The 240,927-nt window shown below is 36.3% G+C and overlaps 12 protein-coding genes and 2 long non-coding RNA genes across 23 annotated transcripts; 6 read left to right on the top strand and 8 right to left on the bottom strand.

Moving 5' to 3' along the window:
* The first annotated feature begins 8,365 nt into the window (after nucleotides 1-8,365).
* Nucleotides 8,366-72,497, top strand: sgip1a (SH3GL interacting endocytic adaptor 1a). Its single transcript, XM_088928259.1, has 24 exons — nucleotides 8,366-8,545; nucleotides 13,330-13,374; nucleotides 39,964-40,027; nucleotides 41,477-41,501; nucleotides 42,384-42,440; nucleotides 42,607-42,664; nucleotides 43,362-43,543; nucleotides 46,532-46,543; nucleotides 51,043-51,067; nucleotides 51,368-51,425; nucleotides 52,252-52,328; nucleotides 52,822-52,908; nucleotides 53,871-53,945; nucleotides 54,061-54,633; nucleotides 56,159-56,283; nucleotides 56,838-56,991; nucleotides 59,792-59,851; nucleotides 62,138-62,249; nucleotides 63,127-63,282; nucleotides 66,390-66,522; nucleotides 66,813-67,015; nucleotides 67,204-67,268; nucleotides 67,824-67,988; nucleotides 68,689-72,497. The coding sequence occupies exons 1-24, from the start codon at nucleotides 8,503-8,505 to the stop codon at nucleotides 68,709-68,711; spliced, it is 2,577 nt and encodes an 858-aa protein (XP_088784385.1). The 5' UTR covers nucleotides 8,366-8,502; the 3' UTR covers nucleotides 68,712-72,497.
* Nucleotides 72,498-75,588: 3,091 nt separating this feature from the next.
* On the top strand, nucleotides 75,589-79,337 carry dynlt5 (dynein light chain Tctex-type family member 5). The gene is made up of 4 exons (XM_088928264.1): nucleotides 75,589-75,740; nucleotides 76,900-76,991; nucleotides 77,642-77,766; nucleotides 79,134-79,337. Exons 1-4 carry the CDS (start codon nucleotides 75,589-75,591, stop codon nucleotides 79,335-79,337), a joined length of 573 nt encoding a protein of 190 aa, XP_088784390.1.
* Nucleotides 79,338-81,104: 1,767 nt separating this feature from the next.
* Nucleotides 81,105-82,443, bottom strand: insl5a (insulin-like 5a). The gene is made up of 2 exons (XM_088928257.1): nucleotides 82,272-82,443; nucleotides 81,105-81,265 (listed from the first exon to the last, which is right to left on the bottom strand). The coding sequence occupies exons 1-2, from the start codon at nucleotides 82,441-82,443 to the stop codon at nucleotides 81,105-81,107; spliced, it is 333 nt and encodes a 110-aa protein (XP_088784383.1).
* A 3,228-nt stretch (nucleotides 82,444-85,671) lies between these two features.
* Nucleotides 85,672-95,223, bottom strand: dnai4 (dynein axonemal intermediate chain 4). The gene is made up of 17 exons (XM_088928256.1): nucleotides 95,174-95,223; nucleotides 94,832-95,015; nucleotides 94,422-94,609; nucleotides 94,144-94,256; nucleotides 93,378-93,534; nucleotides 92,785-92,924; nucleotides 92,185-92,364; nucleotides 91,875-92,069; nucleotides 91,277-91,440; nucleotides 90,875-90,961; nucleotides 90,459-90,610; nucleotides 89,070-89,227; nucleotides 88,337-88,461; nucleotides 87,854-87,952; nucleotides 87,200-87,426; nucleotides 86,321-86,474; nucleotides 85,672-85,722 (listed from the first exon to the last, which is right to left on the bottom strand). The coding sequence occupies exons 1-17, from the start codon at nucleotides 95,221-95,223 to the stop codon at nucleotides 85,672-85,674; spliced, it is 2,424 nt and encodes an 807-aa protein (XP_088784382.1).
* Nucleotides 95,224-96,179: 956 nt separating this feature from the next.
* Nucleotides 96,180-105,871, top strand: mier1a (mesoderm induction early response 1a, transcriptional regulator). Of its 3 annotated transcripts, XM_088928254.1 has the most exons (13): nucleotides 96,180-96,306; nucleotides 97,489-97,513; nucleotides 97,756-97,901; nucleotides 98,309-98,494; nucleotides 98,832-98,961; nucleotides 99,188-99,252; nucleotides 99,370-99,442; nucleotides 100,116-100,267; nucleotides 100,671-100,752; nucleotides 100,998-101,092; nucleotides 102,835-102,962; nucleotides 103,303-103,430; nucleotides 104,132-105,871. In XM_088928254.1, exons 1-13 carry the CDS (start codon nucleotides 96,265-96,267, stop codon nucleotides 104,464-104,466), a joined length of 1,587 nt encoding a protein of 528 aa, XP_088784380.1. In that variant the 5' UTR covers nucleotides 96,180-96,264; the 3' UTR covers nucleotides 104,467-105,871. The 3 variants fall into 3 exon arrangements, with proteins under 3 accessions (XP_088784380.1, XP_088784381.1, XP_088784379.1); XM_088928255.1 differs by lacking the exons at nucleotides 96,180-96,306; nucleotides 97,489-97,513 and having other exon boundaries at nucleotides 97,605-97,901; nucleotides 102,916-102,962; XM_088928253.1 differs by lacking the exons at nucleotides 96,180-96,306; nucleotides 97,489-97,513 and having other exon boundaries at nucleotides 97,606-97,901.
* A 630-nt stretch (nucleotides 105,872-106,501) lies between these two features.
* Nucleotides 106,502-120,075, bottom strand: slc35d1a (solute carrier family 35 member D1a). Of its 2 annotated transcripts, XM_088928252.1 has the most exons (13): nucleotides 119,873-120,075; nucleotides 119,129-119,162; nucleotides 118,958-119,044; nucleotides 117,444-117,511; nucleotides 117,205-117,276; nucleotides 116,993-117,061; nucleotides 116,534-116,636; nucleotides 115,274-115,366; nucleotides 112,159-112,226; nucleotides 111,976-112,054; nucleotides 111,673-111,755; nucleotides 109,969-110,021; nucleotides 106,502-108,746 (listed from the first exon to the last, which is right to left on the bottom strand). In XM_088928252.1, the coding sequence occupies exons 1-13, from the start codon at nucleotides 120,067-120,069 to the stop codon at nucleotides 108,736-108,738; spliced, it is 1,017 nt and encodes a 338-aa protein (XP_088784378.1). In that variant the 5' UTR covers nucleotides 120,070-120,075; the 3' UTR covers nucleotides 106,502-108,735. The 2 variants fall into 2 exon arrangements, with proteins under 2 accessions (XP_088784378.1, XP_088784377.1); XM_088928251.1 differs by lacking the exon at nucleotides 106,502-108,746 and having other exon boundaries at nucleotides 109,763-110,021; nucleotides 119,873-120,074.
* A 1,046-nt stretch (nucleotides 120,076-121,121) lies between these two features.
* LOC148823554 (uncharacterized) lies at nucleotides 121,122-128,126 on the bottom strand. Its single transcript, XM_088926600.1, has 8 exons — nucleotides 128,052-128,126; nucleotides 127,369-127,556; nucleotides 126,506-126,633; nucleotides 123,848-123,954; nucleotides 123,407-123,557; nucleotides 122,958-123,066; nucleotides 122,383-122,557; nucleotides 121,122-122,213 (listed from the first exon to the last, which is right to left on the bottom strand). Exons 1-8 carry the CDS (start codon nucleotides 128,124-128,126, stop codon nucleotides 121,122-121,124), a joined length of 2,025 nt encoding a protein of 674 aa, XP_088782726.1.
* Nucleotides 128,127-138,786: 10,660 nt separating this feature from the next.
* On the top strand, nucleotides 138,787-151,986 carry il23r (interleukin 23 receptor). Its single transcript, XM_088928250.1, has 13 exons — nucleotides 138,787-139,106; nucleotides 139,664-139,821; nucleotides 139,941-140,083; nucleotides 140,641-140,800; nucleotides 141,227-141,309; nucleotides 141,956-142,163; nucleotides 144,862-145,041; nucleotides 145,457-145,555; nucleotides 145,971-146,126; nucleotides 147,505-147,654; nucleotides 148,800-148,890; nucleotides 150,584-150,674; nucleotides 150,955-151,986. The coding sequence occupies exons 1-13, from the start codon at nucleotides 138,832-138,834 to the stop codon at nucleotides 151,549-151,551; spliced, it is 2,391 nt and encodes a 796-aa protein (XP_088784376.1). The 5' UTR covers nucleotides 138,787-138,831; the 3' UTR covers nucleotides 151,552-151,986.
* A 5,272-nt stretch (nucleotides 151,987-157,258) lies between these two features.
* On the top strand, nucleotides 157,259-174,152 carry il12rb2 (interleukin 12 receptor, beta 2a). Its single transcript, XM_088928244.1, has 16 exons — nucleotides 157,259-157,658; nucleotides 158,418-158,514; nucleotides 159,283-159,552; nucleotides 160,180-160,294; nucleotides 160,650-160,822; nucleotides 162,555-162,700; nucleotides 164,113-164,254; nucleotides 166,177-166,256; nucleotides 167,967-168,174; nucleotides 168,880-169,083; nucleotides 170,209-170,310; nucleotides 170,389-170,541; nucleotides 170,972-171,112; nucleotides 171,419-171,521; nucleotides 171,865-171,952; nucleotides 172,951-174,152. The coding sequence occupies exons 2-16, from the start codon at nucleotides 158,448-158,450 to the stop codon at nucleotides 173,467-173,469; spliced, it is 2,511 nt and encodes an 836-aa protein (XP_088784370.1). The 5' UTR covers nucleotides 157,259-157,658; nucleotides 158,418-158,447; the 3' UTR covers nucleotides 173,470-174,152.
* On the bottom strand, nucleotides 163,159-173,424 carry LOC148823552 (uncharacterized). Of its 2 annotated transcripts, XR_016093783.1 has the most exons (4): nucleotides 173,285-173,424; nucleotides 173,087-173,166; nucleotides 166,618-166,675; nucleotides 163,159-163,356 (listed from the first exon to the last, which is right to left on the bottom strand). It is a non-coding gene; the product is annotated as an uncharacterized LOC148823552 (long non-coding RNA). The 2 variants fall into 2 exon arrangements; XR_016093782.1 differs by lacking the exon at nucleotides 173,285-173,424 and having other exon boundaries at nucleotides 173,087-173,221.
* A 2,688-nt stretch (nucleotides 174,153-176,840) lies between the features above and the next one.
* On the bottom strand, nucleotides 176,841-185,991 carry serbp1a (SERPINE1 mRNA binding protein 1a). Of its 4 annotated transcripts, none has more exons than XM_088928245.1 (9): nucleotides 185,613-185,991; nucleotides 183,639-183,840; nucleotides 182,373-182,513; nucleotides 182,186-182,257; nucleotides 181,495-181,569; nucleotides 180,554-180,731; nucleotides 180,024-180,089; nucleotides 178,053-178,226; nucleotides 176,841-177,828 (listed from the first exon to the last, which is right to left on the bottom strand). In XM_088928245.1, the coding sequence occupies exons 1-9, from the start codon at nucleotides 185,866-185,868 to the stop codon at nucleotides 177,769-177,771; spliced, it is 1,224 nt and encodes a 407-aa protein (XP_088784371.1). In that variant the 5' UTR covers nucleotides 185,869-185,991; the 3' UTR covers nucleotides 176,841-177,768. The 4 variants fall into 4 exon arrangements, with proteins under 4 accessions (XP_088784371.1, XP_088784373.1, XP_088784374.1 ...); XM_088928247.1 differs by having other exon boundaries at nucleotides 182,186-182,254; nucleotides 185,613-185,988; XM_088928248.1 differs by lacking the exon at nucleotides 180,024-180,089.
* Nucleotides 185,992-190,928: 4,937 nt separating this feature from the next.
* On the top strand, nucleotides 190,929-194,023 carry LOC148823549 (uncharacterized). The gene is made up of 3 exons (XR_016093762.1): nucleotides 190,929-191,482; nucleotides 192,241-192,293; nucleotides 193,155-194,023. It is a non-coding gene; the product is annotated as an uncharacterized LOC148823549 (long non-coding RNA).
* Nucleotides 194,024-195,884: 1,861 nt separating this feature from the next.
* hsd17b7 (hydroxysteroid (17-beta) dehydrogenase 7) lies at nucleotides 195,885-205,827 on the bottom strand. Of its 3 annotated transcripts, XM_088927527.1 has the most exons (10): nucleotides 205,751-205,827; nucleotides 204,805-205,008; nucleotides 204,441-204,533; nucleotides 203,555-203,669; nucleotides 199,601-199,795; nucleotides 198,937-199,041; nucleotides 198,467-198,523; nucleotides 196,612-196,710; nucleotides 196,153-196,254; nucleotides 195,885-196,051 (listed from the first exon to the last, which is right to left on the bottom strand). In XM_088927527.1, the coding sequence occupies exons 1-10, from the start codon at nucleotides 205,825-205,827 to the stop codon at nucleotides 195,947-195,949; spliced, it is 1,152 nt and encodes a 383-aa protein (XP_088783653.1). In that variant the 3' UTR covers nucleotides 195,885-195,946. The 3 variants fall into 3 exon arrangements, with proteins under 3 accessions (XP_088783653.1, XP_088783654.1, XP_088783655.1); XM_088927528.1 differs by having other exon boundaries at nucleotides 195,885-196,254; XM_088927529.1 differs by lacking the exon at nucleotides 204,805-205,008 and having other exon boundaries at nucleotides 205,751-205,797.
* Nucleotides 205,828-207,889: 2,062 nt separating this feature from the next.
* Nucleotides 207,890-240,021, bottom strand: ddr2a (discoidin domain receptor tyrosine kinase 2a). The gene is made up of 17 exons (XM_088927783.1): nucleotides 239,929-240,021; nucleotides 233,376-233,459; nucleotides 221,920-222,022; nucleotides 221,256-221,487; nucleotides 220,493-220,640; nucleotides 219,696-219,801; nucleotides 218,876-219,059; nucleotides 218,458-218,701; nucleotides 217,800-217,871; nucleotides 217,519-217,655; nucleotides 217,032-217,245; nucleotides 216,320-216,546; nucleotides 214,858-214,985; nucleotides 213,215-213,412; nucleotides 212,604-212,838; nucleotides 211,468-211,617; nucleotides 207,890-211,227 (listed from the first exon to the last, which is right to left on the bottom strand). The coding sequence occupies exons 2-17, from the start codon at nucleotides 233,455-233,457 to the stop codon at nucleotides 211,096-211,098; spliced, it is 2,592 nt and encodes an 863-aa protein (XP_088783909.1). The 5' UTR covers nucleotides 233,458-233,459; nucleotides 239,929-240,021; the 3' UTR covers nucleotides 207,890-211,095.
* Between the last annotated feature and the right edge of the window lie 906 nt (nucleotides 240,022-240,927).

The raw sequence follows: 240,927 nt of genomic DNA, 5'->3' as shown, positions 1-240,927 counted from the left end.
ATCCATATTCATTGCTGTATTTCTTAAAGCTTTAATGATCAGATGAGAATATGGGATGTTGCATTTCCAGAGTTTCCTCTGGATACTTAACTATTTGATGGGATGCTTGTTTCCACAGAGAAAACAGGAACTCAGAGTGTCTTCGTAACATTTACATCAGCTTTGTGGCCCTTGACATTGTGTTGACTAAATGTGGATTTTAAAGGTTTTACAGAATATTTTTATTTCTAATGAAAATAAGCCCTGGAAGTCCACTGTGTTTTTAAAGATTGTAAAGAATAATTATTTTAAGATGAAGAGGATTTTTGTGTTTGATTTACTTTTACTTTCTTCCATCTATCCAGGTTACTTTAGTTCATCATATGAGAAGTAGATTTGAAATTCTGGCAGACTGTTTGACATTGAAGAGTCCAGTGCAAATATGGTTCATTGTCACACATAATTATGCACATGTGGTTGACCTTTTTATTGATCATTATTGGAGTTATGGTGCCCTTGCCTGTACAATCTTATTGGTATAATGCAGGCCTTTTGGCCTAACTGTCTAGCTATCACACATACAGTACATAGACCATTCCTGTCCCACAGCCATCAGTCATTGTGCTGTTACCCTAGCCCTGAACTCCCAATCACCACAGCTGACACATGGTAACTGGCCCCAGACGCCAACCTAATTATCAGTCTCAACCACTGCTAACCTTCTGACATGTTCCCGTGTAAAGCAAAAGCACACTTAATTAAAACAAAGAATCAAATTCACAGCAAAGCTCTACATCGATCTAAGCAGAACCACACGGTTTTTGCCTGCCAGGAATTAAATGCAACGCTGTTCCCCCAAAGCCTATTACAGGAGCCCAGTATTTTTGTTATGAGTCAAAATAGAACGTTGTGGGGGTGTGAGTGACAAAGTACTTCTTGCAAGGAGTAAAGAAACAATAGAAATAATGAGGATAACCAGAAATATATATTTTTTTAGATCTGTGTAGGAGTGTTGGAGGTTGTTTCACTGCTATATTCATTAAAAAAAATCTTTAATTGACAAGGGATCTTCTGTAGTTCTGTAGTTAATTTTCATTTGCCATATGTAGTTAAATCGTACTTATAATGATAAATCAGAACTGTCTTTTGGTTTCTGGAAAATGTATAAATGTGAAAAATGAGAATTATTTTTATCCGTGACCTGTTTTTTTTTCATTCCTCTCTCTCCTTTTTTTTCACTGGGATGCCTGAGGGAAAGAGCATTAGCAGGCATGAGACTTTGATCTGTCAATGAAGGAGCATTCTGTGTGTGTGGGAGTGCCCTACATTCACAGCACTTCCATACAGAGCACAGCAAAGCACATGAAATCTCTGAAAACTGTCTAGTAGGTGAAGAATTCTTAGCTTAAATGCAACACCGTCACAAATAATTTTAGGAACAGCTGATTTCTTTAATTTTTAAATATTGTTTACTTGTCCATTAATTATCCTTTTTAAGCTGTTTTGATGGTCTTTTGATAACTTTTGATAAATAAATTATTATTAATTATTATGCTTATGGGGCATGGCTCAAAAAAAGCTCTACTTTTATGTTTGTTTTCTCAAGTTGAAATTACTTAACTACTAAGAAATGCATTTTGTTGCCAAGCAACACTGAGCAAAATTTATCGCGAAGTAATGACCCAGACTAATGAAAGGTGGTCTCTAGAACATTAAACATGCCAGGTTTACCTTGTTGTATCATCATTTTTCATGTTACAAAATGGGTGGGAATACAAAATGTCCTCAACACAGTCCTCCCTGGTAATGACAAAGAGATATAATTAGTTGTAATTATTTTCTTGGGGTATCAGAGACTAATTTGAGCTTGTGTGGTTAAGACCATTCATAGTACATTAGTGACGGCGTCTATAAAGCTTCATCGTGAAGCTCAGACAGACAACTGGGACAGCTTCAGATGACTGTTGAGGGCTTCAATCCCATACAATTCTTTTTTTTTCATATTTGATAGTGTTAACAATGTCCCCCTGCTACAGTCTTCAAGAGGTGCAACTTTTGAGAGCCAAGCCAGCATCCCAGGCTTCAAACACACCTTCAAATGAAAATCTCAACATGTGAAGACATGCATGTGAAGTCCTACACAAGGAACAAAATGAATCCTGAAATCACACAATCCAGACAATGATCCAAACAGCTGCTGTCCCACCTATTTCTTATCAGTTCAATTTAAACTTATGGAATGACTAATATTAATTAGCATGAGTCACAGATTCAGCAGATATTCTTTCCAGAAGAGCAAGCGTTGGGTTTTAGGAAGAACACAGAGGAAGACAGAGGAACAGATCATGGCAGTTAGAGACTACAGTTAGAAAAAAACACAGGTTGCTTCTAAGACTGACACATGACAAGAGCAATCCAAGAAGTCATTGGCAACCATTGTTTGAATGTCACCATTAACAGACAGACCAACCAGGTCAGGATATTTTAAAAAATGCTACAAAAGAATCAGCGTTATCCCCTGCGTTCTTCAACCTCTACACTGCTTTTCACCCACAGACCTTAAACTCACATACACCAATGAAATGGCTAGCCTTCCTGCCAGCAAGTCTGTTGAGGATCTGCCTTAACCTCTAGAAAGGGATAGGAAGGCCATCAATTTGAGGCCTACCTAAAAACTCAGAAAACCATCTGCAAGGTGGACAAACCCTCACTTACTGCCATGAGAAGTGTGTGCTCCTCTGCTTTAACACTTGTCGCATACTGTGTGTCTTCTTGAGGCAGGAGTCTACATGCAGTGAAGATGGATGGATACTCATTCGCTCTCTGCATGACAAGAGGATACCAGCACCCCCTCATGACACTCATGTCCATTCCGTCTGGCGTCCCACCCCGTCTGCTGACAGCAGACTGCAACAAGGCTGACAGCACTTAAAAAGTGATGACAATCAAGCTCACCTTTGACATGACAAGATCCATATGATGCTGCCAACACAATGCCTTAGAAGCCATGAGCCTTTCATCAAAACAGCTCAGGCTTTCATCCAGTTTGGCAACCAGGAGTGAGTGGATCATGAGTGAAAGGAGAGAAGAACAAACCTCCAGGCAACTGCAAGTTACTGCCCAGCCCCATTATACCTTTATGAGGCAGATGACCACACAAGAAGCAAAAACTACCTGCTGTAGCATTTAACTCTTGTATGTGCAGCTGCAGTCTTTGTGCGACTAAAACTTACAAATACAATTTGTATTACAAAATACAAATGCCTGGCCCAGTAGAGGAAGAGTGCCTCATTCAATGCCATCAATAATAATAATAAAAATTTAAACTTTATGTTATATAGTGGCTTTAAATGCAATCATCTTCAAGGAGAATTGGCGTCACTCAATGTTTGACTAATTCAACAGATGACTGTTTAAATGAACTATGAACTACAGTATGAATGAAGGAAAAGAAAAACTAGCTTTTGAAAAAATCCTAAAATTATTTTATTTAGAAGGTCAAATTCATTTTTTTTCGTTCTTATGGGAAATTCTATAACAGAATTGCAATTTTAAAAGACCACAGGGCAGAGATCAGTCGTCAACATGGTAAACACCATGTTTTAAAAATAATTAAACCTGTGTGCTAAAATATGGCAATGCCATATCTCCTATTTTGACATTCATATTAACTTTACATCAAAATAAAGATTTACCTCATGTTATCTGTTGATTTTGTCCTGTCTGCACTGTACTTATCACACACAGCACCAGTGCATCTTTTCAATCCCGTGGCCCAGAAAGAGCAGAGGTGTGCTAAACTGAAAAGATGCACTTCAAGAGAAAAATATTGTACAGATAAGTTGTAAAAGAATAACTCCTTTTCACATGTTCAGTGTAACAAAGTAGTTGTTGGTTAATGCTTTGGTCCACCTGTGTTACTTATTGCATTTACTGTATTTAAAATAATCATATGAATCATTATTACCATTATTATCATTTCCATGCAAAAGACACGCTCACACAAACCTTCGGTCTTGGAAAAACTTTGCATCAGAAAGGAGTCTTATCAGAAACAGCTCATAGAAGAGATGAGAAGTCTGAAGTAATTTCCTCATCACCAGTCATCACCTTCCATTAAGGAGCAGACTGAGTTCTTCCTGCTCCAGACATTGCCTTCACACTCACACTTGCAAAGCTACAGTATATGGAATTGTAGTTCCTAAGCACAGACATTTCTGAAAGATCTATTGTCTAAAAATTAAGTGTTTGTGCGCATTAGTATGTACTTTATAATGCACCTCGTCCCCAGAAAAGTGCAGCCCCCTTGATGTGATTGAAAATTGCTGAGAAAATGTTTGTCATGACTCATCAATTAAAACCTAAACAAATTCCTCCCTTGCGATTGAAGTGATAAAATTGTGCCTGCATTGAAGGGCCTACGTGCAGTTTTGAGAGTCGAAGCCTATCTTTGAAAAAACAAAATAAAGGGCATGTTACTGGAAGTTTTTTACTGTTTCTGACAAAAGCTTATTTGGGTTTGACGGTAAATTATGAACACCTCCCCTGTCTGATCTTATTTATAACATATTGTCATGTTCATACAGTAGCTGAACACGTGTGTTTTTGTCAGTCTAGCAGGACATTAGAAGAATTCTGTGTCTGGCAACAACTTTTCACCTCAGACACAAACTGGATTGCATTCTCAATTACAGCTGTATAATTTTACAGTAAGTCTGCTAACTCCTCTCACGACCCCTTTAATTCACAGCACAAAAGAGATTCAAAATTGTATAGAAAATTTACATTAAAAAAATGTTTAAGAAAACAGACAATATATTCAGCTGCCTCTCTCGTTTTTCATTCCATCAGCTACTTTTCCCAAATAATTGTGTTTGTGGCTGTTCTTTTTTTTCTTTAATATAATTTTGATATCCTGACCTTTGTACCAGCTCACTCTATTTTGCACATAATCTTTATATATTTCTAGGAAGCCAGCACTTGATGTGGGTTGTGGTTGTTCTGTTGAGTCATTAATTTTAAAACCAGATACACCTGTACTAACTTAGCATATCAGTGTTGCCAAGTCTGATTGTTGTACACTTTGCTGTAGAGTACTTCATCCAAAGCTAATGGATTTTAAGGGATTTGTTACACACCTTTGTAGATGCAAAAGTAACTATTTCCTGCTGCTATAAGAGGAAATTACAATATAGTGCATTGCCACTTACTCTGAGTGAAAAGCTTACAAGGTGCACCTGAATATATCTTTAGTGAGAGTGCTACATTTATAGTAGTGCAGGGATTAGGAAAGGATAGAAAGTTCAAGCATAATCTAATGGCACTGGTGCCAACAGAGACCCCATGTGAAAACATTGTGTTACTGTTAATCACATACTGCCAAAAAGTAATCTATTTCAAAACTAACAATCTTAGTTTGATCAAATACTAAAATTTGATACTGGGTGTGGGCATTCCACAAACCTCTATGTGTTGCTGCAGATTACCATATTACCCTTAGGATATGGTGATCTATTACATCAGTAAAAATTAAAAATATGTTTTTTGTTTAAAATTGTGGACGCAAATTATAGGAAACCCTTAAGCTGGGGAGGATATTTTTTCTTAAAATAAAATTTGGAAATAACCTTATCACTTATAATAAAGTATTTCATCCAGGTAAGAGTGAGTCATGAATTTGCCTCTTTGGCAGTAAGTCTAAGACAACATGGAAATAGTTCTTTTGTTGTCATTATCAACAGTGAATTAGTATTACTCAATTTGACTTTTTGTTCTAAAAAAACAACTGTAGTGTTCATACCAAAAAGATTTAATGAACTTTTGCTCTTTTACTTGTTTTTTAACATTCTTAGTAACCCAAAATGACTAAATTCAGCATTTTTAAATAAGGGAAAACAGTGTCTTTTCACTGGCATCATCATTTTTAGAGGTCCACTGGATTAAGCAGTTAAAACATGGTAAACTGTATTTCAGGGTAAATTCTAACTGAACATATAGTATCTATCGATATCTCTACTATTACTGCTGAGTTCTAACATTTCTTTATGTACTTACAAGTGTAAACAAAACTTTTTTCAAATGTTGAAGGAAATCAGAGTACTAGAACATTTTAAGGGCCTCCATATGGAAACATAGACAATATAAAAAGCCATAGACAATAACCACAAAATAAAATTAATCAAGTCTGTTTTATTGGAAAATATACATAAAATCATTTCCACAGGAATATTCGCTTTGTTGTTTTTCTGAGAGATGTAACCATGTAAATGTCATATACTGTAATGTTGTGAGTTTTTTATTGCTAATATACCAGTGCCATTCATCATTATAGTAAGATGTCTGCAGCATGCTTTGGTATTGATGAAATTATATGTTAGATACAGATGTGTGGAACAAAAAAGATGCTATCCATAAGCAGACGAGGCAGTTTTGTATTGTGATAAAATTTGTAATTTCTAGATACCAAAGCGTCCTCTGCTGGATAGTTCGGAAAGTGCACTGTCCCGAGAAATTAGGTCATGCGAGATTTTTAGTAGCGTAAAAAGCATTTATACTTCTTAGTAAATTTGCTAATCTGACTTTCATCAGGTTTCACAGAGAATTTTATTCCCACTTTCAATATGTCCAAAAATCGTTTATTGATAAACCCTGTAAAGGTTTATAAATAAATACAGGCAGTATTTTTTTCTGGGGGGATTCTAGGTCTTTATCGTGATATCCTACTGTATTTATGAGTAAAACATTTGATTTCTACTGAAATGTATACTATATACCGTATAGTCTCGCCCACTGGCTGGTTTTTTTTTCAGGATGAATTTTCTGTTTGTTGAAGCCAAGTTAGTTGAAGCCTTAATTAATCTAATTATCTAATTAATGTCAAGTGTGTAATTATTTTCAGATGTTAAATATTTTGGAGGTTGCCTTTTAATTATTGTGTTTCAAAAGTTACTTAAAAATCTCCAACTTTCCCTAAATCCCTATGTACTGTTAAAATGTACATAGGGATTTAGGGATGGTTGAGTACTTCTTTCTGATACATAGATACTTCATACTTTGCAGCTTGTTCTTTTATTCTCGGGAAGCTAGACAGATTCGTCATAACAGTTAAAATAATAAGGCCAAATTACTGCCCTTCTTCTGGATTGTTTTTTTAGAGGTTTCAACAGCCCACAATAAAGACCCTTCCGCAGTTTGAGGTACAGTATTAGAACATTAGTACTTTTTTACCAGCAGATGGCAGCACAACTATATCAGATCACTTTTCTTCTCTGCTCCGGCCTAGTTTTTAAATTCATTTGCTGTAGTACTGTATTTTGACTTCAAAATTAGAAAAATATTTTGAGGTGTCTATGTCTAAAGCACTTCTGGTGACTCGGTTTTATGTTTCATCAACAGATGTAAAAACAGAGTAGTGAAAGTCCAGTCTAGATCAAAACAATACCATGTCCACTTTTAAGAGAGATTAACGGGGTGTTTCAGATTGGCAGTGTTACACCTGCCAATTAAAATGCTAAAATCCCTGGATCTCTTTCTGTAAATTGAATGACATTGTCTCATTCCCCAACTCCCTGGGGTCAGTTAAATGAGACAATTTAGCTCTTGGCTAGAGAATGAATAATGTATGAGTTAGGAAGGCTGAGATATACTCATGTGAAGTATTTGCTCATCTTCAGTCAACATGGATCCAGCTCCTTATTTTCAATTTTGAAGCAAGAAAGAAGCAGGTGGGTCAGCACATAAGCATTATTCCCAGTATAGCTGCACTACTGAAGAGAATGTCTAGATCACAGCAGTCAGATCATTCCACACCAGCAATAATGCAGCACATGGTCTCCATGTGTGTTGTTTAATGCAGTTTAACAAGGATTCTGTATAATTAAATATTTCTGATTAACCACGAGCAGGCAAATACTCTGTAGTCATTTCCCCCCATTTTCTCCATATGTGCATCCTGCCAAATGCTTGAATCTTAATAGTAACATTTGCTTATTTTGAAAGCAGAACCAGAGACACCAAGAATAAATAAACAACTCAAAAAGGGAGCTCAGAAGAAGTGTATAAAGGAACTAAAGACATTTTGAAGATGAGCGAACACATCCTGACTGCCCTGACACAGCTTTTGCAATTGTATCGACATACAGTTTCCGAGGGCATTGATAAGAATTTGTAGTGGCAGGAAACAATGGGTTACAGTTTATTTTGTTCCGATGTGCTTCATCAGCTTTATCTCAGGAGATAACCATTTCCGCCGTATATATCTGAGGTTGTTCAATCACAGGAAAAAGCGCTAAAGTCACCTTCAGAGGCAATGCTTTGCACATTTCTTTAGGTACTGTCATGCTTTCCAGGCTAGATCTCATTCACCGGACATTGAAGCAGATTGCTACAGCGTTACAACGGTTCCTGTATTTTCCCTTGCAGGTTTCTGGAATTGTTTGATTCAGTGCTCTGCTGCAGTTCTGTTTTGTATTCTGGAGGCTGTAACCATCTGAAATGACCCTTAATAAATGGATTTTGCTTTAAATGGCTGAAGAGCTCTGCACTGGTTGGTTGCGGATTGTTGCAGGTAAAAAGACTCAATTTCTTATTCATAAAATTTGAAGAAAACGTAAAATGTTTTTTAAGTAAGGGATTTGTTTGTAGTCAACACTTTTTCTGTGCTATTGAAACATTAATTTTTAACCTGTTATAGCATTTACAGTGTGGTTTTCTCACTACTGGTGTAGTATAACACTTCAAAAATGATCATTTCTAAAGGGAAGGTTATAGGTTCTGAAAGATAAAAGTCAAGTACAATTTTAGTCTGTTTGCTCTGGTACTTGTCATTATGTCAGATGTAGATTTAGGCCATGCTACATTCATTGGTTTTCACTCACACGTAGTTTTGTGCAGTGTCCAGTAGGAGACATTGAAATTGTACAATGCAGATAAAAATGCTTAAAAAAAGAAGAAAGATTCCATCGCTAAGATCTATTGCTCAGCGTATATTAGCAGCTCCATCTACCGTTTGCATAGTAGAACTGCCAAGCTTTGTTGGTGCTTTTTGAGCTAATGTGAAGCTTGTACACTACAGTATATATCGTACGTATTGAACTTTTTGTCAAGTTCAGGAAATATGTTTTTTGTGTGTTGTAAGTGTTAACATTTTGTTTGTTTTTCAACCACAATCGTATCTGGTGCTCGCAGCTTTGCAGTTCAGTGTTTGAAGTGATTGAGTATTGTTTTTACCTACATTACATAGAAGTAGATGCATTTATTCCGTGTTATAACCGTATCAGAATCCAACACTTCGTCTTGTATTGACAGCCTTATGCTACGTAACTCCAGTCGTCGCCAAATTGTTTGCAAAACCTACCATCTGCAGCATACGTATCAGTATGCGCTGCTCGGCGATCTTTACAACTAATAATAAATAAAAATATTTGCTTCCGGCCTCAGGTTTTCAAAATGCTAAAGTGTAACTTGCAGTATTTATTGGTGTTTACTAAAGGAAAAAGTGGTCATTCAGTCTAGAACTGATATGCCTGCCAAAAAACAATCATATCACTTTTGGCTATGCACAGCCCAGAATGCTGCAAAATTGAATTTGATGAGAAGCATATGCGTTTTGGTTGATGAAGCTACTATCTGCAGCATCACTGTTGGGTTGCTCCATTGCATTGTTCAATATATTTTGCTTTGTTTGTAGTTGGATTTCTTTCCAATGATTTAAGCTCCTCTGAGATTCCTAATTTACTGTGCTACTTAGAACATATATTAGTATATATGTTACACTTATATAGCACTTTTCTGGACACTCCACTCAAAGCACTTTACAGGTAATGGGGACTCCCCTCCACCACCACCAATGTGCAGCACTCACCTGGATGATGCAACAGCAGCCATAGTGCGCCAGAACACTCACCACACATCAGCTATCAGTGGGGAGGAGAGCAGAGTAATGAAGCCAATTCATAGATGGGGATTATTAGGAGGCCATGATTGATGAGGGCCAATGGGAAATTTGGCCAGGACGGCAGGGTTACACCCCTACTCTTTGAGAAACACCCTGGGATTTTTAATGACCACAGAGAGTCAGGACCTCGGTTTTACATCTCATCAGAAGGACAGCGCCTGTTTACACTATAGTGTCCCCATGACTATACTGGGGCAGCACCCCCTGCTGGCCCCATTAACACCTCTTCCAGCAGCACCCTTAGTTTTTCCCAGGAGGTCACGCATCCAGGTACTGACCAGGCTCACACCTGCTTAGCTTCAATGGGTTGCCAGTTGTGAGTTGCAGGGTGATATGGCTGCTGGCTGCAATATAATATATAACTGTTAGATCTGGAATTGAGCAGATGTATTACTTCCACAGATAAAAGTTAATATTTATTAAAATAACAGTCTACAAATTCAATGAGTCAACTATTGTGGTTCAGTTTAGCATACTCATTTGGATTTCTTTTCTCAATACTCTTCTTTCCATGTGGAAGATTGCATTTTTAAACTAGGTACATTCCATCTTCTTAGCAAAAACAAATATTTAGGACAATGTACCTAGTTTAAAAATGCAATACAGATCACTGCAATTATAATACAATAGTACATTTTGATTACACATCAAAATGATTGTTCAGCCCTTTACATTATAGCAGTAATCTACACGTGAATCCTCTGCAGTTCTATGACTATTATTTCATAGAAGCTATGTTTTTTTTTTTGCTCTGGAGAATTTGCAGCACACATTGACACACATATTGTGCTCTACTGAGTAATGATTGAATTCATCGCTCTGATTCACATAATTCACGGTGCCCCAAAGCCTGTTTGTGTAAAGGATGATCACTTTCATCTAAAGAAGAGTAAATCTCTGACCATTGGCACAGTGGGAGGTAGGCCAGTTTTCTCCATTGTAAAAAATGAACAACAGAAATGCAGACTTGGACCAGTTAATTGGAGCACCAGAGCACCAAAACCATCAATAGTTAGTAGATGAGGCAGAAACTGAGATATATTGTCTACATACAAGAAATTATAAATTTGAGATGTATATAAAATGAAAATATGTAACATTCTTAAGTTATAATATCAGAAAAAAATACATAGGAATGATTATCATTAAATATATCCATTCTGCAACTATTGCTATTTTCTGCTGTATTAGTATTATTTTTAGAACTCTAGATGAGTTCATGTGCTACAGCATCACAAGACTGCTGAGGCATAGGCAGTTTGCCTGCCTAATTAAACATTTGTACACTGTGGTATTACATCCCAATATTCACAAAATTCCCTAAATGAATACTGTGCCTGTTGATGAATAGTCCACCTTTCTGCTTGCTGACCTGACGATGAGCCATATCTCTTTTTGCAAAATCTCCCCCTATGCTCCACAGCTATCGGACTTTTTCCAGAACTGCTGCCAGCTTTATCCGCACAGCACTTCCAGCTGAAAATGAGGCTTAGGGAATTAGGCTTTATTTAGCAAATCCTCTCCATTCAGTTTTCTAAATCTCCCTACACTGGATAGCAGCACTCCAGAAGGCACCTTGTCTGTGACTGCACTAGAAGAGAGCTGGGAAACGCTGTTAGGAGGGAGGTGGGGGGATATAGAGTGGGAGGAGTCCGTGACAGCATCTGTTACAAGATGGGCTTCTCACATGGAACCAAAGCATGACTGTGGAGAATGAATTGAGAAGCCTCCCTCTTCTTGACATGGAGATGGGTAGATTGATCATTGCTAGTATATACTTCAGGCTATATGGGCCACTACATTGTTTGCTTCACTGGGATTGATGGATTTTTCGAGCCCGCTGGTATTTTAGATTGGATTCTGCATATATTCTACATACATTTTCTTTTATAGCATTATCGGAATATCAGAATCAAATGTAGAATGATCATTTCATCAGGTCCCATTTGTTTTCTTCATTTGGTTACCAGGTGATAGATAAAGTGGTTCACAAACTGCACTGTGTTCTCTCATGTTTAAAAGACCCTAGCCATATACAGTGTATGCCGATACAAATAAGGTGCTTGTGAATCTAATGTATCTTTCAAAGGACAAAAGTGCAGTTCTTTAAAGGTAACAAAGATAAAACTTTTGCCACAAATGTCTCAAACCTTTCTGCCACATATACAATTTTAGGGGAGTGTTTGGCTCTGACTCTAAATGTACTAAAAGAGAATCTTGTGTTAAATAATGAAGAACACCACATCTTTCTTTTTCTTTTCAATTGTATTGTAAAGGTACACTTTTTTATTACGAGCTGTCTAGGGCTTGCATGCAACCTGATTGGAACTCTGATGGCCAGCTGTCTCTTCCGTGCAAATGCATCCTGAAGTGCACACATTTCTCTTTGTTTCTTCCCCATTAGTGGTCATCCTCTGCCCTCTGGCTTCGGTACATTACTTCATGCGAAATTAATTGCAAGGCTCTCTCTCTCTTTTTAGTTTGCATGGCAGGCTGGGTGCAACAGTAGGAGCTCCTCCCTCAGAAAGCCTTGTTCTAGGGATAATTGTTTATGATGTGACGTCAGGCCAATTGATTTTATCTCGGAAGGCAGGGGAAGAGAGTCCAGCAGGCAGGCGCAGAGCACAGCAGCTGAGCTACAAAAAAAAAAAAGGAGCCCTCATCAGGAACGGTGGTTTCACCGTGCCAGCCACTCTGTCATTCAGAACAAATTCCCTGTGCTGAAAGAGGGTAGGCTAAAGATGTTTAATTAGAATGAAACAGATTTAGGACCGGGTCTGGCAACAAGAGACGGCTGTATTTTCAACTATATTTCCTCTGCAAGGGTCATCTCTTAATGCAGGCCTCTTGATTATTCTGGCATTAATATCATTCATCTCTGCTCCAATGGCATCACAGAGTGGAAATGTGTATTGAAAGGTATGAAAAAGGTTATATTTTCAGTGAAATCAGGCAAAGATATTGGAGGGGAGGGGTATATAACTGTGTGTGTAGGGGGTGCTCGTCTGGTATTCTCAAGGGGTATGGTGTCAGGAGATGCAGACTAGAAGCCATGTGACGAAGCAGAGCGCTGGAGGGATTGGCTTAGCGTCTAGCAAGCATGTGAGCTCAGCAAGCCTCTCTCTCTCTCTCTCCCCCCCCCCCTCCTGCTCGCTCTTTTTTATTTGCTTTTTTTTTCCCCCTCTCTCAGCATCCTTCTGTGATCGTGTAGGTTACAGCTGCAGCAGCATCCATGGCCTAAACTGCAGCTCCAACCATTTCGGGCAAAAGCAGAACCATTTCACACGTTCTGCCATCCAGCACTGCTGTCTGGAGCCAGAAGGTTGCCAGGGAGTTTCTCTGATCTGTCTCAGCATCGGGTAAAAAGGGCTGTGTTTTCCCCACTATCGTTTCAGGCTCCTTGGAGATTGAGGAATGCAATACTGCCATCATGATGGAAGGTAGGGTTTTTTTCTCCTCTTCCTCTATTTGCTCTGGTTTGTTTAGCTGTTCATAATACCATAAGCTGTCTAGCTATTTGAAGTGCATGCATTCCTGTGGCTTACATGTCATTCCCTGAAAAGGGCAGCGTTCTTTCACGTCTGATGCACAAATACAGCAGCAGGACTAATTAATTTTTTTAAAGGATGATGTACATTCATTGTGTCGAAGGCTTGCTTTCCCAGTTGGATCTACTGTACGCATTTGAAGCAGAGAGATCACTTTTATCACCATTTCAGTCTGAAGCCATTTTCAGGAGGTGTTTTCATCTGTGTGTTTGGCAGATGAATTTGACAAGCCATTTGTGCAGAAATTGATGGCAGGTAAATTCAAAATGTGACCCTTGGAGGCTTTAGAAAGATGAAAATGAAATGGCTTCTTTAATATCATCTGAGCATTATTGATAGTAACTAGTATTATATTTCAGATCTAGGAAGTATTTTTGTGGACGTTTTCCATGATGTGAGAATTTTCTCCTCCCTATGATTGTGTACTCAGGTTTAATCTTCCTTGGGCTGGGGATGTCATCTGCATTTTTCTATTTTGCATATATATTGCAGTGCCTTAATACATTTCATGTTGCATTATGAAGATATCCAGAATGCTTGGGCTATATAGTATAAAAGCATTTGTTCTCTGCATTTTGGTGAATAATAATTTCACCAAATTTTTAATTTTGGTTAAAGGTCATTTTATGTACTGTATATATATAGTTTGCCTTTTCTTCTGGCTGTCACGTGATGACATTTTAACTAGCAGAAAATTGAATTCAATGTGTGTGTATATTGTAATTCTTCAGAATGTCTAAAAATAATATATAAACGTGCCCATGTTTGCTTTAGAATAAAAGTTATCATTATATTAGATATTTTATTTATGCTTTCATGTTTTTATACTCTCAGGGGAGAAGTAGAATAGAAAGAAATTTGTATTTTAATAAGTAGCAAAGGAAAGTTTTCAATCAGTGAAGGTTTATAAGTGCACATTTACAGAAAAATACAAAAAGTCTCAAATCTTTCATAATCTTAATAAGAGTATTTCATTGTGTTTAACATTGTCATTTATATATTTAATGCAACTGTAACAAGAAAATGACATTTATTTACAATTTTATGTCTGGTTTTCATTGTCTATACTAAATGTTGATGTAAGAGAATTCAGTAAAAATATGTAAGGGATGTAATCATTTTCAGCACCTGCTTTTTTCATTTGATTAAACAGGAGAAAAATAGTTTCCCCTGATGTGTCAAAGGTAAGAGTGTAATTTGCCTTTTTTAGGAGTAAACCTGTAGGCCATGTCTTTAAATATTGTTTGTCTTAGACATGGATCTTTACTGGTATCAGGAGAGGAAGATTACAAGAGGTCTGTGATGTGTGGATTACAGTCAAGTGAAAAATAAGTTCTGATCTCCTGGCTGAATGCTTTTCAAAGTTTACCTTTACTGGGTCTCAAAGCACCCACGGACTATGTTGGGGAAGTTTGTGAAAAATTCTTCACATTACTCCTCTGTCAGCATTATAGAGTGAGGGGGAGTTGAGTCCCATGCTTCTGGGTTCACTGTCTAAACACAATTCTCCATTAAGAGTCAATAAAGGAGACAAAAAACAACTGGCCACCTTTTATTATCTTTCTGTCATGGTCAATATGCCAGCAGACATACTACATGGAAGCCTGTCCTCATCAGATCGTGGAAACTAAAGAAAGATGGGGCTTGTTAATTCTTTGATGGAAGGCCTCCATGCTCCAAGGTTCTGCTGAAAGACCAGAAAGAAGGCACTCTGGTCTGCCTAGAATATCCTGTACCTCAATCACAGCTAAGGTCAGTTTTGTGTCCATCCTCCATTTCAGGATGTTCCTATGATCAAGGTGATCTGTGTTGTGCTGGTGCTTGAACAGCAGCTTCAGTCCTCCCTGAGGTTATTACATTTCAGTGTATAAGTGCTGGTTCAGCTTGGGCTTTACAGTGGGATTGTGGATGTGTTGAAATTACCTAGATACTGTAACCATATTGTAGCAGTTGTTCTCACAGGGAATTGGTCATATTTGCAATGGTCGTTCCCAAACTGGAGGTAACCACAAGTTTAACCTGAGCTTTCGCACACTAAGCCAAGGTTCTTTTAGATGAAAACATTTTCAGCATTGGCCCTTGGCCCTGTCTGCACAACATTTCTTCTACTCTTCAAATTCATACATTCCTATGCATTCAACAGTAAACAAAAGATTTAATTTGCATGTGGAGTTAAATGACTTTATAATTAGAAATATAGAAAATTAGATGATTTATTCCACTGCATTATTCCAGCTTTGTTTTAGTTCTGTGACATGGCATAATTACACCTAATGATTCCTTGCATTTATTTAGCACATTTAATCCAGAAGGATCCCAAAGCACTTTACTCATGGACAGCCTGCTTCATACCCCTCTTAAGTTCATTATCCACTTTGAGCCAGCAATCCAACTACACAAATGGTCAACAGATAGACAACGGGAGGAATGGCTTCATCAATTGAATTACAGGGGGACTTTAGGCAAACCAAATCATATAGATCAAGGGTGGAATTTAGCCTGGACATTAGGGCTAACTACCAATACTCTTTTGAAAAATGATGTGGGATGTTTAATGTTCAAGACAGGACCTCAGTTTATGAGCTCATCCATGGGATGGCACCTCCTGTAGAGCAGTGTCCTTGGTCAATATGCAATATTGGTGTATTGAGGAAATTCTGGTTCAAAGGCTAGTTTGAAACCTACTGGACTACCTTCATCTTGTGCAGCAGCCACCTGGATTGCCTTGGAGTTCTTCCATCCTAGGACTGGCTGGGTTTAGGTATTCTTCATTTCTAAGATCTGAAAAGATCAGTCTGCACGATGGTAGATGGCTGCTGTCGAGTTAGCTGATCATGTCAACATATGATGAGACATCAGCAACTGCTAAGAAGTACAGTATTTGTATAATAGGGGACATTTACCTTCACTTTCAAATATAGTTTCTATTGTCCGTATTCATTTTGTCTGTAAGCATTGTAAAATAAATCTAAAAACTCAAATACCCCCCATGGAAAAATGTGTCCTATAAAGACACAACTTTTATTTTTGATTAACAATTACGTTGGCTGTTGTGATTTTTCGACAATGTTCAACTGCCATTGATATACTGAAATCATTTTGGACTGGGATACTAAAAGTGCTTCTCAGAATGTGTTAGTGTGGAACTGAAAAGACCTGTTGTGTACCTGATTGTAATTCCAGGGCTGTACCATGGTCTTGTTGACTGATTTGCTGTTACACAGTCGTATATTGTCAGTTTTTATTACATAACACCAATATCTGTAGATCTGGAAGGATGTTCTGTTCATTTCAAGATTTATTATGCAGTGATCCAATTTAAATATGACAAATACAATACAGGTTTATTGCATAATCAAACTGCAGGTTGTACAGATATATCTGTTTTATTATCTCCTTGACAAGTCTGTATAAAGAATCAATTTCTAAGCATAGTGTAGTACAACAAAATACTTACATTTTTTAGGTCAGGAACACTGAAGGATATTTTCAAGTTACTGAAAATTTGAGAAAACCGTCCTGTGTAATGCAGCATTCATATTCAGAATGGTTATATTTAAGAAACATAAATAAGGTTACAAATGAGAGGAAGCCATTTAGCTCTTACAACTTTTGTTTGGTTACTAAAAGCTGATTGGTCTAGGACATTTCTTTTAATCGCTTTGCCAAGGTTGAAGCCAGGTCTAACAACATGGCTGTGTAGCTTGTTTCAGATTTCTAGAAATTTTTTGTAAAAAAAAACAGTCCCTCCTGTTTTCACTCTTAAATGCCGCTTGGTTTCTATTTGAGTCCTTTGTGTCCTGCTTCTTTGTTTTGCTTCTTGTTCTGATGAACTCCATTGGGTGGATTTTATAAAATGTTTATCATAACTTTGATGTTTTTGAATACTTCAATTACTGTGTAGTCAGTATTTCAAGACTTAAAAGCTTCAGCTCTTTTTTTCCTGTCAAAGTGGGACATTCTTTTAAGCTTTAGAATGTATCTGGTTGATCTTCTCAGTCCAATAGTTTTTTGTAACTCAGTGGACAAAACAATGGTACACAATATTCAAAACGAGATCTTACTAGCACATTTTTAACATAATATCCCATTCTTCATTGTCTACAAGATGAAAATGATGCGTCAGCATAAACCCAAAGACTTTTTAATGGGTAACTTGTTCAAATTCATTTTTTTTTCAATCTTATGTATATAGTTCACATTTGTGCAACCTAACACTCTGTACTTGTCCACATTAAGTGTTATCTGTCAGGTGTTTGTCCAGTCTTCAACTGTCAGTATTTTTTTCAAAAGGATTTTCAATCTTTTGCAGCTTCTTCATTGTTTACTAATTCTCCTGTAATGATAATATGTGAACTTAATTAGTTCCTAACTACAGTATACCCAGACTTTAGATCTTATTTGTATTCTCTGTTTTCAATCCTTCATCCAGTTCTCAATCTAAATCCAAGACTTGCATAATTTTCTTGAATGTCTACCACCTGCAATTTGAGAATTTATTTATATGGGGAGCTTTATCAATGATGTGGTGAATATAACATGTTAAACAGCGTGCTCTATTTAGAACATATTTTCACAGAACTCCAACAAGTGACAGCAAATCTGTGTTAATTTACATATACTCTTCATTAGCATTCTCGCAACTTTACATGTAATAGGTGCTAGACTCTATTAGTCTATAAATACGTTGTTTAGATTTTTCACTCTTTTTAAGGATGAGTGCTACATTAGCAGTCTTCCAATCAATGAGCATTACCACTGTCCAGAATACTTTTGAAAAGTTTTGCTAATGGCCCACGAATAACATCTCTTATTTTCTTAAGCGCAAATGGTAGAAACCTTCAAGCCCTGGGGATTTATCTTAAGTGCTTCTAATACATGCAATACATCTATGTCTTTTGTGTTAATACTATACCATTATAAAACATTTTTATTCCTGTTTTTGGCTTTCAGACATTCTTTTTTTTCTTGTCCATGCAATTTATTGTTCATTATTTCTTTAACTACATGTTTTTTATAACACTTTCATAAAGTGCTTTCTTTCTCCTTACATTTTTTTTCTAATTAATTTATTAAACCAAGTTTCCAGGGCTAGCCAGTATTTTTTAAAGTGACAGTGCTTTGGAGAGTTGGGAGTATCTCATAAATTGGTTCAGCTTGATATGAGCTGATTTAACTCCTTAATGAGTTGGAATGAAAATCTATAGACGTATTGGACCCCCCAAACAAGAACTGGAAAGCCCTGCATTAAACTGTCATCCAGGTGGATGCTGCACATTGGTGGTAGTGGAGGGGAGTCCCCATTACCTGTGTAGTGTGCTCTCATGAGGCACCAGTTCTGTAGGGGTTTAGGCATTTACTGGGACAATTATTAATTGTGGCAGTAAATCACAAAATGATTCTTTTAATGGCCTTAGAATCCAACCATGCGATATAACTCAAACAACGCGCACACACAGGTACTGATACACGAGGATACATTTATTAGTACATAGAATATGCATGTAAATCTAACAGATCTTATCGTGAGGGTCATCAGAATACAAAGATATATATTCATTCAGTTACAAAGAGTTACACATACCAAGAGGACATACGTTCAGTATATCATTCATTTAGACCGTTTCGTAATTGAACTTGGTTACAACTTCTACATTAGATACTCAAAACAAGTACATAACTCTTAGGAATTAAATTGATATCAACTGGTTGGGATAACAATTGAATTCTCGAGCTGTAATGCGGTGAAGTTGAATACTCATCCAATCTCTGGGGGTTCAGATCTCCTGTGGGCACAAAGAAGCAGTTGCAGGCTTGTTGCTGTCCAATCCGCGCTCTCTGGCTCCGTGCCAGGCTGTGCTGTGCGGCTTGCGACGGTGCGCTGCTGATGCTCTCTGAAGACCGGCTAGTTAGTTTTGGCTGAAACTAGCAAGAGTTTGTGCACAGGAGAAAAGATGACTGTGGGTCCCAGCAGGTCAGAAGACCGGTTCATTCCTGATGAAGCGCTGGTTCTGAATAGTGATTCAGCTGTCCACAGTTCCGACCTGTTCACGAGGCTTGCTGCTGATGCTAACCTCGGGTGGATCTTTTGATTACTCTCCGGCAACCTCTGCTCTCGACTCTTAAAACAAAGGAAAGTTCTGGCACTCGGACACACTGGCCGTTATGTGGTTGTCCGGGCTGAGTCTCAGGATGGTCAGGAGGCGCGCTGCGAGAATGTCCTGCCCTTGGGAGCCTTTCTGCTCCTGGGCCGTCCTGCCCTGGAGTTGTCTCGCACCCCTGGAATTCTCCTTAGAAATTCTCTGTGTTGCCTGTTTTTACCTGGAGGAACTTCAGCTCGTTCATTGGCTGAAAGTTTCATGGGCATCAGAGACCCACGTGGGTTACTCGGCCCTACCAGTTCCTGATTGGCTGATGATGAGTAACCATGCCCTCTGACCTTGGGGTTGTAAACCACTTGGATGAGGCTCTCCCTTGGAATCTTGCAGACCTTAGGCGCCAATGGATGACCATTGATCATGATAGTCAGGCTTAGCTAAGTGCATCCCCATTTGGGAGCTGTCTCTTATCAAAAGAAAACATCTTTAAATCAGCCTGCATGAATAGCTTCTCTGTGGCTGCACCACAGAGATGAAGAGAGAGATGGGGCCTCACTGGCAAGGGAGCAGAAAACTTAATTTCTGTATTTTAATAAGCCTTGCCGCTACATCTGTAAAGCGCTTTGAGTGGAGTGTCCAGAAAAGCGCTATATAAGTGTAAGCAATTATTATTATTATAAACTGTTTCATATCTATCATTCTCATTTAGTTTGGAGACTCTACCATTTTATAACATACTTCTTAGTATACTATGTTATGATCTCATAGTTATCTCATAGTTATGAGTTAACTAATAGTTATCTCACCTCTATTTTCCTTTTCCTTAATCCACCTTAGTTTGTTGAAAATGATAGAAAAAATACTGGTGTTTCTCTATTTATTGGATGTCATAGTAAGCTGATAAACTGAAAAAGGAAGCAATCATGAGCTATGTCTTCCATTACAATATCAGCTGCTACCTGAAGGTTTTTCACAATGTATGGGAGGCAAACTAAAATCCCCCATTATAATACTTCTTTTATGAATACATCCCAAATTTCATTATGTAAGATTGCATTGTAATTTGATTTTGAATTTGTCTATAGCACTAATCTAATACTATGTTTTTTTAATGTCTCTTATAAGTCTGGCCTATAGAAATTTTGAGACCTATGGTATATACTTAGGTATTTTCCAATGAAAGTATTTTACAATTAAGTAAATCTGCTAAATCTGATTTAATGCAATTTACAGACATATGTGTAATTTATGTATGGGCTATTTGTCATGCCAATGTTTAAACCAAAAACACCAGTTTTAAAAACTAATATCTGCTCATATCTATAATGGTTTATCTTTTTTGGTTTATCATATGATTTGGTTTATGATAGATTGAAATTATTGCATTAGGGATCTCCTTATTGTTTGAAAATGTATATGAATTAGCATATTTTCTCTCATATCCTTATTTATTCATTTTTAGAGCTTAACACAACTGACTGTATATCTGTTTGTTTTGTTTCTAAAAATTGTTCCCTAAACTGCCTTCATTCAATTTTTGAGTATTCAGAATGACCGTAATGATCTTATTACGAGAACCAAATGTTACAGGGTTCAAAGAACAACACATACTCTCCTTTGGTTTTAATTGAAAAATAAAATTCCAATCCGTCAGCCTAAGAAAAGCAGCTTTGCCATTGCCTATTCTGTATAAAGCAAGAAAGAATAATGAAACAAATCAACTGCAGTAAGCACGCATTCAGAATATAAGAAAAAACAACTGCTGGCCAGGGAGATAAAAAAACAGTACCCTGGAGTGTTAAAGACAGGCTTCAGAGGCAGTTTGGTCCTGACTCATTCCTAAAATGTTTGTGAACGAGTTCAGTCCATCTCCACAAGGCTCACAGCTCCTCATGGTGCGGTATCTGAATGAGCTGGATGCCTCTAGGGTGTTTGGAAAATCAGAACCCAAAACGTTTATTTTAATTTTTCTCCAATTACAACATAACAGATGCCAGCCTGGATTTTGCCTGAAGCTCTTCCCCTACTTCCTTCTAAAGCCTCTGGTGTTGTTTCTTGTCCAACTAAATACAGTATGTCCCCTATCTATTGCCATAGATGCATTGTATTATAGTGGTTAAGGTTGCTGAGTAATTGAGAGGTTATGAGTTTGAGTCCCACTGATACTACTGCTGCACCCTGGAGCAAAGTACTTTACCCCAGTTGTTCCAGACTCCCCAGCTTCATAAATGGGAACCATCACTGCTGGGGATAAAACCTGATTGGCAAGCATCCCATCCATGGGGAATTCATGTATTCTCAGCCTACTTATTACTGCAGAAGCACACAGCAAAGTCCACTTTAGTCAGGCTCAGATACATTGAAAGCTTTGCCACAGAAACTTTTACAGTAAGATGTATAGTAAAGTAATCCTGCTTCAGGCAACAGTGATGGTTTAGTTATGCCAGCCATATATCCATAAGAGATAAGAGTTTTATCCAAAATTAATATACTGCATATTCATCCGTCCATTTTCTAACCATTTCTTCAGGGTGACAGGAGAGCTGGAGCCTATCCCAGCAAGCAATGGGCACAAAGCATTGTACACCCGGGAGGGGACACCAGTCTATCACAGGGCTGACAGAAAAAAGACACACTCACACCTTAGGGGCCATTTTACCTGAAGCCAATTATCCTACCACTATGTTTTTGGAAGTTGGGGAGGAAACTGGAGCACCTGCAGGAAACCCACATGAACATGGGAAGAACATACCAACTCCATGCACCCCAAGTCCAGAATTGAACCCAGGGCCCCAGCACTGCCAGGCAGCAATACTAAACATTGTGCCACCATGCTGACCATGAGTATATATATATAATATGGATCTTTGTATGTATGGGAGGCAATGGAGGCAAATACGTCAGGTGGTCTGGTCTCGAACAGGTGATACTCCTGTTGTACTGTATAAATACACTGTCTCTGTGTTCACCAGCTTCTGTTTTATAATCACATTCACACACCAGTTGCTCATACTGTATAAGAGCACTTTTACTCGATCATAAATTACAACAATTATGCATGTATTTTGCGAGGGGAGTAATTATCTCCAGCTGTGTGTCTCCTGGAGCGCTGTGGTGCTGTGCTCTGTGGCTTGCTGTCATACCTCTCTTTGCCTTTGACCTTTTGGTAAATGTCAAAAATACCAAACAATACCAAACTTCTAAGTAAAATATATGGTGCAGAAATGTAGATACAGGACATGTAGATGCAAGTGACAGTTAAATGTAATATCTAAAGTTGGAAACTATTTTTTAATTCATTAATTTTGTTTTCATAGAAGTGGAAAGAATCACCTGTAACATAAACACTGTTTAAACCAAGGTTAAAACCAGATCTTAATAATGTTTTAAATCATATTACAGAATATTTATACAGTAGAACAACATCTTTCACAACTAAAACTAAATAATCTCAAATCACATTTAGCTTTGCATTGGATGTTCCAACCTGAGATTTATTGATCATATATTGATCATGTAACTATAATTTGTCTAGTTGACTTTCCAGTAGTCCTGTCTAGGGTGTACCCCACCTTGTGCCCAGTGCTTGCTGAGATGGGCTCCAGCACCCCCACGGCCCTGAATTTGATGAAGCTGTTAAAAAATTTTCAATTATGTGTGATAGAACCTTTAAACAACTTGAAATAGAAAAATAGAAAAAAATAGAAGATTCATACCCTTATAGTAATACTTGATAACTGAAAATCATGCACATGTAAACTTAAACATATCATGATGATTTATGAAAGAGCTTATTTAAGGTTCAAGAGTAAAATGGATATAAAATGAGAAAATGTTATATCATATAAGGTATGTATAGCATACATTTGGAGCAGGATTTCTTTTGGAAAATGGTTGGCTTGGATGAAGCCTTTGATTATGAGAGTAGCTGTCATCGCATGTTATGTATAATATTTTGTTAAAATTGTTACTGACAGGAGTTTGCCTAGTGAAGTCGTTTCCTTTGAAGAGGCAGTGAGTCATTTGAATTAGCTGTGTTCTGCCAGGAGTAATTTCTTCTCCGGGATATAATGCATCATAAAGATGAACAATGGTGGTAGAGAAAACTGTGAAAAAAAAATCATAACCATGTGGCAGACTGTAGCATTTGAGCCTGACTCTTATTTTTATCTCTGTATTCTGTCTCTTTTCCACTGCTTTATTATATTAATTTTCAGGTCAAGTTATATCCTGTCCTGCATAAATATTATATCACATGGGCTTTTCCAGTTAATATCTCTGTTTCTTTGATATTGTATTATATTATATTATATTATATTAAGTCTTTGACTTAAGAAAAAGACCTTGAGCATAGTGCAGTAACAGACATTTACTTCTTCTGTTATATTATGTTATATTTTTTGGAACTAATACCTGTTCAGCTGATATACTGTAGATATTATTAATGTGAAAACATAACTCGTTTTTTTCAAAGCTTCTCTTTAGCCTTTTCCTTATATTTTTATGACTGAAGCTGTTCATTTGTAATAGTGGTGCTGTATTTGGCACAAGGGTTTGAGAAAAACCTAGTGCAAACAAACCCTCCTGGAAAATCAGTTGTGTACATTTTCCTTTTGATTGTTAAATTGCCTGTAGTCAAAACAGAAGTTTACTATGTATTTTAATATGATATTTTAAGCTTTCTTAGCTTATTACACATAATCATTCAATTGCTTGAAAATATATAGCAAAGCAAGAAAACCTAGTATGTTTTTAAATTATAGAACAGGGACAGCATTACTTCTGTTGAGTCTTGATGGCCTTTGCTAGTTTAAATTACTGTAAAACATTTTGGTAGTTGAAAGCAATACTGAGGCAGAAAATCCTAATGTAAAACATAACTCTTTTACTCTTTCTATCATTGGAATACAGTAAAGATGAAGACAATGCAACCTCATGGAAATGCAGCTCTTTCCTGTGGTATCATTTTCATCAAATTATCTTCCAGAGATCAGGGAAATGGGGCTGAGCTACTGAATCATAATGTCCACAGTTAACTACTTTATTATGAGATGCTTTTCTGTTCATTATTGATATATGTCACTTGATTTGTGTTCAAAAAGAATTTCACTGGTCTGCTTAATTTCACATTCAGAAATAAACATGCACATGAAAGAAAGAAAAATCTAGCAATGGAATACTATGGAGAAATATAATTGCAGGTGAAATTGAACCCTAGCACTTACTTAATTCCACATATTTAAGTGTCAGTTTAAAAAATAAAACGTTTTTGTTCATTTACTTTCAATTCAGAGAGCTGACGTTGTGTTCTGATTGCTATTGACAAGTTAAATGCAGTGTGTGGCTGCTGTGTTTGGAAGAGAACGACTGATTTGCTGGATTGTCCATTTACCGTATGTGTTTCAAAGTGATCTGCAATAGGTGTGAGTCAACTGCTGGTGTTGCTTCACAGCTTTAATGGCAGATGGTGACTCAGGCTTCATTTTCAACTTAAGCTCACATAGTTTAAGAAAGGAAGGAAGCTCACTTCAGGGGTGGTGAAATTTGTTTGCATGTTGCGTGATCAAGACAGGAAATGTAAAATGTCATCCTCATGCAGTTGCACTGTACATGTAGGCTTTAGGAAATACTAATTTCTTCCTTTCCTCATTTTATGAAGATAAATATGGCAAGGTGATTCTTATTTTTATAGACACTTAAATTTAAAGATTTAGGCCCATCACAGGTATATACAATATACAGCCCAATATACAGATATCCTGGTGTGGTAGATACAGTACCCTCAAGGTTCATGACAAAAGTACCCAGCAGTGACATATTGCTTGCATAATCCAGGGCAAAACATGGTTTTAAGGCATACAAGAAGAATCATGTTTAAGGCAATTACCATGATCGTCATCCTCATTAAATATCCTGACACCAATTACAGGACCAAAATGAAATCTCATTTAGAATATTTAGAACTTTGACCTGTGATAATAACTGTGACTAAATAGGATTGGCACAGAAAATCCAAAGCATGTGTATGAGATAGTGATTTTTTAAGGCTGTAAAGCCCCATCTCCCTATAACCAATAAGGAACACATTTATGGTATGAAGGATATTATCAAACGCAAGCAGTCACTATGAAAGCAATGAACATGAAAAAGATCTCAGAGTTTCCCATTTTTAGATCTCAGATAGTGACAGAACACAGCTACATACTAAAAGAGTATCAGTGGTTCCATAAATGATGACAGTACATCTAGATCACAAACTGCAAGATAAATTTGCCTATGCTTTTTTGAAAGCGTAAAAGAGCTCCCTATCATTTCCTCCCTGCACAAACTGTAGATATAGAATATTAATTTAAAAATGTAAAGAAGAACCTAATTCCTTTTCTATGAAAACAAAATTGAACTGCAGCTCATTTTCTAGCACTATGCAATGAGACAGGGTCATCATGGAAGACACAGTTGTTGGCAGAACAATTTCAGGTGGTCTCTTTATCTTGGGCAAATTGCCTTGAGCAGAAACACTCTCAGTATTTTGTTTGCCCTTATAGAATGTAGGTGATCGGCTTCTTAGCTGAAGGTGTACACATGCATTGTCTCATGGAGATTAATGAATTCCTTTCACATACAGTATATGACAGTCTTACAGCATTATTGGTTAGCATAGTTTAGTTTATTCATTTCTTTCCCATCTCCTTCACAAAAAACACTCCCTCCTAAAGCTTTCCTTCAGCTGAAGTGAATTGCTACTCCTGGCAAAGTTGAGGAAACATTAAGGATATCAGACAGGTCCTATTCAATGGGATATTACCTTGAGTCTCCTTTTTCTGAAGCAGTGTTGTCTGGCCTCAGTAGGGAATGTTAGTAAAGGCTACCAGTTTCTTACAGGAGAGTTGGGTTAAAAGAGAGTTAATACTATATTATACTCACAGTAATGTGAGAAATTAATTAAAGCTGTTTCATTATTATGTTTTCAGTAGATGTACATGACAGGAAAGAAATTGAGACAAACCTGAACTGCAAATGTTATCACAGCCTAAGCCAGACTTCAGTTTGCTCAGAAAATTATAAAAAGCGAAAAATGGCAATTACTGCCAACATTAGTACAAGATGATAATTAAACCTTCAGCATCAGCATTGTAACTCAGAGAATAGATCAAGATACTTGAAGTACAACAGGGTCTTGACATCTGAAAATTAACTTTTGAGAATTTGCTTATTTGTGATTCAGTCTGACCAATGAGGTCTTATGTGGAAGAAGAGCAGAGTGGGATGAAACTGAACCGAAGGTCATTAAGTGCAACTCAAATTAATGGGGCTACAGTCCGGGACTGTAAGATGAATCTAGCAATCCTGTGAGCCTGTGAGTGAAGGAGCCTCTCCCTGTGCTTGCCCAAGTGCCCACTACCCGGCATCCTCATCTCAATGTGGTCGTTTTTACATTATAACAAACAATGTTTCCAGTTATGTATCTGGGGCAAGGGGAGTGACAGGCTGGAGATGACTTTACAGTCTTTACAGGCTCACTGTGTTATGATGCAGCGAGCAGATGGAGAAAGCCGCGTCTTGCTGACACGCTGAAAAATCCAAAAGCCTGAGCCCAGTGCAGGCGAGAGACGAGAGCAGACGGAGATTGCCGAAGGAGGTCGGAGAGCAGGCTGGTAAGAGATTGACATAAGAACAGGTGTTAACAGATATGTTGATCTGGACTGTAGATGAACACAGTTGTCAGGGCTGATCTGGGCAGGGTGGCTACGCTGCCATGCTGGGTTATCAGACAGGGGGTTTTAGTTCTGTGCCACTGGTCTGGTGCTTGGCAGGACAGGTGGGGTGCTGACAGCAGAGCGGGTTCAAGACAGAAAGAGATATAGTTGGGCAGGGTTCAGACTTTGTGTCCTGCTGGGAATTGGACTAGTTGTGCTGTAAGCACTTCTTTGGTCAGAAGCACCTAAATGATAGAGGACAGGATCACTGGCAGATCAGGGATTAAATTTCCTCCACTGATAGAACAGTCTTCTGTTAATTAGCGGCAGGTGGTTGGGATAATACAACCCTGGGAGGTGTTTGACTCCTCGTTTGAATGTACCATGTTTCTGAGGAGACCAAAGGCTGTGAGCTCTCGCTTGCCCAAGTGTAACCCACTGACAGTTTCATTACAGTGGCATGTACCGAGAGAGAATGTGCAGGCATCCTCTGGCTGCGGAGGAAGGATTCATGCTCTTTATTTTAACTGATAGCAATCCCTTTTGTGATTACTGTTGTTTCTTTCAGTTGATCAATAGTATTTAGATGAACTTAAAGACAATGCATTAGTAGTTTAACTATCAAATAAGTGAGGGTTACTAATGTCTTTTAATCATACATATATAGTATATACTGTATATACATAACATTATACAGTGATATATTTCTGGACTTGGTTATATGCGAATTTGGCTATTTGCGACTGTATTCCACTTTTTAATGTACTTCTAGGTTTCATAAGCATTGTACATTTAACAATGCTTTGTTGGTAAATTGATTAGTTTTTTGCAAGTTGGAAGAGAGTATAAGCAATGCTAATGGACCATCATCTTCCGATGTCATTTGTCAGATTTGTCTTCCAGATGTTTGCACTTCTTTGATGTGCTGTGAAAATCCTGTTTGTGAAATCTTTTCATTTGGTGGCTCTGATTTATTCCATTTTAGGCTGGAAACTGTATGGAAAAAATTGTATGGAATCATTACTTATCTGTTCATTTTTGTAACTTGTTATTTCTTAACAAATAATCTGTATTCTATGCATAAGGTCAAAGAACATTAATAAACATTGTTTTTCCATAAAACAAATTAAAATATCCAGCCATCACTGTGTATTTTGAAAGCTGATATCATTTTAAACAAAATTGACTGCATATTGAGTTTTGTTTAGATTTGTACTTTTCTACTGATTTGATGATAGTGAATGTCTTTGTAGAAATCTGAGATACGTCTGATGGATTGGATTTGGAAATAAATTGTTCTTACTTAAAAACTTAGCACAAGGTAGTGTGGGAATATGGTCAAGTGCAAGAGAAACAATATCCTGAAAAATTATGAATATGCAGAAGAGACCAAGTTGCTAGGCTGATAAATACCATTATTATTTGGTTTTCATTAGGTCCTATTGGCTACCCATACTGCACCATTTAATTTATATCAAACAACTGCAAAGATAGAAAATCGATTCATTCATTGACATTACATTTATTCAACTACAATTTAAATTAAATGAAAGACAAAGCTTCCATAAAGTGTGCAAATGCTTCCACAGACAGCACTTTTAAAGAATTAACTTAGATCCCAATGGGTTTCTTCAGGAAAGTTCTGACATCTTTGCTGGTAAAATAAAAAATAGCTTTTAAGAAAATAAAATTCCTAATTCTCTTGCTTGTGAATGTGTCAACGGACATGTGGGTTTCTTGTGTCGTGTCAGTTCTGAGATTTTAAATTTCTGCAATTTCAGGCTTACCTTTCTTTTGCACAGAGTATAATTTTTGAAACTACAGGAGTTTGTTGTTCTAATCATTCTATCAAAGGTTCAGAAGAAGCTATGATTCAGCTACTAAATATGAGTTTAATCATTCTTATGCCCACTCATACATTCTTTTATTTTGCTTTCTCTGGTAACATTTGTGATATCTAATATAATTGGACGAAAGCCCTCTTGCTGCCAATAATTTGTGATGAGATTGCCTTAAAGCAGGACAGAGTGCAGAAGTGTAGGATGACTGGGTAGGAGGCAAGGCATTTAGAAAACCCACTCCACCTCGGAGAAGAGGTAACAGCTTCACCCTACTCATGCTGTATACAAACCTTGATTTTAAAAATATTATATTTTCTATTGCTCTACCTAGGGCACTCTTAAAAGTTGTTTTATTCTTCCTTGTGCCTTTATTCTAATCTTTTTCCATAAGCCATACATGAACAAAACCCTAATTTTGAATTCTTTTGGAAAATGTATCCCAGGCAATTTGAAAATTGAAGGGTCTGTAATTATATGAAAGTAAGAATAATTAGCATGAAGGTGTCACTCAGTGGCCAGAATGCCGCTCTGAAGAGTGCTAGACTACAGTATCATTGAGGCTGAGGTTGTTGCCTTTGTAATGATAATTGCTGTCCTACTCAGCTTTTTGCCCGAGAAACGGAATTCTGCACTGTACAGACAGACAGGAAACGTAAAGATACCTTCTGCTGGTTTTCCTTTAGTGTGTTAATTTCTTGAAATGTAATTAAAATAAAAGTGAAACTGAATTATGACTGTTTTCTTTTCCTCTGTGACAGACATTCAAAAGTAGATTTTATTGCGTCTGAAAAAGAACAACAATAACGGCAAAAACCTTCTATCTCTATTTAATGGTTTAACAACCTTAAGGCAGTGTTTAATAATCATGCTTTTGTTGCTGGGCCCTGTAATCAGTCTTGAAGACATCCACACTTGTGTTCATGACAAAAATGGAAGTGTTTATGATAACCGTGCACTGAGAGAGAACATTTTGTGTTTTGGTTACCAAATGCAAAAGTTGCTAATGACAATAATTCAACATGGGCATGGACACTTAAATAGCCGAGCTTCAGAAAAGCATATGCACACAATCCTTACATGCACGAAGAAACTTGGTTTCAGATCTTGAAGAATGAGCCATTATCATGTCATCTTTTGTCACCTATTATTAAATTAGGTGTTGCTTACTCAGTCATTATATGCTGTACAAATCAGAACTTCCAGATGCTTAAATACCAAAATAGGCATCTTCAATTAAGTAGAATATTATAAAGGCTGAATTACAGTATAGTATTATTTTTTTAATTGGTGATGTTAGAGAATATTTTTTTATGTAATAATACTGGAAAGGTTAAGTAAATTTGTAGTGAAATTTGATGTATATGAACGTTTGTATCATGTGAAGACCTTGTAAACATGTTAACTTCTCTTCTTACATATACATAGTGACTAACTGAAATACATGCTTTAATTATTTACAGTATCTGTATGAGCAATGGAAAGAGTTTGGAGGATAAGAATGATACAGTATATAACAATTTAAATATATGTACTAAAGAATTTAACTAGATTTTTTTCTGGATTAAACTAAAACTAAGTAGCTAGAACTTTTTTAGAAGATGATTGTTTTTTGAACTTCTAATCTGGTGTTCTCTGGGATATGGGACAAAATTTCTGCAGGTAAAAGCAGACTTTCTTTTTTCCATTGTTGATCACAAGTATATTTTTATAGGTTTGTGTGTGTTCATTACTACTTTGTGTCTGACTATTGTTACTTTCATTGTTTTCTATTCTACTTTTCCTAGGTTATTCTCCCAAGTAATCTGGAACAATGCATGTAGTTCATGGAGCTAAATATAGTTTAATAAAATTAAACACATACCGTATGATTTTAAATTTTCCATAATACCTTTCTGAAAGACAGATGCATATATTTTCTGCTTATATACTGTACAGTGTTTATTGATTCATATAATCATTTACCAGTTTATATATGTAATAAAAATTAACAGGTTACTAAGCCTCTTACTCCATAGTCCACAAACTCCACTGGATATACAAATAATATTGAACTTTTAATACTAAAATACTAAAGTTTGTATTTGCATTTCATTTTACATGTAAATGGTTTATTCAGCTAAACTTGAATTGCCATGCACTATGAAGTACTAAAGCACGTTTTACTATTAGGCAGGCAATAAAAAATTGTTTTGATTTTGTAAGACACTAATATGTGATACGTGATATGTGAATGCCATGATCATTAACTGTGATCTCTTTAATACTCAATTTAACAACTTCATGTTGATCTCTTTCTAACCTGCTGTGACTTTTAAAAGTTGCTTAAATATTAATTATCCAACATACAGTACGTTTTCTTTTAAGTGCCTCTTTGAAACTAAAGAGTTGATCAGACATTCTCTGCTCTATTCAGCTTATGAGAATTATATCTCAGACTTTACCTGCCACATGCCAAGAAGCATCAGGAAGTATAAAAACAGTTTTAGATTGTCTCCAGATAAACACATTGCTAAAGCAGAGTTTACTGTACATTATCAATATTCTAAACAGCCTGGGCAATTAAACAGAAAAGTGAGAAATAGGATTATAAACATAGGCAGAAAAGTTATTGGTCAGAAACGGAATCAGATTAACCAAATCTATGCTAGGAGTCTATACAGGAAAGCTGTTAATAGTAAATGATGCTTCACATCCACTACAATCCCACTTTGAGAAAATAACAACTGGACAATGTTTCACAGAGTACCAAAGGTCACAGAAAACATTTTTAAGAAGTCATTCATTCCAAGTACCATTACTCTTTTAAACTCCTGCCCAGCATTGCATTGATGAAATATTTATGCACGCAGCTGACACTATGTCAATATTTTACATCTTTAAAATCCACTGAATGTTCTATGTCCTCTTTTTTTGGTGTCTAAGTGAGGACAAAGGAAATGTTCCACTGTATGTGGACAATAGAGTACATTCTGATTCTGAAAACAACACACAATCTTATAGCTTGCTCTCAAAGGATTTTAGAAGTTAAGTAGAACTGGTTGAGGTCGGGATTAAGATCGGGTTCCTATAAATTATAAGTTAAAAGTTGCTGTTGTAAATCATGTTGGTGGACCAGTAGGTGACACTCTCTCCTCTGGATAATAATTCCATCATGGTAACTGAGCAGACTGTGTAGAAGGGACCATTCTTCAGATGAGAAATTAAAACAAAGTTCTGAAATCTGTGTCATTAAAGATCCCGTATGTTCAAGTAAGTGCGTCAAGCCTGGTGTCCTGGCTAAATCCTACTCAGTCTGGTCTTCCAAACATTGGCCCCTAATTCAATTGGTGAAGTAATTTGTTATTTCTCTATTTGACTTGTGGTGTAGTTAGGCTTCTGGCATATTAGGTCTGTTGTACCTTTGAGGTGGATATTGCGCTTCAGTGGAGAATGAAGTGTGTTTCTTTTTATATGTAAAGATATTTTAATCATTTGGATTAGAAAGCACTGCATAAATGTGAAAACTCACTTTTATTAGTTGACAATACAAATCTATTGGCTTCTATATAGGGGAAGTGAATTTGTTTTTCATTAAATGCAACTTCCTGTGACATGAACACAAATACAGTTTTGAGGATGACGTTTGGTATCTGCCTTTCCCCTCCTGCAAATTACCCTGCATTTCAATTCTAGCTGTTAACTATGTTATTTAATGTTGAGCTAGTGCTGATGGAATCTTAACATAGGGTGCAAAGATTTTTAAAAGATTCAGCAAGGATGTCCAGTCCTGGAACTGGAGGTTTGATGTATCTGGAAGGTTTTTATGTTAAACCAGCATCTGAAGAGTTCAATTAAATAGTTAAAGAATTTATTTTCTCATGCCTGCTGGTAATCATACATTTGAAAATGTTTGAAAATCATTTTGTTCATTGAGAATAGTTAAGCTGAATTGAATGTAGCAAAAATGGCTTAACTTTCGACCCACGTGTGCAGCATACTGTCAAAACATCTTTTTTTCACCTCAGAAATATCGCTAGACTACACCCTATGCTATCACTAACTGTGGCTGCAAAGCTGATCAACACATTTGTATTCTCTCGAATTTACTACTGTAATCCTCTACTCGCTGGGGTATCTAAATCTACTCTGAACAAACTGAAGTTTGTCCAAAATTCAGCAGCCTGAATCCTGACCAGGTCTAGTGCAAGTGTTCACATTACTCCTATCCTGGAGTCCTTGCACTGGCTTCCGGTCAAATTCCGTGTAGACTTCAAAATCCTCATGCTCACCTCTAAGGCTCTGCATGGCTTGGCATCTCAGTACCTGTCTGAACTATTATTGCCCAACTCCCCACCTCGCAACCTTCGCTCTTCTAATTCTGCTCTCCTTACTGTCCCCCAAGCCCGTCTACATTGTATGGGTGACAGGGCCTTCTCCTGTTATGCCCCCAAGCTCTGGAACTCTCTCCCCAAGGATATCAGAGAGTCACCTTCTCTAAACTCCTTCAAATCCAGACTCAGAACCCTCTTCTTCAGAAAAGCCTTCACTTAACTGGTTTCATTCTTCACCTGTCTGCTTTTCTTAGTACCACCATCCACGGTCTCCTCTTTATATTGTAATTGTGTTTTATCTTGTGTATTCTTCTTATTTGTTGTTGTTGTCATCCTGTAAAGCACTTTGAGAAGCCACCTTTAAAGGCGCTATATAAAATAAAGTTTATTATTATTATTGTTATTATTATTATTATAAAAACTATATTCTGCATGAAACTTCCTCATCTTTTTGTCTTGATCAATTTACTGCAACCCCATATTCACCCTTTCCCAAGCCCCTGTTTCACAGGATTGGACTTGATTCCAACTACAGCAAGTAGAATTTGTACCTTACAAATCCTCTTATAATACAGCTTTTTCTACAGGTTATTGCAGTGGTTTTATTTATTTCACAACAGTCAATCAAACACAGTGGTCCAGAGCTACTGTATTATTCTAGTAAGTTGGTTTTAAGACGTCTATACATTCAAATGTTCAAATGTTTACCTAACGATAGGCCATTAAGATTGTTGTACAATATTGTTAGTCTTCTAATGTTTTTATCTGTAATAATGTATTGATATGAAATGTTTTGGTTTCTTGCATGACAAATGGTATATTCAGTCTTATCTGTAATAAAGCATATCACGTGAACTATGATAAATGTTGTATGACATACAGTAACTAAGTGTATGAGTATACATTGCCTGCTTTTATGGTCTTTTATAAATTGGTTCTCTACTGCAGAATGAGTTTGCATTCCACTCTGACTATAACACAAATCCCTTTAGAAATGAACTGTGTCCAATAGGAAGATCTCTTTGTGTCACATGATATTGGGCTCCTTACTAGGAGTGACTCTGTGAGCCTGCCTGACGTGAGCACTACAGGGATAAATGAAATTAATCTGAAAAAAAAGCTCAAATGGCTGAAATCTTACTCCATTACTAAAATGGCTGAGTTCAAGCTAAAAAAATTAATATTAATAAGAAGGAAAGCAAGTCTTGCAAACTTTTCCACACCATTTTATGTGTATATTAGATGCTGATAAAATATTTCAGCGATGCATAATTAAATGTTCATACAAATTGAAATAAAACTTGCATGATGCTGTTTTTTTAAAAGCTAAATTGTGTCTTTTCTTAAAAGGATGATCTGCTGGTATTCTTTTTAAGTGTTTAAAGATAGAAATGACTGTAGTGATTACAGCATAGCTTGAGGAAATGCATTGACTGAATACAACACAGTGAACATAATCTTTAGAAAATTATGCCAATGAGTGTAATATTACCCATGATAAGCATTCCCCTTACAAGAAAATTATATTTTTTTGGATTGCTTTGAGACAATCAGATCAGATCAGAGCATTGTGTTTTTCTCAGTAAATCCACAGCTGTAATGAAAATATTAATTACTGTGATAAATGTCATAATTAAACAGTCAGATCATTGGCTCAGGCTAATAGTTTCATTTGAAATGCTGCCATACCTCTAATCGTACTATAAAAATAATGCATTACAGTACACTTGAATATTCAGTTAGAGGCACTGCACCTGAAACTAGATTATTTACTAGTTTATTATTAATTGGCAATTAAATCCTTCTTAAACTATTTATAAATCTTCATTTCTCAGTATATTGAGAATTTATTAATGCTTGCAAGTGGTAGTTAAGCAGGTATAGTTAATTAACAAATTTAAACTACTGGGGACAGTCAGTTAAGTGTTCAACTGAAAAAATCCAATGCTGCAGTTGCTGTTTTCAGAAACTGATTATCATACTTCATTGCAGTTCTGCTTTTAATTAAGGGGTTCCTTTATGTAAAATCCATACCCCTTTCTCTTTCCCCTGCTCAGTGTTTCCGTGTATTGTTTTGTAATTTATCTGTAATGCAGCTTTAATAGTTCTAGGATGAACTATATCTATATAATATTATATTATATATAAAATATATAATAAAATACCACATTAAATAAAGAGCAGTACACCAATGACACTTGTTTGATGCTGGTTTCATCCTCAAAGAGACGTTTGCAGTTTTAATTATACATATTTAATCCCTGTTAAATCTTACTATTCACTCCATGCTCATTTGAAGATGAGATCAACATTCTCCATGTCTGAAGTCTGTTTTCTGGCTTTAACAACATGATTGTTGTTGCATGCTTGCTGTTATTTTCAATAGAAAAAGCACATCTTTTTCATTGATCCACTTTTAATTTTTTAGTTAATAGCTGAATGGAATTTTTGTATCTCAGTATAGGCGTTCATTTATTAATCAAACATTACACATAACAAATATAAGCCTACAACAAAAGCATACATGTATAACCTAAAACATTAGTTATAAACTTGATCGAACATAAGTTTTAAGAAAGGCAGAGTTGTTTTTACCCATTTTAGTTAAGAACTCTGAATAGAGTTAATCACTAGTTTATTACCATTACTAAATATTGCTACTCTTAATAATAGTAATATAATACTTTACTTTATTTTTATAACACCTTTAAAAGTGGCTTCTCAAAGTGCTTTACAATAAGAAAAAAATCACACAATGAGAGGAGACATCAGAATTACGCAAGATTTAAAAAGGGTTTGGAATACAGTAGGAAAGCAAAGTGCAGATTCAAAAGTAATTAAATAAAAGCCCAAAAGAAGAAGGTTTTGAATCTTGATTCGAAAGTGCTCAGGAAAATTGACTTTTCAGTATCCTTAAGGATAGAATTCTACAGCTGGATAGAATTCCAGAGCTTTGAGGCATAGCAAGAGATGGCCCTGTCATCCAGAGAATGTAGACAGTCTTGGGATGGACAGGAGACAAGAATTAGATGAACAATGGTTACGAGGTGGGGAGTAGGATAATAGTAAGTTAGACAGATACTGGGGTGCCATGTAGAGCCATGAAGCCATGTAGATCCTCATAAGTGAGCAAGAGAATTTTGAAGTCACCATAAAGCCTAATACAACCTAATGAAGCCTAATAGAAAGCCAGTGCAAGGACTCCAGGATAGGAGTGATGTAACCACTTGCACAAGACATGGACAGGATTCTGACTGCCGAATTCTGGATCTCTTAAACTGCTGTTGCTTGTTATCAGGAAAAAAGCACAACTCACCAAAATACTGCTATGGTTTTTAATGTGGTTTGTCATGAAGTGTAGCTTACACAAATTAACAAAAAGGGTTATTGGATGTATAACATCATAGAAACTGCACACATTCCTGTGACACAGTTGTCTGTGTGACACAGGACTCCCTTCGTGGTTCTGCTTCATTCCAGATATGAGACAGAGATTCAAAGGAGCTCCTTCAGCCTTCTCAGAAGAACAGAATATGGATGAATCATACCACATGTGAAGCTTCTCTGAGTCTTTGAATATCTTGACTGTCAATCACTGTAGAGCTGAATTCCTTTGTAGCAAAGTGTTAGCCTTCTGCTCTCATTATGTCATATACTCAGGCCTAAGATTTCATTTTTATGCCTGCGAAAATGTTAAGACCTCACTGGGTAACACTCATTACACTCCATTTTTGATGTATTGCATGGTATTTATTAATATTATTTCTTTGGGTTTATGCACTATTATTCTTAGTTTCACCTTGGAATTTTCTTTAAGGACACTATAATACCTTATTTTGCTGAGCTGTGGAAAGATAGCTAATAAATAGGCATATTTTAATGTATATGTTATTTGGATAGTGTTTAATATCAATAATACAATTGTCACGATATCTTCAGTCACTGCAAAGTGTACAGAATATATATAACAATGGGACAAAATGTAATCTAATATATTGTGCTAATCAAAAATGTATTATGGTAATTCTATTCACATAAGCATTTTGTATTGACAGTTATTAAACAGAATTAGTAATTAAAAAGGTTCATACTACTTGACTTAAAATATCATAGTATGCAATTAAGCCTCCTGGGCTCTCTTTTCTGACCATTTTTTTGCAGTTTTTCTGGTTTACTACATGGCTCGTATATGATAATTGTTGTGAATACTGGTTTTCTGAAGGTCCTGTTGCTGGTTACTAATGGAATTATGTTGTCCTTAAGATTACTTCCTGATTATGTTAACCATTTCCGCAGTCGTACTAAAACAAATCAAATTTGAAACAGTTTGCTCCGACAATGTTGGTAGCTTGTTATTTTTCATCTCCACAAATTAATCCTGCATTAAAGGATGGAAAATATTTTCTACTTATTTGTTTGCAAATTGCATTAGGAATGACTGTACACTGTGTAGTACCATCATTGTGTTATTTATAGGTTTGTTTAGTTCAATGTCAATAGAAAGGAAACATGCACACAATACAATCAAATAATAATTCATATCTGTTTTATTTAAATATCAGAAAGCCTAGGACATTTCAAGAGTAAATTAAAGACTGGATATTAACTTAATAACATTTTGACTTATGAAGACCTTGGTGCATGCATTTGTCCTCCACCCTTTTTATGTTCTTTGACACTAGTGGCATAACCCTTGCTCCCTTAAACATAAGCTATGTCTATGTAGCCTTTTTGTGTGTTTTCAGTAATAATATGTACTGTACTGTATGTGCAGAGACAAATTTGCCTTGTCTTGTAAATTTGGAATGTTCTTTGAATGTTTGACCTACAGGGTGTGGGTTGGGATGATGCTTGGCAATATGACTAAGATAAAAAGCAAGGATTTCTGATTAAAACAAAAGAAATAGTGTTACAGAGTAATGAACTGAATGACTGTTATGCTCAAAAAAAATTGAGGGTAAATTTGTCACGCGTTTAGGAGACAAAACGTATCCAGAGGATCAGCTTTTTGTACAATGTCTTGTTTTTCTTTGTCTGTATTCCTCCTCTTGTCTAAAAACACATGTAATACTTGTGGGTTGTGGGGGTATGGGAAAAAAAAACTCCCCAGTCATGCATTGAAGCCAATACCCTAGCTTCTTTCAAGAAAAGACTGGATGAGATCCTTGGATCAATTAACTATCAAATTGGATAAAGGGTCCAAATGGCTTCCTCTCATGTACAAGTATAGCCTTATGTTCTGTTTTTTAACACTGTTTTAGTATTTACTGTTTGATTGCATTGACTGTAGCTCAGAAATATCAGGGACAGTGTATTACAATTTTATAGATATGGTTCGGCTGTTTCCAGTTTATGCTTTATTTATAAGTTATATATGCAGCAGACCCCTATACTGCATCTAGCCAAAGCCCTCTGGGCAAAGAAAATAATACTTGCTACGCCTGCCCAGATCACAATTTCAAACAGACGTGCCAGCATTATGTGGAAAATAGTATCTTAATGTTTTAGTGCTCCAACAGTAGGCTATGAACCAGGAATATGGAGGTTTGGGAATCTAATATGTATTGTACAGTATATATTTATTGAAGAAGTAAATGAAACATAATGAATTAGAAAGCAATTCAAAATACAATGACGAGGTGGTGGTAACTTAAATATTAATTTTGATATATAGGCTGTGTATACAGTACGTAGCAATTTTATCCTGACAAGAGATGTAAAAGGGTATATAGTTTACTTTCATATGGAGTAACTGTGGAATGTAGGGTTTGAGTCCTCTTTGACTGTATTCATATACCACCCAGCTACTACGAAGGAAAAAGGAAAGGAAAGATTGGCCTTTTTGCACTTTCTGGGAGAGTAATATGATGTGCCATGCTTTGCAGATAGTACCATAAAGCGTTCTGTCAGGTGTCAAGGGCCTGCACAGCACTCATTACTCAGGAAAGTCAGGTCATGAGGGTTAGGATTTTCAGTCTGGCACTAAATGTAGTTTAGGTGAAGATAATGAGGTATTAAGAATACAGATCCAAGTGGAAACTCATAATGTCTACGTGGCCAAAGTTCTAAATTGTCATTGCTTTTTATACAAGAAGCTATAATAAATTTGTAAATTTAAACACAGTTCCTAAATCTTTCCTTCAATGCACATTATTTATGTAAACATGCATACATATGTATAGATTGTAGTTTGTTTTTAATATGGGTAAAAATGAGGTTTTAGAACAGAGAAAAATAAATCAGATGCGCTTCAGTCTAACCAGTAGGATTCTTTTCGATTGATTGCTTCAATTGCTTGAAATCTAAAATACGTTTTTATTTATAGCCTCGCGTTTCAGTAAATAATAAATCAAACATTTTCCTTTGATGCAATGCCAATAGATCTTGGTTTCTGACACAGGTTTGCGTGCTTACAGAAAAGCTGAAAACAATGGTGTAGCAGTACATACAGTATACAGACAGTAACCCTTTGATGTCTGGCTATTTGATGTGTTCAGTTATGAAGTTGAATGGTATTTTTTTATTTGCTCCCCAGGATTGAAAAAGCGTACAAGAAAGGCCTTTGGCATACGGAAGAAAGAAAAGGACACTGATTCTACGTAAGTAAATTGGGTGGATCTGCCCACTTTGGCTCCTTTTGAAATGTCACATAGAAAAATCATGCCTGCACCTACAGTATTTAAAATAGATTTCTGAAAGGAAATAGTGGCCATGTGACAAAGACATTAAATTGAACATTTTCGGTCTTGGACAGAGAAGATTACAAATGGACTTAATGTGTGTATTCAAAATCCTCAAGGGCACTGACAAAGTTAACCCGACAGACTTCTTCAGAATTTGGAGGAACAGTGAAATCCAAACACATGGAAATACCATGGAAGTTCATTTAAAAAAAGAACAGGAAGCGCTTCTTTCCCCCTACAAAGTAGTGGGAGTGTAGAACAAGCTACCCAGCCATGTTGCTGAAGGCGATACCCTTGCTTCTTTCAAGAAACAGCTGGATGAGGTCCTCACATCAGTTAGCTATTAACTATTGCCAAGTGGACTCATTTTATTTGTAACACTTTGTACATCTGTTTTAATTCTATTCTCTCACTGTATGTATACAGAACATGAATACAGTATGCACAAGAAAGACATAGTTTGCATGGCTGATGCACCACATTTTTTTATACTTGTTCTGTACAGTATGTTATTTGTCTGTTTTGGGGTTTTTTTTGTCACAGAACTAGACATTTCATTTTGAAGTTGCTCGGATCAAAACAAGTAAAAGAAAAGAGTTTTGTGGGATGAGCTATTATTCCCTTTTCTTCAACTTTATCAAGCTATTTAGAAGCTATTTATTGTCAGTGAAAAAATGATATAGCATATACTGTATAATAATGAATAGTGATGGAATTCCTTTCTATCAGGCTGCTAACATTAAGTACTGAACAAACTTTAAGTGAATTCTAAGGAAAAAGGACATTGTCCCAAATAACAGTGCTACTACTTCACTATCAGTGCTGATTAATACAAATTCAAGCAATTATAACTATTCTAGGGAGATTATTTCTTAACTTTTTCTGAATGCTTATCAACAATGATAATCAACCAGAATTTGTGGATATTGATATTTACATATTACATTTTAAGTAAAATATACAGTAAGTCAGTTTTCTGAATCAGACCCTGTCCCTAGAGCTATAGCATGGGAACTCAACAGCAGAAAACTATGAAGTCAACCATCAACAGTAGACTTTCACTTAAACATGAATGAAAAACTACATTGTTTACAGTATGTTATCAATCCGGTTAGTTTGTGGCTTTGTATTGAGTCTTGTTCTATTGTTTTTTTTTTTGTTTTGTTTGAGCTTTGCAAGTTATTTCAGTTAGAATTTTGGTTAATCATGCCTCTACATTGCATATGCACTATTATGCACTATATGTAGTATTAAGACTTCTCAGTTAAAACAGCACATTTGTGTTTAAATCTATTCAGACCACTAAAAGCCCACATAACTCATATCCTATCTTTTCATAATATTAATGTTTTTTTTCTTTTATAGAGGATCACCAGACAGAGATGGAAGTGTAAGTATTATATTCTAATATTAATTAGGCATTTAAACATTCTTTGTGAGTTTTATTGCTGATTATAATGTGCACAGTTTTCAGGAAGAAAATAAGGACTTAAAGTTGTCAAGGATAACATGAGAGTAGCATTACCCCCTTCAAGCCTAATCTCATCAGAGAGACTGAACAACACTGGGCCTGGTCAGTATTCAGTACTCTCGGTCTCAGTACTGAGTTGGGAGACCTCCAGGGAAAATCAGAATGCAGTAGTAAGTGTTTGTTGGTGCGCTAATAGGTGACGCACTTTTCTCTGGACCAGAACTTAGCCCAAAACACAATTCTCCATTGTGAATAAGGAAAGCATGCTGTAGGGGTACTTCAGATGAGATGTTCATTCAAGTTCCTGACTATTTGGTCAGGAAGATCACACGGCAATGTATGTTCAAGCAAGGTTAGTTAACCCCAATGTCCTAGCTGAATTCCCCATTGGACTTGCACATTCTGACCTACCTGTAAGTCAATTGGTGAGTAATTTCTTAGTTCTGCACATGTTCACTGCTTTTGTGTCATGGGCTTGCTGGTGCATAATGGCTGCCACGTGTCTCCCAGGTGGGTGCTGCACCTAAGCGGAAAGAAGTGGCTCCCTATATATGTAAATTGCTTTGAGATCCTTTATTAATGTGATGAATTATACTAACAAACTAGCATAATTTCTGGCGTAAATCAATGTGACTGGGGGGGACCTGGGGAATAAATACGATCTGAATCTCAATGAGCTAGCAAAATAAATATTCTACATGCACTTTTTGAAATGAACAATAAACAGGTACCATTCCGTATGCAATCAGGGACCACTTAGTATGATAAGTTTCTAAACCAATCATTCCATGTCAAATGCAGAAAAAGACAAATGGAGCTCCCAATGGATTTTATGCAGAGATTGACTGGGAGCGATATGTAAGTACTCATCACCTTTTATTATTATTATTATTATTATTATTATTATTATTATTACTGTTGTTGTCCTTGTTGTTGTTATATTTTGCAGGCTATACAAACCTGTTCTTTCTGAAAAGATGTAGCGGTTTACTCTCTCCATTCCTTAAATGTTATTTCATTTCAGAATTCCCCTGAAGTTGATGATGAGGGATACAGTATTAGACCAGAGGATGATGCAGGAAATATCCTTAATGTTGCTGCCTTCAAAGATGACTAGAGTGCATTATCTGGAAAAGATGTGTTTTGTTTTTAGTTTATCATTTTATCTTTTACGAGACAGTGAAGGACTCTGAGAGGCAGTAACTTAAAATGTGGGGACTAGGGGGAGGTAGGTTGGAGGTAGGTTGGAGGTAGAAGTTTTGCTTCTTGCTGCCTCTTATCCATGGAGGACATACAGAAGAGAAGCACTACTGGTCAAATTCTGTGGGTGAAGCCAGTTGGCAGGTTGATGACATTTGAAGGTGCCAGTTTATTACAGTGTCCCAAAGAGTAGTGTGGGCTGTAGTAGGAGGGTAAGATCTGGATAAGATCAGACTTGATTCTTCAAAAAAAAACAAATACTTGAGTCTGAATACAAACTGTGCAAATGTTTTCACCTACTTGAATATTCAATACTAGGTTATTGCTTAAGTCATGGATTGCAAATTTGTCATGGAAGATGTCATAGTTACATACAGTTATCTATAAATATGGTAAAAAGGTTATATGTACAGTAGGTTCGTTTTATAGGGAATATAAAGTAGTGGATTTAGTATATAGTATATAGAGTAGAACTCTGCTGCAGAAACTCTAGCTTTCCAATTCAGTCTATATTTTATAGGACCAGTCTCTATATTTATTTTTGGATTTTTTTTCGCTATTTCCTTAACTAAGATTCACCCACCACCAAAGGGAAACACTTCTTCTCCTCCAGTGAGTCAGAAGAGGAGGAAGATCACAGGAAAAAGTTTAAGATTAAGATCAAACCTTTGCAAGCTAAAGACACCTTAAACAATACCGCAGCTTCAGTAGATGAACTAAAAGCATCCATAGGCAACATAGCCCTGTCTCCCTCTCCGGTGGTGAGTTTCTTCATTTTCTATAAATATACAATCATTTCATATTTTTAATTCAACTTTTGTCACAATTTACCTGAAAGCCATGGGCAACATTCGGGTAATTTTAAGTCTGAGTTTCAATTCTTGTCATTCATTGTGGTCTTCTCTTAATTAATGGGTTTTATTAACAGAATCAATTGAAGCAAGAGTTTTGGAATCTGCTATTAGGCACAAAGGAATGGAAGGATAGTATTAAATATTATTCATTTGAAGAGGTCTGAAATTTGAGAAATCTGGAAACTAAGCAATTCACAGTAAAGCTCTATGAACTACAGCTGCAGCTTTACAGCCTTTTGGTTACAGAAAACACAGACATCTCAAACTGGTCAGACTTAAATTAACACATTGAAAAGGTGATATAAAACAAAATATATAAACACACATGATATTGAAAGCCACAGACAAGGTTAATTTGAGATGTTTTAATAATGTTGGTACTGTCACTTCATGTATTGTAAATTCATGGTATTATATACAGTAATGCCATCTGACAGATATTTTCTTTTTGCTTGTTACTACAAGTTTTTTACTTCATTCTTGACAAACACATTTTGAGACTTTGAAATGAGCAGAGACAGACTCATATCATGCTCCTTCATTAAAGTGACACACAGGCTTTCAGTTTTATTTTGATTGCCTTTGATTTATTACTTAAAGTCAAAACTGACAATAAAACTGAAACATCCATTATATTTATTATAATAATAATATATAATATATATTATAATATATATAATAATTGACTTGATGCATCTGTTCATGTAGTTCTGAGTGATTCATGTTGCTTTGTTTGTGTGCTGATTTTATAAGATCATCCACAAATGGAAAAAAATTAAATGAAATGCAGCAGAAGCCACACTTTTTGTAGACATGGTCACTGTTACTCTAAAATCAATTAAGAAAAATCTAGACTTCCTCCCACATGCACTGATGAAAACTCATCCATATGTCACTTCCTTTTATCAAGAAAAGCTTTACTGTACAGAGCATCATGCCTGAGGCACACTAGATTCTTACAAGAAAACACACGTCAGCATACGCATTGTCACATACATGCACTGTCGTTGTGAATGTCAATACATGACACAGCAGTCATGCAGATTGAAATGTAAGATGTTGACATTTCAGCTGGAATCACAATGCAGGTACTTTCTGCTCAATGCATAGACAAATCCGAAGTAGCACTGCTAGAATTAATCCTTGATTTTTGGCAGGATTTTGTATAACATTTTCGGTGTAATAGTAGTAAAATTAGCCTACTATTGGTGCAGATAAAAATTCTGTTTCAGTTTTATGACAATGCAATAATGGCATGTTGTAAGGAAATCATCAAATTCTATAATGCACTGGTTTAAGCAGGCACTCGTTAACGGTTAATTTATTAACAAAGGAAATCCCATGCAATTAAGCCACCATCTGGTTCATGTATGTGTCCGCATTATAGGAGTCCTCCATATAGCTGTTGAAGATTGAAACGGAGCACCTCTGTTTCAAAATGTAATTTTGTGGCCTAACAAGGAAACCATTTTCTTTTCAGACGTTTTCTCTGAAATGCATGGACAGATTTAGAAAGTGTTTCCATATGAATTTCCAGCTGTTACCTTAGTAAGTAGGCAATAAGATGCATTAATGATTTAAGTAATCTAAAACAGGAAGCTTTTAAAATGTATTTAGATTCAGATAGTGTCCTTCCCCCTGGACTGATTAATTTCCCAAATCCTCAGTGTTGTTGAAAGCAAATACGTGGTGTTGAAGAATAAGGGTGTGTGCTTTCATTGCTGTTCAGGTAATTAAAATTAAATAAATACAATGTGTTATGAGCTAGTTCAAAGAAATGAAAACACAAAGTAACAAAACACAAAGGATTTTGAAGCGCTGACATAAATAACACCAGAAAACATCAATGAAAACAAATATTAGTGTCCAGAGATTTTTTCCAATTGTTGTTTGCATTAAATAAAGAAATGTCTAACTGTCATTTGTAACTTATGACATTTCTGTATGAATTATACATTAGTAGCATTTCTTTCTACTCCATGGCAAATGTTGCCACAGCAACATGTCTTTGCCAAGTGGTAACCATAGCTACAGATTGACCATGAAATGTATTTGGAAGAATGGAAGCTGGAGCAAAGGTTAACAGGGTTCTAAACTACAGAACAATAGGGCTTCCCACTCTCCATCTCTGCTTCACTTGGAGTTGAATAGTTTGTTAAATTACTTCAGAAAATACAAAACCTAAATGTAGAAAAATTCATTCAATATTTTAGCTGTGTTGGTGTCTGTTTCTAAAGAAATTGCCATACATTGTAAAGTATTGATTTATAACAAGTGGTGTTGGTCTCCAGTAATGGAGAAATGTACTGTAAATAAAAGTTGAATCTTTTTTGTATTTTGACTCAAAATAAAAATGCGTATGTAGGTTATGTGTAGGTATGTGCAGACATGGGAATAAAAAAATCAATTTAAATGTCCTCTTCTTCATTGTTTATGCCTTATCGAATATACTGTATACTGTTCATCTACAGTACAGTACATCCATACTTGATTATCATGCTTTGCCTCATTTACTCTTCATCTATTCTGATCATTTTGAAATTATTTTTAATCTCTGATCTAAATTCTGTTTTTAGACATTTCTGTTTCACATTTGGGGTCTTCAATGGCCGGTTTAAATATTCAGGTGCTTCAGATCCAGGAAACATTTAATTTTTAAATTAAGAAAAGAAAGACCTGTAATTAATCAGATCAAGCAGACACACAGAATTGAGGCTCCAGAACTGAGGGCCCATATTACATATCTTAAGGTGCTCTGCAAAGCTCATGAGCCTTTTAAAAAAACTATGCCAGCATGGTTTCCATTTTTTCATACAGTGTTAGTATTGTAGTCTTGTAAATTAACCTAACATAGTATTTGCTATTTACTCTCTCTCTCAACTTTGGCTTCTATAGAGGAGAAGTCCGGTAAGCTTGTATTTCATCTTCTACTATTCAAATTAAATGATCTGAACGGTTTCCATGCATGTAAGATGACTGCATGTGTGCATGTAACCTCTTCCCACTGGTGCCTACAGAAAAATAAAATCCACAGTACCACTGTATTTTTTTTACATCTCATCCTAGTCGGCCCCTGATGATCTGTGTTTAACCATTGTAAAACCCTGAAATCCATATCTTTTTTCTGAAACGTTTTTGAAAACAATTTATGATGATATTCTTAGGGCTCAAGCCCTAAGAATTTAAAAAATAATAATAGAATAATAGGTAGCAAAAAAATAAGAGAAATATGTAGATTTCAGTCACTTACAGAATTAAAAAAAATAAAATGAGTTTTCACACTTGCCTAAGGACAAACTTTTTTATCCAAAGGATTAAAAAACTATGACTGCCACAAAACTGTGTCTGGATTGATATGAAAACTGCAAGCTGTGTGGTTGTGATGGATACATAACAATTACAGAGAAAATCTTTTGTGGTGTAACAGAATCCAAAAACATTGCTTACAACTTGTACTTTAATTACTGTAGACACTTGCTATTAGACTGTTAATGAAATCCTCAAAGCAACTATTGATCTTGAATCTTATTTATGGTAAATCTGTCTATAGCAGAGGTCCCCAATCCTGGTTCTGGAAAGCATGTGTGTCAGAAGGTTTTTTAGCTCACATTAAAGCTCACTTTATAGCACCAGCAACTGAAGATCTTGTAGAAGCTGTTTAACTGCTGCAATTTAGCTCATATTTAGCCAATTGAGCCTGTTAAGAGCCCAGAGCTGAGTACTTGCACATACTCCAGCTTTCCATAACCATGATTGCATGCCCTTGGTTTATAGTGTCATAAAACAAAAATATTTTAATTATTTACTTTTCTTACATCTTGACTTTAATTTCTCTATGTAAACGTTCTTCTTGAAATCTATAGTCTTGCTTGATCGTTTACTAAGATTTCTGGACTTTACACTGATGTTTACTGGACAGATTGTTGTTCCTATGTGGGCTGAACAGACTCAGTTTTAATTACATTTATGTTTTGGACCTGCTAATTTTAATCTGTCTAGTTTTAAATTAAAGTAGTATCTTATTGATTCCCTGACAAGTCTTATCTTGCTTTACAAACACCAGAACAGACTTTTCTTAGAACATCTACTAGACTGCATTACCATTTACAAAGTATAAAATCAAAATTAAGAAAAGAGTACTTTGATAATGTCTAATTAGCTTCAATTGCATGACGCTTTTAATGACCAATAATCCAAATAACTGGATTTAAGCTTTATTTAAACAATAAAACCATTTAGTTAAATAACAGCATCTGGTTCTTTTTATTGCATTTAATGGGGCTAAAAACACAAAGCATTTTAAAATGGCAAAGCTGTATGTCAACACTTGTCTTCTAGTTAATACAAGAACTACATACCAAGTGAAGGTTTTGCCTTCTCATTACACCTTTTCGATTTCTGGCCTGAAATGCTAAATTTTCTCTTTAGAAGAAATAAGATAAACAGCTCCCTTTTAAAAAGTCAGGACACCTGGGACAGACCCACAATACAAGACTTGGCAAAAATAAGACATAAGGTCAACCTATTACATTACATTGTCATAATCTTTTTCAAAGCATAAGAACTGTTTTACAACAGCCAATCTAGCCTATTTGGTTGTCATAAGTTCATCGATTTAAAGATGGCCTGCACCTGTTTCTTGAAAAACACCAGGTTATCTGCTTCAACATCATTGACAATCCTCTGTGTAGAAATGCCGCCTGATCTCAGTTCTAAATGCTCTTCCACAGGATACTCTGTTTTATGGTTCATCTATCAGGTCCATATAGTCTTCTGTGTTCAAGACTACAAAAGCTCCAATGCATGTGTAGGACATTCACTGAAGCCCTGGGCTGTTTCTGGAAGCTTTTCTCTAGACTGGTTCCAGAGCAGCAATTTTGATTGAGAAACTAATTAATTTTAAGCAGCTATTTTGTTTTGTGACCAAACTTGTACATAAAATTCAAAATTAAAGTCTTACTACTGAGTTGTACAATTTTAACACAACATCCTTGATTGAATTCTAGGCTTATTGCTATATATTCTAACATTGTTTGCATTGAACTGCTTCCCTACTTGGTCTAGAAGATATAAATGATGTGTCAACATAAGCACCTAAGTTCTTTTTCTATATCACCTCAAACATTTCACATTCTAGCTATTCATTTTATCAACTTGTATCTATACTTAATGTTTTTGCTGCCTGAGTGGTAATATTTTGCACGTGTTAATATTAAATGTTAAATACTACATTTAATATCATCTGTAAGGTGTTTGCTCCGTCTTGAATTTTGTTAAATATTTTTGAACTTCTACTTTTTCTGCTATTCCTGTCTGCAAAATTGACCAAGTTTACTAACTTCACCAGAATCTAGCTCACTGATATGAATTAGGAAGAACATGGCTTCAGATAGTTGTCCTACTCTACTATATACTGTACATCTCTTCCACAGCTTAGAAGTTAGGGAAACAGAGGAAAATAAATTACAGTTTCATACTATTTACATTTCTATATGTTAACTGACATTTCATCCAATCATCTTCTGAAGCTTACATGGTTGTACAAGAGATAAGCCTAAATTCAAGAAAAAAATAGTATTTTTATCATTATGTATTTTCAAGTTTTGCTAATGTGTTAATTTTCTAGAAAAAAAACTATAGAGGCTTCTTAGTTAATCTGTAAGATTTATATATATATAGTATCCTTATCAAATAAAACCTGTTTTGTAATGTTTGTTATACATGCACAGTAAGAGGAATGGAATGTTCAACATTTGTTTAATTAAAGGCACATTTTCATGAGGATCTGGAATTTTCATGTGACTGGCATTCATCTAGTAAGATAATCATCATTGCTTTTGTCCATAGAAATATTTTGTTCTTGTAGTATTATGGAGGGAAAATCTGTGACACATACAGTAGAAGTGGTGAATTTTCTGTTTACTGATTTGTCACTTTCTGACCAGGTGTCTCTTCTCTCTTCCTTTTTGCTGGTCACAGAGACGTAGTCCGGTAAGTAGTCTTAAATGGAACAAACAATAATCAAATGTGTAAATAAAACATTTTAAAGGTGTTTCTCAACTTGTCAGTTATTTTATAGTGAGGCTACAGAGTGTGATCATTTCATTTCACCCTCAACACAGCTGAATGCTGAAGCTATAGCATGGTTTTGTTACTTATCAAAATCTTACACCCTGTTAGATACGGTACATGCTATTTACATAATTTTACCCCATTAATGGAGAAGTCTTTGTAGCTTGAAATATGTATCACTCAAACACACAAAAAATAATATATATATTGCATTATATTGAAAGTATAATGTTCTCACACGTATACTGTATGTCTCATTTTCAGTGCAAAGCTCTGTTGTTTAAATGTGGGCATCATTATATGCACATTTGTTGCATATATTTCAGGGTATAAAGGTCAATTAACAACAAACCATTTAGTGGTTCAAAATTCAGATGAACAGTCATACTGCAGTAATGCTGAATGCACAGTTCTATCCTATCATACAGTTTGTGTGGGACTATATAAGTTTTACCAAAAGACAAACAACATCAGGGATCACCCCACCATGGTTGTCAGTATTAGAGAGGCTAGCTGCGCAAGACTGCATGTTCCCATTGACAAACCATTTATCTGCAGTCCCTCAATTAGACAGGCTTACTTGTTGTCGTCAAGGACAGTACCCTCCTCAGCCTGACAACACTTTTTATTGTACTGGCTGGTGTGTAATATGGAACTGGTGTGTCAGAACTTTTTTTTTGCTTCATTGGCCAGATTTGTCACCCCAGACTGCAGTAACTGATTAGATTTTAAATCCACTTGGATATTTATTGGATATATTTGTTCAATTTGTTCAAATTATACGGACATAATTTTCCTGAAAGGCATAGCATGCCAGCAATTACAATGTTGTATTAGAAATTAATACAATTATTTATACAACTTCCGCAACCTGAAATACTCTACAATTTGGTACTGCACATTATTATAGCTGTAAACTATACACAGCACTCACTCAAATTCTGATAAATTATTTTGGGGGTTTGTTTTCATATGATTTTGTTTCATATCACTTAAGCGCATGAAAATTTTGCATCAGTATTTTTTCAGATTTTTTTTTTAATAGAACAAAACTTGGTTTTGTTCATAGATCAGTCATCGCTGGTGGAAACGCTAATCACAACTTTATAGTCGAATATTAGCGACGTCAACATGTGACCTTTAAAGTTCTGTGGATTCCTTTTATGTGACGCAAATGGAGACATTTGATATTTCTGTGTAAAAATTCTTTCTTGACTTTACTAGCCCAGAGGTTAAGTGCAGTACCTGAACAGGCTTGGTGTGTCTAATAGATTTTATTACATTGTCTTACATTGTCCCTTACATTTGTTTTTGTTTTTGTTTTTTATTTGCAGGGTCTGATAAAAAGAAACCTATCTAGTAAGTATTGCATTCGGTAAACTTAAAAGATCTACATGTTTGGAGGTTACACAAGTGACAATTTGAGAATTCCTCCAAGGAGGGGGGATTCAAGATTTAATTTTAATTAAGTTTATAGAATCACTGTAGTTAAGACACATTTAGTATTATATTTATTTATGAAGCTGAAATTCCAATATTTTAATTGATATTTTTAGATGTCAACATTATGTTAACATTATGAAGTAATATGCATTAAATATTACATCTGGCATTAAATAATATATGAATATTAAGATTATATTAATATCTCCCTAATAGGTGAAGAAATAGCAAGGCCACGGCGTTCCACTCCTACTCCCGTTCCAGAGCCTACAAAGTTAGTATTATTTGTTTTTGTAAGGAAGTGGCAGTGTGCTGTGATCTGTGATTTATGTCTCAAATTGCATACAATTGCACTGGTGTAAAAATTACACTGTGCAAGTTTTACAGTTGGTAGAACTACTGTGGTAATTGCATATAAAAGGTGAAGAGTTACAGTTGAAGTGGTAGCAATGTGTTAATAGATGAAGTTGGACAGGTTGGAAGACAAATTCCACCATCTGTCTACAATTCTCCACTGTGTTGTGTTCAGTCACCACAGCGTTCGTAAAGTAGCTGCAAGCAGAGATGTGAGAAACATGCAGCTGCCTATTCCAAACTGGATGGGTATCACAAAAATATTTAATATCTGCTACCATAGTAAATAGTGTGTTTTATTAATGTTGTTTCTTATAAGTATTATAGTTTATTAAACTGTAATATTGCAAAGATTTGTTAAGTGGTGGCCTCTTTAAAGAAACATATAATAAATAATAAACTTTAGTCTACAGGTGTACCTGCATACGTTAAAAAATAAATATACATGGTATATAATATATGGTAAAAAATACACAATTACTATATTAATGTTAACCATTTCAATGAATGCAGTCCTTTTTCTGACTGGCTATTCTGTCATACTGTATGTATGAAAATGCTAAAATGACTACAAATACGGACCAGAGCAATGATAACTCAGTTTAAAATGTAAATGACCCTGTCTTAATGTCCATGTTTTCTGCCAAGTGTTCTTGATTTGTACAATAAACTGTTTATGCTTATGTTCTTGTGTACTTGTGCATGGGCAAGCCGGCTTACTCTCCTCACTCTTACTATTCTACCAGTACGGCAGTACCAGAGGATCCGACAGTCTTGTTTGGGCCCCCACTGGAAACAGCCTTTGAAGCACAGAAGACAGAAGGTATTGCTCTCGAATCAACTAGTCTGACTGTCTGATTGAAGTTGAATGGAGGTGGGTGCCGGGAGGAAGGGGGGTCATTTAAGATGGGATTAACTGAAGCCTAGCCTAGAAATGTGTTGTACAACATAATTAGCTTGGCATGTGCTAGAGTTAACCCACCCTTAACTAAAACGTGCAGAAGGTGGTTAGATCTTGCCAAAGCTCATTTTAAGAACTGGAAAAAATCCCACAACGATAATTCTATTGGTCTTCGGGGCAGACAGTCTCCACGATTAGTATAATCATAGCGAGATACAGTCTGCTGCTGGTCAAAGTGTTGCCAATGTAAAAAAGCTCACCACATTAATGAACATGAGTGATTACCCTGTAGTAATGTATCAAAATTATTTTGATTCTTTTTTTACTTTCAGCTAAAGCAGTTTATGCAGTACGCTCTTACTTCTGCTGAGGGGCCTGTTCATATTACAATGTATTATTCTCCTTTTCAATGTAGTGGTAATAGATGAGCCTGAAGTGTGGGGTGTACCTAAAACTGAGTCAAATCCAGACTCCCCATTGCCAAGACCATTTCCTACTGGAAGTAAGTCTTACTCAAAAGGAATTTACCCCCCAAAAAATGGGAATCAGCAAGATTCATCACATCAGAAACCTTCAAAAACAGCACAGCATGAGGCTTCAACCCATTAACATTTGCCTAATGTCGGGAAAGAAGCAAACATTTGAAAACAAGAGCTGAATCTTACCAAAGTCAGACAAAATGTTCCCAAAATGAAATCTTGTACCTGTACTCGCAAATACATGCCATTTCAGTCACTTTGCATGACCATTGACAATTTTCAAATATTTTTGCTGTAAGAATTTTTTTATTCCTGAAACTGACCAGGAATACTCTTTATTATAATAGTGCTTCAGAGATTTAGGGTAACCTCACAAGCTGCAGTGCGGTGTTTTATACACAGCAGTGTGGAGTAGTGCTTGGGTCCTGGCCATTTAAGGTTGTGGGTTGACAGGTGGTCACTACTGTCGTACCCTTGATCTGGGCACTTCACTCAGATTGCTTTAGCAGAATGGACTGCAGTTTAATTGGACACAAACGGGATGTGGATAAAGAGAATCAGACAAATATATTTTTTTATGGACTGAAGATAAAACGTGTTTTTATACAGTAACGATCTATGCACAAACCTCTTTGTTGTGCTCTTAATTGTACTCTTCCTGCTTTAATTAGAATAAATATTTTTTGCATGCTGCTTTATAGCAAATTCTTAAAAACACTTTTGATATTTTTTTCTTTCAAATGCATCATTTAAAGGCTATTTACTATTTACTAAAATGCTGGAGTTTTAAGACCTATGCCACCTGAATCCCATCTTTGCATCACATCTGCTTTCTCAGAAATGAGAAATAGCGTATGTCTCCATATTCTACAGGGTGCAAATGCAGTATATATGAACTACATTCCAAATTTCTCCAGATCTGGTACCTGACAAATATCTTTTTCTCCAGCCTTTATCATGAACAATTCTATTGATTCAATTTTAGCTCCTCCTCCACTTCCACCTAAGAATGTCCCAGCAACACCTCCCCTGTGTGGCTCCCCTTCATCAGATTCAGCAGGTAATTTGCACTTATTTTAAATATCTTTGGTATGTAGTGATGATTGATTTTTTTTCAAATACCATTCCTCAATATCTACACCCCTATTATAATGATCCTATGTTTTCCATTAAAGATACTGGAATTTCTAAAACTGACACTGACCTTGCAACTAAGCAACCATCTTCAAATTCCCTTGATGCACCAGCCCACACATTGGGGAAAGAAGGTAGAGGTGGAAAACTGCCCTCAATCAGTGACTTGGACAACATCTTTGGGCCCATCGAAGCTCCAAAACCTGCAGCAGAGACCTCAGAGAGCAAATGGGTCAGCTTCTCCGATGAGTCCCCCGGGAGAGATGCCCCTGTGGCCCCTGCTCCTCCTCTTCCAGTGGTGCCTCTGAAACAAAAGCCGGAGTCCACCTCCTCTGCTTTGCCTGTCCTTCCTGTCCCACCCGTGCCAGCTGCAAACGCAACTGTCTCGCCTCCTGCGGAGTCCACACGCAACATCCCCCCGCCCCTGAATCTGAGTGAGGAAGACAAGAAGATTCCTGATCTGACCTCAGTAAAAGAGGATGCTATGGAGTCAACAGCATCCCCAAAAGAGTTTGGACAGGGCCCACGAGCTACACCTCCTCCTCCTCCGCCTCCTACCTACAGAGCTGTGGTGTCCTCACCAGGTCCTTGTTCGGGAGCAGGCTCAGGCAGTGGTAATGTAAACTAGGTTGTCTACTCAACTGCAGAACTGTGTAAATTCCACACTTTGGTGCAATATGCCCTTACATGAAGATTCCCATAGGATTAACACATTTTTAACTAAAATCTACTTCAGCCACCACTTTAATTCTCACAAAAAATTAAAAACTGCACAATTTAAGCAATGGATTTAACTAATCATTGTAGAGTGGCCACCAATGAAATTATTGTGGGGAGACAGTTAAATGCAAGCTGTATTTCTGAGTATTTTCTTTTACGGTGAGTTTTACACATGTTGAGCAACACATTCTTGGGTCACAAATCGTGCACCATTTATTTAGTTAATTGATTCGGACATTTGAACTCATTGGTCAGTTCATGAGAGAAACATATGCAGTACAAATCTGAATTATTTATGATCTAGTTTTATTGTTGAGCTGACCTATAACACAAAGATTATTTTTCTGAAATTGTGAAACAGTAAAAAATCAACAAAATAGCTTTGGCTACATGGACAGGGTTTTGTATTCCTTTTCTTAGTTCTCTATCCTGTGTACTTGAAAACGCCAGACACTGCTTGTCTGTTTTGCCTTGGAGGCTTAGACTTTTAATTCTCAGGCTTATCCTTCTAATAGATGTTTAGGACTTCAGTGATAGTAGCTGTTCCAGCTGTCCACTCATTTACTTAAAACATCTCTTCTCTTTGAACGTGGTTTTTACATTGCAGATGACAAAATTCAGATTGCTTTATCTCATAAAGATTTACTGATCTTATGAGTACATTTCCTGTGGTATACTAGTTAAAAAACAAATTGAAATCATAATCTCAGACTCTGGTATCAGTGGTTATCAAAGAGTTAGGATTCAATGTAAATTTTAATTACCAAATAAACAGACATTTAGTACTGGATTATGAGGCATTTTGTCGAAGAGTGATTAAATACTGTACTTGTGTGAAAAGTAACCAATGTTCCATTTGAACTGAAATGTAGTTTCAGGTCCACTATTTACGTGAAAGAATATGAGAGAACTATTCCTACTCTATGTTGCAAAGGAAGACAAAAACCCTTTGTACATGTTTTGTATATGATTAAAAACCAATCAAAAAGAAATTAATGTACTATAAATTAGATAAGAAATTGTGTTCAAACTTTAAGATAGTACTTTGAGAATAAGAATGTATTATAAGAAGAAAATAAGAAGGCTTTAAAGATAAGCTCTTGAGTAAGAAAGACTTAGTTTTTGTAACAAAGTGAAAGTGCAGTAGAATTTTTTACAAAAAAATCAGAAATCACAAATGACACTTTCAGACTGAGATGAAAGGTGATAAATAACAGCTTGTCAATGTAAGAATCAATGTAATCATCTAGGTTCAAGATAAACTAGATAGTGAGTGACTGATTTGAAAGCACCCGTAAAAGATCAATAAGAAGGAGTTTTTAGAGCTACTGGGGTTTTCAAAGAACAGACACCACCACAAGTTTTGTAGTAAATATTATTCAGGTTTTGACTGGCTACTCTGAAACTGTCGGATCGCAGGCTCGTCTTCCCCAGCTCGTCCTGCGACGCCATTGGCAGGCAGCAGCCCCACTCCACCTCCTCCACCCCCAAGGCCGCCTTCTCGTCCCAGACTGCCCCCTGGGAAGCCTGCAGTTGGGGATGTGGTATGTGTCATATACACAGGTGTCTTTAGCAACGCTAAAAAATAAACATTTAATCTCTTTGAGCTTTAAAAGAACTGTGCAGGCAGTGCATTTTGAGTATATTTATGCTAAATTGAGTTCATGACGAACGTTTTAAAGACAGTACCTCAGCCTGACACCCCTTGGGTTATTTTTATAGGTTGGTTTGAACTGCCTTGTCGACCTGACCTGGGTGTTATTCCTCAAACCTAGATGGTTAAAGCCAAATATGTTGTCAAGCTTTCATTTCTTTTGCCGTGAACACATTACCTGTTATGGTATCTGTATCTCCTGTAATTTTCAAAAACTGAAGATACTAACCTTGATGTGGCAACTTTAACATATTTTTCAGAAGTCTATTTGCTGAACAATTTTTTTAGCTTTTCCTTTTGTTTTAGACCATTTGTTTTTTTATCATTTTTATCATGTAATTTGATATGTATTATTTTAATTATGTTGACATACTCTAACAAAAGAGATCTCATTGTTGCCTCAGGTGCCATGATGCTAAATCCTTGTTTTCTTTATTATTTTAGGCCCGGCCATTCAGCCCTCCAATCCACTCCTCCAGCCCCCCACCTATTGCCCCCTTGGCTCGTGCTGAAAGTACCTCCTCCATATCATCGACCAACTCCCTCAGTGCTGCCACCACACCCACAGTCGGTAAAGACCTCTCCATTTCTGTCTCAGGTCCGAATTCCTTACCATCATCTTCAAATGCCTGATGTTTTCTCAGCCTTATATTTGACATTTTTACGATGTTTTATTTTCTGCTAAGCGTCAACTAATTTTAACTAATTAAGGGTGACTGGAAGATTTTTGTAATGACCTGACATTTTCTGTTTTGGCCTGAAGCCTTAGTTTTACCACTTTTATAGCGCACAATCTAAGCCAATGTATCGTGTAACAGCACCATACATTTTTTTTTCTTGTGAAGAGCAATATGGTGGATGTTCTAAAGGAAACTGAACAGACATTTTGAGCAGCTATGATAACATTTGTCTTTTTACTTGGCTGAGAAGGTATCTAGAAAGTGCATGTGTAATTAAATATTTTATTAATGTATTTTCCTGTCTATATTTTATTATTTAGCAATAAGTATCATAATAATTCACACTGGAAGTGACTATAGAATTTAAACTGTGATGGTCCCTTAAACTTTCAGTTGATGTACTGTATACAGTTCCTTACACCAGTTGAAAAGAAAATTCTAATGATAACATTACCAAGTGTTGTATGCTGTATTATTTCATGTATTGCGTTGTTCTGGAGGACTAACAAATTGGTCAGGTGTTGAAACAGATGGGTTGATGGTTTCAATTCATTTTATGTTCAGTTTCATATTTGTTTTGCATTTTTCCATTCTTTAAGCATGACTTTTTCTTTTTTTATGTTTTAGAAATTTGAATCTCAGAAGGCATACATAAAAGTCACTGTCATTTCGTTCTTGATTTCTGCTTTTACATTTGTTTCCTTTTCTGTGGCTTATCTTTTTTGTCAATGTCAGAAGATGACGCATTTGTTGACAAACTACCCACGTTTGAAAGGCGCAGTGATACACCTGCAGGTATTGTATCAGCCTACAGGAACCAGGGACATTGAAATATCACAAAACAAGCCATTATGCCAGCAGAATTAGACAGTATATTTCTAATGCGTGTACTTTCTGCATAGGTGCATATACCATTTATGATGTCATTTGATGAACATAAGATCATAGTAGTGCAAACTTATTAGTGTTTAGAATGGCAGGCATCACTTTGCGTGCTGATGGGTGTAATGAAGAGCATAGATTAAAGACTATGGACAGCGGATTTGCATTCCCAACATCACTTATACAAAGTAGGACCATATGGTAAATTTTGTTTCTTGCTGTTTTACTTCTTACACATGCAATGACAGCCAAAGTTGTATGTCTTTAATACCATTCCTATGAAAAGGGAAACTTTGTCAAGATGTAGTTGTTTAAATGGCAATCATATGTGAGGCACTTTGTGCTCATGCATCATTTCTATCTTCCGTTTTCTAGAATGAAAAATATGCAAGCCAGTTTAATTTTTACTTTTCCTATAGTTTGATTAGTTTGATTTCAAGTGATGATTCAAACAATTTAATATGGTATTGTCTGTAGTTTGTATCAGCCAGGATAGTACAGAGCATCACAGATTCACAGACATGTTTATTGATGGTCAGATATTATATAATTATATAGTAAGTTAGAACTTACCTGAATTATATCTGATGCTGAATGCACTGTGGATATAAGATTTAAGGTTTTGCACCTTCTTTTTCATCTGAGCACTAGATTCGGGAAAAAAAAGGACAGTTTCAAATGAGACACCACTGCATGCTTACCTTTGAATAACTGCAGGCTAATTAAAGTTGTGAAAGCTGTTCAAATCACTTCAACTATTGTTCAGACTTTCTTTCTCCAAGCTATTAAAACACAGTTCCAGACCCTCTTTCAAAGAGTTCCTTTTGACTTTTTTCTCCATCAGCTCTCCTTTTTTTAGCCTGCTACGATACCTTTTTTTCCTTTCCTCTCCAAACTTTTGTTTTGCCTCTTGAGCTTCTCCATCTTCCATTCCCCTCTCCTACGTCTCGCCTCTTCAAAAAAAGTCTGTCTTACCTTGTGCTGCCCTCCAGTCTACCCCCTGCTCTCTCTGTAAGCAACTTCACTTGCTGACTCACATCTGGCCATTCTCAAAGACCTTCTGGAATACAGCGCCCATTGCAATACAGCAAAGGGAGCGATCGGTCGGAAAGAAAACAATGCTGCTCAATGAAACAGTATTTTGCATAAGGAATCAAATTGAGACATTTACCTAAGAAATATCTTTATGGCACAGTTAACATTCAGGTACTTGCTAGTTATGTAATTAGTTTTATTTGCTTCATTATGGAAACCATAAACGTTTGCAAAGTACATGTGAATATAAACAAAATCAAAACCTTTATTTGAACATAATTTTAACTTAAGTGGCAGAATAGCTTCCTTCATTTTGGCCTGTGATGACTGAAGCTACTGCATATTCCCAAATTGAACACCGCTCCAAACGGTTTGACGTTATACCCCTAGTTACCTAGTTATTGTTAATAATACAAATTAAAATTATGTTTCCTGCAAAGGAAGTGCCCTTACTGCACACAATACAAAACAGTGTGAACTATTTGCACGTGTCTACATGTTCAAAACGTCAGCAAACATGCGACAGCCGTGGCCATAAATGTTGGCACCAAATTTCTTCTCCTTATGCTGTCATGGCTTGCTTCATTTCTAAAACTGCAACCTCTGCATTCCAATGAACCATCATGGATACCAAGCCAGTGAGCAGAAAAAAGGAGGAGCCCCGTCCCCTCTGAAAATAATGGCTTGCAGTGCCTTGTGTTCCCACCCACAGTGACGTGTGGTAGACCTGCCATGTGACTCACACTATTGTCCTTCTCTCTCCCTGCCCTGCCCACCCCACTTCAAATCCCGTCCACACAGAGAATGACCAGCCTTCCCTGGTATGGTTTGACAGAGGAAAGTTTTATTTAACCTTCGAAGGTAAGTTGTGTACAGCAATGTAGCACACTTGACTTTCATCTCTTCCAGCTTTCCTTCCCAGCCCTCCTAACATCCTGCCTCTCCCTGATACCTCCACCTCCATCCCTGCCCTACAGCTTTTTTTCCCCATGCAGTGGCGGCCTTTCATCTCTTTGTTCATTACACTTCACAAGTTTTTCACTTCTTGATTTTTTTTCCCCTTCAGTTTGGTTCTATTCTTCCTTTGGCTAAAGCAGTATTCAGAATGATTCTTACCACTAACTGCATGTTCAGGTCCTGCACGAGTCTCATTTTTCCTATTTCAGATGCTGTTCAGTTCCAGTATATGATAATAGTACTCTAACAACAGGTCTTGTGACTGGCTGATCTTGGTATTGTAGAATCCTGACCCTTAACCAAAACTTAACCCTTATAAGACCGTACTCAATGGTTTTATTCTGAATACTTGGTGTGTTCACACAGGAATGTTTGGGTTTTGAATGTTTAATGTAGCCTGGTTTTATGGTTGATGAGTATTGCATATATCTGGATTTATATTTTGATATTTATCTGTACATAAAATTGACATGTAAGTCATTTTTGCTCTTGATGCAAAAGACACAGTAAAATGAAAATGTCTCACAGACAGATTATCAGCCGTTTTAACTGTTATTCAAGGACTTTGTAGACTTTGGAGAAATAAATTCAGCATATTTACAGTTTCCGGATACGTCAGGGTGCTTTAGAAAAACATCACTTTTATTTCCTTTCCATACATAATAGTGGTAGATCATGGTGTAGTTAGCTCTGCTATCCCATCAAGCTGTGGGGTTAAAGTGACAGTATGAGTCATAGAAAAAATTTCTGAGGTGATTCAAAAGGTGCTTGTAAACCTGAGCTCGAACCGTGGTAAAGCCTGTGCTAATTTGTGTAAAAGAAACATAACACTAACATGCATTTGTGCTTGTTTTCATTTGTTACCTCTGAGAAAATATGATCTTGTTTAAATCAGTAGAAGCCACCATGAGATAGACTTCTGGATGTGTATAATAGAACATTTAAGGAAAATTTATTTTCTGACTGGCAGTCTCAGACTATTTTTTTGCCAGGCAACGTTAGTCCTTATGGGAGCTCAGTCCTTCCTGGATAAAACTGAGAGGGGAATATAGAGTGATTCAATTTGACCGAGGAGAGAAAACTACACAGTGCCATCTTGCCTGTGGCTCCAGCCTCCTAGAACTATAAGTATCCTCTTGTTATGTAGGACTTCTGTACTTTCTTTCTCATTCTCAGTATTTTAAATTCATCAGATAGTTGTGGATTGCCAATGGTCATTAAAAAAGGAAACATTATTATTTGTTATTATTTCCACAAGAAGTACAGTATGTAGGTCTCACTGCTATTGTAAATTAGAATCGTATTGTAATATAAAAGCTCAGAAATCTATCTGCACACAGTTTAAAGGAAAGCGTATACTGTATGTAAGTTTATGTATCAGAATTTAAATTACAGTAATATAAAATGCAACAGAAATTGCATTATTAAGACTGATTGCTGCAGTAACAAACTCTCAAGTACTACCATCTTAAAGTGGCTGCTAAGTAATTCTTTATTATACGATACATTTAATAAGTATAATGCATACATAACAATAATTATACAAATGAAACCAAACACCATATATTAAAAGAACACAATCTAAAGTAAAAAAAACTTAACAAAAAACACAACAAAACAAAAAACTAACGTAACCCTTTATAAGGGTTATGTTATTTTTCTATGTATTAATTAACAATACATTTGTCTTAAGATTTATAAGCAAGAAGGCTGTTCTTAACTGTCACTAACAACACTGGCTGTGTGTCAAAACAGAGACATACAACACAGTTAATGAATTAGAAGGAATACACAGGGAACAAATCATGAGTCATAAAATATCAGTCATACACATCTCCAGTAAAGCAAATACTTGGTTTACTGTCTTTTTATTTCTCCATTTCCATCTTTTATGTACTGAAGGGATAAAACTACTCTCTTTTATTGAATAAAGCAAATAAAATGTTAAAATAAATTTGAGAATAAGTAATGTAATGAAGGACACGGGACCATTATGAAGCAGAATACGACTAAAACATCAGTATGGAAAGAAAAGGTGTCATGTACATTAGATGTTAGCTGTGAGGGCTGTGAGATTATGGTTATCAAGTGTGGTGTTTTATTGTCTCTTGACAGAGCTAGCATTGTGTGCTCTGCTTTGTTCTACGTTGCGACAGCACCAATGAGTAGCTGTTGCGTGCTGTGTTGCAGGATCATCCAGAGGCCCAAGCCCATTAACCATGGGTGCACAGGACACTCTCCCAGTGGCTGCTGCTTTCACAGAGACTGTGAATGCATACTTTAAAGGAGCAGATCCAAGCAAGTAAGCCGGTAGTTTTGTTCTTATGTTATATCAAAACATGGAGGCAGCTTGTTGTGCCCCTCACCAAATCATTTTTTCAATCTTAAATTGCCCCCTTCAGGATGGATAAAATGAACGAATAACGTATTTTGAATTGAATTGAATTTTATTTGATAATAACAGAAATTAGTAAGAAAAATAAATATAAAGGTTTTACTCATTAATTTAACAGACATTGTTCTATGGGAACCAGCTAAGATACTGTCAAAAGAATATAGACAAAAGCCAAGAGCTCAAATGTACTGTATAAGTCAATCACATACCTATCCCCAAGATTTACACAGAATAGCCACTTTTGACTGCCCTGAGGCAAAATCTTATCCTTTTAGAAAGGCATTTGCAAAGCAAAAACACTTTTTTATTTGTCATCCATACTGGACATTATGCAATAGCCATGTGGCGTGGTTGTAAATTTTTGTTGCTAAGAGCTTTAGTTTCTTCCAGTAAAGTAGGTGGTTATGAAGTTAACACTCAAAACAGTGCAAATATGTGATTATGTTGCATTATAAACTGATAAACACAAATTATATTTTTCTTAATTGTTTTTATTGGAGTTCTTTTATGTTTTGACTGCTTTTTATTGCACTGAAACGTCTTTTAAAATCACAATACATTTCCCCAACATGAGGCAAAAGAGAAATCAATACTTGAACCGCAGAGCACAAAATAAGCTTGAGGTTAGTTGGCACAATGATCTTTTTTCTTGTTGCTTTTGTTTTGTTAAAGGTGCTGATGAATTTCTGTTGCAGTCACATTTAATTGTTTTACCATTTTGTGATGACATGCAGGAAGCTGACTTCTTGTGTTATTGCTCCTTTGTTTGCCTTTACCTTTCAAGGTGTGTGGTGAAGATTACTGGAGAAATGGTGCTCTCATTTCCAGCTGGAATCACAAGGCACTTTGCCAATAATCCTTCCCCGGCAGTTCTAACATTCAGCATAACAAACTACAGTCAGCTGGAGCATGTCCTTCCTAACCCTCAGCTTCTTTGCTGGTAAATAACATGCCAATTATAATCTTGCCTTAACACACATTAAGAGGGATTAAACTGTTTCTAATTAATAGCAAAATAATTCTGACATGCATGTTTCATTATTCCATTATTACAAAGCCTCTGTGGATAAATCCTAAACAAATATACTATATCATGTAAATTGTATGCTATGCTCTATCATCATTTTGACTATACGGTAAAGTGCAAGAAATTATTCATTGATTTTTTTAAACAGTATGGAATTTTTTCATAAACTGGATTATAAAAATCGATCCAGACACGTACTGTAAAGGATGCTGGAAAATGTCATACCTTTTATTAATATATTTACAAAGTGCTGTGGGACTGTATAAACTTTAATTTCTGGTTATGTTTTTTTTACAATTTACATTTTTCCTTGTGAAAATACTTCATGTTCCTCACTATTACCCTTTCATTCCTTATTAATGTAAGACTGGTAAACCTGTTTGGTTCCCTAGAAAGATAATTTACCTGCATCTCCCCATTGTTAGTGTGTCTAATGTTGGATTTTAGGAACTACTGTAATCAGAGTTTATATGGTCCATTTACACCCCTGTAGGAAATACAACTATTGTTGTTTGCCTTAAACAACAACTCAGACAATACAAGTAAAAGAAAAATGACAAGAAATTACGTATTTAGTTTAATTAATTTAATTACTAAAGAAAATATTACTACTATTCCTATATTTAGGAAAATAAAAACAATTTGTGTGGCACAGCGGTGCTTTGATTAGCATTGCTGTCTTGCAGTGCTGGAGTGCCTTGGTTCAATTCCGGACCTGGAGTATGTTTTTTCCATTTTTGCATGGGTACTGTGGTTTCCTCCCACAGTGCAAAAACATCCTGGCAGGCGTAACAATGTGGGAGTATAAGGAGCCATGGAGAATGCTGGTAAAAGTCAACGCCTTGTTTGAAGAGGCGAAGGCACCAGTGTGAGATCAGCAAAAAACAAAAAAAAACAAAAAGGAAAAAGAAAAAGGCACACCACTTTGTACAATGGCGTCCAGACTGGACTCTTCCTATCTAACGGGGTCCAGTCTGGGGGAAAAAGAAAGACCACTTGGAACAGCGGTATCCAGTCTGGACTATCTCTATTTAGCGGGGTCCAGGCTGGAAGAAAAGGAGCGAGGCCAAAACAAAAGAAAACCCAACTTGCCCCATCACAGCGGGACAGGAGAAAAGAAAAGAAAAATTAAAAGAAGCAAAAACATGGCCTCAACGCTCTCTTCACAATCCCCCCCGCCGGGGATTGTTTCTGGAATGTTCTCCCCTTATGGGGGTATCAGGACCGGAGTCCTGCTTTGCTTGTCCCTCTGGGGACGTGCTCAGTGGGTTCTTAAAAGGCCTTCCCAGCTGCGGCTCATCCTTAATTAGCCAGGACAGCTGTGCTTGCTAAGGCAACGGGTTACCCTTAATCCAGGGCTCCGCCACCACACTGAACATGCTCCATTTAACGCCACACAGGCTAACTGGCTTCTGGGAAAATTGGCACTAGTTTGAGCGTGTGCAAGTCTGTGTTTGTGTCTGTCTGTTCTGCGATGGTCTAGCATTTAATCCTGAGTGTATCCCACCTTGCACTTGTTGCTTGCCAGGATAAACTCTGGCTCCCCCACAACTCTAAATTGGACCCTAAACTAGCAGAAAAAGGTGGATGAATGGATGGATAGAATTCCAGTCAAAACTGATCTAGTGTTTTTTGGCACTGCTTCCAACTGTTAGCTGAATTTGTGCCCTTGCCTGTATCATACACAGTTTTCATTTAGCACTCATTGTGCCTCCGAAACTTTGCTTATCCGAACCGATTCAGTTAAGCAAAGCTCAAATACTGTATCAGTAGCTCCATCATTGAAGAGCTCTGCATCCTTCAGTCCTTTTGTTAGCCTTGACCTTATGACCAATGCTGTCATCTCCTCTGCCAGGTAAGTTAAAGGCAGATAATAAAATAAGTACGCTATCTGCCCTTAAAACATAAGTTCATTAAAGGTGTGTCTGATCTTTTGTTTTGTGTATCGTGACAGGCAACTGCAGCAATCAGTCTGCCGTTAGCATATGGTATATATCGTAGCCGTGCCTGCTAATTAATGACCAGGGCATACATATAATCTGTAATTCTCAACCATTCATCCATTGTTTGTTAGTGTTAATGGACATCGCAGTTCTTATACGAGATGAAGTGCAAGGCATGACTACACTCTGGATGGGTTTCCAGTCCATCATAATACCCACACGAAACAACACAAAGAAACTCCCCACAGAAGATTCTGATTCCAGAATCAAATTCAGAATCTAGCAGCTCTGAGGCACTAATTACCACGCCAACATGCAGCACGTTTCCAGCTATACTGTTTTACAAATCAGCTATGTAGAAAAAAGTCTTGCAAAAATGTTATCCGTACCATTGTAAAACAATTCTCCTTCTCTTCTGAACAGTGCCTCATAGCTTAACTCTGGAAGAAAATTAATGGAATTCATAAAATAGGTCTGAGATCAAGGGCTTATCCTCTACAATGCCCAAATCGGTATACCTATGGGAAGCAAACATCCCTTTTCCAGCCTGCATTGTTTTGATTTCCTTCCCCCATCCCATTATTTATAACAGATCCTTGGCTCATTCCTGCTATAGGGAGGTTGCTGATGTCCTTATCCTTATGGACAGGCTATTGTTCCCTCAGACATCTGGGTTAAAGCCAGATCTGTGTCTCATAGTGCTCACACACTGAACTGCTAGAGTTAGCTCAAAGCTCTGGAAGCTCATTTTCATAAGCATGTCTGTTTTCTTGTGTCCAAAATGGTAGCTGATTCTAAGACATTATGTTTTTGCATTTAAATTTTGTGATTGTATTTTGGACATGTAACATTTTTTTCCGTGAACAGATTTTGAACATGCGTCATGTAGTATTTTGACGACAGATCTTTATCTAGTTTATGAAATCAATCAAAACATTGTAATTTCAGGACAAAAATGAATAATTTGTGCTCTATTTGCTGTTGCATATGAAATTCAGCCTTGCTAGCCAATTCAGTTTAATTAATAGAATACAAATTGAAGCAGATTGTATTAATCTGTTATCTGTTATTTCACAGTGATGTCACGCACACTCCTGCCAACTCAAAGGAGTTTTGGGTGAATATGCCAAACTTGATGACACATTTAAAGAAAGTGGCAGAGCAGAAACCACAAGCAACATACTACAATGTAGACATGTTAAAATATCAGGTAAGAACATTTAATTAACTATTGCACAGTAATTAAGGCTTTGTAGTAGTTTATAGTTCAGAATTTCATAAGCAAGTCCATCTATTTCAAAATACAGTTAGACTTGTAGAATTATTAAGTGAGTTTATTGAGTTCCATAGGCTGAAGATCTTTTGTTTGTGCCACGTTTTAAGTTTTATTCATAGTGTTTTAACATCTTTAATTTCTAAAAATATGAAACTACAGGAGCAAGATTGCTAGAAGTGCTGTTCATTTTATGGCGTACTGAAACTGAGATGTCAAATCCTCAGGTATCTGCACAGGGTATTCAGTCCACACCCTTGAACCTGGCGGTGAGCTGGCGGTGTGAGCCCAACAGCACGGACCTAAGAATAGACTACAAATACAATGGGGAAGCAATGACCACACCTGTCGCTCTCAACAATGTTCAGTTTCTAGTTCCTGTGGATGGAGGAGTGACCAAACTTCAGGCAGTACTTCCTCCAGCTGCTTGGTAAGAGATTCATTGTGATGGTTTGGATACAGATGCCTAAAAAACACGTGTTTTGTTCCAGAACGGGTACTTATCGAAACTTATTCAAGGATGGAACATTCGTCAGTTTTGATCGGAAGAGTGTTCTGTGAATATGGTTGTCGGTCAAGTTTAATTTAAGTCCTAAAATAATTGTATACAATCTCCAGGAACACAGAACAGCAGAGAATCCTGTGGAAGATCCCAGATATCTCACAGAAGTCTGAAAATGGAGGTAAGACGGCATTCAAGATTCCTCCCTTATGAAGAACATTTGATGAAAGGATCAGGAGCCTCAACTATTTGTAAAGTTAAAAAATCACCTTTTTTTGTTTTTGAGGGTGATAAGTGAAATATAAAAGCAGATTTATTTTTGTTTCGTATAATTTATTGTAACATTCCAACTGAAATTAGATGTTTGGAATGCACGTGACCATAATGGATATTGGTCCACAAGTCACAAACAGAAGAACAGGAAATTCAGATATGTGCCTGTATAAATAGGAACCTCTATAGTGTCTGTCTACAGCCAAGTTACACTGTCCTTTCCCTTATATATGAAATGACGACAATGAGAAAACATTCCAACAGTACATAATATGATTTAATTACATCAATGCGCCCATTGCTTGCTGGGATAGGCTCCTCTGTGGCCCTGTATTGGATAAAAAAATATGTAATTACATAACAATTACAGTGTACAAATTAGAGGAATAAATGTCACCAAATAGGTGGGGACTTTAAATATTTGGAGAACCTTTGCCAAAAATATTCTGTTTGCTCTGCCTAGGTGTGGGTTCACTGCTTGCAAGGTTTCAGTTAACTGAAGGTCCCAGTAAACCGTCTCCCTTAGCTGTGCAGTTCACAAGTGAAGGCAGCACTTTGTCAGGGTGTGATATTGAACTGCTTGGTGCTGGCTACAGATTCTCTCTCATCAAGAAGAGATTTGCCGCAGGTATGTGCTCGGTTTCGTAGTTACACGCCAAGTAAAGCTAAACTAAGCTTCTTGCCATTACTCAAAGATTTAGAAAAATGACAAATTGCTGAGCAGGCCTTTGAGATTCTAGAGGCCACTGTGAAATATTTTTAGACATAGGGCTTCTGAATTCATCAAAGGCTACCTTAAGCAGCTAAAAAATAACTACAGATAAAAATGTTATCCATTGCAAATATCTGCACACCTATCAGAAATAAGATTTTAAAATTCTATCATTTTAAATCTACTGCAAATCTACTGCAAAATATGCATACCAATTAATAATGCAGTATAATCTAATAAATTATTATATTTGTTACATTATAATACAATATGTATTTGTGGTGGTTATAAAGTGGTTAGTTTATTTGGCAGCAGTACGGAGAAGTTGTTAGAGCTCTGGTTGTGGTTTCCAATCCTGGGTGGGTCTCACCCATTGTAACCTTCAGCAAGGAACCTCACTCAGATTGTTCAAATGTAAAAATAGGTACAAGTAGCTTTGCATTAAAAAATCAGATAAATAAATTCCCAATAATAATTTCAAATTAGCAGGTGCATTATATTAGAGCCAAGGTGACTAACTGTTATGAGCTTCATTGGTGTAAAAAGAATTTGAACTTCAGTTCATGCAAATGATAAATACAAATGTTTGTTTGTTTGTTTGTTTGTTCTTTTCCAGGAAAATATCTGGCTGATAATTAAAATATTCAACGCCACCCAACAATACACTGCAAATTATCTCATTGGATTGGGTGAGAGATTAAAACCGAGGACAGTCGTGAAAACTTTAAAGTTTAAATCCTTTATATTCCACAAGGAACATAAGGAGGCCAATCCAACAGTATTAGACTACTTACATATAGAATTGTTGACCGTTTTAAGGTGTAATCATTGTATTTGTAATATGCATTCATTTCAGAACATCTGTATTGCGGCAATTAGACATTTGGGTTTGTTGAAAGTTAGCAACTGTTTCCTTTAAACATACTGTATAGAGCAGTGCTCCTCACTCCCTTTGAGGGAACTCATGCGTCTCAATGATTAAAGACCTTGTTGTGATAACAATCAATAAAGTCAGTAAGTGATTAAATTAAGTCACAAGGAGCTCAAGGTGGAATGAATAAAACACTCCAGGCTCTCCAGGACTTGGAGTGAGGAACCCTGGTATAGAGACTTGAAACTCAGCTGCCTAATTGCTCCTGACGCACAGCCACAGAAGATATCCACTGGTGGTTTTCAGACACGGATAAGCTGGACAGCATGTTTTGTGCAACACATGGCATTTTATTTAAAAAATTAAATCCAAGATCAGAGAGTTAGATGCCTGTTGTACATTGGTAGATATTATGTACCCTTGTGTACAAATAAATTCCACAATTATTTGAGATAAATTTCCAAACAGGGGTGAATGAAATGGCACCCACCCCAAAAGAGAAGGCTTTAACAGCTTCTTCTTTCAGGTGTATAAAAAAATAACATACCATGTACATTGTAAAACAATCTGGTGTAAATCTGTGTGAATGTATTATTTTTGTTAAACAGTGTCAGTTGAGAGTAATTTCTTTCACTGTTTCAAGATATGAAGGCAATACTGAGCCTATAAATGAGAATGTCACTGATATTTATTGTAATCAGAATGTTTCAAGGGTTTTGATCAAAATTTTATTTTTTTACATACAAGCCTAGGTTTATCAGAAAATAACTTTTTTTCCAGATTACCCTTCTTTGATACCCACGATGGTCTTAAATGTATTTAAATAGATCGCTCTACCATATACAGTAATTGTAGACAACCGCCCAAGATTGTCTGGAACAAATAGTTGCCTTTGTTCACAAATTTAATCTCTTGGAAGTGCTGCAGTGGGATTATTTTAAACTAATCCAGAGTCGGTTTACCACCCCCTGAAAATAACCAGTGGAATTTGAGTAACAGAAAAATTGGTGTATAAAACCAAGATTACAGAGACCTTAAGACTAAATAAACCAATGTAACTAACACTTTTGTCCCTACATATCTGGTAAGTTTAGTATCACATCATCCAACGTTTTTTTAGTCAGTATTTTAAGAAATGTGCTCCAATTAAACAGGTTATATTTTAGCAGTATTGATTTAAGTGAGTTTCAATGCTTCATTTATGAATCATTTTTGTAAAGAAGGAAGACTACCAGAAGGAGGCTGAGTCTCTGAAACTGAAAAAAAAAGTCAATGGTCTCTTTACATTCTTTTTAATATATTTATTATATGATGTGAACTTTACAGTTAAACGGCAGCTTCAGTGATTCATTATTATTTTCAAGTTGCAATGTTTAAAAATGTTTTCCCTGAAAATGTAAAAAGTGTAATTTTCAATTGGTACTATATATCCTAAAGTGTTTCCTTGTATCGTCAGATAGCTTTCTGTTGTTGTTATACAGACAGCAGTGTTAGCATTCAAAGTACATTACAACACTATATTTTTATTTATGATAATATGGATTTGTTGTAAAAATGTGATTCTGTATATGATTAGAATTTGAATGGTTTCTCATTTTAGAATCCCTAGAATTAAAAATATTTTAATTCTTTTTGTTCTATGTGTAGATGGGTAAACTGTGTACAGTATAATGATAAGGTATAATTTTTTTTTATTTATTTCAGATATAATTTTTTAACTGAAGTGCAACAAAAGATTTTAGCTATTAATGGGGTGGGGGAAAAGAAAAAATATGTAACTGGATGCATTGTGCTTAATAAAGCAGTGTTATTCAGATCTGTACTGATAATTAGTAATAATCTGGACTGTCAGCTTTGAACATTGTGAACACTATCCATGACCATCAACGTGTTTGTACCAGATTCTATCACTGCGTATTATTCAACACTTAGGGCATGAAATCAGAATAAAATCAGTGCTTGTATCCATTGTTTTTACTTTGCAATCCATAATGGTCTCTGTGAGATAAAAGAAGGATTTAGTAAGGAGAAAGAAGAAAGCATACAGTAAAAAGTTTATAGTTGTGAGCTTACTCCAGGTGTTCTCTGGAGCTAGAGAAAAAAACATATTTTTAAATACACAAGTAATTGTTTAAAAAATACTGTGTGACTTTAACCCATAAATTTTCATATTTGCACCACAGTGACATAACAATTAATCGAATGTTAGTATGGAACATGAAGGTTGAACTGAATAGATTTACTAGTCTGTTGAGTTTATTTGCTTTCAGACTTATACAAAATGTGTAAATTGCACAACTCTGGGAGACAGCAGTACCATTTTCTGCAGAATGCTTGAAATGTCGGCTAATTTCAAAAGTGAAGATGCTTGTGTGACAGATTAGGCTCCCTAATGCAATGAATTATACAATTCCGTTTTGTTGTTTTATTAAGCATTCCATGACTTCATTTCTAACCAACAGCAAGAAAAAAACTATTATGAGAATTTTACAAAGACCCTAGCATATTCTGATGTTTTTACTAAAGATTTGCTCTTGGAATTCCAACATCTCTGGTAAAATTTGCATGTTTGCTCTTTCTCTTTGTCTGAGTGAAATCTATGGTACTTTTACTTTAATGAAGACAAATTTATTTAAAGAAAAAAGGAAACCCCTTTGGAACTTTTATTCCACTGCTACTCATCATTATACTCATCATTTACCTAATTATAAAATTCTCTAGACGATTAGTACTAAAATGTATGAAAACGTTTTTTTAATCTATAGGCATTTATAGTTCCAGTAGATGTTTAGTTTCTTAAAGGTCACTTTTTTGCCCATTTAGTGAATGACAAAGAATAATTACTAATAGCAATATACAGTATAATATTCCTGATACATAAACTGTTTATCCTGGAATTTTACATGTGAGTTTCACCTTATACTGTTTTATAATGTTACAACTTACATATCTTCAGTTCAAAAACTGTGCTGTACAGAGTTCTTATGGAATAGTGTTAACTTATTCATGTTTCAGAAAATCCTGTAAGTAATTACAGGAAATGTTGCAAAAGCTTATATACCAGTTTTCTGAGAAGAAAAAAAAAACATCAGCAGGGGCTATCTGTATTGAAAACATCTGTTGTGCATCTGTCCTGTGTCCTTTCTTATTTTAGAAAAAAAGAAACATTGTGAGTAGCCTCCAGTGTTCCATGGATTCTATACCTGGAAAACATGCCAAGATTGTATTCTTGGTCCTATTCAAAATCTCAGAAAAAATACAGTTTAGAACTTTCTCATAGGGTTGGCAAAATACAGAGCATTTGCAATACAAAAAATCTTGGAATGGTACTATGAATTCCATAAAAACAAAAGTATGCTCATTATATTTTTGTATAAACTTTTAGATTCTGTTTTCAACATATTCAAATAATAAATGCTTCAAGAGCAATTGAATATTGGATGGCCTGCCAATGTATGATTTGAGTAATTAAAATTCTACTTATTCTTGTGTAAAATAATTAATTTCTTTTGGTATGAATTGGCAACATTGACACTCATAATTAAAGTATTACCTTAAAATTCCAATGTGTAATGATTTTTTAACATCCATGACAGACCAAGCATCACAGCATTTCTAGACTTTCTACACAAGGAATGTAACCCAGGAAAATTCAACAAATTGTATTTAAAATTTAAAATAGTTTCCACTCCATTTCTAAATCTTACTCTACTAAACAATATAACATGAAGGTTTGTACTTCTTAACATTTGCAATATATATCTCCTACTGCTGAATTCTCTTATTGGTCGCAATAAAGTAATATGATGTTTTTGCTTTTGCTTCTTTTTAAAAGCCTTACTGGTTGGAATACTATTCTAAGAAGAGAAGAAGTATAGCACCATGTCTGTTCACTGGCTGCTGAATGTGTGATAAGGATCTTTGAAAAAAAAATCTGTCATCTGTGTAAATGTTATTCTCCTCATAGATTAGTATAAAATGTATGAATATCATACCCTTTCTGTAAATATTTACTTTTTTATAAATGTTAATTTAGCTGTGTCTACATCCTATCGATTGCACAGAATACTGAATATGCAATTGTTTAATGTAAATGTACTTTTAAAAAACCTGGATTTTCCCATCTACAAAATAAGTTTTAAAAATATAAAAACAGAATAACCATAATGTAATACCTGTTTAAGATGTCAATCATTGTCAGTTTTCTTGGAAATAAAGTGACAAATATTAAAGGTTAATGAGGTGTATTTTGCACTCATTATCTAAATTTCAAAACTTTATACACCACCACAGTGTTTCAGATACAGACTTCAATAATGCTTCAAGAGTAACTGGATATTGGAGGCCCTGGCATTGTATGATTTTGGTAAGTTGCTATGGTAAGTGTCCATGATTTTGGACAGATCATATGTGTACATATGTTATGTGTACTTGATACAGAGTTCTTTGTTTAAAATATTTTTGGAAAAAGCAGAAAAAGTTAATTACACATCTGTAAAGCACCTTTTCATTATACAGTATAAAGGGATTCCAAAGAGCTGCGTACCTCATGATCTTCATGTTACAATTATAAGGTCCTTCATCTTGGGGTTCGATCGAGGAAGAACGATCAAAAATCTCATGCAATCATTACTTCAGGGTGAAAAAGGAATACATCTCATGACATAGTCTGACGACAATGTTAAGTCAGAGAAGGGAGAGACGTCTACAGTATGAACAGAAATATAAGATAAAATACAATTTAATTTTTATACAGTAATAAAGACTTATAAGTGCTTGATTTATAATGTTTTTAATTGTTCCAGCTCTTTAATATTTTTGCTTTGAAACGTTGACTTGCAAAAGATGATGATCGAAATGTTTGTGTATAAACGGAAAATTGAATGTTTGTTTTTTTTTTGGTTCCCAGTTGAAGTTGTCTATCGATTCTCTATAAAACAGGTCTAAAGTAACTTTAGGAATTTTGTAAGAATGCAACCGAAGCTCTTAAATGGTAACAGTCATAATCATTGTAAATAGTATTCTTTAGAATTCTATATGGTGAATGACTTATTTTTATCCAGTATATAATTTAGCATGCAATGATTAATCTAGGGAATCCTGAAAGTAGGTTTTAAGTCATTATTTCAAATGGTTTGAAACAATTATGAAACATTTTAAGTTCACGAAAATCTGTAACGTTTTCAAAGATTCACCTATGAACTTCTCTTCAGTACTATACGCAAATCTCCAGTACTAGATAACCTTTCGCATTTAGGATTGTAATTCTACGTGCAAACAGCGAATGTTATCTGGGATACAAAGCTGTAACAAATTACAACAACGAAGCATTGAGGAAAACCTGAAACAATTTTCTACAAGGGCCTAAACTGAGGCTTTCATTGGTGAGACGAAGCTGAAGCTCCTCCTGTTTGGACTGCCTTAATCATAGGTAACTCCAGTGTCGTCAGGACAACCTAACGCTCCTGCTGTTTAGTGTGGTGTACAGTTCCTGTCTTCGTCTTGAAGTGGTAAGAGAACCTAAACCAGAATTGATATGCATTAAGCTTTTCAAAAGTATTGAGGTTGCTTGCTAACATCTGGGTACAAAACTGTGCAAACGCTCGGTTTCTGTTCGCGGAAACTGCAGCGTTCTATCGTTACTTGCTTAATTTCACAAGCAGACAAACAGCAGACAAAGTCACACTTAGTAGCAGAGTTGGTAATCCAATGAATGAAGCGAGTTTATAATATTCCGCCTCAATCCTTTTAAAGTAAAGAAGTAGCACAGAAGAATCCCCAGAGAAGTTATATCGTCCGGTACAATTTGCAAAACAATAAAAAAAAACGTATACTGTAATTGGGCTGTAAAACACAAGGCGTCCTGGTGCTATTTCCCCATGTAATGGAAGCTTAAGATTTCAGTCTCTGATTACCAATAGTCCGTGGATTGTTTACTTAACGTAACACTAAAGTTTCCATAATTAGAGATAATTAGGGTCTGTGAAACCACTGGATAAACCTTCAAATGTATTACACTTAAAACAGCTTAATTTGTGAGCATAAAACGTGTATAGTCCTTTTTTTCCAGTGCCACTTAAAATATACAGTTAAAATGTATTTTAGTTTTTTGTTCCAATGGTGTTTTTGGGGGGTAAAATTCAAGGTATCATATATATATAATGCTGAAGATATGGTCTTCTGCCAGGTTGTATGTGAATACATAAGTGCCGTGCTCCATTCCTCAAGGGCTACACTCTACCAGGGTTTATAAACTTCTCTCAGCCATTAGCTGCTAAAATTGTTCCATTTAAACTAATGATTTGTGCATTTGGTTAATTAAGCACTTAGGTAGAATACAAAACAGGACTTCAGGCTTGCAGTGTAGTTGACAACAACTCCTCAAAGATCATATTCTCCGCTACACGGTGTGTTAACCCAAGATTACCAGTAATTTCACCTTTTTGAAACCAGCAACCAAGTGAAATCCTTGATAAGATGTACGCCTTCTATTAGTCAGTCCAGTATGCTATCATGTCACCGGACAGATGTACATTGTGTCCTTGGCTTCTCTAACAACAGTATCACAGTGTAGAACAGCTGGATCATTTTCAAAAGCTTGTCTGTCCCTGCCTTTTCAATGTGATCTCTGTCTTGCAGGTGTGGATGCTAAAAGGTTTCCATTCAGTAGAGACAGGCTCAACAATGTCAGATGTGGCCAAAGACAAAGCAGCTCGCCTGCTGAAGAAGAGAGGCAGTATCTCTTCACTCAGCAGCCATGAAGTAAAAGCAAAGGAAACAACTGGGAAAACCAAAGAGTATGCATAATTTATGTATGACATTTTTGAGAGACACTTCTTTTTACCTGTAATAGAAATAGAAAGTTGAAATCAAACGTAGCAGTCAGCTGCTCCTGTGGTTTGCAACCAGAGAAGGTGCTTGCTGTGAGGGCATGTTGAGTTCTACGATCTAAAATCTTATCGAGTCTAGGTCCTGTCATTCAATGACCTCAAACAGTGGTGTACCATTGGCAGAACGCTAGCGAGGCCAGGGTTCAAATTAGTTGGCTGGAGTTCTTTCATAGATTTCAGCAAGACTCCTTGCAGCCTTGTGACACCAGTAAGGACTGTGCCACTCTTCTATTTGATACCTACTGTACTCTCCTGTAACAAAATGCCAATGGATTGATGAGTGGACTGGTCATACTGGTTCCATTCTTCACCCCTCTGGTCTTCTTAGTACCATCATCCATGGTCTGCTCTATATCTTGTTGTTGTATTTTATCTTGTGTATTCTTCTTATTTATTGTTGTTGTCATCCTGTAAAGCGCTTTGAGAAGCCACCTTTAAAGGCGCTATATAAAATAAAGCTTATTATTATTATTATTATAGGAGGACAGTTGCCCTTTTGTATGTGACCCATGTCAAACACAAATCGAATATGAAAGAGGGAAAAAAAGTTTAAAAAGCCACAGTAAATTTTTGTGGGTGGACATTCTATAAAAATGTATGGCAATGGGAAAACGTTGATTCAGGAATGTTTATCTGTTTGAATAAACCATGAAAATGACTATCTAAAAAATGAAAATCCTATCTAAAGAAAGTCTGTAGAATTTCTTCACTCAATTTACTTTATGCGTTTTAGTGGTTTTGTGTTTATACATCTGTATAGAACAAAAAAAAAAGTCCATATTGAAGTCCGATTTACTGCAAAACTATATAGAATTAGAGCAGCCTAAGTACAATATCATTAATTACTGTGCTGTCCTCACAGACCCCCAACAACTGCATATTATCTTAATCATTAATAGGAGGGGAGGGGAAACTACAGGACAATTCCAATTGGTTTAATAACAGGGAGTGGCAGCCAGCTCTGCAGTACCACAACAAAACAGCTTTCTAATGCACAACATGTCATTATTCTGGGCTTCCATGCTGTGACTATTAAATTCCCAATTGTTCACCCTGTATTTTCTAGCTCAGTGAGTACAGTGTCTTATATAGACGAGCCTGGCCATCATGATGACATTCCCAGACCTGCTGTGCAGATGGAAAACACCTATCAAATAGGTGAGGAGCATATTCACTAAATGTCAATGTAGTACTAGTAAGTAGTCTAAAGGATACGTTTAGAGTAGATACTAGATTTTCTAAATGAACTTGCACATCAAACCCTGGAATCGCTTACCATAGCACTTCGGATTTCCATCTCATTGGCAGCATTAGAAATTAGCTATTGCACACAATTCTGTTTTTGTTATAGAGAGTTATACAAATAAGAATTAGAAATAAACCAGGGATTCTCTGAGGCCTTTTTATATATGTTTTGGATGGACACTTAATTTTAAACTCAGTGACATTGTAGAAGCCATTGCATTTGAAGAAGCCAAGTATTTGTAATACATTACATGTCTGATCACTAAATTGTTTTTGCAATATACTGTAGACAGCATTCTTATAACACATGCAACCAATGTTAGATTTTCCTCAGAAGACGGGGCTTTTGAATTAGGAAATTGTTCAATCACACCAGGTAAACATGATTTGAAAACGCCAGTTGCCATCTGCTGCATGCAGGGAAAATTGCAGCTGTTTCTTCTGAGACATCATTAAAACAGAATTTTTTGATTGGTGCTTATTTTATAAATGGTGTGGGAGAATATGGCTGGATAGCTGTGGAACTCTATAATATTGTATCCTTGTTTATACTGTCCCAATAGGACCTATAAAGAGATTTCCAGTTGCCACCGTAAACAACATTTTAAAAGATGTGCTGACTAGTTATCTACAAGAGGAGAAGTATGAAGCAGAACTTTGTAGACAGATGACAAAAACAATATCTGAGGTAAGATTTTTTTTGTATTGCATGGAAAACTGCTTTGTTGATCAGATTTAAAGCTTACAATATTTACTGTACATACCAGTGCTCTTTCTCTAGTATTTGCCTTTGATATATAGCTTTAGAGAGAATTATTTCTGGTTGCATTCCCTGATGAAAGTGAAAGAATAACTTTTCAAATATGTTGTTTTTAAAAGACATTCATTCCTTTCAATTCAGATAAATACGATCTCTGTGCAACCTATTTTGGTTCTCTTTGCATGGAATAATATAGGTTTCTTTTGATGGAATGGAATGGAACTGACCACAAAATACTGTAACTGCTATACTAGTGTTGAAGGGGTTTATCACAAACCTATAAATATTATCACTAACCACAATGTTAATACTTATATTAATATCCTAAATCACTTGTCTAGTTTAGCCCATTGTGTACTTTTGTGTACCCATTTTTTACAGTATGTTAAGCATATTCTTTTTGCTTGCGGCATGGTGGTGCAGTGGTTAGCATTGCTTCCTCACGGTGCTGGAGCTCTGGGTTCACTTCTGGCCCTGGGGTGCTATCTGTGTGGAGTTTGCATGATCTCCCCATTTTCAGCTGCTCCAACAGTCCAAGAATATACTGATAGGTTAATTGGCTTCTGGGAAAATCGGCCCTGGTATGAATGTGTTTGTGTCTGTCTGCCCTGCGATGGACAGGTGTCTTGTCCAGGGTGTATCCTGCCTTGTATCCATTGCTTGCCGGGATAGGCTCCGGCTTCCAGGTGACCCTAAATTGGAGGAAGTGGGTAGAAAATGGATGGATAGACATTCTTCTTGCCTCATCCACTTTCTGGTGGGTGTTTATATGTAGTGTTAAAACAGGGCTCTAGAATGCAATAAAGCAAGCAAATAGCACAGGATATTACTACTAATAAGGAAATTAGTATAAGGAGGAATAAAGAGTGGTTAACATTTAGTGCTCATTACTCCTTCAATTGCTTATGATTTATTGCTTGCTTTAGAATTGATTATGCTACAGTATATTATGTTGACTGTTATACTTTTTGTAATATCATTCTGCAAGGGTGTAGTTAAGCATTAAAAGTTCAGTAATTGTTGGGGATCATCCAGAGGATGAATGTACCTTTGAATGCTATAATAGTTATAATAGGGAAATATTAAATCCTAAAACAATCATAGTGCTGCTTTGATTTCAAGTAGTCCTATTTCAGATTTGCTTCACAATGTCAATAATGGATGGGCTTGCTGTATAATATCCTCCTGAAAATGATTTGCAAAACAACTACTTTATATACGTTTATTTTATCTTGACCTGGATTAATATTAAACATCAACCCACTGTTTAACATTTTATAATTAATGCTTTTTAGGTGATAAAAGCCAGAGTGAAAGATTTAATGATTCCCCGATACAAGATCATTGTTCTCATCACCATTGGCCAACTGAATGACCAGAACATGCGCATTGGAAGTAGGTGTCTTTGGGACCCTACAAATGACACATTTTCCTCTTATGCTTTCAAAAACAACTCCTTGTTTGCTGTTGCAAATGTCTATGCTGTTTACTTTGAGTAGATTAACATTTTTTCATTGTTAGTATTTTGTAAGTAATAATGTGGGTATTTTGTACATTATTTAAATTATGTTATAAGAATATGTGTTATGAAGAGAATACGTGGTATGTGGATTAATCATGAGCTTGTTATGTTTAAGAAATAAACTGATAAATTGGCTTATGTCTTAAGTTATTGCCTCCCAATAAAAGTAAATGTTACATAAAGCAGCCCCAAATTTTGTCATATTGGAATTAACAATCTCTTGGTTCTAGGGTAAAGGATTGTTAAAGTTACAAAAGATGATCCTATTTTAAATTTGTAACAGCAAATATAATATGAAAGAATAATCTCTTGATTGTTAGAAAACCATCAAATGTTTGTGTTTTATGCCACTTGACTTGTTCTCCGTTTTGCTGAACACAGAGTAAGAGAAAGGTGTTTTTTCATTTCTGTTCTGTTTTGGTGTGATATCATGATTAAAAATTATATGTACTTTACCTTTCTGTTAAGTAGAGTTTGGTTTAGATTTGCTTTTACTTTACTGGAGTCATGTCAGACTAGAATGGGTTGAATGAGAGAGGCTGCTCATCTTGTGCATTTGATTGGCAGTAGTTTTTCCAAAAAAACATCTTTTGAAAGATCTTATTTTAGGCTGCAACGACACCAATTGTACAGTTTGTTCCAAATGCTGTACTTTTCTCTAAGAGGTGTGTCTCACTTGAATTCCTATATGCATTTGCACTTGATTTTTAGCTATCTTTTTTGAAGTACTGTAGAGCAGGCACTCTCAATGTCTGTATTACCATTCTGAATACATACAGTATCATTGTCATCTTATTTTAATTTAATTTTTCAAAACCAACATCTAGAGCCAGAATGAGCACCTCTTAAAGTCACAGAGTCCTGAAGATGTGTTTCAATTCATAAGTGTTCTAAAAGCACAGAACCTTTTCATATTCTGTTCAGTGATGTGTAGCTGCTGCATTTTTGTTGGCGATGGCATTTAAAACAAAATTTCAATTCAGTGTTGAGATGGTTGGTATGTATTCAAGCTTTATTGATTTGAGATTGTGAGTCTTCAGTCATTGACACATTTAGAGAGAATAAAATGTACAGTGCAGGATTATGTTTTGATTCAGATTTTCTTGGACAGCTTTAAAGGATATGCAGTATTATTTATTAGCTATTCATACCAAAAATACAGGACATTTAAAACATTCACATTTTAAGGCAAGTTTTCGGTAATTCCCTGATTTTTACCACCAAGTATAACTCCAAGAAATTATGATCTCAGTCAATGATGACTATATGTACTATACATGAACACTCATTCTTCTTTCTCATTTTAAACATCCCCCTGAGGGATTTAAAATTTAAAAAGATGGAAATAACACTTTTTAGCAGTGAATCTCTAAAATGCTTTTGCCTGGGTAAATGTGCCATTAATTGCAAACCAAAAAAATCTCAGTGAAGCACACAGACCTGCATCATAATGCACAATATAATCCATTTTGATAAAACGGCACAGACAGATTAACCATTAGAAGTGTATTTCTTATTAATGCTTTTTTATGACTTAAAATTTTTTGTTTAGACATGTGTTTCCTACAGATTCAACAGGATTTTCAACAGAAACTGATATGAAAATCATATCAAGAAAAATGTTTTAAGCAACACTAGTGGCAGTTTTAATTTTAACTTTTGTCTTTTTCAGGTGTTAATCAGGTCAGCAAAAGTCCTTTCCTCCATGCTGTTGCTCTATGCTGCTGTGGAGATAATCCTTCCTTCAGCACAGAGAGCTCAGGTCTTTCTTGTTACATCCCCACTGGCAGCAGGCTGTGGTGAGAAGCTGGTTGAGGTCTCGTCTGGTTCGGAGGCCCATAACGGGTTCTGCCAGTTCTCTGTAGCCCAGTGTCTCCAGGTTATCAGTGTTGTCGCTGGCCAAACCTGGACAATTACAGTACAGTGGAAAGAAGTGCATTGTTTCAAAGTGCAAGGCAGAGGAATATACTGTAGTAAATCCTTCATTTTATAAATGATGAAGATATCTATCAGTTTAGCAGCCATTTCGAATGTTTGTGCCTTTTTATTTTTTTATTTGCTGTTTATTGATGAAATCATAATTCATGTTTATACTTGTATTACACAAGTATACTTGTGAGGGCTTAAAACATATTTTTATAAGTTTTTCACAAACAAAAAAGCACATTGACAGGAACAGTTTAAACAAATCACACCAGACACTACACAAGACTACAGTAAATAATAGCCCAGCATCCATTTCCATTCTGTTAACAGATGGCATTTCATTAGTCTGAAAGTAATAGGTTCTCTTCTGTAGCTCATTTCGTCATTTGTTTGTGTTGTTTTTCAGCAGTCTAATGTTAATTAATTTTAATAATGTCAGGAAAAAGGTTAATGATGTTCAGCTGCTTGAAAACTGAATTTGGCACTAGTAATAAAGTATTTTATATGGTAAGAGCAGAATCTGACTGCTACTCAAAACAACTTTTAATTAAGTCCTTCATCGACAATGGAAATATATGGTATTGATAACATATACATTTAGTGGTCAGCAAAAGAAAACATGCAATATACTAAACCTGTTCTCAATGGCACAAAACAAATGCCGTACATTTTGTTTTTTAAATGCAGATCTGAATTTCAAAAAACTTTGTATAAAGAAGAGAGCTGTATAATGAAGCACATTCAAAGATCAAAAGAAAAACGTGAACTCTCGTGTATCTGGAAACTATGTTTTGCCAATGAATTTTAGACATTTTAATAGTTTTACAGGAAGCAGATTCATAGTTATTATATCCATTTTATTGATAAAGAATTTTATGATAATAGCCTGTACATTATACATGAATAAGTGAAAATATTCAGCCTTGCAATTGTGCCTTTACATTTAAATCCCATTTGTCCATATTAAATAGTTCAGTGGACTTACCCATCAACTCTTTTTCGTTCAGAATTCTTCTCCACCTTGAGCTGCCACATGTATAGATTACAGCTCTGATAAATTCTCTGCCACACAACTTGACAACCTTAACCTCACCCTGGACTTCAGCTGCTGAAGCTAGCATAACAAGCAGGAGTGCAGGCAAGATCACAGATCGCATTGTGTCTTGAGGAACTCTTTAACAACTGCAAAGAAAATGGTGAACTCGTCTGTCACTCGTGTTCCAACTTGAAGCTGGTCTGCGCTGCTGTCTTTAAACTCCGCAGTTTCTTTTCAATTTATACCCTGCTGTCTTGTTACTATTGGCTAAGTCCACCTCTGATTCTTTCTGTGTTCGTATTGCTTGCTCATTCAACTAAATCATTTTATGTTTTCCATAATGTTTAATGACGCCATCTGTGACTCGCAAAAGTCCTCTCATGCAATTATCATTTTACAACCTTAGCAAGGACTGAAATTGCACTCTTTATAGAATGCATCTTTTTAGGAAATCCAGGATTTAAGTACTAGATGATGCTAGTAGTATAGTTTTATTGGGGAAGAGGCCAACTTCTCTGTAGCCTGAATTGATTATTATTATGTTGAAGAAATCATTTTGCTGTATTATTGAGAAGCGGCTTGTTTTATTTCACTGTGTTGGGAAGGGCTCTGGTCTTGTTACTGTCTGTTACTGTTTTTGTGTTTAAAAAATCTAAAATAGAGTCAGGAAACCTTCTGATACCCCCTAGAAAATAGTTTGGAGTGTTGTATGTGCACTTCAGCTACACTGGCTGGTGGCTTAGGTGATTCTGCAGCCTAGAATAAACGTTCCAGCGAAGGATCTTTCTGTACATTTTTTGATGAGCTTGATGAAAGAAAGGGTGTTAGGTTGGAAAGGGAAAATAAGTGAAATGTGGTTCTTGCTGTGACAGGCGTGAAAGGCAAAATGTACCAAAACTGGGATACAAATTCTATGGAAAAGTCTTCCACAATTTTGAAATCCCTCTCCCAGATTTTTAATTAACCTGATTTAGCCCTCCCTGCCCACATCCTATGTCACTAGTTCTCCTTTGTCACCCTTTGCCTCATATTCTTGTTCTTTTCCTTATCCCCTCATGCACAGCCAAAATGTAGTTTTAATTCTTCTTTCTTTTTATTTTTCAGTATGTAATGCATTTTTACTTGAATAAATAATCATTTGTATTTGAACTTGCAGCTCCACACTTAACTAAATTCAAATAATACACTGTATTAAACACGGTTTGGATAAATATTTTTTATGACATGCTCTTCAATTATTAAGTGTTTGTTCTTTTTATTTATTTTTATTATACCGCTATCAGGTTTGAAACTCTAAATGCTCTCAAATCACTTGGTTCTTATATACATTCAGGGTTCCTAATATACAATATATACAGTATTAAATTAACATGTGAATGAGGGAATATCAGTACAACTTCTACCTTCACATCTGCTTGCATATTTTTCACTAAGGTTTTTTGTGATATTTGCATATTAACCAGCAAGAAATATTCCTGGTGACATATTAAATAAAAGTATAAGAAATCACATTTTACAGATCCATAATCTTTTAATGATACATTTCCACTACTAAAAAGTACCTGAAATTTCTACCAACAAAATACAGACACTTAATTGTGATAATTGAAAATTAAACATTCTAGTTATGTACAGTAGATAACTGATTGCATTTCAGGTATTCAACTTTTAATGTTTATCTTATTCAAATGTTGACTTTAATGGTTTTAAACACAAGCAGGACAGAACATCATACTGTATGATCAAAAAGTGCAAATTTATTAAATGAAATTAATGAAACTCAAATTAGTTAACATTGTTCTATATATGTTCATGAATCAGGGAACTACTTTTAACCTAGAAGCATTGTACTGTAGTTTGGTTAATAAGTTTATTTTCGTTTCTTGTTGAAATGTTCAAATCCAATTATTTAAAAATATTCTCTAAAATTATATATATATATTAATTCTGTGTAACCTGTTTTGTTTATAGTATGGTTTATAAGTGATCTAACTCTCAAAAGTAGGAAGTATTTAGCTAAGATTGTATTGTAAAAGAGTTAAAATTAATCTAACTCATGGGGTCATTACAGGTATTATTTTAGAGTACAAAAATGTCACTGACAGAGCCTGACTTGAAGTGCCAATAAGGGATGAAGGATGGTCACCAGTATACAGTATTTTCAAAACATCAGTAACAGCATGGTTCACCATTAACTTTAAGGTGAGCTTGGCATCAATGTCTCAAGCTTCTAATGATTCTACTACTTGGATCCTGAGCAATCCACTTTCATTCATCTTGGCAAGCCATGTTTCCCTGTAAGATCCAACACAATGGTTCATCCAGAAATAAGAAACTAAATAGTTAGAAACAAGAATGAGCCATTCAGTTAGTCTAGCCCATTTAGAAGTTAGTCACTAATTTTCTACATGTTGGAATCCTAAACCGAACCTTGGCTATTCTAAAAACATATCACATGTCACAGGCTGGTATATATTGGATAAGACACTATGGACTAGCCTGCCTGCCTGCATCTTGACTTCATAGGTTGCATAGAAATAGGGCTATCTATCATGGTTTCCACTGAAACCTGCACATTTGTGGATTACTATGGTAGTTTCTACTGATCTGTCACACTTTGAACACAGTTACACAACGCACTAGTGCCCAGCATTGTTGCTAGGGGTACATCTGGGACATTTAACGTATAGGACATCAGTGATATTTCTGGCTTACTGGGAAAAAGAACACAAGAGGCTGGCAAAGCTTTGGATCCTTGTGCTCTGGAGTATTCTGTCAGGTGTCCTTCCATTTTTTGTTAGATGTTGTTTGGTTAAACAGTAGAAAGGAATGAATGCAAGTGTTGTATACATTCTCCCTCACCTTTGATTTGTATTTCATGCCTTGTGGTTGCACAAACCACTATGTGAAAACCTCAAGTATTATTTCATGTTTTACTGTCTACCTAATACGTGAATGACCCTCGCTACTTGTGCATGTCCATCCCACATTACAGTCCAAGCTTATTCATATGACATTTTATAATTCTGTTTCAAAATCAGATATTGTCTAATTTTTGTGAACAGTGTATTATGCTATTACTCTGGATTTAAAGCTTAAATAATAAGATGTATATTTCTGGGTAATGTCAACTGAATAAGACAGTTTAAATGCTTTAATCGGATCGATCTTCTTCACATGAGACTTTCTGTCTACCATTGTACTTGTCTAACTATCCATGATGTAAACAGAACGACAAAAAATGGAAATGTTAATTTTATTTAGATTCCTATTATAAATGTAATACACAAACAACATGTGCCCAGAAATACAGTATACTTGTCTCTTGCGTCTTCAGTGTTGATGTTTATTACAGCTGACTTGCCAGGGTTGACCCAATTATGTCGTATAATGCATTCACCTGTGAACAAAAAATATTTAAAACAAGTAAAATTACCTTTCTTAGTTATTTACCCAAGCTATGAGTAGGATGTATACTTACTTCCATGCACTACTTTAATTACCATACCTTGGTGTTTAAATGGGTAACTAACAGTGAATTTAACAAAATGGCTACATTAGTATGTGAAACATTAGCTTGGCAGATTTCAGCAGGTTGAAAAAAACAAATCTTTCAGGGTTCACTGACAAGAGCTCAGATGGACAAGATAAGGTTTCTCTGTTTTCAAGAATCAGACAAACAACTTAAGAGAGTGCAGACAATTGTAATAAATGCTAATTGCTAAATGGCACTCTAATTTTCTGAAAATGACATATCATAAAGTGACTCTTACATGGTACTGAGATCATTCTTATTACAGCTAAACATAAGGTCACAAGTATTACAAAATTAGTAAACTACTGTAAACTGAAAATAAGTGAAAACAGCCAAAAATACAATCCCATCCCACGATAATGGGGTGAATTACATCAAATGTGTAAAAATGTATTCATTCTTTTTTTGGAATTATAAAAAGCTATCCTTATGTTTGTTTGTTCCTTTTTTAATTTAGATCTACCTGAGTACTGTTTCCAGTAGGCAAGTTCTTCATTTCATAAACACTGACTTGTCCGTCACTGTCTCCAACGAGAATACAGTCCGTTTCACTGGCAAACAGGAATGAGGTCAGTTTTATCCCAGGGCTGGCGGAGCTCACAGCAATAGGGTCCAGACTGAAATACATGATGTAAGTGTTATTTCCAATGTTACTGTATTGATGAATAGTGTCTATGGTCCTTAACACAGTAATAAATGATTTCATTTTCTTTTACTAAAGGTAAACAGCAGATAAAACTGCAGATGGAAAAGGATACAAAAAATGACTTTAAATTTTACAGCCTAATACAGTATGTCTATAGTCTTACTAAGTAAACTAGCTCATTTGGTAACGACTGCATTTACGGCAAGGATACACAGGTGCAGCACATCCCCAGACAGGATTCAGTCACCATCTCTCAGGCATATGTACACCCCAAACCTTGCAGTGTCTCTTCCAAACAACAGAAAATTCCACTACGGCAACAGACTAAACTTCAAAAATTCAGTTATTGGTTATTCTAGGGGTTACATTCTACATTCTTAAGTCTCACAGTCTCTTCACAGCCTGCTTGTTTCTGATGTCTACTGAAAGTACCAAAGACAAGCAAACAAAACTTAATCTAATCAATTTGTTGGAATATATATTTGTACTGGAATGTATATTCCAGTAGTAGTAATGGTGTCTATTTTCACAGTGTGATTTTTCATTGTATTATAATTTACATATAGGTTTTAAAGTTCTTAGTGAAAAAACTGTACTGAAAAAAATAAAATGTTCAGATACAGACGCAACATAGTCACGCACAAAGTGACACTGCCGTACTGAAAGAAAAACGTTTTTGTAGGTGGGAACACTTACATGCTAGAACCAAGATTCCAGATCTCTACTCTTCCTTCATTCACTGCTCCAAACACAGTGGCCAATTTAGGGGACCACATTATGTCAAACACAGCTCTGTACGTGGAGGCAAAGCCAAGAACTGGTTTAAACAGATCTTGCCTCCAGAGATGAATAGTCCAGTCAGCTGAACAACTCAGAAACACATCAGGGCAAAAGGGGGACCAGGCAATTTTGTAAATAGGCCCCTGAAAGAGAAACAGTCATGTAACCTTTCCTCAGGTGATAGATTCTACATTTAGAATTAGAAAGCAAATACAGTATGTTGTTGTAAATATCTAGCATCTGAAAAGCTAATGTGTTTTTCTTGAAAGATTTAAGCAAAACATTATATACGTTGACTGTCTTCAGTCAAGACAGCTTTCCGTTTGAAATATTTTTATTCTACACAGCTTCATATCTATGAAGGGTACATTAAAAGATTAAACTGAGTAATGAAATGAGATTCAGGAAAACACCAAGACATAAGCCACAGTGCTAAAACTATTTTATAGACAAAACCACAGAAATAAAAAATTATACTTCTACTAGATAGATTTAAACAGCTATGTAGTCATTAACTTTACAGACTACGTCTTCCATATAATATACAAAAAGTAACTAACAAAGACATACTTTGTGAGCACTATAAGTCTCCAGATATTGTTCATTATATGAACATGAACATTTATGAATATAACCTTCTTCTGTGCCAGCCAGATAAATGTTGGAGTCCTGCAAGGAAATGAAAAACAAGTGAATCAATGCCAAATAATAATGTCAACATAACAGAGTTCACTGGGATAACCCAGAACACAAAAGTAATTGTGCTTGCCTGAATTACTGGATTAGTCCATCTAAAATGCTTAGTTATGTAACTCAGAAGACATTTAATTTCTCTGAAATGTCACTAATAAATCTTGTATTCCATTATTGGAGAAGTTCACAAATAAATACAACATAATCAGCATATCTGCTTACTTTATCACTAATTCAGTTCTGAAAGACTAATTATTCTAATGAAAATATTGTTGTGTCAATATGTCAATATTGCAGTGCCATTATACATTAATATGCATTAATAATATATTAATTAGTTAAAGGAAATGTCAAACTTGCCTTAGGATGGAAATCAAAACACAGCCCAGGTGCCTGTCTTGAAATTAAAGCCTCACTCTTTCGTTCTTTCTCACCTGCTGGTTTCTTGACTTTTTCATTTCTCGTCCTTTTAAGTTTGATCAGGTCTGAGAAAAAAAAAATAGCTTTTAATTTTTGTTTTCCCAGCAAATGTTAAAATTCTGAAAGATACAAACTCAATTATTAAAAAAAAGCAAGCCGATTCTTGCCACACCATAAACCCCCTCCCCCAGAGATATTCATCAGAAACGGCAACTTATTCAGGGAACATCCTACATTCTTTTCAAGCAAATGAAGGAAAAAAATATATTATCCATGTATCCATTTTCTAACCACTTCTTCCAGTTCAGGGTCATTTGGGAGCCTGAGCTTATCCTGGCAAACAACAGGCAAAAATCTGGATAAACCCTGGATGGGACACCAGTCCACTGCACGACAGTGCACAGAGACACACACACTCGCACCAGGGCCACCTTTCCCAGAAGCCAATTATTTTGACTGTGGAAAGAATCTGGAGCACCTGGAGGAGAACCAAGAGAACTCGGGGAGAACATACAAACTCCACACAGACAGCACCCCAGTCTGCAATTGAACCCAGAGCTCCAGTACTGTAAGGCATTGCAACTATGTCTAAAATGATAAAATGTGCTTTGTAAAGCTATTTCAAAGGTGGTGTCCATTGAGTAAAATGAATAAAAAGAAATCAATGATTTACCAATGCAGTCTAGGCCTTTTCTAAGGTACCATTTGGTAATCCTGCCATCTGCAGACACTGAAATGAGGGTCTCCCCCTTGTCCTCTCCTGTAGTTCCCTTCTCCTGCTCTATCCACTTGACTTGCCATACAGGGCTGGCGTGCTTGTTAGCACAATCACTGAAAAATGAAAGTTGATTTCAGATGCTTAAACCCATACAGAAAAGACTAATGCAGCTCAGTACAGTCAGTTACAACTTAACATGTACTGTATAATATATCACTACTCATTTTTATATTGTTTTTCTATGCCGACTATCACAGTATGCTTTTAATTTAATAAACCATATTCATTGCCCATTGAAGCGACACTTTTAGAACACTAATAATGACATTATGTTAATGAAACTGTAACATGAATGTAGTGTAGATTCCCATTACAACTAAATTACTGCAGCCAAGCACTGGAAGTTTGCTTCACTCTTTGACACAATGAAAAGCAAAACCAAGAACCTAATAAGAACATTTCAAATGACATAAAGCATGGTTAAAAACAAGAAATAAGATTCATGTGCCTCATAAAACTTCATATTTACTGTGACTCACACTTCTCATATTAAAGTTACATCCTTTCCATCACATTCTTCCAGATTGAGAATCTACATCAAACTAAAAATCTACCATTAACAGGAACTGTCTAGAAATAAATGACCAAAATAGCATTAGGACATTTTTTACAAAACTGTGCCAACTCAATTAAACACAATTTAAAAAATAATTCTAATATGGAATAAATGCAGTTTAATTCCATTCGAAAATGGTCTGTTTTCTTGACATTTAGGCCCAGTTTAAATCAAATTGTCAAACAACTCACCAAACGCAAATCACAAACCCATGAATTGATAGGGGATTTCTCTTTGGTTTAAATAACAAGTGTTCAGCAACTAGCAAAAACAAAAGACTTCTTTATACTGTTTTCAGTTTACCATCATCTCAGTTTCTCAGTTTATGGGCTTGGAAGTTTGGTTCAACTTTTTATTAATGTAACTTTAACTATTCTTTAAGTAAGAATGATGCTGACATTAAAGGTATACATCAATTTGATTAAATGTTTAAACTAGCAGTATTTACTTAAGTAGTTAAAGGATACTTAAAGAATGTAAAGAAAATGAACTGTAAACATGCAGTACACTGCATCTAATCCAGATCTGATCTTGGAAGGTCTTCATTCTGTCTGATCCCTTAAATACATCATTGAGCTAATTATTGGTTTAATCAGACCTATTTAGCACCCTCTTCTAGTTTTCAGATGCTAAAGCAATGAAGAAGCCTAGAAGACCCAAGGAATGGAAGTCCTCCAAAACTGGATTTAAGTAATTCTAGTTCTATTTTTCCGTGATTACAGCCCCACCTGCTGTCTATTACTGGTGTCTTGTCTTTGCTCTGCACACTGTAGATTGCTATACTTCCATCATGCATTCCCACGGCCAACAGATTTGCACTATTAGCAGAGAAGTCCAAAGCTGTCACGCCGCTTTCACAATGGAAGATTCTTTCTGGCCACTAAACAGAGAATACAGTCTTTATTAACAACAGACTAGTTACAATCCTTTAATAACAACAATCTCAAAAATTTGAGAATTCAGATGACGTTCCAAATAAATGGTTTCTGCCACCTGAAATGAATTCAATTCAAGTGAAAGAATTTATCAGACAAATGTGGTCGTTGCATTGACCTTGTTGTCATTTGTAATAATACGAACCAAAAATATTCTAGGGCTCAGAATTTAATACAATATAAAAATCTTAAGAGCTTCTCATCCATACCATTGGATTCTTCAAAGACCAACAACAGACTAGTCCAGATTTCTGGTCCCTGAAATCAAACTGCCCATATCCAACAGCCAGAAGGTCCTACAAGGGAGAAAAGATTACATAGATTCAGGTACAATCTGGTACAAGCACAATAATTAGATAGTTCTCATGGCATTTTTTGATTTTCCACCAATGTTTATTTGGATAACATACACTATGCATCCTGCTTCACTTTGCTTTTATTTAAGGATCAGGATTTAAGGGTTATCTAAGGATCAGCAGTACAAGCAGTACCAATTAATGGGTTCAAGGTCACAGGGGTGCCAAAGCCTATCCCGGGCAAGCGACAGGTGCAATTCCTGAGTTACAATGATCAAAAACTACACAAAATTGCAAAAGAAAAATCGGATTTACCGTATTCTTCTTGTTCCATGCCATGCTGCTTACATTGCGACCCTTTGTGAGATCACATGTAAAAGACCACAGGCGATCTAACGCTGGCGCCGAAGTTTCTACAGCGGTCACCTCTTCTTTGTCACCTTCGATAACCCCTTCCTCTTCACGTATACAGTCGGGGTCTACACAGTGTAAAAGGTCTCGTAAATGACATGTCAATGGCTACAAACCACAGAACTGAAAACAATAAATGTCTCAGACTAAGCCTCCTTATTACAATGTACAATACACTTTACTTAACAGTGCTTAATTCATAATTTGACTCTTTTTCTGTCAATGTGGTTTTCATTAGTATTTCATGGTTAAATTAATCATGCCTACTAAACTACATTACACAAAATATTTTTTCTAATTTTTGACGTCTTCAATAATAATGCAATACATATAATGCACACCTCATCCAAAGTCCTCTATCACCAAAGCAGTACTACAAAATTTGTTTTTATACAGCTAAAATATGCATAATTACTTGGTATGGCATCATAAACAATATGAATAAGAACTGAATTTCACATTCTATCAATTTTCACATTATGCAAGTAATATAAGAAAGTACCTATAAGTATTGGGAGTTGTCTATAGGCTGCCAGCTTGGGCTGAAAGATGTTTTCCATGAGGATTCTCTCCATAACAAATAAATCCTGTTGGAATTTTTCAGACTGCAGGATTAATTCAGAATCTAGCTCATCTTCTGTAGGCATCATTGGTAGGACAGCACTCTCTATATCCATCCCTGAACTGGAACAGCTAGCTGAAACACAGCGATTATTTTATATTATATATTATATATTAAACCATTTTCTTAACTTAAATCAACATTTAAATTTAAAATTGTATTTTTGGAATGATACACTCAAGTCCCTTACTTATACTTGTTGTACTTATAATCGACATTGCTCTTTCAGGAGCTCTGCTTGCATCCAATCTGTGGCTTGAAACACTTTCTGGGCGGACAGATTTATCTGTTTCCAATGCCTTTATAGGCTCTCCTTCTGCGGTAGAGGTGTTGAAAGTATCATACATGTCCCATGTGGTTGCCATCACAGCTGAAAACAATATATTAAGATATTAGTTTTCAGTAAAATAGATGAGGGACTACAGAATTTAAAAACAAAGGATAAGTAATACAGGATGAGAAGGGATCTAACTCTAGCTAAGGTTTGGGTTAGGAGTCAGACTTTCTTTAAAGCATGAATGCAATCTTCCTCTCATTTGAGAGGAAAATATAATTAGCTGAATCCAAATATTAGTCTGAAATGACTAAGCAACCTCGCCAAACCAACGAGGGTGTATCAACAATAGTATAAATCTATTTTGGATAAGTATTCTGTTACTGGAATTTCCCTGTTGAATGGTGTTCTCAGTGAGGATGGTTTCAGGCTTAACCTGGGTAAAAGTCAGAAATACCCAATACATTTTGGTTTTGTTTGTTAATATGCCTGTGCTAGGGACAAGAGCCAGTTTACCTGCATCCACCATGTTGATTTTGTCACACTGAACTTCTTTTGTTTTTGGTGCCCCATTAAAAGTCTGCATCATCCTTTCAACGTACTGGTCATTCCCTGCCCTGTTTTTACAAACTTCCTCATATCTGCTGTTTTTCTCCCTTTGGATAAACATAAAAATGATATGCCACATTGAATGTTTATCAGATAAGATCACTTTATTAGTTATATACAATTTCTTAGGAACTTTTCTTTTCGCATACCCCAACTTGCTCTCCATGAGACACACAGACACTCAGACAGGGAGAGACGCTTGGGGTCAGAGCGCAGGGTCAGCCATTTATACGGCGCCCCTGGAGCCATTGAGGTTAAGGGGCCTTGCTCAGGGGACAAACGTAGGATTCTTCTGCTGGCCGCAGGATACAAACCAGCAACCTTCCAGCCACAGGCACAGATCCTTAGCCACAGAGCCACCGCACCGCCCAAACACTTATTTTAGTGTTCATTATCGGCAGATGTCATCCCACACATCGGATCCACATGTAAAATGAACACTTACAACTTAAATTCATATAAATTCCGTCATGCAAATGAAAAACAAAAAAACAACCTACTTGATAGTTTCAGCTTCTTCGGAATCCAAAGACACCATGACAGATGGCATGTCCAATAGCCAAATGGTTTCTGTTTCGGTCAAACATCTGTCTACAATGCTAGACAACACTTCTTCTGTCAATTGTTCCTGTACCTCCTCCCTTCTCACCTGTACATCTGCGTACACATTAGAGAAATGTCAAGAGGTTGACTGATAAGCAGGTGCTTTTAAGAATGTGAATTCAAAAGGAGACAATGTTCTCATCTTTTCTTTTCCATTCATCCATTTTCTAACTGTTTCTTCCAATTCAAGGCTGCAGGGGTAGAAGAGGGGGCCAGATCCTATCCTAGCAGCAATTGGCAGAGCGGACACAGAGACAGACTCACACCTAGGGCCAATTTTCCAAGAAGCCAATAAACCTACCAGTCTGCTTTTGGACAGACACTTTTGAGGCCTTTTGGCTAAGATCATGTGTGTGTTTCTGGGCTGCGGGAGGAAACCGGAGCACCAGGAGGAAACCCACACGAACATGGAGAGAACATACAAACTCAGATAGCATCCCAAGTCCAGAATTAGACCCAGGGACCCAGCACTGCGAGGTAGCAATTCTAACCACTCCCCCACCGTTCTGCTTCATTTTTTTCTTTTACTTGATAGAATTTTCTAAACATTTAGTAAAAGATAACAAACTATACATCCCAGAATGGCCCTACAACACAGCCCTTTAAGTGGACTTTTCCTGACAGTGAACAGCAAACTAAAGGACACAATTCTTCGACAGTAACCTGAAAGGCTGATGGTGACATCTCGCTTGGAACCTGGATCCTCAATTTCCTCATTCATTGATTCCATCGTTGATTGACTTGATCTAGAAACAGTACTGCTTCCAAAAACTGACCTGTGATAAAGAAAATAGTCATTTACAAAACACACACACAGTAATCTACAGTCAAATGTAAAATCTAAAACGCCACCTTCAAAGAGATTGGTTATACAGTATATACATGCTGTACAAAGCAACGGTTTATTTAGATTGTGCTTTCAAATATAATACCTGCATTACCTAGTGAATGGCCCAGCAAAGCTTGCATTGACCCCAGTCTGGTACACAGATATAGTAGATAAGAAATCGGACGCATTGGCTGACGTCTCCTGAGATGAGAAGATTTTGCTCTGTTTGGACTGCACTGCACTTGGATCAGGGTGGAAGAGTGGCTGAGGAGTGACATCTTTCCCATTTTCATCAAATACCTTCAAAAAATGAAAATTTATTTGAGTGAAATAGAAGAAGTAGTGCACAGCACCAGGCTGTTACGGCTTTATTTCTCATTACTGGATCTAAAGCAATTCCTTAAATGTTGTTGTTTTTTTTTGCCTTGGCAACATGTTTGTAATGTAAAGCAACAGGTTATACGGTTTTATTTTTCATTGCTGCATATACAGCAATTCCTTAAATATATATATATTTTTTACCTGTGCAACTTGTTTGGTTGTTTGAAGAGCGCTCTTATCGAGCGTCTTGCAGTCTCCTTGTAAACTCACACTTCTCCGGCTCATTGACCCAACACCGCTGCGATTTATTACACTTTGGTTTAATCTGTTCATTCCTGAGATAGATGCATTCGCTATTCTAGCATTTACATTCAACCTGGAAGACCTAAACAGAAGATTTTAGTAAATATATCACATATATTCATAAAGCATGCAGTCAAAATTATTGCAATCTGTAACATTATTGTTTTAAACTGCTCTCCTTAGCGAGGAGGTTGTTATAAAATCGGGCTATTTAAGTATTTGATGCTATTTCAGACTTACGCTGTTACTTTAACAGTTGGCTTCTTTAATTTTGCAGTGCTATGAGACATTTTGGTAATATCTCTACAATCGGTTAATGAAAAATAAATAGAAAAGTTAAATTAACATATTCTCTTCAAACACGCCAGTATGTTTCCGGATAGTGGAAACTGTCTTGTTTTAAGTTTCCATGGAAATAAGCTCCTCCCCTTTTTTATGGCGAGCCTGCGTGGGGTCAGAGTTCTTTATGCCCGGTACCTGCCCTTGTACAAATCGCTCTGTTATTGAGATTTTTTATGCAAGGAAAATTTTGAGCTATTAGTATAACAACAACATAGTATTGTTGTTTTTTTGCACCATAACTGTATAACTGCACAAACGCATTTCTTAAATTCAGTAAGCAAGACTTGCCAAAACTCCCATTAAAGTTAAGAGCGAACGACCAATAATATAGTGAAAGATTTTAAAATGTACACTGTTCGCAGTATCTGTATTATAGTAACAGAGGTTCTACATTTTTCCTCCAGTTTTGTCTTTAACGCAGGCTAAGTTGACATATCAACACATTATTTAAATAGCTGTCTTTTGCTCTGTAACTCTTAAGGCAACCTGCGATCACATGGTCAACGCGCTTAATCAATGGGGACTCTTTGATTTGCAATTCAAATAAAACTCGTCATAAATCCAGGGGAAAAAATAAAACATTTATTTATTGTTGAACGACTTTCGGGTACAGCGAAAGGTATATACACGGTTTAAATTTTTGAAACCTCCTAAAAAATTCTGAAGAAATATTGTAGTTTGCAAACGCTCCTCCCTCCTGTCCTACACTTCAGTGCGTTAGCTACTATACTGCAGAGCTCAGCTGTGAAAACTACCAACATGAAAAAGGGGCGACAGAGACAGGGGTTTGAAAAGCTGCTTTGCTATTTTTCTTATAAGTCAAAAGGGCCATCTGCTTAAAGGGAACTGAAAGCGTTATGGTGACCTAGGTTGTGTGCAAAGTGCGTGTGAAAGATTTGATTATTTTGATTAAGTGCTTTGAAAGACACGAAAGGCAAGCGGCAGCCTAAGTCACGTGATCCGGAACAAGCTCCATCCGGGACCTGGCGATGACCCGCAATGTGACCCTCAGCATAGCAAACATGGCGGAGGTAAGGAGGAAACTCATATAAATATTCTGTAAAATAGATTTGCTTCGTAATATTTGAATACTGTTGAAACTCGGAAACAATATAGTAATAAAAACTCCGAAAAATATTTTTCAAATGCATGCTGTCTCGAATCTTTCAGAAAAATGTTCAAACTTGTTGCATTTTGTCTTAAATATGTTATTTGCAAACTTCTGTAATTTCATAATTAAAAAAAATAATTGGTAGTCCACAAAAACGGCGTTTTCAATTTTGATATGTAAGGCGATGCTTTGTAATGTCTTGATTTGCGTTTGTAAATGATTTTTAAGATTCTAAGCTGTAATTACCAGTTTATTTGTGTACAGCTATAGTAGTTCAGGCGCGCTTTTCGAGCCTTTAAACTTCCAGTTTTATCCACTAGGCCTGCTAAGTACTGCTGTCTGTGGTCGTTTGTCTCTTTATTATGTATCGGTGGGTTTGTAATGATGTTAATTAACAATATTTAAAAGATCATCGTTCAATCTCGCGATTTTGACAGAACCGTAGAATAAATTCTCTTAAGCTAGTTTTTGTTGCGAAAATAGTGGTCATCACAACCTATGAAAAATATTGCAAAGAGAAAGGAGTTTAATTTTGTTTTTTATCACACAATTATGCCAGTTTTAGTAGTTCAGATTTTTTTTTCTTGTAGAGCATTTTGTGCTAATGTATGTTTAGAAGCGATTCGCTGTGTAAGATGTAAGCGGCAGTTGTTTGCTAGTAGTTCTAAAATGTTCGTCGGATGATTTTTCATTGATCCCTTTTCCAGTGGGGATAATATCATAAGCCAAAGAACTACGGTCAAAATGAACATCGTGTAAAATGGTCTAGGTCAAATACTGTGCAGATGCTTATTACCAGCTAAGTGTGGTGTGTTTATTGTTAGCCCTTTGCCCTCTATATAACGAATTATAGTAAAAATGTTATTTAATTTGTTGTACCGTAATACTGCCTTTATTTGTAGTAAAACGAAGATTGAAACGGTTTTCCTTTTTTGAATTTTGTGTGTAGTTAATGATAATCGGGATGCTTAATCATGGTTTTGGAATGCTGTGAAATTAAGGAGTGTAGACGGGTTTGTTTATAGAGCTTCCTCATTTCAGATCTAACCTTTAACCCTGCTTATCTGACGTGTTAACGTAGTTTTTATTTTGTTTTCTGTAGCCCTCCTTTGGGAATTCGAGCCCAGGTAAATATCCCTTTTTTTTTTCTTTTGGCGTTGAATTCATCAGTGAGTTTTATTTTGCACAAGACCAGAGGTAATTTCTGGCTTTGTTGTTGACATGAGATTGTGTTCAATCCGATGTCTTCCACTAATGTTTGATTTGTTTTTTCTTAATTGTTTGCACGACACTATTTTTTACTGGTGCCAGTTTAAGTATTCATACTGTTTTGTTTTTTTGTGTGAAATGGGTAATTGTCCTTTGTCAGGAGGTTCAGCTGGCTCAGATGACCATGAATTTGACCCTTCTGCTGAGATGCTCATTCATGATTATGATGATGAACGAACCCTTGAAGAAGAAGAACTAATGGAAGGGGAGACTAATTTTAGTGCTGAAATTGAGGAACTTGCTCGGGTGGGTCCAGTATCTTCAATTGCTTTTTTAATTTTGAGTAGCAAAAGTAAAAAGGGACATGAATGGCCTCCACATTTGCCACTTTGGGTGGGGGGGGGAGAAAAGAATTTTAAATTGCTTCTTGTCTATTTTCATGAATATCAGCTAGATAGTTAATGATACTATAATTTGAAGTAGGTGTTGAAGTAGTGATGAAGGCAATAAATTGATCAGCTAAAAAGTTTGTTTAGTGAAAATATAAAGCAGGGAGCTGCTTTTTAAGTGCGTCAGAGAGATATCGGATTTTTCTGTGAGAAGCTGATGTCTGTATTTATAAAGCAAGCGCATATTGTTAGTGAAATTATTTCTTTTATATGGACTGAAAGTTTGCTGAACATGTTGATGAAGGTGTGTGTGTTTTGTCACAGGAAGGTGAAATGCCAATACAGGACCTTCTGAGTTTGTATGGTTATGGAAGTGGTGGATCTCATGAGGAGGAGGAGGAGGATGATGAAGAAGAAGAAGGGGAGGAGGAGGAGGAGGAGGAGGAGGATGGAGAAGATGTAGATAATGATGAGAACAGTGGGAGCACTGGGGATCTGAAAAGGAATAAGGTTAGCTTACTGCACTGTCATGTATTCATTTATCAAATAGTACTTTCAAAATTGCCTGAAATTTCTGTCTTATAATTCATAAGATAGCCTGTGTGTGGTTCAGTTTGTTCTTTTTCCAATATTGGTCATGTTCAGAATGTGAGAAGCAAAAGTGGAAAAACTGATAGATATTTATGTGCCACATAGTCTTTTCCCACCATATTCAGCAAATAGTGTACCAAAAAATGGAAATCAGAATCACTGACCTGTCCTTGTGTCATTCTTTGGCTCCTATAGTGCATGTTTTCAGAATTTTCTGTTTTTTTTTTTAAATATTGCTTCTTGATCTGTCTTGCAGGATGAGAGGGTTAAGGATTCGTCTGGTCAAGAGGATGAGACTCAGTCCTCAAATGATGACCAAACTCCATCGGTCACTTCTCCTGATACGTCAGAATTAATCCGATCACGCAGATGCAAATATTTTGAAGGTATGTAGCAAAATAATCTCAATGCAATATTGCCTTTTCCTACATTATGCTATGTCAAATGACAAGACTTTATGTTAATCACCTGTGTTTGATTGTTTGGAAAGCGGTGGGTTTTAAAATTGTTTGGAAAAGTGATTTAATTTATTCAATAAGAAAATCGGTCATTTCCAATAGATGCAGTCTTCCAGCACATGTTCTATTTTTACTAAATCTTTTTTTAACCTAGGTAATGACCCTGAAGAAGAATCAGAGGAAGATGAAGATTATATTCCATCGGAAGACTGGAAAAAGGTAAATAACTTAAAAATGAATGAATGCATTAATGTGCATAATTTACTTTTAGAAAATGCACAAATTTCACAATGGAAAGTGCATGTCAAGTGATGCAGTATGATTGCTGTTTTTCAGGAGATAATGGTTGGGTCAATGTACCAGGCTGAAACACCATCTGGACTTTGTAAATATAAAGACAATGAGAAAGGTATTTCTGTATAATACAGCTGGTGCTGTGTATTAAAGCAAGTGAAGTTAAAGATGTTGTACCACAAACCATGTATGAAACAAACTGAACCTGACTCAAGGTCCAGTTGGTTGCATTTCAAGCAGCACATCTTATTGAAGGGCAGTTCTGAAATAACAGAATTTGTCATTTTTAATTGGCAAAAAAGGCAGGACTAGGGCTGTGAAGGAGCGCTTTAGAGCACAGATACCAGCATATATGCAATTTATTTTTCCATTTCTTAACCTGCCCCTGCAATATTTTATATGAGACAGTCATATAGGACAGTGTGATTTTCAAATCCTGCATAGTAGGAATTTCAGAGATATCAAAGAGGTTTGGTCTTGTGGTATGTTTCATCAGTGAAGGAAACCAGAAGGCAGAAAGGAAAACTTAAGGTGATGTGTATTTTACTGGGAAAATAGCTACTACGTTATAAATAAGATTGTGGGAATATGGAACAAGTCTACCAGCCATCTTGTTGCAAATGATACTCTGGCTTTCAGGGAACACCTATAGAGTAAAGTCTGCCCTCATTTGTAAACTTGATTGCGTTCTTATTCTCTGTGTACTCTTAGTGTTGCTGCTTTTTTACTTTTTAAATTTGATGGAAAATATCTTCAGTGAGTCTAATTGTATTATTTCTTCAATGCAGTGTATGAGAATGATGACCAGTTACTGTGGAATCCAGAATTCCTTCCTGAAGATGCAGTTGTTGAGTTTTTGGCTGAGGCTTCCAAACGTACAGGTGAAGAAAAGGGAGTAGATGCTATTCCTGAAGGATCTCACATTAAGGACAACGAACAGGTACAGTTGAAAGAGGGATGTGGGCATTTTGTTTCTTGTGAAATGTGTTCGGGCAGTGTAGATGTGAAATTTGACTTGAAACATTTCTTGACAATGTCTTGCAAATCTGTAAAAATGTCTGCTATGTTTACAGCTTTCTGTATTTTCAGTGAAATATGTGAGGATTTGCACTTCAAGTCTACAGTTGTATCAGACATCATATCATGCACATTTATGTAAAGAATTGCTCAAACATTTATTTACAATGGATACATTGCAGCTGCAGTGAAAATAAATATTAGGTTATTTCTCTTGACTTCTCTGTAATTTTCTAAACTGGATTAAAAAGATGTAAGTGCAAGAAATAAGCAGCAATTGGTGTCCTTTTCAGTTTTTCCCTTATTGTCCTTTATTACTTTTTCAGGCCCTTTATGAGTTGGTGAAGTGTAATTTTGATGTTGATGAAGCCTTGCGAAGACTAAGGTTTAATGTAAAAGCAGCTAGAGGTAAGGAATTTTTTATGCTGGATTTTCAGATGTCATAAATCATTCTTTAAGGTTATGGTGCTCTCTTTACTGAAAAGGATCTGCTTGTAGGTTTGAGAAGTAGACACAAGAAATGTTCTTTCACAGAAATAGATTACAGTGTATAATTGTACATCTTTCAAATTGACATTGGTATTCTCAAGCTTGTATTTTTGATGTGATTATAACCTTCTTGAAGAGTCAGCATTTTACTCTTATGTCTTTAGAAGAACTGTCTGTTTGGACAGAGGAAGAATGTAGGAACTTTGAACAAGGACTTAAAGCCTATGGAAAGGATTTTCATTTGATACAAGCAAACAAGGTAATTTTTCTTTCAATTTTTTACATTTTAAACCAACAAACATTTTTATAAAAATGCATAAAAACCTCTGTTATAAGTTGTTGAAAATTTCAAGATTTGTCTAAAAATTGGTAATGTACACTTAAAGGGGAGCTGCAATGTTTAGATTTGTGGGATGGAAAGAATCAGTATTGAAGAGTGCATTTCAGACCGCCTTAAATTGTAAACAGTAACTTGTTAAACCTCCAATTTACATCACAAATTAAAATTTCTAGCTGGAATGAGACAACAAAACTTCTGGTGATATGAAGCAGCCTTATTACACTGTAAACAAGTGGGCTTGTGAATACATCTCTTTAATCCAATAGGAATATTGTTCTGGATTTCAGGACAGTTTTGCAGGCAAATACTACTTGTTAACTCTGCATGCAGATTACCTTGGAACATTTCTGCGGTGCAACGTCTACTACACAACCTGTATTCGCTCCTTCATCGCATTACATTGATCATTACAGTGATCAGTGGGCAGGAAGGGCCACTTCACATCACAGTTTGTGGGAACTCTCCCTCTGGCCCATGACAAGACCAGGGGTTTGCGACAACATGGCAACTTGCAGTACTTTTGCCATGTTCACAATTTTCTGCTCAATTCAAAATTTGCGTTGTTTTTTTATCGAATATCAGTTTGTTACTGAGATTTCATAACCTGTCTGAGAAACTGGAGTTGCAGTTCCCCTTTAATTTAAGCAGTTGCCTTAAAGAAGGAATCTTGTCACAATATTTTAAGAATTACACTCTCTTGCTCTGAACAAAAATCTGATCATGCATTGTTAGCCCAGTAGTATGGTCCAATGGTATCAAAACCTTGAAGGAACAGTCAAAATATTTTGCATCTTGCCTAGCATAGAGGGTTTTTGATCATTTGAATGTCCTTTTTAATCTGTTTCTTTATTTAGCATTCACAACTTGCAGAATCCAAATAAACCTCATCACTTGCATTCAGTTAGGCAAGTGTGATCACTTGGTGGTAATGTTGATAAATAGTTTAACAATTTATATTTCAAATGTGCACAAACTGCCATAATAAAACAGCTGCTCAGTTTAATCAAAAGTGTGGCTCTTGAATTGTTAAGTAAAATCTGTGTAAACACTGATGTTCACTGGAGAAACTGGATGGCTGCAGTCTATAAGGTTTTATACATAACTTCACCATCCTCAATTCTAGGTAAACAGGAATCAGTGGTTATATAGACAGCTTATTCCAGTAAGATCACTATGTCCAGGATACAGTTAAAACCACAAGATATTGCAGCCCTCCAGGACCATGAGTGAACACTTAACAGTTCTCTCTTTTCACTTGTTTTTGTGCTCATCTCCCTTTTAAGCAATTGTCCAGAGCGGATCAATGCTGTCATAAAGATTTACCTAATGCAATATGTGGTCTTTCTAAAGGCACAATTAATGCTTTTATATAGAAGGAAAATTGAATGCTCCTGACCCTAAACAAATTTGAATATGCCACTAGCCCTTATCAGCTTTGGTTTCAATAAAACAAGCTTAAAAAGTAAATTCTGTGAAGCTAACAATTTCATATGGAAAAAGATCAAAGCTATGAGTAAACATGCAAGTGGCAATAAATGGTAAAACTGTAAAGTTGAGATTTTATTCTTTCTTTTTTTAAATGAATATTTTTATGCAGCTCAATGTTTTAATAACCCTGATTTTTAATAGAAATTTCATTTGTGATAAATTAAATTTTTCAGGTGAGAACTAGATCAGTAGGAGAATGTGTGGCCTTTTATTACATGTGGAAGAAATCTGAGCGTTATGATTTCTTTGCACAGCAAACCAGACTTGGGAAAAGGAAATACAACCTTCATCCAGGTGTTACGTAAGTTATTTCCATTGGTAATTAGAGCAGACTAATATGCATACCCTTTATTAAACATCTCATAAAGTAATATTCCATCTTGTTCGATATACATGTATGTATTGCATTTTTGGTGTAGTCTTATTTTGTAATGCATAGCTGTTAAATGGATCTCGAAGCAGCAATCATTGTCAGTTACCAGTAAATGTAATGAAAATGTTTTGATGAGGTGGAAATTGTGGTTGAATTGAAACGTAGATATGTTCTTATCACAAGTGTCATTGTTTTGGGTGTAAGCCTTTCACGTTCGGTGAACAGCTGGTACACGTAAATAGTTGTAATCCCCTTTTGGATTTTTCAGAGATTACATGGATCGTCTCCTCGATGAGACGGAAAGCGCTGCATCAAGCCGCGCTGCTTCTCCTCCCCCCACTACCTCCAACAGCAGCACCAGTTACTCGGAGAGGGATGACAGCAGCAATCAGAATGGTGAGCCGGCATTCCTCTTCCTCCAACACCACACCTGGATGTAGCCCCCACCCCTTCTTTAAAACCAGTCGGGATGAAAAAAGTCCCGAGCGGAATTTGAAGAAACCTTTTTTTTGTAAATTCATATTTTCCCGTTCTCAGAAAGTCTCTTTTAGTAAAGTTCATTTAATGGGATTTGTGGGAGCTGCATTCTAGAGAATAGAATGGTTTGAACTGGAGACAACTATTACCGTCTTTTCTTTTTTTACTTTTTATAGTGACGAAAGGGTTTCCAAATGGAACATAACCAGAACAGCAGAATAAACATTTGCCTTCATCTTACATTTTTGTTACATTGTATATATAAAATGAACTATTTACGCTATGCCAGCAGGTGTGTAGCCATACAAAAAGAATACAATTGTTTGATAAGAAGCACAACAAACAACAAAAAAAGTCCACACAAAGATATCACTGCATATTTTCATGGAAACTTGAAACAGGTCCCTGTAGGGAGATAAATTCAATCCATGTTTACTTGTATTTGCTAAACCTCACTGCCTGCAATCTAAGAGAGAAAAAGTTATTTTTTCCATTATATAGATCTCATTCACAACATTAACCCATTGTTCAGTTACCCTCTTCTCTAATCACTATTGCATGTGTTACTTTGAGTAATGTAGGTGACTGAATTCACTAAACTCTTGGTAATATTTTTTTAGGAATAGTTGCACATAATGTGGGGGACCTTCCTTCTGGGATAAATGAAGTAAAAAGTGAAGGGACACAGGCCAACGGACCATCTGTCCACAACCAGGAGCCACCTGCCTTAGACAAAGACACTAACGGTTGTAGCAAACAGGACTCTTTGAGCGACGGCAGAAGTACTGCTGGCGAAGAAAGTGAAAACGGCAAACATGAGGAAAGCTACGACAAGTCTGCGAAAAGACGGAGGATTGAGAATGATTTGACCAGTGAAATAGAGAATGCAGGCACTTCTGAGCAAGGGACCAGTACTCCTGTAAAGCCTGAAGAAACTTTACAACAGAATGACTGAAATTGCTGAATAAGGCTTTCAAAGAGCGAAACCAAATTCTGAACCGAATACAAAGATGGGCTTCCGGGACCTATAGGGTTCACCAGTGCTAGAAGAAATCATTTGATTGTATTGAATATGTACCTGCAACCCACATTTTGTTTTCTATCCATAAGTAATGTTGCTGTGAGAGCTACATTATGCCCTTTCAAAGACCTGTCTAAAAATATTTCCTGTTTGTACCACAAATTCTTGGTAATATTTTTATATGGAAAAGATATTTATATTTTTATTAAGCATATCATAATACTAAATGCTCTTAAGCCATTTTATGCAAGAGGTCACTGTTTGGCAAACCAGATATCTCTTGCATTGAAAATAGGGATACTGGAGCTTTAAAGGCACAAGATCTTGCACTTTTTTGTACAAGTGTAGCAATCGGGCTACATGTCATTAAAGCAAATAAGAAGCTAGAACTCCTGGAAGCCTTACACAGACCCTCTTGTTTTTATAGGAAAAAATAAGCCTGTGGGCATCCATATGGTTTGTTTATATTATAATCTTGACATCAGTGATGTCCTGTATATTACTGATTATTGGGCAGAAGAAATACAAACTGTATTTTTCCAGATTCTTTGTAGACTTTGAAAGGTTTTTTTAGAAAGTACTTATTGAGATCTGTAAAGTTTGTATAGTTTTCTTACTTTGTACAGTTCTTACTTTCATTATGAGAGACAAAAATGATACTAAATATTGATGTGAATCTCTATTGGCATTTTATTTTACTTTATAGGCTGTCATTTTCAGGATCCAGCTTTCTAGACACCTTAATTTTGCTATCATGTTCATTGACATTCCTTATTCCTAAAAATGATCTTGCACATATGTTCCTTTATGAAACCAAAATGTAATTTGCAGTTGATTTGCAAGATAAAATGTTGGATTGGTATTTGTATGGGACATTCTAAAATAGAACTAGCTTAGTGCAATACACTCACTTTCCTCTGAAAGTACTGCTAAAATGATACCAATCACTGCAACATTGTGTTCGTATTCCAGTTCAAATCCAAATGCTGCTGCTGTTAAACTAGCATGTATTATGTTGCTATTCATCTGTCACCACTAGTTCCACGGCCAGAATGATGTAATGTACTAAGGCTGTGTTGGCTCATTTGTATGCTAAAATAGCTTAACTGTTCTATATTAGTTTGCTGCTGTCTGGATGTCTTGAAATAGTTTTTTTTGTACTTCTTGCTTTAACTTGCATAAATGGAGTTTTAATTATGCAGTTTGTCTTAAAGCTTTACCTCTGAAATAATGTTCATTGACTTATTTAAGTTATAATTCTACTGTTTTTTTTTCTGATGAATTGTGCATTTTTTTTCATAAAGCAACTTGTTAATTAAAACAAATTTTGTTGCAAAGTTGATGCAGTTTTATGGCTTTTTTTCTAGGGGGTTGTTACAGATCAAATAATGGGTTATCCAAAATATGGTAAAAAAGGAATTGTTTTATATGGCCTATATTTTGAAAGATTTTTCCTTCCTGTTGTGCAAGATTCATTTGGTCACAGCAGTGCTGATTTACCTGCATAAATGTATGTAGTTATTTAAAGGTTAAAAGCATCATTTAGTTAAAATCCTTTATATATGAGGTAGAAAAAATTAAAATGATATATTAGGGGAATTGGTTCAAATCAATACCCTTTAGAATACTTTAAAAGACTAAGTGTCATGTTCTAAAGCTGTCAAAAAAGTGAGAAAGTCCTCATCAGCAATTTACCTGGATCAGTCTTTCTTCAAGTGATAAGAGAGCTAAAGGTTTTGGGAAAAGAACTGAAAGTGACTTACGAAGTTTATTCTGCAGCTCATAAAATGAGTTAACATTTAGAATTTAAGGTTACAAGCCAATTCAATTTCTGATAGAGTATGCAACTGAGAAGACAGGCATTAAAAAATAAATGATATTGGTTCCACTACTCGTGTTGCATTTTAAATGCCTCCCCTTACATTTCATGTGATAAAGGACAATGATTTCAGTTACACTTCACACCTTTTAGGTTGCATTGAAGTTGAAAAAACATTTTATTTCACAGCTTCACAACAAAGATGTTTTAAAAATAACATTTTCAGAATATGGTACAGGATTTCCTCTATTTCTAGAACAATACTGCACACTACATACTAGTATGCACAACAGTATACATAGCTCTGTAAATACATTCAGTATGTATACAAAGGAAAACAAGTCTCACAAAAGTACCACTCTTAACTTGTGCTTTAAATAGAGTTGCTGCTTTTTTACACTTCTTGAAACATTTAAAACAATGGCTTTAAGGTTAAAACTACTGTGACAACCGTGTCAAACATTTCATCACATTACTTATCTCTTTATAAGTTGTCACAACCATTAACAGATGAAATAATACATTGAAAACTTGGATTTCACACAATGAGAACATTCCAAGCTGCCTTAAAACATTAGGATAAATCAACAGATGAGATGTTGAACAGCAGATAAAACAATGTACTATGTTTACATGTGAATCAGGGGTTGGTAGCTCAAGTTACGTAGAACAGCAGTCTTTATAAAGTACGTTTTGAAAACGGGAACAGCATTCACCATTGAATTCTGTAACTTATGATACCAGTCTGACAACAGAACACTGATGTGACGATGGAACATAACATTTTTAGACCTGCACTAAACTAGTACTAACTCTATGTACTTTAAAACCACTATAATAGTAATGAAAAATACTCAATCTATTACATTCTTTATAAAGTTTACAATTACACAGATATCTATTTCTTGAATATAAAAAGATTATAGAAAAGTTATAAACAACCATAATACTCAACAGTTCATCAGGTCAACTGTTCAAACTGCTGTTCCTAGATTACAGTAGAACTGTAATCTTTGCTTTGAATACTTACATTAAGAAATGTATTCATGAGACTCATGAAAATGTACTGTATTTACAAGGCATTAGTGTTTAAAATAACACCATGAATCCACCTGGGTTTCTAAAATATGCAATTCCTATTCAGAATAAACTGTCCATCTAAAGGTAGTGGATCAACTGTTCTGAAACAGAACAGGCACTTCATCATTTATTTGCATCTGGTTATGTACTGAGATCAGACACAAACATTTTAAACAAGCTGACCTCACATTTGCTAAACAGAAAGAAGACAAGTTCACCTTTCCACTCCTCAAATGGCTTAATTGAACCTGTTTGGTACTTTGAACAATTATTTAAATTACACAAACCATGTTAGAAATTTGCAACAGTTTTACATGCAGTAGTTACATACTTCAACAGTTAGTACTTCAACATGAACACTGAGGGGGAGGGGCGGGGAGTGAATAAATATTGTGATCATATTATACATAATTGGCAGCTCAATCAACAACATATTCCACCTTTAAAGGGAATAAAAAAGGTTTTTTTTATGTACACTTGAGGTGTAATTTGTTTAAATGTTCATTTAGAGATCTTACAAATATTGCATTATACAGTATAGCTTTACCACTGAATTTGTGTTCTTTATTTTGTTCTTTAAGCTTAAAGTAAGTTCCTTATTTTAGAAAATACGTAACCAATGTGACTGTTTAAACCTATAAAAATTGCTATGGCACTTAAAAGGGAAATATAAGTTTGACATTTTTTAAATTAATAAATTACAATAATAATTCCCTTATCAATTCTGCCATAACTTGGTTATAGGACCTGGTCCTGTCATCTCACTTGAGTGGTTCATTTTAATAGAAAAAAATCCCTTCAATGCTAATACTATCATGGACAATCAATATAGAATTTGATTTCTCTCAGAAATGTTGTTAAAAGATCAGTGTATTTTATCCAGACCAACAGGATATCTGGATATATATTAAGATGACCTGAAGATGTTAAACAAAAAACAAAATGAAATTAACAGAGGACTTCTGTTCCAACAAGTACTTTTAAGGTGCCGATTGCAAAAAACAAGGAAAATATCACGGAAAAGAAATGGCAGTTTTTCCACTTTGACAAAAAAACTGAAATTTTACTTACAGCATAGCTAATGTTAATGGTAAACACTGTGAATCCACTCCAATTTGTAGCAATGTCCTGACTTGTAATTAATGGCAAGTTGTCCCTTACGACAACTTTTTATCACAAGGTATTCCTGCTAAAAGCAACTGCTGTAACTCTAAGAGTGTTTAAATATTCAAACACAATACTTTTAAAACAATCTTTAAAAGAAATGTTTTCAGCTGATATCAGTCACCATGTACCACTCTTCATTATGGTAATTCTGTTGGAATAAAACATAACAATTTGAAAGCAGCACATTTTCACCTTGCCATGCCTATCAACTAATTTGAAAACATTTTAAAGTGCATTTGCAGATCATACTTATTTCTATTTTTAAATGAGTAAATTTAATTGCACACCACATTATACTGCAATCATACAGTCTGTCTCACTCCTTGTTTCAACGTTTTGCACTAGAATACACAGATTTATGTGACAATTTAGATGGAACTTACCAATATCCCTAGATTTCATATATTTTGACATCCATGAAAGCACTGATTCACAAATTGAGGAAATTCCAAAAGAACAATTCACTGAATTATAGATCCCCAGCCTAATCCCACAATGCAGTGGAGTGAAGCGTGCTTGGGATGGAATAGATTATGGCAGACATCTTCTATGTGAGAAGTGTTATTCCAACATTAAACAGATGGCAATGCAGTTGTGAGACTCCATTTTTCAGAATTAAAAGGTCTCGATAAAAATGGTTAGTTTTCAACAGTTTATGCACAAAAGAATTATTATAGTTAAAAAGAATTCTGAATTAAAATTGTGATGTGAACAACAATATGCAATGTGGTAATAGCTGAAAAGGTGGTAATGATTTAGTACATAAAACGTGCACCATGGACTTTGGAAGATATGAAGTGATCCCAGGAGAATACACATAAATGAGAGAATTAACCAATAGGACAGAATGCCTGCTTTTGATTTTTGGGATAAAATCTGTTCACAGTTGGAACAGAGCAAATGTAAAAATGACTAAATTAAAACTTTCTTGCATATTTAAAACGTGACTTCAATAATGGCAATTATTGAATTGTGAAATAAGGACAACAATAGGAAACAGCAAACCTATAACACCAACTGAGTTATTAGCCATATAGGCTGATTTCAGAAACAATCCTTTTTGTTTGAGACGTTATGTACAGGATGAATTAAAAGTGATACACACTATCACTTTGATATCAAGGGCGCAGTCTTTTAACACCACCTAACACAAACAAAGCCTGGAGTTATGAAGTCCATGTGTTCAGGGGAAACTACACCGTTTCAGCTGCATAATACGATTTGGTTTTGTTTTTGCCAATGTGGCTACAATTATTTTAAAAAAATTAAACAAATCAATTCAATCAAAGAAAACTGATAACTGGTTAATTTTCATCATACAGCTATTTTCCCTTTGATTTCCAGTTTGTTGATGCTCTCACTTTGCTTACTTGATTGTTCTTCTGTAAACGTGATATATGAGTAAACCAGGCTCCCAGCAATACTGTATAGAAAAAAAAGGAAGACAAAGCAAAATTAACGAACAGGAAGAATTCGACACTGACTTTTTGCTTTAATTCCATCCATTACTAGTCAGAATGGTGCTTATTCATTAGAAGTGTCATAGCAGTCTTGAGTCTATACCGGAAGCATATGGTACAGAACACAACTACACACTGGCTGGGACACTGTCAACATACCCACACAGACAAAGGGACACTTTAGAGACAGGAACTAACTAAGCAACCAGAACGTTAGTTGGATGGTAACCAGAGCACCCAGAGAAGGGCCATGCAAACACAGGCAGAACATGCACACACAGAAGGTGTCCCAGCCTAGAACTGATTCCAGACCCCAACAGCTGTGGAGCAGCATTACTGACCACTATTGCACTGGGGCATTCCTCCTTTAACTTTAATTGTAAATCCAAATTAGGCAAGAAGACCGTTTTCAAGACTTAACACCACAAATACTTTTAAACAAAAACACACTGTCGTGGTTTCCACATCATATTTGCTGCTAGGACTGGCATACAGTATCTAATCCTATACAATTGAGAAGACTGCGTGTTTAGAGTGCTATCATTCTGATAACTGACTTTAAAGTATATTAGGATCCCTAACCCTGCTCTGTGCAAGAAAAAAAACAAATATCCTACTTTTAATACATGCATTAATTATACTAAACAATATAAACCAAATTGTCAATTACTTTTAAAAAATTACTGACTGCAAAAGAGAAATTAAGTACATCAAGGTGAATTGTGGTAAAAGAGCTTCCTACTGAAATGGCTTATCTAGTATTTCAACTGCCCTTCTAGATGAGAGTATCATGCAACCAAAAAAGAACAAAAATATATAGATGCAAGACCAAGCAAACTGAAATATTCTAGATGTTCTGGTTTTCAGTGGATTGTTTACCAAGTAGTGATATCACAAGTTGTATCATAAGACTTGCACATATTTCTGCAACACTGCATTTAAAATGTCAGAAATTAAAGAGCAGAATATTCCCTACAAGATCCAACATCCTGTGGGCCTGGACATTTACGAGCCACATAAATATTTCTTCCTGCCTGGCAGGTTGGTGGAATTAGCCTAATGGGAGTGCACCACAGATAGCCAAATGTGACAACTGTGATGTGACTAAGTACTGGAACTTCAAGAAGAGAATCAGTCATGTTCACATGATGAAATATTTTATACTAGAAATGAGGCCTCTTTCATCATTCCTTTCCTGTACTAAGCTCTTCCCTTGCAGAAGATAAAGCTCCATTAGATAATTTTTCACAATGTTAATAAAACTGATTCTTCAAATTAAAGCATACTTATGATGCTTTCAAGCTTTTGAAAGCTTGTTACTGTTTTACTTAGTTTTACCCCCACTGAACCTGCATTTTCATTTATTTTAATTAAAGATGAGCTTCCCTTTCATTGCAAATACCTCTAAGTCAGCACTGGTCCCCACAACAGCTGCTGGTGTAGTACAGACTTATTTAATCTTTCTCACTTTCAAAAAGATATGCATTCACTATAAAATAAAATACATTATTTCATAATCTCTAGCACATGTGCTTGTTTAAGAATGTGTTGTGCAGTAGTTAAGTTTGCCTTTAAGGAAACAAATGTACTGTAGATTGTTTTAATGATTCATACCTGATATTTAAACCAATGAAGTTAGTCCAAGAGAAAATGTAGTCTCCACCAAAAACCATCCCAATATATGTTACTAAAATATTCTGAAAGAAAAGGAAAGTTGCCAATTAATGTTGTCATTAGTGAAAAAATGGGAGACAATTGAAGCAACTAAACCCAAAATTCAAAATTCTGTCCATAATAGAGTAGGGGTATGAGAGATAAGTATCCATTTTTTAAAACATGTACTGTAAATGTTCAAAAGCATATTTTCCTTCAGAAAATCTAAAGTGTCTTAATTTCAGTTTAAAATTTGAAACATACCTTTATACAGCCAACTATAGTAGTAGTAAGTGCTGAATTGTACTGTGTACAAAGCACAGTAGAATACATCAGAATAAACCTGCCAAAAATAAAAGCAAAAATTAATTAAGAACTTTATGACACTTAAAACATCTAATACTTTTTCAAAATACACTTGATAAGAGGAGTCAATCATGTACTCACCCCATAACACAGGAGAGGACAAACTGAAAAACAAAGAGCATATCTGACCACCCCTCATACTGCACCGCCTGAAAAGAGAAAAAGGAAACATACAGTGCCCTCCATTTAAAAATTTACTGACTGGGTAATGTTTTATGCTTTAAAATGTAAAAGCCTTGAACAAAGCAAGTTCATTTTCATCATAAATTATATACTATAAGACCAGAAAACACAATAGTCACATTTATTCACACCCATACACATTCTTTTAAATGAAATTCAACAAAAACAACTCTGTTATAACATTTTGTTATTAGAAAGAGCAATATAATCCTCTGGAACTATACAGTATACAGGCCTCTGAAGGTTTCCAGTTTCTCTGGGTTATGAAAGCAGGTAAGACACAGAAAACATATGCAATGTAATGTATAATCAGCTAAACAGACAAGCACATTTGTGTCGAAACACACTCACTGTAACTGATAACCTAATTGGAAAAAAAAGATTGACAAAATGTCTCATTGGAGATCAATAACGCAACGTTCTTAGCTCTCTGTACAAATGGAATGATTATTTAAAATTATATTGTGAAGATATAATCTTTAAAGGACATATTTATAGATTAACTTCAAATCTAAGAATAATTAATAATTAAAAAAATCATGATGGCCGGGCTCACACAGTAAATGAAAAGCATATCCAAATAAAACCCAACCAAGAAACACTTTGCAGTCAAATTTGAACTTACATGCGAGATGTGTTTATAATATAATTCATTATAATTAATATAGATAATATATAATTAATATAAAATAATTGCGCAAAACATCAATTTGCCAATTCTATAATACCACTTACTTATGCCACCTACCCCACCACAGTAGTTTTAAACGTATTTCTTCAATCCATACTTTTAATATGCATTGGATTTTATGAAAGTGTCATATCACATTTACAGAAAACTTATTAATAAGTTCAGAAGGTTGTCTCAAAATATTAACATAATCACTACAAACCAATGCAACCTTCAGCTATATGAATTTAAAGTAAAAAAAACATAACTGAGCCACTGTCATGAGAAGTTTCTAATAATAATAATAATAATAATAATAATAATGATAATGTTTCTTTATTAACCCTATACAATTTCTTGCATTAGGAATTCGTCTTTTCGCATACCCCAGCTTTTCTCCATGAGACACAGACACACAGACAAGGAGAGAAGCTGGGGGTCAGAGCGCAGGGTCAGCCATTGTACGGCGCCCCTGGAGCAGTTGGGGTTAAGGGCCTTGCTCAGGGGCCCAACGGAGTAGGAATCCTCTGCCGGTTGCGGGATTTGAACCGGCAACCTTCCAGGCACAGGCGCAGATCCTTAGCCACAGAGCTACCGCTCCGCCCCAATAGTGAATATTGTCCTGTATTTTAAATGTTTTAGTCTTATGGATGGAAATTGCAGTGCACAACCTACTGTGATAGAAATTTTTAAGAAAGGAAAAAACGATATAAATGAAGTAAGCTGGTGTAATAGGAGATTACAACACCAGTTCCAGGGTTTACGTTCATTAACTCCAGGTGCTGGTATAATAGCTGCTTTGTATTGCTTGTGCCCTGGCAGCTTTCTTGAAGCAGCCTGAGCTTCAGTCTGCTCCTGAAGAGTTTGTCCTGGAAAGTATTCCTCTAAGAGGGTTTTCCACATTACAAAGTAATGCACTGTATGAAGTTATTCATCATCATTACTCAAGTAACCAGAAATTATAGAACTCTGGTCACCAGTGCATGAATACCTGAATACAATACTGTCAAACACTTCAGAAGACGAGATTTTAAATTACAGGTACTCTCCGACTCGCATAAATCCAACTTTACATAAAAATTGCATATGGTCTCAGCCTTTTTCTGCACTACCTCATGTTCATATCTTTTCTTCCATGTGCATTGGCCATAGAATAATTCTCACTGTCTGCAGTATAGCTCTTTTAGTTATGGCTGAAAACTGCTCTAGTGATGAGAAAGGTGTTAGTGTTGCATAAAAGCGACAATCACTCTGCAAGAATACAGTTTTATTATAATAATACTGTATTACTAGTACTGTACAGTATACTGCAATAGTGTAATTTTGCATTATATGACTGTAATAATAATGAGTTGTTAATAATGTACTGTATAAGAGTGCATTCCAACTTACATACATTTCAGCTTATGTAAGGTTGAACATTTTGCAAGTCATATATATACACCTGTATAGACAAAATTCTAAAATACTGACCTTATGCTAATGCATGTCATGCCATGTCAACCCATTATCCTGTACCTTATGCACATAATCTCAAAGTGGGTCTGATGGAAACTGTGAAATTTTAATATTAATGACTTGTTTCTATAGATATTGAGAGGCTCAGCTACTGGTATGCTCTTCCTGCTGTTATTAGGAGTTGATAGCAATGTTCTTTAAGTGTAATCCTAGCTAGACTATGACAAATGATAACAGGTAACTCATGCCTGTTTAACCTGCTGCTCAAAGGTAATTCATTTTAGACAAAACCCTGGTAAACAACTTGTCCGAGAAGAAAGATTTAACCGAATTACATCCTTAGGTACTTTCCAAATTCATTCGTTTATGCAGAAAGATTTTTTTTTAGTCCGAGCGAACTGAAAAATGAAGGAAGTTAACTAGAATACTGGGTAATGGATATACTCTATCATCACAGAAAAAAATATGTAATTATGGTGCAATTGATCGCAAAGCACATTACATGTAAGAGGTAACACTTTAATAACTGCCATAATACCCATGTGTGTGACACTAAGCAACTATTATACACCAGCAGCCACACTATAACGCAGATCAGGAAGAGTTATTGATCAGATTTTACAGGTGGGTATTCTCACGTTTAATTGATAGTATTTCTACTTGAACTAAGAACACTAACATGCTGTCCTGCAACTGCCCTTTACAGTGGGCAACTGAATATGAATTACAAATACTTTCTACAACTGAAACTTCAACATACATTTCTATATATACAAAATCTAGTTTTCAAATAACTATTTTAATGCAAATATCCAATATATTAATAATGCAAAAGATATAATAACTCAACAACATTTGACAATGTCAATTAAGAACATTTCTCACCTTTTCTATATCCCCAGTGAAATGTGCAAACAGCAAGGTTGGAACAATCATAAATAATGCATTGTAATACAGTAGTCCATATTTCCCCAACTCCTAAGAGAGAGAAAAACAAACCATTAAACAATTTCTTGAAAAGCAAACGTTTACACAATAATAAATGTATGTTAGAAATTTTACATTAATGTAATCAATTTACTTTTTTTTGCAAGCAACAGATTAGCTCTAGTATTTATTAGATTGTTAGAACCAGGAACAAGGAAGACAATATTGAAAGTAGCATAATCGGCCCACAAACATCCGTTGCCAAATACTTGCATACCAGAGCAGAAGGAAGCAGGCAACACAAAAACATAGTGGTACAAGCCCGAATCAACATTCCCGTTCAAGGATATAATTCTGGAAAGTTTCACAATCGTATATCTGAAACTGGATGTACAAGACGTGAAATGCCAAATACAAATCCCGCCTACTTCAATATTTAATTATAACGAACTGGGTAATGCAACTAATGTTAAAAAATCTTAAACATAAAAGAGGACGATTTGCAAGAATCTGTCCTGGATCCAGCCAGTGATTAACACATTTGTTTTTATGGGCTACTTGGGAGTCTGTCACCATCTTCAATTTAGTTTTCTATTTTTGAGATCTTCCCCCGGGCTCTAAATATATTTAATGACCCCCCTCCCCAATTTCTTTCACTGCTTCTACTTGTGTCAAAGCATCTGTTGCATTTACTTAGGGCTTGCAATATTTATGTTCTCTTTAAAATCTCAAAATAAAGTAGCAGAACTTCACTATCTTGTTAAAGAAACTTGCATAATTTACACCCACCTCACAGCAGATATTTTTTTCCTTCTACTAACAACTTCCTGAATGTAAATGATCAGCATAAACTTTTCTCTGAGGACATCACGGTATTGGGGAAAAAAACAAGATTCACAAGATGCAGCAGTTTCCTTTCTGATTTACAATGTCATAGCAAGTTTAATTGCAGAATTTTATGAGATCTTGGAGGATCACTCTACAAGTAATATAACTACAATGAGTATAGTACATACAGTGAGTACCACGGAAGTTAAAAAATGTTTACTGGTCAAGACATCATCATTGCACGTTTGTAATAAATATTTTAACAGGATTTTTTCTTTAAAGGCATTTTAATAACATTTTCTGGAAATACTAAAAATCTCAGGACATGTGAATAAAAAATACAATTGGCCAACAATGTTTTTAAATATGACATACTGTCAAAATTCTTACCTTGGAGTCTAATTTTTGCTTCACATATGCCCCATTTGCTGCAGTCAAGACATCATTAAGCAGAATAAACACATACCCTTGGAGGTCGAAAGAAAGATCAGTGCTAAAAAAGCAAGGATATCCAGATTGACTTGAAAGGTTTGTCTGCGAAATATCTACTTATTTTCAGTTTTTAAAGATTATCAGCATTAAAAATTAGTACAGTTCCCCCAAATCATTAGTTTAAATACAGAGCTCTTTTAAAAAAGAGCTTATATTTTATGTAAAATGTATATAGAGTGTTCTCAAGCAAATGGTAAACCACCAGCAACATTATGGTTTTGACAACTACTTAGCATTTTCTTTTGTAATACAGGACAATACAAAACACACTCAATGGCAGTCTTAAAACTTATACTCCTGCTAGCTTTGTTGTAGTTAACCTTTGAACACACTTCTACGGTCATATTCAAATCGTACCTGGCCGCAACAAACGCTCCTAGTATCATAGCAAACACTGTAAGCTGGACAGGACGAGAGAATTTCTTTCTAAGAAAGAGAGAAGAAAGATTTATTCACAATGCAATAACAGACTACATAACTTTTTATTTTATCAGAGAGTTCGATTTAAACCAAAATCATTTATAAGGCAGTATTAACTGCAGTATTAAATAGCCAGTAGAAAAACTTACTTTAATAAGAATCCCTCTGCTAGCATTGTAAATAAAATAGAGAACCTCCTCAGAACTGTGAACATGGGCAAGCTGTGGAAGGACATGGTATATTAGACTCTGAAACATCTAGTTATGACAGTATTGATAAATCAATCATTGCTGAAGACAGACATCTCATACTAAAAAAATAAGATCATCATTTACTAAAATTCTACAGCAGGAATAAATATATACAGTACATTTTCAAAAAATCATACTTTAGCCTTTTTGTTCCAAACAGTCCTGTTATTTGATTCCCTACATAAAGAAGAGGTAGAGGAAAAGTCTGCAACAAAAGAAAAGATAATTAGAGAACTGTGCTAAATCTTATCTTACTGCATCCATCATATTAATCAGTATCTTAGAAAATACAGTACATTTCTCAGAGCCACTTATAAGGGACCTTAATCTTCAAGGTGAATGATACCGAGAGACAAACGCTCCTCATTCTTGCAGATGCTACAATGAATAACTGGATGTTATCTTCTACAAAAAAAGTTCACAAAACTTCTTCTAAAGGGGCAAGTTTAAATATGTTTAAAATTGTACAATTTGAATAGAGTGAACAGACGTTTACATCAATTGTTGGTTCAATATCCTCCTTGTCCTTTGCAGATTAAGGTAAGGAGTGTAGTAGTACTTCATTATACAGTTTGTTAATCTTATTTGACAAACTGCCAGAAACAATATCACCAAAATAAGATTTCCTAACTGTAAAAGGTAACAAAATGAGCAAAAAATAACTATTGTGATTTCAGTATTGCACATTCTTCTCTACCTTGTATTGTTCAATTATTGTTATATGGCAAATTATTGTATTTCATTTACTTTTCTTTATATTACTTTGTAGTATGTGTTTCTGCATTGTGTTATTTTGTTTTGTAAGTTTGTTTGTAAGTTTACTGGTTATTTTCAATGGAAATCACCTTTGCTAAAGGTATCTGCTAAAACATTGATAAACACAACCACAATAAATCCTACTAAAAACATTCCAGTAAAAAATACTGTCCTCTCTTTCACAGCAGGACGTAGATACAGCTAATGGGCACCAATTATTTACATGCATGCAGACAGTTAACACCACAATTGCCTCTTAACAGTGACTAAAAAGGGATGTAAACTATGGAGTGATCTGTGGAAACGAAAAAAAGGTGTTTCAATGTGTTAACACACTACATGTTGCAGTGAGACTTACAACATGATCTTGCTCAAACCAGGAGCAGGGTGACTAGTTTTACATTGGAATAAGGATTTGAAATGAGATTGAATTTGCTCTAAGAAACAGAAACACCTTTACATAAAATATACAAAAGTGAAAAGGTCTGTGTGGTTTCTTCACCTGGACTATAACTTCTCTGTGCAATTTCTGCTAAGCATGACACTGCAGAATCCAGATCAACAAAGCTCCCTTTCTCTTCAGGCTGCGAGTTATGAGTAGAGAGACTAATGTGTGCCTCCTTCAGCTTCAGCCTCCTCACAAACTGCCTAACAGTAAACTATGCTGAGTTAAAACTGTAAACTGAAACGATAAAGGGCACAAATAAGCTACCACAAGAAAAAATGTGATCATTTTAGTGAAATCTTGCATTCATAAATTTAGAAAACCCATCTCCTAAGTCAACTCTTCTAAAATGGAATAGTTCTTTATATAGATCTCAGAAATTACAGGTTTCAGAAGTATTTCTTTTTCGGAGAGAGTTTTCAGGAAGTACAATATAATTTAATAGCTCACCTTGCGAGGTATATTTTTATCCATATCTGGAAAGTTGATTACCCTGAGTGCCTTTCCCACCCACAGCACAACCACTGTTGCCAACATCTGCAGAGAGAGCACAAAACCGTACTGTACTATGAACAGACCTGGTTTTCTTGAGAAAATTCTGCAGCAGAAAAGTGTACTTACCTGACCGAGCCCAACGCATATTGACGATGGGAATCTAGAAATAAAAAAAAAAGCTTGAACGTCTACATAGTCAAAACATTAGCGTAACCTTTAAGGTTACGAAGTTTGCTACAGTATGATACATTTATGAGTTTCTTATTGAATACAACTTTAAGTAACGTACGTTTTAAGGAATACCACACGACCAACTCCTGGAAAGCATTATCTGTCTATCTTCGTCAAAAAGCGCAACTTTTTAAAAATACAACACAGCTACGCAAACGGACTAACTGTAAAGCATTCAAAGGCGGTACATTAAAGTGTATACGTAAATAATTCTTTAATATTCGACATTACATTTCTAACTTTTATACGATAATATATCCAAAAAGACACTGATGCCTGTTGATCAAAATATATTGACGTTATGCTACTCAGTAATAAAGAAAAAATAGCAACTGTAAGCAATTCTTTGGAATGCTGTTGTAAAATTAGATGTTTCTGTCACAGTCTAATGTCTGACAAAACATTAAAAAGGAAATGGGAAACATTTTGTAAAAAATGCATTTAGCAAGTGTTAAACCAAGACTAGGGTTAAAAATATAGATAACATTTATCGTCTTAATGCATAAACTTCCACTCATAGATTCATGCTTCACACACCTAAGTTAATAATTACTCATTTAGTTACTAGGTAACAAAGTATAAAGCCCAGCCTTCAGTTCAAAGTGCAGCTACAAAGGCTCCCACACCAGCTCTCCATACCTATAACTGGTCAAGACGCTTTTGTTAACAACAACGATGAAAAACGAACTCAGTCCGTAAAAACCAGCTGCAAAAAGCTTTAAAAAAACTGTCAGCGTTTCGGCCGCCATCCCCTTGCCTTCATCCCTGTTTGCAACGGTTTTAGTAAGAGCTTCTCCTTTAACCCGAACACGCTGACGTCTCAGAACTTCCGCCATGCTTGCAAAGCATACGTATGAAGTGATGTAAGAGGGTTTGCTATTTTTAATGAGAACTCAAGCACTCCATCCTGTGGTGCTTAGCGTGCAAGACTCTACATTGGAAGAAATAATGAATTCTGACTGTGAAACTAAAGAAAAAGTAAAATTATTTCTCCCTATGGTCAGAGGTATTTTTACACGATTTGTATTTATTAATTAGGAGACAACAATAAAGTATTAGGTTTTTATTTGACACAGTACTCTTCATTGCCCTTATCTGACACATATACTGTATATTTAATGCACTAATATTAAAATAATCGCCGAACCCGTTTAACATTGTTTAGAGAAATGTGCTGTTAAATCATACACGCAGGTTCAGTACACCTTAACTGTAGCATAACTGCCTTGCACCCTGCTTCTCAGATCTCAGAACCCTGATCAGATTGCGATTAGAGACCTCTAAGAGAGCCAGGTTGTTGCTACAACTACAAGTCGTGTAGCTGGACCAGTAGCTGGGAATCTTCTCGACCAGAATTTCTAAGCCAATGTTTCACTGCGGGGACGCTGTGATGTGGGAGTTGCTGTTCTCTGCATGAGACATTAAACTAAAGTCCCGATTAATTGGCCATTAAAGACCATATCATTACACTGTCATTAACTGGATAAATGCCACTTTGGACTTGCACAACATGCTGTCCCCCTATCACCATCGCCTAAATTGCATTTCAGTGATGTGGATGAACTAGGTTCCCTACTTGCATGTACTTTTGTATCATTTGCTATTTTAAAAAAAAGTTACCAATATAATGAATAATAAAGTGCTAGAAATAAAAGTTCACAGCTTGTAGTTCAAATTAAATTTAATTGATACACACAATCCATCCTGCACAGTGTTGTGCTTATATTTTGCTTTAAAACAACAACTAAAAAGCCCTCACACATAGAATGTTAAATTATGTCTTTACTTGTGATTGAGCCAAGGGCTGTGTTGGCAGAGTTTGTAAAGTTAACCATAATAATGTATTTCAAGTGTCCTCAGATTTTCACAGTTCATCAGCTTCAGAGATTCATTCTGACACACTCTGAATGTCACATTCTGCAGTAGGAATGCTGATAACTTGGTGTGAGTCAACAGACGATGGAAGCTTCGTATGAGGCTTCATTTCTTCTTCAGGAACTTGATCTGGTTTGTTTTCATCCTGAGGATCTGAACTGGGCCTCCCAACGCTGTTAGTGACCTCTGTGCAGATCTCTGTTATTTCTGTCTTCGAAGGTATTGGGGAAAGGTGGCCTTCTGGTGATCCTTTTCTTGCAGGACACTGCTCTTGGAATTTCCCTGTGTACTCTGTACTGGTGTTTGGCCTTGACTGAAGAGAATTTATCTCATATGCACCCGTGCTTTCTGACATAATAAAGGTCTCTGGTAGTAAAGTATGTGCTGATTGGCACATTTCCATAAGAGAAAGCTGATTGGTAAGAATGGTTTCGTTCTGGTTATATCTGAGTGGCTTTGTAAAGTTTATGTAGTTCTTGCTCTCCTGGTATGCACTTATGTTTTTTTGTAAAACTGAAGCTGTCTGGTTTCCACCACTGGTTGAATTTTTTTTTACCATCATTTCCACCCCTTTTAAAAAGTCTGTGGACAAGTCATTAAATTCAAGAGGCTGTTTTGGATTTACTCCATTCTGTATTGGACCTACACTAGCATTAGAGGAGTTCTTAAACTTTGATGCACTGATAAGACCTTGGGGTGCTTTATTCAAAGCAATACGTGGTGATAGGGCTGAGATATTTTGAGTAGTAATCCCTTGAGCGACATTTTTAAAGTCCAGACATGTTTTGTTTTTTCCATCACTTGCTAACACTTGAACATTTGCATTATTCTTCCCAGATTTGTTCCTTTTCAGGTTTGTTTCTGGTCTCAAAGGGAAAAGCTTTTCCATTCTTTCTCGTTCTGTTGCCTTGCCAATAATGTGGTCTTCCTGCATCGACTGTGTTATGCGGACTATAGCAGAATAGACTTTATTTTTATCATTTTTTCTTCCTTCTGTCCTTTGATGCAAAGACTCTTTATCCTCAAAAGCGTGCAAGCCTTGGCTGCAGAATGGTTTATGTTGATAATCATGATGATACACCACAGGATATGTCTTACTAACAATCTGCAAAATAATAAAAAAAAGATATTCAAATTCTAATCAGCACATGTGCAGTGAGTCAAGGTATATAAAATTTCTCTTCACAAATTCTAATGATAAAATACTGAGCAATAAAACCAATGACATGCAAAGAAAATAAAGAAGCAGGTTTTAATAAAGGAAAAAATCTTACCGGAAGAGGCGAGTATATATCCTGGGATTTTGGTGAAAGTATTCTAGCAGTCTTTTTTTCCAGTTCATCTTTCATGCTAAGAGGGACTACTTCAGATGCGACTTCAGCAGCTGAATGTCTCACACTTTGCATACGTTCTTCTCTTTCAGTGTCCTTTTCTGAATTTTCTCTGATTCTCGTTAAATATAGAAAAATAAAAAAATCATACATGACCATTCATTTCAGCACATTTGATTTGGAGTCTTATGCGATTAGCTATTTTCATTAAGACTTTTTGATACTTTGCAGATGAACTTCTAATAGTTTTCATGTTAACAGCACTGGTCTTTATAGCCTTTACCCTCAATCTCTCCAATCTACACCCACCAGTTTATCTGTTTTTCCAGACTAGCACTTAAAATGGAAAGACAAAAGCAGTAAAACCTATTCCAATGCACGTCAACATCTCTATGATTTTAATGTTATTGTCGATGAACATGGTGGCCTTTTATAAGTTATATATTAGTATTTGATGTTATATGAATGAGGATCACCGTGCCATTTGTAAATATAAGTCTTGCAAAAACTGCTATTACCTTCTATATGCTCCATTCATGCCAACGCGGACAACATTTCCATACTGTAATTGTTGTGCAACCAATTTTCCAACTGACCCAGGAATACTGTATTGACTTTCATCTTCTCCTGTAAAAATCAAATAAAAAATGCACCATACATTTCAGAAATCTGTTAGTGCCCATTCGTTAAAACATGATTTCACAAAGGGATTCAAAATTCAGGATTTAGAAAAATATCAGCTTAATAAGAAACACCAGATGAACAAGAGTGTTTGAATTCTCCATTGAACTAAAAGCTGAATGCTCTGTTCTTCATTGTAGAAGAATATAATTAAATGGTTCACCTGATCATCTCTTATCTTTGGTACATAAGTGAATGTGTGTTGAGTAGGGCTACATTATCTCTATCAACCAGAATTTTGGAATATCCTGTGGTATAATTCAGGAGTCCAAATGTGTTGGCTTACCAGTAAAAACGCTAATAGGTGTCTCTTCAGCACGGCTAGTGTTTGCAGAGAAGGAATACCAGTGTGAAGTGTCAGTGTAGCCAAGAGTTCCCCCAACCAGTGCCTGGCTGTTCTGCTTGCTTAATGCATCTAAACATGGGACTTTTTCTACCTTAATAACAAAAAAAGGAAAACATTACTTCTTAGGTTATTTTTCAATTGAATTACTTAACCAATGACACAACTGAAAACAGAAAACTGGAAAAAGATTAAATGAAAGATAATTTAAGGATATGTTCATCATCTTCAAAGTCATCAGTACATTTAGAGTAATTTCACCCACATAAACCTTAACATGTTTGTATTTTTTACATTGTGCTGTATTGAACATTGTATTAACATGATATGATATCTTACTAAATACTCTATAGTAAAGTTATTACACTTCATAATATGGGTTACCTCTCTTGACCACTTGATTCTCCGTGCTGTGTTCTTTCCTGATTTTAAGGACTGTGATGTTTTAATTGTAATAATCATGAATCCTTCTTCAGTATTCTTCTCTTTGCCTGCAGAGAAAGAGCAATACTGTATAGAAAAGTGTAGTCCTCATCAAGTCCTAACAGTAGATAAATCTAAACGTATCTGACTAATAACACACAAATTTTAGTTTGTCATTGAATAAAAAAATCAGCCAAAAATCAGAAGTGTGAAAAAGTACTTCTTCAATATCAGTTAAGAAGGTATAGAATCAGGTGCTGCTAAACAACTGCACATAAATGTTTAGTCATCAGGAAATACTTCAGACTGTATATAAAATCAGTAACTTTTTCAGTGTGTAGCATTCGGGTTTGTGGCAGTCATGATGCCTAGGTAAAAAGATATCTGTGATGATCTCAGACAAAGAATTGTTGCTGCTCATCTGTCTGGGAAGGGTTAAAAAATACATTTCTAAACAATATGAAGTCTTATCATTCCACAGCAAGAAAGATCATTTACAAATGGAGAAAGTTCAAGACAGTTGCCAGTCTACCCAAGTGTGGACAGCCCAGCAAATAAATATTGGAGTTCATGATTTCACCATTTGGAAAAGACTGAAGAAAAACTTTTGTAGAACGTATCCAGGAGATAACCCCTTCTCTCCAAAAAGAACATTACTGCACACCTTAGGTTTGCAAAACAGCACCTGAATGAATCATAACACTTCTGGAACAATGTTCTCTGGACAGATGAGACCAAAGTGGAGTTGTGTGGCTGTAATGCAGAATGGCATGTTTGATGAAAACCAAACACTGTGTATTAGCACAAGAACCTCATATTAACCGTCAAGCATCGTGGCTTGACGGTTGATACAGTATGTGGTAATAATTTGGGTCTGCTTTGTAACCGCAGGACTTGGATGCCTCACAATCATTGTGTCCATTATACATTTTTCTCTATACCAGCACATTCTAGAGGAAAATGTGAAACCATCTCTCCACATCTGTCCGCAGGCTAAAGCTTAGCCAAAAGTGGATCATGCAAAAGGACATTGCTCCAAAACACACCAGTAAATCTACAACTGAATGGCTGTAAAAGAAAAGAATCAAGGTATTGGAACGGCCAAGTCAAAGTCCAGATCTCAGCCCCATTGAGATGCTGTTATGGGACCTAAAGAGAGCTGTGCATAAACGAATGCCCTCAAACATCACTAAGTTGAAGCCGTTTTGGAAGGAGAAGTGGGCTAGAATTACTCCCAGGCCATGTGAGAGTCTGATAAACTCTTACAGGAAAAGTTTACTTCATTATTCCTGCTAAAAAGGGTTACACACGTCACTGAATCATGTTACTGAGTGGATGGGTGTTGGTTTTTTTACTTATAGCCTTCACTTTAAAAATAAGTGTGGAGTAATGATGATTCAGTCTGCACCAAACTCCTTTCATTGCCCTATCAACATAATTAGTGATAGTTAATATCTCAAAATATTTTTTTAATCTGAAAATGTTACTTGAACACTGTAATAAGTGAAAAAGAAAATATAAATGGTGTTTGTGAATTATCTGAAAACCCTGGGGCACCGTGTAAAAGATATACAATCCTACAGAGCCTCAAAAATTAAATTAACTCTGTCATTCATAACATTGGCAGTATTTAAGAAAATCGTGGAGAGGAGCAATTAATTCAAAGATTATCTTCTGCTGTTGTTTGGAAAACATTTTCTGTGAATGTTGTTGGAAACACAAATAAAGTATATATAAATGAAAAAAAACCATCCATCAATCAACCTATCCAGGCAAGCAATGGGCACAAAGCTGGGTACACCCTGGACAGGATGCCAGTCCACTGCAGGACACACACAGGCACAAACACAGAGAAACACACTCACAACTGGGCCAGTTTTCCCAGAAGCCAATTAACCTACCAGGTAGGTACAATAGGTGTCACAGCTCTTTTTAATCAGAGTAAACGCCGCCACCAAATTGACACAGCCTCCGACAATCAGAATCAAGCACCTGCCAATTCCTGCAAACGACGCCATCTGAATTAATTATCCTATCACACTCCTCGATTACTACCACACCCCTAGATTTCCAGAATACTTAAGAGCTCTTTACCTTCTTCACAAGGCTCAGTGGTGGGTCATACAGAGAAGCTCCTACTTGTATCTTTCTTTTCTCTTTGTGCAGATAGTTTTTTGGTCTCCTGGCCAACTGGCCTGTGCTGTTTAAATGACTATGACTTTGTATCTGATTTTCTGGTTAAGTACACTCGGCTTTCTTTCCCTCTCCCTTCTCTTTACCTTTAAACCCCTGGCTTGGAAACCGCATAGGGTCCTACACCTCTAATATCTGTAGCATGACAGTAGATTAATCTACCTAACTGGGGAAGGAAACTGGAGTCCCCGGAAGAATCCCGCCTGAACATGGGGAGAACATTCAGACTCCACACAGACAGCACCCCAGGTTCAGAATTGAACCCAGGGCCCCAGTGCTGCAAACCAGCAATGCTAACCACTGTGGCACCATGTTAAATTGAATGATAAGATAATACAATAACTTACAAATAAACATGCTTCTAATCTTTTCACCAAAAGATGAACATATGTAGGTTTCACACCTACTTTCCTTCCACTAACTCACTTTTCCAGTATGCTGCTCTCCAGGCGAGGTCCTCAGGGCAGGTGAATGGTCTGATGTGGGGTTTGCCACTGTGCTCTAGCCTAGGTGCCCTTTTCAGGGCAGAAACAGGTCTAACAGTTCTTGCTGAGCTGAAAGATACAAAGGACAATAAATGTGAAGAACGGAGTAAGTTCATTTTAATTTACATAATTGACGCAGGCACTGATTCTTACACTTCAGCTTGGACTTGCATTATTTAAACATACAAATAAAAGGGATGGCACAGCACCTGTTACTTGATGAGTTTCAATAAATTATGAACAAACTCAAGCCTCCTTATCTGTGTCTTTGAGGCTTAACATATTGTGTAGAATTTGGTGTGTAACATCTGTAACTGCTTATTGTTTTTAAGAGGAATTTTCTATGTAAGAATGTCACCCCATAGGCTTCAAAAATACGAAATAGCTGTTTAAAAATCGTCCTTTATAATCCAAAGAGATATCAGATTGTTTTCCATTAACATGGTAAAAGGACTCTCATTTGCCTGTTGAGCTATGATTACATGTATCTGCTTTTCTTAAATTATATATATTCAATTTTAATTATACATGCAGCATGTATATGAATGCTTTCCGCTAAAGAAGAGATTACAGTCTTTTGACTGTTGATACATACAGTAATTCCCCATGGAAAGTCACTGCAAGGTTTCTCAGAGACAATGTCTTGTACTGTATATTCCTCTAAATTCCCATCACAAAGAAAGAAATTTTTTTCTAATACAGGATTAAGAATTTAAGATTTGAATAGCATGTATATTTTTGTAAATATACTGTATTGTGCATTTCCAGGTTGCAAAATTTCATAATGCAGCATGACAGATTTACCTTATTTTCTTATGAATGAGTCTTTGTTCCTCATTTATAATTTCTTTAGTTGATTTAGGTTTCGAGATTTCAGTTCTTCGTGTGCTAGGCAGGTCAAAGACCCACTCACTTTCACTGCTTAATGGCAAATATGAGGTTTCAAGACAATCAGTAAATCTTTTTCTTGGAGTATCACCCAATTGTCGGCTCTGAAGGAATCAAAAACATTTTTATTAAGAGATTGTTCTCTACAGACTATTCTACAGTTTATTTTCTACTTACCTGAACAGATACCAAACTACTTCCTCTTTCCTTTTTTTACAGCAGGCAATCTGTTAGATGTATTTTAGTCCTAACAGATTATATCCAAGATAAAATCCAAATAGAAGAACTATTTTCTTCTGTTAACCTGGATTACGTTATGTGAAATATATCAAAATTTTCTCCATCATCAGTAAATGTCATAAATATCATTCTTATGACTATTATTTTTAAGTAAATTATATTGTGTAGGCTGTTAACATGATTAGGGATGGACAGTGCAAAATAATTTGATTTACTGTATGTTCCATGGAATGATTGTTAATCAAGCTATTTAATGGTCTGATTAATGGCATTATCAACATTTATCACATTATAAAGACTTTATTCTTTGTTTTTTAATTGATCTCATGTCTAGCTTTTAGTCAGATGTTTAAACATACCCTAGCATGCTTTTTCAAGATCTTCTCAGAGCAGCTGTCCAGGACATTAAAAGATGCTAGCAATCTGCTTGTCATTTTTTAGCTGTGTAAAAAAATAAAACACAGATGAAAAGTGACTTATCAAAATGCACACTTATTCCTGCACTGTACACACAAATATGTATTCATATGAGCATACATATGTGTGTGCATATGCATGTATTAAATCTAATATTTTCAATACGTTTTTTACATGTTCTTGCTTTAAGCAAATCAGATTCTTTTCAACAGGTAATGCTGGTTTTGAACAAAGGGTCCTCCTGATTGTTTTGTATTGTATTGTCTTAATTTTCCATGGAAACTCAAAGCTGTCAGAGATCCTTTTCTAATGATTGAAGACTGTAGTACCCATCTATAATTACAAAGCATTTGTACTGTTAGTTCTTATTGGCAGAGAAAAATGACATGATAATTAGCCTACAAGCAGCGAAAAGGACAGGAATCAATTACCGGTTAACACTAGTTAAGGTTTAGCTTTCATACATTTGCTAACAATGTTACACAGTACGAAGGTAATTTTGTAACACTTTCTAACACCAGAATATTGAGTTCTACTATATTGTTTGGCGGACATCAATAAAGAGTCTAAATAATCAAACAGATCAATTAAAGTAAACAAATACAGTTCCATTGGTGCATAAAGGTTTGGAACCATTGGTTTAAAGATAATTCGAATGTTAATAATAATAGAAAAATAATAATGAACATTAACTGAAGACTAGAACGTACTTCTTCGCCCACACACACCACTGTAGTAATACTTACCCCCAGGACAATTTCTGCAAGTCCCCGTTGCTTTGGTAAACAGAAGGCTTTTCTTGCTGTTCTGATTTGATCGTTGGTCGCCTACATTACATAGCAGGTTTGTGGCCCAAGTTACAGAGAAAATAGTTACATTTCGCTTTGAGATGAGCAACAAAATAATTTATGAGGAACTGAAAACCAACACGCTTTTGTCACTTTTTAACAGCACCTCCGGCTCATCAGTCCTGACGCAGACATGAACATACTGTAAGCTCCGGTACGAGGGAAAGCGTCATTGCTTACCATGGAAACATCAACACCAGCCATTGCGTAAAAACAGGCGTGGCGTAAAAGTTGCCGGGGAGTTAAAGTCTAGATCACGTTCAAATGCGAAAATGATCATAGCATGTTCTTATCTCTTATATGACACCCGAAGAAGGCTCCACGTCCGAAACGTTGTTTTCTTTCTTCTCTTTTCAGCATGGAATAAAACCTACAGTAATTACTTGTTTCTTTGCAGCCTACGCATGCTGACGCAGCTACCCGCCTGAACATGTTTTTATGTCTACAATAATTAAATTATGCTACAGAAAAAGAAAATCATGTATATTTCTTTCATGGGCTTCGTGGTTGCTTATTATGGAATGTTACTGGAGCAAAAGCAATCGGTTACTTTCTTACCACAACAAAACAGAAACATAACCAAACAGAGCCTGTTTAAACCTCAGATGTTGGTAAACTGTCAGCCTTACAAGTATTAACAATGTACTGTATAACCTCGCCGAATTTAGAGGGCAAATGTTTGTTACATACTGTATGTTATTGTTACATTGCGAAATACAAATATTTAACGAGCAATTCAACAAACATTATTTTTCACGATGTTGTAGAGCATTACATTACAATTCCTTGTAGAACAATAGTCACGATATTGTATCCTGATAAATCATTATACAATAAATTTGATTTTGTTGACCTTCCATCAAAACTGACATGAGTTTTATATAAACACCTGGTAGCAAAGTTTGAGTCTTGATCTTTCTGTCAAATGATACACTGTACCTTACTATACTCACGGGAGGCTTCTTGAGACAGTAACTTCGATGGTCCTTTTATTTGATTGCAGTAAGAGCAAAAGCAACAATACCGAAGATCGTAAAAACAATTACAGTGAACATGAAACAAAAATGTGTGTAGTGACAGAAACTGTCTAATTTAAGGCATTAAGTATGAACTTATTTACCTCTGCCTCTCTTGTGTTTTGCTTGCTTATCTCCTAATCATTTCCAATAGTCACTAATTTACTAAATACATTTTTTGTAAAAACGTACTTATACAGCACTGATATTTCCTTTACATTTGTTAAAGATCACGCTAATAAGCAGCTGTTGAGAAAACAAGAGCAATACTTTGAAAGTTAGCTGGTCAATTCAAATTTCTGCAGCTCTGTAGGAGTCGGTTTGCTGACTATTCAGCAATTTAATTATGGTGCTTACTGTACGTCATTTAGCCCACAATTTAGATTCTTTTGAAATATCAGTATGGCTTCTACTAATCAATTTACTGAGGCTTTAGAAACATAACAGTTAAACAGCATTTTATTAAAAGAAACATTTAAAGCCATTTTTACTCTTTCCTGTTCGTTGCCTGATTGTTTTCTAATAAGTGCATGTGACTGAAAAATTGAGGTCGACTAACCTCAGAACTTTTACACTTCTCATAATGATTGCCATTTGTGGCGAGACCTTTATACTTAGGGTTAACACTCTCACACCAATGATACCAACACAATTTCATAAAAAATGTACTTCAGATAACCTACTTTTGAAATAGCTGTTAAATTCCAGTAAGACGTTTTGATGTGGGCTTACCAATTTTACCAATACTGCAAATATAAAGACTATGAAGTTGATATTTCTTCCTTGCAAGAAATCGGGATTCTAAAGTGAGCAAGACTACTATTTTCTTTTTTCTTTCACAAATTTCACAAATTGTTTTCTATGACCCTTTCAGTTGTATTAATTTTTTTTATTTATATTGTGACGCATACGGCCTCCATTACTTGTGAGAGCTGGCTTACCAGAGCGGTGACGTCACCGCCCTTCCCTGTGAATAGCAGGGACCGCAGCCGCCGGGTTGACAGGAGATTTCCCTTTGGCTCAAGAGGCTGGGTCCCTGTTGAGTGACGCCGGAGGCCTGGGTTTGAGTCCTTGACGGTGGGGGGGCGACCTGATGTGGCAGCGGCGAGGGCACCCACGTGAACCCCGAAGCGTTACATTGGTGTTAGAAGTGGGATGGGATAGCCCTTTGCAGAGGACGGAGAATTAAGCGGGGGAGAGTGTAACGCATACGGCCTCCATTGCTTGTGAGAGCTGGCTTACCAGAGCAGTGACGTCACCGCCCTTTCCTGTGAATAGCAGGGACCGCAGCCGCTGGGCTGACGGGAGATTTCCCTTTGGCTCAAGAGGCTGGGTCCCTGTTGAGTGACGCCGGAGGCCTGGGTTTGAGTCCCTGACGGTGGGGGGGCGACCTGATGTGGCAGCGGCGAGGGCACCCACGTAAACCACGAAGTGTTACAATATTCATTATTTTAATAATATTGCTCAGTCACGGGGCACCAAGGTGTCCACCGAAGGGACCACACGCAAGCACAATTCACAGAAACTGATTTACCTAGCCAGCATGACTTCAGAAGGTTTGTAGAAACCTAAGTGTCTAGAGAAAAGCCAACACAGGCATGGGGAAAACACGCAAACTCTTCACCAAAAGCATCCCAGGCAGGAATCAAACTCAGGTCCCAAGAGCTGGAACGCAGCAGCACTAGACACTACACAACAATCCACTGTTCATTGTTGCAAGAAATGTATATATTTTATCTTAGTTTTAAAAATATTTATTTGGGATTTCATAGTGAGGAAACAGAGCGTTTTGTTTATTTCAAAAAGACCTACAACTTGATGTCTTTTGCTGAACTCTTGGCTGGACTGTATCTATGTAACAGCCTAAACAAACATAATTAAATTTAGTTTGGTCTTATTTCCACATATTGAGCGAATGAAAGCAGTTAACACTATGATGATAATAAACATCTGTATTGCACAGCATACGTTTCTGTGCTATAAATTCAAAATGAAAAATTAGTTATTTTAAAAGGCTCTACAGACAAGTCATAAATATACACATAAAGAACGTGAATTAAGCTAAAGATCTGACAACATCAAATTAGAACATTTGTAAACTTCTTATATTTATTTCAAAATGATTATGCAATGTTAAAAGATATTTTATTTCCTTGCACAGCAGATGGAAATGTGTACAGTGAAAATGCAGTATATATTTTTAGACTAAAACAGGATTTAACTTTGATTGAAATTTTAACTTCACATCCTTGCTTGAGTTGAAGTTAGTTTTATGTTTTGTTCTCAAGCATTCTGGATTTTTCAACGCATTGCAGATCTGAACCCAAAAGTTGATCACTAGTAGAATAAATAGAATGTTTTAATAAACATAAAAATATAGCATATGAATTGAATCATTGAATATGATTATAGTATTTTGAATCATTTATATAATACATACCAAATTAGTGAATACATTATCCTAATACTATCCTTCTTTAGATCTGGATGTCTCATGCAGAAGGCTTGAGAAAGGTGCAACCATGAAACAAACATGAAAATAATGGAAAACCTTTTGCAGGTATGTACTTAACTTCACCCATAAATGTCTAAAGAATAAAAAACCCAGTCTGTAAACATAATAACATGTATGACATTTTCATTTCATAATATGACTACATGAAAAGGTTAAACATGGAATTAACTTTCTAATTGAACATATCTTGGCACATTAAGGACAAAAGATTGTGCTTAGTGCATTACTGTACAAGTACATTATACAGAAGGTTACATATTTTTAAAGCAAAGGAAATATGAAACTCTTTACTAACATACTGTATCTATAGTTTTGAAAAGTTTTGTCATTTACTGTTTACAGAGAAATGGAAGTTTGTCTTGAAGTCTTTTTTCATACATTTATAATTCTGATACACTTAACTGTTTGTCTTTAGAAGTGAAGATTGTGTGTTAAAATGAGTCATTTGCTTTTACACAGTTTCTATTTTTCTGCATTTCAAATTCTAGCATTGAGCAACTGTTAGCATATTATTAGGTTTAGCCACATCAAATCAGGGTATAAACCTCTTTTCTTTTGGTTGACACAGTTTTTCCGGGCACAGGAAGTCATGTGTGAGAGGAGAGATCAAAGACCTGCTTTAGTCACTTTTCCTATGGTTTTTCTTTCATTTTATTTCATTTAAATGATGACCTTTGGAGTTTAGGCACAATTTTTTAGTCTCCCAAACAAACTGTTGTGAAAGAAACTATAATGTGGTAGAAAATAATTACATTTTTTAAAATGTATTTAAAGCATCTCTGCTGACAAACTTTAGTAGTCCAGCATATATTCACATACTTTTTAAAGCTACAGCTCTTCAAATATTCAGTTGTCATTCCTGATTAGTATTAAAATAAGCTACAGTGGTACGTCAGATCTAATGCTAGTACCTACTAATTTGCTGGAAATACTGTAATTAGGGAATGTTGACCATTTCTGTTTATTTCGTATTTATTTTATAACATTGTGAGCCCATCATAGGCACTTAAAAAGCAGTTAGATTACTCATATAGGTTTTATTATAAAGTGTGGGAGTACAAAAAAGACAGAGCTGCATTAAATTTTAAAAGATAATTTCTGGATCTATTAGGATATCATTATGCATCTTAATCATGTTTTTTTTTGGTCATTATACAATCATCTCTATAGTCTCTATATAGAATTTTTGTCACATCCACTTAACATTTTGATCTCCATTCAGTTCAGTTCAAGACAAAGGAGAGCTAAACCTTAACTTTCCTTGAGTAGGAACTACAGATATGCCTATATGAATGATATCCAAATATAGTAATGAAATCATAAACTAAGTAGTAAACGGCAGGTAAAGGAGACCAGATCAGTATATCAGGGAACATTATAATTATTTTTTCACCATATCGCCACTACACAACTCTCCTTTCTCTGCACAGCATTGAGTGGTGACCTAGAGTGGCTGTATAAAATCTAAATAGGTATTTTTTAATTCCAAATAAGCTGAAATAGGAGGACAAGACTTTTATGAATGAACATGAAACAACAAACATGTTTAAAAAGAACTATGTGTTAGGGTACACTCCAATGATTCAGAGTAAATTTACATGTAGCTAGTTACAAAACTCTGTGGTTCCGAGATTTTGATTCACTGAGGTTATTGTCTCCGACGGATTCTGAAAGGTGTGAAAAACACAGTAGTGGTGATGATAAAACATTATCCAACCCACCCCTCACTTTCATAAAAATTCTAAAAATTAGAAGTAATTTAGTAGATGACAAAAACAAGAAAAAAGTAATTTTATTTTTTATTTCTTGCTTTTTGTAATCCCATCATGACATGCTATTTTTTCTTGCTGAAAAGTGTAGTTGCTTCAGAAATGTAATCACTAACACATGATAGTAGAAACTGTTGAATTTATTAATGATTTCAGCCCATGAGAATTTTCTCTGCTACCAAAAAGTGTCTGAAACCTAAAGTTTCTATTTAGTCAGCTCAAAGACCTGATGGGGTTCTCCCTTAACAGTTAAAAAGCACTAAATGCAAAATGACTGTAATGAAATCAGAAATCTAGGGCAAGTTACAAAGAAGCAGCCTCCCCTTGAGGAGGCTTCAGACACATGTTCTCCATTACAGAAGACAGAGGGGATGAAGCACATTGTAAGAAAAACAACTGCTGAGGTGAGAGAAACCAGTGTGTGTCCAGAATATTAGTTCTTTTACCTCTGAATAAAATGTAACAGGTATTCTGAAACTGACGTCTTATTTTCTTTATTCATATATGTTTAATTTATCTTGTCTCTCTCTCCCTTTGTCTCTCTACAGAGTCTATATAGAATTTCTTCTTTTGGTCACAGAAGAACTTTTTAAGTACCTTTTAACTGGTAGTTGGTATTTCTTAACATTTTCTAAGCATTTAATGTTCTTATTAGTGATCGTCAAGAACAGTTCTTCTATGGTCTTCTAGTTTTTTTATATTTGTATTTTGTGGAACATGCACAAGCATTCCTTTGTAGATGTGTAAAAGTGCCTTGATTGCCAGAGGTCATTCTTAATGGTATTTTAGTCATCGTCTCCTTGTGTTCAAATCTTCATGGATTTTAATGTCTTTTATGTCAAGCATTCCAGTATAATCCTGATAACATTGCTTTTATTTTTTTCCTTGACACCTCCTTCTCTTACAGGATGTGTTAGAGAAAGCAAATACTTCCACTTGGTTTATGAATCTGTTTAGGAGACACTCAATTACTTGATGTTATGGGTCAAGACGCAACCTTTGAACGGACAGCATTTTATGTAGGTTTACTATTCATATTTTCCCACATTGTTTTGGGTTTCCTACTTGGGTCTGAGCCACATTTTACTGTCTTATGCCACTACTGGAAAGTTGGGATAATATTTAATCCATATTTAAAGTTTTTTTTAATGTGAAATTATTCTTACAGTAAATATTGTCACCTCTTATGTGTATGAAAGTTTAATCCATCTATTATAGTAATATTTTGTCTTGAATGTGACATTTCCCATACAGAAATTCTTTAGTCTCAGGTATACCTTTTGATACATTCAGACAAGGATTGTAATGAAAACAGATGCTTTTGGCTAATCATGCTTAAATTACTTTCTTCTCAAACGTATTTCAACGTAAAGAGTAATTAATTTGGGAAAACAATAATTTTAGGAGACATAGTAACGTAGGAGTTTCCATCTGTTTAAATGGACACCTGTTATTAATAGATTTTATTAATGTTCAGTTCCCAGTTTAGTTGGTGACAGTAATTTGCTTCAACAGAGAATTTTTTTCAGTTGGAACAATAACTTAATGTTATGGGTTAAGATGAAACCTTTGAATAGACAGCATTTTATGAGGTTTACTATTATATTTCCCCTCGTTGTTTCAGGGTCCTTACTTGGGTCTCAGCCAATGATACTGTTTTATGCTGCTACTTTGTGGTCAAAAAAGTATTGGCTTAATTAAGGAGCCTATGAGATAAATGAGACTTTAGATGGAAGGAAAACCAGCAGATGCAGGTGTCCTCCAGGATGAAAATTGAAGGCACATATACTGTACCTAAGTGATTGTGTATCTGTATTTAGGTAATATGTTCTATTTATGTAAAACACCAAAAAATCTACACATTTACATATTCAAAAAATTAGTTAGCTTTACTTTGGTTGTGTCTTGAAGACATTGAGCTTGTGTAAAAAAAAAAATGTTCATAAGCCTGTCGAAGAGCCAGAAACAGAAAACAGGTTCAGCAAACCACATTACTGTGGTGAAACAGAAGGAGCACACAAAATTAGGACACCAGTAAAAACGCTAATCTAAAAAGCACTCAAAATTGTACTCAAAAAGTTTCAACGCGCACTGAGTGCAGCAAAATGTAGGTCAAATGTCCAGGAAGACGAGGCAATCGTGAGAAAGGAATGTTCTGGCATTCAACATGAAAGAATACAGTATATGAGTGAAAAATGTTTAACGACTCTGAGCAGAGAAAATAATACACTTTTACTAGACCAAATAAAACACTATTAGCAGACTCTGTTGAGAAAAGCAACAGCTAAATTTAGAATTTCTATTTTTCACCTTTAAGCATTGCAGCTGTATGAAGTAAAACACCTGCACCATTCTTGAGATCTTAACTAATGCGTCTTCCAGCAAATTACCAGGACTGGAAGAGACAGTGTAGAAAACTCAGTTAGGTTGTGAAATTTCTGTGAAATCACCTGGCAAATGCTTGCCCTGTTTTTTTTCCACAAATTCTGAGTTTGTATTGCTGTCTCTGGTTTCAATGAAGTTTATATACATGTATATACAGTATAAGATCAGTCATTGATAGCTTTCCACCCCTTTACAGATACCACAGTCTCAGATTAACTTCTTTTTTTTATTTCCACCAAGATAAAAGGCCACTACATTTCTTGTCCTACTTTTAACCATTACATTTGTTTAGCGGGTGCATGCTTTTCTGCGGTAGTGTTTATCATAAATGTTATCAGTCTCATCAATCATTAGAAATTGCTTGCATCACAGAAGGGCTTTTAAATTTAAAACCGGATAACACAGAAAGAAACCATTTCTCAAGATCTGCCATCAAACCAACAGGACTGTTTTCAGCACAGGTTGGTTGTGTTTGTTATTTTTCCTATTTTTTAAGCAATATCAGTTAATAACAGAATATTATAAATAATCATTCTCAATGGTTGTAAAGGATAAGTACCTCAGCTACAAATTTCATTACCAAACCAATGAATGTAGTGGATAAATTTGAGCACACATTACAGGTTTTCACTTTCAGGCATTAAATCTGTTTGTACTGAAATATCAGTTCAATATAACTCACTTTTCTAAATATATTCTTCTTCACTTTCTTTCAGGACATGCAGAAGCACTGCATTTCTGTAACTTTAAGGACCACTTCATAGAACATGAAATGGGTTACTACAGTAAAAAATGGGAGATGTTGATGATTTTTGTCTTCCTTTTCTATTGGAAAGATGGAGGTAAGAACGGCTGGGGATTGTGATGTAGAGAGCATGCAGTACCAGAACTGTGACATGATGTAGTGTGTAAAACAACTAGTCAGACTGTTCACCTGAAAAAAGGATCCTGACACTTTTAAGGAAACATATTTAAAAGCACACAGTAGTGTACAGTATGTGCATGTATTAATTTAAGGTAGTGGTGACCATAATAGGTCATGTTATTTATGGCAACCAAGAAATAAAAGGTTTACACTTGGAAGAAATGGTAGATTGATTTCTACCCTTGTAAGAGAGATGTTCCAAAAACTTGTTTAAGACAACAATATATTCTGTCCATGCACCTCGAATTAGTAAAACTCAATATGTTACTCATATACAGTATATCACAGAAAGTGTTTTCTTGAACACATTGCTCTTTGGACAATGTTGGCTTTGCAATAGCTATAAAAGAAGAAGACCAATTTTAATGTCAGACATTACAATAACATTCATCCCAAAGAAGTGAGAATTTTTAAATTGCTTACATTTCTCCTTTGATACATCTTATTGCACAGCACAGTTTTCAGAATTGTCCTCACACCAGTCCTGAGTTTTAGCTAGACTATAGCCTTGTGACTTGAACCTTTTTGAGCACTTCTACAAAGTATATGGTGTAAGTGTTAAAAACTAAATGTTTTCACTTGCTGTTGCTTTTTTTTTTTACTTTGCAGTCAATCTTTTATCAAATTATCTTTTATTAAATTCAAAGACAACCACACTGTAGCTACAGTTCCTGCTATGCCAATGAAGAAATCCATGAGTATGTTTTGTGTTATTCGCTTTAGTTTAAATGTTGCCTGCTTTGATTTTGTTTTGTGTTTTTTTTTCTGTACAGGCTGTATAGAGGTAGTGTGTCATGGGATTGTGCAGATAGAGCCCAAACCAATCTTTCTCATGGGTTCCAATATCACAGTTCTCTGCCAGTCATATAAAGCAAACTGTAATGAAAGATTGGTAATCTATCTGAATGAGACTGAACAGAAGCCACTGGAGAAACTAAATTGCTCTACTGTGAAACTTCAACTCACAAACTTTAGATCACCTCATTCCACTGTGGTGTGCAAGAAAAATACATTGGAAACAGTCTGCGGCCAGAATATTGAGCCAGGATGTATGTTACAAATTTCTTTATTTTTAATGATTTTTCTCTCAATACATTAACTTCATTTAAGGAGTTACATTCATAATTGTAAAGGCTTAAAAGACTATGATTGTATCTTCCAAGACTATATATGCTGAGGTTAAGGTTCAAGTGCTTTGGGCTTTTTCTTGCCACTGAAACTGTTTGTGGCCATTAATGAAAGTCTTACACAAACTGGCTTGTCTATGTTGTTTGTGTTTATTTTAAGCAGAGCGCAATTCACAGGATTTAAAATGTCAATAGAAAATGCATTAAATTACATCATGATATATTTTCCCCTGATTTTACACAAAGCTATACTGCCTCATGAAATTAAAAATGTTTTCATCTTCTCAGATCCTCCAGACAAACCAACAAATTTAAATTGTGTTGCCCGAAGAAATTCTAAAAACATGACATGTTCTTGGCAGAAAGGAAGGAAAACCCACATAAATACAGTCTACACAGTGACATTTCAACAGTAAGCACATTTTATACAATTACCATTCTTTAATTGATAATACAAAATTAGCATACACACAACTGTAAGCCACCAGATGAATATGTATGAAACGTTGACACCAGAGGGCGTAGTTGCACTCTCCGAAAACTTCAACTGCAACATGAGAGTTCCAATAAAGGAAATAAAGTTGCAAAATGCACATTATGTATTTGATTTGAAAGGTTTCGTTTCTCTTGACTTTCTTAAGCATTTTTTTTAATGAATACTGTGCAGTTGGGGTGGGAAACGGCTTTTCATTGAAAGAAAATACAACGCAGAAGTTATTTGGTTACTTCCAGCTGCATCTCGTAAACTTGAAAAAGTTTACGAGATGCATTTGGAAACTACTCACTTTAAGTGAGTAGAAAACACATTCATTCTTAATTTGAAAGCATTTTAAACACAAACATTTAATTACGTTTCAAAGAGTAAAGTCATGTTTACAGTATATGGTATACTTGCATTTTAAAACAACAATTTTCCACATATTTATTTTACAGTTACTAAGTACAAAACTGTTGCTTTTTCTTTCACAGTAAAAACAGAAGCAAAGCGTTTTCAATTACAAAAGATCATATCCAGGTCCCTTTATCGAGCGTGGAAAAGGATATTGAATACATGGTTTCTGTGAAGGCATATAATCTCCTGGGAGAAGCGCTCTCAGACGTGCTATTGCTAACAGTGAATGATATAGGTAAGGGATGCATTATCATTAAGCTATCTGGAGGCAAATCTTCACTAATTTCACAATCGCAGAAAAAAGGTTTTCAAAACTTCAATATATTGCTGATAATCCTCTTGCTTTTATTGCAGTGATACCTGATCCACCCACTATTACAAAGATAGATTTTGTGAATTCTTCTCAAGCAGCCGTGGTTCACTGGAATACGTCAGCGACATCTGAGTTGTTTAGCATTAATGTGCGATACAGAACAGCTGGTGATGGCAGAGTGTGGGTAAGAGGTGTTGTCAAGCTTCTCGTGTTGGTGTTAATAACTAAAGTTGACAGCAGAAGACTGATACCAATTTCATCAATTGAAAATGTACAAATCATCATATTTCATAATTATGTTTATACATTTTCATAATACCAAAGGGCTGCATGGAGGTGCAGTAATTAGCTTTGCAGTGCTGGGGCCCTATGTTTAGTTCCAGACCAGGGGGGCTATCTGTGTGGAGTCTGTAGGTTCTCCCCATGTACACGTTGGTGTCCTCCAGGTTGGTTCATACAGTGGTAGGTTAATTGGTTACTGAAAAAAACTTACCCTAGGTGAGAGTGTCAGTGTGTCTGCCCTGTGATGGACTGGCGTCCTGTCCAGGGTGTAACCTGTCTTGCGTCTGTTGCTTGCTGGGATAGGGTCCAGGTCCCCAGTGACCCTTTGGAAGAAGTGGTTAGAAAATAGATGGATATTCATTATACCAGTACTGTATAAGTATACTTGTATAGTCATTAAATATATACCAAATAGGTAAGAAGGAAACTGTTTTTTCAGTAAGTTAATGTTTTTTGCAGGTGGAAGAACAGGAAAATGAACCCAAAAAGGACACAATTGTACTGAAAGGATTTCAGCCCTTCAAATGTTATGAGTTTCAGATTCGCAGCTGTAGAAGTAAAATGAATTCCTCATGCAGCAGCTGGAGCGTATTATACTGGGAGAGAAGCCCAGAAGCAGGTACCACAGATCTGACTTTTACTTGGAGGAGGAAATAAGGCTATTAGACCTTTAGAAACACTATGTACTACAGTATGTTCATTCTTCGTAGATTCACATGCAGACTACCAGAAAAGAAAATCAGGATGTGGTTGGTACTGCTCTGACTAGGCAAAACCATCACATTTTTTAAACATATTATTGAATCATCCAGCATCCAGGCTACAATGTGCTCTTCGTTTGCAAAACATACATAAAAACTGCTACGTGATTTTTGTAAGAATATAGTTTTTTTTGTTTTAATGTATCTTTCTTACTACACTGTTAGGTTTAGACAAAAGGCTCACTCTTTTCAGTTATATTTTTTTGCTTGTATAAAGTCTCCTAATGCAAAATACGAATTTAACGGACACGCTTCTTACATTGGATTGTGTTGGTTTTTTAAAGCACCTTCAAGAAAACTAGATGTGTGGAGGATATTAGGACGCACTTGGGCGAACGGAACACAAACTGTGACTATACTTTGGAAGGTACAGCTTTTGAAGGTTCCGGCCTGTTGTTTTTTTTTTTTTCAGCTCCTTTACGTTCAGAACAAATCTTTAAAGATTGTATAACTTATTTAAAATGTCAGCGAACAAACAATACTCTGCTTTCACAGAATACGTACAACAAAACGATTCTGTATATATGTATTCTGTACATAATCATACAGTATAAATATGATAGTCTAACATGTCTGGACAATTTAACTGCTTTTGCAGTGCTTCTAAAATAGGCTATCATTCAGTCTAGCAAAACCGACGCAAGCTCCTTTACTTCACTCAGTATTCATGTCAGAAGGGATTTAAAAGGTCGATGTCAACACGACATCTTGGAGCGCCCTCTACTGGACAAGAAACAAACCAAAACATTTTTTGTACATGTATACTGTTATTTCTCTAAGGTGTGTATATATACAGTATATCTGTATTCCATAATTGATCAATTGAAATGCACATTCAGTATTTAAGGGGATGGATTAGTGAGCAAATCATTAACAGAAAAAAAATTTAAAGGCAGCATAGAAAACTATGAAATGTTAAATATGATTTAAATATTGACAACTCTTATTTGGATACATTATATTTCCTTTCTTCAGAAAATTCTGTTCATTTCACCTTTCTAATTTTAATTCAGGCGCTTTCTCCTGAGGATACCAGAGGAGTTATTCGGGGATACCAGGTGTCGTACCAAGAGCATGGGAAGGAACCTGTCATTCTTACATGTGATGCCAACGAAATTCAATACCAAGTGATAATTCCAGCCACAGTAAATTCTCTTCTTGTCACTACCTTTACCTCAGCAGGGAGTTCACCTGCCGCAGAGTTAATCCTTGGGCAGAAAGGTATTAAGACTTAAACTACACTCCTTTAGTGAATATAGGGTTGCAATGCATACCATTAAACCATCATCATCATTTTCTAACCGCTTACTGTTGGCGAGGGTAGCGGTGATAACAGCCTGAGCAATGTAGACCAGACTTCCCTTTCCCAAGCAACAGTCTCTAGCTCTTCCTGAGTGGACTCCCATACATACCCAGGCCAGCTGAGAAATATAATGCCTACAGTGTGGCCTGGGTCTACCCTTGGGTCTCTTCCCAGTGGGCTGTGCCTGGTACACCTCCAGCGAGTGCTGCCCGGGGGGCATCCTCACCAGATGCCCGAGTCATCTCACTTGGCCCCTCTTGATCCGGAGGAGCAGCGACTCTATTCCAAGCTCCTCAGCTTGCCACGGAGAGTAAGCCCAGCCACCCTATGGAGAAACCTCCGCCTTGTACCCGGGATCTCATTCTTTCAGTCGCCACCCATAGTGACCACAGTTGAGGACAAAGATTGTAGATCAACCGGAAAACGGAGAGCTTCGTCTGAAAACTCAGCTCAGCTCCCCCCCCCCCCCCCCCCCAAAGGTTCAGTACAGCTTCCGCATTACTGCCTCCGCTGCACCAATCCCCGGATCAATCTCACAATTCCTAATTGCGAATTTGTGAAAAAAAACCCTGAGGTACTTAAACTCCTCCACTAGGGGCACCTTTTCCCCCCTCACCTGGAGAGAGCAATCCACTCTTTTCCGGGAGAGAACCATGGCAAATTTAGAGGTGTTGAGGTGCTTAAATCCATGTCGATCACAAACAGGAGAGGAGAAAAGACGCACCTTGGCGGAGTCTGTAAACAACCTCGAATGTGTACATAGCTCTCAGTCCGTTAAATACAGTAACCGGATGGTACGCGCCAGCGGCTCCGACCTCCCATACACCGGAGTGATTTGTGCGGGGTGCAATAGTATTTTGTTTCATTGAATATGCATCTACATTTCCTTGATTGGCAATTAGAATTTCTATTAAAATGGAAAAAAACTAACACTTCTGTAGGATCAGATGATCACACATATGCAAAATATAAGATTATACTACATAATACTATCAGTATACAAGATGTTGGAGTTTTTTAACAGTACTTCGCACTTGTTTTTGTAAAGAAGACAATGGCAGCTTTGCAGAGCAGCGGAAACTCTTTATTGTTCAGTGCTTCAACTTCACATCGAAAGTGCCCTAGTACTGTATGAATCCTAGCCAAACCCTTTACCATAATCCTAACCTAAGGTTTAAGTCTAACCCTACCACTGGTCATAAACCTAACCACAAGATATCAAAGGAACGAGTAATAGGTTTATTCCATGCTGAAAAAAAGAAGAAAGAGAACACAACGTTTCGGCCGTGGAGCCTTCTTCAGGTGTGAGAGAGACAGGGCAGTAGGCAAAGGTAAAGTAGCGGGAGAACAAAGGTTGGGAGGGAGGAGGAGTGAGAGGCGGGAGCAGGGGACAGAAAGAGAGGCCAATCAAGAGGTGTGAAGTCAGAATGGGTGCAGAGAGGTGTGAAATGAAACTTCCAATGAATGGAGAAAATTTAAAAGAACAGTAGTCTGTCGTTAAGGGAAGGGAGAAGGTGTGATCCTAGCTGCAGAATAATTTTAGTTTCGGTGGTCTTTCTGATGTATGAGTTTGGAAAACCGTCTTTGAGAACACAGACGGAGAGATTAGAGTGGTCGTGGCCGTCAGAGGTGAAATGAGAAACAATGGGCTTGGAGAGATCTTTAATCTTTACAGCCCTGACGTGTTCTCTGAAACGGTCTCCGAGTCTCCTTCCTGTTTCTCCAATGTAGATGGCTGGGCATTTACTGCAAGAGATACAGTAAACAAGGTTGCTGGAGGTACAAGATGCTGTCTGGGTGATCCGGAATTGTCCTGAGGGGCCTTGAATGAGTGTGGTGGTGGCTGTGTATTTGCAGGTGATACAGCGAGCTCTGTTGCAAGGGAAAGTGCCTGGTGTGGATGGTTGTTGAGGGCGGTCAAGGGAGCTGTGAACAAGGAGGTTACGCAGATTAGGTGGTCGGCGATATGAGATAATAGGGCGATCAGAAAAGAGGGCCCCAATGGAGGGATCATCCTGTAGGATGGAAAAGTTGTGGTTAATGGTCCTGGGGATAGGAAGTGTGTTAGGGTGGTAAGGAAGCACCAGAGGAATGCGGTTGTTACGGCGGGAGTTCCTGATCGGGTTGATGGTCCGGGGGGTGTTTTTGGCTCGGACAAGGGCCCTGTCAATCACACTGCTGGGGTATCCTCTGTTGATGAAAAATGAGTACATTTCGAGGGCTTGGTTCTCGAAGTCGATGTCGTCGCTGCATAATCGTCGTAACCTAAGGAACTGTGAAAAAGGAAGAGAGTTTTTAGTGTGGTTGGGGTGAAATGAGCTGTACAGGAGGTAGCTGTGTGAATCCGTGGGTTTGTAATAAACTGAAGTGGACAGTCGGGGGTAGTTGATAGACAAGTGGATATCACAAGATATCGTTGGATAAATTAATTATAAAGAATAATTCCAACTGTTGAGCAGATGCTCCATGGCTGAATAACAAGTACAACTGACCTCAAATAAGAAACCATGCAAAATTGTTTTTGCAAATACCGCATTGCATATTTACTTGTTATAAACCCAAACCATGTTTTATCAAATAAAGATGTTTAATAAAAATTGCCATCTGTATTTTCAGTTCCAGGGGCACCAAAAATCACAAACCTGATATCTGCAGGGAATTATTTGTGCCTGACCTGGGATTCTAACTGTTGTCACAGTGAGTCACTGCTCTGGTATATTGTAGAGTGGCATAGGGAAGATCAGAGCATACAATGGAAAAAAGTGGAAACTAAACACAACTCTACCTGTATGGAAGGTAAGAACTTTCTCGATAAAAAATTAATCATGTGAGTTAATATATAATGAGTTTGCTTAACCAGTAATAACAACTTTGGTGGGCAGTTCTCTGCTCATCTCTTATTTCAATAATGAAAAATAAGGAACCAAGAAAAGACTACCATAAATTCTGGAAATGTCACAGATCCTTTGGCGCAGGTACAAATCAGAAAGGTCTGTGAGCTTTCTGGCTGGTTTAAAAAAGATAGAAAAATACCTAGACAGATAAAAAGTACCCTAGGTACTAACATTTTCATAATCAATCTACTGTATTAACCACTTATTCGTAGATCTTGTTTCATCACACTTGAAGTTGACAAACTATCCATCTTTAGTATGTTAATAATCATAAAGACAAAGATAGTTAATTATTTTCTTTGATTTTCTTTGACTAGCTAATGAACCTGGAATCAAGTTCCGCATTTCACTGTATGGTGTTGCTTCAAAAGGGGAAACTCAACCAGCCTATTCTGAAATATATGCAAAGGAAGAGAGTAAGTTTAAACATAGTAATTATTTGTCATTGTTACTGTTCTTCTTAAACACTCTCATTGTTCTTATTCTTATGAGCACTGCTCAAAGACATAAGAGCAGGTGTACAAGACCTCGTTTTAGACTTACCTGTTTGTGTCAAGTTAAAGTCTTGACAACAGGAAACAGAGAAATGACATTTGTCTGCCTGATTCACTTCAGTTTCTAAAGTCAGAAATGTGTTTCACTTGTAAACTTTCCCCCACGCCTCAAGCCCCAATCCCACACATACAAAGAAGATTTCCTTTACCACCAAGTAACTACTGTACTTCTTTTATGCATTGTAAATTGTTTAAACCGCTCAAAATCTAGGATTTTGTTTTCCACCTGAAATGGTGGTGGAAAATTAATTGCTTTTCTTATTTTATACCATATCAGAACCACAAGCAGGTCCACAGATTTCATTGCTAAAAACAGAAGAAGAGAGCATTCACATCAAATGGGATGAAATTCCATTGCATCAGCAGAGAGGATTTATCACACAGTATACCATCTATCTGAGGAAAAACACAGACTCAAATTACTGTAAAAAGAGTAAGTGTTCTTCAACAATGATATAATTGGTATATCTGAGTTTTATAAATTGATGTATAGAATATATAGAATAGACCAACCAATCTGTCTGACAGAGACCTGCTGTTTAGCTATAGTCATTTTGTCACAAATTGTTACTGAAAATCCTGCTATGAGTTCCCGTAACTATTTTCAGTCTGAATCATCATTTTAAACCATTGCACTCCACTAGGCGGCTCTAGGTCAACGCTGACATAACCACTAATAAAAGCACATGAAACATGGTGATATTTAATTTTAATACTGGTGGGCTTGATGAAGATAGAAGAGCAGGGTTCAAGCAAGATGTCACATACCATAACCAAATGTTTTTAGGTAATGTTTCAAATGAGATGTTTCCTTTTAATAGAGATAGGGATTCTTCAGAATGCTTCTTATTGGAAGTCAGACTGAACCTTTTTTTTTCTTTTGAGAACTGAGAATTAACTGTGTTATAAGGGAGATGACTTAAAGCCTGTTCTTAAGGCTTATCTTCCTGAGCAGCTATCTGTCTAGTGCAAAGTACTTTCAGAGGCACTAAAACATGTGAGCCACCAGCTATAATTAGTCTGTTGCTGTGAACAAAACAGGAAGGAAAGACATAAAACGGAAGTCATGTGTGGCTAAATGTACATGCCCTTCTGAAACTAGATAAAGAGCTGCTTTAACAGGTCTTATTTTGTTTTCTTCAGTTTAAAACCTCTACAGATCACTCCACTATCTATATATTACATTTACTTTATCTAGAAAAATACCCACTCTGTTATGAACAAGAACCACAAATATGTGTAAATACAATCTTGCCTTCAGCATTGCATTTTGTCCTTAGGGCTTTTTTTGTTTTATTTATTTGTCAATAAATAAAAATATACCAAGAGTCAAACAATAATATGTATGCAATTTACTTCATTAATATCAGTCTGCAAAAGTAAATGTCTTGTATTGCTTCAATTAAACTTGAACCCCTGATCTTCTGACAGATATTGTGGTTTCTGTGATGCAAATAGAATGCAAAACCTTGCAACACTGAAAAGTAACCACCTATGTGCTTCTATAAGTTTCTAAAATAAAAATAATGGAAGATTTTAAACAGCCTGTTTTGTGAACTATTTGTAAACCATGATGTCTAAAGAACGATGTGCACTGTAGCATGCTGTTTTTTAGAATTAATAATGTCACCCAATCATGCTACTCTTTCATGTATAGCATGAAAAGATAGTATGCATTCATGGGACATGTTTTGGTATTAATAATGTTAAATAGATGTTTTAATAGGTAATTAGCATGTGGATACTTCTGGGTAAAGACCTATTTTTAAAAGCAATTCATTGAATTGAATGGCACTGGTTTGTCTCCTAAGTTGTGATCCAGGGAAATGTTTCCAGAGAACGGTGGCTGGAAAAGCTGGATTCTGGTTTCATATACATCTTTTACATGACAGCATCCACCTTAGCTGGCGAGGGACCGCCGGGAGAAGAACTGATCTATCAACCTCTGGGGTCCATGCTAGGTAAGCGTTGGAGAAATAAGTGCTTAGAGAAAGCATTACATTCTAATTTCAATACAATTCCGTTACAGATTTACATTACAAAGACTCAATTATGAAAGGGGCATTTTGTCTTCTTTGTTATTAGCAGTGTCTTGGCAGATGGACACTTTCTATTTATAAAATAGTAAATGAGTAAAAGAATGTAAGTGAGCCGAACAGTAAATTAGTAGTTTTCGCTCATTTTGATGGAATTGCCTTGATTCATTTTGTTGGGTTTGATTAGCGAGAACAGAAGAGAGGTTACAAATGAGAGGAGGCCATCTTGCTCATTTAATTAAAAGTACTGTAGATTGTTGATCCAGAAATCTCATCAGGTCCTTTCCTGTTGTTTCAATACAAACTGATGCGTGCCATAGTCCTTTGTGCAAAGAAGTGCTTTCTGATGTCAATCCTAAAAGCATTCCTCTTAGTTTCCACTTGTGTCTTTGGATCACTGTTGGTCTTCAAGTAGTCCTCTGGTTTGACTGTATTGGTACTTTTCAGGACTTTAAATAATACTTTTACAGAAATATTACAATATTCTAGATTATAACAAAACTGATAACAATTGTGCACAGTCTTTAAATGAGGTCTTACCATTGCATTTTATTATTTTAACAGTTTCCTCTGATTTGAACACAAAGATTATATTATTATTATACGTTTTCTTATCTGACAGTTTTTGTCACACAAGTGCTTTCTATGAATCAACTTGTGCAAACTTCATATAGCACCAACATCTTTCTTGCACACTAAAAGATAAATCAGCTTTCATTTGCATCTTTACAACTGTAAAATCAGAAGTTGTGTTTTGTTGTGCTTACTGTTACATTATAATAACATCTATATAGTCAGTGATGTACTTAAAGAGCAATAATATAGAGGAAGTGGACAGCTGTTCAACCCAACTCCATCAGTGGAGTCAAAATGAATAAGAAGAGATTGGATAGAAATGCTTTTGCTACATAAAAAAACATTAATTGAAAATAAATCTTTTTTTATTTTCCAGTCATTTTAATTATTATGATTTTCAATCTTATATAAAAGTGGTCAGTGGTACAAAAATGGGGCTTGATATCTAATCGTGCAAACATTGAACAAAAATGTCCTTTACAACTCTTTTCCAGATATTACCATGGTCTTTGGTATCATTGTTGCAGCAACTATCCTTGTAGGAATTCTTGCAAATTTGATGTTTTGGAATTGTGTCAGGAAAAGGTAACTGTTTTTACTTTTCACAGCATTTTATATCTGTGGACATCATAGGTTACTTTAGTCTTTTTGTTAACTAGTTTTAATATAGTCACATATTCCCAAATGAGTATGTTCAAAGCCTTTCCAACATTTCAAAGAAGGAACAGCACAGGGGCAGGTCTATATAGTCTTTAGCTACATGTATGACACAGAGGAAGTGTACCAGATGAAGCATGCCTTTTAGTAACACCTGCCAGGCAGTTTAACCTCTGGCTTGTTGTGAACCGCTTTCTTCAGATCAGATATGGTTACAGGAAACCCCAGAAGAGCCACCTCTTTGGGAGAAAGACTACACTTTCATACACTTTCCCAGATCGTATTGAATGTTCCATTCAATATTCTGCTGCTGTCCACCAGCATGGAGGATGCAACAAGAAAACGTCCTTCAGTGCTTTCCTCTGTGCTAAAAAAGGCTGTTTCTCCTGGGCAGCTGCTGAGATCTAATCTATGTACAGTAAATATGCTGTGCCTTTCCCTGAACTGACCAAACAGAGGAAGACTATTTCCTTCAAAACCAATTCTCTATCAATGAGCCTGAGAAGTTTGAAAATAAGAATTTGAGGCTTGTCAGGACCCCCAGAAAGGTGGTATCCATGGTTTCTCTCTGGCCTCTCCATGCTTTAGTCCTGCTGTGCCAAATTTGGAAACCACTTAGGAATTGCTTTTTTAGGACCCCTTGCCTAGATTGTCACATTACCCCTGTAATATTTGTATTACCACTTAACCCTTACAGTCCCATGGTGTGGATATTGTTAAGAAGGGAGTGATTCTCCAGCTTAGTACATGAACATCTAGTATGTTTTCTGTTCCCCTTTCTTCACCTGATACAAGGTCCAGGTTCAAGATCAGTTGCTGAATTGCTGTTGCTGAGTACCTGACATTTGAACATATAAATTACTACCTATCATAGCAATATGGGACTTCACTGCTGCCATCTCAGTTTATACAAACAGCACCTGCCTGTCCACTGAGTGCTCCAGTAGATGGACCATTTTGTCTTGCTCAGGACAATTGACTCAGATCAATTAATTCATCAGGGCAAAAAGCAGCCTTTTTCTATATCTCTGGCATTTGTGATGGTTTGCCAACCTGTATATAATAGACAGAAAGGAATGGGATAACAAAAATGATCTGAAAGTAGTGACAAGCAGCAGGAACCTTAGCTCCTGCATATTAATCACGTCCCTCCAATTTCTTTAGAATTTCAAATGTGCTGCTTTGTACTCTGTGTTCTTCTCTGTGATTCAGAGATGTTGAAACACTAACATCAGATGAAATCTTAACGAAGCACAGACTAGCTTATGAGAAAAGAAAACACAAATTGATCAATAGAAATAAAGCCAACAGCTTGTTTTTGACCAGCAAGACAATAACTTGAGAACATTGCTGCCAAAAACTGTCACTTGTCACTTTCAAGTGCAATGGTGGGCGTGAATTAGATTATTCAACATGGATCTCTCACCTAAATCTGAGGTAATTTAAATAGACCTTGCATATGCCAAAGAACCTGTATACTTAGTGGCTTCTATACATTTAAGCTAAGTTATTTTTTTAGTTTGAACCTACAATACATCCTGCAATTGACAGATAAATATTAATTTAATTGATGGTCATTAGTACTTTTATGTACAATTGATGATGGTGACCTTTTTTACAGAATTAAAAGGATATGGGCATTAAGAGGACCAAGGTGGCTAATTGAAAAATTCCCCAAAGTTGAAAACAGTACTGTAATTAAACTGCTGCAGGTAAGCAAACTTGTTAATAAATGTAGACCTGCCACATTCTGGTTTTCTATGTTTAGGTTATCTGTTACAAGAAAAGAAAGTACTCAATACAGTTAAACGTAGACAACAAAATATTTTCCAGTTTCCAAAGAAAATGTTACAGTAAATAGTTATAATCACTTTAATAGTTATAATCTGTTTTCTGTCATTAATATTCAATGATAAAATGGAATATGTAGCTGTTTTGGAGATTCAGTTTCATAATGAGTACTTATATTTTTTTCATCATTGTTTCTTCAAGGAAGAAGAAAGGAATTATTCTGATTCTACATGGTTGCCCACTTACAGTGACCCTCCTATCACAAGAGTGGAAGAAATCATTTCACCGTCCCTTGAAAAGAGTTTATTTCCTCAAGATGCAGAAGGTCCAGAGAGAGAAACAGTGAAGCCTGTTTGCTTACAAAATTACAAGTTCAGCGTGACTCCTATTGAAGAGCATGGATACAAGCCACAGATTTCAAAGGAAGCCCAAGAGAATGAGTTAGCAGAAGGACTTGAAAGTCCTTTCCTCCTGCCTCTCCATACTTGGATAAATCCCATCCAGGCAGAAGAAGCCAGTTCTCCAGGGGTTTGTGGAATATTGACAAGCTTTCTTGTGAACATGACACATGAAAGATCAAGCACAAATTTGACTACAAAGGGAGAAAGAGATGGAAGTTTTGACAGTGGTTTCACTGGAACACATCAAGACGAATTCTATGCAGGACAGGGATATCATATGGATGACTCAAATCAGAGTCCGACCTTACTTCCAGATGAACTGGTCAACTGCCTGAAGGCTACAGAATATGAACCTGCTGTAGCAACATCTTATTTCCCCCAGTTTGTTCTTCGATAAGTTGAATGGAGTGACTGCTGAGAGGTTTTCAGAGATGTTGATTCAAACTTTGTGACTGAACTAAGACTTTGTGGAATGAGTGGTTTTACCAGCATATGTAGGAGAACTACTGTAAGTTTCAGAAAGAATAATATTTATAGATCTGCTGTTAAGAAATATCGGTAAAACCCTCATTTGTCCTAGTTGGCTGCTTTTAATGAAAACAAACATGGAAGCCATCTTTTCTGAAAAGGTCATTTTTGGGTCAAGTTAATCATGCATTTCTAAAATGTAAAGTGGTTTGGTGTCTAACTTTTCAGCATTAGTTTTGATGTAATTAAGATACAATAATATGGAGAATGTTATATTTTTAAATGGTCCACTTTTATTATTTTATTATTTATTATCACACTAAAATGGAATGTAAAACAGAAAACATGAAATTTAATAAGCTTCTGTGAGCTTTTCTTTTTTTCTATATCCACGCAAATTCAATGCATTTTGGTAATTTAGGAAAGAATGTCACTTTATAAGGACATATAAGAAACCTCATATATGTCCTTATATATGTTCTTGCTCCATTTATTTGCAAGTCTCAATGGCTAGTACCAGTCATGCTGTACCTATCAACACTTTAGCAAGAAAAGCAAAAAATATATACAGTAATTCCTCATTAAGTAGAACACTGTTGATTATAATCAATATATATAACCAGTAGATTTGCACATTGTTTAAGTCTGTCCTTTTTAATGTTGAAAAAAGCTTCATATGTATGAGAACAAAGAGAGAAATGTATCAGGTTTGAACCTTGAAACGTAATTGGCCGAACACTACCTCTTATGACAGAAATTAAGCCTCCATACAATTCTGCTTTTTAGGCATTATATTCTTCAACATATTCAAACAAGTGGTAAGGTTTCACACCTTAGTGCTGGTGTACAAGGCAGGCTCAGGGATTAGATATATATGCAATATTCTTATTAATAGAAGTGCTATGACTCATAAAGGTGTGAAAAACAATATTTTAAGCTTTGAATTACTGGATAATTTGTGTAATTTTAACACCAACTCACAAAATCAGTTTAACGATTTCCTGTATTATCCATACAGTTTCTCTCTTGTGAATTTCAAACTGAATCAAAAGGGTGTAAAACTCATCCATGTGGTCATTAATTTCTAACACCTGCTATAAGATATGTAATGCAGGATTTCCATGAACGTATGACTACTCCATCACCAGATCCCTATTATCATTTTTGTGTATTAAAAACACAGTAATGCTTTTAAATCAGACAGCAAGCTACTGAATGAGAGAAACCAGTATTTAGTTAATTTAGGCTTAGTATAAAATGCTTTAAAATTACTCAATTCTGTTAATTTTCTGTAACAGAAAAATACTAAACAGGACACAATCACATTGTGAGAATGACATTGGACGAAATAATGATACATCTTGATTGATAAGCAAGATTATCTTGATTATAATTTTGCTTTAAAAAAACATCATTGTCTATACTCTTGTTACTTCCCTGGGTGGCATTGTGAGATAATGCTAACCGTACTTGTGTTATTTCATTACAACTGCCTCATATATCCAAAATATATTATCATCTTAGATGAATGCCATGATATAACGTCTGAACTATCTGACACAGAGAAAACCGTGTTTACCTATTTGTTTATATTAATCTATAATCTCGGTTCAGGCTGAGAGAATGACATTACAAACTATTTAAACCTAGTAGTAAATAAATAAGTGACTTCAAATAGTGACATAAATTCAAAGATTAGCATTATACATAAATTACGTCTCCTTGCTATGCCTAGATCTCCAGTTTAAGAAGATTCACATTTTCAAAAAAATCAAATGACATTAATTTGTCAGTTAACAGCCATCCGACATCAATTAGCACTGATTTTACTACATGGGTTTTGGTTATTCTTTGTTCATTGTTTCCCAGATAGATGTTAATTCAGCTGAACACTTTGATGTGTGTACCAAAAATTGTCTTTTAATTATTTTAATTTAATCTACACATTGAAAGGAAAGCTAAAATCACACTCTCATTACACTTTGAAACAGACTTATTCCCTCATGTAATTTTCACATGCTACAAAAACGTGGCACTAGTTCAGTCAGGGGCAGACCAGTGGCACTGTCATTAGCATTACTGTCTCAAAGTGCTGGAGCACTGGGTTGAATGCCCAGGGTGCTATCTATGTGGAGTCTAAATGTTCTCCCAGTGTTCATGTGGCTTTCCTAAGGGTGCTCCAGTTTCCCTGCACAGTCCAGACATACTGGTAGGTCAATTGGCTTCTAGGGAAATTGGCCCTGATGTGAGTGTTTGCATGTCTTGTGTCTGTGTCTTATCTGCAATGGGCTGGTGTTCAGTCCAGGGTGTACCCTGCCTTGTGCCTGTTACTTACCAAGATAGGCTGCAGCTCCCCCACAACCCTGAACTGGAGGAAGCAGTTAAAAAATGGATGGATAGTTCAGTCACGTAATGGCTGTTATTTCAACTGCAAAGTTCCAAGGGCTGTATGTGTCTAGCAAATGTTTCTTGGCCTCTTTATGTCTTTTGGTCTTGTAGCGTGTGAATTTAGAAAGAAAAACTTCTGTTTTAAAAAAGGTGGATGTCTCACATCAGCAGGACTAGTGATTAATATGTAGCAAAACAGTAGCTAAACATACAGTAGGTGAGATGGTGGTGTTAGTGGTTATCTCTGTTGTTTCATAGAACCAGGGTCTAGAGATTGGCTCTGGACTGTGACGCCCATCTGTGTGGAGTTTGCATGATCCTTCAGGCTTTATGTGGAATCTCTAGTTTGCTCGTCCCTCCCAGAGGCACACTGGTGAGGTCTGATTAGCTACTCTAAATGTTTAGTTTGTCAATAGACCTGTGATTGACTTCTGACCTGTACAGAAAGATAGCAGACAGGTCCTCCAAGTACCACCTTCTACCCTATACAGTACATGTGTAATAGGTTCTGGGATGCTTCTGTGACATAACTGAACATGCTGAACTGATAATGACCTAGCTTTCTATTAATGGATCAATGGATATACACAGTATAAACTAAAATTCTATGCTTAAAGAATTAGAATATATGGCACTGCAGCTTCAAACAACATATTAAAAGAAGTTTATATTTGATATGGCTTTAGCTGGGCAATAATATTTTTATAACATAGTTTTAACAGCGTTTTATCTCAGACCTTGTACTATTCCACTGTCTGAACTTTAGTTTTTCTGGATTAAAGCACTGACCTAATCCAAATATCTTCTAAACACTTCAACCAGCACTGGGTCATGAAGGAGCCCAAGTTTATTCCAGAAAGCAACTGGCGCAAGCAAACTGTAGGAGGAAATCAGAGCACCTCATGCAAACATGGAGACAACATACAAACTCAACACAGAGAGCACCTCAGGTCAAGAATTGAACCCAGGGCCTAGTAATGTGATGCAGCAATGTTGATCACTGTGCCACCATGCCACCCCACTGATGTAATACATTTCACAGTTAATTCTATGAATCACATAGAAATCTATGAAGCTCCTAAATCATTTTATGTGATCTCTTACATTGTGAGCCTTTTTCCCTTGCAGTTAGGCATTCAGAAATACTACCTCTGTGCGGTATTTTAAAAATGCTTCAAAGAATGAAGAGAACACAAAAAAGTCTACACTTGTGGGATAGGCAAGTGTTGTTTATTCATTATAGCACTTTCTCTGGTGTCCTTTATCACAGCTGGTGTTCACTAGACCACATAGAAGTTACTAAAAACCCTTTTATAAGTATGAATTTGAAGAAGCAGTAAGTTACAAATAAGTGACAAATGGGAGGTTCTATACTGTACATTCACCTTGCTGTCACATATACTTAACCTTTGAACAGTCATTTCTATTACCAGTGCTGAGTTGCGGTTAAACTACACTGAGTCCTGAAAGTCCAGAAATTACCCACCTGTCTATTACCTTTAGGTTTGGTACATTCAGTTTTTCTACAATGTGCAGACGTAACAAATGTTTTTTTAAGTACACTACCTCCTCATTTTGTTTTCTTATAACGAAGGCAACACTTTGTTTTATTTCTTTGGATTCAGTTTGGAATCCAAATTAATAGCAACACTGATTCAATATGCAGGTGGTCTTTTCCTTGAAAGAGACATTTATTTATCACAGAATTTTGAAGTTTGTAGGATTCTCCCTGAATTATTTTTAGAGATAAAATGGAAGACCTTTAAAAAACTCTCCTTCTTCCCAATGATGATGTTCAGACTGCATAGCACAAAAGAAAATATTTCCATTTTAATAAGGCTGATAAGGTTCATCAGCTGAAAGCTAAAGAGGATTTACTTGTCTGTGAATGATGAATATTAAAATAGTGCCAGAATTAAATCACAACCTTGACTCATCATTAGCAATTGGTTATTAACACTTGATAGGCTTGACAGTGGCTTTCTATTGCGTAGAAATAACTGAGTAGAACAATTATGTGGAAAAAAGCTGTTATCAGCTACCGGGTTGATACATTTGTGAATAGACAGCGTCTTGAACTTTTGATTTTATCATGGTATAAATTAAATTATAATCTAAACAAACTCTGGATTAATAACATTTTACTTTCTGCACCTGCTGTATAAAAGAGCAATGCATCATTTCAAATATTATGGAGAATTTTGATCACCACATTATGGTAGATGTTGCTGTTTTGGAATCAGTCACAAGCAGAGCAACCGTATATATTGAGAGGTTCAAAAGGAAGTCCTACTTTGACATGTAAAAAACTGAGGGTTTTTTTTAGTCTTGAACAGAGAAGACTACAAGGACTATGCAGTGCTCAAAATCCTGCAAGGAATCGACAAACCCTAACCCTGCTTCTTGCAACTCAACAGCGAAACACGAACCAGAGGACACAAATGGAAACTTAAGGGGAAGTACATAGAGCTAAGAAGAGGAGGCACTTTTCAGACAAAAAGGTTGTGAGAGGCAAGAACAAGCTACCAGCCATGTTGTTAAGACATGTCAAAAAATGGTTGGCTGAAATCTGCGGATCACTTAGATACTTAAATCCACAAGCTAGAGGTCCAAATTGGAACCTCTCGTAACCATTTTCTTTTAATAATTCTTGATCACGATTTTCTAGGTTACAAATATGCACAGTTCAACTGTTCTGTCAGTAATGGATGAGAACCCCGAAGGGTGTGCATTGATACGTATTCGTTTGGAATAGAAAATAGATTAATTTGATCATCTCATATATCCACTTGAATATATACATTAAAATAGTTATTTCCATTCAATTCAAAAGCTAATGGTAGAGATTCAGTTTCTGAACTTATTTTGTACCATGTATGTGCATATACTGTTCCAAAGACAGAATAGAATTAGCAGGAATTGACTTAATACACTGGTGACTGACCTAATAAAAAATTAAAAATCTTTATTTAGCTAACCCTGCATTGAAATGTGCAACATTGTCTACTAGTTTTAAAGAACCTTTTTGAAAAGAAAAAAAACCTTTTTGCTTTTTTTTCTTATAAAGCAGTATTTTGCTTTGGTGAAGCGTCTGCGTTTCAAAACATTAAAACAGGTTTTGAACTCCTGCTGTTAGCAGAGGAACAGAGGACAGAGCTGGTCACGCGTGGATGGTTGAGTTGAATCACGTCGCAAAAAGCTCAAGTAGAGGCACTAAAGAAACCACTGTTGACGACACGCTGGTGTGCAGTACGGGGCTGAGGACGTGATCATTTGTCTCGTATCCGTGAAGTACTCCTGCAAAGTTAGGATGTTCTTCCAGAGAATTCATAAATATGAAAACCTATGCACCACTGGGATACTGTAGGCAAGTAAAATGTATTAAGAAAAAAAAACGTTTTTCGATGCTTCATTTTCATAAATATCAAGTCTTTTTTTAGGATTAATGGTGATTTCTACGCGAAGATCAGTGTTTTTTACATCGAAGTGTAATACGAGGCGGTGACTTTATTCACATCGGATTTGGTGTTTACTGTTGAACATCAGTACAATTTTTTACAACGACTTCAGTGATTACAAAGCGAATGCTGGAATAATTCCTGAGTTCTGTACAACATTACGATCATGAAACTGATCACCACCAGATTAGTAAGTGGCAGGTGCTGCAACGCTTCTAGAATTAGAGTAAATTGATTTGGTTTACGGGATTTAACTGATACAATCAAAAAGATAAATTACCTTTGCTAGTTTGTGAGCAATAAATGAGTCGGAAAATTCCCACTCTTTAGTCTAAAATGTCTTTATACTGCATTATAACATTCTTCAGTTAGCCGACATTGCAGTTAACGTTAACAGCGCCTTGATTTTCAGAGACAAAAACAATATGCTTGTATTATTTTAATGTGTGAGATTCGAATGCTGTTGTTGAGTTTTCTCTCCAAGCCATGAAGTGAAAGGACAATGTAAATTGTCAAATCTAGATTTGTTTTGGTCATAGATAACTGTAAAAACAGTTGATGCATGAGTTTGTTAAGAAATCATAGTGGCAATGCATCAGATAAGTGTGGGCAGCAAACCATGACATGGTATGAAGATTATTTAGCACCGCTAGCTAGTAAACATAATTGGCATGTTTGTTAATATACTTTTTAATCTGGTCCCGCTGAATTGCTCCTGTTGAAGAAAAGCGTGCATGGACATACAGCATCAGGTAATGCTCATGTCCTGGTCTTCGACGGGACATTTGTTGACGCTTCATTGATGATCCCTTTAAAAACGGGATATTATACGACATACATGCAACATCAAGGTAGAAACTGCAACATTTAAAAATGACATGGCGTCTTACAGAAGGACGAGGTTTGACAGCCAAAGCAGGAATCTAAGTCGCGCCCGTTTCTTCCATAGAAAAACCTGCCGCTGTTTTAAAGGAGCCTGATGCCTGTCATATGGAGCTGGTTTACCCTCAACTTGATCTTTCTGCTGTGCAGTAGAGGAGCAAGTGGTACGTAATACCCTTTCCCACGTTTGGGGTTTTCTGTTTATAAACCTTAATTTCATTACATGTTTAATGCAACATTTGAATGTCACTTGCTGTTGTATTGCTCGAAGCAAATGTAAGCTAAATCGTTGTCCTCATAGATCTGAGCTGAAGTAAAACTCAGTATGTGAAATATCAATGGGAATGTTTATGATTATGATCTGACTTGTTTATCTAGATTCTGTTCTGTTCTGGATTATCTACTTGTGTTCTGTTCGGAATTGTATTTTCGTCTTTAATATTTAATATTTTAGGAATGCATTTTGCGCTCGTACTTCACAGATGTGTCTTAATGTTATTTGGATCCTGTTGTGAGTTTTAATTAACTTAAAATTACAACGATACACACTATTTCATACCTAGGACAAACCTGTTTCTAGCTACTCTTTTTGTAATTAATGGAGATTTGCTGAAGGGAGGAGCAACAGCGATGATATTACAGATAAAATATTCTCCTGTGAGTGGAGAATACAAATGATAAAAATGTACCGTTTTAAATTGGTTCGAATGACGTGAAATCACAAGAACGTGTAAGCCGCGGTATAAGGGGGTGGCAGGGTTGACCTCCGATTCTGATTAAATTAATTTGAGCTAACAGAAAACATGACGGACAAATTGCAAATTCTAGCTACAAAAGGAAAAAAAACCAAAGTGATTTAAATGACAGTTTTGATCATGTGTCAGATAAGTTTTAAAGAGGTTTGAAGTTGTTGTTTTCTGTACTTTTTTTAGAGAAACTGTGTGCTATATCTGCCACCAATGGTACACTTGGCAAACTGGGCTCAAGCATTGAAGTGTACTGCACCTTTAAGAAATTTGTTACAGGAAGATGCAGGAAAGCCATCTTTAGAGATACAAACCAGGAATATAATTTCATTGAATACAATTCCACAACTCTGTTATTGAAGACAGAGCTGAGGAAACACAGAACAGTGTTTGTTTGTAAGTGTGCACCAGATGAACCTCTCTATGAACCATGTGGATTAGACATCCTTGCTGGACGTAAGTATTCCATTTCAGTACCACTTGCAGTTCTTTGTCTCGGACACCTAAGTACATGCATGTCTCTGTGTGTTCATTCTTAGTTTCACCTTAATTAAATTTAGTTCTGTATCCCATTGCCTGCCAAGGAAATATTAAGCATTACGAAAACCAAGAGGATATATTTACTGTGAGAAAATGTAATGTCATTATTGAAAACGCGCAACATGTCTTTAATCTGAAAGTGCCCCTTTGTGTAGTGCCTCTTTCTTTATTAAAATAAGTTCACTTCCCTAAATGTTCCATCTGAACATCCTGCAAGTGAGGAGAAGTACTCTTCTTGAAAGTATCAATCCCTTAAGTGAGTGATGGTAACAGTTTTAAAAACAGCACTTACAGTAGTGTAATGCTTGTTATGTATTTTCCTTACACTGGCCAAAATAGTGTTAGTCTTTCTCATACTCTGATGCTTGTAGACAGCATCTTTGCAAATAAAAAAGGTATCTGAATTCAGTGACTGTAGTTCATGTAGCCTTTCTTTCTTTGGTATCTCCGGTGTAGGAAGTCAACGTATTTTGTACACATTACTTGAACTAAAACCATGACCTTTACATTCTGAGCACTAAACAATCTGTGGTTGCCCTACAGTTCCACCTGATGTTCCCCAGAACCTAATATGTATTCAGAATGGAAATCTTGGAGACATAACATGCAGGTGGAAAAAGGGAAGTAACACACACATTGAAACTACATATGAGCTTTGGTGAGTGAGAAGAACAAATATTCCTTCTGGATCTTTTGAATATAAACTTAGATTTATTTTTTAAATCAGAATAAAGGGGCAGAGAGTTCTTTTATAGGTTCTTGGAATGAATTTCGTTAAACATCAACAGTATTACTCATGCTGCATGGTTTCTTTGTGGATTAGGTTTTAGGTCACTGAGTTTCTGTTCTTTAAATGGCAAAACATTTCCTTTGCTACCCAGTCATATACATTAAAATAACATTTGCAAAAACACTTGTGGAAATTGAAAATAGCTGTTATCTTGCTCTCGGTGACACATGCCAATAGAGTACTAAATGCTTGTTTCACTTGAGGTTATTGTTCTTTGTTTCAGGGTGAAAACCGAGTCTTATAATGGTACAAAGCGTTTAGCCTCTCATTCTGGCTCTGAATATGTGATTTTTCCAGTGCTTCATTCAGAAGTGAAATACTCAGTCTGGGTTACAGCATCAAATAAGTTGGGAACTGCATCTTCCCCCTCACTGAAGTTCACCCTCAATGATATAGGTAGGTGTCTTTCTGGGCATGCCAAGTACAGAAAGTATCATTGAAAAAGTGTTCTGCCCTACAGAAAGTAAAGTGGTTCTTTTCGTACAATGGGATATTTCAGTTTTTAATTTGTATCTACTTCATCTCTTAACATTCTTTTTCTCAATGTTTATCATGCTTCTGACAAAGGAAACAAGTTTGAGCTCATGGTAACTGCCAAAGAAGCTGCTTCTGATAAAATCATGAAAGAGGTCTCCTTCTTCTCATCCTTGAATAACTGCCAGGCAAAATGTGTAAACAAATGCTTTGTCTTTTGTAATTGCTATAATTTAGAATTGTGATTATTTTCAATATCATTCTTCTGACAAGTTTTCTAAGTGCTGAAAAAATGCAAAATTGAAGTTTGACTGTGTGAATCTGAGGTTTAGACAGGGAGCACTAGGTTCTTGAGCAGGTGGAAGAATGATATTCTTGTGACATTCCTAGCATGCACTTCACTTGACAATCATTGGTCAAAAGTTATACCAAGGCTTCTAACTTCCACCATGTGTTTGATTTCAGCACCATCAATAACACTGAAATCAACAACTTTGCAAAGCTGGTGATTGGAGCCCATGAGCACAACCACAGTCTTGCCACAGTTTAACTTAAGAAGTTTAGCTTTGCATCTTTGTCTGAGATGCAAGGAACAGAAACGGCAATACAGTATTAGCACCCCATTTAGTTTGCTAAAGTAAAACTCGGAGCCAGTAATATAGCAGTGAAACAAGTCCATGATGGTAAAAATTAACAAAGATGCATCATGAAAATACTACAAAGTTAATATCAAAAGGATTTTTACTGTTAAATATTAAGAATGTACTATTTAATATTCTGTCATCTGTTTACTATTCCACTATTTAGAATCCTATGGACCACCCTGAGTAGATTAGACAGTATCAGATTTTTATCTTGGCTTTGGTTGCCAAACTAATGAATGGAAGTACTAGTGATCCCAGGATACCTTTCCTTGCAGTCTGATAGCATGCATAAATCCAGAAGAGGGATTATTATGTAACACAGAGTCAGAAGCCATCGGCAATTTTTTTATATTAAAAGGGCAATTGCAGAACTGTGTCTGTCTAAATCCACACTGAAAATGTTTAAAAAGCTCAACAGAAGCAAAATAGGACCATAAATGAGCTATCACTGCCCATTCTGGGTGTTTGCAAGAAAGGGCAAATTGGAACAAAGATAGTACTGTACATGGGGACAATACAGGATTTTTTTTTAAATCAGGTGTAATAGTAACATACTTTAAGCCTACAAGAACAAGACATTGTTCATTGTGTAGAAGATATTTCAGGAACTCTTTGGTGACATAGATATAAAAAACAAAGAACACCGAATCAAAGTTGCAGTAGGAGGACATAGAAATAAGAATGCTGATGCAGTACTGTACATCTTGAACCAGTAAAAGTAAGAGGGAGTTGTCATGACTGCAGATGGTGAGGTTGGAACCTGGTCATTAGTATTATTATATATTTTGTATTGTAAGGTGTACAAGAATGAGTTACACTGTTCAATAACGAGGAGTAAGCAGATTGATTAGCAGGTTCAAAAATTTCATTAAAAATGAGTGCAGGATTACTTTCAGTAAGACTGGAAGAGGAAGTCCCGGCCATCTTAAGGGCACCCCTATAGGCCTTCTGGTTTTGTTGATTGTGCTCTCTTCATTTTGGTTTAACATTGATTCCTGCTTTTTCGGCAGTCAAATTTCACCCTCCGCACGTCACCGTGCTAAATTGCTCATCGCAGAATTGCACGTTACATTGGAGGGATATAGAGAAGGCTCAGCTCTTGGAGGTCCGATACCAGATTGTTGGGGAGAGCTCTTGGATACACCAAACTTTCAAAGTAAGAGACCAATAGGCAAATGTTTGTTTAACTCCTGCTGTGTCATTTCTACATTTAAGAAAATGTTTGTTCTTTTTTTACTTTACTAAGCAAATTGGAATGAAAGGGTCTCAAAATTCAATATGCTATGTGCTTTGCTTAGTCCACAGCTAATTTATTCATTAAGTTTTATTTCAGATAATAACTTTGAGAATATCAGTTATAGCCTATTTGTTACACTGCAGTGCATTTTACTGCAATGGGTAACCATCTGTTTACAACCTGGTTTGTTTCTCATCGTATCTATAGGAAGCACTAAAAGGATCATCTTTGCACTTTGGTTTTGGGTGGGAAATGACCAAGGTGGTATTTCCACCCTTTGTAAAAAAAAAAATGTTTCTTCCTCTGTCTGAAAGTGTGATTTGAGTTGTGACTTTGTGGTGGAGGCCAATGATGAAAACAGCAAACATACCCGGGTCTTTAATTAACTTCTGTATTTTATGAAATTGAAATTAAATTGAGAGTCAAGGTGGTGGTCAAAGCAGTGGCTTGAATTACTCCTTTTCAGTGCTGGGGAAACTGCTCAATTCATTTCCAGACCTGGGGTACGATCTCTGTCCAGTTTGTATGTTCTCTCCTCATTCATACGGGTTTCGTCTGGGTGCTCAAGTGTCCTCCTACAATCAAAAGACATACTGTCAGGTGTCTGGTCAGTTGGTTTCTGGGAAAATTGACCATGGTTGAATGTGTGCTTGTTTGTGTCTGTGTGTGCCCTGCAACTGACTGGTGTATCCAGGGTGTATCCTGCATTGCTTGCCAGTACAGGCTCTGGCGACCCTGCCCATTAGAAAATGGATAGATGGAATAAAAGTCCAACTACCAAAATACAATCTCCTATTGACTGAGAGATACAGAAATATTCTACACCACTGAATTCACTTTCTTTACATAATGTTTTAATCTTTCAGAGTGTTGTGTAATGAAATCAAAACAATTTGAAAATAGAAATGACCATAAACAGGTTTCAACTAAAAGTGAAACCTCCTAAGTTTATCTGTCATATAGACTGATTCTGAAAGATAGTTTACCCCTCAAATAGTTTTCCAATAATAGTGTTTAGAAGTTTTAATACTTATGTACAATTGTGTTCAAGTAAATAAGGTGTTATGGTTAGTATCTGCAGATGATTAAATATGCAGGTTATTAAATATTAATTATTTGGAGAATCCACTAAGTGAAGGTCAGAACTTAGACCACAATCTTCTTAATCATGTGAAAAATAGCTTTTCTTGCTTAAGTATAGTTGACGTTTCCCTATCATTTATTTTGTGCATACAAACGATGCATTTTTAGCATTTCATTTTCTACTTTTACTTGTTAAACATTTAATGTAATATACATCTACGGTAATAATTCTTGTTTCTTACTTAAAGGCCACTGCAAACTATACATTGAGCTGTGGTGGTCTTCAGCCCTTCACAACTTACACATTCCAGGCTCGGTGTAAACTGAGCTGTACTGAAGGTATATGGAGCGAGTGGAATGAAGCAGTTAATACGACAACAGGAGAAGCAGGTAATTCAGTTACGTATTTCATGTTTCTGTAAAGGGATGCACCGCTTGCTTAGAAATAATCTAAAAGCATTGCACACATGGACGATAGGCACTTATTTTTGACAGGTAATTGTAAAAAAAAAAATCAAGTCAAATGTAAGAACCAAAGTACTGAGTGGATGAAATGTGATGTGAAATGAAACTCAGCTTTGGGCATTTAATAATTGGATCAAATTCAGCAAAAATGTTTTACTAATATTTATTATCTATATATAATAATGGAACAAATGTATCTATAAGGCTGTTAGTGCTATGAAATAAGTTAGCAAAAGGGGCTACTTTGTTAGATTTTAACTGTGTGCTTTTTCTTAGGGTAGGGTGATATGTTAATAAAGTCAGCAATAAAAGTGTGAGAAATGAATAAATCTTGAAATGACTTTTGATTGTGTCAGATTGTGCATTTCCTTTGTGATTCTGTCACACATGGGAGGAGAGACAGTGATAAAAATGACTGCACATTAGACTCGTTTTTTACTTGATTTAAGTCTACTTTCAGGGTTAGATTTATATTTATAAATTTTTCACTATTAATAGGCTTTAAGCAGCACATTCCAAGATTCTGGTAAGAGACTTTGGTATTTAAAAAAATGCAGATATTTATAAAGGCCTTTTAAGGTCAACTGTAATTATTATTAAAAGGTGAGGGATAATACATATTCTACAGAAAAAGAGGTACTAATTAAAAACTAATCATTCTGAATAGAAAGGTGCTGAGCCTATCTAAACACATGCACAGTTTGGCAGTGTCAGGCAGTTGCTGTAGTGTACAGCCTATAAAACGATCGTTTGCATTTCTCTTTATATTCAAAAGCATTTCATTTCTAGCATCTAAGTGAAGTAATCTTAGATCTGACTGTGGTAGCACCACAAGAGATCTGTTGACTTTACTGGGTACCTTGTTGGTTAAGGTTTTCGTGCAATAGGTATGGCATTGTGTGGGCTTGCTTGCTTTTGCACATAACGGATTAGTATGTCTGATTTAAAAAATGTTGATGTAATGCTCTTTATGTACATACTGTACATAGCTTCTTAGATTTGCTTATAAGCCATTCAATGAAGATGACAGAAGGTCTTTTTAGCTTTATTTTGGGTGAATGTGCAGAACTAGGATTTAGGATATAATTTATTGTGGTTGTATAAGCAGTTTGAGGTCTCTGTTAGTTGGATGACAAGTTGTTTCCCTGAATACTACTGAATTACTGAATATTGCTCATCAGTGAGGCACATCCTTGTTTCATTTCTATGATAGTAAGGAAAATAAAACCTACCATGTTAAGGCCACTGATTTTTTAGAACACTTTTAGAATTATGAATATGAGAGATGCAATGACAATATCTGCATAGCTAAAATAATCTGTTTAGAACTTGATTTTTTTCTCAAAGAGATACAGTACAGTGATGCTGGTGTAAAAGTTGTAAACTTCAGTCTTGCTATTATTATAGTCAATGCTTGTAAACTAAAATTAATGCTGTTTTAACTATATATTGCTTCTTTCAATAGCAATGTGTTTATGCAGATGTGTTTGCACATAGCGAAGTAGTTTTCCTTACATTAATAATGAAACTCATTAATAAAAATATAATTGGATCCATCAGATTATAAAACTGGAATATCCAAGAAGCACCTGTATACAGACTTCGATAAAATAGGTCATTTTGTGGGTACATGACTGTTATTAGTCATTTATTCTGTTAAAGTTAAGGTCAGTGGTGGTTACTTTTAACAGAATTGCTAAGAGGACAAAAGATAGATTCTACTTTTTGATCCTCCTGCTATCTATCTGGATATTGTCATTGCATCTCTCATATTCATGATACATAATCATTCTCCACAAACTGTGAAATGATTTATAAATACGGAAATTATTTTGCTGTTTTTACAGATCCTCTCCAAAAGCTGGATGTTTGGCATATTGTGGAATCTTCAGAATCCAAAAACAAGTTTGTTAGTGTAGTTTGGAAGGCAAGTATAGTGTTGTTTCCCTTCTTTGTACAACACGAAAACCAAATATCTATGCCTCTAAGGCCTGTTGCACTTAGATCAGAACAAACCAAAATTATATAACAATATTAAGTGGAACATTAAGTGTGGGTGTAGAACACACATTTTATGGACTCTTGTAAGGAGTATGGAGTACATGTCTCTGTAAATCCATAGAGCATAAAATTTTAAGCAGTTAAACAAGTGTAGTGATTATTCAGTTTTCAAGGAATCACATAGAATTAATAACAGAAAAGAAAGACTAGATTTGCTAATAAGGTTAAACTCATTGTGGGAAGGTCACACTTGTTTATGTAGACTTTTGCGAAACAGGTGACTTTACCTTTTCTGTGAAGACTCTTTCCCATCTTTGATCTGTCTTCTGTGGTTAACCCAGCAGCCTGGAACATGAAGTAAAACTGGCAGTGACTGTCTGACAAATTAGAGACCCTCTTCAGTAGTAGTAACAGTATTTTTTCTACATGCATCTGAAATACAGCAAATGTGTGAAAATGAAACCAAAGCTACAGAGTCAGAAAGTTTCAGTTTACAATAAAAGGCTAAATTACTTAAAAGAAATGATGAATCGCACCCCCCCCCCAAGTGATGCTGTTGAAAGTTGTGATAATCGTCACAGTAAGCCTTTTGGATGAGAAGAATTCATGTCAATTTTTACATTTATCCAATCACAAAATCCCAAACTTAAAAGGGGGCAATAATTTTGACCATTTTACCTTAACAAAACTGTCTTAACAAAGAGTTTAATTTACAGAATCTTTGAATTATTGTTTTACCAGACAGTCAATATCTTCACACCCATTACATGAAAGATCAAACCCATTCATCGATCCTAAAAATATGGAATAAAACCTGGCCTAAAATATTAGAGTAGAAGTTGTACAAGTGATAGTGCTATAAGCAACCCAAAGCCAAAAACTTTCCTTAAAGATGCTTTGAATATACTTACCATTTTAATTCATTGTGATCACTTCTAATTCAATTGAGCCTCAAGGCATATATTGTGCTTATGTAGATAAGTAGCTAAGCAGGTGTGAGTCTGGTCAGTACTTGGATGGGAGACCTCCTGGGAAAGCTAAGGTTGCTGTTGGAAGGGGTGTTAGTGGGGCCAGCAGGGGGTGATCACTCTGCGGTCTGTGTGGGTCCTAATGCCCTAGTACAGTGACTGGGACACTATACTGAAAAAAAAGCACGGAACTCCAGATGAAATGTAAAACCGAGGTCCTGTCTCTCTGCAGTCATTAAAAATTCCAAGGAGCTTTTAAAAAAAAGTAGGGGTATTAAACCCAGTGTCCTGGCCAAAGTCCCCACTGACTTTACCAGCCATAGCCTCCTAATAATCCCCATCTTTGAATTAGCCTCATCACTCTGTTCTCCTCCCCACTACTAGCTGGTGTGTGGCGAGTGTACTGGTGCACTCTGGCTGCTGTCACATGATTCACTTGGGGCTAAAATTATGTGGTAGAGAAGTGGAGTCCCTACTACCTGTAAAGCACTTTGTGTGGCATGTCCAGAAAAACACCATATACGTGTAAGGCATTATTATTAATAGAACAGAATACTGCTGTAATGGACTGAGATATGCTGAGCTTGTATCAGAGCATTAAAAAAAGATCTTTTTCATATTGCTTATTTTGCTTAATCTGTTGCTTGCTGATTTACTTTTGCTAACAGCAACTAGCCAGGTCTGAGGCGAGAGGGGTGGTACTTGGCTACAAAGTTCTTGTTGAGGATCTAGTGGAGAAAAAGCTGTCTGAGGTTTACATTACCAACAACAGTTACAGCAAGCCTGTGCTCTGCTCCCACTGTACCGTTACCGTGTCTGCTTTCAACTCCAAAGGAAGCTCACCTCCTGCCACCATCAGCATTCCAATATTGTCAGGTACAGACTTTACTTACTGGCGCAGAAAACGGTGCTGTTTTAATTAGAAATTGTTTGATAAAACCTTTAGGTGTAATTTGTTAAATGTCTAACCAAATATTACTATATATACCGAAAAGTAAAAGGAAAGAGCAAAGATTCCAAAGTTTTGGCTACAGTGCCTTCTTTAGGTGTGTGAAGAAGACCGGATGAAGCCAGGAATAACAGGAAGAGGTGTGGTGGGAAAGGTTCACTCTCTTATTTGATCGTGCATTGTGGATTTATGCTGTATCTATTCTTTTGCAGCTGGCTTGCTGCTACAGTTCCCTCTTGGATCACTTCCAAATATTGGATATTTCTTTATACACCACACTGTGTTGACACTGTTTTACTATAATAGTAGTCTTTGACTTGTGTATGACCTGATTGATATCTTTCTTAAGTAAGTGGATTCATTTGGGCGAAAGGCTTTGATTCTGAGCTATTCAAGATTTGAATTTCTTTTCAATTACTGCACACATACCTACAAAAGTTGACGCGAGGCACGAATCGGTGCCTTAATTTTTTTAAAATTAATTTTATTCGGCCTGCCTTTGAATACATTGTTTCAATCAGGGCAGCTTCTTCCTAGGGCAAGAGTTCCGTTTTCTTCTTGCCCCCTGATTGAATCTTCCAAAAGACTGGATCTTTTCAAACTTGAATACTGACATACTTATTGCTTTACAGATTTGTCATCTTTTCCCTCCCCAAGAAATGTGACTTGTCTACCACATAGCAACAACAGCATTATGATATCATGGGATCCCCCCCTGGACTCCCCTATGCCTTTACATAGCTACATTGTGGAGTGGTCCCAGGCATACAAGGACACTAAACTCAGCCTCACCTGGAAGAGGCTCAGTCATCACCAGCTTTCAACTGTCATATCAGGTATGAAGAGAAAGTACCACAGAACTGGTAGGCTATTGCTGAAAGATCACAATTAACATTTTCTTCCAATTATGCACGAGATTCAAGTGAGTCTGTAGCTTTTCCACGTCATCAATTTATCATAGCTCACTTAGAAAAGCAGCAAAGCTCACTTTGCATTACTGGACAAGAGTAGAACTCGGAGAACAGTTCATAAACGGCCTAAATGTCAAAGAATCCTAAATTTCAATGGCAAGGACATGAATTGTTGGAGACATTCAAAATTACCTTTACTAAAAAGTGAATACATGTGAAAGAAATTAGAGACTTGGACAACAGGCATTAACCCATATAAAAAAATTAAAATCCCCTGATAACTGAAAAGGGTAATCTTTATCCCTCATAATCTCTTTAAAATGAATTCATATTTCTGACTACAGCAGAAATGATAAGGACATTTTGTTAATGTGACATGTTAATATTCTGAAGTAGGCCCTCTAAGATTCTTAGCTCATGTTTTTGATTCTCAGATATTTATGTTGACTTCATAAGGCCATATCTGAAGAAATGACTCAAAATCATAAACTGGTCAACTTTATCCCTTGCTAAAACTAGGCAGATCTTGCGCAGGTTCTCCAGACCCACACAGATAACTGTATTCTCTTGCCTGCCTTCTCTGGTAAATCAGTGCAGTGGCCCGCAAAACATCCAGAATCGAATTAATATAACTGACAGACAACATGCAGTGTATACTGCACATTGTATCTGTGAGATACTGTGTATATATATATATTTCAGGCTCTCTTAGAACATCAAGAGCTATATTGTTAAATGCTGTATGTTAGCCATAAACTTTCAAAGTTCTTAATTTCTCTTACAAACGGTCAAGCCGAGTTCAAACTAATGAAACTTTGATTCTTTTGAAAAATAATTTATAGGCTTTTTGGACATACTGTGATCTTCTGATAAAAGTGTTGACTGAGGCATTTTAAAAGTGCACTTTAATATCTGAAATACAACCTTATATGATTGTCTTCACTACATTTCAGAAACTAACATTTAAAAAAAAATCATATCAATTTTAAATTAATGATGGACATGGTGTATGCTACATTATCTTAAACTTTCTTTCCTTCCCAAATATAGAAAATGTTCAGCCTTGTGTGTGCTATAAAGGTGCTGTCTATGCTCTGTATGACCAGGGGCTTGGAAAGGCAGGTTTTGTCAATGCATACTCCTGGCAATCAGGTAAGTAATCACCATTACATCCAATTTGGAATTTTTGAATTATGGTTCTTATCTCTCTCATCAGTATGTTTTTTTAAGTTCCATCTCAGGGTCCAAAGCTAAACGTCAGACAATGGGACAACAGGAGCTTAACTGTGTATTGGAAAGAAATTTCGGAGCAGGACAAAAGAGGATGCCTTAAAAGCTACAATCTTTACCTAAAAAATATCCAAGGACATCTACAGAAGTATGGTATGCAACGTTTAACCTCATGAACTTTCTAGGTCTCCATTTGTATTTCTATATCCAGTTATCTATGTGGGTGGTGGTTGTAAAGTGTGAGCCCCTGCCAATATTATTTTAGTTGATGCATTTTTGAATGTGGTCTCAACATTTGCATATGCAAATGTACAGAACACTGAAAAAACTCTACAAATCTAGGTTGCGCGCAGTCTTGTCTTATGAGCTTTTTGTGTATTTCCACTGACTTGATCATAAAAACAGACGGATGGATGCAGCCATGTGCATTTTGTATCCTTTTCAACAGATGCGAATGAAAATGCCAAGATGGCGAGATCTTTGACGTGTCAGTTATATTTTAATTGTTGCAATTCTAAAAGTGGGTCTATGTTAGGACTTTGCTATAAGGTTCAGAAAATGAAGGTATTTGTGGCTGTTCCAGGTCCGATAGATCCCACTCACAGAAGTTATACCATCAGTGACTTGCAGCCTGCTGCTTCCTACTATCTATGGATGACAGCTTCCACAGACACAGGTGAAGGACGGAAAGGGGAAAAATATACTTTTACTGCTTATCCTGAACGTAAGTTGAAAAAATACCTATAGGGTTGCACAAATATGCACACATAAATGCAAAGGCTTTGTAATTTTATTTGCACATTTCCATGAAAAAGTTAAGAAATGCTGCCTGTAAAATATAAACAACATGATCATGAACTAGGTATGAAGTATAATACACAATATAAACCACATGTTCTATGTACATGTAATAAGTACTCTTAGCATCAGCTAATATTTTGCTGTCTTTTAAATCTCTCTACTTGGTAATCAAGTCAGTGACTTCTGATACACACCCAATGACCTAATGAGTTTAACATTTTTATTTCAGGAGAAGACGACCAGCTTTTGGTGATATGGCCAACAACAGTTTTAGTTTCTTTCCTAGTGTGGCTTTTTTTGGTGTTTTTGTGTCGGGTCTCGGTACAACGAAGGTAAAGAATCCTCCACTTCAGAGATAGATCTTGTAGTCACAATCCTACACCTGCTAAATATTCCATCCACATAACAGTACATCATAGAGAAGAATAATCAAGACACGTACTCTTAAGTAAAATTAGGATACACCAGTATTTCAAGTATTAAACCAATGTGAGCTGAACTGCAAATAATCATATTAAGCCTCGCTAACAAAGTAAGGAATGAGCCCTTTTGATAATGTAGTGTGTGAAGTCATAATATATAATATTTTATCACTACTTTTTTAATTACTTTGAACAGTTTTTATTATGAGATATAGAAGACAGAAGAAGAAAAAAGTTACCCTTTTCTCCTCAGGCCTTCTCCCTGTTGTTTCTGCATCATACCTGGTAATGTTCCAGATCCTGCCAACAGTAAATGGGCCAAAGAGTATGCTGCAGTCAAGGTATATATAGGTGCTGGGACACCATCTACTGTATTCCACCCTATTTCGGTTGAAAATGGTCTTGTCGGCTGTTCCTTTATTAGACTGTGGTGCGTTGATATCAGTTAAATAACCGGTATTGCATGGTACCTTTGCCTTACGGTTAAATTGTTCTCCGCACTTGCATAGTCTGGGCTTTCCAGATGTTCCCTTTAATTTATTTGGTGAAACAATTTCTTACTTTTCCATTTTATCTGCTATGTAGCATATCAATAACGTCTGTAGACAAGCCAGGTAAGTACTTTAATTTAGTTGTGGATGAGATGGGTCCCCTCCTGCATTTAAAGTGCTCTGGGATGAAAGGTCGTAAATAAAAATAAAAGTTTATTCAAAAGAAAAGAACCTGATAATATTTTTAGCCGCATCAATTTGTTATGCTTCAAGGTTGCCACCTGCTGGACGGAGTAGGAAATGCTTGTGAGACGAGAGCTCAAATTCTATGGCAAACGATCAATATTCACAGCGATATGTGCATATTTCAATGCGTAGAATAATACTAGGTATGGTATATAGAAATGTATGAGCAATATTTAACACCTGGTTTCTGGGAAGGCTTGAAAAAATATTTCATTGAAAATTGAGGGTTGCACTGCAGACATCTTTGAATGTTAGAATACTAATTTTCTTTACTTAAGAAAACCTCAGTGAATCGTTTTATGAACAGAATTTATGAACAGAATTTGTGTTTTCAACAAAAATATTAATTTTCAAAGAAATCTGGCAATTGTACATGTTCCTATATTGATCTCTATAACTACCAATATATTTTTAAATTTTGTAAATGTGAAACAGAATGGTAATTGTGCATTAAATAAGTATCATATTTCATTTTTATAGATACGTTTTAAAATAGGACATAGAATGACAATCAGATGATCCCAGTAACAAATAGAGACTGCTGACCCATGACCTGGAAGTGATCACAATTTTTTGATTCTGTGTTTTCCTTCTTTTGCTAGGGGCATATGAAGCTAGTTTATGAGCTGTATAATAATTCAACATCCAGCAATGAAGAACCAAACACCATAGAAATAGAGGAAATACCTGAGGAGTCATTAAATGTATCCAGAACTGTTTCAGAAAGGAACATCTTACCTTCAGGAGAGCCTAAGGAACAGCAATCTCAAGAGCGCGACAGTAGTCAAACTTCCTGTCCTCCATGCCAGTCACAGGGTCTAGGAACATACAAAGGCCAATTCACATGCCCATACATTAAGAGCTTGTCACAAGAATCGGAGTTTTCCACAAAGACACAAATATCTTGCAGCACAGACACAACTGGAGATTATATACCTTCTAATGTCTTGCTGAGTGGAACTAGTGAGGAAGACTCCAATGACTTCATGGAAGATGAATTAATGGATTTTTCCTCCTGTCACAACAGTCCATTTTTGGAACCTATGATTACATTTGGGGGGAAGCTCACTTTAGATGCTGTTAAAATTGACTGCAGTTCTTTAATGGATTGCATGGACTGAAGTGTGTTCTGTGTACCCTTTACTTAACCAGTTTTTATTATTTTCACACTAGGATAACCACTAATCAAGAAATGAAGCTATTTAAAAAACAATTTTGTAAATATGAGAATGTCTTTTTAACATATTCCTATACTTTCTAATGCACATTTCATCTTTGCATGAAAGCAGTTTCATGCAGTTTATGGTTGTTCATACATTTCTAAGACTTGGGACCTAAAAACTTCTGGATGAAATAGGTTTTGAGCTTTTATTACAGTGCATTGGAAAAGGAAAGGTATAACCATCTATCATGTGCAATCACAATAATTACTCCAAGAGACTAATAGCCACAGGAATGGATTTGAAGACATCGGTGATCTTGCACAAAATATTGAATTTCTTCAGGACAATAACTGCCAATAAGGGTGGGACACTGATCACACAAGGATGACAAATACACGAGGATTGTTTAAATTATGGCACGTTCTGTACAAGTTTGGGAATATATAAGACCAATAAAATGCCACTCTTCAAGGAACCTGCTATTCACTGAAATCACTTTCCAGCAGTCTTATGATTTATGTAGCACTTTGTATTCCAAGTATTTCAAAGTGCATGTTGTCTATAAGTAACTATTCTGAATTTCTGGTCAAGAAAGAACTTAAGCATTTCATAATAAACACTGGATTTTATGTTCAAATTTATAGCATAAATTCAGATGGTCTGTTTAAACTGCTGTGCTAAACAGAAGCAAAAGCAACAGGTAAACCAGCAAAATACTTTATTGGGAAATAACCATAACAAGTTGTAATAAAAAAACAATATTACAACTGTGCCCCCACGTAGTTAACTTGTCAATTTTATCCTCTGGGCAATTGTTGCACATTGGAAAAACTTAAAATGGGCCAGTTAAAAAAAATGGGGACAATTAAGTTTGCTGTTGTCTTTCTACACTACAAAAAGGGGTTTGATTAATGAACTTTTATACAATACCTATTTCTGTTTTAGAATAAATTAAGAGAATATAGTAACGCTTAATTAGGTAAAGATTACCCAAAGGGAGTTGTCCTTTACAACCTCTGCAAGATGTATATTTTGCTGGAGTCATTCTTGAACAGTATTATATACTTTTATCTCTGAGATGAATCCAAATCACCTTTTGCAGAACTTACACTCACAATCCAATTATAAAAGTACTCCACAGACGAAAACATCGCTGGAACACCTAAGAAATTCTCAGGGAAACCTCAAGAGAATATCTGAAAATGCATTTGGACCCAGAGTAACAGCAGAGATAATTAGGTCCTCTATAGTATTTAGATCACAGATATAAAAGCATAAACTTCAAGATATTATACAACTACCTGCTTGCAAAATTAATAGCGCTTACACAGTTGTTCATATTCAGAGTTGCCTTTTTGTAGATAAACATCAATCCCTGAAGCAGAAAAACTTTAAATGAAATCAAATTAATCACACGATCACTGAATCGCCTTAACCAGCACTCATGACTACCACATGCAAACCCATTAGTCTTGCCCTACGAAGTTTCAGTGTCATACCATCCTTTACAAAGAAGCTTAAGGTAATGTATTTTTGGTTACCTGATTTAAACATGCTGTTCTGAAATTGTCAGGTAATCTCAGTTCCTAGGTTAACTGCAAATCTTTCTTGGCTTGATATATATACACATTAAAATACTAAGAAAAAAGCAGCAAATCAAGGCAGTTGCCATTGCATGTGGAAAGCTGAAGACAGCAATCCTTTAATACCTGACCAGGTATTTATCTGTCATTGGCCCTAAAGCCAATCTAGCTACCAAGTTAAAGAATATCTTACATTTATCAAGTGCCCAACTGTAAAGTGCAAAACACTAGACACCCTCTTTGTTACTCCGCTCCCCTTCACTTTTCAAACATAATATCTAGACCTTTCCCTCTGGATCCCTAGATCTGGATATTTCCCACATGCAAAATAGTTTTGACTTGGCCACTGCATTCAGTAAAAAAATACAAAAAAAATTCCATGCAGAAAAGGGCAAAATTCAGTAGTATAATTTTGTCAAAATACGTGCTCAATGTTAGTCCTGTAAAACCAGAGAGCAAAAGTAGACCCCAACACGTAAAAGTTAGGAGTATGATTATTCACACATCATCAGGTTCCTCAGGATCAAAACATCTCATTCCTTTAACTGTAACGTAACAAATTCTACCTGTGGAAACGAGAATATGTTGCAAGACAAGTGACTGAAGATGTTACCCCTGGAATATAGCCTATACCCTGTTGCAAAAAAAGTGAAATGTAAAGTAAAAGAGATGCGGGGACAAACTTAATATAAGGATAATGCAGCATTTTTTTAGGTCTGTACAGACCATTCTAAGGCAAAATGTCCGGTTTCTCCATTATAGTTAAACCTAAATTCCACAGCAAAACATAACTGACAAAACATTTCAGAACACTGTGAATAAATTGTCATACCCAAGCCAAAGCCGAAGTAGCCATGCTGCTTGTTCTACTACATAAAGGCAACGTAGAAATTTAAGATACTGCAGCCGTTCTGAAAACGCTGAACTTTTTCAAGTTTGTGACACAGGTAGGTTGTTTTATAGCCTTAAAATATTAAATTTCAAGATTACAAGATTTAAACTCAATCTGCCAAAGAACTTTCTTAAAAACATTATATACTAAAAATGTGCTATTCTGTAGTCTTCCATCAACTGCTCATGGAAACGTTCAAACAAAAACACAAAAACCATATATATATTCACCACTAATGAAATAGCAATCATTCCACACTACTCACTGCCTTAGGCAGTAAACATTTAACACCTCTAAGCAATTTATTAGAACAGGGATGTTTGCAGAAAAGGGCTTTAAATCAGAAAAACCCAAACTTGTCTGGACCCAACAGCTCTACTACAGAAAGTCTGCTTGAGCCACTCATTGTATGTACACTGCCAAGTAGATTTTCAAACACTAAATACAAAGCTTTGTTTTGTGTATGGTAGTGTTAAACCTAATTTTACCACTTTTGCTAAAAAGCCTTTTAACTACATTTGAATTGTAACCACACTTACCATTTTTTTTTAAATATGGAAGCCAACATTGTAATATCCTTTAGCAGGATTATTATTCACACCTTGTAACACTGAATTGTCCCAAACTGAACTCGTTATTTCTTTCAGAAGAATTATGCAGTAATGCTGCTGTAAATGAAATGGTGAAGTGAAGGGTAATCATATACTTTCATATACCTAAAATTTATATTTATGTATATGAAAGTATACAATAGTTGTATACATAGCGCATACTTTCAGAGTATTGGGGAAATATGATAAACTACTAGTATGTGAATGTGAAATCAAGTTGGTTTTATAGTCCAAAAGCCAAGATATGTAGACAAATTTTAATAGGCAATGTTTGAAAGTATCAATCCAAGTAATATCGAAGAGTGCCAATCTGCAATGTCAGCCACACCCGAAAAACTCCAGGCCCAAAAACACGATAAACAAAGGTGTGAAAAATGGGTTGCAAGTGGTTGTCTCACACACATTAGTGGTATTCAGGGATGTTCATGTATCTGTATGAGCTAAGGGACCAATCAGCCACCTAAAATTCATGTTCAGATGAAAATGTATTATGGAATAGGATGTAGGGACAATGAATATATGGTCATATCAAGTGTAGAAGAGCAATAAATGCAAATGCATCACCTACACCTCCAAGATTGGGGAAAAAACTAAAAAGATATACCACAAACTGGAGATGATATACTAAACCTTGTTAAACCACCCATTAAGCAATTCTTCAGTTGCTAACATCATCAAAAGCTAGCTCTGTCTCATCTCATGAATAATGTACAAGGACTGTATTCAGTGAACTTTTTTGGTACATCTTGTTGGGTTTTGAGATTCTCCCTAGAAGGTCCCATTGATGACGTTTGTAGGGGGAAAAAAGCAAGTCATGGCACACCATTATCTAACTGATACACACTCTTCACACCTATATTTGGAAATGCATATTTTCAAGCAGCAATACAAAAAGTATTCATGAAGAATGCATAATCTCTGAAAAAAATTACTGTATGAAAACATCCCTGCTACCATGTTTCTAAATACAAAACCTTCTACCAATATTTTGCTTCTGTGTAGCAAGAGAAGTCCTTTTATCTTTTTAAAACAGATAAAATTCAGTCCTCAGGTGTGAATGGTATGGATGACAGTCTTTTCATTTTTTTTATTATAGTTGAAGGATCCATAAGCATGCAAGCCTCGTAGAGGAGGGCCCGAAGGGCTAAGGTTCAGCTGATGGCGATTCCTTTTAAGCCAGAGCTGGGAAAGCCTCTGGATCATCCACATTCGGAACAGAGACACCACCAGGCTAGAAAAAGAAAAGAGGAAATTCAGCCAAGGAAACAATAGCACCAAATTAAAGCTTGAGCCTCAGAATCGGAAGCTCTGAATAGGCATAAGCCTCTATGGTAAGGAACTTAAGAAACGAAAGTACAGCCTGTTAAATACTCTGTACACTAAAAGTGCAGAAGAAAAATATCCTCTACAAATGTTTTTAGTACCCATTCTCAATTCTTAAGGCTAGCCCCTCACCTTGTCAGACCTGCCCCCACGCACTGGCCTGCCACCACGCCCTCGCCCGCCGCGGGGTCCCCCACGGCCACGACCAGGGCGGCCCAGGTCACCAAAGTTGATCTCCAGCTGAGATGTGATGTCGTTGGCTGGTTTCCGGAAGTGGTGCTCTCCAGAGGCTTCGTCAGCATGGGCCTGGGGTCAAAAACATGATCATATACTCAGAAAGTAATGCAGAAAAAAAGGAAAGCATGTCAGACTAAAATTGCACATAGCCAATTCAACTAAACTTGGAAAGAATGAGACCAAGTAATTATAGCACAATAGTCCTGAACATGAAATAAGTATCAGGCACATTTTTTTTGGTGGAACTTAAAATCCTTGGGTATGATTTTGGACATGCATGACTATGCATGCACAGATTTCCAATCCTACATGTACCAGGGTTCTCCAACATCTGATTGCTGGGCCACCTAGAAAAAAAATCTAAAAATACCTCTTGATTTTCCACTGCAGTAAAAATCAATCATACAAGCTTATGCTCTATATGCACACAATGTTAAGCAAAAGCAGGGGTTAAATAAGTTACCACACTGATTTAAGAGTTTTAGTTGGCTTTAACATAAAGGTTAATAAAATCAACATTGGGAAGAGAATTCTCCTGTTTTATGCTTATTTAAGCTTTGCTCAAATTGTAAAAAAAAGTATACAGCACAAGTATACAGCACAAAGATTAGTTCAGTTAAATCAAACATCAAGATGTATTGCTTAAGGTATACCTACAAATACTGAAAGGGCATTGATTAGAAAGACCTATAATCTTACAATTCAGTCTGTTCCAAATATGTTTTTACCAAAATGTGATTCTGTAGTGTAAAATACCAGCCTCAGTGAGTGGACACAAATCACATAATGTAATGCAGAACTGGCAAAGCTCTGTGTGGAAGCTCAATTCAATGAGTCTACAAACCACTACATGAATGTGGATGCTCAATAGCCATCTTTGTTTTATAAATAACATAATGGGCATATCAAGCAGTATGCTGTCAATGTAAGTGAGTTTTCACCTGGAAAATATTAAAAGATGTTTTTTTAAATTTGTACAAGTGTGATTTAATCTATATGTATTGTTAACATTACTTAAAGCTTTATACAATGTTTTCATAATAAGGATTACTGAAGATTCATGTTAGCAAAATGTGCAAAACTGCTTTTAAAAAAACATTAAAAAACTGAATTGCATTGTCATAGTTGGCAGAATAAACTAAATTTCAGAAACAGCTACTATTTTGTAGATGTCGTTTATTATTTTGCATCCTATCATGTTTTTTCATGTTTTGGTCTTAAATAACCATACTGTTCCCCATGTCTCCCTGAGATAGGGCAACTACGCTAACATACAGAGATCATATTCTCTTAATTACACTGCAGAAGAATGCAGACCTAACATGCAATAATCTTAATATCAATATTGATCCAGCCTAAATTCCAGGCTGTTTAAATTTCTTGTAGCTAAGGGAATCCCTAACTGGAAGAAACTAAGACACCCAATATTTAATACATTCCCTCTAAACCCTGAAACAGTCCCTTCATGGTACTGTTCCCTGACCAGGTCTGCATTACTATTCAGTTTATAACACCAATGCCCATATTATAAGAAAAACCATAGGTCTCTTTTTAATTTTCCTATAAAAATGCTATAAAATCTTGCTCATACTGAAATTCTTCATTTATTAAAGAGGGTGTGCATTCTGAACAATATTATTAAGACTGAAGCTGAGTTTAGGAAGCAGAATGCAGAGGAGGGCATGGCAATGCATATATTCTTGAAAACCCCATTTATAAGCAATTAAAAATCAAGATATTACCTCTCACTCCAAGGAAATAACTTTAACACTCAAAACGTAGAACATAAAATCTTGTTGCTCCCATTAGTTCAACAGCAAAGCTGCCAATAGTTATAGAAGTAAATATAACGGGGGGTATAAGCACCTTTTGGCAGAAGGTAGTTGAATCAGCTTCCATCTCTGCACTGTCGATTAAAGTACCAGCAGGTTTCTGTTTGTTTTTTGAAGAAAAAGGCCATGAAAAGGGATTGGTTTAAGTTACATGTTCATACCAATCAGTACATTCCTTTAGAATTACTGTACCCTCTTATATAGAGAATTAAATCATTAGCAGATCTAGATTACGTTAATAATATTATTTCTATGGTTCGCAATCAATGCTTTGAAAATACAATGGTGTTGCATTACTCACAGATCATAAAGACTTTAAAATATTAACATTTAGTCTACCAACCTATGTTGGAGAACCCTGTACAAAATATTAATTTCTGTTACTGCCCCATTAAAACAAATTTTCAGCTAGACTACCAGTTTCCTTTCAGTCTTCAGATTTTAATTAAATGCCTCAACACAGAAACAATGATCAGCCTTTTATAAGACTAACATTTATAGGTGCTGTTCTTAACTTGACTTAAACAGTCTAATTTTAAATATGAAAATACCCCTGAAACTTACATCTTCACTCTTGGATTTGTGCAAAACATATCCTTTCTTCCACTGCCCATCAGTGCCCTCGTTGGGTTTGCGGATGTTGAACTCAACCTTTGCTCTTTCCTTGTCCTGCATGGCCTTCCATTCATCCAGTGTCATTTGCTTAGGCCCTTCTTCTTTGACCTCTTCCACCTCATTCTCTCTGAAAGAAAGAAGTCCATATTGGATTTTTTAGTCGCCTCCTGTAGTGAAACAGATTTCTATCATAGCACCTATTCATAATCAGGAACACATTATTCTTTATGCATCGCAGAAACACTGCCTACCATCGGAGCCCAAGAACATAAAGGCTAAAAAAGAGAGCAGGTCATTTGGATCATCCAGCCCATTTGGTAGGTAGTAGTTAATTGACAAGGATCTCATCCAGCAGTTGTTTTTTTAAATCCAGAGAACCAGCTTCAACTCATCCCTCAATCAAGGCTTGCCTGCACCCTTCAAAGACCTCAACAGTCTTCAAAGACAAAAATGACTTAGAGACACCAAGTAACATATCCAACACGTTTTTAGACGGACAAGAAGAAATATGAGTAAAACCACACAGTAACACAGAGAAAAAATGCAAACTCCACACAGAAGGCATCTTAGTCCAGAATCAAACCCAGACGCTATGAGGCAGCAGAGCTAACCCCCACATCACTGTGCTGCCATCAGTCATGCCAATCCAGTGGATTTAGGTGGCAATACTCATGACATCCCACAAAATGATCCATACAATCCAGTTCTCCTAGACAAACTTTAAAATATTTTGGTTAAGAAATAAGACTGATCTTGCTTAAAAGCATGCAAATACCACAATTAAAATCATGTTACTGAACTGTACATTTTGTGCATGTCTCCATAGTGAACAAAACATAATGCGAATATACCAATGTTGAAGACGGTGTACCTTTGTCTCCCATACTCACTTGTTTTCAGAGTCTGCCACAGGGTGTTCCTCTCCTTCAGGAGTTTCTTCAGTCACATTGGATTGATCAAGTTCACTTGAAATTAGAGTAAACAAAAGATCAACTAAATGTCCACACTATTCAAGAAATGCTCAAGAGTGGCATCAAGGTCTTCACAAGACTAATTTAAGGCCTCTTAAATTAAGGTTGGGAAGCCAAACCATACAAATGCACATAATGTCAAACTGAAAAGACATTGATGTTTTGTTAATATGGAATGTAACAAAATGCGATCTGCTAGTACACAGGTCAAATGGCATCCGGATTTGTGGAAACAAGCATTTTCGATCTTGATCCAAGATTTTACTGAAACTACTGGGTTCAACCAACATGACTGCGTAGTGTGTTCCAAACTGTCAATTCCTAAGCACCTGGAAAAAAAGTTATTAACTTGTAACCTACACTGACTAAACTGTTCAGCATTTAGAGCTGCATTCATCAGAAAAGAAAAAGTCAACACCCTGTAGCTCTCAAGGATCACAGCTGGCAGTTTCTAACTGAAATGAAGATAAACTTATTCAATTGACCAGAACTCCAACATGGTTGGACATTATTTGGACAACAAGTCTTTGCAAATTGAAGATTTAAGTGTTACCTGTTGCACTGCAACTCTTCAGGACCAGAGCTGGCCACCCTGATCTAGCTAACGTACCTCAGCTCATCCTTGACAGTGCCCCAGTTGTGAGATCCACTCCCGCCACGCTTTTCTTCAGGTTTCAGGCTGCTGAAACAAAAGCGGAGCACTACTTAGCTTTGACACAACAAGCCAGTGATTAACGAGCCAACAAAGCCATGAAGTACGCTTTTCAAAAAGAAAAAAAGTATTACGAGCCACTTACGATCGGTCACTTCCACTGTGTCTGTCAAACTCCCGCTTTCCACGCGAGTCAAAGCCGTCACTCCTGCCCATACCGCGTCCACGGCCGCCACGCCCACCTCTGCCGCCACCACGCCCTCGCAAAGGCCTCTCTCCTGCAGACCTGGGGGAGGAAGATACAGGTCAATCAGATATTCAACAGGGATAACCGCAACTGCTGATCCATAAACCTTTTGGAAGCCAAGCCAAGAAAAACAAGAAAAAAACAAAACAATAACTCCTAGATAAGGAACACCACAAGGTAAGAGTACTTGCCTTACTGGAAAAAGAAACCTTGTAGTGATGAAGAATGAGCCTTCCTCATTTTTTACTAGCCCCAACGTGACAATGTGATACCACTTTGGAATTCTGTCATTTCTTTAATGACTAATCTTACCTGACAACCACACAGCCCAGTTTCTTCTACTTTACATTTTTAAACAGTACCTGCCACCACCATAGCCGTGCCTATTTAGGAACAGAGTGCAGTGAGCCTCTATACCACTTTAGTGCCTTATCTTATCCAGAGATTTATCTTCAAAATATTTTTACCTGGATTAATGGTAGCTCATATATAAACTGGCATACCCCTGTGAAAAAGAATACAACATTTAAAACAACCTTTTCTACCAAATCTTTGGCATTGGTTTCCAAGTGTTCCCCAAACAGGAGTTAATTTTCATCCTTATTTTCAAACACTTGCAAATGAAGGTCAAGGATAAAAAAAAACTAGACATGACCAAAGTAACTGCAATACAGGGGCAATATGCAGAGGAAAAAAAAAACTTTCCTGGAAATTACTGACTGTGTAAAACTTAAAATTTCAAGATTTCAGCTCACCAGTCATTTTACACAACTGACCACAGAAAATGTGCCCAAATAGCCAGTGTCCTATGCCTTTTGTCTAATATGAAATTAAAAACTAAAAATTTGTCTTCGGGGCAAATTAATTCAGATTGTGAAGCACCTTCTCTATGTGCCATTTAATATAGAAAATACTCAATTTCTTCTAAAAAACAAAGAGCTTCTGAACATTGAGGAACACATTTTTGTGTTGTAACTGATGTGCTTTTTTCCCCTTGTTAGGGGCTGATGGCTTAGCACATTTACATTTTTCCGAAAAGTCTGGGAAAACTGAAATCATTTCTCCCCCCCCCCCACCCCCAAAAAAAACACACTAGCCCCCAACTCAGCCCATAAACATTCTCTTTCCACAGCTTTCTAACCCCTATACAGTTCGTGAGCTTACTTCTCCACAGAGAACTCTCCACCTTCGGGCTTTTCTTCAGCAGGCTTGTCAAAGCGGCGGTCGCGAGGGGGCCTCCTGTCTGGCCTCCTATCGCCGGGCCTGCCCTCTCCCTGACCCCCCTGCTGCAGAGAGCCCTGCTGTTGGGACTGCTGCCCCTGGTGTGGGGACTGCTGGTCAGGCCTACGGCCAACTCTCCTGATACCTGAAATAGAAAGCCAGCTGGTGAGTTAGGCCTGAAAAATCTAATCCTTCATCCGTGAACAGGAAAGCACGATTCAGATTCAACTCACAACGTGTTATTGGTCCTGTCCAATTTAAAAGGAATAAATGAGATTACTGAACTCAATTACAGCTATGGAATATAAAAGTATATGTGGATTTCAAACTGGACAACCGCTAAAACGAAGAAATTAACTCAACCTGTTATAATTTTAATTCCTAAAGGACATAATGCTAGTTTGCTGTGAAGTTAAGAAAGATCTTAGATGACTTAAAATGTTTTTTTTATAATGCACCCCCAACTTAATCAGCAGGTGATTTATGTATTTTACACTCCTGAGTATTTTTCTAATGTGTCATAAGCTAATTAGCAGAAACAAGGTTTAACAAGCGAGTTTGTAAATACCAAATCAAAAAGCATGTGTTAACTCCTGTATGTAGTTAGAACTGAATAATGATAATGCTGACTTACAGCATGAGTGGCGACTGGAGCTGGAAAGGTGTGAAACCACTTCACTAAGTGAAAAAACCCCACAATATTGGGGTCTCAAGAGGTAACTTACAACTTTTGCTACTAGATGGAGATCTAGTTCAATATACCAAGAGAAATCATTTGGTCAAAAGGTTCCCAGTTCTAAGAGCCAGTGCGTCTGTACCCCACCCCCCTCCAAAAAACAGCCCTCAGGCAGAACACCTCCATATAGCCTAACCCGACAGCTGCTGGCACATTTGGATGTGCACCTGTTGGGGGACGCCTCTTCTGTATGGGGCCAAATTGGACTTTTTATCTAAATTAAGCCCTTTCACTGAATTGGTAAACGCCCACTTTCATTTTAAAACGATTACAAAGGATGCATCTATTTTTAGAAAAAGCGAGCGCCCAGTTCCAGGTTTAGTCGAAATAAAAACGAGTCCATTTTGAATTTTGTTTGGTGCATCCCAAGAAAGGTCCGCAAGCTCGAGGGGGAGAAAAAAAAATCAATTTTCGAGGTACTAGAATAAAGCCCTTGCGCGGTTCCTGTTTGCCCGACACAGCCGTGAAGTCGACATCATGCAAACAAAGCACGTGAGAGCTGTTCCGAAATATACATGCCGCTGGACTAAAATCTAAAAGGAATGCATGCAAACGAACGAGCCCATTTGCGTCACATGCAGGGGACATAACTGCATGCGAAAGCGATGAAGCCCAACGACGCCGGGGGTCAAACGATTGTTTAAAAATTCCCTCGCTAGCTCCCAGCACCACGCCTTCCACAGCGAGCGACGACTCGCGAAGATCGACTTCCGAGTGCTGTGACAGCTCGACAGCCTTCCACCAAACTTCCACCACGAGGTTGGCGACCTGACTGCTGCAGCGCCAGGCCTCTGCGAGAGAACCTTGCTGTAGCCGGCGTTGGAACTGCTTTAATCACACCGAAACACTTCAGCAACCTCCCCGCTCTGCAGTATCTTGCAGGCCTGGTACTAGGAAACGCATTTTAAGAATTAACCGTATCTAGACCCCCTTCAGCACCGGATAAAGCATGCGCAGGTACAGCCGGGAGGCTACAGGAAGAATGCATTTTCGAGTCCCCAAAGGCGTACATTTTTAGCTTGGCCGAACGTGTATAAGGCACTGAACTACTGTCTGACTGGCTTAGAATAGGAACCATGTTGTTGACCTCATGGGGGGTTTACGCAGTAACATTAACACAACCCCCTTCCATGTTCTGAAATACGCAGTCCACTGACCAGAGAAAGGGGGAAAAAAGTCACCTTCTTTTTTGAGAGGCACAGGAGCCTGTGTCTCTTCCTTCTTGTCAGGGAGCGGGTTCTTTCTGTCCTTCTGCGACTCTTTTTTCGGCTGCTTAGTGGCTTGAGCAGCAGTCTTGGCGGTAGCAGTGGCGGCCCCGTCCTTCTTCTTGTTCTCGGCCGCTTTTAACACCTCAAAGGGGTCGCTCTCGTCATCAAATAGCTGGTCGAACCGATTAGTTACGACGCAGCCGAAGCCTTCTTGCAGGTGTCCGGGCATGATGGCGCCCCTTCAGCGGGATTCTCCTCCGATTCTACGAGGCTTGAAGCGAACAGCTCGCTTGATGCTGCCACAAGATGGCCGGGAAAGAGACCGTCTTCTCTTCCGGCGCGATAGACATCCGGGACTTCAAGCTCGCCGCCACATGGAGAATGTAGTTTTCAATAGGGGCAGGGCTATAGAAACATATTGCAAGAGCTGCAGTGAAAGACTACAAGTCCCGGAAACCATCTGCAGCTAAAGTGCTTGTTTCTGTTCTTGAAAAACGTCTGCTTGGGAACTGTAACTAGTAGCGCTCGGCATGGCATGCTGTTGGTAAACTGAAAGGGAACGTGCACGCTTGTGTCAGTGTGGTTTCATTTAATTTTTCTTGCACTTCAGGTGCTCAAAATAGTCAGTCTAATCACTGAAAGCTTTCATTCACATGATCAATACTAGCATTAGAGGCTGATGCTATGTAATTTGATTTTAATGGTATCATGCATTTCCAAACAGTGGAGTACACATTTTGAACAGCGCCTAAGGAGTGTTGCTTTGTAGCAAGTGAAAGCTTTATTCGAAACGTGGTGGCGCAGGCCTCTCGTTCACAACCAGTGTGCTTTAACATTTTCTCACGGTAGCATTTGATACAAATATTTTACTTAAGCATTTAAAGGCGTTAGCGTTTCGACGAGAATTGCTCTTTATAACAATTGCCTGAAGCACCATCTAATGTATTTTTAAATAGGGGTCTTGAATGGAATATAGTGGGAGATTATGGTTCTTATTTCCAAGCTTTTTGAAATTGTGAAGTTAGAAAAGGAGTATGACAGTAACGTGCTATGAGGCCATTCTTTGATAACACAGCCATCCAGCGTGACAATTTTTGCATTTATCTGCCTGGTTTAAATTTAGTCAGCCTGCATTTAGTCAGCTAGTGCATTTACCATTGGCTGATTTCTCTAATTTTTCTCATTCCAAAATTTGAAAATAATACTATTTTGCTTTTTATGTTTTACTTTTTATCTCTAAATGAAATTGTATTTTCAATTAGGTTGGCTTTTGCAGTATATGCAGGACCAACAGTATCATAATAAGCACAGACAGCGAGCAGTCCTATGAATTTGCATTTCCGCTAGCTATGGTTATATGAACTAATACAGCAGCTGATTTGATTAAATGATAGGTTTTTTTAAGTACAAGAGGATCTGAATAAAACAAAATGGCAAAGAACCATCTTGTAAGGTGGCTGTCTGTGACCTAATTGTTGACATCTGATCTGATCAACCATCCCCCATTCAGATTAGCTTTCCAAAACAGAACAAAGCCTTTAAAAACACCTTAATAAAATGTTGTTTTTTACCAAAAATGACTTGATGGTCAGTAAATTGACAAGATTTCTTTAACCACCTTTCTTTTGATGTTACCCGAATTAGAAATTATCAAGTAATTGTTCAGAGTGATCTTTAAATAGTGTTTAACACATACTGTATTCCAGAGGTGATGAATGAATTGGCACCTTGGTGACAAAGTGTGGGACACTTACACTTACACAAAATGTTTTGTCTCTTCTAATGGATTTCATTTCAGTGTTACTGAGAAACAGTTCACATGCATATTCCAGATCAGGGAGCAATTTCACTTTTCAAAACCATTTTTTCAAGGCTTAAAGGTGATAGTCAGACACTTCACTCCCATCATGTTTAAACCTCATTCACATTTTTTTATTTCACTTACAGCAAATTCTATTGCTTTTGTAGCTTAATAAAAGATTTTCCATATCTCCAAACTGGAAGGTCCAAATTAATAAGTGAAACATCTAAAAAAAAAACACTACATGCCATTTTGCTGTTTGGACTCCTGTCAGACAAGTTGAACATTTATGAGGCTCCACCTATAACAGCCTTGCTATTGCATAACTGAAAAAGTCAACTAAGCTTCTAGTATTATCAAAGACAGGGTGTGCCTGTTTAGTCCTAAGGCATTAGTGGTCTTTATAAGGCACTATTAAGCACATACTAAGATGAAGAGTTCTCTTCATTATGAAACAAAAATCTGTAAGACATTAACTGAAGTTAACTCACCAAAATATAATTCAGGACTGGGCTTTACATACTGTAAAGTTGGGTAGATTTATGTACTATTTATTAATGCAAAATTATCTAGATCATTCTAAACCAATTGCCTTCAATTAATTTGATTATAATGCATAATCTCTGAATTGTTAAATGACACAGGTAGTTTGAAATACCATAATACCACTGAGATAAAAAAAAACTATTATGACTATGAGCTATACTCTACAGACCTTTTAATATGTTTGTTTTTTATCTAAAAACTAAATTCCAAGGAAGCATTGTTTTCTTTACTGTTTCAGCACTTGATACTGAACAGCATGGTAATGAAAATATCTGCCATGCAGAGACATAACACTTGCAAATATTTAGTCCCCTAGATTCAGATGGGCTATTTCACTCACATGATATGTGCACAATTGCCAACAATAAAGACAGGTGCAAGTTGAAGGCTTTAGGCAGCTATAGCCTGAACAGAAGGTTCATGGGAACCTATGACTATGAAAAGGGCAAACTGGGCAATGGTAGGAAATCCACAAGAAATATCCGGGATATTTGAAATTAAATTATATTTCAGGTGTGTTGAAATAATGACCATTCACATGGGAAGAAGCCAGAAGACAGTGTAATTTTCATTTTTTGCTAATATTAGCATTTTTAGTTTATCTAAAAGTTGATGATATACTTGCCTTTCCAGTCTTGTACTTTTCTGTGTGAATGGATAGTAATAGTCAGACATTCTGAAATCTAAGAATTAATGTGACAGCTAATATTTCAGAAATATATTTCAGAAAGGTGCATTGATTTAATATTATTTGCTGTTATTTGCATTAAAATCCACTCAAAAACTCATTAAAAATACATGTAGATGCATTGTTAAAAGTTGTATATAAATTAATACGTAGTGGAAGTTTTGGATTTTTGAGATGACATATTCTTAAAACTATTGGAGGATCATTAATATAGCTAGCAACTTAAACACGATTTTAATGCAAATTAAACCAGTCGACTCGGTACACTTTTGATAGAACAAATATATTTTGCACGCCTAAAGAAAATAATTCTATTCTTTTTTCTATATTCTGTACCGGAATTCTTGGGTGCCGCTGAAAGTTGTCTGGCTGCTGCTGTCGCGTTTGAGGTTCAGATGGTACAGGGCAACGTCATCATAAGCGATTTCGAAGTTACCTGCCAGAGTATTCAGACTCGGAGAAAGATCAGCAAACATCAGACTGCTGGAAAACGCCGGATACACACACTGGGAATCTATTTGATCCGCGACTTCGTCAAAATAGCGTTTATAAAAACCTGTTTATAGGTACAAAGCTTTCTTTTTCTCGCTGTATTCGCCTCTATTACTATTAGAATAACCGCGATTCAAAAGCAGAAACCATGTAGTTAACGATTCAAGTTGCATTACGTTTTCTACATCCGATCCAACGACAGGAGTGAAAATCGAAAATATTAGTGGAGCACATCAAGAAGAAAAGAGAAAAAAAGATGACGTCTGCCGTGACTGAAGCAATGATTGAATCGTATACGTTAATGGTCATCGTGATGGCAACATTCTTCATTTATTTCTGCGTCATGGTTTGGGCTTTTTGCAATCCAAAACTTAGCAGCGAGGATGAAGACAGTACGACTAAGAAATCAAATGAAACTTATACATGTAAAATGCCCAATAATGTGAAATACACGGAAATTCCAATGGAACAAATTCACGTCATGCATACTCAAGAAATGACACAAGGTGTTTTGCAAGAAAGTGACTGGAATGAAGAGGAATCTAAAGATAAGCATCTTTATAAAACCTGGATATCATCTAACAGCAAATCTTATTATGTGTAGTATTCGTAGAAATTGTTTCAATAATTATTTTAAATTAAAGCCAGCCTTTCAAGTTGGATTTAATAACCAATCTAATAATAATTCTTCAGTAACTTACGAATAGGTGTGATCATATTGAGTCGAAAATTGCAGCAAATTTAACTTCCTTCCTTGCTACATAAATGTAAATGTACATTGGTCTGACCTTATGCTGGTATCCGTTTTATAAAAAAAAAAAGCTTACAGTATTTTTTTAACCCACTATGGAATCGGTCAATATTGGTCGCGTTGTGAGTATGATAACTGAGATAGCCTTTAAGAAAAATATATTTTTAATTTAAATTTCTGGCTGTATCTTCTATTTTTTATCAGTAGTAGTAGTGATAGTCGTAGTAGTATATACTGTACAATTTCTTCTGAGCTGTGGCTACTGACCTTCAAATGTTTAAGTGGCGAAGAATACCTACAGCAACTGTGTAAACCAGGTGCGCCAATGTTTTATTTTCTCCCTGTCAAAAAATAGTCGTTTTCCTTCTTAGTTTTTTGTTTATTAAACGGGGGGTCAATTTTTGTATTCTGACAGAACATAGGATATTTGCTTTTCTATAAGAAAAATGGTTCAATAATACAGTATCATGTTTATACAATTTCTCCTTTATCAATGTCACTGCAGAGAAGTGAAATAAGAGCCTCTTTAATCTGCACTCTGCAGTGAAATGGAAGAAAACACAATGCATTGTCCTCCGTGGTTTCTAATAACTGTGTCAACTGTGTCTGCTCAGAATTAATCTTTTTCTTTGTCCTATGTTTCATACTAATTGCAAGATTACTTTAATAACTTCATACTGCGGGGGGAGTATTGAAATCGTTGTACATGCAACTTCCTGGACTATAATTTTCAAACTACAGTTTCAAACAATTTTTATCTTCATTTTATTTTCAGTTTTATTTGTTGGCACTGTGGTCCAGTTTTTCCAACATGCAGCCCCTGCAAAGTCCTAAAAACTAAAAATCATTAATTTTTTTATTGATTTGGCAAGGGCAGTTGACAGTTTGACTACACCATTTTTTATACATTGAGTCACAGTCTTTATCAGGGTATTACATTCACAACCCAATTCTTGTGCCTCACAGAAGGATAAATCAAGATGAATAAACATGACAAAATTTCAAAACCTTCTTGTGAGGAAAGCTTCATAAAACTTGTTTTTTAAGCTTTTTCAGCATGAGACGTGTTAAAGAATTCTTTTATTATGAAGTTCTGGAATTTCAAGACAGATCCCAGAACCACTAATACAAAAGATCACAGCATGTGGCGACAAACAGTGGAGATCATCACAGTTGTATGAGAGATATGGAGAAAAAAACCTTGATATAATAGCTTTGGAACCTTGTGAGCACTTTAAGGGCCAGATTGTGGCATTCAATTACAAGAACACTAATGAGGCTGTCAAGTCTGTGGGAGGCCGCGGCTCAGTGAGTTTTTTTCCATTATCGGGAAGGGGTACAAAAAAGACCAGATGTTGATTTCACAGCCAGCTCCGAAGTGCATTTGAAGCACTTAGCTATGGAATGCCAAGGCAAAGTCCAGATTCAAGTAAACTGGATCGGAAAAGAACTAGATTCCAGAGATTCACCTTTTACATGTCATTATTCTATGGCAACAAAGTACCAAACAGTTCATGTCATATTTCCAGTAAATTTGTGTGGCAAAAAGGTTTTGCTGAGTGAAGGTAAGTGAGAGATCTGCAAGCATAAAAGAACATTATTGCATGAATGTCAATTATTGTAAAAGGTATAGGGAAAAGTGATTGTTATTTAGATAAGTCCAGGATATCTCTAGTAATACTAAAGTAATTTTAAAATTGTGCTGATCCATCTATAGTTTGCATATTTTAGCATGTAAATGGACCTAGCCAGATATTACGGGTAACAGAAGTCCTCCATACATTTTCAAATACGTTTGACAAATCTTATTGTCTCTAACCATTTCACCATGACTTTGGGAGGCTAAGGCATGAGAATTCTATTTAATTTACATCTCCTCTGTGACTTTTCACCTTGAGACCTCCTCAAGACAGAAAGTGCTCAGTAGCATAGTCATTTTTTATGGGGATGACTGATTTCTAAAGGTGTCTTCACTGAGAGCAGAAAACCAATTCTGTGTCATAAACAGGAAAAACCGTGTCTGCCAATCTCAAAGGCTGTAAAGGTTCATGATTCATGTTTATGTGCCATCTACATCATTTTAATCTCATTTTCCATAAGGTATTTTTATGAAAATAGATCTAGTTACAGACACACTGCTGCTGTTTGGTTTTTGAATTATATTATTTTATCTCTGAAGATCTCATGATACATATATTTAATAAGCTACAGCTCTGTGCTGGCTAGAAGTAATTTTCTTAGCTGGAGTGACTGAAAAGGCTTTTAAAAATGCCTTAGCTTACAAGTTTCTTTTTGTGTTATAATGTTGTGTCTTTCGTTCTAGACTTGCACCACTGTCAAAAGATTGAGAGAAATGAGCCACTATCAACTAGAAAGGTAAGAAACAAAGAAATGGCAAATCGAGGTTTAATATCATATACGAAAAACACGTCACAGTTATTGAGATTGGACAAGTAAGCCTTTCTCTTTATACATTGTCCACTCATTCCTTTCCAAGAATGAAACTATGCATGGTGCTGTCTTAAGCAATATGTAGGTCAGAAACTTATTTTGCTAAGTATTCCTTTAGGCGGCTTTGTGATGTAACCGCTTCAATCAAATTGCCAGCCCCTGAGGAGAGAACACAGCTCATACTGGTTATTATGTGATTGAAAAGGAACTGGACAGATTGAAAAGGAACTGGACAGCCATTTTTAAACAGTCCATAAGCCAATTAAAACATTTCTAGAAGTTGCATGACCATGATAGCTTATTTTTCTTTTACTTGTACTGCATGTTAGATTTCAAGCAATATGTTGGAATGTGCATAATATTTATATTTAGTTCACTGAAAATGAGAAAGCAGTATAAAAGATCTGGGCAACTAATGTAAAAAATGTTTCAGCGTTAGTGAACAACATTTCATATGGCAGAGTGCCGAGCTATTAACAGCTTTGCATTTAAAAATACATTTTCTTTGTTTTATGTTATGCTGTGATGGCTATGATGAAAATATCCCTAATTGCATTTTTACTGACATAGTGTAACCAAATTTGTCTGTCTTTAAGTAATTTCTAGAATGCTTTTCAGATATTGGTCTCCAAAACAGAGAGAGGTAAAACTGTGATAAACCATAACACTACTGTGGTAACTGTTCTAATTTATCTTCATAGGCTAGCAGGTAATTCTTCATGGACTCTTAAATATTGTTTAATTCTGAGCTAATTTTAGTCTCTAACAGCTTTCATTCCTTTTTAGGCCACGCATGATTTGGAGGGATATATCAATGTATCAGGACTAGCATGACTTCGCTGACACACTGACTCAATGACACACTTATGTACTGAGACAGTGACTAGCGGACACACTGTTTGCTGACACAATGACTCGCTGTCACACTGACGCACTTGACGCAGTGATGTGCTGACACAGTAATGTGCTGACAATGACATCCTGACACAGTGACACCACAGAATCTTTGCTCTGACATGCCAGCTGTGTTTCCACCCAGCTTCAAGTCAACCTGTCAAGATGAGGTTCAAATACCTTAATCATAATCAAGCAAGCACGCTTTCTGGACAAATTAGCTTTTACAAGCATGATGTAACCCTTAGATTTAATAAAGTATGGTTTGGCACGATAGAGCATGCTGTCACCATTACTACAGTATGTAACGTCTATAACATGTGGCTAATCTGTATTGTAACTAGGGCTGGGCGATATGGCCAAAAACATTATCACGATAAAAAATTTCATATCAGTCGATATCGATAATTATCACGATAAATGTCAAATCATTATTTCTTTCAAGTTTAAAGGCAGATTTTTTCTCTTGTTTAAAAATTAAACAACTTTTTATTTTAAGAACACAACAATCACTTGCCAAACAGCAGAAACATTAAACAAATCTGTTAGCTGCCCGGTCTGCAACACGTACGCGCACTCGCGCAAGCATAAACATATATATCGAACATTTATCGAACTTTTGTTAAAATTATATCGAGGAAAATTATATCGCGATAATTATCGTTATCGAATTATCGCCCAGCTCTAATTGTAACTATTGTACTAATTGTCATCACAACAATCATGGTACTATATGAGATTAATAAAACTATATGCAGACCACATTCTCATTTTTGTGTTTAGATGCAGTGAACCCTCTTGAGAACATTTAAAATTAAGTTGCCTTTGAGGGGGATTAGTGCTACATCAAGGATGAAGAGTGACAGCAGCTACTAAAGAGATGGTAGTTCACCTGCTGAGCAAGGTTTGAAATAATAAGAACATAAAAATGGTTACAGATGAGAGGAGGTCATTCAGCCCAGCTAGCTTGTTTGGTTATTAGTAAGCCATGTGACCCAAGAATTCTCACCCAGCTGGTTCTAGAACGAAATAAGGGTGGCAACTTCGACAACACAGCTGTGTTTCTTAATCCCACAACCCTGTTTGTGTAAAAAAATGCATGCCTCTTGAGTTAATTCACAAACTGTATCATGCATTTGTGTTGTACATTACCAAACCCTGCTCAGTCCTGTTCTCCATGCATTGTACTCTGGAACTGCCTTCAGAAAGAAAGGCTGTAGCATACAAATGTCCCTTGGCAGTTCAAAATATTTGTTTAAACTGCACTCCAGTTAATGCAAAACAAATTAAACAAATATGAAGAGCATAGGTGTTAAATCATGGTGGAGAAAATAGGGTTTTCATACATGTTTTATGCAACATTATCACCAAATCCAAAGAACTGCAGAGCCACTATACTGCAATGAAAGTTGTCATGAAAAATACTTTCTCTTCTCTTATCGTTTACTCAATTAGAGTTAAAAGTGGTCCCCATGTACTTATATTATCTTACTTTGGACTTGTGGTTAACTGTATTTCACAGATAAACAAAGAAGTCCCGTCTGTGCTGGATGAAGATGGCATTAACCCATTAACCCCCTTTTTATCCCAACTATTTTAATTCCAAATCTCAAAAATAAAATAGTCTTCTTATTTGTAATTTCATTTTAATTAAGGATCAATAACAAGTCCTCTAGAAAAAAATGTGCATGGTTTAAGTCTGTTTAAATAATACATATAAAAAACAAACCATAGTCAAAAACCAAACCATAATGATCTGATTTTACTGCAAAATCGTTTTTCATGAAGTTCAATTTGATTTATTTTATTTCATAATTGAAATATAATTTTTCTACATTTTTATTGGGCTGTAAGGTAAATTGCAAATATTGTAGATCTTCACTTAAATTCATTCTGTTTAGATCATAATTACAGAATGTTCACTTCCTTTCATTTTCTTCTGACGACACAATCATCACACAATATTCATTTTGACCTTTCATTTTCTTCTGATGACTGTTTTTAATTAGCTATTAAAATCCCACTGTCACATTTAAAGAGGGTTATAAAAAGAATGACAGTCGATTTATCTTTATCCATATCTTAATACTAGGATTCACTGTGTTCACTGTGTGTGAGACTGATGTTCTGAATTATTTCTGTATCAGAAACAGTTCTGAAGGAAATGTTTTTTCTGGCTTTACTACTTCAGATGCACAATCAAAATGAACTAATGCACATCCTTCTTAGTCTGCGACAGCATGAAGACCAAAACTATCTTTCTACTGTAACCTAAATACACAACTCCAACTTTGGTACTGGAGATGCCCAATTAGACACAGAGGTCACCTGTGTCTAAAGATTGGCAACACCTGTAAATTACTTATCAATCTATAAAGTAATCTTTTGTGTTAAGAGACCTCTAGACCTTGAGGGCTGATGAGTACATAGATTTTGGTTCCAAATCTAAATTACTTGATTTAACAAATCCCCACCTAACCGACCGATCTGAAATTGTTGTGTATCTTCAAAAACTGGTGACTTAACCATTAAAACCGGCTGGATTGGGGCTCTCCAGGACCAGAGAAAGGAACTCCTACATTACACAAATGTAAAAGGAATTAAATGAGTAACAAACCCCAATTTTCAACAACTGACACTCTTTATTTAAACTATGCCAGAATTATGTTAGAAGTGGGTACATTTTATTTTTCATTATATTGCAAGGCCCTAAAATTGCTCTTCTTATCCTGTTTTAGCAATGCCCCAAGCAATAAAGTCTTGATTTCTTTGAGCCTTTGCAGTCTTATCTTCAGAATAAACAAAAGAGAGAGGGGTTAAAATATGATAAATGACATTTTCACCAATTATAAAATAATGAATCACGTTCAATAAGATTCAATCACTGAACTGAAGAGTTCCTCTTCTCCTGTGTTATGTTTCTCAGGACCTGGTTTTCCAGCCGTAGTAATTCCACATAAAATGCTTCTGCCATTTCTTCATCAATATCCATCTAAACAGAAAAAAGGCAAGAAAATGACTAACAGTGTTCTATGCAGAGAAAAAGTTTCCTCGTACTTATATAATGAACCCCTTCTGCAGTGAACAACATTAAAAGGAAAGAACCAGAATCATGGTTTACTCTCATTACTAACAACAGAATGAACAACAGTGTTTTACTTAAAATATTGTTTTTCAAACGAGAAGACTAATTTAAAAAAGCTGAGTTATCTGAAACCATTTCACCACAGGTGTTTTGCAAGAGCTTTCATATAAGAATGTCAATAGCATTAAATATTGTTGTCACTTGTCACGTATAAGATGAATGGAATGAAAAGCATTACAGAGACTGGTGCACCAATTGCCTCACTTTTTTGGGCTCTGTGTAGCTGTTTCCAAACCCTGAGGTTAAGCTGTGGTATTTTGCTCTGGGATCCAAGGACTCAGGTTTCTGAATAAACACCCAGTACTGTAAGAAGAAATAACAGAACAGACCGAGAAAGATATTTGCCATAACAAGACACAAAAATCGTTCCATAGATCTTTGCAAGGTATGAAATTCTGTATCAAGTTGAACAGGCAAGAAAGGTACTGAAGTAACCATCAATTTAAAAATAAATAGTGGAAAGAATATAATTTGATACTTAGAATTGAATTTTACATACAAATATACAACTGTATATAACATTTATTAAACACCTTTTACTTAAGTTGTTTATCTTTAACAACAGGGCAAATATTTAGGTATTAAGAGTTTTAAATAATTATCACACGTGATAATAAATCCTCATTATTATACATCCTTAGTGCTAGGATAAAAGCTAAAATGGAGTGGAAACAGAAAGAGGCCAGGACTACATGAAGCTTTTGAAGTAAGCCCAAATACAGACAAAGTTATTTTACGGATATTGGTGATGGACTATTCTGAGCTGTCAACTAACGTCCCAACAATCTAATACCTTCCCCCGTTACAACAATACACTCACTTTTAAGCGCACAATATATTCGTTTATTCGAGATTTTCTTCTGTAGAATATTTACAGCAGATAGTATCAGGCTGATGGCTTAATAAAGTCAAACTAAAATAACAAATACTGTAGTTCAGAGGTCAACACAACAGTTCCTGCAAAAAGCCCCGATCAGCAATAAAAATATACAGTACACTCCCTACTGAGCTTCTTCTATTCTGTCTGTTACTAAACTGTTTCAACTGATTCTTTTAAAAAGGCCTCCCCCCAATTTTATCACCACCTTTTAAAATAATCACAGTTACTAAACCTTAATTTAAAAACACATAACAGAACTAACACACCAAACTTTACGTACAGAAAATACAGTATTCCATATCTAACAAATCCCACCAGGGGATTAACCTTAGACAAGAGTAGCATCTCTTAGAATTTAGGAAGCAGAAGAGACACAACAAAAGAAAAGAGACACAACATTTCCTTTGAGCTTGGATTAAACCTTTACCTTTTCCTCTGCAGCCTACGCATGCTGATGCGGCTATCTCTCTCTAAGCTATCTCTTAGAATTATTTTTCTTTCGCCTTTGCCAAAGACTTCACAAAATCCAGAAAACCACCTCACCGGCAATGCCCAAATCTGTCTCTAGATGTCAGTATCACACAAACAAGAAAGATTTTCTTTAACACATAAGACAAAGGTTTTTAAAGTCTAGAGACAGTGATCCACCACTTTTTATAATACTGATCAGCCACTGAGTTTCCTAGCTCCTGTAACCGTAGCTCTTGGTGAGGTTTTCGAATGCATATTTATCAACAACTGCACAAATGGGCTGAATGTCTTCTTCCATTCCTTATCTCCTACACAGTGCATGCACATTAAATAAAACTAAAATGTCTTCATAAGAGCAGCACAGTGGTGCAGTGGTTATCATTGCTACCTTGCAGTGCTGGGGCCCTGGGTTCAATTATGGTTTTGGGGTGCTATCTGGAGTTTGTAAGTTCTCCCTGTGTTCACATGGTTTTTTTTCTGAGTGTTTTGACTTCCTCACAGTGCAAAGACATACTAATAGGAAAATCGGTCCTGGTATGAGTGTGTGCATGTCTGTGTTTGTGTCTGCCCTGCAATGGACTGGTGTCCTCTCCAGTGTATCCTGCCTTGCACCTGTTGCTTGGTGAGATAGGCTCTGGTTCTTCTGCCACTCTGATCTGGATTAACCAGTTAGAAAAATGGATAGATGATGTCTTAAATAATACATACCAGTGCTTCTGCTCCATTGTAAGGTGTAAGTGTGAAAGTGTTAGTGAAGATCCTGATCTGTGGGAGAGAAAATAAGAGGAGGACATGACTGTGTAATAAGTTAGGGGACTGTACTGTTTTCAGCAGTATTTACAGCATGTAATCAGCATCACCTTATTAAAAAAACAAATAAAAATTATTTAATAAAACAAAATTTGTTTTATTTTTATTAAATTATAGTTATTTTGAATCAGAACTTGGTATACAAAAATAATGACAAAACAGGGTAAGATGTGGGTAAAAAATAATCAAGCCTTCTGGATTAAATAAAAGTAATATACACTGTAAACAACATATATCACTCACTCATCTTTCTAGGAAAAGTAATGGCAATAGTGATTCCACTCTTACGGTTTAAATGCAAGGATAGCATGATTCATAATCATAATTTCATAATTTCCTAAAGAATTAAATAAGAATATTGTGCTCACTAGCCACATAATGGGCAGGATTAGGGTCCAGAAAAATGAAGGTAGAATGCCATAGGTTAAATTTGTCATCACAAGTCCCGGGCAGATTACTGTGGAATACAGTCCCTGCAAAATAATGCAATAACTTAATGTAAACACATTAATACCAAAATAGTTGAATCTATAAGAAAGTAAAGAGTCGTTAATTAAGAATTGACCAAAATAAACATGATTTCACAGACCTTTCCTCAAGATCTACAGTCATAAAGTCTTGATAATTTGATTTGAGAAACATTTGAGAAATGGCAGTCATACTATACAGCTTAGGAAAATACTAAGAAAATACTCAGAAAAATACTAAGAGCACAAGTCACCTTACAGACAAATTGCTCAAGGTAGTGAAAGACAAGATACACTGAACAAATTTACTCAGACTGGCTGCATCCTGAAATGTTAAAGCACTGAAAGATAGGTCAGATAATATTTTTATATGACAGAGAAATGATGGAGGAGACCATTATCTTGACTAACTAGGAACGTCTCTGTGTTGTTTTTCTTGTGGAGTGCCTTGAGCAAACCGTCACAAAATGAAAAGTATGAAATCAAGGTTATTATTGTTGTCCATCATCCTAAACTGGCTGGTCTTTCAAACACTGAGCTAAACTCTCAGCTCAGCAGACTTTACCTGTTTGTTGTAATGCCTGTTCAAAGCCACGCTGAGAAGATCAGAGGCGTACTTGGAAGAGCTGTAAGGTTCCACTCCTTGGCTGTGCTGATAGTCTTCCAAGCTGAAAGCTGACCTCCTGGCATTACTAGATGATGTCCAGATCAACTGGGATGTGTGGCCAGGTTGGCATAACATTGGCTCCAGCTCCCTGATCTCAATTTACAAGAAAAATACAGGAGTCATATAGAGAAACAGAATCAATATTTATCTTGAAAGTCCATGGCAAACTTATTAAAGAATACACCTGTCAGTAAATGTTAGGTTGATTTAAGTAGGGAAACTCTTGCCTTTCCCTGTCTTTGATGGCATTTAAGTTCAGGATTTCAGAATCCATTAGAAAAGCTTTCAGCGTATTGTACTGGGAAGACATAAAAAGATGAGGGAAAGATGAAAGGCTGGCTAAAGGCTGTGAGTTGAAATGTAATTTTCCTGCTCAGTGAACTTGCCACATTTAAAACACAATCAATATTGAGTTGTTGGAAGGGAGTTAGATGCAAGTAAATGCTAAGACTTTTTATTTTAAAGTTGAGAACTATACAGGTGTTCACATTTTGCCATCAAATAAATAGGCTGCAGTATATTGCTTGGTGAGCAACATTTACTTATAATTACTGTATATTACAAGATGCAAGGTATTGATTTTGAAGAAGCTGCTATGAAACGTATTTAGAAGTTAAAGTGGTCACATCCATGTGAGAAAACAATAAAAATGGCCAAGAAGTCTTTAGAGTATATTGTGAAAAGACTATAATTTAAATAAAGAGACACTGCCATGATAATATTATACTTTGCACTGTTAAGATCTCAAGTAGAATATTATGCACAATGTATGTCTTCACCTTTACAAAAAGGACTTATCTATTCTGGAAAATGTTCCAAACATAGCTTTCAAGGAAAGGCTGAGTGAGATCCTTGGATCAATAAGGCACAAGCAACCAAACAAGCAAGATGGACAGAACGAGCTCCTATTGTTTGTTAGTTTCCTATGACTACTATGAAAATGTCAATAAGGATACATAATTATGTACGTAACTCTACACAATATAAACATTTGACAAGTAAGTTGTATATTGACCTGGCAAAAAAACAGTAGATTATATCCCTCTGTTTATGCTTTTTACTGTGTGTGGAACAGTTAGGATTCCTATCCAGATATAGTATACTAAGCAATCAAGTAGAGAACCAGACTGTTCTTTCCAATTCATTAGTAAGAGAAAACTGGCACCAAAAGGTACACCCCCTCAAAGGGGTATATAACAAAATATAGAAGTAGATTAGCATAGCTATTTATTTATTAGTATAGCATAGCATAGCCAAATCCCACGTGTTTAAGGATTAAGTGACACAGAAATGCCATGGGAACTGTGCATTACTAATTAGTTGACTCTAACAACTACAGGTATATCGCACAACAGTCTGCCTCTCTTCCTGATGAGCTAAATTCATTCTATGTTCAGTTTAAGGTCATTAACACAGATCCAGTCAGGAAGATTCCACAAATCCAAGACAGAAACCCACTGATCATATCCAGAGCGGATGTGTGTAAAGTTTTTAAAAAGACCAATCCACACAAGGCTCCTGGCCCTGGTGCTATCCCTGGCCGTGTTCTGAAGGCACGTGCAGACCAGCTGGCAGATGTCTTCTCAGACATATTCAATCTCTCCCTAGCTCAGTCTATAGTTCCTTCCTGCTTTAAGAAAACCACCATTGTCCCTGTTCCTAAGAAACCCAGAGTCAGCTGCCTGAATGACTACCGCCCTGTTGCACTTACATCAGTTATCATGAAGAGCTTCGAGCGGTTGGTCAAAGCATACATCACCTCCTCACTGCCTGACACCCTAGACCCACTGCAATTTGTGTATCGCCAGAACAGGTCAACAGAAGATGCTATTGCTTCTGCCCTCCATACTGCCCTCTCACACTTGGGTAAGAAAGGAACATATGTGAGAATGCTGTTTGCTGATTACAGCTCAGCATTCAATACCATAGTGCCCTCAAAGCTTGTCATCAAGCTCCAGGACCTGGGACTGAACACCTCCCTCTGTAACTGGATCCTGGACTTCTTGACAGAACATCCGCAGGTGGTGAGGGTGGGCAGCAACATATCCTCTACCCTTACTCTAAACACTGGAGGCCCCCAAGGCTGTGTGCTTAGCCCTGTCCTGTACTCCTTATTTACCCATGATTGTGTCGCCAGGCATAACTCAAACTCCATCATTAAGTTTGCGGACGATACAACAGTCATCGGCCTGATCACAGATGGTGAAGAGTCTATGTACAGGGAGGAGGTTGAAACCTGGGAGGTTGAAACCTGGGCAGCATGGTGCCAGGAGAACAACCTCTCTCTGAACATCAGTAAGACTAAGGAGATGATTGGGGACTATAGGAAACACCAGGGAGGAGATCACACACCTATCTATATCAATGGGACTGCAGTGGAGAGGGTCAGCAGTTTTAAGTTCCTGGGAGTTAACATCACGGAGGACTTAACCTGGACCCATCACACCAACATCGTGGTCAAAACAGCACAGCACCGCCTATTCTTTCTCTGCAGGCTTAAGACGTTTGGCATGCCATCACATATCCAGGCCAACTTCTACAGGTGCGCTATTGAGAGCAGCCTGACTGGTTGCATCACTGCGTGGTATGGGAACTACTCCGCTTGGGATCGCAAAGTACTGCAGAGGGTGGTGAAGTCAGCACAGCTCATTACCAGCTGTGAACTACCAAACATCCATGAGATCTACTCAGCTAGATATCTAAAGAAGTCCAGGTCCATTCTCAAGGACCCCAGTCATCCCAGTCACAAACTGTTTTTCCTCCTACCGTATGGTAAACTGTACCAGACTTCGGTCAAAGTCCAACAGATTACGGAACAGCTTCTACCTCCAGGCAATAAGACTGCTAAATAGTCAACCTGCAGCTCCTTTAGCAAATCACCCGTAATGGCTACATGGACATACAGTTTTCATTGTATTCATCATACTGCACTACTTGGACATAATACTGTATATTGCATACACCATGGACACATAGCAGCTCTATTCATATTGAGTATTGTCTGAGTTTATTTTATCCAATTTCTATTGTACTATTATGTATTATTATGTAACCTTCTTTTGTAACTTTAATTTTGTGATTTTTACCCCCCCTCTGGTGAGCTCGTAGAAAAGACATTTCACTGCCAGCAACTACTGCTGCATGCTGTGTTGTTGTGCATTTGATAAATAAACTTTGATTTGATTTTTTTTATTTGATTTTGATTTACTGCTTAGTAACGAGTCTGTAACAGTGAACTGAGTATCTTTTACACTTTCATGTCTGTAGAGAGATATTTCCTTGTACGTCTAAAAAGCTTTTTTTAAAAATTAGGAAAATGGTAGGACTCCCACCTTAAAACCCATATTATCTGAAACACATTTTTTTTTGTTGAAGACAGTCATAATAATAAATATTACCAAGAAAGGATTAAACAGGTTAAAAATACCTAGGTGTTCCTGCTTTCTTTTATATACATAGTACTGACAGTTTTCAGTTTTCCAGGAAGTCTAATTAATTCTAGTCTAATAAGAAAAAGTCTACCATCGCTGCACTTTTTCACCCTTTGTATAGGTCTACTAAATTCAGGCAATGGAAGTACATAAACACTTTGGATACTGAAGATTTTAGAAAAAACTGTCCATATCATACCTGTGTATAAAACTGATCATAACTTATTTGATTAAACATAAGTGCATTTCAAATAAGATTTTCACTTAGAAGGCTCTGTCTACAAATCCATATTTTTCCAATTAAACTTCTTTTCCTCAGCTGGATGGAAACTGAAATTGGTCCTAAGCTTGGAAAGAAATAGCCATTCTTGTTTTAACACCCTCCGACGATGTCATGAAAGCAGCTCTGCAAGACTCCTACCAGTAAGAAATGGCCAAAGAGATTGGTGACAAAAACCTCCTGCAATCCATCTGAAGTAACACGGTCCTGCTGTGTCAGGAGACCTTCTCCTGTCGCAAACATGCTAATCGCCTTCCTGAAAGATGTCACAGCAGAGACAAATTCAATTATAAGTGAAGTATCCACACTTGTGACACTCAGCACCTCATGCAAAATGGCTGCTGTTGAGGACATTTTAAGTATGTCACAATCGCTTCATGAATATCATTTTGGATTTTGAAATCAAATGATAGTTTGTGAAACGTGAAATTATGAAGTACAGACGGCGTTTAATTTAATTTTTAGATTTGGCCAGCACAGTACTAAAAAACTTTAGGGGTTATTGCCTAGGGTGGAAAATGGAAATAGTGTCAGACATGTTGCAGACATGATTTGTCCCAGGTGAGGATTTGAGCAGCCATCTCACAGACTCCTTTTAGGTTCCACAGACTCCTTTTAGGTTCCCAGAGCTGCACAGTGGACTGCAAACAAATCCAAGTGAGTCAAAAGACATTTGACACCTTGTAAGATCCAGACAGTTACGTCCCCATTCAGTAGGGCGGTGTGGTGGCTCTATGGCTAAAGATCTGTGCCTGTGACTGGAAGGTTGCCGGTTCATATCCTGTGGCTAACAGAGGAATCATATGCCATTGGGCCCCTGACCAAGGCCCTTAACTTCACCTGCTCCAGGGGTGCTGTATAAATGGCTGATCCTGTGCTCTGAGCCCAAGCTTCTCTCTCCCTGTCTGTGTGTCTCATGGACAGCAAGCTGGGGTATGTGAAAAGACAAATTTCTAATACAGGGAAATTGTATATGGTCAATAAAGTGATTTTATCTTCTCTCTTACCAAATGATCACATACTCTACCTTGAGAATAAGCCGTTGAAAAAAGCCTTGAAGCTAATCTGAGGATTGGGCATTATCCCAGCATTCAAGTAGAGGTAGTCGAGTCTTTGATATCTAAAAAAGAACATAAATGTTGAACAGGAACAGGTAAAGGAGAAAGAGACACATGAAGAAGGCTCCACAGCCGAAACATTGTCTCTTTTCTTTTCAGCATGGTATAAACCTTTTCCTGTTCTCCTGAAACCTACGCATAATTGATATTCTTTAATAAATGTTGAATTCCAAGCACATATGAGGAAGCCCAAATCTGTCTCATTACTTTTATGTCTTTTTTGTGTGTTATTTTTAATAAGCAGTAAGAACAGAAACAATGGGTTTCCTGGACCTCTTTTTGATCTCCTTAGCTGCTTCAAGGACAGACTTGACGCTGCTCACATCGAGCCGGAGGATAGAGATGTCGGCACCAGGGTGAGCGACGAGCAAACCGGCCCGTGCTGCTTCAGCTCGCCGCATATTTCTACAAGCCAGACACAGGTGGATCCGGCTGTTGTGCAGGAGGACACGCTCACAAAGAGCCAAACCAATGCCACTAGAAAAAAATCAAGCGTTTAACAAGCTTCTTTACAGTATCATATACAGTACACGCATTCCCCAAAAGCCATGCTTTTAGTTTAGACTTGAGGGAATCCAGAGTTTTGTATTCCTGATTTTAAAAAACGCCCAACACCAAAATATTGCTGTTATTATGTTTATATGCATCATACAGTAATTCCAAACTGTACAATTCAGATGAATGAGGGTCAAGGTACTAGTTCAGCAAGGTACAACTGCATTTCAGTTGTAGACATTTCATTGCAAACTGAGTAATTAATAACGCACACATAGTCATTCTTTTGATTTTTAAATTTTGTAATCTGCTACGGCCAACGTAATTTGAGTTTGAAAGCAAATAAACAGTTCTGTTAAACTGTTCAAATAGTTCCAAAATCTTTTTTTCAAAAATATGCATGTTCCTGTCGCTTGTCATAGATATCAGAGAAAGCATTTACTTTTATAATCTGTCACACTGCAAACAAAACGTCAGATTAGGATTATCATGTGTCCAATAATTACACGATTACTAAAGGTAGGAGGAGAATGTGTCAATCAATGCAAATCCGTAATCTCTAAATTCCCTGTTTACCTCAAAAGTAAAGATACATCACTAGAATTTAACGCGACATCGATGGCTTTATAGAAATAAATGTACTTTACATAAATAAGGGACTTCTTCCTCGTCTATTTTCTAACTAGTCAGATTACTTAAATTGAAATACATTACGGTTAGTTACCTATTAGCACCTGTCACCAACACGACTTTCTCCATCTTGCTCATTGGAAACTCACAACCTCTAAAACAGAATAACATAGGTGTCTCAGAATGATTAACTCCACCCTCAGATCGCCTGTCGCCCTATCTCTATGGCGTGATCGTATGTCATGGAGCAGTAAACCAATTAGATTCCAACTACAGTCAGCTCAGAGGGCCAAAATTAATGTACAGCGCTAAACTCAAATTTAGTAATAGTAGAGAAATGAAATAAAAATAATAAAAAACATTTTGTTGCATTTGACATGATATTCTTAACGTATAAGTGCATGGAAAATAATTCACCTCGGTGCTTCTATTCAATTTTGTATTGTTTAGGAATGCACCGCTTCCACAGCTTTTTACAGAAATGATTTCCCAAGGAAATTAAGCAATACATAAAGACAACGATAAAAATGGGTTAGTTGAAACCAATCGATCTTCCGCGTAGAAATAACATTTTGTTTTTAAAGTGTATCTGTTATGTTGGAAAATATTGTTCTTGAGTAAACGGCAAAGAGAAGCACCACGGTTTTTTTGTTTAAACACGTGTCTTCTGAAATGACTCTTGAACGTACAGTAAGTCTGTCTGCTCATTCCTCAGTCTTAAATGTAACATTCGGTTCCTTATGTCCTTCTTACGCTGATGAGAATGAAGTGATTTATTGGGTTCTTTTTGTTAGTACCATTCAGGACTTTAGAGTTCTTGAGTGCACAATTAATTTCCTTTATCCTGTCTGTGACGTACATCTTACATATCTGGAATGATTATTCCACTTGTTAAGACTTTCTGTGGTTCAACAATGTCCCTTTTATAATACATGATTGTCCACTGCTTTAGAAATGTGTCTTTGGCTTCTCCCACAGAAGTGTCACACAAAATCACATGAAATCTCATCAACAGTATGTGATAAATAAATAGATGGAAAAATAAATACAGTAGGTACAGGAGGGCATACATTTACGTACCTTCATTGAGTAGTTTTATTGCAGGTGAAACTACAATATTCTAAGTGACAGCTATCTCATGAATTGCATTACTCTACTTTGTCTGGATTGATTCTACACTTTTCACTGTATAATCCAGCATTTTCTTTTTATTTCTTTCCCACAGTGTGTAAAGGATTCCATGATGTGTCAACATAAACATTTATGTTGCTTTCGTTGTTTGCTTCCTTCAAGTTCAAGAATTCCTTCTTAACATGTATATGAAGAAAACATGGCTCTACACTACACTTGGTAACTACATCTACATTAATTTTCACATGCCATGCGTAAAAATAGTAGCGTCAAGTCATTCTGTACGTCCTTTACTGATTATGGGGTCTCCATCTCCCATATTTGTGTCACACGCAAACTACAAGTTTTTAACAATACTACAGTTAAGATGACTGATACAAAAAATGTAAATTTGATACTTAATTTGCAGGTTTACCAGATCCTCTCTTTGTATTTGTGTAAAACTGCATAAATATGGTAGGGAATTATTAGCATTAAGTGATTATTTTAATGATTTTTAATCCATATAATAACTATACAGTGCAATAGACTAGCCTGCCATCCAGGGTTAAACCTGCTGTTGCTGGGATAGGCTCCAGCTCCTGTACTGGATAAAGTGGTTTGAAAATTAATGGATGAATTATAACTATACTGTATATTTAATAAGTTTACTTTGCAGACATCTAAAATATATCTTGGTCCTCACATTGTGCACTGTGGTAAAATTAATATTTGTCATATCGATATGCCTAAATGCTCTGAGGATTACAGTGCTCTCAGAAGTGGATTTTTTTAGGCTGATTGCCCTCTCTTAGATTATTAGTCTTATTATTATTAGATTATTAGTCTTAGAGAACTAGTCTCAATGATAAGGTATTAATCTTACTGACAGGCTCTAAAAAGGTATAAGCAATAATCAACAATCTAATTTTTTCAGACTTTGCAGAAATGGCCTTAGAAATCCAGAATATTGGTGAGAACAATTTCTTAAAGTGGTAGTAAAGTGGTGATTTTTAGGAAATTAGGCCACATTTCAAAGATGGACCTCAAATAATTTGCCTTTTTCTTTTTTATACAGTTGGTAGGCAATTGAACACATATAACAATAAAATCCAACAACATGTGGCTTTTGGTATTTCATTTTATTTTTAAAAATGGCAAATTTGGATTGATACAAAATAAACCAAATTATGTATATTTTTAAGTAATGAAAAAGAGAAATCAACAGTGGAAACTAACATAAAGACCTTCAGAAAACACATATTCAACAATGGCATATTAATGCTCCTAATACCCACTGTACAGCGATACTCCATCAATACATACTGTAACCAACTGAAATCATATATTTTTGAAACAATGCATAAATAATCAATTTACATAAAAACAACAACCATATAATAGATAATTAGATAATAGATAAGACACAAAGGTGTCTATTTTACTAAAGGTAGTAATTTAATCTCTTAATGTTGCTCAAACACTGATATTTTAAACCTATTTCCTAATACACATCAATTCTAACATTTCTTTAGGCTCTTTTGTATGTATATTTTATTCCTCCAATTAGCAATAACATATTACATTATTCAAAAAGAAATGAAAAATGTAATTTAACATGAAACACATTAAGGATATCTCTACCGAGTAAATAAAAACTGATCTTGAATAACTGCAAAATAGGATTTGGGTGAACTTTGATAATTCAACATATTAAGTGCTGTATGCTGTGTGCACTTTTTAAGTGCATTATACAGTATATACACAGAAATTTACTGTGCATAGATGTTTAGGGCCACAGTTAATATTTAAAATATCTTTTATTAAAGAAAGTAATTTTTCCAGTGAACCTGAAACACTCTATAGCTTAAATGGTACTTTCCTTTTAAAGGGAGAAGGTGCACATACAGAAGGGTTAACTCTCACATTCACGTTCTCTTTTAGACTCTCTACAACGTTTGAGTTAATTTTCCACAATACTCATTGCAGTGTATTTTAACTTACATTTCCTCTTTCAACAAGTCCTGTTCCCTCAACCACAGCAAATCTTCAGACTGACAGTAATCAATGATGCTTTTCATGAAAGGATTGTTGAGTCTCATGTGCTGAGTGCTCTTTTTATTTCTAAGGGGAATATTTTGGATAGGAAACTTTAAAAAAGTGTTTTTTACACCAGTTGTGGGGTTTTATACAGAAACAAACCAGCAACTGTTTGGAAATACAAAGATTCTCATCCTTGGTTGAACACTTGTTAATATTACCTATAATTAGCATCAAGTAATGGTAACTTCAAGCTGCAGCATTTCAAAAGCAATGCTGGTAGCAGTGATTGAAATTAATCCATGACCTGTTTCCCCCAAACCAGGCTCTCCAGGGATATAGATAATCTCAACAGAAGAAATTTAAAGGAGTATCAGCAAACAGTCCATATCTTTATATATTTAAGAAATATACCCTCAGAAAGTCCAAACTATTTGCAAGATGAAATTTGTTAGAAGCAAAAAACTAATCTTTACACGATAGCTTGAAGAGCATGATTTTGGGAGAGCATGTCATATAATCAATGCGATTCACCATAATGGTGATAGAACACAATTTCATATGTGAAGAATACAATACAATTTGAACAATACTAGGAAGACATTAACAACATAAGATACAAACATACTTCTCATTTGCAGCATATTATTTACAGCTCACTACAAATATTGCAATGATGAACACTGTTTAATCAGACAAAAAGAAAATAAAAGAAAATTGAGATGTAAAAGAGTATATTATCCAGTCTAATTAAATGTACTTAACGTACTTTTAATATGACGTTCTTAAAATGAAAATGTCAAATTTCATACTACCAACATTGAAGACAACGGCTGTCAGGGCAGTATGCACTCTACTATAATTATAATATATTTTACAAAGAATACTGAATTCCAGTTCTGAAATTAAATAGCTTAAATGAAAGGCACTATAAGTATGCTATTGATACACCAATGTCAAAAGTCAGTAAAAGTTCCATCCTCATCACTTATGTCAACTTCAGCATAAAAAATATTTTCCAGTCACACACAGCTGCAATCTGTGCATAATTGATAATATGATCAGATTAGTGTTTGTTCAATTTGGACCCACAGGATGATGAGGTCAGAAAGGTAATTCTGAACAAATTAATGTCATATATACAAGTAAAAACACTATTTCCCTACTCTCACAACTTTCTCCCACAAAAATAACAACAGCTACAACTTTAAAACCTGAACTTTATGAGAAAAATACTTTCTGTACTGGTTCCATGGAATAATATGAGTATTTGGTACGATTGTATGAATATGCCAAATAAATATACTGCACACTAGAAACACAGAGCACAGTTACCCTTCAGGAAAATATGCTGTATATCTAAACTTTATGTTTACTCTTGAGGGGAATTATGTGGCAAAATACAAAAAAAGCAAAACATAAAATGAAAACCATAATACATATAAATATTTATATAATACATGTTGGTATTTGTGATTGCATTTAATATCTACTGTATATAAATACCTAAATACAGTATATGGTCACACACATAATTTTTAAAAAGCATTTCATACATCAGTGTCACCAGCATTTTGATTGCTTGGTCTCAGTCTGGAGAGAAACATGCATTTTGTTCATTTAAAAACTAAAAATATTAGCATTTGTTTACTTATTTTGTATGACCTATACTGTTAATTGTTTGGCTAAATTGCACTGTCACAAGTTTTACATTCAAGCAATTTTCTAAAATAACCAGAACGTGCTATTTTTAGATTAAAAGACTTTGCTTTATAGCTATTATAACTAGAAAAAAATGTCATTTTTTTAAAACAACATATTTCAATGATTGTGTGTAATGGTTAATAAGATTGGTTATAAATTTTGGGATAACATTATACTGTTTGGGAATGCTCTAAAATGGACTCTCTAAATGTCTTTACAATACACTTTATGGCTAAAACAAGTTTTAAAGTGAACAACACTTTAAAAATATAAAAAATAGTGCTCTGAGATTCTCTGCTACATATCTCTTTAGCTTTTTTCTTCAGTTGACAAGTAATTCTGAGTCATTTTACCTTGTTTGCTCTGTGAACCATCACAAAAGAGAGTGTGAAAGCTCAACAAAGAAATATTTACACAAATAAAACAACACTCACAAAATTACATATTTTTCGCCTTCAATCATCATTCTACAATGACCTCTTTCTCCATTCTTACACAAACAAATTAGGTCTCAATAAAATAATTCAGCCAGAGGGCTGCAACAAGTCCATTAGGTATCAAATGTCTCTATAAGTACAACGCTTCCTAAACTTGATTCTCTAGAAGTGTGCGATGGATTTCCTGAAATGACGGTCGATCCTTTGTGTCTCTCCTCCAGCAGCTTAGCATCAGCTTGTAGACAGAGTCTGGACAAATGTCAGGCTGGGGCAAATAGATCTGGGAATAGATTGGAGAACAGTACTTTTAAATAAAGATGATTTCTGAAGAAGCCTTTGGAAATTACTAAGATTTGTGATACGAGTGCTACTTAATATTATTTAAGAGACATTTTCATTACCATATCCATTGAATTTAAAAGAAAAATGAGAAACCGCAATTATTATAGTTCTAAAATGTATGCTTTATGACTGCACCATATTTCTCTGCAATCAAGGTGTTAGCTCTTTTCTTTTTTACCTGTCGTTTTTGGTCCCTGAAAAACTCCCCAGTGTTTTCAATGACTTGCTCATCTGACAGCTGGGAATAGGGCTGCTCCTTACAGAAGGTGAAGGTCTCCCAGAGTGTCACACCAAATGCCCATACATCACTGGCCGTGGTGAACTTACCCTAGGGAAATAAGCAAGGTACTTCCATATCTGCTAATTACTCCACTCTACATGAAAGTCCACAGAACCAAAGGGCTTATAAAGTAAATTGAGAAATTCAGACAGTTGCATTGTAAAATGGTAAGCAGTAATATTTGGTACACGTACAAAAAGAACCATGGGCAACAGACTCTCATGGACACACCAGAGGGCTTGTATACTGTATGTAGCGGAGCTAGTCTGGGCACGGTGACGTCATCGCCCTCCTTGCGTGTAGCAGGGACCTCAGCCACCTGGGCAGAGGGAGGTCTCCTTTAGCTCTTTCGGCTGGTTCCCTGTTGCGTTACCCGGGTTCGTGCCCAGGTGATGTGGGACAAACCGGCGGGGTGGAGCAGCGAGGGCACGAGTCCGTGTGGAACCACGACGGTCACACATACATCCTCTATTGGACACTGGTGATGTTACTGCCCTGTGGTGTATAATGGCATTGCCTGTAGGTTGTATGGTAGCATGTTCATCATCATATTAGTTATCTGTATATCAAATTTAATTACACACAGAATTTACGTTTTTTACAGATTTTACTATTGGAATTTGATGAAGACGCATCTTGTACAATTAATATCTGAGTGAGAGGTGTACTAAGAACAATTCAGAGAATGAGAAGATTTAAAACAAACTAGTTGGTAACACTGCCTGTAAGTGTTTTTGTTTTTTTTTATTGCGCCTTTGTGAAATGAGAAGGACATCCTCCTCACACAAAGAAGGAGTTAAAGATACCTGCGGCTCAGGAGGAGGAATGTGTAAATTCAACTAAACAAGGATGAAAGTAGCTGTATTCTACCTACTGTACATCGAAAGATATTCATATCAGCTGCCATGCCAAGAATAAAGGCTATGGTACATAGGACAAGAATAATTATGGAAAATGTATTCTGAAAAAAACATTGTTTTATAACCACATGGCTGAAGGGAGATACTGTATCGCAGGCTTGTGTCCTTTCTCACCAGCAGTATACTTTCCCATGACATCCATCGAATGGGTAAGACAGCTCGGCCTTGGATGCGGTAGTAGTCTCCACTGTATAGGTTCCTGCTCATCCCAAAGTCAGCGATCTTGATGGTGTAGTTCTTGCCTACAAGGCAGTTCCGGGTTGCTAGGTCACGATGAACAAAGTTGAGGGAGGAAAGGTACTTCATGCCTGAGGCAATCTGTGTGGCCATGTAATGCAGATTGCTATTGCTGAAATAAAAGAGAATAAGTGGAGTACAGGCTCTTTCCGACATTAGTATATGTATAAAATAATACTGCAGTTCTCTGGCAATAGTCGTTGGAAAATCTTTTTTTTTTCCCCAATTAATTCCAATTTAAAATTCCAATAATCATGACTGGATTACAATTAAATTGTGAGATCATGTATATTATTCAGCACCTTCTAAGTCCAAATCATTCCAGAACAATATAATTAGTTCATTTTTATTGTGTTTATTGATATCAAATGTTGTCCTGGAAAGTGAGGTGCTTTTGGCATTTCATTTGGTTTTCCATGTAAAATCACATTTGGAGCCAATGCAAGGTTTTGTTCACACTGTTGGCACATGATGAGCCAGAAGCTTACCTTACAGTTGCTGCATTGCTAACCAAAGCCAGCTCTCCTTCAGGCTCATGGCGTGATAAGAACTGATTCAGGTCCCCATTCTCCATGTACTCTGTGATCATGCAGAGCGGGTCGCTACAGATACATACTCCCAAAAGGCGGATAATGTTTGGGTCCTTCAATCGGGACATGATCTTAATTTCCTTCAGAAAATCATTTCTACAAAGAAAAAGAAAGCACTTGTAAGAACTGCTGTTTGTCCATGGTTCTGGGAGGTGAGCTAGGGCTCGGAGTTTCCACACCCCAAGAATCACTATTTTTTAATACAGCTATGTTAGCTGCCAAAAGATGGATGTTATTTAAATCCAATAATTCAGATCTAACTTTTTATGATTGGATGTATGAATAACGTTTATACTTCAGGATAAAATGACTTTTAAGTTGTAAAGCTCATCATGTAATTAGTTTAAATGTAATTGAATAGTTAGCTGAGTTTCACTCCTTGGACTCCTTAAGTAGTGCAGAAACCACATATATAAAGGTAAGATAAGAACACTTTATTAGCCATATAGAATTACTTGCATTAGGAATTCATCTTTTCGCATACCCCAGCTTGCTCTCCATGAGACAGACACACAGACAGGGAGAGAAGCTTGGGGTCAGAGCACAGGGTCAGCCATTTATACAGCACCCCTGGAGCAGTTGGGGTTAAGTGCCTTGCTCAGGGGCCCAACGGAGCAGGATTCCTCTGCCAGCCACAGGATTTGAACTGGCAACCTTCCAGCCACAGATGCAGATTCTTAGCCACAGCGCCACCCCTATAATTATACCTATAATTATTATAATTATATAATTAATTAATAATTATATAATTATTATAGGTATAATTATCAGTCATATATAATATGTGGAAAGTGTGACTTGCTGTAATTTGATTATTATCTCATAGACACCACCCAGTGCTAAGTGAAGCAGTGTCTTCTTCAAACATTCACTACTCCAAAAAAGCCTCTTGTCACAGTCACATTCAAATTTGTCTTGTGTTTCTAGGCGAATTCGTCACCACAACTGGCTGAAGTACAGAATGAATCCCGTTACACTTTTCCCCTCTAAATACGTCCGCCACAATTTACAACCTCAGAAACTGAGATTTGATTGCTGTTTGTCAAGCACATCCCAGCCTTTAGTCATGCAACAGCTATACCAAAAGGCCAGCCCTCTGTTACAGGAGAATTGAATGCTATCAAATTTTGAGTGGCAATAATGTCACTATAATAGGCTCAAGTACTGAATGACCAGTGTTAAACATTCTGTGTCTATATATTCTGTTGACTTTTAAGTCAGTCATAGATGAACATAACTGCAAAGACTGTGTTTTTCACACAATGTACATGATGCACATGAAAATCTGAATAAAAACATTTTCATAGCATTCTATCTTATTTATCAAAAGGAGGACCAAGGCAGTTGTCATGAATATTTTTACAATGCTGAATAATATGGAACAATATACAGCTGAAAGTAGGTTTATTTTTAATTTAATTAAACTTTGATACAAATGTACTTTTTTGCACTATAGGAAACAATACTGCATAACAGTTGATTTTCTTAAAGGTAAATCATGTAAATATTTTAAAGTGCACAAAAATAATGAATGCCTTCACCTTGCATTCTTGTTGGCATCTGCTCTTAGCATTTTTACTGCCACAAGAACTGGTTGGTTGGCAGTATTGTCATAAGAAAAATCCTTATCCATGAACTCCTGCATGTCCTCAGCTTCACATAGGTGCACCTGGGGTGGAATGAAACATTCAAAAGGTTAAGAGAAACATAAAGCCTGGGTTATTCAAAACTCTAACCAAGTGACAATTGCTGATTAAAAACTCAATACCTATCTGTGGATCTACAGTAAGTATATTTGTTAAAAGGAGCTCAGTAACGCATAGAATTCTGAGGTAATTTGAAGCAAAAAAACAATATTTACTGCTACACCAATGTCATAGAGCAACGTGTTTGGTGTCATTACTGTCAAAGGATGACATTTTTTGCTTTCAAGTCCTCATGTTCCTGTTGTTCATAGTAGTAATTATTTTCTTCTGGCACCCCCATGAGTTTCTGTTGTTGTGTTTAGTAAGCAGTCATGCAGTAATGCCTCTGCCTCATAGGTACCTACGGGATATGTCTGCACAAGTATATTTGACATTTTTTAAATTTGCAAAGGTTTATTACTAAAATTAATATTAGAAGGCAAATGTCTGTCTCAGTGGGTAAACTGGATCAGCCCTTACACCTTCTGCTTACTCTAACATCAACAAACAAGCTCTTCGCTAGAATGAAGCCAATGCTAGCAGAGACAAACTACTGTCTGACTCATCTACTCATACAATGGCTGTGGAGATACACAGGTCTGTATGGACATGACTGAAATTTCAGCTTCGGAAAAGGTGACTAGTATCCTCAGACACAAGGGGGCGACATTGTAAGTCTAATCATAATAAGTAAAAGATGATAAAGAGTGTTTCCTTTTTCCTGCTGTGGAAAAAGAGATGTCTTCTCAGACAACTTAAACAGAAACATTGAAAAGCTCAGTGTGTTTCATCCATCAATACGAAACTTAGTCCGCTCCCTGTTATAATAATACAAACAAACAAAAAGCCTATTACTGACATCATAATCCAGAATGTCTATTTTTACTCACCGTTATTAGTCTACAGAACTCATGGATTTGTTCATTTGTTTACATAACCCAAACATTAGATGATAACAGAAGCTGCTAAATTTGCAATTATAGCAGCAATAATTTCTTGGATAAAATTTTATTAAGTAGTGATACGATGGGGCAGTGGGATACAGGTGTGTCACCATTTTATTAACGTTTCATCCAATTTTCATTACTGGCTTATAAAAACATTTAAATTTAGTTCACAGTGGCAGCAGTGCCGATCAAAGGCAGCTGTATTAATTTATATGCACTGTACATAAATAGCAGCTTATACATATTCACTAAATGAATGAAATGAGACATATTGCCTCTGACACTAGTGCAGTGGGTATTCTGTTCATGTTAATGAGCTCTGGCTTCTGTTTACAAACCAACATTGCACTAGTGTTTATTATGACGCTGACCTCTCCGAACTGCCCTTCTCCGAGTTTCTCTTTGAAAGTGAGCCGTTTGCGGGGAAACTCCTCCACAGCCACATCCTTGCCGGACAGCAGGTCCATAGTGACTGCTGGAACAGCGTAGGTGTTGCTCCCAGTGACTCCCTGCAGGTTTACAATGTCGGCCTCCGCATAATGAGGGACTCCTTCCTGAGCACAGGCCTGAGAGGATTTCGCTGCCCCACTGGTGCCTGCTGGGACATGCGAACAAAGACGGCGTCACACCCTGATTCACGGATTATAAGGCCATGCCATAACCTTGAGTCTCCCATAAGGCTCTGATGAATTTCATTTCAGTAGTTTTAACATGTTTATTTTTCTATGTCTTTGCCCCGCTTAGAAATGTGCCAACTCGCACATTTTCTTCCTGCCTAAATGAGATTACCTCAGCTGCCAAGGCAAGTCAAGGGCATCTCAGCTTCAAGGTGTCTACTGCCTCAGTAGGGCTTTCAGCATTCAAATAAAAGAAGTCCAGGAACTGTTCTCCCATAATTTGAAATACCAAGTTATTATTCTAACTCATGCAAAGGCTTTAGGAAAACAGTATCTTTATTGTGTCTTGTTTGGTGCACTGCCTGCCTCAGATTTTGAAACAAGATGCTACTTCATCTGGTTGTTTCTTTCATTTGCTTCTTCATCCAGTTTTATGAGTATTTTGTCTGCTCTGCTATGGACTTACCAGCTTCCTCCATTGACTGAGAGAACTCAGGAAGCTTTCTGATGAGACGGGAGGGCTCCTGGTAGTCAGGCCCCAGAGGGAATATTCTCTCATATGTGGAGTTGGATTCTTGTTCACTGGGCGGTGAGGAGTGGTTGTTGTTGTTATAGGTGAAGGTTTCACTCTGTATTGACAGACTAGCAGTTAGTTCATCATCCAGCATCCGGCGAGAAGCCTAGAAAAAGGACGCTGAGTGAAGAAGACAAACTTACGAGCACTCTGAATAACAACTTCCTACTTCTCTAGAGGTGTAGTAGGGTCAGCTTCTAGGGACAAAGGGACCAAATGCACACTCTAAGCAAACATTTCCACAGGTGTCATCTTTATAAATATGGCACGCTGTAGATTAAATCTAAATGCTAGCTGTTGTTTCCCTCCTCCTCCTTTATTGCACTGACTTCAATGCCTGCCATAATACTTTGCTCCCCACACACTGATATTTCCTTACCTTCTCCAGCATCTTCTGCCAGACCTGTCGCCACAAGATGATGACAATAATGGCCACCAGGATAAAGATGATAGCCACCAAACAGCCGATCAGAATACGCGTGTTACTGTCATCGACTTTGTGAGTTGGGTCATCCCCTTAGGAAAAAAAACAACATGGAACTTCAACCTGAATGAAGCTACAGTGTGTATTGTTGTACAAAGTAAGAAGGAACACATACCCTCTTTAAAATGTGAGGAAACTATCAAGATCCAAAGACTTCAATACTAAATGCTCTTTACCTGGCTGAGTGCTGGTTGGTGTCCCTGGGAGAGTGTTTGGTGGTGCTAATGTTGTGTTATAAACTGCAGTGTCTGATAAAACAAAGAAAGGGTTAGTTTATAAATGATCAGCTGTCGATTCTGGGTTTAAATACTTCAACAATCGTTATATATTTTTAGTAATATAATTGGAAACATCCATCCATTTTCTAACCGCTTCTTCCAATTCAAAGTCACTCATGAGAGCTGGAGTCTAATTTGGCAAGCAAGGGGTGCACCCTGGGCAGGGTACACCCTGGGCAGGATGCCCAGTCTATCATGGGGCAGACAGACACAAACGCACACACTCACAACTGGGCCAATTTTTCCAGAAGCCAATTAACCTACCAGTATGTTTTTGGACTGTGGGAGGAAACCGGAGTACTCAGAGAAAACCCACACAAACACATGGAGAACATACAGAGTCCACACAGCTAGCTACTCAGGTCCAGAATTGAACCTAGGGCCCCAGCACTGCAGTGAGACAGCTACAGTATGCTAACCACCCTAAATGAAAACAGTTAAACATACTGTAGAAAATGATACATATATGATAATTGTAAATGACTGGCAGGCTGTTCTTTTTATAAAATTAGCAGATGATTCTTCGATTATTGATTTAAGGTTCCAGATGCCTTACCTGACTGGAATGTAATTTCACTGAACATCATCCAGACATCAGCAAAGTAGTACTGGCACTTGATGGCACTGGCCATGTGATTCTGAAGAGACACGGTGACAAAACGGGCACTGGGGTTGACGTCGTCCACCACAGGGTTGAAGGAAAGGGGATTGGGCTCCCAGTCATTGGTGTCTGAGCGAAAATAACAGTCCACTCGCTTGAACGTCTTCACCCTTTTCACAAACATGTTGTTACAGTGAACCTACAAAAATACAACAGAGAAACAGTTCTTTGTAAACATGTACTGTTCTTGTTCTATACTGTATATCGTAACATCATAAAAAAAGTAGCAGACTAAAAAACTTTTTTTGCAAGCCAGAGCCCTATTCCCCACCAATAAAAAGAATGTGGCAGTAAATTCGAGGCAATTTAGCACCTTCATGGTTGTGAAATTGCGTATTCGATCAAACTCGAACATTATTTCCACGTAATTACTGGGGAAGCTCTCGTTTGTCCAGCCCACATAGTCATAGCCAGGCCAGACGTTGTAGATGTGGCTCTGAGTGAAGTCATCCAGGCCACACATGCCATCAGTCAGTTGGCCAAGGCCTTCTGTCATACTGAGAGAAAGACAAAACTGATTTACTAGGAGACCTATTGAGATGAAGGTACTCATTTACAAAGGCATTCAAAAATGAAAAAAACAAACAAACATTCCTATATATGAGTAAAATCTCAGTCGTTTGCAAAAAGAACAGATATAAATACACTGAAATGCACACACGAAAGTATCATAATATATAAGAACAGGCAGATAAAAGTTAAATTTCAAACATTTGAATTATTAACAGAAGGAATGCTTTATTACCACTGTGCTTACATTAACTCACTTTACAGTTCTATTTGAATGTGATCCTTTTTTCCTGTGAGCTCCTTACAAGCACAGGCTGAAATACAAACCTCATGGAATATATTTTAGTCAAGTCAGCTCATGAGAGATTACAACAGCTTTTCACACATAGCGAATAATTATTGGAAAGCATTAAAGTTTCTAAAGACATTTAACTTGCCAATCCACTCATTCCTTTAAATTCAAAGGCTTATTCTGCTTTATGCATATTAACTGTCTTGTTAATTATTTAGATCTATACCTCCAATTTAAATGTTTTTATAAGCCAGTAATGACAACCCAACAATTAACAATTTTCATCATACCAAAGAAAATTGGATGAAACGTTAATAAAATGGTGACACACCTGTATCCCACTGCCCCATCGTAAACTGAGTCATTTAGGTAGGTGAGTTGATTTCCTTGTGAGATCATCTGTTGTCCTGCTGGCACATTGTAAGACACCAGGCCATCTGTGCAAAAGTATAAATCATGACAGTATTGTAAGAAAAACTGAACTTCAGGTAAAAGTAAGATAAATGTGTGAGTGCCAAGATATTGTGAATGAAATTCCTGAATGGGGACAGCCCAAGTTGTAAGCAACTACTAAAAAGCAGAAAAAAAGAAATGTACTATTTAAAAAATATCTAGTTTCAATAACTGAATGACAGAGGAATTTGTGCCATTTTTGTCTGCAGAGCAGGATGGTCTAAAGTACTCATTTATCTTGTGCAAAGAGCAGCAGTGCCAGAGCCAGAGTGATTTATATCTCAGTTACAATAACACAGTACAACATAACGGAAATTGATTTATCTTTTACTCTAATTCCCTGTTAAAGGTTTAGTATTTTTTTATATCTTTCATTTGCTTAATCCTGTCTTCTGTAACTATGATGCACACAGTCTGCTTGCAATTCGGCAACGTTGCTTTGGGAATATTTCCATAAGGAAATTCTCTTTACATCAATTTAGAAAAAACTGTGCATCCTTCTGCCTAAAAATAAAAATACTGCTTACATAATCTTTACTTGTTTCTTTTCTAGAAACAAATGCAAATTACAGACATTACGGGGTTAGGAGCAAAGGGTACAAACATGGTAAATTTCCCTTTCTTGGGGGAAAGTTTAACCCAAAACTTTCCGATAAAAGAGAAGTCTTATCTCACCTAACCATTCACATCCGTAGAGTTCCACCCTCATACACACATTCATTGAGTGATCCATCACGGGCATGAATCGCACAAATCTTGCAATGATGGGAGGCTCCAGGTCCTTCAGCACAATATCATAGGCATTTTTATTTCCTTCAATTATCTGGAAAAGTAATGAAATAAAACAAAAGAATGAGATTAGTGACACTAGTGAGTGTTTCTGTTACCTGTTGAATGTCAAGACTTCCAGATATGAAGAGAGTAGAGCTTCCTTCGCGTCCTGCTATAAATGAAATATTTAACTTTAAAAAAGAATGTATACTGTACTTTAAAGAATGTAAAACTGGGTGCAATGCATCTTTGGGAAAGGAAGCAGCAATCTCACATTCTGTTGCAAACTGTATCTTTTCAAAAGTGATTGACATAGAGCATATGGAGGCATATTGCTGCCTCTGTGATTCAATAGTCCATGATGGCCAGGTAATAATAATAATAATAATAATAATAATAATGTCTTTAATAGTGGCTTCTCAAAGCACTTTACAGAACAACAACAAAACAAAAATATACACAAAATATATGTATTGAATATACACATTAAGAGGAGATAGTAGAAGTGGGGATGGAACACAGTAAGAGCAAAGGGGCACACAGAACCTGTTAAATAAGAGCCTTTCTAGAAAAGAAGGTTTTGAGTGGGTAGAGAGGTAAGACAGTGGACGGTCATATTGAGGATTGAACCCTTGGCGTTACGGTTGCTGTGCATTCACACACTCACCTGTTTTCCATGCCGATTCCTCCAGGAGATCCAACGGCTCCCATCCCGACTGTACTTGATCTTGTACATCTGGGCAAATTCGTTACCCATGCCACCAGCGTGCCGCCCCTGTGTTCCCACCAAGGTTATAAAATGCAGAGACCGCAGATCAATCTGGAGGAACTCCTTTAGGTTTTCTGGATCCACTGGGATCTCAGGACACCAAGCTCCATCTCCCTCTTCAAATTCCAGTCTGATGGGAAAAGCAGGAATACAGATTTTCTGACCTTAACGGGTCCGTATAAACCTAAATGTCTTCTGGCTTGAATAGGTCAATGTATGAGTTGCCACTATTGTGCATTACAAATGTTTACTTAGTTGAATTAATCAATGTGAACTTTTGGTTATAAGGCACGCCAAAATTTCACATTAATTAATTACTGAAGAAAACATTAAATTTTTTTTACGAATCAGAAATTGAATAAAGGCACCTGGGAAATTAAATTAACTTGCTTACTGTTGTGGTTTAACTGTTATGATTTCTAAATATAAGACACACACAAACCTCACACGTAGAGATTTACATTTAGAATGACTTATATGTTATTCTCTAGAAAGAAAGATGTGCAAGTCATATAACAAATGTTGGTAAGATGGTTCTTCACCACAGGCAATTAACACATACCTGCCATATCTAGCCGCTGTAGATTCTGACCACTGACTAGATGCTGAGATGTCTTCATCTTGAATCTGCCCACCAGACATTCCAAGAGGGTAACGACACACACCTAAAATATCAATGCTTCATTAAAGCAAAACTAACGGCTCTGGCAACAGAATGTTCACTTTAAAAATAAATGCTCTTCTGGCCAGAAAATATCATTTGGAAACAGTTTCTCTTTGTAATCCATAACCAATTTTCTTGACTTCTGTTGCATTTACTTAACAAAAATGGGGTGGATGTTTATTTAAACTGTTACAGGATTTTGTGATATATTTGTTTAAACCAACTAAGTTTAGGATACCCAAGGCACCACTATACACTTGAGGGGTCTATTTATAAGCAGCATATGTTCTTTAAAACAAAAGTGATTTTATTATGCTTCTATTCTTTTGCAAGAAGTGTATACCACACTTTTAAATGCGCGGCTTCTGGAGGAAATCTAAGATGATCTGCTCTCTCTTAGAAATGTGGTTATTTCAATGAAATTAAACCAATGGATTATTTCAGTTGTGCTGCCAGTGAAAACAACACTTGAGGTATAAGACATAGTTGTTGGCTATTAAATATTGGTTAAAAAATACAGTTTCATGTGTGGTCTCTGAGCCTTCAATGTATTTCATGTCTTAATAAAATAAAGAGTTTTTTTTAGACATAGACTCAATGTAATACTGCAGCTAAAAAAACACAAAGATGACCATAATATGATATTAGGATTGGAACAGCAGGGCTCTTTGATAGTCCTCTGAATTTCAATGATAGTAAATATAGTGGAACGAGTTGTTAGAAAAGCACTGTGAAATTTCCTTTTCTATTTTTTTATATTTTTGTTTTATTTCTTTTCATTCTTAAGAAGCTTGATTTATTAAACTTCTATTCATGAGATAGCTCAAATCATATAATAAAAGTTCAGGTGGGTAGCTGCGTCAGCATGCGTAGGCTGCAAAGGAACAAGTAATAGGTTTATTCCATGCTGAAAAAAAGAAGAAAGAGAACACAACGTTTCGGCCGTGGAGCCTTCTTCAGGTGTGAGAGAGACAGGGCAGTAGGCAAAGGTAAAGTAGCGGGAGAACAAAGGTTGGGAGGGAGGAGGAGTGAGAGGCGGGAGCAGGGGACAGAAAGAGAGGCCAATCAAGAGCTGTGAAGTCAGAATGGGTGCAGAGAGGTGTGAAATGAAACTTCCAATGAATGGAGAAAATTTAAAAGAACATTAGTCTGTCGTTAAGGGAAGGGAGAAGGTGTGATCCTAGCTGCAGAATAATTTTAGTTTCGGAGGTCTTCAGCATTCCGTCTCTTCACAGCTATCTGTTCCAAGACCAGGCTTTCTAACCACCTTCTATTCCTTTACAGATGTCGTCGACATAATATCATCCCTAAAGGATTTTGCCTTAAATTTAATACCTTTTCTTTTGACTCTGATACCACCCAGAGTAACACTCAGAGACTTCTAAAACAATTTTCTAGGAAACTAATGCTCTCTACCATTTTCTCCCTCAAAAAACAGATTATCCTTTCCGACAACAACATCAAAGAGGCTAAGGAATTTCTACGGCTTACAGCTCCACATCATCTTCCCTTCATAACTAACCTCATTAGATCTCTCAACTCTAAACTCTACCAGTTTCTCACTACAGAGAAGGACAAAAAACTCAGTCATCTTCTACAGAAGAAAACCATCAACACCCCGAACACCCTCACCAACCCTAACCTTGTTGTCACCATACCTTCTGACCTTTCCCTTTCACAGGATGAGCGATCCCTCCTCAGCAAAGGGCTCAGTTTTGTACCAGTTCCCAGGAAGCTGGACATCCCCCAGACCAATGTCGACCTTAACCGCTTTTACCGCAGGATCCGTCTCAGAGCACATTTTGCCGACAATTCCTCTTCACAGGCAGCTGATAACAACCCGGTTATTGATGTCATTAACAACATTAATCCCAAACAGAGCTGTTGGACTCCCTCCTCTGGCCGTTTTCCACCAGTTGATTATTTCATCAACCAATGCACTAATCAAGCTCCCAAGGCACTCTCTATACCCAGTAAACATAGGTCTAACCTCACCCAAGGAGAAAATCAGGCGCTCCAGTCTCTCCGCAACAGGGATGATATCGTCATCAAACCAGCGGACAAAGGAGGCGCTGTTGTGGTGTGGCGTAAGGATCTATACATCTCTGAAGCCTCTAGACAACTAACTGACACTTCTGCCTACCTCCCTCTCCAACAGGACCCTACCACTGACTACCAAAAGGAAGTGGTATCCACCATTTCTCTTCTTATCAGTAGTAATGAGCTCCCCCAGGAGGCAAACCGGCTCATCATGGAACATCCACAGGTATCTCAATTTTACCTCCTCCCCAAAATCCACAAACCGGACACCCCTGGACGCCCCATCGTATCAGCATGTAACTGTCCAACTACTTACATCTCAGCCTTTCTCGACAGCCTCATGAGACCGCTGGTTGAAGATCTTCCCTCATACATCAAAGACACCAACCACGCGCTCCAACTTTTTAATGATTTCCAATTTCAGGGTACCGAATGCTACATTTTTACCATGGACATCACATCTCTGTACACCGTCATTCCCCATAATGACGGCCTTACAGCACTCAAGCACATGCTGGACAAACGCACAGTGCTTGATCCACCCACCCACACCCTGGTACGCCTTGTAGAATTGGTCCTCACACTGAACGCATTCTCTTTCAATAATCTTTTTTACCAACAGGTCAGTGGAGTTGCCATGGGCACCAGAATGGGACCCAGCTATGCCAACATTTTTGTCGGCTGGGTAGAAGAACGCTTCTTCGCTTCCTACACTGGCTATGTCCCTGACCTCTACAAACGATATATTGATGACTGCGTCGGTGCCGCAACATGCTCCAACGATCAGCTTGAGTTCTTCCTGCACCATTTCACCAACTTCCACCCGTCCCTCAAATATACGATTAACATATCTTCCACTACTCTTCCGTTTCTAGACATCCACTTGTCTATCAACTACCCCCGACTGTCCACTTCAGTTTATTACAAACCCACGGATTCACACAGCTACCTCCTGTACAGCTCATTTCACCCCAACCACACTAAAAACTCTCTTCCTTTTTCACAGTTCCTTAGGTTACGACGATTATGCAGCGACGACATCGACTTCGAGAACCAAGCCCTCGAAATGTACTCATTTTTCATCAACAGAGGATACCCCAGCAGTGTGATTGACAGGGCCCTTGCCCGAGCCAAAAACACCCCCCGGACCATCAACCCGATCAGGAACTCCCGCCGTAACAACTGCATTCCTCTGGTGCTTCCTTACCACCCTAACACACTTCCTATCCCCAGGATCATTAACCACAACTTTTCCATCCTACAGGATGATCCCTCCATTTGGGCCCTCTTTTCTGATCGCCCTATTATCTCATATCGCCGACCACCTAATCTGCGTAACCTCCTTGTTCACAGCTCCCTTGACCGCCCTCAACAACCATCCACACCAGGCACTTTCCCTTGCAACAGAGCTCGCTGTATCACCTGCAAATACACAGCCACCACCACACTCATTCAAGGCCCCTCAGGACAATTCCGGATCACCCAGACAGCATCTTGTACCTCCAGCAACCTTGTTTACTGTATCTCTTGCAGTAAATGCCCAGCCATCTACATTGGAGAAACAGGAAGGAGACTCGGAGACCGTTTCAGAGAACACGTCAGGGCTGTTAAGATTAAAGATCTCTCCAAGCCCATTGTTTCTCATTTCACCTCTGACGGCCACGACCACTCTAATCTCTCCGTCTGTGTTCTCAAAGACGGTTTTCCAAACTCCTACATCAGAAAGACCACCGAAACTAAAATTATTCTGCAGCTAGGATCACACCTTCTCCCTTCCCTTAACGACCTACTAATGTTCTTTTAAATTTTCTCCATTCATTGGAAGTTTCATTTCACACCTCTCTGCACCCATTCTGACTTCACACCTCTTGATTGGCCTCTCTTTCTGTCCCCTGCTCCCGCCTCTCACTCCTCCTCCCTCCCAACCTTTGTTCTCCCGCTACTTTACCTTTGCCTACTGCCCTGTCTCTCTCACACCTGAAGAAGGCTCCACGGCCGAAACGTTGTGTTCTCTTTCTTCTTTTTTTCAGCATGGAATAAACCTATTACTTGTTCCCTCATATAATAAAATACATGCATAACTTTTACATTTTACGTCTTGCATTTTGACATCAACAGACCTTAGATCAGAATAATAACTTAGCCACCCATAATTATTATGTAGCTATATTTGAGAAGGAAACAACTATCACAACAACTATCTCCCAACGACTATGTAAAGCCAATGCAGTAATCCTTTCTGTGTATGGCACTGTATGTAAATTTCAATCTAAATTGAAGAACCTGGGGGTGATATTTGATCCAGGCTTGATGTTTGACACACATGTGCAAAATCTTGTAAAAACGTTGCTCTTTCACCTCAGAAATATCGCCAGACTTTGTCTTATGTTGTCTCTGACTGTAGCTGAAAAGCTGGTCAACACTTTTGTCTTTTCTAGAGTTGATTACTGTAACTCCCTACTCACTAGTATATCTAAATCCAAACCAAACAAACTTCAGTATGTCCAGAATTGGGCAGCCAGAATCCTGACCAGGTCATATACAAGTGATCACATTACTCCTATCCTGGAGTCCTTGCACTGGCTTCCTATTAGGTTTCATGTTGACTTCAAAATCCTCATGCTCACCTGTAAGGCTTGGCACTTCAGTACCTGTTTGACTTACTACCTTCCTACTCCCCACCTCACAACCTTCTTTCATCTAATTCTGGTCTTCTGTCCCCCAAACCCTTCTGCATGGATGACAGGGCCATCTCCTGCTGGAATTCTATCCCTAAGGAGATCAGAGAGTCAGCTTTCCTGAGCACTTTCAAATCAAGACTTAAAACCTCCTTTAGTAGGGCTTTTATTTAATTGGTTCTGTGTCTGACACTTTACATTCCAACTGCATTCCAAACCCTTGTTGCAATTGTATTAATCCTGCTGTCTACTCTCCTTCTTTGCTTTTTTTTCTTACTGTAAAACATTTTGAGAAGCCGCTTTTAAAGACACTATATAAAATAAAGTTTATTATTATTTTGTCATTGTACTGTACAGTATATGCCTTCATTTTTGTTGCTGTTCCTCTTAATTGCAATACATGGTTTCAGCACTTTAAAACTAAACATCTCAACATCGGGGTTTGAAGCTGTTTTATTTTCTACACAACCTAAAATTCGGGGCTACTGCATTCAATATTTTGCAAAACCTGACCTATTCACCCCTAATAATAATTTCACAATTTGATTAATCACAAGTAATGTATACAATTGGTTTCACAAATGAATTGATTTTATCAAAAACTGTAATGATCCATTTGATGGTATATAAGAAGGAGGTCGAATGTAAGAAAAACCTTCAAAGAACAAAACCGAAATTTACTGATTACCTAAGTATTCTACCCTGTAAGTCGGTATTTTGTGGAAGTACATGTGGCAGCAATTGTTGCACACAATCATTTTCATAGGTCATTACCAGCTATATTTAATGAGTGTGGCTGTAGTAGGATGAGGTAATTTAAGACCATTGTTCCTGACAAAACTCCTTCTGTTCTGACAAGTTTTTTGGGGATCATTAATGGACTATGACTCTCAGAACTTAGACTGGGCCACCCCAGGACATTAACACTCTTCTTAAAAAAATAACCTCAAATGGAAAATTGTCTTGCTTAACTCAATTTTAGATTCCTAAAGTAGGTTTTCTTCTAGGATTTGGTAGGTCATCATTCAGTTCCCAATAGTTCTTATCACTAAGCCGTCTCTGGGAAACATCCCTATGAGACAGAGTACCTTACAGTTGAAATAGTGCTGACTGGGTGATGTGCTGAGTTACGCTTGCACCAAGCATATCATTTATGTTTTTTTTCATTTCAATATATAACATTTTCTTCCACGTGTCTGTAGTATTTCTCAGACCAGATTAAAATGAATCTTTTTTAGTACTGGCTTTTTTCTTGACACTTTTTTCCATTCAGGCCAGGTTTGTGTAGGGACTAGGATATTGTCAATATACTGTATGAACAGTGTGTCCAATTTCAGACATACAGTAGAACTTGGCAGATCTTTCCAAACCACTGTTGTTTTCACATTGGTATCCCTTACTAGTTACCTACAAATCTTGTCCCTCTGCCATTTATACTATACTGCTACGTTTTGTACTCTAAAATCTGATCTACCAGATCTAACAGGATTAACTACGAAAAATGAAACTGAAAAACATTGAAAGAAAGAAGATGTAAAAAGAGAAGAGAACAACATAAAATGTCTAAGAATTTTGTACTATATGTACTCCCCAATATCATACATATGTACCAGGTAAGAGAACGGTTAACCTCAGTTGTTATAAGCCTTTAGTTATGTGTATCTCCAGGAAGTAGAATTCCTGAAAATCTTTTAATTTTAGTTCCGAGGCAGTGGTTAAAGTTGAACATTTGGGAGGAGTCAGTACTGTTCGGGCACAAGGGATTCAATACTGAGAGCACAGGGACTCCCAGTCCACCAGGTCATATTTGACAACAAAAAGACTTTTATGAAGGTGCCAGCAGAAGCAGGAATACTGGTGAAGGACTTTTTTTTGTTGAATGTTTGCTTAATCGTCAGGCTGGGGAAACCTCAGACGGTTCAATTTGGCAGTTACAACTTGATATTGTCCAAAAGGAAGTTAATACCAAAAAATCTTTTCCAAATGGCACACAGACTCTTCTCTCCCACCCTTACATACAGAACCTTGGTTATTTATATGAAGAAACTCCAAAAGACCACCATTACAGTTCTTGAACTTATGTGGGCATGTCTGAAAAATGCTGGAAGACGCCAATGACATATGATCATATTAATAAGAAGAACAATTAAAAGATGGAGAATACTTCTGTCTATAAGATTCTTTTGCTTTTAAAACTTACATTTACAAATGTTTTAGAATTAAAGGAAATAGTTTTAAATTAAGAAGATGATAGTATGAGCAAAATGTGACTCTCCTGTATCAGCAGGGAGTTGTGCAATATGAACTGTATTTAAATTTTACTGTATGGGAGTAGTTTTAAAAGTCCGAACACATGGCGAGGGATAGGGTGAACACAGAGTATCTATGTGAGACAGATAAGTCCTTAGAACATAGTGCAACATACATGGGTACTGTATAGTAGAATAGAGAAACAGGTCAATAAGTCTGTCAGGTCAGTATAGTGTTAAACTGTGTTCACAGTGTAGTGTCACTCAAGTTCTGATTTCTGTTGCGAATCCTTGATATTATTTTTACACTGCAGTGAGTGCAAAACCAAAAGGACCAAAATGCCATTTTAGTTGTTGTGTACAGTATTATTTTATCCATTTTGTCATTATCTTAAAGGAACCCAAACTCAAACCTTAAGTTAAAAAAAATACTGCATATCATATTTGTTTCCATAAACAAAACAGTTTTGGATGATACTGAAACTTCTATAAACAGCCACACCCATTCAAATCTGTTAATTAAGATTCATCACAGTAAAATTATAAGTCATGTTGTGCAATGTGGATTGCCAGTTTATAGGTGAAAGTTACATGATTTTGTAGTTGTAGCCACTGACTGTGACCCCTTTTTGTGAAGGTTCAGTTGCAGGCTGTAAAGGAAGAAGTAGAGGTTTCTTCTTCAGGTGTATACCTCTTTTACATTTTGTGCAGTTAAAATGATACTCTCTTATACTGTCCTGGTTTATCTTCAAAACTTTTTTTCCCAGCATCAGAAGTAAATATGCTTCCCTGGATAAAATTAGGACAAAGTAATATGTACATATATCAATTATCTTATTTCCTTAAGGATCTAAAGAAAAAAAAACAGTCTAACTTTTGCAGTTTCTGAATGAGACCCATCTCTCTGGGCTGCTGATTCTGGCAGACACATGAAACCTTAGCAACTGCACAGAACTCCAGAGTCTTTTTTCACTTTCTGATTTTTCCATACTCTGGCCCCTGAATGGCCTGCTTGTTCCTTGGTGTTTGCTGTCTAACCACTGGCTCCAACCCCCACACATAACAAACACACCATATCATCAGCAGGGTCTACTCACATGCACTGTGCACTCTGTCTTTCAGTTTGCCACTTTCCCTTTTGTTAACTGATCTGTGTTTTGTTTGCCTTATGTTAAACAATTGCTTAGCTGCCCTTCTGGGTATTCAGACCCAGTGTCAACTAATTTTCTTTTGGTGAAGCTTACATTGCTATGAGATTTGTACCATACAAAACTGAAAATAAAATCTGCAGTCTGTAATAAGCTACTCAGCCTTGTTGCTGAAGCTTCTTTCAAGAAAACTCGAAAAGACGTCCTGATGAATTAGCTACTAATGACCAAATGAGCTGGATGAAGGGAATGGTCCACTCTCATTTGTAACGTCTCTAGTGTTTATAAGGCTTTTGCTTATAAGAAGCTTATAAAAACCCATAACCATGAAAACAGAACAAGGAATAGCTTAAGCATTTAAACATGTCACGTACCCTTTACCATAGGTTTTTGTGACACTCTACCCCTACATTGGCGGTAAAAAAGTGTATGGTTTTTTTAATGGTATTGGAAATCTTACTTCAATGCAGTTAACGTTTCTGTAAAATGTTATCTTATTGCAAATGCTCAGAAATAGTCTTTCATTCCAGGGACCATATTTTTAACTTTAGTACATGCTACTGTGTACTTATGTGTATGAACGTTGATAGCAATAAATTCACAAAATATCAGCTACTGTATATGACTTATGGGTGGTTAAAAACTGTCCGGAAATACATAAAATGGTGAAAAACACAGTTAATTTCAATGTACTTTCCTGCTGTGAAAATGTCTGGTATGCATTAGCCACAGACTCCAGTTGGATTGCTGGATCCATTGTAAACACTTCCCTCCCTTTCATACTACATATAATAATAAACTTCTGCAAAGGTCAGAACCGCGCATGATCTTCAGGAATAAATTACGTTAATGATTACATCTGTGTGTTCTTTTAATGATAATGAATTCTACATATGTCAACTGGTACAAAATTATTACATCAATCAACAGAACACTGATGTAAATTGCTAACTCTAATCGACAGACATAATGTGATGGACAGTGTGGTATTGGGAAACCCAGCTGTCAAGTGCATTTGGTATATGAGAAAAACAGGGGAAAGCAATTTGAAACCTTGTGGAACCCCCTAATCAAAATTAGTGACAACTAAAAGCAGTATTCAATAAACAGTGGAAAATCTGAATGAGTTCTTAGCGGGTGTTTAGTAAAACAGGTACATGCTGGTCTAAATGTCTTCACTTTTCATGAATGAAACTTTGAATATCCTGAAAACATTTTTGTTAATTGTAGCAATAATGAATACAAAGTAAAGATTCTCTAAAATTGCTAACTCTAGAAGGTAAACAATTATTTATGACACTCCTGTATTACCAGAGTATCAGCTGTAAGAGATACAATGTCAATTTTACGTGTAAGGGATTTTAAAAAGATGACTGCAATGCAGTACAGTGCAGATCGCATTTAAACAATTTAAATTACTCTAAAAGCATCTACAAAAAATAAATTGTTCAATACAAGCTTCTTAAGCTTGTTTAAAGAGAAACATTTTTGCCAATGATTTGTGTCATAACTCTTACTGTAAACACAGTAATGGTTATACAGTTTGTAATTCTACATAGCAAAAAAAACCTTCTTCTTCAAATTGATATGTGAGAACAAAGATCAAAGAATTGGATTTTGATGGTCGACTCCAAAATAGGAAGGTTTATGAAACGTTTACATATCTTTTGTTTACTCTGAAGTGCACCAGACAAACTGAAGAGAATTGTTTGGGTTACTTTGTAGTCTGTCAGAAAAAGTCTGTAATTAAAACGGAATGTTAATCTGGATCCAATACTGTACAATTATCCTCATTTCAAATTCTATAAAATGCCACGCCACAGCTGTAAAATGACTCTTTAAAAATACTAGCATTCCTATGTTTATTGCCTGGCATACTACTGTAAGTCTGAAGCTTTTTTACTTCAATTATAGTGTTAAACCTAATGAAAGCTTTATAGTGATATTTATCCATATTTTGATGTTTATGTGAATCAAATAAAAACTATTTAAGATTTATTGGAAACTGAACATTGTTGATGAAATATTTGTTATTCGTTGTCTACATTTTATCGTACATTAATTCAGTAACCTTTCCCTGATTTTTCAGAGATCCATTTATTTGGTTGATCCTCTCATTTGTAAAACAGTAGGTGTACACCAATACAAATTTGAGCTATATTAAAAGTAGGAATAAGAAATAACTATCACAGTAAATGCATTTAACAAATAATTAGCAAACAGAAGCATCCAGAAGATAAAAACTGTTTCATGACCTATCATAGTTACTAATTAAATACAGTATGTTATGGATTTCATATACTGCAAAGAATAACAAATCTCTGCATCCCAGAAATACAGTATTTTATGGGATTAAAAATGGCAAATGCCAATTCAGAATATCTAATGTATAGAAGGTTTCAGAATCAGTAGTGGCCTCCACAGTGAATGAATTACAACACATATTATTTTTTTTACATTTTTCTCACTGCAACATCTTGACTTCACGACTATGTATACCAGAATGAAATACTGTAAATTAGGAAGAACAGTGGTCCCAAGTCAGATCCATGTGGTACTAATTACATCACCCCAATCTGCTAATACACCCTTCATCTTTAGTTTCTGTTTTCTATTCATTTTCCAGTGCTCAGTCCAAATGCATGTATTATCTTGAATGCCTGCTGCTTGCAATCTAAGAGTGAAACTTTTATGGGAAATGTTTTGATGGGGTCCCTAATAAAAGATCCGTTCCCAATTTGAAAGCTATAACAATCCAAGTTAACATATGCACATGTAGTGAAAAGTCATTTTAGTGCTACTGCTCTGTTAATCTACAGTATATAAATAATTTAGATTTGCCATTGTCATAGCAGAGGTGAATTCTGTGACTTTTAAACACAGCAATTTTATTAGAATAAAACAACCCCTTTTTTATTTACAACTTTAATTAAATAATATTATTGGCTAAAATGGCAAGTCCAGGTCTTATACCAAAGTATCTGAAATGTAGTGAAATATGACTTTAAAGTAGTGACTTTAAACATTGTTAAATAATATCTAAATATAAAGGTTTTTTAATCATGCACAGTTTGTTCCTTAAGCTATTTCTGTTTTTGTTGCAATTAAGCATTGTACATTAGTTACGTTTCAGATTACAAGGTGTTGTAGTGAAATAGAAACAGGTTTTTGCCAACAAGAACTGTAAAGAAAAAAACATATTAAGGTGTTGCATTTTTAGTCAAAGGGATTTCTCTTACCTGGATTAACCTGAGATTTTGCAGCCCCTAACAGGTACAGCAGCATCAACAGGGGGAAGTGCATCTTCTGAAGAATTTTCATTCCTACAGTGAACACAGACAAAAGACTTTGAATCTGCAGTAGATTCTACCATATCTACTGTAGGATCTATACAGAAACACAGGAAAATACCTACATTTTAATAAACGTTTCTAAAACATTAAGTTGAACAATATCTAAAGGATTATTTAAGAGTGAATTTACCATACTGTAGTCAAAGAAAAAAAAAAGCTTATATATCCCGTGTCAAGTATTAAAGATGATTTGATGATTTTAGATGCGACATCTAAACTGAGTAAGATGTAATTGTATAATCTTGCCAGGCAATATGATTTTAGGACCAATACTGTGCATTACAAACTGAGAATGTGTTTCGCAGTTGGCCATCATTCCTTGAATAAAGAAACCAGGCTGTGTTCCAGTTCATACAGGAAAATAGAATTTTATTGCAAACATGGTTTTCATTTGGTCTGTGAAGATGTACTGTAATAATATTCTGAATGTGGAACTTCCATTGATTTTCCAAAGATAATGTAGGTGTTTTAGAGAAATTCCAGAATGACCGCCATTGTGAATTGTGTCGTAATACATGTTTTTGTCAATTTAAGTTATTCATTATGATTTAAGGTTTAAGACTAAGTACGTTTTAATGAAGCCAGGGGGGAACTTTAAAAGGAAAGGAGAGGCGAAAATATCATAACCTTTGTTGTGCTGTTGCAGTGGAGTCTCAAAAATGATAATAAAAAAGAATAAACAGAGGTTGCTCAACATTGCAGTTAGCTGCCAGTGAGACATTACCTCAGCTCATGAGAACAAGCGGGAGGAGTTTCAGACCAACACACCACCTAGAACAGGCCAACCACAGTCAGGACAGTCACTGGTATAGTAACAGAATGACCAATAAAAAAAAATAAACAAACAGAAAGCTAACAAATTACTAAAGTATTTCAAAATGATTAAGAAAGCTATTATACAACACTAGAAAAAGAAATAAGAAATCTTGTAATGGTTTAATATCACAATAAAAACATACGAATATGACACTACTCACTTCTGTGTCTGTGAGTTATGGCAGAGGTTAGAGAAGTGAAACTAGATTTAGAGATTAGCAGAGAAATCTAAATTAAGTTGGTCTCCATTAATGCTGATGGACTGATGACTTTCCCATTAAAATCCTTTTTAAAATGTACAAATTAAAAAGTGTGTGCTCACCTTTGCATGCAAACACAAAATATACTTTTGACATTGTGATCTGCAAAACACACCAGCAAATTGATAGAGTTCATTACTGGTATATAGATCCTAGCACTATCTTTGCAAGCAGTGTTGATGATGAAACATAAACAGCACAGAGTACATTTTTCAATGTATCTCTCATAGTTATGTCCTGTAATTGCTGTTTTAAAGATTTTCTGTTTAATTATATGGAAAAAACGTTTTAAGACATTAAAAAATAAGAAGGTGAGACTCTCTAACACATATTAAGGGTCTTAGAAACCTGGCTTTCTTGATTGATAACAAAAAATGCGATTTTTGCTTTCGGCTTCTCCTTTGAGTATTATCTGTTATAAGATGAGTAAAATTTTTTATTGTCCCTTCTATGAGTGCCATTTACAAATTTAAATCCCACTATCTACGCATTCTAAAATTCTAGCAGATGGAAAAAAAGTTATGAACACTGAAAAACTGCATTTGTTGCTATCTGCCCAGAAAAAAACCTGAAACACATCAATTTCTCCAAGAAATGAAAAGCTCAAGTAAATCATAGGGTAATTTTTATAGCAGATACTTTTAGACAAAAGTTTAGTATTAAAATGTCTTTGAGGTAACACAGTGAACCAGTGTTTCGGCATTTACGTGGGGTTTATTTAAGGAAATTATACCAGCTCTGCAAGTCAGGAATATAGTATTTCTCATGCAGAATCTTCATGTATAAACCATAACACATTCTCATAGAACATTCTACTTGGAAGGGTATTATAGTATAAGCCTAATAATAATGGAGTAAGGGAGGAATTATTGCTTCTATTGATTATGCATTTTTTTGGAAACATACAGTACATTTACTAAAATATTAACACAGTCTGTTCAATCAGTAGTGCAATTGGATATCTAAAGAAAGCTATGACTTTTCTGCCTTGATCCCAAGCCAAATATAACTTATTTTACATGGCTCTGCAGACAAAGGGGCTGACAAATAAAAATGGAAATTGTGGCCCTGTGCACATTTCAAAATCTGCTTTTGATAAAGGACAGGATTAGCTCCCAAGTTACTTCAATGTATATTATTTAAAAAAAAACTTGTACATCAAAAATGTATGGCTCTCATTTCCATGAAACTCCATCAGTTAGCAGAAAGCTCTGATGATTCGGTCACATTCCATCTATGCAATCAGATAATTGTGGGTTGAAGAGACGGAAAGCCGAACGAATCTTCCTCCCTTCTCCACCACTCCTCCACTTCAGATGTCCCAAACTAAGATATTTTTCCAAATGATTGCAAGTCAGTAATCTTTTTAAACCTTTTTTGTTTACAGCAAAAAAAAAGTTTTGCACTGCAGAGACAATTATAGTTGAAAAAGAAATAGATCAAATCTTGGAATCTGTTTCTCCACAACATCAAGATGCATTGTACTGTATAGAGTTAGTTTTCTTCCTTGGTCTATAATTACTGCTTGGCTTTCACACAGATGAAACCATTTTGCAATGGTTCTATTGTTTTGCAAAGGGAGGCTAGACTGCTTTCCCACACCATGTCCTCTGTTCTTTATCAGAAGAAGGCCCAGCTCAGCAAAATCCTGGCCAAATTTTACTATCTCTTGAGAGTGAGACCTTGTTTATTTAACATTTGTGGTGCTGTGAACTCTGGTATGAATTAATTCCAATGGTTTTTGCCTAGCTAAAGAATAGAAAATAACTACCCTGACCCTGGATGTCTGAGACCCTCAATTACGACAACTGTATCAAGAGAGAGGAGAAATATACAGTATAGAGATCTTTTCTCATGTTTTTGTGTATAAAGTAAGATTTAGATCATAGTAGCATACAACTCAAGCGGAGATGCCTAGGTTTAGATAGATACTTCATTAATCCCGTGAGGGAAATTTCAGAGCAGGTTTATAAAATTTAATTACCTCTGGCCAATTTGCAGCTCTGAATTGGGGGCCCATCTGAGCATATACAAAGTTCACAGCCACATACATTTTTAGGGTTCATTAGCATGAGATAGAGAATTTTAACCAATGAGACAGAAGTATTTGAGCATTACAACGAACCTTTCCAGTTTATGGTATGTTTTAAGAGTATACTGTATGGCTGATACGCATTACGGGAATGAAGATTGATTATAATTTGCTGTTCAAAATGTTGGATAGTTTTTCTAAATAAAAAATTGTTAATGTGAATGAAACTCTTTCTATGCTAATCTTCTACAAATTATCAATAGGAAACTTTGATAATGTAATGTAAAGCTGGAAGTAAATTCCAAGTAAATAGCCAGCAGCCATATCACTCTGCAACTCACAACTGGCAACCCCCTGAAGCTAAGCAGGTGTGAGCCTGGTCAGTACCTGGATGGGAGACCTCCTGGGAAAAACTAAGGTTGCTACTGGAAGAGGTGTTAGTGGGTGCTCACCCTGCAGTCCATGTGGGTCCTAATGCCCCATTATAGTGACGGGGACACTTTACTGTAAACAGGCGACATCCATCGGATGAGATGTAAAACCTGACTCTTGAAACAAAACCAAGAGTCTGTTTCTCAAAAAGAGTAGGGGTGTTCCCAAATTCCCATTGGCCCTTACCAATCATGGCCTCCTAATAATCCCCATCTATGAATTGGCTTCATTACTCTGCTCTCCTCCCCACTGTTAGCTGGTGTGTGGTGAGTGTTCTGGCGCACTATGGCTGCTGTCTCATCATCTACTGTAGGTGGATGCTGCACATTGGTGGTGGTGGAGGGGAGTCCCCATTACCTGTAAAGTGCTTTGAGTGGAGTGTCCAGAAAAGCGCTATATAAGTGTAAGCAATTATTATAATTAAATTATTTTAATGCGAAATTTCTTCATGGAATTGTAAATAGTTTTTCTTTTCTCTTATGATGAGTACATGATAAGGTTTACAGTGACAAGAGTCTTGTAGCAGTTAGTGCTGCTGTCCCACAGTTCTAGGTTAGGATAGGTTATATTTTGTTCTGGGGCATCTTCTCTGTGCAGGACAAATACTCTCTTCATGTATTCAGTAGGGTTTTGGCCAGGTGCATTTTTCATACAGTACTTCCCAAAGACATGCAGAATGGTTTGATTGATATGCCATCTCCGTGTCACAGATAGAATGGTCTATGATCTCTGTAAAGTTAACCCCTAGCAACTGCTACTTTGATCACATTAAAATATACACAAAGCAATATTGTGTTTTCTTAATCTTTTGTAAATGGAGGTAAGTGTCTTCAGTATGGCAAGGTCTTCTTGTTGTTAAATGATAAGTTCCCCCCTGAAATATGACAAAGTTCTGAAATTAATTAGTCTGAAGGCACAAGTGGTACACAAAAATGACATTTCTAAGAAATGTGTTACAGTATCCACTTGACACAACATTACTTGTTATTCTCTTTGAAATGAAGTTTACTCAAGAGCTCCTGTGAGCTTCAAAACAATCCCACCCTCTAGCACACAGAGTAAAAAAAGCAATTATGAACTAGTTAATAGAAGGAAATATCTTGGCATCAAATATCCTCTGTTTTTATTTAAAACATCTGCAGAGGTTTAAGAAAGTACAAGTGTTACTGAACTGACTTAAGACTCAAGAACAATACAATTATGTCTTCCAGGAATGATTCGGCAATGTCACCTTTGATAATTATTGCTTTCTCATTCAGGTGATTAATTGTCAGTTTAATTATTTTTATGTTTATTTAACCATAAATTACAAAATTTATTTTTTTTAATTTAAAATTTAAAGTTAATGCAAGTCAAAGTTGTCCTTTTGTGACTTTAAATTTGGTTAGCAAAAAATTTGGATCTGTATCAATTCAATGTTAGCAGTTTCAGCCTTTATATTTTAAATCTTCGGTATTCTTCGGTAAAAACTTCTCGGTATGGAGAGATTTTCTCCTTACTAGTGTTCTGACACATAAAATATAAACTTATTGTTGTGAATGATGGAAGCAAATTATTTAAATGTAAAACGTCTTAATGGAATTGTAAATAGTTTTTCTTTTCTCTTTCTTGGGACTGTGGATCAGTCTGACTCATCACTAGCATGCCTGAGAATAACTGTATTTCCCTACCCGAGAGGACGTTATTGTTCCATAACACTTCTTTTGCTATAGTAACAAAAGTGTTCAGCTGACCTCCATAATTGCTGTGTGTTAGGTCTCTGGAATGATGCTATAAACACGCTTTTCGTGCAGCAAATAAGCATTCAGAAGGATCTAATAACCTGAACTATTAACTTACATTTGTTTGTTTTTTCGTCCTTGTCATTTTCCTGCTTTTAATTGTGGGCAATTTGTCACTCGCAAATGTTGGATAAACACCTAGTGATATGAAGAAACAATTTTTTTTATCTCAGAGAGTCTTGGGCCTCGAACAAACCCTTTAAGACTGTTGTTATTGAACTGTGGTATCTTTCAAAATGCAAACTTTAAGATTTAAAACAATTTTAACGAGATTCTGGGATCTCAAAAGCCACTAGACACAAAATGGCCTCTTCTGCCCATAAAACTGTGTGAATACAATTTTTGTGAACACTTATCAATAGTGTCTAACCCAAATACAAATTATTACAACTTCAGGTACATTATTTGACAGAATACATAGATCTTCTATTAGCTTGGAATGTAAAGCACATTGCTGACTCTGCATGGAAAGAAAAACTGGGAGTCTGCAGTCTGTAATCAATGTCAGATCACAGGAATTGTCATTCCACAAAATAAACACATGACAAAATGACAGGAATTTACCTCTATAGTTATCTGCAGAAAAAAAATAGTTCCTTACATTAAACTATATGATATAAAAATGTCTGCATGCTTTAAATGGTTGACTGGTCTTGGGTGTAGGATGGTTGTTAAGTAAACTTAAATCGGGCTTTATTTAAACATTAATTTGTATTTTTCTGTTACGGCAAAGTTAATGCCACTGCTTGGCAAACAGCTAGTATATCCTTAGACTTTAAATAACACACAAAAATAAATCAGTGCTGGTATGGAAGAGGGGGGAATGAGAGAGAACTGCCCAATGTGACAATATTATAAAATAATACTATTCATTCTGCTTTATTTTTATTAGAAATAATGTGTATTCAAATTATTGAATAAATCCTGAATTGTGCTATTGCTAATGCACCCTTAGACACTTTGTTGTATACAAACCACTCAGAACTGAATAAATGCAAAGCTGTGGTAAATGCTTATTCAGTGCTAGGCTTTGCTGAGGTGACTAAAGTTATTTTAGTCAGTCATTTCTGATGTATCCCATACAGTACATACACAATATGTTACAATTGCTCACATACCTTTAAATCCATCTAATGGTTCTTGAAAATATTTCCAAAACAAGCTGAGCCCATACCAGTGTATGGTTTTACAGTCTGTTCAGGTGTTCAGCTATCTCCCATGAGAGTGCATCCAGCACAAGAGTAACCCACAGCTCCACAGGGCCCCACTTCTTTAACTATTTTTACACACTAAACAGCATTAGCATAATTTATGTGCTGAACTTTCAACTGTCTCCAATAAACATCCTCCTGAGTGGCTTGTGCAGGCAGTGTGTGGCTCAGGTCTCAAAGCCTGCATTATTTCTTGGATTGGCCTGGTTACTATTGGCTCATGTTGGCTATATGTAGTGCACAGCTTGAAGCTGACTCCCCAGCAAGCTGGCAGGACAGAGTGAAAGAGCCTTTCACGAGCTGAAACTTGAGCAAAGCCAGTTACAGCATGAAGCCCATTCGCTCCATTATTACAAAATTGCAAGAAGATTTAAGCTGAAACACCTGTTTGCCATGCGATGTTACACAGTTTTTAAGAGTTGCTAACTTGCTATTGCTTCTGTTATCCACATACTGTAAAACAACATGACACACAAGGACACAGATGTTACCATAATTCAATCAGCTGACCAATTTATTGTTTTAAACACAGCACAATAGGTATTAGATAGATGTTGAAATCTCATAAATGGTTTATTTTTCTTGTAAATCTGAAAATGTTAAAAATAATGTTATATAAATGATTCAACAACAGACATTGTGGATTTCGGCTTGAAGTATGAAGATTATCTGGAAGAAAAAAGACCAAACTGAACGTCTGCAAAACATTTTTATCTTAGGAAAAGGTTTAAGACACTGAGATTTTAAAATTTGTGGACTGTAGAGTCGATAAATATATTTGAATGCAAATGTTAAGAACCTTTTAAAAGGCTGAAGCATTTAGAAAGATGTCAATTCTAATATATCCACAAAAAATCAAACTTAGTACCTATGCAATTACATTTAAGTGACCATGAACTAATTTTA

This window comes from Atractosteus spatula, chromosome 11 (genome assembly GCF_055471065.1).
Source record: "Atractosteus spatula isolate fAtrSpa1 chromosome 11, fAtrSpa1.hap1, whole genome shotgun sequence".
In the NCBI taxonomy this organism is placed as follows: Eukaryota; Metazoa; Chordata; class Actinopteri; order Semionotiformes; family Lepisosteidae; genus Atractosteus; species Atractosteus spatula.
Note: the sequence above shows the minus strand (reverse complement) of the source record. Positions and strands in the feature narration are given on the sequence as shown.

Excerpts from the sequence above, each read along its gene's own strand:
- mier1a (XM_088928253.1), top strand. The coding sequence starts at position 97,608 with ATGAGATTGTGTTCAATCCGATGTCTTCCACTAATGTTTGATTTGTTT. Across the intron at positions 97,902-98,308 it reads AAATTGAGGAACTTGCTCGG|GAAGGTGAAATGCCAATACA; the intron begins GTGGGTCCAGTA and ends GTTTTGTCACAG. Across the intron at positions 99,253-99,369 it reads CATCGGAAGACTGGAAAAAG|GAGATAATGGTTGGGTCAAT; the intron begins GTAAATAACTTA and ends GCTGTTTTTCAG.
- sgip1a (XM_088928259.1), top strand. The coding sequence starts at position 8,503 with ATGGCTGAAGAGCTCTGCACTGGTTGGTTGCGGATTGTTGCAG. Across the intron at positions 42,665-43,361 it reads ACCAGAGGATGATGCAGGAA|CCACCACCAAAGGGAAACAC; the intron begins ATATCCTTAATG and ends ACTAAGATTCAC. Across the intron at positions 51,426-52,251 it reads CCCGTTCCAGAGCCTACAAA|TACGGCAGTACCAGAGGATC; the intron begins GTTAGTATTATT and ends CTATTCTACCAG.
- LOC148823554 (XM_088926600.1), bottom strand. The coding sequence starts at position 128,126 with ATGACAAGCAGATTGCTAGCATCTTTTAATGTCCTGGACAGCTGCTCT. Across the intron at positions 123,067-123,406 it reads ACCTATTAGCGTTTTTACTG|GAGAAGATGAAAGTCAATAC; the intron begins GTAAGCCAACAC and ends TGATTTTTACAG. Across the intron at positions 122,558-122,957 it reads ATGAATGGAGCATATAGAAG|AATCAGAGAAAATTCAGAAA; the intron begins GTAATAGCAGTT and ends ATATTTAACGAG.
- il12rb2 (XM_088928244.1), top strand. The coding sequence starts at position 158,448 with ATGCCTGTCATATGGAGCTGGTTTACCCTCAACTTGATCTTTCTGCTG. Across the intron at positions 164,255-166,176 it reads TACGACAACAGGAGAAGCAG|ATCCTCTCCAAAAGCTGGAT; the intron begins GTAATTCAGTTA and ends CTGTTTTTACAG. Across the intron at positions 171,522-171,864 it reads CGGGTCTCGGTACAACGAAG|GCCTTCTCCCTGTTGTTTCT; the intron begins GTAAAGAATCCT and ends TTTTCTCCTCAG.
- hsd17b7 (XM_088927527.1), bottom strand. The coding sequence starts at position 205,827 with ATGTTATTCTGTTTTAGAGGTTGTGAGTTTCCAATGAGCAAGATGGAG. Across the intron at positions 204,534-204,804 it reads GCTAAGGAGATCAAAAAGAG|ATATCAAAGACTCGACTACC; the intron begins GTCCAGGAAACC and ends GTTCTTTTTTAG. Across the intron at positions 196,052-196,152 it reads AGGAGAAGAGGAACTCTTCA|ATAAGACTGCAAAGGCTCAA; the intron begins GTTCAGTGATTG and ends TTTATTCTGAAG.
- dnai4 (XM_088928256.1), bottom strand. The coding sequence starts at position 95,223 with ATGTCTCATAGCACTGCAAAATTAAAGAAGCCAACTGTTAAAGTAACA. Across the intron at positions 93,535-94,143 it reads TGTCACCATCAGCCTTTCAG|ATGTACAGGTGAGAAGGGAG; the intron begins GTTACTGTCGAA and ends ATGTGTACGCAG. Across the intron at positions 88,462-89,069 it reads AAAAGGCCTAGACTGCATTG|ACCTGATCAAACTTAAAAGG; the intron begins GTAAATCATTGA and ends TTTTTTTCTCAG.
- insl5a (XM_088928257.1), bottom strand. The coding sequence starts at position 82,443 with ATGCGATCTGTGATCTTGCCTGCACTCCTGCTTGTTATGCTAGCTTCA. Across the intron at positions 81,266-82,271 it reads GAACGAAAAAGAGTTGATGG|GTTTGGCCAGCGACAACACT; the intron begins GTAAGTCCACTG and ends GTAATTGTCCAG.
- slc35d1a (XM_088928251.1), bottom strand. The coding sequence starts at position 120,069 with ATGGCGGAAGTTCTGAGACGTCAGCGTGTTCGGGTTAAAGGAGAAGCT. Across the intron at positions 119,045-119,128 it reads TATGCGTTGGGCTCGGTCAG|ATGTTGGCAACAGTGGTTGT; the intron begins GTAAGTACACTT and ends CTCTCTCTGCAG. Across the intron at positions 112,055-112,158 it reads GTCCTCTCCTGTGTTATGGG|GTTTATTCTGATGTATTCTA; the intron begins GTGAGTACATGA and ends TATTTTTGGCAG.
- ddr2a (XM_088927783.1), bottom strand. The coding sequence starts at position 233,457 with ATGAAAATTCTTCAGAAGATGCACTTCCCCCTGTTGATGCTGCTGTAC. Across the intron at positions 219,060-219,695 it reads GATGGGGCAGTGGGATACAG|TATGACAGAAGGCCTTGGCC; the intron begins GTGTGTCACCAT and ends TCTTTCTCTCAG. Across the intron at positions 214,986-216,319 it reads GAGAAGGGCAGTTCGGAGAG|GTGCACCTATGTGAAGCTGA; the intron begins GTCAGCGTCATA and ends ATTCCACCCCAG.
- il23r (XM_088928250.1), top strand. The coding sequence starts at position 138,832 with ATGTTGTTTGTGTTTATTTTAAGCAGAGCGCAATTCACAGGATTTAAA. Across the intron at positions 139,107-139,663 it reads TACACAGTGACATTTCAACA|TAAAAACAGAAGCAAAGCGT; the intron begins GTAAGCACATTT and ends TTTCTTTCACAG. Across the intron at positions 147,655-148,799 it reads ACCTCTGGGGTCCATGCTAG|ATATTACCATGGTCTTTGGT; the intron begins GTAAGCGTTGGA and ends ACTCTTTTCCAG.
- serbp1a (XM_088928245.1), bottom strand. The coding sequence starts at position 185,868 with ATGCCCGGACACCTGCAAGAAGGCTTCGGCTGCGTCGTAACTAATCGG. Across the intron at positions 182,258-182,372 it reads CACAGTGGAAGTGACCGATC|CAGCCTGAAACCTGAAGAAA; the intron begins GTAAGTGGCTCG and ends CTTTTGTTTCAG. Across the intron at positions 177,829-178,052 it reads GTGGGGGCAGGTCTGACAAG|CCTGGTGGTGTCTCTGTTCC; the intron begins GTGAGGGGCTAG and ends TTCTTTTTCTAG.
- dynlt5 (XM_088928264.1), top strand. The coding sequence starts at position 75,589 with ATGCTAAAAGGTTTCCATTCAGTAGAGACAGGCTCAACAATGTCAGAT. Across the intron at positions 75,741-76,899 it reads ACAACTGGGAAAACCAAAGA|CTCAGTGAGTACAGTGTCTT; the intron begins GTATGCATAATT and ends TGTATTTTCTAG. Across the intron at positions 76,992-77,641 it reads GGAAAACACCTATCAAATAG|GACCTATAAAGAGATTTCCA; the intron begins GTGAGGAGCATA and ends CTGTCCCAATAG.